The sequence below is a fragment of the Sturnira hondurensis genome, unplaced genomic scaffold (assembly GCF_014824575.4).
Source record: "Sturnira hondurensis isolate 20B ecotype Veracruz unplaced genomic scaffold, ASM1482457v3 Scaffold0001221, whole genome shotgun sequence".
NCBI classification, from domain to species: Eukaryota; Metazoa; Chordata; class Mammalia; order Chiroptera; family Phyllostomidae; genus Sturnira; species Sturnira hondurensis.
The window spans coordinates 2,978,731-3,259,375 of NW_028073852.1; the positions used below are offsets into that span (position 1 = coordinate 2,978,731).

General features: G+C 59.9%; 2 protein-coding genes, 1 long non-coding RNA gene and 1 other non-coding gene across 14 annotated transcripts; all 4 read right to left on the bottom strand.

The window, feature by feature from the left end:
• Positions 1 to 38,778: 38,778 nt before the first annotated feature.
• SEPTIN9 (septin 9) lies at positions 38,779 to 159,984 on the bottom strand. Of its 8 annotated transcripts, none has more exons than XM_037064599.1 (12): positions 159,889 to 159,984; positions 145,997 to 146,053; positions 92,320 to 92,961; positions 45,961 to 46,152; positions 45,536 to 45,667; positions 45,087 to 45,168; positions 44,706 to 44,843; positions 44,372 to 44,489; positions 43,476 to 43,571; positions 43,157 to 43,253; positions 40,607 to 40,658; positions 38,779 to 39,665 (listed from the first exon to the last, which is right to left on the bottom strand). In XM_037064599.1, exons 1-12 carry the CDS (start codon positions 159,902 to 159,904, stop codon positions 39,536 to 39,538), a joined length of 1,752 nt encoding a protein of 583 aa, XP_036920494.1. In that variant the 5' UTR covers positions 159,905 to 159,984; the 3' UTR covers positions 38,779 to 39,535. The 8 variants fall into 8 exon arrangements, with proteins under 8 accessions (XP_036920494.1, XP_036920507.1, XP_036920485.1 ...); XM_037064612.1 differs by lacking the exon at positions 159,889 to 159,984 and adding an exon at positions 155,187 to 155,337; XM_037064590.1 differs by lacking the exons at positions 145,997 to 146,053; positions 159,889 to 159,984 and adding an exon at positions 140,957 to 141,077.
• Positions 159,985 to 165,826: 5,842 nt separating this feature from the next.
• Positions 165,827 to 228,129, bottom strand: SEC14L1 (SEC14 like lipid binding 1). 3 transcript variants are annotated; one of them, XM_037064626.1, is made up of 18 exons: positions 227,983 to 228,129; positions 226,709 to 226,807; positions 225,890 to 225,982; positions 199,905 to 200,054; positions 199,671 to 199,802; positions 198,656 to 198,784; positions 197,715 to 197,949; positions 196,468 to 196,577; positions 194,917 to 195,106; positions 193,155 to 193,243; positions 192,015 to 192,085; positions 190,952 to 191,123; positions 190,498 to 190,632; positions 188,460 to 188,594; positions 186,259 to 186,510; positions 185,032 to 185,210; positions 184,642 to 184,743; positions 165,827 to 165,875 (listed from the first exon to the last, which is right to left on the bottom strand). In XM_037064626.1, exons 3-18 carry the CDS (start codon positions 225,950 to 225,952, stop codon positions 165,842 to 165,844), a joined length of 2,178 nt encoding a protein of 725 aa, XP_036920521.1. In that variant the 5' UTR covers positions 225,953 to 225,982; positions 226,709 to 226,807; positions 227,983 to 228,129; the 3' UTR covers positions 165,827 to 165,841. The 3 variants fall into 3 exon arrangements, with proteins under 3 accessions (XP_036920521.1, XP_036920528.1, XP_036920526.1); XM_037064631.1 differs by lacking the exon at positions 165,827 to 165,875 and adding an exon at positions 182,589 to 183,096 and having other exon boundaries at positions 227,983 to 228,128; XM_037064633.1 differs by lacking the exons at positions 225,890 to 225,982; positions 226,709 to 226,807; positions 227,983 to 228,129 and adding an exon at positions 217,125 to 217,228.
• Positions 228,130 to 248,449: 20,320 nt separating this feature from the next.
• LOC118999912 (uncharacterized) lies at positions 248,450 to 250,892 on the bottom strand. 2 transcript variants are annotated; one of them, XR_005069196.1, is made up of 5 exons: positions 250,660 to 250,892; positions 250,405 to 250,525; positions 249,595 to 249,704; positions 249,200 to 249,387; positions 248,450 to 248,663 (listed from the first exon to the last, which is right to left on the bottom strand). It is a non-coding gene; the product is annotated as an uncharacterized LOC118999912 (long non-coding RNA). The 2 variants fall into 2 exon arrangements; XR_005069197.1 differs by lacking the exon at positions 249,595 to 249,704 and having other exon boundaries at positions 250,660 to 250,891.
• On the bottom strand, positions 250,185 to 250,369 carry LOC119003394 (small Cajal body-specific RNA 16). The gene has a single exon (XR_005069956.1).
• Positions 250,893 to 280,645: the final 29,753 nt, after the last annotated feature.

A 280,645-nucleotide genomic window follows, 5' to 3' on the forward strand; every position in this document is an offset into this window, starting at 1 on the left:
CACCAGGAGAACTGGGAACAAGTCGCTGGCAAGGCAGGAAGGTGTTCTCGCCCCATCTGTGCTGAGAGCGAAGCTTGAGCTGATCCTGCCTCTAGTGATGGCGCATCGAGCTTTTCTCCCCCTTCTTTCCTGCCGCCTGCTGCTCTGCTGAGGAACCCAGACCCCCTAAGTCCACTCGTTCCTCTGAACTTGGGGGGAGAGGGAAGGTCACGCTCCTGCTGGCGGTCTCCTCCTGCCGTCCACACGTGTCCCGTCTGCCGGGCCTGTCCTCTCCTGGGGCTTTTGCTCAGGGTGCTTCTGGGGTGTTGGACCAGACCAAGAAGGCATCTGTGCAGGACAGCTGGGCATGGCGCCCTCTGAAGGGCAAAGGTGGGTGGTGCTGGGGGAGGGGCCAAGGTCTGCATGATGGGGGGAGGGTGGGTCCACCATGCAGACCCCGAGTGACGGGGTGGGTTAGCACATCACATCCCAGGAGGCACTCAATAGAGACAGATATGGAAGGGAGGGAGGAAGGAAGGAGGCCAGGGATCAGGAGCCAGGAGATCAGACCAGTTCAGGGAAGGCAGCGAGAGTCACTAAAGGCGGGGCGGGGGGGGGGGTGGTCACGTGAGGGGCACGCTGGGCAGCGGGAATGGGGCATCGCCTTTCTCATCAGGCGGAGACCACAGGGCTGCCAGGTGACGGTCTGTCTCCGACCTTCACACGCCTCGCTGACGTGAAATGGCGCATTGCTGGCCCCCCATTCAGGCTGGCCAGAGCCCCCCGGGCTCGGACTCCTCTCAGGGCCCCGCTTGCTCACAGGAGGTCAGACCTGCAGCCCCTGCGGCACCCCCGGCATGCCCCGTCCCCAATCCCAGGGTGCCTGGAGCACCAGCATCCCATCAAGCTTCCAATTCAAGTTCAAGTGGGGCTGGGGACCCCCTGGGATGTGGCCTGTTTCACTGACAGGAAAGGAGACTGTAGGTCACAGCCGGTCCTGCTCACACGGCTGGCGGGTGGCTGGTCGCCCTAAAGAAACACACGCAGTCACTGAGGACCAGGGAGTGGAGAGTTGGTGGAAGGGGCTTGTTCTCCAGAAGGGCCCAGGAGCAGCCCCGGCTGGCTTCTGCTCCGGAGGTTCTCGGCCTGGTTTGGGTGCAGAGCAGACGTGTTGGCGAGGGGTATGGCTAGACATGGCACACGGCTTCTCCCAGACAGCCACAGCCACGCGCTGGCCACAGCATCAAAGACGGGCGCAGGCTGGGGGCCAGGCCCAGTTGTCCCCTCCTCTGTCCCTCCAAGTTCTCTGCCTGGGACAGATGTGGTGGCCCCTCCCTGGCCAGGGGCCGCCCAGAAGGGCTCCTCTGGTTTACCGGGAAAGCCAAGGGGAAGCTGTCAGAGCCGCGGCCCTTTGAGTCGACCCCGGAGCTGGCTGTGCGTGGAGGCGGTTCGAACGGCCATGGCTCTCCCGGGACCACTGGGAGTCTGCATGTGACACCCTGGACACATCAGTGAGCTGACTCCAAACCCGGGGCGCAGGCTGCACCGCTGCCGAGCGGAACGTCAGGTTTTACAGGCTGCGGGCCTGTCATTTTCAGGTCGCAGAGCACACTTGCGTCAGCACGCCCTTTGGGGACGGGACAAGGTTCCGGTAGCTCGGGAAGCTGTCACCGCCCAGGCCGGGACCCGGCATGGCCGTGTCTCAGATAGGCAACTTCAGGGCACGAGGACCAGGGGAGAATTTTAAGTGGTCTGGGGACACGCAGGCCAAGAGGTCTGTTAACAGCATGAACTGCCCTGGAGAAGGGGCACTTCTTCCGAGAGAAAGGACGTGTCCCGTTAGGGGGAGAGGCGGCTGAGGGCGGCGCACAGGAAGAGGCCTCAATTGTCCGTCAGGCTTTGCCAGAACCAGCCACGCCACGGATGCTTCCACTGCCTTGGAAAAAGAGGAGACACAAATTCTGCATCTTGGCCCATGCCCGCATTTCAAAAACAGAACGCACAGAACAAGACAAAAACAGACTCCTGTGCCTTTGCTCTCTCCGGTCCCAGCTGGTCGGCCAGGCGGTGAGACCGAGGTCGCTGGGGACCGCCGCAGAGGACCGCCGCAGAGAGCGGGCGCAGGGTGACCACTCGCCATCCCTATGGCAGGTCGGTCCCGGGTTCGGGGTTCGGGCTGAGGTCCTGGTGCGCCGCCGCACCGTAGGGCTTCTCCCGCCTTGTGCCCCGGCGCCACCACTCCAGTGGCATGGCCCCTCGGGAAGCACCGGATTCACAGGAGCCCCGGTGCCCTGCCCCACGCGTGCCGGCCGCAGGCTGAGGTGGTGGGGTGACTGGGGCCCTCCTCCACCTTCTCCAGCCAGAGGCAAAGGCACGGGCTGCCCGAGGTGAGAAGGTGCTTGGAGGGAATGAGTCTGTCTGGAGAAGAAAGGTAACAGGGCAACTAACAACCGTCATCATCGTTACTCAGAGCCAGGGCCAGGGCCGAGCCACCCCAGGGAGCCGCTTCAGATGGTAAACGCTCCAACAGCGTAGAGAATGGTTCTGGGTTCGTCCCCAAGCAGCTGGGGTGGCCTCGTCTGCTGGCTCCCTTCTGGGGTCTGAGCCGGGCGGGTTCACCTCGGTCTGGACAGGAACAAGCAGTTCCTTGTACCAGGGCATTGATGTTAATGATGCTGACACTCTTCATCTCACCTGTGCAGAGGCTGAGGCTCAAGGTCTTTATCAAGGCTAATTCTGCAGCCTTGGCTCTCGCTGGGCCTCATTCATCTCCCACCTCGCAGCCTGCCCGGCGCTAGGCCGAGAGGGTTCAGGCCAGAATGCTCCTGGGCTCAGGGCTCTGAAGAGCCGCTGCCGGACACAGCTCTTCCCGGGACACCTCCCAGCCACCTCAGGGGGAGAGCTTCAGCGACAAATCTAACAGTCAAGGTCAGGGTGAGAAAGGAAGGTCAAGTGAAGATCAGTGCAGGGTTTTGACTGCCCATCAGGGACACAGAGTCATTTCTGAGGCTGCAACCCATTCCCTGCTGCTTCGCTTGGAACGGTGGGCACGGAGAGTCCTGCTTTGGAGAGGAGCAGCAAGGTTTCGGCCTTCCTTTGTTTCCCCGTTCCCACAGGGGCCAGGGAGTCCTGAGAGAGGTGGCCGTTTGTGAACAGGAGGCTTGCTGGGCTGGACCAAGGACGCAGGGGGCTTCTCTTAGCTGTTTGCCAACTGACAGACTCTGTTGGGGGACGTGAGCCTCAGGTTTGCCCTAGATCTTTGGTCACCCCGTGACCGTGTGGGATGCGGCCAAGGGTGCCTGGTCCCTCTGGGCACCCCGAGGAGGGGCCAGGGAGGGCGCAGTTCTCGGCCCCTCCCCGTGGAGGAGGACGGCTCTGGGGACCCGGAGGTGAGGGTGCTGAGACACGGGGACTTCGGGGCCACGCCGGGGCTCGCTGGCTGACCCCTGGGCCCGTCACCTGCATCTGAGATGAAGGAGTGGCTTCCCCCAGTGGCTGTGTCCCTTCCCCTCCAAGACGCCCTCCACTTTCCTTGCGAGACTGATTCCAAAGACGGAATTTTCCAGATCGGGTTCTTTATTAGCAACCTTGGGCGGGGAGGGGGGCGGGCAGAGCCGAGAGCCTTTTGGCATCTTCATTTCCTCTCCCCGCCCCATAAATCCGCTCCAGGTCGACGGCATTTGCAGAGTGTATTTTCAGGGGACCCCATAATCCTTTCAGAATATTAAGGTTGCCTTGCTTTATCTTTGGTTACATTAACTTTAATTTTCCCCAGCAGTTAGTATTTGGCTAAAAATTAATATAGTGAAGTTGAAAAGAATCTCATGGCAGGAAAAAAAAAGACTAATTTTGTCTCTGGCTGCTCAGACCCGGAGAACGCCGAGGTCAAAGTCATCACGTTCCGCCGAGAGCCGGGCTGTGTACACACACCGCCCCGCCCACCGGGGACGAGATTAGGTTTTATTGCCCTATATATCCCGGTTATCTTGCCGCGCCGGCTCGGCGCTGCCGGGAAACGCAGAACCATCTGGTACTGAGCCCGCACGGTTTATTTAAGGATTTAATTAAATGCTCTAAATGGAGAGGTTCTCTGAATTAACATTTTAAATGTGACTTATTGCAGGTTTAATATTGTCTTAATGCCAACCTGGGGAACGCCACCGCCAAGTTGTTGACGTTCAAATTGAATTCGTTTGGGCGGCTCCGGGGGGACCCATTAATTAATCGGAACAACTAATGGGGATTGGTTCTGACTTCTGATGAAGATTATTTACTGAGACAATTTGCAATGAGTAAAGAGTCACCGTAGGCAAATGCTTAATTGAATTCAAAAAAGTCTCATTGTGTTTAATATCAAGGATGCATCGTGCGTGTAAGCTTTGAGATAAATGCCACGGAAGGACCCGCTGGTTCGGTCTCCCCAGCTCAGCGCTAATAACAAAGCAAATGGGTAATTGCATTCGCCTGGGCAATTTGCTGCTTGCAGAAGGACCACACGTCCGGCTGGCTAAACGTCTCCTCCCTGGAGAGATGTTTCTGCAAGTGCCCACTTTGCCCTCGGTGGCACGTGTACCGGGGCGCCACCGGGGCTGCTCAAAGGCAAAACGACGGGGGTCTGGTCCGCAGGAGGCTGCCTGGCCAAAGAAGCCCCTCGCCCTTCCTTCCCAGGAAGCCCCTCAGTAGCCGCCACCTCCCTGCTGCGTTGCCGCCGCGCACACATGTGACCCCGATGAATCTGGTTTTACACCTTTGGGTCCCCGCAAGTCATGCCTCTGCTTGGAGGAAGAGGAAAGGTCCAGAGAACGGGAACTGCCTCTGTGTGGGGTGAGGGAAGCCCAGGGCTTCCCCTTGGCCTCTCCAGCCCCACCCCTGCCTTAGGGCATCCTGGCACCCACACCCAGGGCCCTCCCTCCTGTCTGATCTTCAAGGCCCAGGGCAGCCCCTGCCTCCTGCAGTGTCTGGAGGTCACTGCCCCCCGCTGCGCCCTCTCCATCTGTCAGTCACTGGCCTTCCCACCTTCGAGGTGCAGCCCAGGACTGGCAGACTGGGCATCACTGGGCTTGCTGGAGATGCAGGCTGCCAGGGCCGCCGAGACCCACTGAGCCATAATTGGCCCTTAATGAGCCCCCAGGGACTGTATGCATGGCCTAGGGAGACCGCTGCTCCAGGGACTGCTTCTGTGGGGGGACTGAGCTGCCCTGTCAAGTGAGCAAGCTCTTCTGGTCTCCGGCCCACCTGATGCCAGCGGCCCAGGAGCAGGGCTTTGCCCTCTGTGGTTGGCAGGGGCAACAGGGCCCGGGGAAGAGCTAGTGAGAACAATGACAGGTGGCTTCTCCCCAGACCTCCCCACCCCCAGCTGCGTGGGGCATCCTGGGAGCTGACTTTACAGCGCTGGCACCTCGGAGCCTCGATCCCGCCGCGGTCAGGAGCACCCGCCTGCCACGGGGACCCCCTCAGAGCCCAGGGACACTCGGTCAATGTCCGCGGGGTTGAATCGCCATCATTGCTGGGGACGGCCCTTCCCATTGAGGAAGATGCAAGCAGCCCCACAACACCAGTTCCAGATGGGGGCCCGCGCTCAAGACAGGGGACCCGGCGTCCCCCAGAGAGCTCCCCACCCCCATCCCCGCCACACGGCCCAGCACCCTCACCTCCCAATGCAGGCGTGTGGATGTGTCCGTGGGAAGGACACCCCGGTTTTCAGTCCACAGAGCCCGGCCTCATGTGAGCCTCACCAAACAAACCAATGGTGCAGAGGTGACCCGCGTGACAACAGTTTTATTCTGTAAAACTGTCCCCCCCCAGGAAGCCTCCTTGTGCCTGCACTGCTGTTTTGGTTCTGTTGGACTGTCACCACCCGTGACGTTACCGAGGGCAGAAGGAGTCGTGGTGCAAAGAAACAAACAAAAACGTTACAAGGCCAACCGCTCACACAGAGGACACGGTCCCCAGAGAGGGAAGGCACCCACTGGACTGCGGGCCGGGCAAAGGCACTCGCAGACCACAGGCCTGCTAGGGGGCTGAAACCCAGAGGTTTTGCTCCTCCAACTCAGCGCAAAACCCACAAATAACCCCATTTTAAAAAATGGGCGAAGGGCTGGAGCAGATGTTTCTCCAGTGAAGAGGGACGGATGACCGACAGGTGCTCGGCGTGGTGGGCCACCAGGGAAGCAAGCGCGGATGTGAACCACAGGGAGACACCTCCTTGTACAAGCGTACGGTCAATGGGAACCCCACACGACGCAGCCCCCCCCCCCCCCCCGTGGAGAACGCCAAGGCCCTTCCTCCGAAGGTCACACTGGGGCCACTGATGGGGATTTCTCCGGAAGGGTCAAAGTCAGGACCTTGGAGAGATATTTGCACTTCTCATTGCAGCGTGCATCACTGTAGACAGCCAAGCTGCCGGAACAGATTCGAGAAGAAGACGGGCCGTCTCCACAATGGAACGTTGCTTGGACCGAAAAATGAAGGAAATACCGGCCCAGGCTACAGCAGGGGAACGTCAAGGCCGCCATGCCCAGTGAAACGAGGCAGTCTCAGAAGGACGCACCCTGTGGGCGTCTGCTTACACGAGGCGTCTACAGGCGTCAAATCTTAGAGGCCAAAAGTAAACCCGTGGTTGCCAGGGGCTGAGGGCGGGGGAAGCGGGGGGCTGATGAGCCAATTGCACCCAGTCGCAGCTGGGCAGGATAAAACATGCTGAGGGCCCCCCGTAACCTTGTGCTTGCAGTGATCCACAGCGTCCTGCGCGCCGAACATCGCTGAGGGGTCTTAAAAAGCCAGCCGATGGCAGTGTTGCAGCAACACCAATTTCTTAGTTCTGCTGTAGCGACCCTGGCGCGGCTATTGTGAGGTGTCGACTCTCGGGATGCTGCCGGGGGCAGGGTGGGGGGTGGGGGCGGCTCGTGCCGGCCCTCGGTCTCGGCACTGTTGACACTTGCACTAGGTTGTTCTTTGGGTGGCGGCTGTCCTGTGCCCGTGGGGTGTTTGGCAGTGTCCCCGGCTTCTGCCTGCTGGACGCCAAAAGCACCCCCACCACAGACAACCAAAACTGTCTCCTGAGAGCTCCCAGTGAAAGTCACGGGTGATTCTGTACTACCTTTGCACACTTTTATAAATCTAAAACTATTTCAGAATAAAAATATACACCATGGTACCTGGACTCGACCCAGGAAAGAAGCAACAGAAAAACTGGACTCATTAAAATGGTCAACTTCTACTCCACGAAAGGCAACGTCAAGAGCACGGAGACATTGAGACACCGTCCAGAACAAAAATATTTGCCGAAGACACACCGGATAAAGGACGGCTACACAAAATACACAAACAACTTTGAAATTCAACAATAAGAAAACAACCCAATTTGAAAATGGGCTGAGGACCTTCACAGACACCTCGCCAAAGAAGGCACAAGACAATGTTAAACACACGAACAGGGGTCCGTGTCACACATCCTCAGGGAAATGCCAATTTAAACAGCAAGGGGGCGCCACTGCACACCAACCAGACTGGCCAAAATCTGCACACTGACAACACCAAGTGCAGATAAGGACACGGAGCAACAGGAACTCTCAGCCATGGCTGTGAAGGTGTAAAACGGTGCAGCCACTGCAGGAGACAGCAGGAGAGTTTCTTACAGAACTAAACACACTCTTACCACGCGAGCCAGTAATTGTGCACCTCAGTATTTACCCAAAGGAGCAGGAAACTATGTTCACACAAAACCTGCACACAGATGTTTATAGCAGCTTTATTCAAAACCGCAAACACCTGGAAACCCCCAAGACGCCCTCCGTAAGTGATGGATAAAAAACCGTGGACCTTCCAGACAGTGGAAAATTTTTTAGCACCAAAAAGAAATGAGCTGTCACTGCCATGGAGGACGTGGAGGACCTGACATGCATGTCACTCAATGGGTGACGGCGATCTGAAAAGGCTGCCTCCTGTGTGGTTCCAGCATTCTGGGAAAGACAACACTACGAGACAGGAAGGACTTCACTGGTTTCCCGGGGCGGGGGGGGGGGGGTGAGCAGGTGGAGCACACAGGTGCCCAGGGCAGTGGGACCCTCTGCAGACACTCTGATGGCAGGTCCACACCCCCATACAGTTGTCCAGACCCACAGCTTGTCCAACACCACAGTGACCCAAGTGCAGACCGTGGCCCCTGGGTGATGGCATGTCCTTGCAGGTTCATCGACCAAGGCCGTGGTTGGTCACCCTGGCTGAGCCTAGAGAACACAGCTACAGGTGCGTGGGCACATCTGCACAAGGTCTGAGACCTGGAGGGGCCCGAGGCTGTTTGCCAAGACCCCAGGCAGAGGGGCTTCCTGGAAGATGTCTCTCATTCGCAACCTCAAGGCTATGTTGGCTGTGGCTGAGCAAAGCGGGGAGGAGGCTGCTGAGCCACGAGCAAGGGCCGAGGAGGAGGCTGGGCTGCGCGCTGGCTGCAGGAGGCCTCAGAGCTCCTGCAGGGGCATGGCCATGGGCCGAGGGCAGCAGGGGGCTGCGGAGGGAGGTGGGCAGAGGTTTAGGCAGCTGGGCAGGAGCGGGAAGCTGCATGGGCCAAAGAAAGCTGTGCCGGGACAGCTGCAAAAACGGCGTCACGGAACAGATGAAAAACGTGGCCAAGTTCTTCTTCACCCACATTAAAGGTGATGCCCTCCATGGCACGAAGGAGCGGACCAGAGGCCCTGGAGCTCCAGAGAGGCCGGAGAGAGGCGGAACCCAGAGGAGTCGGAAAAGCAGTAAAATTCAACCACAGGAGGCCATCCCTGCAAAGGCAGGTGACCAGGAAGCACTGCATGGGGGCACGCGCCGCAGACGGGCCACACCATGAGGAGCAGAGGGGGCGGGGAGGGGGGCCCACCCTGCGACTTCGCCCGACCCTCCGTTTCTGAGTTAGCTCGTCTGGGCCCCCCATGGTTCAGAGAACCCCTATCGGCGTCCCACCAACGGAACACGTTTGGGGCATCGCTGTTCTAGAGAAGGGGTCTCTGTCTCCCAGGGGAGGACATTGTTGGTTCCCATGACAGACATGGGTGCTGCTGGCAGGAGGCATGTGGGGACCGGGGGTGCAAGGTCCAAGGTCCTTGCAAGGTCCCTGTACAAGGTCCAAGACAGTCTCCACGGCACAGAACTCCCAGGCCCCAGCCATCAACAGTGTCCCCATGGGGAACACCCGCCCTCAGGGGTTCTGTGGCTCCAGTGCTGACCCGCACTTTTGGTGGCGGTGGCAGTGGCTGGGCTGGGCTGGGAAGGACAGGAAGAGAGGGAGGGGGCCTGCCAGGGCTTTGCGGGTCAGTGGCAAAGGACCCGTGAAGTTAGAGGCGTCTGCGGGGAGCAGAGGGGTGTCTGTCCTCAGCAGGAGACTGCATGGTGCAGGCTGAGACGTTCGTCTCCCCCACTCCCGCGCACAGTTGCGTGGCCCCCAAACGTGGCAGCACGGGAAGGTGGAGCAGAAGTCCCTGCTCTGCACCAGAGCCCGCAGGGTCGGCCCAGGGGCCTCCGGGCCCGAGGGGGAGGCCAGCCACCAGCCGGGCTTGGTGGAGGGCGGGCCCTGCAACACCAGGGTCTCTCGGGTTCCTCCCGGGAGAGGCCCCTCTGTGCAGGAAAAGGATGCTCTGCGCCAACCTTGTTTTACCATAGTCACCTGGTCACCAACCTCCAGGACGCCAAACACCGCCACCTGCCCCAGGGGAAGCCATTTTTCGGCTCCCCCCACGTCCCCCAAGTGTCACACAGAAGCTCACTTCACACCCCACTGGGGAGCTGGCTTCTCCCCCGACTGCCCGGCCAGGCAGGCGTCAGAAACAGGGGCTCGCCGCTCCCGGCTCCGGGGCCCTTGGCTTTCCTCAGCCTTGAATCACAGGCCGCCCCGTGCACAGCCTGAACGAGACATGGGCAGTAATTTATGCACCGAAAAAGCCTAGCTGTGATACATCCACACTACGAAACTGCATGTACCCACAAAAATAAAATAAAATAAAAAAACATGTATTGAAGACTTTTTCAATGGGGAACCTGCTGGCAACATGATGTTAGCTGACAAGAAGCCAAAAGCCGTATGATCTCAAGTTTGTGAAAAGATGAGTGAGAGAGAGGGGATAATAAAAAAAAAAGGAAAACTGTGACAGTTTATCTTCAGACAGAAAGAGGATAGATAAGGTGTTTACTTCATCTCGCTGATCCTCAGTTTGCGGTTTCCTGCGTGAGTGTGTAATTCTTGGGTACCATGTAGCTAATTCTTGGACACTATGCAACCAGACCTTCACTGTCTAAAGGAAGTCGCATCCTCTCTGTCTCCTCCATCTCAGGGCAAGGTGCTCCAACAGGCGACGCCCCCACAGGAAGGGCCCGCAGCTGAAGCCGACAGCACCTTCTCCCCTAATTTATCACAAAGAACCTCCTGGAAATTGGTCCACGAAGGATATCTTCAGGGGACTTCTTTCTGGGAAAGGCGGGGGGGTGCGCAGAAGGGGACCACTTGGGAGCACAGCTCATTGCCACAAAGCACAAAGAAGCACTTCAGCGGCACAAGCCCAGCCAACGGACGGACAGAACGAGAGCCCCTCCCACAGCCCTGTCTCGCCAACTTTGATATCTATGGAATCTTCCAGAATGCAGCTGACCCTGCAAGATGCTGTCTGGGCCCCAAACATATCTCAGATCTGACACCAGTGCTTGGCGGGCAGGGGGAGCATGTCTGGATGTCCCAGTTCATGGGGTGCCCCGGGGAGACCAGCCCGCTGCCCCTGGATGGAGGCGGAGGGGCGATCGCAGGACTGTTTGCCTTGGTCCATTCACCCAACACCTGCGTGTCGGGCTCCTACAGCTGCGTGCGGGGGCCGTGCCAGGTTCAGGGCAGGGTTAGTAAATCCCTGGTGGCTGCCTTCCTTTAATCCTGGGCCAGCCTCGGTGCCCCTGAACACACAGGCCACTGACTCGGCATGTCAGCGACCCCAAAGGTGTATTTGTAGCAAGCCCCCAGGCAATGCACTGCTGCTGCTGGCCAGGGGGCCACTTTGAGAACCCCTGAACCTGGCAGCTGGAACCTGGCAGCTCCTTGTCCCCATGAAAATGGGGACAGGCACAGGTCCTGGGGGGGCACCTACCTGGCCCCCCTTGGGGTTAGGGAACCTGCTCAGCGTCCTCAGGGCGCCCCTTCCCAGGGAGGTCTCAGGCTCACGGGCGGGAGCAGACAGCCGTCCGGCCTTTGTGCGTCGGAGCTGACTCGGCCGCCGCCCTCTCCTGGCAGCCCCTTGCCCAAAGCCCGTTGGAATTCATGCCGCTCACACACACCTGCAGGTTCTGAGATGGCGTTGAGGGCCAGGGCGTGCGATTTCCCGAGTTTGAGGTGGGGTTCTCAGCGTTAGGTCGCCGTAGTTAGAAGAGGAGGGTGTGGGGGGGCCGGGCAGGGAAATGGTGGGATCGGTGTGGAGATTAGCAAATAATCACGCCTCTTTCCACCCCAACAAAGCTGCCTTCCACTCCATGGCGCTTATCAGCACCCTGAGGCTTCTCATCCTCATTCTTAAAGGAGGTAGAGGTGAAATATAATAACTTTTAATTAAGAAATAGAGGCCATCCCTTCCTAAATATTTGGTCCTGTGTTTATCTCCTGGGTAGGGTTGTAGTTGGGGGGTGGGGGATGGGGAGGAAGACTCCAGCCAGCCAGCCCAGGAAAAAGATTTTCGTCACCCTGCAAAATCCAATGCCCAAAATAGCCCATTGTTGCCCTGGCAACCAGCGCTCGCTCCCCCTCCTCCCCCCAACCTCGCCTTTGCATACTGCTGCATATTTCCATCACCTCCTCCCAGGCACAGCTCATAAACAGGACGGCATAATAAAGAATGTTATCACCAGTGACTTACAGCCCAGCTGCGCCCGCCGAGATAGCGGGCGGCAAGCAAATACAATTTCATGCAGCGAGGGTAACAGATTGATCGGGTGCCCTTCAAATGTGACGCCAGTCCTTCAAGTCAGTCCAAACCCAGAAACGAAGCTGGCCTCGCCCTCTCCCCGGCCGCGCTCCACGGCGCACGCCGCGATCATGCCCGGGGGTCTCATTAGGGCTGGAACCATCTTGCCCCAGATGGGGATTATGCCAACAGACCTCTGGCTCCTCTCCCCCGCCTCCCCTCTCTCGTCAGAGGACTGGCTGGGAGGTGGGCCTTTTTGGGTTAATTATCCTCTCTTGCGAGGATTGCCGCTCCTGCTAGGGGCAGTGGGGGCGGGGCAGGGTGGAGCAAGTAAAGATCAAAGAGGATTTTTTCGCCTCCTGGAGCCTCCAGTTGGGGGGGTGGGGGCTGTCTCTCTTCACTGGTGAACTTGAGGAGACTGAGCTCTTGGCTCAACACCCCTGACCTTGAGAGCTGCCTCTGTTCTGAGAGGGTCTTGAGGCCTGGGAGTGAGAGACCTGCCTCTCTCTGGACCCCCCAGGAAGGGATGTCGTGGAGCAGGGAGGAGTCCCCTGGGCACCGGCAGACACTTGAGAAAACAATCAGCCGAAGACAGGGAATGGAGACGGGGGTGATGGCAGAGGTGGGGACAGGGCTGGGGGTGGTTCAGGGCTTCGGGCGGCCAAAGCCCAGTTGGCTGCTGCCTCTTAGACCCACCCAGCGCCCCATGCAGAAGCCCGAGGAGGACCTGCTGCTCCTCCCTGGCCCGTCCACAGAGCCTTCTCTGAAGCCCAGTCTTCCCTGCGACGTGGGGCGAAGGAGAGCTCCGAGGAAGGGCCACAGGGGGATGAGCTGGGAGGGCAGTGCTCGCCATCCCCCCGGGAAAGCTCTGGGGCTGCCTGGGCCCTGAGCACCGTCAAGACCAAGGCCCCTCATCTCCCTCCTGCTGACCCTGTTGTCTGAGGTCCGCCCGGACCGTCACTACCGAGATGGGGGCCCAGGACGTCTGGACAAAACAGCCCCCTGCCCATGCAGAGCTGCCTCCCTCCAAGCCCGCTGGTGCAGTGCTCAGAGCTTGGGTCTCTGGAAACTCCTTACATAATTTTTTAATTGCGGTCAAAGTCACGTAGGGTAACGCTAGCCATTTGACTTTCAGTGCCTTCACGCCATGAGGCTCCACCTCCATCTGGTTCCCCAACGTTTTGTCACCCCAAAAGGGACTCCCGTCCCCATGAAGTCACTCCCCACCCCGCATCCCCCGTCGCTGGCAGCCACCAGTCTGCTGTCTGTCTGTCTGTCTGTCTGGACCTCCCCTTCTGGATGCTTTGCGTGTGTGGAGTCCCACAAGACGTGACTCCTGGACTGGCCCAGGATGGAGCGAGACCAGGACATCACTCCTTTCTCACGGCTGAAAGACATCCCGTTGGGTGGACGGGCCATGCCTCGCGTCCCCGGCTACCAGCCCACAGACACCAGGGACGGTCTCACCGTCTGGCCACCGTGAGTGTTGCGGCAGTGAGCACGCTTGCGCACGCATCCACGTGAAGGCACGTTTTCAGTCCTTCGGGGTCTGTTTCTAGGGGTGGAATGGCCGGGTCGTGTGGTGAGTGTATGTGGGGCTTTTTGAGAAACCGAGACGCCACTTCCCAAAGCAGCCGCACCGACTTCCACCCCACCGGCCACGCGAGGGTCCCCGATCGCTCCCCCTCAGGGTCAATGCGCACCTGTCCCCACTCTGGCCCCCCCCAGAGGGTGCGAAGTGGCCCCGCACTGCGGTTTTGACCCGCATTTCCCATCATGTGCTCTGGTGTCTTTTCTTCTCCTCTTTGCAAAGAAGTGTTTTTTTCAATGAAGACTTTCACTCCCAGAGACAAGAATGCCAACTGAGCCCAGGGACACCTGGGTGTGTGGGGGGCAGGGTCCCTGAGAGCGAGGGAGAGACGGTGGGAGAGAGAAGGAGAGGGGGAGAGAGAGAACTTCCCATCTCTTGCCTCAGACCTTCCTGACCCCAGAACCGGGGGAGTGGGGAGAGAGAACTACAGCGAAAGACCCAAAGGTACCTACAAATATTCCGCCTTAAATTCTCTGCTGTTCCAGGAACCTCTTAAATCTCCCGCAGAGGGGAGTGGGCAGACACACCTCTGTGTGTTCTGAGCCAAAAGGAAGATTCAAGGGAAGGAAGTTGGTCACTCTTATCTTTCTCACCTTGAACCACTTCCAAGAGGGCAAAGCAAAACCAGTGTCGCTTCCCACAGGTGGCGAGGGGCTTTACACGACGGGAAGTGTGCAACCAATTTCTCCCTCCCCTAAACACTCACACAGGTACCATAACACATCCCCACAGGCCACCAGCCCCCCAAGCCCCCTTCTCTGCAGAATGAGAAATGGAGGGAAACTGCTGAAAAATGATACCACACCTCTGCCCCATCCCCCCAGGGGGCCTTCAGTGCTCTGTGGTTTCGTCACCCCAGGTGGACACCTGCATCCTCTTTGTCATTCCCCAACACGACAAATACCCCTGCACGCTGATTTCACTCCAGCCGGTGTCAGTCCAGGGCCTGTGACCCCCGAGACAAGGCTGGGGTGTTAGACACCAGAAAGCGCTGAGTTGAGTGACTGGGCCACCCAGTGGCCTCCTACCTCCGGCTGGTCATTAAAACGGAGGGCCATTCAAGACACGCTCACATCCACCCAAATCCAGCCCCTTCACTCCAGGGTCTGAGCATGTTTCTCCCGACACCTCCGTTCCTGCTACAACCGCTTCAGCCCCCATCCACCATGTGACGGCCCCCCGGAGCTCCGCCTTGATGAGGGGTAAGGGCCCGGCCCTGTGGTGGCTGCAGAGATGGGCGAGGGGCCGGGTCCTGGATCCCAAAGCCAAGTAAACAGCCCCTGTGGAGGGAGAGTCATTGACGCCCCTGCAAACACAGCAAATGTCACTGGTGCTGCTGGAGAGAAGCACACGGTGTCTTGGAGTCAAAGATGGGAGGGGCTCTCCCTGGTGGCGAGGTCCCCCCCAGGCGGTGAAATCTGCAGAGGGCTTGTGGGAGGGTCTTGGATTTCCACCCTCCAAGAAGCAGGAAGTGGGGGGAATATCGCAAGGGGGAGGCACAGCCCCAGCAGGACCAGGGAGGTGGGAACACGCAGGCTGTGGGGGGTCTCCCCGAGTCGCATCTTCTCACCGGAGTGTGGAGCAGGAAGGGGACACTAGGAGGAAAAGGGACTGGCGGCCAGTGAGTGGAAGGGGCGGTGGCCACTGCCCTGGGCCCGTGCGAGGCACCAGCCCTGAGCGGGAAGGGACCGCCCGCCTCTCCCCCCCTGCGGCTCGGCGCGGTCCTGCCCGTGAGCATGAAGCAGGCCGCGCCAGGGTGTTTACACCAGAGAAGCTGGCCAACGTCCATGCTCTTCCTCCAGCAAGCCACTTGCCGGCACAGCCACCACCCTGAGTGACCCCAGCTCCGGCCTCCACCGAGCCACGCTCCGAGGGAGCAGCGCCGTGACAATGTGACCCACAAAGGAGCTCTTCCTGTTGCAAGTTTTGATGCAGGGCCCAGCCAAGCGGGTGTTGGCGTGGACAGGACACAGTGATGCGTCCACAGTGAAACAGGAGCGGACTGTGTCTCGAGTGCTCACAACTGTAAGCCGACCTCTGCCCACTCTGTGTGTCTCTCCCCTGTCCCGGTCTAGGTCCCTAGAAGGCAGAGTCCCAACTGTGCCCCTGTAACTCCTGGACCTTCATTTCCTCGTCCACAAAAGAGAAGTCGAACAGCTATGTGGCTGTTCTCAAACCTTGGCTGGTATACAGAACACCTGGGGCACTTGCTCAAAACGCAGGTCCCACCCTGGCTGGCATTACTCAGCGGATTAAGTGCCGGCCTCTGAACCAAGGGTCGCAGGTTCGATTCCCAGTCAGAGCACATGCCTGGGTTACGGGCCAGGTCCCCAGTTGGTACACATGAGAGGCAACCACACACTGATGTTTCTCTCCCTCTTTTTCCCCTTCCTTTCTCCTCTAAAAGTAAAACTGAATAAAATCTTTAAAAAGAAAAACAAAACACGAGTCCCCAGGCTCAACCTCCACTCTCTGGGACTGAGGCCAGGAGTCGGCACCGAGTCTCACACCCTGCCTGAGGAATGCCGGGCGGCCCAGCCCCTTGGGCGGTGAGGCCAGACCCCCGTGTGTTCTGGGCCGACAGCTGCTGGGGCGGGGGGCGAACACCTGTGGCATTCAGACGAGCCGGGTCCGAGGTACCCTCCAGCCTTCTGCTCAGGGGTGGCCCCAACCGCCACCACGCCCTCTCCCATGGCCGAGTGGGGACCTGCTGGCTCTGAGCCAGGGGTCAGACGCCGGAAGGAACAAGCAAGTCCCACACAAACCGCGAACGGAGAGGCAGTTTTCAGCAGCCGAGACCCCGTAAATCTTCATATATTTTGAGTCTCACTCACATCTCTTGTCCAGCTGGTGCATAAAACTTCTCCAGATGCGCACAGGCCAACTGCGTAAGTCACCCCCTCCCCCCCGCAGGCTCCCTGACCCGTGACCTTTCGGAAACCAGGGACTGCCATTCTGTGGTTACCCATAATCGGAGAAGCGGCAGAGATAAGATAATTTATGGCAAGGAACGACCTACCTGGGCAAAGCTGTGAAGAAGGCCAGGCATTGAAAGGGCATGGGGGGTGGGGGGCCAGGCACCCACTCCCTGTTTATCAGCTGTTACGTTGTCAGCCAGGGTCCCCAGGGGCCCCTGAAACTAGAGGACATGGCTCCTGCGGGGCCCCACCCAAGTTCACGTCTGTCTGCACAGGGATGTAGGCTGTGCTTCCATGGGGTCAGGGGGTAAGCAAGGCAGAGGGGTCTGCGGGCAGGGAGGAGGAGACACGGGAGCATCTGATTGTTCCCGTCAGCTCCCTGGTGGTTCCCTGAGGGCCTACTGTGTGCCACACACTGTTCCATGGGCAGGAGGAGCACAGTGAACAAAACAGACAGGGATCCGCCAGTGTGGTGTCACAGCCTGTGGGACCTCGACCCACTCTGGGGATTCGGGCCACAGACGGGGGCTGGGAACAGCCCTTCCAGGCTCGCTCCCCCGGCCTCAGAAACCTGGCCTCCCAGCCGCTCACCCTTCCTCCATCTACTCTCTCCCTGGAGATCTGCCTCCACCACCGACGTGCCGCCCTCCCTGCCCAGCGCCCCCCTTGCCACGCGCATGCTCATCACAGCACCCAAGCAGCGGAAACAACCCCACTGTCCACAGGTGGGCAAACGGGCAACACAGTGCAGCCTGTCCAGACCCCCGAGCACTGCTTGGCCCTCAAAGGAAGGCACCCTGGCCACTGCCCCCGAGTGGAACGTGGGGACACTGTGCTCGGGGAAGCAAGGGAGATGCAAAGGACGAATGTCAGAGGTCGTGCGGATCGAACAGACAGGAAGTGGAGTGGAGGGAGCTGGGTTGGGGTGGGGGGGTGTTTCCTGGGACAGAGGCCCAGGGAGGGAGACGATGGAGATGTTCTGGAGACAGGGTGGGGGTAGTATGACAGGAATGTCCTTCATGCCACTGAACTGGACACTTAACCATGGTTAAGACAGCAAATTTTACGTTTTCTGTATTTTGCCAAAAAAGTCAAATGAAAAAATGCAAACCCTAAATAAGACCAGGTCACTTGGCCCAAAACTTCTTCCACGGGAGGACGGAGCCCTGTCCTGGCTCCTCCCTGGCTGCTGCCCCTCCCCCACCGGCTCCGCCCCAGGTGCCCTTTGCATCCTGTGAAGGCACCAAGCTTGTCCCCACCCTCAGGGTCTTTGCAACTTGCTGTGACCTTGGCCTGATGTGTTCACCACAGGCTGGCTCCTCCTTGTCACTCGAACTTCAGGTTAAATGTCACCTCCTCCCAGACCACCTGTACATAGAAGCCCCCTACCCCCGCCAGCTTCTCAAGGCCACCCTGTTTCAGCTCTCACACTGCACGGCCCCCGCTGGGTATGCCCCGACTGTTTCTGCCCCCGCCATCGGGCACACCGCTTCATTGGGACAAGAACCCGCCTGTCTGGGTGGTGCGTGTGGTCCACAGCAGCTGTTCAGAGGACTGTGGAAGGAGGGATGGCAGGAGAGAAGGTGCGCAGAAATCACATGTGTACCCACTGCCACCACAGGGGCCCTGCTGGGGTCCCGGGGCAGCCAACTGGGAGACGGGAGACAGCCCTTCGTGTGCAGGGTCTTGGGGAGCGAGCGGCCACACTGCCCACAAGCCTCAGGCAGCCCAGAGCGCACGGCTGCTGGGCCGGTGCCCCCCACACTGGCCAGGGTAGGACTCGGGACACAGGCAGCCCCAGGAAGGCCTGGCCGGGGGACAGGGGAAGGCCCTCCGTCCAGCTGAGGGCAAGTCCAGGAGAAGGGCTCCCTGAGAGCTGGGGGCCACACTGAGGCAGGAACTGCAGTCAGGGGCTGGGGTGGGGGAGGGTCGGGGGGAGGCTGGCAGAGGTGAGAGAGCTGCAGAGGCCCCCCCCCTCTGCACAGGCCCCACTGCCCACCCCCAGGCCGAGGCTCTGGACAGAAGCCCCCCCCACCAAGGAGCTGGGTGCTTCCAGAACCCGCCCTTTCCCGACGGCCGGCTCTCCGCACCATCGGGAGCCATGCTGCCGCCCAAGTGCCGTAACCCCCTGGCTCATCTGCTGCCTCCCGGCCCATAGCCCCTCCCGCAGGGTGGGCATTCCCAGCCACCGCCTGTGGGGTCTGAGCCGGGGGCTGTGGGGAGGGGTGGGGGCCGATGATGGCTGGTGTGGCACTCGTTCCTGGTCGGGAGAGCATGTGTGTGCACATGTGTGTCACTGCGGAATGCTGCCAGAGTGATCTGGTTTCCAAGGAAACGGAGTGAAGGTGTGGGGAGAAATGCCCGTCCTGAAGCCCAGCTCCTCGGGAGGGGGGCGCCCAGCCAATTACTGCCCTCGGGCTGGAGGCCAAGGCCCAGAGGCAGGCCTGCCTGGCAGCTGGAGAGGGGCCGGGCCAGGGGGCTGACGGCGGGCAGCAGGACAAGGACCCATCTCCCCAGCGACAGCCGGCAGCACACGCTCGGTGCCACCCTCCCCCCGTCCCTCCCCTGCAGGGCTGGCCATCCCGAGACTCACTCCACAGCTAATTATTTTCCATGATGAACATGTTATTATGTCTTACACTCGAAATAATCAATTTGGAATCACCACTTTGATGAGCTAATGGGCACTTGGTGGGTGTCAGTTAAGACAGTCTCTGCAAAGTGCAATTCTATTTTTAACAGTGCTGCATCGGGGGACACGGGAGGACCTGCTGAGTGTGCAGGGCTCCCGGCTGGCCGCTCTGTCTGTCTGTCTCTGTCAACACCACCCCCCCCAGCTCCTTTGTGCTGTGGGCCCAAGGGCGGGGCCAGCCAGTGAACCGGGCCCACTCCCGTGCCCAGGTCATGGGGGGTCCCCACCTGGCTAAGCCCTTGATGCCCGCTGCAGATGGACGGGTGTTCCCCTGAAATGCATAGGTTGAAGCTTAATCCCATTGGTGTCCTTATGAAAGGGACCCCAGAGAGCCCCCTTGTCCTGCCTCCCTGGGAGGAAGGACACAAGACGACCAAAAGACAAGACGACTGTCTGTGGGCCGGCTGGGGGGCCCTCACCAGACGCCGAGTCTGCCGGCACCTTGATCTTGGAATTCCAGCTGAGAACTGGGAGAAGTCGATCTCTGCCGCTGGAGCCCCATCTGCGACGCCCTGTTTGGGGAGCGCACACCCACCCGCAGCCCCAGAGGGCGATGCTGCTGGTCAGCTCCCTCTCGACTTGGGCTGATGAAACAAGCAGCCGGAGAATCTCAGTCGATAGACTATCTTCGCTGCAGACAGACAGACAACAGGAGACAGTGAACTGTCAAACACACAAAGAAGCATGGAGGGGGTGCTGCACCCCCCCCCCCAACCCCAGAGGGGTGGTGCAAAACTAAGCTTTCGAAACGAAGTGAAATCTTCAAGGGGACATGGAGGGGGTGGCGTGGGGTGGGGGCCGCGGCTTCCCATTGCAGCCGCCCTGCACTGGGGCTGGGTCCTACACACAGGGCAGCTCTGGTCAGAAGAAACCCGCTCAGCGAGGAGGGACGGGGCTGAGCTAGAAAGGACACGGTCACTGGTCAGAACTGCGGGAAGCGGCCCAGCAGCTCCGGAAGGGGAAGTCTCCGCCTCCCGCTGCGCCTGTGCCAACCTCCTAGGGGCCGGCTGGCTTCCACCAGTGGGCTCTTCATCCCCCAGGCCAGCCCAGGTGGTCGCTGGACCAAGGCTGGTACTGAGTGGACAGGGCACCCCTGCCCATGCACACCGCAAATTCACCAACGACCACACTCCTGCGATGACCCCACCCTAGCCCCTGCGGCCACCGGCCTTGCAGGGCTGGGCCATCTGCCCTTGGCCTTCCCAAAGCTGCTCAGACAGACCCCTGCTGGCTGCCATCCTGGTGTGCACGCCGGCAACCCACCAGCCTCTGTCCCTCAAGGTGGGGGGCATCTACAGGGGCCATTCCCGGGGCTAAGGATAAAGCATGTGACCCACGTTTCCCGCCCCTTTGCCACGGAGACTGGTCCACAGGTGGGCACGAGGACCCACGCAGCCCAGGTAATGCAGGCCGGGACCTTCGCTGGGCATATTGAAGCCAGGTTCACTCTCGCTCACTGGGTGTGACCCAGAAAGTGTGGGGCCTAGGGGGCTGCCGGGGCCTGCTGAAGACGGGACCCAGAGATGGAAACGCGGCTGCTTGTGCATGGTGCACACACGTGTTCACACATGCGCACACGGGCATGCACGCCAACTGCCACAATGCTCGTGCCTCAGAGGCTCCTGGCTGTACACAGGCCATCCCCCTGGGAAAGTGACCGGCAGGTAGCCCAGTCCAGCCTGGTCTTCAAACACTGGGCAGCCCTGAGGTCTGTTCTCTCCACTGCAGGCCTCCAGCCAGGCGGACACAGAGGCCTCCCCTGTAGCCAACTCCTCAGGACCCAGACCACCCGCCCTGGAGGGGAGAGGCCCAGAGCCACCTTCTCGAGGCTTCTCGAGGGATCAGGAGGACCGAGTCCTCTTCATTCCCGGCTGCATTCCTGTGTTCTCCGGCCTCCACCCACCCCGGAGGGAGGAGCTGCCTGGACCTTCCTGCCCGGCGCCCACCCCTCTCCAGGGCGCCGGCCTGTAGAGCTCCGGGAAGTCTCTCCCCAAGGGCTTGCAGGGCTCTGACGGCTCCCGGGGGGGGGGGGGGGGGTTGGGACGCTCGTGCAGCCGAAGAGTGGAGGGAAGAACTCCAGGGCACCACCCGAGCGCCGAGGTGCCAGGCAGGAGCAGGGGGCAGAGAGGCACCAACAGAGAAAAGCGAGTCCGCACCTATCGGTGTTGTGAATTCTAGTGGCTCCCACCAGCGCTCATATGAGGAGAGGCTGTGAGACAGGGCCTGCAGAAGCCCACGGGCCCCTAGTCCGGGGTGTGGCCCCCGGGAACCCAGGGGCTGTGTCGAGCAGGCACCACAGTGCTGAGAGGCAGGCTCACGGAGGAGCCTCCAGGCCACCAAGCTGGCATTCCCGGAGCCACCCACACAGGTCGCCCATCGGGCTGAGATATATTCACCGAGTCTCCAAGGTAGGTAACAGCTCAGGGCACAGGTGGCAGACACCAGGCCCGCGGGCCGAATGTGGCCTCCACCTTGTTCCTATTCGGCCCAGAGCCTTGTTTCTACTCAACATACATAAGCATTGAGCTCCTCGCCCCTAGTTAAGGAGGAGTTACATTTACACAGTCCTAAAATGACATCCAGCTCTTTGAAGGCCACCGCGAGGCTGATGTGGCCCCCAGGGAAAATGAGGGTGACACCCTGGTTAGGTGACAAGGTCAGAGGGGAACTGAGGAGCAGACGGGAAGGCTGGGGGAGGGACATGAGAGAGAGACGTAGACTGAGCAGCATCTTGAGAGGGAACAGGTAGAGGCCGCCCAAGGGCGGGGCCTGTGCCACTCGAGGGGTGCGGGCGCTCGACTCTGTCTTGGTGACCTGAGCAGAACCGGTGGGGAGCTTCGGTCCAACGCTCCGGAGCCAGCCCCCGCCTGGGGTCACTGCGGCTCCTGAGCAAATAACCCAGTGACCCCTTCGCCCCACAGTGAAAGGGGCCACCAGGCCTCCGACGTCTGTGCAGGCTGACTGAGGCAAATAAATTGTCCCGTTTGTTCAAGGCAAGATCTGCGCAGCCCAGAGCCCTGGGAAGGGACCTTCTTCCTTCCACAGAGAGCGGCGGGGCAGGGGTGGGGGGAGCAGACCTCTCCGGTCCTGCCCGTTCTCCAAACACGGGTGTCCTGCTTCTACTGAGTGAGCGCCCATCGCCCGGGAGGGCCTGATCCGGCTCCCAGGGGTCGCTAACACCAGCGGGGTCGCCTGACCCTCTGCGACCCTGGTGCGGGTGCGGCCCTGGGACCTGACACCCAGGTGCCAAGTGGACGACAAGGGGTCCTACCTGGGAACCAGGAGTCGGCTGCACGGGGCTGCGGTCTTTCCCAGGTGGCTGGTCCACGCATCCCTGTCAGGAAGCCGAGGGCGGACGTCAGGAGACACGAGCCCAGGTGCCGCCCCAGGCTCTGGGGCACCTCCATTCTCGCCTTCCACGACTCCCGGTAGCTTCTCCAGTGGCCTCGGGCCCTGGCACTTGAGGAAGCAGTTCCCGGACACAACCCAAGGCCCCCGGAGGGGAAGTCTCAGGTCCGACCCACCTGGTCAGGTGGGGACAGTGGAGACTCGAGCCAGGCTGGGACTGAGTCTAAAATCCCTGCTCTCAAAGCAGTCCTCGTCGGGACGACTTCCAGAGAAACCTCCCGGCTGTGAACTAGCCAGCACCTTTCCAGAACCTTCCCTGGGTTCTCAGACTGGCTGCGGGTCAGAGTCAGCTGCAGATCTTTGAGAAAGGCAGGGGCCTGGGAGCCTCCCCGCGGAGCAGCCCTCTGGGGGCAGATTCTCACCTAATTGAGCCCGGTCAGTCAGTCCTGGAGCCTGGGAGGCCCCGCTGGGCCTGGCCCGCCTGCTGAGCCTGGAACTTGGCCGGCTGGCTCCACTTCTACAGGGACTCCAGGGCCGACCAGAGGAGGAGCTGGGCGTGCACCGGCCTGGGAAAGCTAGGGGCGCGGGCCAGGTGGACACCCAGCTCAGGAAGGGGCATGATGACAGAGGCCAGCGCAGGTCATGGACGTGTGCGTGCGGGGCTCAGCCCGGCGGAGGCCCCTCCCAGCCAGCGCCGGTGGGCGGGGCCTGCTGAGCGGGCCCACCTGCAGGGGTGGCAGCCGGCGGGCAGCTCACAGGTGCGGGTGGCAGCCAGGAGGGGTCCTTCCAGGCGAGGCAGGGCCCAAAAGATCCCGATGGCTCCCACCTGAACTCCCCACCCCACTGTCTAGCACCAGGTGTTCACCTCGTAGGCCGAGGCCTGGCGGTCCTGGCCCTCCGGTTTCTTCTCAGGTACCGAGGCTGCATTCCCGTCCTGGTTCCCGAGGAAAAGACGGCCAGGAAACCCACCTGCTCCGGTTCCTCCTCGAGCCAAGACAGGCCTGCAAATCACCGGCGCGGAGCTGAAGATCCAGCCCCGGGAGCAGAGGGGCGCCCCCGCTCCGGCCAGCGCCCCCGCAGCGCCCTCTGCGTTCCCGGCAGGTCCTCTCCACCCCGAGCCCCAAGCTCCGTCCAGTGCTGTGGTTGCACACGTCCCTGTCCACCCCGAAACTTGTGGGAGAGCTGATGGAACCAGCAGCAGAAGCCTTGCCAAAAGGAGCGGGAAGAAGTAGAACCCAGGTTTCAGAGACCAGCATCAGCGGGGCGCCCAGGACGCCCCTGGCGTGGGAGACAGGAGCAAAGTGGGCAGCCCCCCAGCAGCATTCTCAGCCTCTACCTGCCCCTCACCTCTAACAGCAGGCTCACACCTGCCCTGTGGGAGGGACACTAGGCAGAAGGTCCCTGGCCCGGTGTGGGGCGGGGCAGAGGTGGGGCCCCGCCCACTGCACGGGCTCAGAGGCCCCGCCCCCACCTCTCGTTCACTCAGGGTTTTCCTCGGAGTCTTCTGGCCTGGGAGCCCCGCACTCAAGGCCCAACCAGGCTGGTTCCTCCAGGGAGCCCCCCAAGACACCCCAGGTGGGCGGGAACTTGTCTCTCCTTAACGCCCATCATGCCCAGCACGCCCTTGTCAGGGCCGAAAGTGTGTCCCTTGGGACTTGGTTGGGTCCACTGTGCCCCGTAGCCAGACCAGGTCCACTCATCACACTTCATTGCTTGACTTGACCCAGCGTCGCACCCAGAACGAGGCCGGCGGGTAACAAACCGCAGGTAACAGGTGTGTGCATTTCCCTTCTATCGTCGCCATAAAAAAATGCCAAAAAGGGAGTGGCCGACAAAACTCGAGTTGATCATCTTACCAATTCTTTAGGTCCTACTCCAACGTGAGTCTCACTGGACTAAGTCAAGGTGCCCGCGGGGCCATGCTCTTCCTGAGGCCCCGAGGAAATTGCCTCCCTGCCTTTTGCAGCTTCTAGAGGCCGTGGGGCTCCTTGGCCGGCGGCCCGCCCATCTTCGGAGCCAGTGCCGGGGCCTCTCTGGCCCTTTTCTCCTCGCGACGCTCTCGGACCGCGGACCGGAGAAGCGCCCTGCCTCCCTTTTACCGGCTCGCGCTTTGGCGAGGTTGCAGGGCAACCCAGAGTGATCCCTCGTTCGAGGGCTTTACCTTCATCATGTTTTCGAAGGCCCTTTGGCCATGTGAGGTGACATACAAGGGGGGCCCCCAAAGTAGAAAGCACTCATAAAAAATTGTGTGTTTATTCTTTCCTGTTTAAGCTTCAGTCACCTTCCAAGTCCTTTCCATTCGATACAAAACACCCGTCGGGACGTTTTTCCACGGCTCAGAACAGGTTTTGACCTTGTCGATGTTGATGCCTTTTAGGGCGTCTGGCATTGTTTTGTTTGGCCTCTTCCACATCGGCAAAACATTTCCCTTTGAGGACTTTTTTCATCCAGGGAACAAAAAAAGTTATTTGGGACGAAATTGGGTGAATAGGGAGGGTGAGGCCCAGGGGTCGTGCCACTGTTTGGTCAGAAACTGCTGGACACTCAGCGTGTGGGGGCAGGTGCGCCCGTAAGTCACCCATCAGGAAACGGGCAGACATGTTGTCTAAAAAAAATTCACTGAAGCCAAACACAGCCTCTCACAACAACACCAGCTGGTGCACTGATGCAGATGGGCTCCTAGAGCAGTCCCCTAGTGGGGGAAGCCTGTACCACAAGGCACCTGCCCTCCAGGAGATAATTTCAATTTTGGGGGTCCCCCTTCATTGTCACAGGTTATGGGAATTCAATGTGGACACCCTCCGCTGGCCGTATTCCGACCACCATGGTGTACTATAAACAACCACAGAACTTGTGGGGAAGAGGCACTCGCTGAATAAATGGGAGACTCACCATAGGAAGCCAAGTTGGCAGGGTTCTGCACCGCGGGCCTGCTCGGAGCATTCACCATGCCAACGGGCCCCCTTCACGTTTGCGTGACCACCCGGCACCTCCACAGCAGAGCCCTGCAGGTCACGGGGTTAGGAACTCAGGGCTGCCCCTCTCGCCCTCTGCTCCCCCCAGCCCTCCCAGGCCCGTTAGACTCCACCCCTGGGCAGCAAGACGGAAGCAACTCTGCAAACTCAGCCTCCCTTCCAGGGTCCGAGGACAGCGGAGACCGCCTGGGAGGCCTCATGCTGCCCTCACGGGTGCAGGCACCTTGGCTCCATTTGCATGGGACGCTTTAGCATCCAGGACAGACACAGTGTTTCTGTCACCCTGCCCTTCACAGTAGCATTTTGCGTGATAGGAGACGGCACACACATGTCCTCTGCAGCTTGCGTGTCAAAACTCAGGGAGGCACATCATGGAAATGCCGCTAACCAGACTGGTTAGCATCTTCCTGAACGGAGACTCGGCCCCAGGAAGCCCATGACCTTGGGCAGACCCTCGGACCTCTCTGAGCTTCCGTTTCCTCTTCCGCAAGGGGCACGGCCTTAGGTAGACGGTTTGCACAACCTCTCCCAGCTCCGAGCTCCGTGTTCTTTTCTTTAATGCCTTTCCATATGGCCTCCCTGAGTCCGTCCTGCATGAGAATAACCCACTGCCCACTGCTGATAAAAATGCCCGTGCTCCCCAAAGGGGCTGCTGTGTCCTGGCATCCCGTAGCCTGCTCACTTCTACCTGAAGCTCATGGCTCCCAGGGAGAGAATTGTTTAATCTCATTGTACGGCAGCACGATTATTAGCTGCTCTTGGCCAGTGAAGCAATCCCAGCCGTAAATAATAAGGTTGATTATAAAAATAATAGCGGGCACGATCCCCTCCCCGGTCATGGCACAGGCTGCTGCTGCTTTTTGATTTTTTTAAATGCCACTCTGTGCCAAAAGCCTTCAGAAAAGGAGTTAATTAATATCCCTTGCTGTGGACTAATTCTCGTTTCAACATGTGGCTGTCATTTCCCTGTCATCATGGCTGATTTACAACGGGGTTTAATTAAATTCTCCCTCCATTATTCCGCGTTCTCCCAAGACGCCACCAGCGAGGCCGGGGGTATTTAAAATGTCACCTGCTGAGACATATCACCTCTTCTTAAATAAATATGACAGTGATCAAACTTTGACTAATTACAGTGACTTGGTTATTTGTTTGTATGTTTTAATATTTAATTGCTTTCATGTTCATCCAATTACCGAGCGACAGCAAATAGAAATTAACTTTTTATCAGCGTTCTCGCAGCCCAGCGAGGAAGCGCCCAGAAGTCCCCGTGCACGGGGAACCCCGCGCCCCCGCCCAGGGAACAATGCAGACGCGCTCTCAGTGCAGAGCACGGGGCGATTACATTACATTAAGGGGGAACCTCCTGGCTCCTGCCCCAAACAGCCAGCCTGCACGGGACGGCAACCGGCCTGCCGGAGCATCTAGCTTCGTGCAGGCCCACACTGCCACCCTGTGGCCGCTCTGTGCAACTGCCCCAGTGCGTAGAATTCCCTGGAAGAAGGGGCTCCTTGGGGAGAGGTGAGCTTGTGTCTTCAAGTTCCCACGCTGGAAAACTGCGTTCCCCTCCTGAGTGGAGGCTCTGTCTTCATGCTCCTCCAGCTTTGGGGGTGGCGGGGGGGGGGAGACCAGGTGGGGGCATCTGCTTCCCGTTCGACATTCTGGTATTTTCTCCCAAGCTCCCTGGGACAAAGGCAGCACCTGAGACCATGTCAACTACGTGTCATTTATGTCACAAATTCCAGCAGCTGGACACTCCGCCAGCTATGACCCAGGAGAGAGAGTGAGCACACGGCTCATCATGAATGCTGTTCTGAGCAAATGCCTTCCCCAGACCCCGAGTCGGCGCACAGCGCCCCCCAAAGCCAGTCCCCAGCGTTGTCTCAGAAACCACTCTGGCTGTCTTTCCGGTCCCCTCACGCCAGCACAGCGCTGGATGTCTTGACTCGCAGTTTCCCGCCAAGCCTAACCTCAGCATCGCAGCAGAATATTAAAAAATGCTGTTTTACAAGAAGGAAGAAGGAAGCCTTTTCTGCGACTATTTAGCAATTCCAAATGGAATAAGACGGTTCTACCCCCAGCCTAACCGCACAGCCTCATGGGATGCTGGCTTGCCATGCTCAACTTTCCAAAAATAAAAATAATCTTTTCAGGTGCTTACATCTTATCTCCCCGGCTCAGCTGTAAGCTCTGCACGGGGCAGACCAAGAACTGGGCAGAGACTGAATCCAGGGGCGAGCCCGAGAGACGTCCCACCGGCCAGCCTTCTGTCCAGTGGCCCACGAGTGGCCCTTACAGGAGGTCTGGCCCACAAGGGGGCAGCCGGGGTCGTGTGAGGAAATGCCTTGTCTGCTGGGCGGGTAATGTCCGCTGTGCCCTGGGCACCGGCTGCCTACACTGGGGATAAATGACAGTGGGGAGTCTCTGTCCTTGGGGCTGGAGTCTGGGGGTCAAGGTGCGGGGTCGGGGGACAGCGTCCCCAGGAGCACCGCCAAACCCAGGGACCGGGCTGAGGATGCAGCGGAAGCTTGCTCTGGGGGCCACGTGAACTATCGGCCAGGGAAAGAGCAGGGACAGTTTTCGTGTAGCGAAGAATAGGCCATGCGGACATTTCTCCTAGGGACCCAGGGCTTATGCAAATGCACCCAGCCCAGAACTAGGGATGCCAATTGGTGCCGCAGGCGTCTCCCTGGTCAGGGGGCGATGTCCGCTCAGCACCTGCATTGACCTCTCCGTCGGGGTCTCCAAGGCACTCACCGGCCGTCCCAGCCATGCTCTTCAGACCCCAGAGGCTTTTACCTTGAATTCACATCGAGTCTTTATTTCCCTCTCCTCCGAAATTCCCCCTGACGGGCTACTCCTTGGAGAAAGCCACAAGGCTTGCAGTCCTGTGGCCTGGCAGGCGACCACTGGGAAACCGGGACAGAGAGGTGGCAGAGAGTGGGGTGCCAAGGGCTTGCACCTCACCGGGTGCCCCCCTGGGTGCACCCACTCTTCCTGAGGCACAAAGACCCAGTGCCCCCAAGCTCTGTGCCACACTCAGCCAGAAGCGGCTCCTCACCCCACACAGACCTGCGTCCTGAACGGCATTGTGGGAAATCACTGGCTGGAGCTCCAGGTCAAACCAGGGCCCCGGCAGCGGAGAGGTCGAAACTGGCCTCTGAGCCTGACTCTTCCAGAAGGCAGCCCAGTGTGGCCCACAGGATCTGTGGCTCGGTAGCCTGGGCTTGGCGACCAAGGGCACTTAAAATGAGCCTCAGCTTCCCTACCTGTAAAATGGAAACAATTCTAGAACTCCGTCTGTGGGGTTGCCGCAGGGCTGGGTGAGATAGCCCAAGGGGTGTCTCGTTCCGCACGGAAGCCTGCACTTCAGTCAGCCCCTTCCATCGCCCCAACAGCCCCGAGGGCTGGCTTGTCTCCTGTGTCCACAGTGACCAGGCAGAGCCAGGCCGGCAGCTGGGGAGCAGTGGATGCGCGCCAGCAGCTCCCGTCATGGGCTCCTCTGACAGCCGATGAGGCCCGTGGGCCTTTTCGCAGAACAGTGTTTTCCATTGCATGCTGGGAAGCATAGAGAAGGACAGCAGTGACCCGTGGGAATGACACCAGTCCCCACAATACTTTTGGAGATCGGGGCATTACAAGGGCCCCTCGATCAAGGCTCATTCTATAACGCACCTAATTCTAACTGAGAACGAGCCTGAAGGCTGCTTCGCCGCAGCTAGAATGTTGCAGAGAAGCCTGTGTGGGTTTCGGTTCCCGTCACGAGGGACGGAGATGCTGGATTTCAGTGGCAGCCTCCTGACACCGAAGACGTCAGTCTGCCTGGTCCAAGCGCCTGGACTTCCAGAACTTTCCCCATCTGCCCCAGCAGGTCCCCGAGGGCCAGGGCAGGGACCCTGGCCAGTCTGCTCCCTCTCGCCCCTCAGCAAACATCAGCTACTGTTATTTGGGGTTTGGACTCCTCTCCAAGGTCTGCAGGCATCTACTGACTCGCTTCCTCAGTGGGGAAAATAAATGCCCATCCGTGCACAGGGGCTTCGTGTTTTCCAGGCAGCTGCTGGTGGTCCCGGGACCCTTGCCCCCCTCCTAAACAGACTGCAGAGTCCTTAGCCTTTCCATGGGTTCTTTCAGGGAACATTGTCTCATTATCCTCACGAGTACACAGCGCTTTGGAGGAAAAAGAAAAAAACAGTGAGCAAAAGAGGACTGCATAGCAATACAAAGAAAGCCTCTTTCACAGCCCCCAGTCAGCAGGCAGTTTCAACCCCTCACACCCCACACCCCACTCGCAAGCCCGATTACTTCAAGGGGCCCAGCCAGTCCCGGACCAGAACGGGGGTGAGGCCGGCGGAGGGCGGGAGGGAGGCGGGGAATATTACGGTGGGAATATTACGGAGATGTTATTTGATTACGCTAATTACTAATAATGGTCCCAACCAGGAACACAACCACAAGCCAATTCATTCTGAAAGCTATATAATAGTGTTTAGAATACAAAATTAATTTTTATAGCCACTGGAGCCATTGAATTTCCACTGCAATCCAGATTTATTACAAATTAAATAAATTTCCCTTGGAGCGCTCAAAGCAAAGACAACATACCCTGCAGTGACTGGCCCCTCGCACTATATGCCGACACCAAGGGCGGGTGTTCCAGGGGCTGCCGCCCCACCCTGGGGTACAAATACCATTTTAAAAATCGTGCTTTAGGGATTAAAACATAATAATACCAAAAAATGGCCTGGGCAGGTAGCTCGGTTGGAGCATCGCCCGGCGCGTCAACAGGCCGCCTCCATCCCCCGTCGGGTGCGCGTGGGAGGCGACATCTCTCTCACACTGATGTTTCTCTCTCTCAAATCAACAAACATATCCTCTATGAGGAGTCAAAAATAAAGATAAGAACAAATGGTGGTTTAGAAATCACCGTGGGGGGAAGGAGGCCGGCAGCGGCCTGGGGTGTGAAGACCGGTCATGCACACGCCCTGCTGGGCCCCGTACGCACACTTGGGAGCCTTTCCCTGCCTGTCGGAGTGGACGGTTTCCGGGGCATTTTGGGTTCATTCTTCTGAGCAGGTTCTGCGTGAGTCAGCTTGGGCTGCCACGAGAAAGCGCCCCAGACCGGGCGCTGTAGAGAGCAGTCCTGAGGCCGGAGGCCAAGGTCGGGGTTGGCCTCTGCTGGGGCCGCTCTCCACGTCGACGGTCACTTCCTCCACACAGTGGTCTTGCCCCCCTGTGTGTGTCTGTGCCCCGATCAGCTCTTCTGATAAGAACTCCGGTCACACTGGGTTGGGGCCCTGTGGAGGTTACCCGGTCACCTCTTTGGAGGCCCTCCCTTCACCCACTCTCACACCCCGCGAGGTCTGGGGGACAGGGCTCAGCCCGTACCATGTCACCCAGTGAGGGGAGGGGCTTCCTGAGAAGCCGGGGTTGTGGGGGAAGGACACCTGGTTCTGGCCACTGGTTTTACTTATCTTTAAGGACAAAAATTCCAGAGGGTGATTTTGAAATAATAATACATCACACCGATGTCTCCGAGGCAGAGGGAACATCCCAGGAAGTTTCAGACCTGAAGGGGTGTGCTGGTTTCCATGGTCAACCTCAGATGCCCCTTGAGGCGGCCAGGAATATGGGGGAGAGGGCAGCCCGCCCAGGCCTGGCCAGCAGGGGTGGCACCCACCCCCTAGCCCGTTGGCTGGCTGGTTAGCGGCACCCTCAGCTCTTAGGGGCCGACTCCCCTCCAGCTTCTGGGGGGGGGCGGGCGGGGAGGAGAAGGGGGATGGTGCAGGCAGGAGACGGGGCCTTCTGACAGCTGTCAGGCCACATCGCTCTCCCAGAAACATCTTCCTCCTCTGTCGCCCTTGCCTCCGGCCACGGCAGCGGTGGCCCTAGAGACAGACAGTCCCCCTAATGGTGCCGGGCAGGCGGCCCCCACAGCTCTGCCCTCCTGCTTTCCAAGGGCCAGGAGAGCAGTCATGGCCAAGGGCACAGTCCCAGGGCCTCAGCCAGCTTAGAACCCAGCTGGGTGCCACGTGGTGCATCCCGGGAGGTACCGCTGAGGAGGGGGACCCCTGATCCTTCGGGTCCTCCCTTTGGGCAGCAGAGAGGACAGGCAGTACCCAGCTCCCAGGGGACTGCATCTTCCCTTGGGCTCCAAAGGGACATTCCCAGCGGCCCTGCCCCCGTTTTATGCATTATTGTCACCCTGTTTATGTCGTTTGTGACTGTCGTCGCTGCCCCTGCACCCGTCCTGCTCTGCACCAAGACTTGGTGGCCCCCCTGCCGGCCCTGCCCTGGGCTTCCCTGAGCTCTTGGCCCGGCTGGCCCTTGCCTGCTGGGGGGGGGGGACTCCCTTCCCAGTAGCAGCCACTCTGCTCCCTGTCCCTCTGTCCCTCGGTGCCACCCCCACTTCACCCTGGAGGGCTGTGGAAGGAGCGTGGTGAGGGGGAGGGCCCCAGGAAGAGAGGGAGGAAAGTGTAGCTCCAAGTCCACGGGTGCGGCTGGGTCTGGGGATGCCCGCTCTGCCCACCCTGCGGGGTGGGGGTGGGGAGGGGTGGGAGTGGCAGGGGTCGGGGGAGAGGGAGATCGGGAACTCCTGGCTGCGGCCAGACCGAGTGTCTCTGTGGGCACGGACTTGGCCGCTGCCCAGCCTGTCTGCCGCGGGCGGCCACTGGGTGGGGCGTGCCTGCTGCCGGCCACTCCACACTGGATGCCCCTCCCCTTGATTTTTGCTCTCTTTCCCAAACTGCCGCGTTTTGTCCAAAAGTGGGAGCGAGGCCCCAGGGCCCACGCCCAAAACCGGAGGGGCTTCTGCATGGAGCACATTAAGAGAGGGACTTGGCAGAAACAGGAGCCCTGCCCCGCTCCCTGGATTCCCCCCACGGCCACGCTCACACCCCGAGGGCATCGTCTGGGCTCAGGGCAAGGCAGCAGCCGGAGTGAGATGCCCGGCGCCCACACCTCTGCCCCTGGGCACCCGGACAGATGGGGTTCGCCGCCCTGGGACCCCTGGGTTCAGAACAAGGACACAAGTTAGCTCTGATGAAGGTGACGTCATTAACCAGACGAAGACCCACGTGGAAGGTGGGAGGGGCGTGGAGGGGGAGGAGGCGCTGTGCAGGGGTGGGGGGAGGGTGGGGCGGAGCTGCATGAACCTGTCTGGTTTCTCCCTCCGGACCGGGAGGCAGGTGCCCAGCCTGGCACACCGGTGGGGAGTGGAAGGACAGGCGCTGTCTTCCCAGTGCAAACGTGGACTTGAAACCCAAAGGCTCTGCCCAGAGCCCAGAGGTGTCTCCCCAGGCCTGGGAGTGCTCAGAGCGCCTTGGAGGCTCCTTCTGTCCACAAGACCGAGGTGAGCATTGCAAGAAGGGTCCTTCCTCCTCCAGAATATCCTGCTGTCGCCATGCAAACCCCCTCCCTAACTCGAGTCCCAGGGGTCGGCCGACACCATGGAGACCTGGCAGCAGACAGGCAGTGTCGGGGAGAAGTGCCAGACTGAACTTGACCATCTGGAGGGAGGCCTGTAACTGGGGGGGTGGGAAGTGCGCAGATGTCACAGCTGTTGGAAGCTTCTGAGCCCCCGAGCCACGCTTTCAGCTAGAGGTGGGACCCAACCGGGCAGGACACAGCACCTCCGCCTTCAGGACGCCTTCCACCAGGGAACTGAGCTGACCCTTGGGCGTCCCACCGAGCAGGATCTGGGCCAAGCGGGCGGACAGCCAGCAGCAACGTGAGCCAAGGGCCAGGCCCTCAGGTCACCAAAGGCATGACCGTGGGTGCAGGTGGCAAGGAGTGGGTCCATCTGAACGAGGCTCGCCTGGAAGGCGAGGGGACAAAGAGGTGGCAGGATGTGAGTTCAGGGTGGGGGAGGGGCTGAGCACCCAGCAGGGAAAGCCAGCGAGAGGGGCCTTGGTCCCAGGCCACGGCTGTCACTCACTGAGACACCAGGACAGGCCTGGGGCTGCAGGGAGAAGCCACAGAGCCACCAGGCTGGAGCGGGCTCAGGGCTCTGGTGTGTGAGCCCAGGCTCTCCAAGTCATCGGCCGACCCTTAAGTGAGGGAGGCTCGGGGTGGCCTCCAGGAAGGCAGGCCAAAAAGTCAAAAATCCAAACAGACACGAGGGTAGCGCCACCCCCTGGGGGCCGCAGATCCCACAGGCAGATGAAAGAATGAGGAAAAATGAACGGAATCCAGAGTTACTGCCACGTATTACTTACAACGTCCGGTTTTGCCCCCCCATTAGAAGACCTGCAAACACATGGGGAAGCGAGAGCCACGCCCAGAGGAATAAGTCGGTAGAGACGGGCACGACAGAGGACAGAGAGCGGGGACGAGTGGCATCCGTGTGTCCTGGCAGAGAGACTGGCTTCGTGATGGCACCCGGGACGCAGGCGGGTGACGGCCGCCAGTGGCTGCCCTCCACACAGGTGACCAAACAAGACCCAGAGCTTGGAAGGCGGCGCAGAGCCAGCTGCGTTCCCACCAGGAGCTGCCCAACGTCACCTTCACCGTTGAGATCCCTGGAAAGTGGCGCCGGTGCGTTCTGCCCACTTCCGTGTGCTCTGCTCTGCAGCTGACTGGGGGAGGGGTGGGGATGGGGGTGGGGGTGGGGGGCAAGTAGCAGCCTTTGGAGCATTAAAGGCAGAGCCAGTGAAGCTGCACAGTTTTTAAAAGGGAGAGAGTACAAAGAAGGACGAGAAACCCCCTAAATTACACGTGTGGGTTACAATAATTGCTAAATTACAGAGCTCCAACTTTATTAGGCACACACCCCCTCCGCTCCCCGGGTTTTCAAAGGCTGTCTCTAGCTGACAAAGCCAAAAAGCTCTGTGAGGAGCCCGGCATGGAGCTGGGGGGCTCCCGGGGGCTCCCCGCCACCGCGTGGGTGAAGCCGGGACTCGGAGATCTGGCAAATTCCCCTGGTGGTGGGTCTGGAGCTGAGATGGAGGCATTTTTCAAATGTGCAGAAGCTGAGCGGCCCGTGGGCAGCGGGTCTGGGTCCTGGGAACGTCTGTGGGGTCTTCAGAGGCGCTGCTGCGGTTCGCGGAGCAGCCAGGTCCCTGCGAGTCCCCTCCCTCCCTGCACAGGATGCAGTCCTGTTCTGTGGTGCTCACCCCACCCCCACCACACACGTGCACCCCGCTGCCTCCTGATGTGCCAGCTACACGCAGGCCTGGGCCGTCCACCCTTGCCCCATACATACCCCGTACCTCTCTCATGCTGGCCTCCTTTCTCCGAGAACGCACGGGAGAGACCGGACCCCGTCCCACTGGCAAAGCATCTGAAGTGAGTGGTGAAGTGAGTCGAAGGTCAGGCCCAACTCAGCTGCCAGTTGGATTGCCTCTGCCCCTCCCACTAACGGCCCCATGGAAGAGGGGGCATGTTCTTTTTCTGGGTGGAATATATTTACATTAGCCCATGCGACCCAGAGGATCGAGCACTGGCCTGAGAACCATGAGGGTCACTGGTTCGATTCCCGATCAGGGCACACGCCTGGGTTGCAGGCCAGGTCCCCAGTGTGGGGAGCATGTGAGAGGCAACCACACATTGGTATCTCTCTCCCTCTCTTTCTCCCTCCCTTCTTCTCTCTCTTATAAATAAATGACGTCTGAGGGAAACAATAACATTGTAAGACATGCAAAGAAACACGAAAGTGGGACTCATAATCAAGGGGAAAAGTGAGGTAGATGCAGACCCACAGATGGCCCGGACGCTGGAACGATCAGCCAGGACTTTAAATTTGTTATACGATAGGCAGGACGAGACCCAGTGGGGAAGGCAGCCGGCCTGTGCAGACAGGTCCGGACAGCAGGGGGCGCAGCAGGCGGGGCTGGGAAACGCTCGGCCGCCTCTCTGAGGTCAGCTTGCCCTGGACCTCCGGTTTACTTTCCTTCCTTTGGCTCCAAGGCGAAGGAGCAAGAGGAGGCCAGCGCAGGGCCTTCCTCTCCATTTCCCCTGCTGGTTGCTGATGACGACGCTGACGGTGGCGGTGATGGTGGTGGTGTTGACGACGTCTTAGTCAGCCTGGGCTGCTCTACCAAGATGCGGTGGCCAAACAGAAATTTCCCTCCCACAGCTCCAGTTCCCGTGAGAGCCTGCTTCCTGGCTGCAGACGGCCGCCTGCTCCCTGGGCGTCCGGCGTCCTTTCTGGGGTGCAAGCACGCGGAGAGCGAGCTCTCCAGTCCCTTCCTGGTCTCAGAAGGGCCCTAATCCCACCCTGAGGGCCCCACGTGCACAACCTCATCTAACCCTGATCCCTGCAAAAGTCCCACCTCCAGCACCGTCCAAGTGGGGGGCAGGGCTCCAGCCCGTGAACCTGAGGGGGACACAGATATGGGGTTCGCAGCAGCAGTGATGTGGGCGACGATGATGGCTAACGTCGGTGGGACTGTCCGTCGAAACCGTCCTGTGTGTTGGGTGGTTCGCCATCATTTCTCATGTGGGGAAACTGAGGCATGGACCTACGTTGAGTCACTGGCTCCGAGTCCCCCAGCTGGCAGGCGGAAGAACCAGGATGCACAGCCGTCCCGAGGACGCTGCCCGCGCAGACCTTGGCAAACCAACACAGGCCAGGGGCCTGCGAAACACGCGGGGCGTGGGGGCGGCGGGTGGGGGGCATACCCGGCAGCTGAAAGGTGGCAGCCTCTCGGGAAACAAAACTGAGGCGAGAAGCCCGGGGGGGGGGGGGGGGGGGGGGGGCGGGGGACCGCGGCTGACACGCCCTGCCCTCTGTGCCTTCCTGGGGCCGACTCAGGAGAACAGGGCTGCAGGAGGTTTGCAGATGGTCGGGGGCCCTTCTTTGCCCATTTGGGGGTGCGCTGACGGGTGTCTCTGGTTTCCATCGCTGGGCTCCGTGAGGCGGTGTCGTAACGCCGGTTGTGTAATGGCTGCCAGCGTGTCGCCTCCTCGCCTGTCCCTCTGCCCTGCCCCTCAGTGCGCTGGTCCGGCCCCCACCCTCCAGGGGGCAACCCCACAGCAAGCCCCAGCCCGGCAGGCGGTTAGGGCCCGATGCTCCCCATGCTGTGCACTGTGCGTGTGTGGGGGGTTGCATGTGTACCAGTCTCCCGTGGGCATGCTCTCCCCCTCTGAGACCGGGCCCCACCCAGGGTGGGGCGGCACAGAAAAGCTGCCAAGAGGCACCCCAGTGAGGCCCCTGCAGGCGGAAACCCGGGGTCCAGCCCCTCCACCAAGCTGCTGCATGGCCTGCAGCCTCAGTGTCCCCATCTGTGCTGTGGACTCGGCAGCCTCCGTCCGATGTGCCCTCTCCAGAGGGACCATGTAGGTGAGAATCTTTGCAAACCGAGCCCTGGGAGTTGGGGCTCCCGGTGACGGGGCACCAGGAGGCAGCCGGGATGAGTTGGAGAAGGAAGCCAGGTGGTGGGGCCGGGATGGCGCCCAGAGTCGGGGCAGAATCTGGATTCTGAGCTGTGTCCACTGTGGCCAGAGGCAAGGACACCCATCCCCCAGCCCCGCCGTCAGCCCCACTGCCCAAGGGGGCCCTGATTGCTGAGCCTAGACTGGGCCCCGCCTCTCCACGTGGCAGTTCCTTCGGGGACTTAATTTTCTTCCTGGGACGGACTCGGGAAGTTGTTCATCAGAGCAACGGTGGGGAGGCTGCAGAGTGGGGGTGGGCACCTACTGGGGGTGAACGGGGGTGGGGCGTGGGGACCCCTGCAGGGCGGGACTGAGACACAGCAGCTCCGAATTCCTCGGCTGCACACACGGGCGTCCCCATGGCTCCACCCTTCCCGCACGCCCCATCTCCCTCCCCTCAGGACCCCCAAACCACAGGGACGGGGAGGATGGCCGGGTGTTTCATTTCTTTGTGTGGGTTTCTTCCTGGCGTTTCCCACACGGCCTCCGTTGTATATGCTGCTCTTGTCATTAGAAAGTCGTGTTTAGGATGCGGAGGGGGGCGCCCCTGGTCAGGACCCAGGAGCCCCCCGTCAGCCAGCTCCCCTCTGGCTTCTGCCCAGGTCTTCACCTGGCACACCCCAGGCCTTCACGCAGGGTGGGGACACACACAGGGCAGGGGCTGGACAAGCCCCCGACTGCCCGCTCGCTCTATTTTTCTGGCTCGTTTGAACTCTGCAGCCAAGCAGGGGAGGTGCTCTTGGGAAGCCCCGCCTCCCACAGGTACAGAGAAAGCCCACGGGGCTGCCTCTGAAATTCCAGTGTCCTCGGAGCCCAGTTCGGAATACGTGAAATCGGCTGAAATTATTGTCAAACACTGACCAGGCCCGAGGCTTCCGTCCAATGACTGTACGTCCAGGGCTGCATCCAGGGAAGCAGCTCCCGGAGCGGACCTTTCAAAGGCTCCGGCACCTGGAGTGTCGGTTCAGTCTCCCTTTCCCGAACCTCACACCTGAGTGCCTCTCCGTCCCCCAAGGAGACAGAATAACCCCCGGCACCACCCCCCCCCACCCCCTGCGCGCAGACTCTCACCAGGAGGCCCGTGAAGAACTCCACCCCGAGCCTTCCAAGTCCGCATTTGGAACATTTATTTCAGGAAATACACTTTCAACACTTTGTTATTTATACAAAAAGAGACGGATTTCTCAGGAGGCACATAGACAAAGGCCACTGCGGAACACGCCCCGTGAAACTAACGAATTTTCTGGCTACGGAGAAGGGAAGCGAAGGCATCCCAGGGCCGGATGCCGGAGCCCTGGCAGCGTGGGGTCTGGTGGGGCGTGCCCACCCGGGGGGCTGCCCACGCTGCTCCGGCTTAGTGCTGGGGGCGGGCATGCCCTGCTAAGTCACGGTTTTGGCAAAAACATGGCAAGTCGGCAAGTAAACTGTTTGCTAAGGGCCCCCCCCCACCCCGCCTCTGGGAGGTGGGGAGTGAGCGTGCGATGTGGAAGCCCCTCGGGCCTGCTGCGCACTGTGGACGGCTCCCGCAGGTCCCCTCATGGAGCTGCAGGGCCAGGGAGCACGAGAGGCCAGTGGGCCCTGCTGATGTGAAATCCTGCTCTGCAGCCAGCGGTGGGCTGTGCGCCCTGACCCCTGACCTCTCTCTCTTTGGAGGTCTTCACCATGGGCCTTGGGGTGCAAGAACCCAGGCGCACTCAGGGCAACAGGAAGTCAGGCTTTCCCAGCCTCCGCCTCCCCAGGCCGCAGAGCAGCCAGGCCAGGCTGGGGAGGCTGGGTGCGCAGCTGGGGTGGCTGCCTGGGCCTTAATTTAACCAGAGCATCTTGGGCCCAGTGGGTGTCCAGACGGACAGATGGACGGACACACACAAGCACATGCTCAGTCACATGGGGCAGGCACCGAGGCCACTGGGACCACTGAACATCCAGCATCAGCCCACCCAGCCTCCCCCTCCCTTGTTTCGGGCACCTGCCTCCCTCAACTGCCTTACTTGCTTGGACCTTCCCAAAATTCAGTGGGTGGGGGTGCGTCTCTTTTTTCCCTCTGAGCCCTCAATTGAATCCCAGCTAGGGGGACAATGGGGAGATGAAGACACACCTCCTCTCCAGCCGGTCCCCATCTCCCATCCAGGGGCCGGCTGGGAGTCTGCAGGTCAAGTGGACGTCTGTGATAAAGGCACTTTCTGCTCCGGGTGAGCTCACGGGCTGGTGGGCGGGTGGCGGCGGATGGCCCCCCCTCCCCCCGCCACCTCTAAGCAATTGGCAACCTGTGCCTCGTGGGATGAGCTCCTCTCCCCTTGGTGGGGGCCAAGGGATCCGAGGAGAGCTCTCTGGGTTATGTGGTATTAGTCCCGGCCCACGTAGTGCAGGAAGGAGACCGGAAGGGGCTCCGGGTCTCCACCCCCTGCTGGCTCCACGCCCCTGGCACAACCCTGGCATGCTCCAGGGGCTGAGACGACGGCTGGGGGTGCGGGGGTACCAAGAGCAGGAGGCTCCTCCTGCAGCCCCCAGGAGCTGGGCCCCAGGTCGGGGTGGGCATGGACTCAGTGGGCCCTTGCCCGCCTCTCCCAGCTGTGGTCCAGCCTTTCCCAGACCTCAGGCATGGCCAGTAATGATCACCTTTGGGGGATTCGTTCTCTCGTCCTTGGCGGTGCAGGGCAGAGGATGAGGAAAAATGGAGAAAATGATAGGAGAGAAAATGGGGCAAGTGGGCGGGCTGGGGGGGCGGGGTCCTGGGGTTGGGGGGTCTACAGCTCCTGCGCTTCGGGCTCCTGGTCCTCCACGCCATTGGACACGTTGCTCTCGTGCAGGCGCTTCACTCGGTACGCCTCAAAGTGGATGCTGCTGGTGATGTCTTTGATGTTCTGCATGTGCGTCCTGGGGGCCGGGAGAGGGTGTGGGTGGGAGGGGCACGAGGTGGCAGGGCAGCGGAGATGGTGCTGCCCTCGCTCGGCCTGGCCCAGGACCCCCGCTGCTGCCCTCCCCACCCCCAATGCCCCTGCCGGGCTCCACCAGTGGGTGATTCAAGCCCAAGCTCAGGCGGGCTGGCCTTGCGGGAGGGGCAGTCTCTATGGCAACCCCAAACCTTCTCAGGACCTGTGTTCTAACGTGTCCCCTCTCCTCTGTGTCAAGCCTGTGGCCTGTCCAGGGACAGGGGCTGGGTGCAGACACAGAGGAGGGCAGGGCTGGGGTGTCCCTCCACCAGCTGGGAAGTGCCAGACCAGAGGCCAGCAGTGTGGGCAGGGGCAACCACAGCCCCGCCGTTCCACCCGGCTAGTCCTGGGCTCAGACCCCTGCTCTGCCTGATCGATCAGCAGGGCAGAGAGGGCAGATGTGGGGAGAGGGTCGGAAGAGCCTGGGGTGGGTGTCCTTCCTCAACCAGGCTCCTCCAACACACGTCCCCAACCCGGAGTCCCCAAGAGATGCCTCATCCCCAATAGCCATCCACCTGCTGGCAGGAGCCCTATGTTCCTGGACAGGAGCCCCCACCCTCTGCACTGCACCCAGAGGAGAGTCTACTCCTTGTCTGGGCTCAGGGAAATCAAGGGGAAGACACAGTCAGGTCAAAGGGTGGGATGGGAGCTGGGGAGACGCTCCGCCCAGCGCCCGGACTCCTGGGGCCCTGGATCTGCGGACTCACCCCGAGTGGAACTCGGCCCTCCCCACCCAGCGGGCTCAGGTGGCTGCAAAGGGGTTTCACTTGCTTTATTCCTAGAAGGTGTTTCAGAAACGGGGCCCCCAGGCCCGCCCCAGGGAGGGCAGGCAGACGGTAGGACTGCGGTCCCAGCCCCCAACCCCCGCATGGTCCCGGCTCTCACCTGATGAGGAGGTCCCGCAGGTAAGCAAACTCACAGTGTGCAGTGTTCTCAACTGAGGAGGGAGACAGAGGGCTCTAGTGGGGCTGGGAGCCCCCCGCCCCCCCGCCCCTCCCCCCCCGCCCCAGCAGCTCGGGTATAAAGACAAGTTTGGGCAGGTGGGCAGGGACAGCCACCGCTCCGCAGGTGAGCATGGGGCCCCTGGCAGGCGCCAGGCGCTGGGGAGGCTGTGGTGACAGGACTGATTCAGCTCCCGCTCTCCAGAAAGTTCTGGAAAAGCAGGGAGATGGCACAGCAACCAGGCCAAGACTCAGAGAGAGAAACAGAGAGAGGCAGAGAGAGAAAGGCAGAGAGAGAACACCAGTGTGGGACAGATGCTTCCTGGCCTCGCTGACCCTCGGTTTCCTCATCTGGGAAATGGCAGTAATAACTGCCGCCCACTTCTCAGGGGTGTGAGAGGACGGAGTGAGGCACCTGTGAGTTCCGCCACACTCACCTTGCTCTGGGAAACACTGCAGGTGCTTTCTACGGAGGGGAGATGCCTCAGGATGGCGGGGGACAAAGACGGAGTACAGGGGAGGGGCAGGTGCACAAGAGTGAGGCAAAGCACCCACACACTCGCCCAGGGGGAGCACGGAGCAGCTGTTCCAGGGTGGGGCCCACAAAAGGCTGCAGGGAACACAGGGACTGCCACCTCACCACCGTCCCTACAGCTCCATGGGGCTGCTGCTTTCAAAGACCCCAAACAGGAGTCGGTGGCACCACGACAACAATGCACAGGGCACGAACGGGTCGGACAGGGACACCAACGGGAGCGGGAGCGAGGCACAAACAGCCTCGCTCACTTTCCAGCAAATCCTGTTTCCGTTACCGGCTGCAGGGTGGCCACCAGGGGGCAGCAGACGCCTGTCCATCTCCGTGCGGCCCTCCCCCACCCCTCCCAGGTCCCTCCCTATTGCCTCTTTCTAACCCCAGAGATCTCCCTCCAAAACGTGGCTTCATATAAAAGGTTCTGAACAGCAAGACTCCAGGAAAAAAGGAGATGAAGGAGGAGGGGCCAAGCCAGGCCGGGCTGAGACCGCCTCAGTGGACAGGGAGGTGAGCGGCCTTCAGGGACACCCCAGGGTCAAGGCCCCTGGACAAGGGTCAAGGCCCCTGGACAAGGGACACCCCAGGGTCAAGGCCCCTCCGCATCAGGGCAGATGCGGAGACACCCAGCCTGCACCCTCCGCCAGTCCTACGTGGGCGCCTCTCCACCCTCCCCCAGGATCCAGCCCACGCTGGAGGGCCCACAGGCTCCAGAGCCGGGCGGGCTTTCTGGCCCTGCTGGGAGGGGCACACACAGCTCTGGGTGCTTCGAAGATTCAACGTAAAGCAAGCCGGCCGGGGGCCTGCTGGACACCCAGCAGTTCTCATTAGTGCCAGCTTCTTAGAGCATTCTGCCCCCCAAGCTCCAGTGCTCCCCGCACTGTTTCTCATCTCCCCCAAATCTGGGCTCGCTGTGCCCACTTCATGGATGGTGAAGACTGAGGCCCCAGATGGCGGAGACAAGAACCGACTCCAAAGAGCCAGGTGGGGGCTGCAGAAGTGGCCTGGTGCGTTCTGCTTCCTTCTCTACCGGGCCTTTCAGCCAAGAAGCAGGGAGCAAAGTGGCCTGTTTCAGCCTGCCCTCCCCCTCCTCCGGTCTACACAGGGAAAAGCGGAGGGGAGAAGAAAGGAAATGCCTGGGTTCACCCCACCTAGGGGGGAACCACCATGGGGGGGTGGCACTGTGTCCCCCCAGATCACGCCCAACTGCCAACCCTCAGCACTGTGGATGGGGAGTCATTTGGGGAAAGACCCATGGGCCCTAGAGCCAACAGCTGACGCCTTCCTAAGGGCGGGGGACAGACACGCAGAAGGCTGAGCCGAGAGCAGGGGTGCGGCCACACGCCGAGGATGCCAGGCAGGGCCGCAGCCGCCAGGAGAGAGGCCCGAAAGATTCTCCCTCGCACGGATCCGAGCCTGCCCACGCCTTGGTTTTGGACGTCTGGCCTCCAAACCAGGAGAGAATGAGCATCTGTTGTCAGCCACCCCATCTGTGCTGATGTGTCACAACAGACCCAGGACACCATGCCGTGGAGGCCCTGAGAATGTGTGTGTGTGTGTGGGGGGGGGGTGGCCCGGCACCTGGGGGTTCTCAGGGCTGGGCAGAGCTGCAGACCAGCCCTTTCCTAGGCCCAGAGGGTCCAGCCTGCCCAGGGCCACACAGCTGCCAGACTCAGCACTCAGCAGCGCCCATGTCACCCCTCCTCCCTGGACACTTCCACATCCGTGAGGGACCCAGGTGGGGACACAGCTCTGTCAGCCAACGGCCCCTGAATGGATGACTTGCCCCCTGGGTTATTCCTTGGTGGGCCCCTCCCGGTGGCTGTGTGTGTGTGTGGGGGGAAACAAGGGATGAGGTTCTGAGGGTGCCCCCCAGGCCTTGACAGGCAGCCCTGGAGTGGGGGGCAGGGGTGGCGTCATCATGCCAGTCTGTGCGGTGGCCCCGGGTGCAGGCTGGGCAGTTACCTTCGATGGTGCCCCACTTGGTTTTCCTGCCGAGGATCCGCTTCCCGTTCACCTGGTACTCGTGGTCGCTGCCCACCACGGCGAACGGGATCATCTCCTGGGGGAGGGCAGGCAGCGTGGGTCACGTGTGGGCCCCGGGAGCAGCGTCTGAGCGTGGGGCCCCAAAACTGAGGCCCCTGACCCGGGAGGGCCACTGTGGACACTCTGCTCCCGGCCCTGCCAGTCCACCCCCTCCCCACCTTTCCTCGGACCCCCGAAGGGGCAGGGAGACCCCGCCCACACCCTGCACCAGGACCAGCATCCAGGACAACTCACTCACCCGGAACTTCTCGTTCACCAGCCGGTCCTCCGCGTCCTCATCAAACTCCTTCTGGGGGTACACGTCAATGCCATTGGACAGCAGGTCGGCGGTGATCTGGGGACCCAGAGAGGAGACGTGTGGGCACCGTCCAGTGGCAAGCTGGACCTGTGTGGTGCTGCCTGCCCTTTCTGTCACCTCCAGCCCCAGCAGCCCCAGACTGGGGCTGGCTCTAGGGCGGGCTCTGGAGAGCCTGTGACCTTGATATTCTCCAGCTCTTGTGCCTTGAGTGGAGACCCACAGCTGCCCAGGGACCTGGGTTGCTGTCCCGGTGTCTCCCAGCCTCCCTCTCCAGTTCATCACCCTCGGGTGGCCGAGCCCTTGCTCACACTGAACTCTACCAGGCACTCCTGTCACTGCGACCTCAAGTGCCTGCCCAGGTCCTGCCTGCAGCCCAGCGCACACTTGCTTGCGTCCAACTGTCACCTCCCTTTGCAGGGACAGGCGCCCACACAGATGTCCAGTTGACACATCCCTACAGACATACCCCCCTGCCAGGGGGGTGTCCTCCCCAGAGCATGCTGGGAAAACCCAAGGCACCTGGGGCAGAGGCTCTGCAGGGGGGTGGCTAGCACCGCGGCTTTTGGGCTCCCAGGTGGCCCTGACATGGCCCTCGTAGAAGTGGCGGCCCCGGGCGGCCCTCCTGTTCACACCCCTCCCTACATGGCCGGTGCCGCAACCACAGCAGATGAGGAAGAGGCGGCCACCTGTCCCCTGCACGGAGCCTGTCCCATCGGTGGAGGCCGCCCCTTTCTGACTTCCTCTTCTACTTAACAGAAACCTGGCATGTTGTGCCTGACCCCCCAAGGGCCTGGCTCCCGCCCGGGGCGGGGGCAGGGGCAGGGGCAGGGCCCTACCCGCTGCTTGAAGTAGACCCTCTCCTCCAGGGTCAGCGTGTCGGCCTTGGCGATGACTGGAACGATGTTGACCACTTTGCTGAGGCGCTTCATGAACTCAATGTCCAGGGGCCTGAGGCTGGAATGGAACGAGGGTGAGAGAGTGGCTGGCAGGACAGAGACAGGAACGGGGACAGGAACAGAGACAGGATGGGGGAGGGGGCGCAGGGAGTCACCCGCCTCAGGCCCGGATGGGGTTCCGGGAGCACCCAGAGGCCTGGTCTGGGCTCTCCACGCCCATGCAGGGGTGCCGCCCCCGCCCGCCCCCCGGCGCACAGCCACGCAGGGCACGTACGAGTGGCCGGTGGCCGGGATGAAATACAGGCAGCAGTGCACGCGCGTGTCGGGGATCCGCTTCTTCCTGTTGATGTTGACCTCCTCCTGCAGGTACTTCTCGTACTGGTCGTTGATGAACTTCATGATGGGCTGCCAGCTACGGGCAGGCGCCGGTCAGCCGCCGGTCAGCCGGCACGCAGCTCCCGCCGAGCTCAGGGCCACCCCGCCCCCGCCGGGCCCCCCAGTCCCAGAGCCCGGCGCACGTGCCAGGGTGCGAGACCCTGAGCGGGGATGAGCCTCCTCGTAGACCCTGACCTTGGAGGTGGGTGGGGAAGGGCAAGACTCGCGGGGCTCAGCAGCGCCCGTTCACGGATTTCCGCCAAGCTCCCTCGGCCCTCACCAGTTCTCGTTGTTGATGTGGTCCCCGAAGCCCGGCGTGTCGATGACCGTCAGCTTCATGCGGACGCCCTTCTCCTCGATATCTGCGGGGGTCACAGCACCCGCTGAGCTCAGGGGCAGGCCCGGGACCGGACTCCCCCGTGGGCTGGGCCCTGTCTAGTACAAGGAGACCCCGCAGCCTGGCCTACCCCGCCCTAACGAGGCCCACTGGGGCGCCCCAGAGTGACTAGCGATGACACCCCAGTTATGCCAGGGACACAAGAGCCACCACCACAGAAGTCCAGCAGGGGCTGGTGGCACTGACGCCCATGATTTCCGGTGGACAGCGCGGTTGTCTCTATGAGTCGGCTCAGGGGTCCTGGAGAGCTGGCCCCTCACCTGGGACCCACAGCTAACATGCCCAGCAGAGTGGCTGCGAGTCTCTGGCTCAGGGCCCTGGCCAGCGCTCACCGTGTGTGATGGACTTGATCTCGATGGTCTTCGGGATGCGCTCCTCCGAGGCGGGCTGCTGCACCGACTTCCGGCTGATTTTGGATTTGAAGAGGGTGTTGATCAAGGTGGACTTCCCCAAGCCGCTCTGCCCTGGGGAGAGAATGGGCTGTCAGTGGGGGTCGGTGGGGCTCCGGTCAGGGGTTCACGGGCCCTGTGACTCAGTGAGGCCGGGGCACCCTCCTCTCAGTGGGGGCCCAGGGTCAGAGAGAGCCGGGCAGTGGTCCGGCTCCCACAGTACATGGCTGGACCCCAGGCCTTCCAGCCACGGGGGCCCACCAATCCCAGGCAGGCGGGTTCCAGCCCCCTCCTGAGAGGGGCTGGGACCTCAGGGGCAGCCTTCGCCATCACAGAAGCGGAGACTGGGCCCGGGGCGCAGGGCTCACCGACCACCATGATGTTGAACTCGAAGCCCTGCTTCATGGCCTTCCTGCGCATCTGCTCCAGGATGGAGTCGATCCCCACGTAGCCGAAGTCCGCGGGGGCCTTCTCATTCCGAGGGGCAGGGGCCTGCTTGAGCCCGGCATCTCTAGGGGCGTCGGCCATGTCGCCAGCACAGCCGGGAGCCGCCTCGGTGGCTGGGGAAGGAAGAGCAGAGGTGTCAGGCTACCCGCAGGCGCCCGCCAGAGCCCGCAGAGCGCCACCACAGACCCTCAGACCTGTCTCTGGGGCAGGACTGTCCCCTGACCCCCACCTCCCCACCCCCTGAGCTTTGCCCTGGAGCACCACTCACAGGACAGTGCCTGGGGTACCCAGTGGGCCTCTCCATCTCCCTCACCTGCCTCACAGACACCCCGTCTCCTGCTGCAGCCTGCAGGGCCTCCGGGCCCCGCGGGGCGTACAGCCTGGGCCAGGACAGAGGCGAGGACAGCCTGTGAAAATGGAGGCAAGGCACCAGCGCCTCCACTCCCTGGGTGAGGGAGTCCGCCCTGCCACTCCTGGGTGAGGTGGGTTCCATCCCACGTACCCGCTGAGAGCCCTGGGGCGGCAGGAGTGCCCGGTGGGGTCTCCTGGTGCTGAGCCCTGCTCCCTGGCCTGGCCGTTCTGGGGAGAACAGCGCCCAGGCACCGCCCCACCCCGCTGGGTCCAGGTGGCCACTTCCTCTGCCGGCCCCACCGCACGGCCAGGATGCGGTTCTGCTTTCAGGCCAGCAGCCAAACAGACAGGTGGGGCTGAGCTCAAAATCTCAGGCCTCTGCCGTCTGCAGGTCAGCGCCTTCCTCCTTTCTGCAGCCTCTCCGCCCCGGCGGCCCCGGGGACACCCCTGGGGACCTGAGGCGTCCCACTCCCGCGGAGGACCTCTGGTTTCTCCAGCTGCACCCTGAGCTCAGGGGTGACCACAAAGTATGTCCTGACACCCTCTGGAGGGGCTGGCTGGTTCCCTGGGCTTCACCCCTGACCCTGCCCTCCAGACCACCTGCTCTTGCCCGGCCTCGGGAAGGCCAGGACACCGGGCCCCAGGCCGGAAGGTCGGCACAGAGTTTTAGGAAACTGCATGTCCACTTCCTGGGGAAACAACTGACTCTGCCCCGGCGGGCCCAGCGACCCCCCCCATGGCCGCTGAATCTCCACTGCCCAGCACCCCACCGCAGGAGCGAGGACAGCAGGGCTGGCCCCCGCCCCCTGGCACCCAGGCCTGCCCGGGGCTGCGGGTGAGGAAGGCGCCAGGACAACCGGCCGCCCCGTTCCAGACACCGGGCTGGTCCCTCGTGCCCGTTTCCCAGGAGTCCCTACCTCACAGAACTGAGGGGCCGAGAAAAGAGGAACACAGGTAAGAAAGCCAGGAGTCCCCAGGGCCCACGCTGCCCACCCCGAGGCCAGGGAAGGGCGAAGGACAGCAGGGGGACCACATGACCACCCAGGACCCAGAAGGGGGATGAGAACCGCCACTTGCCGGGGCAGCCGCCTCCCTCCTCGGAAACCCTCTCCCGGCCTTGCTGCTTCCAATAAACAAAGATGAGAGCAGCATCTGGCCCCCCATGTGGCTGCCGAGCAGCTTCCTGGAGACAGACACCGGCCGCCTTGTGGGGCAGGGCTCCACTCTGCCCACGTGACTAAAAATTGCTTCCATCTGCCAGCCGGGAGACATTCTCCAACCCGCCTCCACGCACCCCTCCATCCATTGGCCCCTCCTGGGCAGGCCTGGGGGGTGGGGAGACCCCGAACCGCCCCTCGCTTCCCCGCACATCCCGGGAGCAGCCACTGGGCCGCAGGCACCACATCCACAGCAGAAACCCGAACCAAAGCAAACATCCTGCCCGCGGGGGCCTTGCCAGAGAAGTGATGATAAAAGCCCAGCAAAGCCCCCTCCTTCCGCCCAGGCGGGTCCGCTCTGGTCTCCCTTGGGGGCCCCTGGTGGGCACTGTCCATTCTATGCACCCCTCCGCAGCCCAAGGGCACGCTGACATGAGTCTGGCCACCAAAAGCTGCAACGTGAAAACGGTGGTTGCAGGACAGAGTGTGGACGGTGCCCTCGATGAGGGAGCACTGCATGGGACAGGGGCCGCAGCCCCCAAGGCCACTGTGTCGGGGAAGCAGCCCGGCCGGAGGGGCTGGAAAGAACCCCACTGTGCTGTGAGTGCCGCATGCTCGGGGGACAGCCATGGTCCGGATGCTGCACTCGGGCCTGAGCCTCTTGTGCCCAGCGCTGCCCGGAAGTACCCCGTGAGAGCAGCCCCGTCCTCCCCCGGCCAGGGCGGCCCTGCGGGCAGCAGGCCAGGCTGAAATGGCTCTCTGCAGGTGCCCCTGTGAGTCCTGGCCCAGCCCCCTCCTTCACCACAGGCACCTGCTGGGGGCCTTTTCTCAGGATTTGGGGCAGGGGAGGGGGTCCTAGAGCAGGGAGAAAAGGGAAGGGGCAGAGCTCCCCCCCCCCAACCGCACCCCTGAACAGTGACCTTGTTCTTCTGGTGCCTTTGCAGGGGCTGGAACTCACAGCCCAAGCCAGCGCCATCTGAGGACATCTGCTCCAAGGGACACACACTGACCCCACCCCAGGGCTTGCCAAGGATGATGGGATTGGATCGCTGTCTGTGGCTCGCTGGGGCTGGGGCTGTGGGATGCCTTTCGGGGAGTTCACGCTGCAGCACAGCCCTGAGGCCGCCACAGAGTGGGCTCCGCACAGCAGGCTGGCAAGGCGTGACCGGAAACCGGCACCCGGGGACCCCTTCTCTGCCCGCCGTATCCCTGCCTGTCAGCGTCCCAGCAACAGCCCCCAAGTTCCACCCCTACAAACCTCAGCCTCACCCCAATGCCTCTGTCCGCACTGGCCCTGCCGACTCACCACCCACAGCGACCAAGCAGAGAGCAAGACCCACGGGGCCGCGGACACTGCCAGGCCATCCGCCGGGCCCACCCAGGGAGCCAGGGTCACCTAGCAGATCCAAGACGCTCGTGGTGGCCAGACGTCAGGGTCCCCGGAGCATACGGGCGGCAGGGACACCCCCAGACCACCCCCCCACCGTGGGGTCCCACCTGCCGGACGGTCTGCCGTCACTGTGCAACAGGGTGCGTGGGGGCGAGGGGCCCAGGCAGCTCTCTGTGCGCAGGCGCCCCGGAGGCCCCACCACTGGGTCTGAGACCCTGACCGGGACATGTGGTTCCAAGGACAGGTTCCCTATCACCTGCGAAGGGGCCTCTCAAAGGGGAGCAAGTAGTGCTGGGTGGGGGGGGGGCAGCGACAAGAGGGGCCCCTCCCTTCCCTCCCACCTCACTGGGTGTGTGTCCAGTAGACCCCGGCCCAGGGTCAGATCGGCCTGCCCTCCCTGCTCCCTTGAGCCTGCACCCCGCTTTCCAGTGGTCTCCAGAGACAACTGAGTAATGCTCTGTGTCCCCCCACACGTGAGACTCAGGATGCCTGGTCCACCACGCCCGCTCCGGGGGAACTGGAGAACCAAAGTGCTTGCTGAATGAAGACGCGAGTGAGCAGGCAAATGAACCTCAACGGGCAGTGTTTACCGGGCCCACTGAGGGCCAAGCGCCCCTCCAGGCACGGGTCCCGGTCACAGAGCTCACTCGAGGCAGGATGTGAACCCAGGCAGGTCCCACGGCACTGCGGAAAGGTCAAAGGAAGGGCAGCTTCCCCACTGCCGAGACCAGAAGGTGCTGGAAGCTGGGCAGGGCCCCCACAGGTACTGCCTGGGGCTGGGCCCATCCAACTGGAAGGGCATCAGGTCTGGAGCCCCAGACCCATCAAGAGACATTGGCATCTTCATCTCCACAGCCTCTAGGAAAAGGCTGAGGGACACCAAGCCTGGCCGGAGCTACCAGGCTAAGCATGGACCCCGGACCCCAGGGGCCTCTCAGGGTCGGCTCTCCCAGGACACAGGTGCTGACGTAGGCGAAGCCTGGCCCACCTGCGGCCCCAAAGCTCCCGGATGGACCCACATGGAACAGACGACCAACATGCCCATCTCCTCCTGAAACTCCACCTCCAGGAGGCTGCCCAGCTGAGCTGACGAAACCCACGGGGGCCTCGAAGAGGACGGACTCCTCGCTCCTGGTCTACGTGGCTGGGTGGGGGGAGAAGCTATTGTGAACCGACTCTGGGAATGCAGGGGAGGGCAAAGGCAGGCATGCACCGGGGCTGGAAACCAGAAACCCATAGAAGACATTCAAGAAACGGCGGTACACCAGGACGGTGGCAAAAGACCCCGGGGTCCTGGCGGACCAGGCCCGCCACCTCACCGACTCACTCAGCAAAGGTTTCTGGAGCACCAGACCCAAGGGGGGAGACACGCGCCTGCGGTGGGTCTGGATGGAGGCGGCGAGAGCACACGGGAACAGGGAGTCCATTTATTCCGGGGTTTCCCAGACTTCCAGACAGACTCGCAGTTGTCCCTTCCACGTAAGAAACCCGGTCTGTCAGGGGTTTTGGTGTGCGTATCATAAACCTTTTTTAGACGCGGTCAAAGAGTAAGGACTCCTTCCCTAAAAACACAGGCACGTGAAGAGACACCACAGATAAATGTGGACAATTGGGGGGGTGGGGATTCATCAGAGGACCCCTAGGTCCATGGACCTCAATTAAAAAAAATCACTTGGTCTGGTAGGAGCACAGAATTTATCTGTGTTACCTCCTTGCTGTGCTGTTAGGGACACACACGAAGCGGCGCAGGGCTGTGGGCAGAGAAGGGAGAAGGAAAGTTCCAGATGATCAAAGGCAGAAAATTCAGCGGGGCAGCCAAGGGGATGAGGGGGAAAGAGCTGAGGCTGCGAACGGCCGCCCCCCGGGCCCCGAACACGGGGGTTGTGCCCTGCAGACCGCCCTGTCCCTCGGGTCCCCATGACCCCATCCCAGCCACCACAAACTCCCCATAAATGTCACTGGGGAACTTCCTGTTCCTTCTGAAGACGCAAACGCTGACTATAAACGGCCAACTTTTGCAAATCGTGCCGGTGGGACCAAGGGCTGAATTTTAAAGGCGCACAGGGCTCGCCTAATTCGATAAGTGATTCCGAATCGAATTACATTTCACACATTGTCTGGGGTCGGGGAACATCTCATCAGAGGCTGGCGGGGAACAGGGAGGCCAGAAACCCGAGCCCCGGCCCCCTTGGCCCGAAGCTGCTCAGAAATACGGTGCAAAACATCCCGGCCTCTGCGGAGAACGGCGGGAGCCGCAACCTCAAAGGCTGCGTCCCGCTCTCCCTCGGAGCTCCAGCCCTTTTCCAAGAGGGGCCCCGAAACGAAATCACAGTTTCACACACTCTGTGCACGAGGAAGCGTGCATGAATCAGAAAATCCCAGGACCCTCTGCCCTCTGCAGGACCCGGGAGGGGACACAGCGGGGCCAGTGCCCGCCCCCTTGATTCATTCAGGAGCCGAGGCAACCCAGGCAACCCGAAGTTGGAGGCCCCACTTTTATGGCCCGCCCCCCGCCTTTCTCTCACCAAACCCTTTAAAGCAAGCCTCTCCTCCATTGTTTGGGCAGGAATCTCAAGAAGGTCTTCGTTTCTGCCAACGCGGTTTCAATGGGCCCCATCGGGAAAGTCAGAGTTGGAGCCCGGCCAAGGCTCCCCCGCCCCCCTGCTGGGAGAGGCCCTCTCCTGCTCCTCCTGTTCCCTGGTTCGCAGCCCAGACCTTACCAGCGGCTCAGGGCCTATTGAGACATCAATCTCCAGGCAGAACAGGCTCCAACCTGAACGGGTCCTCACTCACTTCCGAAAAAGCCTCGCAGAGAGAATCTGCATGTGGAACGGGCCGCGGACGAGCCCCCTGCCGCCTGTGCGGGGGCGGGGGGGGGGGCGCGCTGCTGACTTTTAGTTTCATCTTCCAAGGCCCACTCCCCTCGCAGAATCCGGGGACGTGCCCGGAGGCTTCTCCCACCCCAGGAAACTCCCCCCCTCCCCCACACAACGGGCTCTCACCCAGAACCCAGGCCCACAGAGCACGCACGGCCGGCCAACCACAGAGATTCCGTTAGTTCTTGGCAATTGTGTGCAGAGTTAAAAAGAGAAAGAAGAGAACCTCCCGCCGAGGATGGGTGGAAACCGGCCATTTGTCACAGCGTGGAATTTCCTCTTATCGGGGATGTCCCCCTAAGGGGGGGGCCTGCCCCCTCTCCCAGCAGCTCGGGCGTCAGCCGATGCAGACCAGACCAGAGCTCGGGTGCAAATGGACGGAGGCGGGGACACCGGGGGCTCTGCCTCCCCCAACTGATGAATCTTCTGCATGACAAAAGGGAGCTGGGGCCTCTGGGGTGCAACAAGGCACCCCCATTCCAGGGCTGAGGAGAAGGGAGCTTTAACCCAAAGACAGGAAGCAAGTGCCTTCTCTCATGCAGACCAGCTCGGCCTGACACTGCCTAAGGCTCCCCAGCGCCCAGGTCACTGCAGAGGGGGCTAAAAAGGCACAGAGGACACCTCATATCACAGGGGCTCAAGAAGGATGTAGGTCGAGGGGGTCAGGGCCACCCTATTGAACCCTGTGGCCCACCATTTGCAGCCCCAGCTCTCAAGGCTGGCAGGAGTTGGGGCAGCTGGGGTCACTTCCTGTCCCCACGGCCGCAGGGTCCTTCCTGCTCAAGAGGGCAGGGGGTCTGGAGGCCCAGGGCTTGGCCTGGGGGCCAGCATGCCCCTTAGGTGAGGTGGACTTTGCAGGCAGCACCGGGACCGTGCCTGCGGCGCCCCTGGGTCCTGCACCCTGAAAGAACCCCTGCTCACTGCACGCCCCCCACTCCCCCCCCGCCCCTCTTCCACAGGAGACAGGCAGCCAAGGAGACAGAGAAAGGCCCCTGCCAGTCCCAGACCCACGACACCAGGCACCCTCTGAGGCGGGAATGGCGATGGATCAACTCTCCAAGGGGTCCCAGGAACACACGTGCACCCTGCTGCTTCAGGCTCCCCCCCCAAAAAAAGTCATGCGTGTGTGCTTGGTCCAAGTGTACCTCTGGTCTTGGGGCTCTGACCAGACGGAGGCCAGCATGCCAAAACGCACAGCGCAGTGGGGTCGGCCCTCACCCCAGGTCTCGGAGGACAGGCCTCCAAGACCTTCCCGAGGTGCTGTCCTCTCTCAGTGTCTGCCCAGCCTCTGCCCCAGTCCCTGGCTGGGCGCTGTCCCCAGGAACTTCACCCTTCCCCTGGGCATTCAATGCCATGCCAACCTCTGTCCAGATTCGCACACCAGTGCCGAACCCAGTCCCCAGCCCACCGAGGCTCAGCAGCGATGTCTCACGGTGCCCAGCCCCAGAACCCAGGGTCCCGCCCCAGTGGGGTCCAGGTGTCTCAAACCAAACATGCCCCCCCCGCTGAGCGCTGGACCCTCCAGCCGGCCCTCCAACCCCATACCTGTGACCCAGTTCTGGCAGCTAGAAATCCGGGCCTGGCCTCGCCCCCTCCCTTTCCATCCCCTCAAACCCAGTCGCCCAGCCCACCTCCCACCTCCACGACCACACAGCTCAAGCCATCACCAGGACGGACTGTACGCATGTGAATTAACCCCATCACTCCCCAGAGGGGCTCCCACGGCACCTGGGAAAGACCAGAATCCCGTTTCCTTCCACTGGCTGCGTGGCCCTGGGCAAGGGACTTTGCCTCTCTGCGCCTCAATTTTCTTACGTGTAAAATGGGGATATAATCAGACTTGCCTCCTACGAAAGCTGAGTATGGGCAGGGGGCAGAGCCCAGTGCCCCGCCCAGCCACCCTGAGTGTCGGTCAGCCGGACACAAGCCCCACCCTCACTCCAGTTCAGCAAGTGCACTGACCCCCCGGCTCCTCACCCCCCACCCCAGAACCTCTCAGGTCGGGGGGCGCCAGCAGGTCCTCTTCCCCAGGCTCCTGGAAGCTCCCCACTGTCTTCCCAGGATGCTAATCCTCACCGGCCCCTCACTCTCGTCCCAGAGAGCCCTGATTACAACTTGTAACTGGGCGTTTGGTCTTCCAGTCTAAGGCGGCCTCCCTCACCCGTGGGGAGCTCCAGGTCTCTCCTTCACTGCTCACAAGTCCTCCCACCCCAAAACGCCCAGCGAGACGCTGCTGGTTGGATGAACGAGTGAATGAATGGTGAACTCACTGCCTTTCCCTCTGCCTTCCTCTCCCCCAGAGCATCACGGGGGATGGCTGCCGCTTCCCCGTTGACCCAGGTGACACTGCGCCCCCTCGAGGTTCCCACAGTGCTGGCTGCAGCCTTTCCCACGCGCCTCCCCCCTGGTTCCATGTGTGGCAGCCTGTGAATGAGACGTTAACCACTTCCGGCCTCCATCGTCCTCCTGGAGCTGCAGAGAGGGGAGGAGGAAGGATGGATGTGCTTCCTGGGACAGCGCCTGCCCACTCAGGAAACTGTGCTCCGGAAACAGCCAGAGGGGGCGCTGGGGGCACCCGCTGGGGACAGGAGGTGGGCGGAGATGGGCCTGCCGGAGACAGGGCCCTAACACCACCCCCAAGCCCACCCACCAAAGCAGGGGCTCTGGGCCCTAGGGGCTCTCCCAGGGGCGCGGCGGAGGTGAAGCCGGTGCCGGCAGGGGGCTCCCATCAGACCGACTGGGCCCAGGCCCTCCGTGTGGACAGACCAGGGTGTCCCTGGAAGACTCGCCCAACAGCAGGGATCTGGGGGTCTGCGTTTCACGCTCCAACGATGGCTCTTCCCGGCGTCCAGTACTGTGCTGTCCAGCACAGTAGGTGCCTGTCCAGATAAACATGACCTATCACCAGCCCAAACGTACAGTGATTCAGGTACACCAGTCAAGAGAACTTACTGAGACACAACCGGAGCCCCCAAAACACACAAGACCCCGTCCTGGCCCCCAGAGGGCCAGCTGATGCACAGCACTTCACAAAGCACTCAAATCTGTTTTATCTGAGAGTCTCCATTTGCAGCCCTTGGCCAGATAGCTCGGCTGGTTACAGCACTGTCCCAACAACCAAGGTTGCAGGTTCAATCCCCGGTCAGGGCACGTACAAGAAACCAATGAACACAGCAATCAGTGGAACAACGAAACAATGTTTCTCTCTCCCTTCCCCCAAAACGTCTCCCTTCCTTCCTCTCTGTATCTAAAATCAATAATGAAAACGAGAGCCTACATTTCCTGCAGTAATTAGCTGCAACTTTTGAAACCAGACCAAGATGACTAGAACTACAGTAACAATGAGTTCTTCCACAAGCCGCTGCCAAACAAAGTTACCCTTGGGAGTCGTGCCAGTCCCTGGGGTCTCCCACGTGCTGGGACCCAGCACGCCCGCCCCTCCCCACAGAAAGAGCCCAACCACCCCCGGCACCCTCTGCCCCCGGGAGCAGGAGGTGGGGCGGCCTACTGCGGAACTGAAAACACCCGGGGCCTTCGTCGCTCTGGGAAGCCAGCACAGAACCTGGAGAGTAGGAGCCTGTCCCTTCCCAGGTCCCTCCAGCCAGCAGCTCCGGGAAGAGGGTACATTCATATGGTAATTTCTGCCTGAGAACCAGGGAGGCCCTGCTCGGAGGAGGAGCAGGAGGAGGAGGGAGGGAGCCTGGCCTTCCCAGGACCTCACTGAGGAGTAGACACTGGGGACGGGATGGAGGGCTTCCTCACACACTTGTGTGGTGGTTTGGAATGACAATGGACGGGCATCGCTTTATAGTGTGACTTTGGGGAGTGTGACGCACGGAATGGTCTAGAAGCAGCAGCGCTCAGCCCTGGAAGACCTGGGGCGGCCCCCTCCCTCCCCAGGTCCCAGAGGCAGCCCTCCCCAGCATGTACCCTCCCAGAGAGGGGGCACCACGGGCTCCAACTCCATCAAGGCCAGTCGGGAAGGCCCCCCACTTCCTCTCTGGGAAAGAAGCTGCTTTCCACACCCCAGTCCTCTCTCCCCCACTTTCCTGCTGGGGGTGGGGTACACAGAGCCCCACTCCTCCCCCTGCGCCCACAGAAAGGGCAGACAAACCTCCACTTCCCCTTTCTGTCTCGGTCTGGGCCCCGTGCAGGCAAAGGAAACTGCAAGTCAGGGCCAGGGTGCAGCTGCAGGGCCGGTGTCGACCCTGCACCCAGACCCCACCCCACCCCACCCCGCGATGATTCATCAGATTCCAGGGAGCTGGGCCTGGGCTCACAGTGAACAATAAGGACCCCTAGCAAACTGCGCAAACAGATTTGAGACCTGCGATGAGGGGAAATTTCAAGGTGCTCCCGGCCCATCAGGTTCAAACACAATGGGCCAATGTGGACTCGACCTGGGCTGGTGGGTGGAAATGTCCCATGTGACTGGCACTCTCCCCAGAGAACGGAAAATGCGTCCATGCCAACCCTGCCCCCCGCCCCACCCCAGGCTCTGCTGAACGATTCACGCCACTGAGACACGGGGCGGCAGCCCCCACCAGCTGGCAAACTGACGATGGAGTGCAATTCTTCGGCCACAAAAAGGAATGAAGTGTGAGCGTCACCGGAGGAAGAACCTTGGAAGCGTAGCTTCGAGAGAGAAGCCGGACACCAAAGGCCGCCTGCCCTGGGATCCCGCTTCTCTGATGCACCTGCGCCGGGGAACCCAGAGACCGCAGCTGAGCGAGGCCACGGGTGGGGGCGTGACCGCACTGGGGGTGAAGAAAATGTTCTGGAATTAGTGGTGATGCCACCTAACTTCATAAATATGCTAAAAGCCAATGAACTGCACAAAGAGTGAATTTTATGGTCTGTGAATTATGTCAATAAAGTCATTATTAACAACAAGAACAAGAATGGCCGGTGACCCGTGAACATTCCCCAGAGGACAAGAGCGGGGACAGTGTCCTTCCTGCCTACCCTGGTGCCCAGCATGGTTCCAGCCCCCAACCTCCACAGCCCCCCCCCCCAGGGACGCCCCTGCCTGCCCTGAACCTCCCACCCCAGGGCTCACGAGGACTCGCCACTGGTCTGTAAAGGGGCCCTCGGTGCCTCAGCTGGGCACCTACCTACGTACGTCCAAGCCTGACCTGGCAGCAGGCATGGCTCCCACCTGGACCTCAGCAGCTAGCAGAACGCTGGGACTCAGATCATCCCAGGCCTGGGACCCCGAGTCCCCTTCCCAGAACCGGAACCCAGCTGGGTGCTGCTGCGGCAGCCGCAGGGCCCAGGCCTGGCAGCTGGGCCGGGTGCCGGCAGCAGATCAGTCCCCAGCACAGGCCGGAGGTAACGGTCGAGGGAGGCCCGGGGCCTCTCCCTCCCCCATCCCACAGTCTAAGGACACCAGGCAAGAGGAGCCTCTGTGAAAACAGAGGGAATTCATTCAGACCCAGTTTCAGGGGTCACACAGGCCCCTCTAGGGTGTCACGGTCTAATGGCCACATTAGCACCTGAGTCCCCCACCACGTGCTCAGGACTCTTCACTCCCCACCCGTCCTAGGAGGTCCCCGTGGTGAGCTGGGGGGAGCCCTCACCCACCCCACACCCCAACATGCAGACCCTCAGGGGACCAGCCTGCCACCCCTGACTCAGGAATGTCCGCAACAGCCCTATGAACTGGCAGCTGATAGGAGTTTCTGCCGCTTAGCTGAATGGAGAAACTGAGGCACATACGGAGTGGGGCTAGGGGTTCATGTCTCCGTGTTGTACCATGGACGTGGCCCCAGAATTTGCTCTGGGAGATGGTGGCACGAGACCCCTGCAGAGGGGCTGGGGTCCTCCAGCACTGAGGTGTCTCCGCATTGCAGAGACCAGGAGGTGCTGCTGGGTGGATGCCTGAGGGACCCAGCACGGGGGGCGAGGGGGCGGCGGTGGCTGCTGCTGACGCATGGGTGTGGTCCCAGGAGCCTCAGGGAGACGTACTGGGCCACAGGGAGCCCTGGAGGAGGTTGGGGCCTTCCAGTCCCACCTCTACTTCTGAACTCAGAGGTGTCCCCCCCACTCCTGACCCTTCGCTTCCTCCTCCTCCTCCTCCATCTTCTCCAGTACCTGCCTCTCAACACCCCGGGCCCTAAGCCGAGGCCCCACTGCAGGTGAGCAGCCTTCCTTCCCCTGCCCCTGCCGGAGCCAGACTGGGAGGGATCGGCACCATCCCCCCCAGGTCTGGACTTCCCCCTGGAGTCACCCCCACCCTGAGCCAGGACACCAGCCCTGCCCAGGACGCTGTGCCGCCTTGGAACTGAGCAGCCCCTCTTCCGCCTCCGAAGGCTCTCAGCCTGCCGGGTGCTCAGAGGGGGCAGAGGGTGAGGGTCTCACGCTAAACCTGCGTTCACTTGTAATGAATACACTGTGTCTACTTCCTCTCTCGGAGCAGGAAGCTGCAGGAGGTGCCTCCTCGCCCCCCCGGGACTCCCTCGCCTCCGTGGGGGCTTCTCTGCTTTGCCTCAGTTTTCACATCCGGCGAGTGGAGCAAGAGCGGCCCAGGGGCTTAAAAGCCCTGGGGTCCACAGAGGGAGCCACAGTCATGGGCCGAGTGGCCAGAGCTCTGGAGAGAACCACGAACGTGGTCCCACCTGTCAGCTCCTCAGAGGCAGCATGGGTGACACTGCAGAGCTTTCTGTCCCTGCCTTGTAAACAGTCACACATGGACCCACAGGGTTGGGGGGGCGGTGGCAGAGAAGCCGTTTAAAACTGGTCCCTTTTCCCAGGACCAGAAGTCTGGCCGGGCAGAGGAGTATGCTGTGGAATACCCACTGCTCACCTCTCTGCCTCAGTTCCCCCACCCCACCGTTCAAGGAGGGGGCAGCCCCACCCACCAGCGCTGGATTCAGTGAGATTCCACGAGATTTGGACTGACAGGCCCGGGCGCCAGGCCCAGAGTAAATGATGGCCAAGACGGCGCCGGGAGGGGCTCCCACCCTGACACACTGGCTGCCGCGGTGGGTGAGGACAACACGTTACGGGAGCAGGCGGCCTGCGCACTGGGGCAAGCGCCTCTGCTGCTCAGCCCAGGGGCAGGTGACCCAAGGAAGGGTGATGCGGTCGCCTGCCCCTCTGGATGGGTGTGACCCCTCCCCCACCCGCCCTGTGTCCCAGCTACAATGGGGCCGCTGTCCGACCTGCCATTAGTCTTCAAGGTCCGCGACTGTCACCCGGCAATGGGCAGCTTCTCCTCCAGGCTCAGCAGACAAGGAACAAAAGACACAGCTCCCTGGTCCTTGCTGCCCCAGACCCAGGGCGTGGGGGTGGGGCCGAGATCCGAGGGGGGGGTCCAGCCCCGCCCAGGGAGGATGTGTCCAAGTCAAAGAAGAAATGTGGCTCCTGGGCCCCTTTTCTCCTCCAGGCTGCGAGGAGACCACGTGCCCCCAGAGCAGCAAGCAAGCACCTGGGACGTCCGGGGTACCGGACAGTGACCCGTGAAACGCCATCCCTACAGTCAGTCTCCCGAAGGACGCAAACGTCCCCACCTGGCAGGCAGTCCTGTGTCAGAGGCCTGGGGACTGGCCCCGGGGACCGGGCCTGGGCAGGGAGAGGGAAGCACCTCTTGGGAGGGGGCCTGTCTGGGCACTCCTCACTGGGGACACTAACAGGGACGCTCTTCTGACACGCACACCTGGACGACGCGTCACTGCCCGCTCCGTGCCGGGCATCACGGCAGGGCGGGGGGCAGGCCCTCCGGGGGGACAGCCCTGGGAGGGGTGCTGCGTGGCAGGCAGGTGCAATGGGACATCCCAGAGGCCGGCAAACCTCCTTTCCGACAGCCATACGGGGTCACCGGCAGCGACGCAACCCCACCCTGTAGCTGGGGTTTTGAGGGCAGCCCCGGGAGCACAGGGCCGACGTATCACAGAGGGTATCCCGACCCCCCAGCATCGGGACAGGGACAATAAATTGGGGGGCACTCCTCCCGTGATCCAGGTGCTGGACCCCGATTAAAGTCGTATTTAGGCAGAAACAGCGAGGAAGAGGGGACAGAGCAGACGCGTCATCTTCCTCTCTCAGGGCCTCTGCTGAGCTGCCTCCGCCTCCCCCAGACCAAGGCCCAGTGGCCACCCAGCCCCCGATGGAAGTCAGAACCAGAACTCGTGGCTCCTCCGGGCCCCCAAGGGCTGAGCCCCTCTTCCCTGCCCCTCAGAGCCTGGCCCAAGCCTGGTTCCCAGAGGAAAGAGATGAACCCCCCCAACCCCCCAGCCGGGGTGGGGGGAGCCAGGTGGAGAGAGGTCCCACCCACCACCCTGCCAGCACCAAGCAAGGCCGGTAAGGCCCCCCCCCAGGCAGGCAGGACAGAGGGGGCTGCCAGCTGGGGCGAGACTGCCCCCCATCCCCACAGTTGTCATCAGACCTACTGCTCTGCTTCCGCTTCCCAGCTGCCCCCCTGAAGAACAGGCTGGGCCTCCGCGCTGAGCGGCCGCAGCGGCGTTCCTGGGAAGGCGTCCCGGCTCCACTGAGCCCCGGACAACAGGTCCCTACCTGTCCTCAGAACCAGGCTGGTGCTCAGCAAGCCAATCACAGCTTGGCGCTGGAGGCAGAGTCTGGGAGTGGAGTCCCACCCAGCCAAGGGCTACAATTTTTGCTGGAAGCGTCTTCCCACATCCTCCGCATAGGGAGCTGGGGCCCCTGGGCCCTGGCCACGTCCGACCCCACTTCCCCACGAAGCTCAGATGGCGTCGCCGGCCTCAGCCAAGGTTGGGAGATGAGAGGGGAGGGACAGGCGGGAGCCACAGGGTGCCACAGGGTGTGCGAGGTGACGGCCACCCTGCAGATGACCCCAGCCAGGAGACGTGGGGTGGACAGCAGGCATGTGTCCTCTCCCTGGTGCACTGACGTAAAGTCATCCTTCCCCCACATGTGGCCAATGAAGGGAGGGGGCCCAGAACCCTCGGGTGGTATGAAGAACCCGGCCCAAGACCTAAATGTGGGGGCGGGAGGGGGGTGATCAGAAGACAGAGGCTCGCCATGGTGATCGGCTGCCTTAAAAAGCCCAAGACCTCTGACACGGGGGAAGCTGGGCCGAGCCAGGCGGGCGGGGGGCTCTCCCAGGGATAGGGTCTGCCCACTCTGCGGCTGCCTCCCAGCCCCTGCACGCAGCCCCGTCTGACAGAGCTCTGACAGAGCGGCGTAGGCCTGCCTGCATGACAACAGGAAGCGGGGAGGGTATAGTGGCCCAGGGAAGGGGGGGCGTCAGCCCAGGGACCGGGGTGCCCAGTGGGTCCCGGGCTTCTAAGGAGACAGCCTGGTGAACTCCAACTTCGACCTCCTCCTGGTGGCCCAGGGCCATGTCTCGGGGACCGACCCCACAGGCCCCCACAGGCCCCAAGCGGCGATGGCCACAGCTGCCTTGTGGCTGCTCCCTCCAACAGAACAGGGTTCTGTCACGTCCACCTCTGAACGCTCCGCACACTGCCCTGGCACACAGTAGGTCCGCCCCGCGTGCCAACTGAACCAACCGGCCATTGTCCTGGATGTCGGCCCCACGGTGCCAGCCAAGGAAGAGAAGCTGACGGAAGTACAGACACAAACCAGCAGACACAATAGGGGACGCCCAAGAGGGGCAGGGGAGGGCTCGGTGACAACGCAGGTCCCCGGGGACAGGCTTAAGAGAGGTCGGCCTGAGGCCGCCTTCCCCAGCCACTCCTCCCTCAAAGGAGACCCGAGGGCAGAGAAAAACCCCACCTTCACAAGGAGGCCTCACGTGGAGGCCCCCCCACCAAACAGTTAAACAAAGGGGTTCTTTCCGTTTCCTCAAAGGTGCCCCCTGAGCTGCCAAAGAGAAACGGCACTTACATCAACGCCCAGGGAGAAAGAGGGACCACGAATGACGGGGAAGACCACCTGCCTACCGTAAGGGGGCTGAGGGGCCGGACCGACCAGATTCCCCCGAGGAGCATCCAAACCGAGTTCCGACCAGGGTGCTGACCCCTCAGCCAGAAACCGGCTGCCGGCCGGGCAGCACATTTTTCTCCCGGAAATTAATTTCAAACTCCCCTTTGGGGAGCAGGGGTCTTCCCCAAACCTCTGACAAAAATGCCAGTGGACCTCAGCCAGGGCAGCCTGAGAGCTGAGTCAATCCCCGGGGACTCCGGGGACGAATTTTCAGAGCAGATGCAATGCCTCCGGGCACCGTGGCTTGGGTGCATGGGTGGCATGGGGTGACATGCTGTGCCGACTGTGGCAGGGACTCTGGGGCTTCTCCCAGCATCTCGGCTGGGCTGGCGTGTCCCCCTGCAGACATGTCTCCCAGAGCTGCCTTGTCCCCTCCTCCAGTCCTTGACAGGGAGTGGGACCCCCTCCCACCAGGTTCTCCAGCGAGGGGCAGGCACTGCAGACCGCCGCCGGCCCGCTCCCGGCCCGCTCCCGGCAACACCCCAACCTCCCAGGCCCGCAGACGAGCCTCAGCAGAACCGTCCCTCATAATGCCAGCCGGCCGCCGGCATCTGATTCCGGCGCGGCCAGCGGCTGTTGAAACTCATCCGCAGCTGGTCCTGGAAGCCGCCCGCCCCTGACGGACAACAACCACAGGAGGCAGAGGTGACCACCCCGGTTCCTGCAGCCCTCCTGGAAGTCAGGGAAGCCCCTTGCGAGAGGGAAACTGACTCCTCCAAGAAACTCCCCCTGGGGGAGGACCGCACGGCTCGGCTCTGCGGGCCAAATATTTACAAAGAGAGAGCTGTGGTCGCACAAAGCCCTTTTCTTCTACTCAGAGACCGAAAATCTGGGCCCCGCGTGGAGACCAAGCTCCCACCGTCCCTCTCCAGGGGACAGGAGCTGTCCCCCACCGGCCAGGAGGGGTCCAGGCTGGGGGCCCTGGGGCCACGCTGCTCCTGGCCCTGCCACCCATCCCTCCGGGACAGCTCAACGGCCATGACACCTGAGGGTCCCCCGGCCACCGGTGCAAGGCTGGAGGGAACAAAGGGAGCGGAGGACTCACCCCAGCAGCAGAGTCGGGCCGCGCCGGCTGCCTGAGAGTGTGGCCCGCCCACCGGGTCACATGGCTCGGAGCCGAGCAGAGAGGATCAAAGGGGCTTTGTGGCCTCGGAACAGGGAGGCTCCCAGAGCGGCGCGGGCAGAGGTAGGAGGGACCGAGAATGTCTTCCGAAAGAGAACGGGCACCAAGGGGCAGGGCGAGGGGGGCGGCAAGGGGGGCAGGCGGGGAGAAGGGGCTGTGCTGCAGCCCCGGAAGCAACCGGGCTCTCGGGAGGCATTGTCTGTGTGGAAGCAGCACCCAGGAGTGGAGTTCCCAAGCCAGCCTCAGTCGCCCTAAAAGAGAGTCACGTGGCCCCCGGGGAAGAGCTCGGGGAGGAGGGAGGAAGAAACCCACCTGGACACCCAGCCGGGCGCCCTGACCAGCAGCCCGTGCCTGCCCCACCACCAGGCCCCTCCCCCCAGCCCAGCCCAGCCCCGGCCTGGGTGCTGGGTGGCGCCAACAACCTCACATGCCCATGGGCGTCCCTTCTCCCTGCTGCCCCGCCCCGTGCTTCCCCTTTGCCAGGTGCACCCCAGATGCGCCCCCCACACGGTCCTGACCCCTGCAGGCCCGGGTGACACACCTAGGCTCTCTGGTCGGGGCGGGGGGCTGCAGCCCGGGGGGGAGGTCCCCCCCAGGAATGAAGTCCAGACCTGCAGTCAGAGCTGCCCCAGGCTTCCCAGCAGCCAGGGGTCAGGCGCAACCAGCCCGGTTCACTTCCCACTGCTGGCAGGGCCTGGGCTGAGAGGCGGGGGTGGGGCCAGCTCACCAGGGCTCCTCCTCCTTCCTGGAGACTCACAGCTCGGATTCCAGTCCTGCTCCGGCTCCTCCAGCCCCTACGGGCCTGGGCAGAGAGTCAGTCTCTTCCCTCGCCCCTCCGCCCCCTCAAGACCCTGAGTAGAACAGAGTAGAGGTGGGACCCCCCCTGGGGGATGGGCTAGGTGGTCCCAGCGGAGCGAACTCGGGAGCAACCCTGCTGGGGCTGGGCCTGAAAGCTGGGATGGGCCAGACCCACCCCCAGCCACGACCTCTGACCCTTGAGTGAGTCACTGGCTCACAGGCGTGGGCGTGGCCTAACAGCCCCAGGCCGACTCACACTAGCAGGGTTTCCCAGGGCAGGCCTTGGGGCCTTGCCTGGCAGGAAGCCCTGGGCAAGAGCCCTGGGCGACACCTGGAAGGCTGCTTCGGGGCAAGTGGCCGGTCCACCTTCCTCCGGGAGGAATAACACCGACCCAGCCCCCGGGGCCACTAGATGTCCCCTGCTCCCTCTCGGGTTTCCCATCCCCAGCTCACGCGTCTGGATGGTAGCTGAGTGCCCGGAGCACCCACCCTGCCCACCCGAGGCAGGCTCTGTCCCGCTGGTCCACCACCAGTCCAGCGCAGCTGCTGCCCACTCCTGATGACCAATGTCCCCGCAGCGGCCTTGGTGTCTTTCGGTTTGCCACAGAGGCTTTGGGGGCTGCTGTCCCTTGTGTCCCCCCCCTACACACACACAGCAGATACGCCCTGAGAGCTGCTCCGTCTGTCTCTGGACACAGACGGAAGACGGGGCGTGCCCAGGGGTGGGAGTGCACACCCAGAGCTGTGGGCTCAAACACCAGAACAAAGGCCCTTTCCTTGGCGATCACTTTGGCCCATCACTCCCCGGCTGCAGGACTTGACCTTCCCCATCTGTATCATGGGCAGGATCAACCCTAATTGCAAGAATCAAAGAAATGTCCAAACCAGGAGGGCAGCAGCTCAGAACTCAAGCTTCCCTTTCCTCCCAGCAGGTGACTTCCTGGGACAGGGATTGGGGTGCCCCCTCCCCCCGCCCACCCCACAGGACCCTCATCACTGGGCCCTGAAGGGCAGCTCCAAGAACCTGCACCAAGGGAGACCAAGAGGGACTCCTGTTGCTGCAGGGAGCTGCGGGGATGTCACCTCCGCTTGGCACCTGCCCTGGTGGCTTCCTTGCTTTGCCTTCCTATTCCCAGAGCTCCCCGAGGGCCCCCTCCTCTGCCTCTGGCCTCGCTCCGTCCCCAGCTTTGTGGGCCCCCACAGACCACTCCCAAGGCCCCCCCCACCCTTCCTCCTCCTGCCCCACTTCCTCCTCCAGGGAGGCAGCCTGGGGGCTTTTTACTCTGCTGTCCTCACTGGTCACTGGTCAGTGGCAGTCTTTAGGGCGCAGGAGAGGGAGTGAGTCCCAGAGCCTGACAAGCCCGCCCCAGTCCAGACACTTGTCTGACACAGAACTTCCACCCCTGGGGACTGCTCGGCGCCCCCTGGTGCTTGGCCGGACCCAGTGCAGCTGCTCGATCTGCGGCAGAAACAAGCCGAGCCCAGCTGCCCGTTCTGTCATTTGAAAGATCCTGGTAGCCGCGTTAACACGGTACAAAGAAACCAAGTGGATTCACTTCAATGTTTCCCGTGCCTGAGAGAGCCAAAATATTATCACCTGAACGCATGACCAGTACTGAAAGGAAGGCGGTTTGCATTCTTTCCGCACTACAGCTCCGAGATGCGGTGTGCACTTCACGCCAACAGAACCTCCCGGCCTGGACGGGCACATGGTCAGTGGCCCACAGCACCGGACAGTGCTGCTCTCGATACTCTCTGTGTCATCCTGGGGGGGGGTGCCAGACCCTTGGGGGGGCCCTTCATCCCATCTGGGCCCCGCCGATCCGTTTTACCAGTGGTGTGCAGCCGCCCAGGGCCGAGACAGGACACAGCTCCATGGGACACAGTAAGAGGCTGCTGAGGCCACTGACCCCTACACCACAGTGTCCCCAGCAGGGGGTGCCCAGAGGACATTTCTCTCAGATGCCACTACCAGAAAGAAGGCAGCTTCTCCTAAGACGGTGATTTCCTGCACGAGTGCTAAGCATCCACCAGACCGCCCCAAAGGCAGGAGCTCCTGCCACCGCCAGCCCACCCCGTTTCTGGGGTTCCCTGGGCCACCTGGCCCCCAGGAGCTCGGGCCCCTCCCTCGATGAGAGCTGGCCACAGGCTGACCAGAGACCTGACTTGGACGGCGCGGCTCCAGAGGCGTGAGTGGGCTGCTGGAATGTCCCCCCAGTGGCCCGGAGCCAGGAGCCTTCTTGGTGGAGGGCCCAGAGAGCCTCAAAGGCCACGCAGACTCGGGGGCTGGGAAACCATCAGGAGGGGCCGTGTGCAAAGGGAGGGCGGAAACACAGGCGGAGACCCCAGAAAGGGGGAGGGAGGAGGGGAGGGAGGTTGACAGACAGGCTGCTGTGACCAGGGCCGCTGTCACCACTGAGGGTGCAGACTCCCGGGCATGTACACCCTTCCAACGAGCAACTCACTGTGCTTGTGTTCCGGTACTTCCCAGTCACCCGGAACCGCACTGATTCCAAAAGGCTCTAGAAAGACAAGAGGCGTACGGGTGGTTGCCAAAGAGGGAGAAGGAATGGGGGGCGGCCGCGAGGGGACAGGGGTTCCTTCTCGGAACTAGACGGGGTGACGGTCACAGGACAATGTGAATGTGCTAAATGCTACTCACGGTAAATCCCGTGTCCCCCGTATTTTACCACCATAAGCTTATATATATTTAAAGAAAAAAAGAACTTAATGTGTCCTTTTCCCCCTTGAGCCAGTTTGTTTGGCTCTAGACCTTAAAACCAGAGGGTCCCGAGATAAACCCCGAGCCCCGTGCCCCACCCCCGGGAGCCATGTGACTGTCTCGGGCAGGGGGCGCTCCGCAGAGGTGATGTGGCCACAAGCCGAGGACTGGAAGCAGCCACCGGAAGCAGGCCAGCAAGGGTGGGTCGTCCCCTGCAGATTCCAGCCGGAGCCAGCCCTGCCAACGCGGTGGCTTAGCCCCGTGACCCTCATTTCCGACTGCTGATGTCCAAAACTGTAAGGCAGAAGTTCCTGTTTCAGGGCGCTGGGTGCGTGGTGGCAGCCACAAGAGCGCCCGCCTCCACCGGTGCTGGGGGGAGCTCTGCCGTGAGGAGCAGAAGAGGCCCTCCGCCAGCCCCAACGGGCTCTGGGTGGGGTTCCCCGAGGCTGTTGCTCTGAGCTAGACCCCAACCCTCGAAGCAGAGGGAGCCCCCCCCCTCACTGGGCCCGAGGCTGGCGTGCCATGGGAAGGGGTCCTGTGGCATCCTGACAGGGATACTGAAGGCCACTGCACCTGCTGGTCATCAGCCCCACCGGGCAGCTGTCCAGTAGCAGGGTCCCACTCTGGATACCACAGGGGGCCAGTTGGGGTCCCCCCTCCAACTGGAAGAAGAGCACGGTCTGCGAGGTGTCACTACCCGCAGCCCAGGGACACCCATGTGATGCCTCACATGCCCCCCCCTCCCACGCACACATCTGCCCCTGCCCTGGTTCCCAGGCCTTCACGTCTGGCCAGCCGAGCCCAAAGCCCAGCTCTCCCAGCCCACCCCAGGCAGACCTCATGGGGTGCAGCTGTTGCTGCCACCAAATACCATGAAAAAGATCCTTTGCTCTCATTTTCGGGCCTGTGGCTGGGCTCCCCGCACAGGGCGCAGGGGGAGGGCTGGGCAGGTTCAAGTACAGGTCTGCCGGCTGATGGGGGCAACCGGCACGTGTGGCCACATCACTGGGAGGGGAGCCCCGAATGTCGCGAGCTGGCGGCCTCGGCGCTGGCAGCACATGTACCCCTGCAGCCCCCTGGGTGGGCAGGCTGGTCCCTGCAGAGCTTCTCTGGGCTGAGCAGGGCTGCAGCGCCTGGTTGTTCTGCCACATTTGGTTGATACCTTTCTCTTCCGGTTCCTTTGCAACTGGACCAGGGAGAAGGGCTGAGCTCCCCCTAATCTCAACAACAAGCCATTCCCTCCTTCCTGCGGCGCATCCGACTGCTCACTCTCTCCGTCTCCGAACACCACCACCTCTTGGCAGCTGGTCTAGGTCACGGCTTCCATCCTCCCGCCAGCCCCTCACTCCCGAACCTCTGCTGTCTGGCCTCTGCCCGTATCAGCATCACAACCCAACTCCTGAAAAAACCTCCCTCACCAACGTCCAGTTCCACCCCATCTGACATTGGGGCAACATTAACCACCCTCTCCCCTCACCTCAGCCTCCTCACCTCCACCACCAGTTTGGCCACCACCCCCAGACTGTCACTTCTGGTCCTGACCCCCCCACTCCCAGCGCGCTTTTCTCTGAGGACCCTACAACTTTCATTCAGGCCCCGACATTTCCCAAACCTCATCCAAAACCCCCTTAGTTAAAAGTCACCACCTCCAGAAAGCCTTCCGGATGTCCTCCATCAGATGTGGGCAGCTCCCCCGCCCCCACCCCCCTCCACGTTTCCTGAGTCGCACCCCAACCTGGCCCTTGCTAGGCTGACTTAACCTCCTCCTGAGTCTCCTAGGCAGTGGCCTCAAGAACAGTGTGTGGGACTCGGGGGCAAGGAGGCCCCATTTCCTCCCTTCTCAGAAGGGTTCCTCCCACTCCCACTATCAACAAGTTGCATCTTCCCCTCCCAGGCACCTTTGGTGCACGTTTGTTTTTCCTCTTCAAAAGCTATCACTACAGCAATAATGTATCCTGCAAATTATTTGATGATTTCCTGACTTACAACATTGTGGCATTATGCACCTTCAGCCAACTCTATTGCTCAGGTATGATGGCTACTTTGTAGCTCACCCCAGCCCCAGGCACAGTTCAGCCAGCCTCGCCCCACACCCACCCGTGTGCCCCAGGGCTGCAAAATCCTGGCAGACACAAAGCCAGAATTCCAAACACCAGGCAATAAAACAATCAGGCCAGGCATTGATTTTAATAACAGAAGCCAAGTGTGTCTTGCACCAGAGAGTCGGCCCTGCCAGCTCGCTGCTCAGGGGTGTCAGGAGGGAGGATGGCCAGGCGGGGGCGCTCCAGGTTGGCCTTAGATGCCAGGCTCCAAACTTCTTGCCCTTCGCAGGGACCAGAACAAAAGCTCAGCAGCTAAAATGGTAGGGTTTTGAGTCAAACGATAAATGGGTTGGTATTTGGAGGCAGAAAGGGCAGAATGGGCCCTCAATCGAGGGGCACAGGAGCCATCTAACAAATACAGATAGCTGGTGCCCACCCTGCCCCCAGGGATTCTGACTGAACTGATCTAAGGGTTGGCCTTTAAACATTTTTCTCAAGGGACCCTAATATGTAGTCAGGGTGGAGAGCCACCAGTTAGGGCTGATGGGCCCACACAGCCCGAGATTCAGCAAGACCTGGATCGAGGAGCTGTGTGTCCAGGGGGCACGTGCGAGGTGGGGGTGGGGGGCAGAGGGTCATCAGTCCTGCAATTGTCCCAGGAAGCTTCTGCCCCACAGGTCTCGTCCTGCCGTGGGACCCACAAGAACGCAGCACGAAGCCAGCCCTCAGCTCGGGCTGGGCACGGCCCCTGCTTGGCCGAACAGCAACCAGGAAGGGGCCGAGGCTGAATGAAGGGGCGAGGCCTGGGCTTCTCACCGAGGGCCTCCGCGCTGCCCGCTGCCTGGCTGGACTCGGAGGACAGGGGGAGGCCACCGAGGAAGGGGTCCGGAATACTCCACTGTGGCATAAAAATGATTTTGAGCCGAAGGCATCTGAGTTCCCGAAATCTCTTACCCGCCTTAAAGTACAGTCTCCCAGAACACAGTGGTCACCAGCACCCTCCCCCTAGCAAGCAGGGGGGACTGTCACCACAGAGATAAGGCCCACACTTGCCCTCAAAGACACTGTCCCGGAGCTGGCCAGCCATCAACCCCCGCCAGTTCTCAGAAGGCCCATTTGTCTCCCAAAAGTTTCCTGTCTTCCTGGAACGGCTCTCCTCTGCCTCCCCTCCCCCGGCTAAGCCAGCAAATAAGCCCCAGATTCTAGAATTCCCGGCATGGCTATGGTTAAATCCATCTCTCCTCTTGCCAGTATGGCTCCAGTCACATTAATCTGCAGACACCGGACTACTGAACCTCAGAGGATAGAGGGAAAATGTTCCTCCCAGACACCTATCCAAAAAAAAACCACTCTCTTTGTGGCCGATTCCCACCCCGGCCAGCACTCTGGACTCCCATTTCCCCACGCCTGTTACAGCAGGAGGGGAGCCCAGCACACAGACGCCACCTGAGAGGCTTCCGCCGGCAAACAGATCTGGCAGTTACTGCCCTTACTGCCCCTCTTTGGGGTATTTACAAGTACCGGCCAGCATACTAGAGGGATTAAATTCTGCAATATGTGTGAGTTTAAACTGGTTCCCAAACTTGTTAGACCAAGGAACCCCTTTGCCTCCATAATGCTTATTAACGGTCCCCCAGAGAACGCAGTTTGGGAAGCACCGGTTTCCCCTTATAAGCCCATCGGCTCTGCCCTGGCTGTAGGCCAGAAGTCAGACCACGCCAGCCTCTGCAGAGACAGGTTCAGGTGGGCGCAGGGGCCCAAGGCCCACAGGTAGGATGCTTACCTGAGATGCCACGGGTGTTGGGATCCCATTTTCAATGGAATTCCCAAGTTCCCAGGGGCCACAAGAACGATCACGGCGGTGGCGGTGATGTATATCACGGCAACGGCCGGAAAGCAGCCCAAATGTCCACCGAGGAGAGAACAGAAAGCTACGGCACAGCCGCCGGCCACCAGCACTCCGCGGCAGCGGGGACGACGCACAGACCAGCAGGCCTCGATGCACGGACACCAATTAAGTGGCTTCTCCACACCTCACCTCTAGGTCCACAGTTTTGTGACATGCAGAGCAATGTCACGGGTCACCAAGAGAAATGGGGCTGGGTAGCAAGTGTCCTGGGCACAATGGCAGCGCCTCGCGACAGGCAGGAAGGGAGACAGGCTGCAGTCAGCTGCTCAGGCCAGCCGGAGGCACCCAGGTGGGCTCCGTCTGGACGGTGCCTAGTATTCAAACCAGCAGAAATCCTCGGAGGCCCTGGGCAGCCGAAAGCCACGGGCCTGCCTGTGTCCAACTTAAGAGATGACCCAGGAGACACGTTATAACCTCCTGAGCCTCAGTTTACTCACCTGTAAACCCACCTGCCGGGGAGGAAGGAGGACATGCGCTAATGAAGGAAGTCAAAGGGCCTCGGAACCACACGGAGCTCCGGGCCCGGGGAGCCGGCTCCAGGCCACTTTCCTGAGCTGGCAGAAAGCGCCCAGCTGAAGGCAGCTTCGCTTTCCTCCAGGGTCAGAGGGGTTTCGAGGCGACTCAGGTGACAGGAGGCCTTTGGGAGTCCCAGACCCAATTCGGGTTGCCTGAAATCCCGCGCCCCTTTAGCAAAGACACTGGAACAGGTACCACCCGTGCGCCCAGGAAATAAAGCAGCTCGTTGGAACCGGGCCCAAACCAGCCCGGACCAGCTCTCTCCTCCTTTCTCTCCTCCCAGAACCGAAAGCTCGGGAAATTCCAGGTGGCAAAGTGCCTGTGACATCACCTCCACCTGTTTGTTCAGAGAGGGGACCCTGACCCACCTTCCCTCCACACACCTGGGCGTCCCTGGCGTGGGGCCTCCCTGCCCGGGGGCCAGCGATCCCAGCTGCGAGCCCCCTGGGGCCTTGGGGTCTCAGGTATGCCACCAAACTCTGCTCCGCGTCATCTGAGAAACGCAGGCTCTGAGGTCAGAAGGACAGGAGTTCAAACCCGCCTCCACTCACAAGCTGACTTTGGACAGATTCGTGCGTGAGATCTCTGGGGAAGTGACTTCTTCACTTGTCCCGAAGGGAGAGGGGTCCTTCCCTCGGCGGAATTCGAGCATGACAAGGACAGAGACGGCACAAGGCTGCCTGGCGTGGTGCCCAGCACCCAAGCGGATGCTCGGAGTGGCTGTCCTCCTGCCCCCGCCCGCGCCCTCACGGGGCCTGTGGGCGGGAGGACAGCCCGGCGGAACCCGGCACCTGCCGGCTGCCACATCTCAGGGGCTCTGATTTGGAAGTGAAAAAAGGAACAAGCAGAAACTGTTGACTGACACGAGAGTTTTGATTACCAATGACTTTCACGCATTTGTGATTTAAAACCCAAATGCTGGAGCTGAAAGGTCACATGGGAAATTTCTCTGTTAAAAGTACATAAAAAAAAAAAAAGACAGAAATCCTGCAACTGTCATGTTCAGTGAAAGAAGCCGGAAACAAAGGCCCACCGCACGGCCCCATTCAGATAAAGCCCGAGTCAGGCCACACTCTTGGCAAAAACGGAGCCTTCCTGCACCCTGATCAGGAGGCCGCACGCATCTACGTCTGTGCTTGAATTTCACGGCACCACCCCCGAAAAAACACGGGCCTGCAAAACCAGGGACGGTGGGCCGAGGCCCGTGGCTCAGTCCCGGTGCCTGCATCGGCTTCCTGGTTTCGGCTTGCCCCGAGCGAGGTCTGGACGCTATCCCCGGGGGAAGTGTGGCTACGGAGCACCGCTCACTTCCTTAGTGGTGCTGCTTTCGAAACTTCTGGTGAGTCTAAGATGACCTCAAAATGAAACGTTTGTATGAAGTTCATGAAAAAAATGAAACATTAAAATATGTTATCACGATATACAAGTTAGAAGTGGGAACTGGACAATTCACAATGGGTCTGTTCACTCCCTAAGTGCCTGTGTGCTACCTCCGCAGACGAGGGGAGGGTCCCACTGACCGAGGCCCTGCCAGCTCAGGCCTTCCCACCAGGCAGGGGGCACCAAGGTCATTCTCAGCAAGTCCTGAGAAGCCCCAGCTGAGGGAACGCAGGCGCGGAGACATGCAGGCATCAGCCAGTGGGATGGGGTTTGGTTTCCAGACCCCTGGAAAGGACGATCATAGGTGGGGGCGGGGGCTGGAATTTGCTCACCTGGCCCCACTCAGCTCCAAAAATGACAGCTTCACAGCCTGACTCTTGCTCCCTACTGGCCCTGAATGCTGGTGGGGGGAGGCAGGGATTGCAAACCCACCCGGCAAAGACTTGGGAGCCCCAAGCAGCCCTAGAGGCGCCTGCAGGAGGCCCCGCCTCCTCCCCAGCCAGGGCATCACCTGGTTCCTGGGACAGGCAGCCTGCGCCTTGTGTCACCCGGGTGGGTGCTGTGAGGAAGGGCCCTGAGGTCCAGGCCACACTGTGCAGCAGGCTCCTCCACCTGCACCCCCTGCACCACCCCCCCACACACATACACCAAACTGGTTTGCTTCCTGGAAGTCCAGGTACCCTGCCCCTACCTCCAGGAGGAGGAAATACAAATCCAGCTTGAACTCCCTGCCTGCTCCAGGACCAGTCACTCAGCTTCCCTGGGCCTCTGCTACCTTATTTGCAGATGATCCCTAAAGCCTCTTTCAGCTACAGAATCCCAAGACTGAAAGGAAAACAAGCCACAAAAAGGAGGACAGTGCGCCGGCCCTTGCCCTTGCCTTTCTGTATGAAAGGGGGAAACCATTTCCCCTGGCTTCTTTCCTGCCCTGCCTGGGGCAGCCTCCCTGTGCACTTGGGAGCTGGGAGAGCCCGGGGGAGCCCAGAATCTTCCAGGGCTCAGGACACACAGGGAATGCCTCCCGAATTCTTCCCAAGAGCAGGGCCGCTCCCCGACTGTGTCCGCTTCCTGCTGCTGCTGTAACAAATCACCCCAAGTGGAGTGACTTAGAAATAAGACAACACACATCTGTCATCCCCCGGTTCCAGAGGCCAGACATCCCAGTGGGGGCTGGTTTACTGACGAACCTCAAGGCGTCAGCAGGGCCGGTTCCCTCCGGAGGCTGCAGAGGGACAAGCCGGTCTCGGAGCCCGGAGACTGCACTCCCTGGCCCCCGGCCCCTCTTTCCTGGCCGAGGAGGGGTCGTTCTCACTCGTTACCATGTGACCCCCCTGTGAACCCTGCAGATGTGAAGAATGACTGTGACCACCTGGGGCCTGTGTGGATTATCCAAGGTGCTCCCTCCACATTATCCAGGGTAATCTCCCTACTTAAGACCAGCTTACTTCCGTCCCCCTTTGCCCGAGGCCACTGGACCTGAGCCCTCCAATCAGGGGAGCCCCCGCTCTGCCACCCCACTGACCCAGGTCCTGAGGGAGGTGCAGGGCGTCCCGCAGCCTGTGTTCAGATCCGGGCCCCAGCACTCCGCTGAGGGCCCGGGCACCAACATCTGTGAGGTGGCACAATGTAGGGGCTGGGGGAGCAGAAGGTCCCTGCCCAAAACTCCAACCTCTGCCCGCCTGGGCTGCCCTGGCCCAGCACCGGGCCTCATGGCAGGAGGATGCCTGAGCAGGCCAAGGCCAGGGAGGGCGGCAGGGGAGGCTCACAACGCCTCGCCCACCCCTTCCTCCAGGAGGCAGCCGCGTGCCCAGGGGAGCCCAGGCCATTCCAGCCTCCCCACAGAGGGGTCACAGAGGTCACGGAGTGAGGGGGCAGGGCTGTGTTCCTGGAAGCCGGGCCCCTGGCTCGAGACTCAGGCCATACCACAGGCCTCACTGTTCTCCGAGGGGAGGCTGGCTTTGCTCCCGACGGCCCTGCTGGCCCGGAAAAAACCGCAGCCCGAGAGGCCAAACTGCCCCCAATCAGGGCATTGGGACAGCTGGCTGGGCCGTGTGGCCTTGGGGCCGGCCCTCTTCGTCACTGGGCCTCTCACTTCCTCCTCTGTAATTGGAGAGCGCGGGGCCAGGGGCTTCCTGACTCAGTGGGGACCCGAGCCTCTGGGTCCGCAGAGAACTCACAGCAAGCCCCCCACACCCCCTGCCGGGCAAAGCTCCCGAAGCCCCAGGGCAGTCCCTGCCGAAGACACACTGGGGGACCTTCTTGATGCTCTGTCCTGAGTGCTGGCACCCTGGCCTTCACCCTGGAGTCCTCCCAAACCAGGGCAGTCGGCCCACCCTGCGGGGGCGGCAGTGACCCTCCGTCACTGCCCAGACCAGGGCTGGCTGCTGGGAAGCGGCCTTGCCCACACCTGCCCCGGCCTCTGTCGAGCAGGGCTGGTGCGGGAGAAGGGGAGGCTGCAGGTGGCAGGGGCCAAGGGCCAGGCGGGTCCCTCCAGCAGGGCAGAGGGGATGGGAGAGAAGCCGCACATGATCCCGGCCCTCGGTTCTGGGGGGGTGGGGGGGGGTTGCAGTGGAGTGAGCAGAGGCCCCAGCTCTGCTGTGGGGGGGAGGGGAGGGGCTCCACCAGGGCCTCCAGGAGGACCCGCCCCCTCCCATCTCAGGGGAACGAGTGAGGCACTGCCAAATTCCAGGGACGGATCCCACATTCATTCCACCCTCCGCCTCTGGGTTGCTCTGAACAGCTGGCCTGCAGAAGTCGGGGAACTGCACTTAGAGGTGCGGGCGCAGAGGCCTGGCCGCGCCCCCACCCACCCCTTCCTCTGAAGAGCAGGCCTCTCACTCCTGCCCTTTTCCTGGGAAAGCTGGGGAAGGAAGCCGGAGCCAGATCCACCATTAACCCTTTCCTGCCCGTGGGCTCCTGCAGGCACCCCTCCGGGGTGGGGCTGCCAGGCAAGGCTCCCACCCGGGGAGCTGGGGTAGCTGAGCGTGGACTATGGCAGGGCGGCAACACCGACGTGCACAGAGTCAGGCTGCATGGATACAGATGGCTGGTAAACCGCCCATTCGCGACCATGTGGCCGAGCTCTGTCCCCACCTGAATGGGTAGCGCACGGCTTCAGCAGGACAGAAGCCCCCAGAGCTCCAGCCTCACCGACACACAAAGGTTCCAAGCAGACGTGTTGCATGCCCACACGGCTGCCCTGACACACATGTGCTGCTCACAGCCACAGGAACACACCTGCGGTGAAGGCAACGGGCTGACCGCATTCTCAGAGGCAGGCTGACCTGGTGAGAGACGGCCAGGCAGAGGTGCAAGGAGCTGAGACACAAAGGCACCCACAGAACTCCTGAGGGTGTCCATCCCCACCAGCTGCCCTGGCCTGTGTTAACGTCATGCGTGGGATGTTGGGCTGGGCTGACCCACTGGCCCTCTGTGACCCCCGCCCCAAAGATGAGCCACTCTGCCTCCCAGGCAGATCCGCTCCCTGTCTGAACACCGGCCACCGGAGGCTGTTAGGTGGCCATGTCACACCCAGAGACCCAACCCCTCGGAATGCCACAGGACGGGAGACCAGCTGCAGGACCTGGGCCAAGGTACCGCGCCCTCTGGGCCTCAAGGAGGGGAGAGCCACATCGACATGGGGGTCCAAGGAGGTGTAGGGAGGGGGACTCTGGAGTCACACTCCCCGCACTCAAACCGGGCTCTGCCACGCCCACTAGCTGTGTGGTCCTGGGCAGTCACTCAACTTCTCTGTGCCTGGGTCCTCATCTGGAAAACGGGAGTCACAACAGGATGGAAGTCAAAGGGTCACTGAGAAGATGAAAGGAAGGACTTACTCCAAGTAAAGAGCCCTGAGACGGCTGAGGGCTAGTGACCAGGAGTGCCCCACGGTCACCGTCACCGAGGGCCCACCCAGGCCTGGTGAGGCTTGGCCCACAGAGGGTGCCACCTCCCCTCCTCTCTCCCCCCAGGGCCACCCAGCCATAGTCTCCAGGAACCAGCCACCCTCGTGAATCCACACAGGGGGCCTGGCCACCAGCCCCAGTTCACCTGCAGGGTGGGGCCAGGAGTGGGAGCCTGAGCTGCTCTGGCCACCACACCATGTGGCCCTGTTCGGGGCAGCCTGCTATACAAAGTGGGCGAGAGCAGCTGCCTGGGGCGGGGGGAGGGGGGAGAGGCCCAGCCCCTCCCAGCAAGTGCCAGGAGCAAGGCCGCCCACAGACACCGACCGAGCCAGGGGCCTTCCGCAAGTGAGAAAGTGAGAAACTTACACACGGCTGCAGCTACTTCTGCCCCGGACCCTGCACACACGCAGTGCCTGGCCGGGGAGGCCGGAGGACGAGGGCTCCGTGCTGGGGAGGCCCCCACCCCTGGTCAGGGCGGCCCCACACAGGCTCCCCTCTGGGCCGAGCACGGAGCAGCGGGCGGAAGGCCTTAATTAGTACCAGACGGTGTTGCGCTGAAGGGGGAAGGGGACAGGAAAGGAAACCCACACAGAACATGAAGGGCCCCAGGAAGGGGGTGGGAGCTGAGGAGGAGTGGGGTGCCCTCCAGGCCAAACCCGCAGTGAAGGGGCTGCAGAGATGCAGCCCCGCCTGGACCCTGCCTCCTCTGCAGATTCGTCCCACCGCCCCTGAGAAGGCGTGGATTCGGCTCCGAGGTCAGGGGCCAGCTCCAGCTCCAGGGGACCCTCCCTTCACCCCCGCAAAGTCAGCTGGCCAGTGCCAAGGGCTGTTGTTTTAGGGTGGATGGGCCGGCCCCAGTCTGGGATGGCAGGCGGGGTCCTGTCTCAGAGACCTGCAGTGGCCGCCCGATACCTCACATCAAGAAGGACTGGCCAGGTGCTGGCCCCTACTGCCCAGAGAATCAGCCTGCCACCAGTGTGGGGGCCTCGTCCCCTGCCCTGCTCCCTCTACTGAAAGAGGGTCTTCACAGCAGACATGTGGCGGCCTGCTCCGTACAGCCCCCTTTCTTGGGCCCTCTAATTTGGTTCAGGTGTCACCTTGCTCCCTGTGTGAGGGGCCACCTTGTGCTTCAGGGCAGGAGCCACCCCGCCCAGTGACCAGGGCCTGGGAGGCAAAGATGCCCTCTGACCAGGCTTGTGGGGGAGGGGACCCCAGGGATGCCTGCCTCCCTTTGGAGAGCTGAGCCTGTGCTCTGGTCAGCAGCTGACGAGTCAGTAACTATTCCCGAGACCACGGCAGTCCCCTCTCCATGGCCTCCAGGAAAAGCACTCCATCTGTGGCTGCTCAGGGTCCCAGGACCCAAGCGCACTCTCTGCACGGCCACAACAAGGACAGCTAAGGGTGCTCCCTCAGGGTGGACACCATCCCCAGAGGTCTGTAGGCACCTCTCGGGTCCTAAGACAGCCCACTGCAGCTTCTCATCAACACGACAACGCCCGGGCTCAATCCACTGAGCTACACCAGCCAGGGCATGATTTTTTAAAGTACACAAAAACTAAGGTAGTTTTTCACTCGGGAAGAGTCAGGCTTCTTGCTGTCACCTGGCCCCTCGGGGGCGACACTGAAGGAGCCGTCCCCGGACACTGGGTGGCCCCCCCCAGGGCACCAAGGGGCCAGGTCCTTCTGCTCTGAGTTTCAAGTGCAGAGCTGGGACTGAGACCCACTAAGGGGACGGACATGAGGCCACTTCCCGTTGGGCTGCAGGGAGGATGTGGGGTCAACCTGAATTTGTGTCAACACAGCTCTGGTTTGCCCACCTCCTGGTGGGGGCCCCCCCAACACGGGCCCAGCCCCTCACCCAGCCGGCATGACCACAGCCTCAGGCGGTTGGCAGGGAGGGAAGCCGCTGGGGGGTCACAGGAGACACTTTCCAGGGACAGGACTGTAAACTGTCTGCTCCACCCAGTCCCCTCCAAGGACCTGAGACCTCCACTGCCCCCTACTGACCGGGTGGCTCGGAGAGAATGATAGGGATGGAGTGCCAAGTAAGGACAAGCCTGGGAGGGCGGTGGGCACCACCGCCCAAGGCAGGGACTGGAGCAGGGGGCACACGGGACCGGGAGGGCAGCTCTTACCCAGGCCGGTCCTGCCTCCAAAGCACCACTGTGCCCCTTCCTCCAGCCACAAAGTGAGGCGGACCAGGACCACACACCCGCCTCCCAGCAGGGAAGGCCTGGCTCTGCCCGGGCAGTGCGCTCCCAGGCCTGCTGCGGCCACATGGAAGGGGATGCGGGGTACCCACTCCTCCGGCAGCGCACTGCACAAGGCCGCCCACAGCTCCCAGGTGAACCCTGACCCCGCGGCACAGAGAGGTGCCAGCGGCCTGAGGCACCCCTCCCTCTCTGGACCCGAGTCCCCTCGGCTCTCAAAGTCTCTACAGTCGCTGCACCCCAGCTGCTGAGGCTGCCAAGTCACAGACCAAACCCTGCCCACTTCCCACACCAGCTCCATTCCCTGCCAGCCTCTGTGTCGGACACACTTCAGTCCTTTTTCTGGCTTCCTTCGTACCAGGCATTCTCAAGCCCCCTCCTCCAGGAAGAACGCCATCCCTAAACATGCCCTCTGAGTGGCCACCTCTTTCGGATCACAGAAAACTAAGACACAGCTTCCAGCCTTCTCCTCTCCCCAGGCCCTCTGTGACCACAGAAGTTACCTGGGTGCCTGACACCCAGAGCAGCCCGTCTGCATCAACTGTCCCCCCACCATTCTCTGTCACCATGAGGCAGTCAGTGCCCAGCCTCCCCCCCCAGTTGCAGCCCGGGCGTCCAGTGGCCTCCAGGTCAGCGCCAGCAGCAGCGGGCACAGGAAGCCTGTGAGTGCTGACGGTGTCACATGGCAGTCACCTCCCCTCCGGCACAAGCACCAACTGGCCCCGCCCGCAAGCCCGCAGGCTCCCAGGCACACACAAGCTGAAGGACAGCGGTGACGCCAGCACCCGCATGCTCCTTCATCTTCAGTGACCGTCAGAAAGGGAGGGGGCCTGCCGAGGGCCACCGTCCCCACCTGGCCAACCCCTCTGGAAGCTGACGCAGCCTCTAGCAGCCACGCCGTTCTTCCACACCCACCGGATGCCCCAGGCTGTGCTGTGTCTGTTTCTTACATCGTCCATCAAACCCCACATCTGCCCTAATTGACCAACAAGACAAATTCACAGTATAACCTTCCTACAAGCGCAGGATAGGGATTTGAACCCAGGTCTGGCTCCAACCTCCCCCTCCCCTGTGCCCAGGACCTTCCAGCACGCTCCCTTCCAGCACTGCTCTCTATAGCCTGGGCTCCTGCTGTGCATCCTGCCATCACTGTCCTAACCTCTCTGGGCTGCACCTTGAACATGAGGACAGAGCAAAACCATCCTCCTTCAAAAGGTCAGCAAGGGACACAGCTTTCCCTAAATCTCGAATGTGCTGCCCCCACCTGCCTTGGAAGGTGGGGACTCTTAGTCTCCCTTTCGCTGGATCAGGGAACTGAAAGTCCCAGAAGGCAACCAAGGTCACCCAGTCTGCAAGCGGGCAGAAGCCCACAGCCCACACTCCTGCCTGCCGCACGTGGCTCCCCAGATGAGATGCCCTGCAGTAAGGCTGCTGTTCTGTTGGTGGGCCTCGCTGCCCCTGCCCTGAGAGGGGCCGCTGGCTCCTAAGCAGTTGGCTCGAGGCGTGGACTCAGAGGGCGATGGCTCACGCTGACCTGCTGTTCTGTGTCACACCCGCCTGTGCACACACGGACTAGCTTCCCCCACAGGCCACCCAGGGCCCACGGGACCCTCCCGTCACACGGCCTCCTACTGAGGACCCACAGGCTGTGGGACCTGCATCTATCCAGGGCACAGTTGGCCAACCCTGCAGCTTCTGGCTGCAAGCCACACAGGTAGCCTCGTTCCACACACAGACCGAGCACACGTGTAAATGCTGGGTGGGGGGTGGACGGATGGGTGGATTCCTCGTCAGCCCCCCAACGCTGGGGCCCTGTGGGGGGTCCCTCAGTTACGGAATGCAGGCACAGCCCGACTCGAAGGCTGGACGTCAGGCTGGCTGGGGCTCCTTCCACATCTGAGCGGCCACAGGGCGGCGCCCCCTCGGCTTCAGCAAGGCCAGCAGAGGCAGGAAGTGCAGCTAGAGCCGCACTCCCTCCCGACCTCTGGAGCCTCGGGTGGGGGTCGAGGGTTCTGGGCCACAGCCAGGGGAGGACCCCACGGCAACCGGCACGGGCAGTCCGGCCTGCAGAGCCGAGGAGTCCAGGGCCCGCTGGCCTGGCTTCCTGTGCAGTTGGGCTCCCAGCGCACTCAGTCCCCAGGCCGCGTGACCTCCCACAGCTGGGTCCATCTTCCCAGGCCCGTCACAGGCATAGGTCAGAGCTGCTCTTGGGGATGGCAAGGGGCCAGGAGCAGCCCCAGGGGCGAGGGGCGATAGGGGGTGGGGGGTGGAGGGAGTGGGGGTCACACTCCCGGAAATGGAAGAGAGCTCACTGGGGCCCAGGCCACTCGGCACAGGCCCTCCCCACTCTCCCAATGGGAAGCTGGGCTGGCCAGCGGGGGCAGGGTCTGTGCTGTCCCCCAGCTCCCTCATCCCGAGTGACTGCCAAGTCCCACACACACCCTGGCTCAGGAGGGACCCGGCTGACCGCTGGTCAGCACTGCAGTACAAAGGGCTTCCTGCAGTGGTTCTCCTCCATTCTCCCGGGAGCCCCTTGAGGCAGGAGGGTGCCCTTCAACCCATTTCACAGACAAAGAAACCAAGTCCTAAAGTGACCTGCCAAAAGCAGGGAGAGATCAGGGTTGCCTTCTGTTTACATTCAAAGTCAACAGCAAGCCCCCAGGGCGCCCTTGAAGACAAGCAGGCTGGACACTGCTTCCTGGAGGCCCCTCCCCCCCCGCCACTGCCCATAGGGGTCACAGAGGGGGCCAACACCCAGGGGGACTCGGAGGGGTCCATATGACCTGACGGAACAAGCAGTGGGTCACAGACCCTCCCACCGGGCCAAGCGGCCCAACCGCTGGCTGTCATAGTGACACGCAAACCCTGTGCCCGAGGCCTGGCCCACTGGGGCTCTGCAGCCCTTGAGTCCCGTGTTCAAACACTAGGCCAGTTTGGCCACTCCCCACTGTGCGGCCGGACAGACTGTGCACCAAGGCTGCTGTGCAGTCGTCCCACGGCGCGCCCTGAGGCGTGCAGCCCAGCTCCGCTTGTAGTAGCGAGCCCAGTGACTAGTGAAGTACTAATGAAGGTTGGGAGGGGTGGCTCCCCCCCGCTGGAGTCCATTTGGGGGACAATCCTGCTTGGCTCCAGGGCAGCAGGAAGCCAGCCAAGGGCGGGCTCCGGGCCTGGCCTCCAGCAGGGCAAACAAGCCCCTGGAAGAACGTTCCCTTCGGGCAGGGCCAGGGCCAGGGCCCGCGGCAGGCTGCCACCCTCACATTCTCTCAGAGCGGCACCTGCTTCGAAGGCGATTGCGTGGACTTTCCAGATCTTTCCTCCCCTCTCTCTGATCATGCCCCACTCAGTTACCGCCCCTCCCCACCACTTTCTTACTCACTCTCTCCTTTCCTTCCTGTTCAAATACAAATAATCCAGGCCAAATGCGTCAGCTGGCTCGCTGCAGCCTGTGCAGGTTACCCTGGGGGTGGGGGTGGCAACGGGCAGGATTACTCACTGAGCCGAGACCTCAGGATGGGGCCTTGGGACTGAGATGGGGTCACGGGGCCAGGACAGGGGTCAGCCTGCCGCCACTCCCCGATCAGGACCCAGCCAGAGACCACATCTCTAAAGTCTGCTGGATGAAAGACTTCATATTTATATGCCTGGTCACACAGTCACAAACACAGCAACGGAGTGTGCCATTTCCGGAATGGGGGGGGTCCCCTGGTGGGTTCCTGAGCATTCTGTCTGTGGACAAACACACAGAGGGTGGAGGCTTCTCACCCTCACCCACAGCCTGGCTGAGATGCAGGTGTAACCACAGCACCCACGGTTCTCACCTGGTGACACTGGCATTGAACCCTGGCTAAGAGAGGAAGAGTTCAAAGGTGCAGAGCAGGGGGTGTTTAGTAACCTTTCTTTGGCGGAGTTGCCCGCCCTCCCAAAGAGACCCTGGTTCCGAAGGGCAGTTCACGCCCAGGAAGCTGCATTTCAGGTACAGAGCCACCCAGGGCTATGTCTTGGGAGCTCGGGCCTGGCAAGTAGAGGCAGGGCTCCAGAACATCAGCAGTGGGGGTCGGCGCCCCCCTCATTCCACATGGCCAGGACCAGCCCTGAGCACTCCCCTGAGCACTCCCTGGGGAAGGGAAGGGAGGGCCCTGGGGGATGAGGGCAGGCGGTTCTGCAGATCGCCTGCCCCCCCGGCCCCCGCCAGCCCCCGTGCTCACTCCAGCCTCCCCCACCTTCCCCACCCCCCCAGGCAGGATGCAGCTCCTGAGAGGCTCAGAGAAAAGCAAAAAGGGGACTCACGGCAGCTCCTCTCCCTGTCCCCATGCTGAGCTGACGGGCTGACCTCCCAGAAAGCCACGTGGTGGCCGCTACTGTCCTGGCTGCCCTGCCTGGCCTGAGACAGAGCGTTGACAAGAGTAAAGATGCTGCTTTTCCACTGGCTTCGCCACCTGACTTTCTCTCTGACATCCCGAGGGCCCCGCCGATGCCTCTGGAAGTGTGGACAGGGCCCCGTGCTGGTCAAGGTAACACCCACCAGGAGCTGAGGCCGACGCCCCGTGGGGCTGCGCAGGACCTCTGGCCAGGACCTCTGCATTGTGGGGTAGTGAGGATGTAGCTGACCCCTGAGGGTCACTTCCAATCTTCCCACCTTTACCCAGAGGGACCAGTGGAAGCCCCCCGGGAGAGACGGCCACCTGAGCACCTGGCTCAGCCCCAGCAGGCAGTGGAGGGACCACCTGAGCTCCAGAGAGAACAACGGATGACCTCTGGGAAAGCTGCATATAAGGACAGAGTGCTCAGGGACTGGCGGGACCCACTCGGGGCCAGGGAGCGAACCTGGAAGGCAGGGGTGCTCCTGCCCAGGGTCTCCCACCCTCTCCAGGGCCCACCTGGAAACCACAGGGCAGTTTTAACTCAGCCCCTTTCCCGACAAAGAAGGCACACCCCCCACCAGCAGCCCAAACCGCTCCCGGTGGTTCTTCCTGCAGAATTCAAGCTGGTCTTGTGAGGAGGGGCAGGAGCAAGACAGCTGGTGGGGGCAGGGCTGGCAGGGGGCGGGGCTCGCCAGGGGTGACAGTGAGCAGCAGGGATCCGGAGACTTCCAATCTGTTCCCACTCACCTCCTGCCAAGCAGGATCTTATTGCAAAATCCAGGGCAGCGGAGGGGCTGGAGGGAGAAGGGGAATACCTGTCTCCTTTCTAACTGGGGATTTCTCTCATTTCGTCATTCACGGCGCCTTGTGAAAGCAGGAGGGTGCTGGCCCGGGCTCCTCAGCATCCCAGCCAAAGCTCGGCTGAGACTCAGCCCTGTGTACTGGCCAACCCCAGCCGCGGTGGCCGGCGGGCGAAGAGCTCCACCTCCTGCTGCAGGCGCCTCCCAGGCCAGCAGGGCAGCGGGCTCCCCCAGGGTTCAAATCCAGACTGCCAGCAGCTGTGGGGCCTCAGGCAAGTGGCTGGTGCTCTTGGTGCCCTGGTTTCCTAATCTGGAAAATGGGGTAACTGGGTCATGACGGGGCCTGACAGATGGCCTTGCTTGCTCGGCCTGCACCCCCCCCCCCCCGAGGAGCAGGAGGGAGAAGGGACAGATGACAGGGAGGGCCCCCCCAGGTCCTGAGGACCTGCAACAGGGGCAGGGCCCCAGATGCCTCCACACTCCCGGCCCTTCCCGGTGCAGACAGAACCCTCACGGGCCCGAGGGCGAGGCTGGGGCCTGTCACAGGTGACCATGTGACATGGGGGCACCAAGCCCAGGGTGGCCACACTGCCCCCAGAGAACCCCCTGCTGAATTAGACCAGGTTCTCGTTTGCCGACCAGGTTCTCCCGCCTGGACAGAACGTCCATTCACATAAACTGCCGGCAGACTCGGGGTGTGGATGTGAGGTCACCCAGCTGCCCTGTGGCACGACTGACTACCCGGCACCCACCCCAGAGTCACAGGAGTGCCAAGACCACCCCCCGCCGCCAGGTAATGGCATGTGGGGAGAGGAGTCCGCTCTCCTCGGCCATGCCCCACACTGGAAACCGCACCCCCCCCCCCGCCCCGCACCCACGTCCTGAGGTCCCCAGCCTGATCTCACCTGGTGGGATGGGGGTGGGGCTGGGGACACCTGGAATCCAGGCAGGCAGTGAAGGGCTGGTGGCTTCAGGGCCTTGTTTTGGGAGGTGCCCCACCCTGGGTAACCTGAGCCCTGTGTGACTCGTCCTCCTCCTATCAGGCAGATCTGCATTGGTCAGTGGGCAGGCGGGCAGGGAGCCACCACCCAAGGCAGGCCTGCCTGCCATTAGCCCAGAACCCAGGGGAGCCATCCTGGGGGGGGGGGCGGGTAGGGCCCCTCTCCCCCAGGCCTAGCCCGCACTGTGGGACTGCACAGGGAGGCGAACACTGCCTGGGAGGGTGGGGGGCTGGGCAGGGGCCACGCCACGATTCGGGTACACCCAGGGGTCTCACTGGCCTTCTAGCTTGTTTCCCAGTCTGTACCATGCTCCTCATGCTGGGCATAGTGGGGAGCCGACCCCCCCAGTTCTGCCACAGGGGGAGACTGTCTGCAAGTCTGCCCTGCAGGGGTGAGGAGCAGAGCGAACCGCCACTGCAGCCCCCGCAGCCCCCGCAGCCCACACCCCATTGTTCCCTCAGCAGCCTCCTCCTCCTCCTGGGTGTCCCGACTCTGCCCCCCCACCGAAGTGTGAAGTGGGAGGGGCTGGCGGGGCATGGAGGTGGGGGTGGGAGAGGTGTGCCTGGGCAGTGACCAGGGAGCACAGGCCTCCGGGCTGGAGTCGGCGGCTGGGGGCCAAGGCAGGGAAGGGCCACCCACCCCGAAGGGCCCGCCCATCTCCTGGCTGCGTCTCCCGAACCACAAGGGCCTCCTCTCAGAGCTGACACACCCTGAGCTGAGTCCCGGGTCCACAGGGAAGCAGGGCCCACAGGTCTCAAATGCCACTCCCACGGGGGCCTGGCTGAGCGGCGGCCACCTGGAGGGCACAAACGTGCCACTCGGCCAGCTTGGGGAGTTGTGTGTCATCCCCCCTACCACCCCCGCCAAGGGAGGCGGTTTCTGTCGGAGCATCTGGGCACTCATGGGGCTGAGAGGGCGGAGGAGGCTGTGCAGCCCGGGCCGGGCCAGGCCGGGAGGCGCAGAGGGGCCGGCTGGGCCCCGGCTCTAAACCAGGAGAGCGGGACTCCAGGGGGCCCGGCCCAGTCCATCACCACCTAGGGCCACACCTGGACCTCTCCAGGACCTCGATTTAGCCTGTCTGTCCCAACAACCGACAGGCCACTGAGGAGCATGGGCACCCCAACCTGTGAGTTGGGGGGCACTCCCGTGTGGGTGTGATCTCAGGCCCCCGTCCACCAGCAGAAAACGGGAGAGGGACAAACAACCTGCTGCCCGGAACCTGCAGGTCCGACAGGTGGGAGGTCCTGGCTGGGAATTACACCCAGGGGTTCTGGGGGAGGGGGTCTGGGGCTGAGCAGGAACTTTGAGACATTTGGAGGCAGGAAACAAAGTTTTGGGGGCATCCCTACAAAAGCCCCCAATGAAAATGAAAAAACACATGCATATGAATATTTAAAGACAGTGACCACGTGTGAATGAAAACAGTGTTTCTACATCACTGATTTCCATTAACCACCCCGTCTGGTCCCCAGGGTCCAGGCTCTTCCTGAAGCTTCCACCGGAAACAGGCACACTCGCCCGGCTCTGTGGAAAATTCCAAACCCGCTGAGCTCCATTCTGTTTCTATGTCTGGTACTCTACACCCGCGGCCAATGTCTTTCCAAGTTCATGATTTGGAATTTGCAGATCCCGGCCTCCTCTGGGGCACCCAGACACACCAGGAACTTGGAGGAAACCGACTGTCAAGGGTGCCCCCCCCTTCCAGGGGACCTGCCCTGAAGGCTGAGCCAGTCTCCCTGCCTCTTCCTGCCTCCTCTGCAGAATCGCCTTCTGCAAGTCATCGAGGGCTCTTCCACCTGCGGGGCATGGCCGCTAGGGCTGCGTGGGAGGCGCGGGAGCTGCAGGTAACAACGCCCAGCAGGGATTCAGCACCGACCACATGCCCGGTCCCGTCATAATAATGACACATCAAATCAGCACACTGCAGACACTTCCTTACATTCGCCTCCCCAACGACCGGATGAGGCAGTTCTCTACAGGGGAAACGGAGGCGCAGAGCGGCAAGTTGTGCCCCAGCCTGCAGCTCCGGCATGGTAGGGTCAGAGCTGGACTCCAGGCTCCTACCGGGACAGCCACCCTGTGAGACCTTGAAAAGGCGGGGACAGGTGTGCCTTCGGCCACGTCGGGCCAGTGTGCACCAGCAGCACGGCAGCCTCCAGGCCAATCGCTGGACCCGGGGTCACACCTCAGGGCACGGGCGAGGGCTGAACACTGTGTCCACGTGGCACAGAGTGCGGCTGACTGGCCGGGCGCATCCCCAGACAGTGGCCCCGTTGTGCAGCCCTGGGCTCTGGCGGCTGTCCTGGGCCTGCGAGGCTGTGCACGCAGACGTGGCCCCTCGTCCGGCAGCTGCCTGGGCTCCCTGGGATGAGGCCAGGGGGCCTCGCCCAGCACCATGTGCCGAGGGCCCAGGCTTCATCCTGGGGCCGGGCTGGGGGGTCCAGGCCACAGCGCCCCACACCACAGGGGGCAGAGCAGAGAGCCACCCCGCCGGCTGCCCTCCCTCCTCCCCCACAGCTGTGCCTGCTCTATTTAAGGCACCCGGCAGCTGCCAGGACTGCATTCCCCGGATTGCCCCTCGGTCCTCCTCACCAGGGGCTGCACTTGGCAGGCAGCTGGGTGGGCTGGCGGCGGGAGGCAGGCTCTTCTTCATCGCTGCCCCTGCTCTGCCCTACCTTGGAGGACACACCTGGAGCTGGACGCTCCCCCAGCAGTGTCCTCCCTCTAATCCAACCTACAACCTACGTGTGCGTGGGCCTCAGAGATAGTCAGAGAGGAAGCGAGTGCCGCTTCCCCATGACCAGGACATTTCCAGACCCGTCGGAGAGAAAGCCTATCAAGAGATGCAATGAATCGCCCCACCCCAATCTCATGCCCACTGTTACAGGTGACCCCTGGTACAGCCATGGAATGGGCACCTGAAAACCTCAGGCCACCTTGGGCCAGCAGGCCCAACCCTCCCCAAATTTGACAGAGAGAAACCAAGCCAGAGAGGTCGGGGAGCAAAGTGAAGTCCCACAGGGCCAAGCCGAGATACCCCAAGACCTCAGCTGGGTTCAGGTTGGGGACACCCCACTCACCACCAGGCCCTGTCACCCTCCCCCGCCCCAGGGCCTCCTGTGAGCACCCAGCAACAGCAGAGAACCAGACGCATAAGTGGGTGGCCAGCACCCACCTTATAAGGCAGCCTCGGGAAGCTTGGCTGGTGTCAGCCTTGGAGCGGGAGGGGCGGCTCCCAGGGCGAGGCAGAGCCAGCAGCCCGCCCTGCACCCCAGCCCAGCCCCACCCAGAGCCACCCATGCAGACGGAGGAGAGTGGGGACCTGGGAGAAGAGGCAAGGCTGTTCCTACCCAGAGGCTGAGAGAGGAGCAGAGACGACCTGGGGACAGCGAGGAAGGTGCCAGTTATGGGGGCAGGGCAGCAGCCTCAGAAACCAAGAACTCAACACACAACGCGGTGGACAGGGTCAGCTGTAGGTCTGCATCTGACCAGAGAAGTATCTGCTTGGACCCTGGAGGGCTCTCTGGGGTCCCTGGGGTCCCTGCAGCAGTGACAAAGGCCACCTCATCTCACTTCTCCAACACTATTTCACTGAGCCCGTGCTATGTCCAAGTCACTTACTCAGTATCTTATGGGATTCTCAAAAACAAAACCAACAGGAACTAGTACAAAGGACACATGGACGACAACTAAGGGGGGTGGAAATGGGAGGGAGGTGGGGAACACTGGGGGGTGGGCTGGGATGGGAGTAAAAGACAGAAAACTGTACTTAAACAATAATTAAATTTTAAAAATTAAAAAAAAAAAAAAAAGCCCTGGCTGGGTGGCTCCATGGATTGAGCACCAGCCTACGAACCGAAAGGTCGCCAGTTCGATTCCCAGTCAGGGCACATGTCTGGGTTGCAGGCCAGGTCCCTAGTTGGGGGCTGCAAGAGACAACCTATCAATGTTTTTCTCACACATCAATGTTTCTCTCCCTTTCTCCCTCCCTTCCTTTCTCTAAGAGTAAATAAAAAACAAAACAAAAAACAAAGAAAGACAACAGCTCTACCCTCAGGTAATCTCAAATCCAGTGGTGGGGGCCGTGGAGGGGGACAGGAACAGAATTCGGAAGAAAATATAGCAAAGGTTAAGAGCGACTCTAACTGAGTTACAGGTGAATTTTAGTTTCTTTCTAGTTCCTGTATTTTCTGAATTTCAAAGAAAAGATGCTATGAAAAACTACCTCTTTCGTCAAGAATTCTGGCAAAGAAAAGTTCGTATACAAATAGTTTACATTCTAAGCCAAATATGAAATACTATACATAAGTAAGCGCAAAAAGACTGGGAGTCAGGGGAAGGGAGGCTGCTTCCTTCTAGTGGGAGGGCTTCACGGAAGAGGCGCCATTTGAGCTGGGCTTGGAGGGAAGCATAGGAGTTCCAAGGGCAGTGAGTGAGGTGAAGAAGAGCAAAGTCGGGGGTCAGACAGTCAGACCGGAACAGCTGTGAGGAGGGGCCTGCGGGAGGCGTGCAGGGACCGTGGCAGGAGGAGCCCCGAAGCCGAGCAGTGGCAGCTGGACAGGAGGGTGAAGGACTACGGAGGCCCCGGGGTGAGTGAGCCAGTGCAGGCTCAGCCTGGGCAAGGATTGCATCAGCCCCGCGCTGCATTTAGGGAGGTCAGTGTGGGAACAACTCAGCTGGGGTCCTAGGAGACTTGGCCCTGCACCTACAGCCAGTCTGGAAGGCTTCCTGGAGGCGGAGGCAGAGGGTGGAAGTCTGATCATAGGGCACAGGGCTCCCTCCGACCCTTGACCCCTTGCCCCTGCGGTGCCAGCTGGCCCTCGGGGCAAGGGGCAGCGTGCCATGAAAGGCAGTCAGCATGGGCCCTTCGGGATGGGGGCCCTTCCTTGAGCTCTCCACCCAACCCCCAAGGGAAGGGTGGAAGGGGACAGGACTTCCAGGTCTCCAGGAGAGATTGGCAGGAAGTAGGGCTGAAGGAGGACCGGATGTGCCTCTGGAGGGATTGTGTCCCAGCAACACCAGAGACGGCGGAGAAAGGAAGGAGCAGAGCAGCAGCTGGGTAGGAACCCCAGCCTGCACCCCAGAAGCCGCTGCAATGGAGTCCACGAGCCCCCTCCAGGAGGAAAGCCCCGCCCCCCCATGCAGACCTGCCCAGGACATGCAGCTGGACCCCCAAGACAGGTGTAGGCCCAGGGCCCAGTCCTCAGTGGGCCTCGCCCACTCCTCACCCAGGTAACTCCTCTGACTTCTGCTGTTGGAAGAGGAAAAATCCTCCCACAGGGAGTCATCCAAGCCCCGCCTCCTCCATCCGAGCCCCACCTCCTCCATGCAGTTTCTTCCTCTTCTCAGCATTTTGCCAAACCCCACCCCGTCCAAAGACAGGTTATCAACATGAGCACTGGTCTCAGAGAGCCCTGCCCATGCGGCCACTGAGACACTCGGGTTGGGCACAGGCACGTGTGTGTGTGTGCAAACCCCATCCCCACAGCTGGTGCCTGGGGGCAGGGCCGGAGGACGGCCACGCTGGCCCGGGGCCCCTCCACATGGAGGTGGACTCCCCGCTGCACGGCTCACCCCAAGGGCCAGCACGGCCTGAGGTGCCGCCAACTGCTCTCATGCCCCTTCAAACATTTAATTTCTCTGTGGGGAAACCCCACAGTTCCCGGGGCTCAGGCTCCTCAACACCTCTGGACTGCGGCCTCGGCTGGGAATGCTTCTCTCTCCTGTTTGGCCTGGTCAAATCCCCCAAACCTTAGGGGAAAGGGCCCCACTCCCGGGAAGCCTCCCCACACTGTTCTGGGTCCCATCGCCACTGTCCTGCTCCTGCAGTCCACCCCGACTGTCCCTCGTGCTGAGCCAGAGCAGGCCTGACGCTGTCCCCCAGAGCCAGGGTCACCTCCTGGAGCATCCAGCACCAGCTGTCGTCAGGACCTAGACGGCCTGGTGGTGACCATCTCCCAACCACATCCTGTTTGACCGGGCTGAGCGTGAACACCTCACCCCCAGAGGGGGATGGAGACGGTGCCAAAGGCCCTCAACCAATGGCAATCTGGAAGGAAATGGCCTCCAGGCCACTCCCCAAACACTGGCCGTGCCTTCGTCCTCGCCGTGCACCAGGGAGCACCAGGGAGCGGCTCTGCAGGGTCAAATTTAGGGAGATGGGGGTGAGAACAGGCTCACACAGAACCACGGCCGGAAGGGGCCTCCAAGGTCCTGCAGTTCAGGCTGCTGGGAGTTGCCCAGCATCGCAGGAAATTCAGTCTCAGTCCCTCACAACCTCTCACCCCGACCTACTCAGTCAAATGAACGTTCACTGAACAGAACACAATAGCTCATCCAATGCCCCGTCCCCCGCCCCGTCACAAGCCAAGAGCCCTCCGGTCCCCGAGTCCCCAGAACCACTGGAAGAGTCCTAGTCAGAAAGTAAAGTAAAATAAATAACAGAAGGAAGTGAAAGCAGAAACTTGAAAAGACCCGTGTGCGCCCGTGGCCACAGCAGCACTGCCCTGGAGCAGGAAGGAGCCGGGGCAGCCGATGTCCAGGAACAGAAGGTGGGCCCACAGCACGTGGCCCCCGTACAGCCCTGAACAGGAGGGAGCCTTGACAGCCGCCCCGGCCACCTGAAGCGGCCAGCCACGAAAGCGCAAGCCTGGTATGCCTCCGCTTCCGTGCGGCACCTACAGCAGTCGGTTCACAGCCACAGAGTGGAGGGTGGGTGCGGGGGCAGGGGACGATGGGCGGGTGGTGTGCAGCATCAGACAAGGCCAGACCTCCACCCAGGGGGCGGTGAAGAAGTGCTGGAGGCAGTGGTCGCACAACAGCGTGAAAGCACCGGGCACGGTGGAGCTGTGCGCTTCACGGTTAAAAGGGTGAATTCTGCATCATGTGTATTCTAACCCTAATGAAAAAGGACGTTTCTGAAAAGGTCCATCAAAAACCCAGAACGTTCTGTCTGTGCAACTCAAAACACACCCACTGAACATTTACTGAGTTCCGAATCCTGTGACCAGAACCCACCCAGCTCTCATGGGGCTCACAGCCCAGCAGGCACCTGCACGTGGCTGGTGTCCCAGGGACCCGGTGACCCGCGGGGATCGGCACTGCCTCCCCTGGAAGCTCCCCGAGGGAGCCAAGTCCAGGAGGACAGCACCCAAGCCTCTTGCTTCCCTCCCCCACCCTTCACCAAAAGAGCACCCTCAAACTTAGCTGTGGGCAGGAACCACGGGGATCCCTGGCCCAGGGGCCTCTTCCCATCGGCCCAGAGGATCTTAGGGTACAGAGACTGGACATTTTCGTGGTCTCCTTGCCTCTGGGGAGGAGGTGGAAGACCCTCCAATGCGAAACCTCAGGAGGACGGGAACACCCTGCCCCACCCCACTGGAGGCCACGCCCCTGCCAGGTGTCCACAGGGCCACCTGCAAACCCCACCCTCGGGTGCAGGCACTATGGATCATGCTAGCACGTCCTTGGACACCAAACCCGCTTCCTCTTGTGTCCAGGCTCCAGCCCCTGGCGTCCTGGGCTCCACAGCACGGCCCATAAAGGGGGCCCCTCGAAATCCAAAGACTCTTTCCAAAGCCTAATTCAAGTCCAGGGTGCTGCGCCCTGGTCCACCCTCCGTGGACAGAAAGAACCGCGCTGCTCCTCGGAACCTCTGACCACTCACCCCTGCACATTCCAGGTCTTTGCAAAAGCACAGTACCCCACCTCCTGCCCTGACCCCAAGCTTCCTTCTCCGGGATTCCATGGCGAAGCCAGCTCCCACCCCGCAATCAGCACCCCCAAGCATCACACTGGTGCTTCACTACTCACCCTCCTGTCTCCTGGGTGGGGCCTCGACCAAGGGGGGCTGGGGCTTGGGCTCCAGCCGGCTCTGCAGCTGAGCCATCGGGGTGGGCTCTGAATTCTCCAGGATCTGGGCTGGGACGGGGCAGGCGGGCACCTCGGCCGACTTGGGCACCTGGATCTCCACCCTCTTGGGGGCAGCATCAGTGGTGGGGACAATGGGCACCTCGGGGATCTTAGAGGCGGGGGTCTCCATCCTCCGGTGGGCTGGCTCCGGGGGCTTGACTATGGTGATCTCCGTCCTCCGAGGGGTGGGCTCTGGGGTCTTGTGGCCCAGCGTCTCAGCCCGCTTGAGCCCGAACCGGGACGGCCCGGGGGCGCTGGCGTTCTCCACCTGCTTGGACGAGATGTCGATGGAGAGCTCGGTGCGCCGGGACATGGGCTCGGTCTTGGGGCCCGACAGCTCCACCCTCCGCAGGGCCGCCTTGGGGGATCGCTGGCTGAGGGAGTCTACATAGCGGGCGGCGGGCTCCGAGCTCTTCGCACCCAGGTCCTGGAACTTCTGGGTGGAGCTGGCCACTGTGGCCCGGAGGAGGGGGGTCTGGACCCTCCGGGGTGGCGTGGAGTTGGGCGTCTCGACCTCCTCGACCTCAAAGGACCTCTTCAAGGCTGAAAGACACAGGAGGGCGTGATGAGTGGACAGCTCGGGGACACCCAGCTGCGTCCGTGCACGGGAACGCCAGGAGGTAGCCGGCGGGGTCGCTGCAGCGCCAGGACCCCCGGGGCAGGCTCTTGCACCCTTCACCTCTCAGGAAGAAGAGGGGCAGCCCTCCTCTACCAGGGGACCCAGAGGTACCCACAATCCCATGTTTGGGGGGGAAGAGAAAGGGCTGGAGCCTGGAGGAGGCCAGCCTCTCTGTCCTGCCCCTGCCACGGCCACAGCTACACTTCCTGTCTGGACCTGGGCTCCAAGGGAGCCTCTGACTGCTGTCTTGTTGGGGCCTCCCTTTCCGCCCCCTCACCTCCCCCCCACCAGACACCCCCGGGGCAAACACACCATCACCACCACCACCCCTAGCGCAGCAGCTCGGGCACGTCCCCAGTAATTACAGCGCGACCATAACCAATCAGAATCACAACGGCATGCAGAGCTGACATGTGAAGTAGGCAAGGACCGGCCTCACCATACATGTCACACTGATCTCTCACGATAACCCTGTGCGGTCAAGAAGGCTACTGCCGCCTGGAACAAACGGGGAAACCGAGGCCCCGGGGCTGAAGCAGTGTACCCAACACTGGGGACAGTGAGTGGCAGACCCGCAAGATGCGTCTGCCTGACTCCAAGGCCCAAGGTTCTAGGCACGTGATTGTCCTAACGGAATCACAGAGCCCTGGCGCGGCCCACCCCGGCCCCCTGCCCCAGATACCTGCTTCCCCAGCCAGACTGGGCCCCTGCGGGGTGCTGCCCACCACCTCCGCCAGGATCTGCTCCCTCCAAGGCAGGGGGGAGGGGACAGTGCCTAAGAACCCGCCATCCGCACGGTCCTCGCAGCCGCCAGGCTGCAAACAAGAACCAGCTGCTCCCAGTTATCAAGACCAGAGCAGGAAGGGGCCCACGTGGCAGGGACACTCACCAGCTCCTTCTTGCACGCCGGCCCCCAGCGACTCACAGTGGCCCCGACCCCTCTCCTCGCATTGCCTCTCCAACCCTGAGCCCAGGGGTCCAGGGGACCCCACCGTTTCCTCCCCGCCCAGCCTGCAGCTGGTCCCCAGCCCCCAACAACCGCTCTCCAGGGCCATTCTTAGCAGCCCCTCCCTCCCGGCTCCTTTCCTCCAAATTCCAACTCAGCCCTTAAGTCCTCCCAGCAGACAGCACTTCCTTCAGAAGACGCTTGCGGGGGTGGGGGGTGGGGGGCTGGGTGGGCAGGTGGCCGGGGGAGGGTGCAATCTTAGCCCTAGAGTGGGAGGAGGTGCAGGAGGCCTGTCCCTGATCCCATCCCCCAGCTCCTGTTCCCTGGACGGGGAAGCCCAAGAGCCCCAGAGGCCCCGCAGGGGCTGCACACGTCCTCGGAGGGAGGAACTGTGCAGGTCGGGGGTGCTGCCTTGTCTCGGGGACACAGCTGCTGCCTCCCCGGTGTGTGGGTCCCTGCGGCCAGAGCGTCAGACTTCACGAGAACTGCACCCCTGGAGGGTCCTGAGGCGTCTCCTGGCCTAGAGGCTGCCGCAAACAAAGTGCCACTGCCCCTTTTACAGCCAGATACCGAGATCACCTCGGAGCGCGAGCCACCCGTGCCAAAGCAGCCCGAACACCCCAAGGAGAGGTCGGGGGCCTGCTGGGCTGGACACAGAGTCCAGGGCTGAGAGCCCGGACCTCCGAGGCACCGGGTCTACCCCCTCCCTCAACAGCACTGTCCAAACTGCCCCTGATGGGTGGCCCGTCTGTCTGTGGGCTTCCTGGAGGAGGGACGCCCCCTCAGCACAAGCATCTCCAGACGTCCTTGGTGTTGGTTCTTGGGGCCGAGCCGAGGAACAGAAAGTGGGTAGGCGAGAGCCTTTCCCAGGTCTGCCCAGGGGAACGACAAGGCCCTGACTCGTGACGTAAGAGCCGGCACCAAAGCAAAGCCCTCTGGGATTCGGGGCTTTGAACTGGGACCAGCCCCGCCCACGCACAGGTCCCGGGGGACGACGGCTCCTCGGCTCCTGCATGTGCCTGGCCCCATCCGCCACCTCGCCTCTCCCTTCTCTGCTTTGTCTTCCTCCGAGGCACAGGTCGCTCCTGGTCCCACCCCATCAGGGGGCTTCCTGTCCAGCGATATTAGCTACCTGGTGCACATTGCCCAACACTGTCCCTCCGCATCGGTCCTGCACGCTGGGAGGACAGGGACTGTCCCCATCATCAGGGCCATGGCTGCTCGGCGAATCTCCAGGTTGTTCACATTGTCCTTGATGGTCTGAGCCATCCCCCGAAACAGGCACACCTCCCCCTCCTCCGAGTGCCCGCAAAACCAGGCTCACGGACTCCCCCCACAGCTGGCCCAGGGCCCCGAGGTTCACACCCCCCCCACGCCATCTGTGCACGTCAGGACTTCAGGGGGTGTTCCGGGGGCCCCAGCAGCACAGCCTGACACCGTAGGCTGAGGGCCAGCTCTCCACCCGCTCATGGGCCTCAGGGACCTCTGCATGGCTGGTCATGGGGGCGTGACTGTGGGCACTGAGCCCCGGGGAGCCCCCGGAGCAGGGAGGCACCGGGTCTTCACCCCCTTTTTACCCCGGGTCTTCACCCCCATCCACTTTCTTCTACATCTGTAGTGGGTTGAACAGTGCCCCTCAAAAGATACGTCCCAGTCCTAACCCCCCAGGACCTACGAACAGGACCTTACTTGGAAATAGGGTCTTTGCAGACAGACTAAAGGTGAGGACTTGAGATGAGACCACCCTAGATTTAGGGCGGGCTGTAAGCCCCATGTGTCCTCACAGGGGAAAGGAGAAGAGGTCTGAAACAGGGACACAACGGACAGGTGAGGGGGGGACGGACGCAGAGACAGGGATGCAGTCACAAGGCCAGGGGTGCCCGGGGCCACTGGAGCTGGGATGGGCTGGCAAGCGTTCCTCCCTCAAGCTTCTGTCCACAACACCTTGGCTGTGGACGCTTGGCCTCCAGGGCTGGGAGGGAATCAGGTTTTGTTGTGAAAGCCACACAGGACGTGGTGACTTGCCGTAGCAGCCCCAGGGGTTCGGCACGGGGACCATCGGAAAGACGAAGTCCCTCGGCTACGACTGTCGGGAGCCCTCCCTGACAGGGCCACCTCACTCTGCACCCGGGCCCCTGGCCAGTCCCAAGCACGCTCGGCAGGTGGACCAGTGGAAGCATGGCTGAGCGAGTCCAGAGCCACAACATCGAGGGGCCGGGGAGGCGGCCTCCTCCCTTTCCTGGACTCAGAGCCCAGGTGGGCAGAGGCCACCGGGGAAGTGGTGCTGCTCTCATTCACCCCGGAGCCTTCGGGGATGGAGCGGATCGTTTTCAACAGCAGGCTTTGCAAGGGACACCCGTGCAGAGCTGCCTCCCCCCCAAGGATGTCTTGACAGCAGAGGCACCCAGCTGGGACAAGTCAGGAAACAGCCTGTCACAAAGCTGGCAGGACAGGGTCCCCAGCACCCCCTCCCCCATCAGAGTCCTGCAAACATACCCCCGGTCCAGCACACATATGCATGGCCACCCTCCGCCACCCTCGCGGGGGACACCGGTGTAACCGGCTCACGCCCCTCATCCTCCCCGTCCGTCCCTGCAGAGGCAGAAGCAGCCAAGGGGTGTCCAGGCGCAGCCACAGAAGCCAGCAAGTCACTCTGCATATCCGAGACCTCTCTGGGACTGCACTGGGCAGTGCGGTGGGGACCAGCCCTGGCTGCCACCCAGCTGGCCTGCAGGATGTCACTGTGGCCGGAGGGCAGGCCAGGAGCGCAGGTGAGCAGGACAAAGTGGACTTCCAGACACCAAACAAGTGACCTCCAGGGCCTCTGGGGGGGCGGAATACTGCAGGAGGTACCCCCTCTGCTACCCCATTTCTGAAACACAGACACCCCTTTTCCCCCCAAAGCCAGGCACAAGCCTCACCTGCCTCCCACCCCACCCCGCAGCGGGCACCAAGAACCCGAGGACCATTCCAGCACTTTGGCCCCAGCTGGGCACTTCCCCCCATAGAGATGATCAGAACAATGGAAAGATTTACTTCGCGAGAACACCTGCATCGACATCGAAACAGCCAACGCTGGAAACGATTCCGGTTCCCGCGGATCTCCCAAACCCACACGCCAAAGTCCTACGCAGGCATAGAAATCATGGTTTTGAAGACGAGCAATGCTGCGACTACGCAGTAAAAATAGCAGAATACGACACGCATGTGGGCAGAGGTCCTGGTCTCTTCGAACATACGTGCAGAGTGTACGCACACGCACTGGAAACGCCTGTCTCTGGTGGAACCCCGCGGGGTGGGGCCTGGCTGAGAACAGGGGCTGTGGATACCTGTGCCTGGCACTGATCCCCCCCAAAGCCCAGCCCTCCCCATCCAACCTATGCTCAGCCACCTCCCCAGATGCAAACCTCCCATCCACCCCGCCCGTGGGGGTCGAGTGAGGCGGCCGGCCTGGATCTGGGCCTGTTTAAGGAGGAATGTGCCCGCGCACAAGGGGCCATTGTGAAGGTCCCGCTCTGACCGCAGGCGGCCGGCAAACCTCTCCCCACTCCCGGAACACTTCCTGGTGCACGCAGGGGCCTGGGGCGGGGACACCTGGCAAGCCACAGAGCCCTGCTCCAGCCTGGGACGAATGTCAGAAAAAGAAATGCCAGAGATGAGGTCAGAACAAGCCCACATGCAGGTCCAGAGGGGGGGCGGGGCCAGGGTAGGCAGAGCGGGGTCTGGTGTTTGAACAGGGAAGGCGGAAGACAGACCAGGTGGTGACCGTGTGGCAGTTCTCACGTCAGTGTAGGAATTGGTGTTGGTGCAATTACCACCCTCATTTGTGCACTGTGTGTGCATGTGTGTGCACATGAGCTTGCACACACACACAGGCAACTGTGTCTGCCACGCCCACAAGCAGTATCTGTCCCTCTGCCTCAGGGCCTCTCTGGGTGGCCGCCTGGTGCCCTAGGTGGGGCGACAGGGCACGGGTGGGTAACACTGCCCCCCACCCCAATAACTCTCAGGCAGTAACTAGAGGGTCGACACCCCAAGCCCACCCCAGGGGGGACAACTCTAGGATGCGTGGGGCCGAGCTCCAGCTGCCCACGGCCATCACGTTGTGACACGCTTGGTGATGTACCGCACAGGCCACCCCCTCCCTGTCTCTCACTCAGGGACCACAGGGACCCCGCACCTGAATCCTTGCTGGGGGCCCGGCAGAGGAGGGGTGGCTCAGGGGGCAGGTGGGGGAGGAAGGCCCCACACAGAGAGGAGGATGCACAAAGGGAAAATGGGGGTGGGGGCCCCAGGAAGCAAATCAGTCCCAAAGGAGGGGCTTAAGAGCAGCCGCCACGGCTTCGCCTGCACAGGGAAGTCGGGGAGCAGCTGAGCTGGCTGGTGGGGCTTCCTGGGAGAAGCACATTTGTTTAACGACACCAGCCAAGTCCATATAAAGGAAGAGAGGATGAAGGCCGCCGCCCCCACGGCTCGAATTCAAAATCCTCCCTCCAGAGGCCAGACACAGCCTAAGGGCCACGTCTGGTGCCAGCCTCCTCTGCCCGGGCTCCAGCTCAGGGCCTGGGAGCCACGGTGTGGGGCTCACCAGCACACAGGACTGGCTGAAGGCAGCCTGGGCTTGGGGGCAGTGTGCTCCCGGGCCCTGCAGCCAGATGGAGGCCAGCCTCCCATCACCTGGCACAGTCTGCAAGGGTCTGACCTGTCCCCCCATCCAGAAAAGGAGGAGCCAGTGGCATTCCTGAGCCTCACCTGGAGGTCTCCATGCCCAAAGGAGTCACCCCACACTTATTTTGACGACTATCTTTGGTCTTGGGGATTAGGAGCAGCCTTCTCCGCAGCCTGGGAGACACGGGAACTCCAACGGCCCCTTCTGCTCACACAGCCCCACCTGGGCCCTGGCCCCAGCCCCCGGGCTCTGGATAGGCGACGTGAGAAAGAGCGTTGCTGGTGAGCCTGTGGGGCCAAGGAAAACATGCCCCACCCCCAGGCTGCAGGAGGGCCTGTGCCACTCTCCAAAGAGGTACCCTCCACCCGCCCGCGGATGCAGCGGCCCTTCCCCACCAGTGACACGTCCAGGCATAAGGCAAGTGCGAAGGCTGGGAGTGGAGAACCAGTGACCTGTGGCCCCGGCCAGGGGCAGGACCTCCAGCTGTGGGCGGGAAGCCCAGAGCAGCAGCTGCCCTCGGGACCCCAGATCTTATCTTACCCCCCAAATTCATCATGTAACTTTCTCCCTGGACAAGTGAGGACACAGATAGAACCAGCCCCAGCTCCCAAGCAGCACCCGAGCCCGGCCTTGCCACGCCATCCAGCCCGCTCTGGATGGCAGGTCCTGCCAGATGGTCCCTTCACATTAGCTTCCAGAATCTGCTCTGAGACCTGCAGGACACTGGTCAAACTGTGGCCTCCAAAATGCCATGTTTAAGCCCCAATCCTGGAACCTGCGAAAGCTGCCTTCTTTGGGAAGAGGGTCTTTGCAGGTGTGATTAAGGTAAGGATCTGGACAGGAGACTGTCCTGCAGGAGGGTGGGCCCTGTGTCAAGGACACGGTCCCCAGGGAGATAGCCCAGGGGAAGACCCAGGGGAGGAGGCCGCTGGCGACGGAGCGAAGACCAGATGGACGTGGTGACCCCCCCAAGGACCACCCAGGACCGAGGACGGAGCCCCCGCAGCAGGAGAAGCGCCTGGAACGGGCTCTCCCGCAGAACCCCAGGGAGGAGCCAGCCCTGGCCCCCTGGCCTGGGGACTCGCCACCCCGGGCTCTGTGAGGCCTCCGTTTCCACTGTCTGAAGCCCCCCCCTCCCCGTGTGCGGCACTTTGTTCCATCAGCCCGAGAACATTCACGCACCAGCAGAACAGACTAGAGGGCAGGTCTGCATTTGACTTCCTCAGCCTCCTGTGGACCCCGAAGCCACTTCCTGCTGTGATTCACCAGCGCTGACAAGGGGACAAGGGTGCCCTGGGATGAACCTGGCCTCGCAGGAAGAAGCCTGCCCCGTCCGCCCACCCTGGCTCTCCACAGTGGGCCCCGGGCCCCTCCTGCCGCTTGCTCCCCCCACTGGCTTCAGAGCTGCCCTTTTGTCCGCCTGGGACAAGGGCCCCTCACGTGTGCCCACCAACTGTTGTTATTCGGGGCACCCTTCTCACCCCCAAGAGTGTCCCAATTGGGGCCATAAGTTACCGGGTCGCCCCACCACCAGCGGGTTCATCCCTGCTGTCAGCGCCCCCACACCAGAGCGGGGTCTCGGGGGGGACGCGGGGGGGTCAGGGAGCCACCTCCAGGTGAAGACTTGTGCTTCAAATCTGTCTGCATGCAGAGTGCACCCTGGGCCTCAACCAGCACCGGGAGGGAGCCACTTCCTGGGTCTGAGGCCCTGCGTGGAAAGCCCCACACCTCAGAGGGCATGGCCCCGGCGCGGCTCCCGCCCCCTGCTCCTGCCACCAGGCGTGCCCCTGGTCCTGGGGACACCAGGCCGTTCCAGGAAGACTTGAAATTGACCTAAGATGCTGGGCTTCCTTTTTTCCTGACTAAATTAAAGTGACAGGGACATGAGCACATTGGGAAGGATGTGTTCTGGGCCAGTCCTGCCATCCCCCCAGCCCACGACACAAGACACCGCGGCTGGCTCTCCTTCCCGTGGAGAGGACAGCACTGAGCAGCAGGACTCAGATGCAGGGGGATGAGGTGGGGGTTCCTGCCTGGGGCGGGGACAAGGGTCCAGACCAGGACCTCAGTGGGAGGCAGGCGAGGAAGAGGCTGAGGTGCAGTGAATGGGGCTGGGGGCAAGCGGGGGACAGACGACCTTTCAAGCCTCCGAGGGGTGGCTCAAAGGTTCCCTGATCAATGGCAGCCCCTCCTGACACCAAGGGTCCCATTCATCTCCTGAGCCTGCTCTCCACCTCCTCCACCCACCATCCACCGCTCCCCAAACACCCCTTCTCCCCAATCCTCAGGCTGGTGAGTGCTGCTCCCTGAAAGCGTCCCGCCCCCCAGCCACGGAGCCGGAACCATCCGGAACCATCAACGTGCTCCATCAATGTGCTCCGTTCATAAAAGAGACAGTGCAGACAAAGCCTTCCTCCTATGGCCGTCTGGCCCCTGAGCTGGGTGCAGCGGGACCGGAGACCCTGGGGAAGGTGCCAGCCAAGAATGTGGTCAGCGGCTCTGTTCTCAGCGCAATGACTGTGCACAGGGCAGTGGACACTGACTGTCCACCAGGGAGGCAGACCTACCACCCCCGCCCTCTTCCTCCACTGACCTCTGGGGGACAGGGAAAAGCGCTGTAAGAATGCAAACAAAAAAAAAACCTAACACCAGGGGCCACCTGGCCCAGGTGGAACCCTCCCTTAATCATGCCGCTTGCCACGGGATACCAGAGGGACAGATGGGAACAGACTGTGTTGTGGCCTGGGGGTGGACAGCAGGTGGGCACTGCCCAGGCCAGTGTGAGCTATGGCCTAATTACAGGGGACGGTGACCCCGGGGAGCAGAGTTCAGGCTTCGGTCAGAGAGGCACCCAGGAGTCCAGCTGCGCCCCACACCTCCCGAGGAATGCCGTGGCGGGGGCTAGGGGAGGCTCACAACAGCAGGACCCCAAACTGGCCAAACTGGGGGCGGGGGGACGGAGCCTCGGTGACCGCAAGACCCTGCACACACTGTGATTGGCTTACGGTTCAGGTTCTGCTGACCCTGAGGGTCTGGACCTGCTTCTGTTCTCAAGGGCACGAGGGGTTTGGCAAAGGAGGGGCACACAGAAATCTAAAAGATAAAGCTGGACACAGGGTTCTAGAAGGTGCCCCAGAGCAGTGATGCCTCCCCCAGAGGGGCCGCCCAGCTGTTCCAAAGAGCCCCTGCTGGGGGCTAAAGGAGGGCTCCTCCGGCCCGAGGCCTTCGGGGCACTCGCTGGGAAGCTCGTGCAAAGCTCATGTGGCCTCCTCAGCCTGGACAGAACACCTGGGAACCTAAACCAAACCCGCGTGGCCTCTCAGCTGGGGTGGATCATGAGGTCCCCACACTGCAGCCCAACAGGCTTTCCAGAGCCACATGGGCCACGACCAGCGGGGACAGAGGAGCCAAGTCGGAGTGCAGGGGAGAGCCTGCCTCTGAGGGACGGTGAGCTCTGGAAACGGGGTCCCGGGGATCAGGTGAGGCAGGGGGTGACAGCAATGTGTCCACAGCAAGGCTGGGTGTTTGACTCCGGGGCCTGGTCCTGAACTCGCCCAGAGCAAGCTGCAGGGACAGCGCCCCACCCACGTTGGGGCCCGGACCCTTGTCCAGATGCAGGACGGGGCAGGCACGCAGATGAGGAGGCCACACAGCCCAGGAGACTGATGACCCCCAAGTGTGCCACAGGGACGCCCAAGCCTGGTCTCCCCAGCCTGCCCAGTGCCCGCCCCACTCGCCCCAGGCCTCGGGCACTCTGCAGCGACCGGTGAGTGGCCCCCAAAGACACGCCCCCGTCCTGACTCCCAGAACCTGAGAATGCACCCTTATTGGGCAATCGGGTCTTTGCAGACGTGATTAAGAATCTTGAGCGGAGATCAGCCTGGATTGAGGGTGGATGTCCTTCCAGGAAAGCGGAGCAGGAGAACACGGGGAGAAGGCACCTGGAGTGAGAGGCAGAGACTGGAGGGACGTGTTGTGAGCCAGGGATCACCAAGGATGGACAGCCGCCCCCTACGGGCAAGGAGAGAGACGGAACAGACTGCCCCCCAAAAGCCTCCAGCAGGAACTGACCCTGCCAACGCCTTGATATTGGACGTCGGGCCTGCGGACCCGTGCTTTAAGCCCCCCAGTTTGCAGTGCTCAGGTGCAGCGGCCGTGGCAAAGCCTGCTGCTCCCTGACTCCCTGCTGACCCAGCCTCCTGTCTGCCCCCCAAACCCCCCCCTCCCCTTGTGCCCTGATGGCGCCCCCTGAACTAACCGCACATACCGGTTCTGCCTCTCAGGACCCATCACAGCTTCCAGGCAGCAACCTACGTACTCTTTCCTCTTGTCAGGTTTGTTCTTTGGGCCTCTGAGCGCTTGTCTGCAGTTTCAGGAAAAAGCTGTCCCAACGGACAGAGTGGACCCTGCTGCTGGGGAGGGTGGGCACTGGGCCCTGGCACCCTCGGGGGGGGGGGAGGGGGCAGACTTAGCTGGGACCCTGTAAGGCACCTTCCCTGCTATTCTTTCCAAGAGGAGCCAGGCCTCTGGGGCGGCTGGTGTGTGGCCTTTTGAGCCATCTACCTGCTGGGCTGCAGGCAGACATATAAACTACCACCCCCTTCAGGACCATGTCCCATAAACATCCGACCCCCCAGTTCAGCTTACCGCCCGTAGGAAAGGGAGGAAATGAGAGCTGTTTGCAATGAAGTCCAAACCCTCTGCACCAGAGCCCCTGGGAGACAACCCCCCCGCCCCTGCTGCCGAGCACCCCAACTCAGCCCAGTTGCCTTCGACACGCCTGCCAGCCACACAGGCCCAGGGGGCCAGTCCCCACCTCCCACCTTGTGAAGCCCCAAGGCAGCCAGGCGCTTCCCGGCCACCAGCTGCCGGGCACAGGGGGCAGGGAGAGGACCAGGCCCTGCCACCCAGAAACCGGCCAGGGTCCCCACCCACCCAGCACCCGGCCCAAAGGCCCCTCTGCAGGCAGCGTCAGAGGCCGGAGAGAGGCAGAGCCTACAGAAAAGGAGGCTGAAGGCAGGGGACCTGTTTTAACTAAAAATGGAGAGTTTTCGTCACGTTGTCCTCGGCAGAACTGCTCGGCGTGGGAGGGCTGGGGAAGCTCTGCAGATGGCCGAGCTGCGGGGGCGGCCGGGGCGAGGCTTGGAACTGTCACAAGGGCCACCTACGCCCCACCCAGCCAGGCAGAGGGCCCATGGCCTCAGGCTCCTGGGGAAGTCCAGGGGAGGCCGGACTGAAAGGTCCTTGCAGCTCGGACACTGGGCCGTTCTGAGGACTGCTGCCAGCTCCACGCTTCTCCCTTTGGTCCCGAAACAACTGGCAACCCCAGCCCCCACTAGAGTTTCGGGCCTGGCCAGGGCGGGCCAGGGCAGGCCAGCCTGCCTCCCTCCTGGGCAGAGGTCAGGGACCTCGGCCCTGGTCACATTCCTCTGTGGCCAAAAATGCAGCCGCTGGCAGGGCCTGCGGATGGGGCTCCCAGCGGCCTTCACTCTACTCCGCACCCCAACTGGGAGCTGAAAATGCCAGCAGGGACCCCGGGGACTGGGTTGGGTGTGCTATCTTTCTTGCGGACAATGCACTTTCAAAAATAATTATCTATTATTACTCTTCGGATTCTAAAAGCAACTGACCTGCAACGGAGAGAATTTGCAAAACACAGAGAAAGCCTTGGCGTGGGGGGGGGAGCATCTTTGGGCCCAGGACCCAGCCCCCACCATCCCTCCAGCCCTACGGCTGTGGACGTGGCCCTCCCTGTATTTGTAAACAAATTCGCAGGCTCCTCTCTCACAGCAGCAGCTCCACGCGTCCGTGCACCCATCCCTAAGTTCCTAGTGGTTCTGAAGTTCTGGCTCCAGATCGTTCTCGGCTCTGACTGTCGACCAGAACCATTCCTGGACTTTGGTCGAAGTAGGCTGCCCGCCCCTCCCTGCCTTCGGAGGATCTGGTTCTGGAGGACTGGGGGGCCCGGCAGCCAGGGCGTGTCTGAGGGGCAGTGATGGGAACCCCTGCCCTCCTGCTGCCCTCCCACTGCCCTCCCTCGGGCTCACATGCCTGGTCCCCACCCCACCCCACCCACTCCTGAGAATCCTGGAAGAAGAAAACCAAAAGCACAGGCACTGCCGGGGACAGCCCTGGCCAGGGACCTTGGAGCAGCCCGCTCCGAAGCCCCACCACCCTCACCTTCTGCAGAGCCACCTTAGGTCAAGGTCGACACCCAGCCTCTGCTGCCTCCCTCAGCTCCCAGGTCAGCCCCACACGGGAAGGACACACTGGACAATGCTGGGGGCGGAGGCCCACGGGATGGGGGGGGGTCACAAGGTCCCCAAACCTGGCCCAGGCCCACGCTGTGTTCACATTGGCAGAGCTGGTCCAAGCGGCCCAGAGCCTCCACAGTAAGACATGACAGAGCTCGCCTGCCCCAGGAACGGGCAGGACAGGGGCGCAGGCTGGCATCTGGGAACCCTGCCAGCCCCCCACCAGGCCCCTGCCAGCCCTCAGCCACCGCTGGCATCTCCTCACTCCTCCCGAGGGCAGGGGCAAGGCTTGTTCAAGTTCATCCCTTCCACGGACAGAGTGTTTGGGTGCCCACAAGTTCCTCCTACATTGAATCCTCACCCCCATCGTGCAGGAGGTGGGGCTGTTGGGAGGGGCTCAGGACAGGAGGGTGGAGCCCGCACAAATGGGTCAGTGCCCTTACTAAAGGGACCCCTCTGTCCTATGAGGACACAGCCCGAAGACAGCAGGTACCAGCCCTCACCAAACACCAAGCTGCCAGCTCCTTGATCTTGAACTTCTGGCCTCCAGACCTGAGATCTCAGTGTCTGGTGCTTAAGCCTCTCAGTCAAAGGCATCTTGTTACTGCAGCCCAAGCAGATGAAACAGGCTCCTTCCCCACGAGGACCTGGGATGCCGCCTGGCTCGCCCCACTCCCCTAAACAGTGTTTGCATGGCTGGATCTCGACTAGTCAGCATTTAGTGAGTGCTCACCAGGTTCTGGGCCCTGTTCTAAGGGCTTGTATTACGTTAGCACGTTCAGTTGCCATGACCACCGGAAGAGAGTGACGTGTACTCACATCCCCATTTTACAGATGGGAAACCAAGGCAGAAAAGCTAATGACTCACCCAAGGTCACGGTGTGGATGAGGGTGGCACCGGATCTGAGCCAGCACACTCGACCGTGGCCCCAGGCTGCCTCCAACTCCCAGCCAGGCCCCTAAAAGCTACAGCTAAACTCAGAAGCAGAGAGCAGGCCAGCACGCTGGTTCACACCCGCCCCCCCAAACTCCCAGCCCCCCTGCAAGCTGGGCTGTTCGCAGACATGATCTGGGCTGTTTACAGGCTGGGCTGTTTGCAGAAGCAGCCCCCACCAGAGCCCCCAGCCCCACCACTGACGAGCAGACTGAGGCTCCCCTCACAGCCAGGCAGGGTCGCCCAGTGTGAGGCGGCGCCAGGGAGGACGGGGCGGGGCTCTGCCGCAGGGGGTGATGGGTGGTGCAGGTGCCAGGGGGACCTTCCTCTGCCTTCCAGTGCAGCCTCGGGACAGCTGTGGCCTGCTGTGAGCCTAGGTGCCTGGCCACCTTGCTGGACTCTGGAGGACAAAGGGGCTAGCCCAGTGCCTGGCACACAGTAGGCGCTCAGCAAAGGAGAGAGTCATGAAAAAGAAGAACCAGCTCGGTCAGAGGAAGTGCCTGGGAGTGAAGGGGGAGCACCGGGGTGGGGGTGGGGCGGACTTGGGTCAGGGAAGAAGAATTTGGGGGGGGAGGGGAGATGGCCAGAGGCCGACAGCTGGCTGCGGGACAGCTGAGTGCAGGGCCTGGCTTGTCACTTAAATATTAGGAGAGATATAAACATGAGTCCCTCCTCAGGGTCCCCATCGCTCCTTCTGCCCTAACATGGGGTTTCCCCAGCCAGGACCTGAGATGGGGTGGCCACCCAGCAGGGAGGGGACACAGCTCCGCCCCCACCCCTCCACCCCTCTGCACCCCTCCACCCCTCTGCCCCCCTCCAAGGGGCCTGCAAAGGTAGGAATGAATGATCACCTTCCCCACCTTGCCCCCAGGGGGCCCCAGGTCTGCCAAGGGTTTTTTTTCATAGTTTAGCAAAAAGCGAAGCAGCCCTCACTGAGGTTTGCTGGTGGAGGCCCAGGGTCAAGGGAAGACACTCCAAGCCAGCTCCTCCCCCGCACCTGGGTTATTCACCACCCAAGCCCCTGCCAGGAGGCAAGATGGAGCCTGGGTCCTCTTCGGGCCCCTCACCTAGGCCACAAGCACAGCCCTCTTTCCCCACTTCCTGAGGGCACCTAGGCCACGTGTGGGCACAACAGGGTGGCCCAGACCAAGTGCCAGTGGGTGGAAACTGCAACAGGAGCCAGCCAGCATCACCTGCCCGGAGACCCTGCCAGTAAACTCCTGCCAGGACTCTGCTCAGGTGCCTCGTCCTCCAGGAAGCCCTGCTCGGCCTAACCCTCTCCGGGGCTCCTGCCCAGGCCCCCAGGACCACCGAGAGCCGTTGAACAAACAGGTGAGCCCACTACCTTTCCTACCTCACGATCCCCCAGCCTGGGGGCAGCTGGCCCTAGCACCAGAACTGAAGGAAAAACCCCAAATCCAGCCACCTCCCCGACATCTTCAATGGGGGACAGGTGGCAAGGGGCAGCACGGAAGGCCGGTTTGTGGGCCTTCACTGCAGCTAACAGCGACCTGCAGGGGACAGCGAGCAGGGGCCTGGCCTCCCAGGGAAGCACCAGCGGGCTCAGGATGAGACCCTGCGGGGAGACCACGGAGATCCACCTGGCCGCTGGCCTTGCACGGTCGCACCACCAGCATCTCCGGCCCCCGGGAGTGCCTGGTGGGGGTAACAGTAGAGGCCTGGCCCTACCTACGCCAGGCTCACCCCACGGGGCACTCGGCTCTCTTCCCGCCAAAAAGAAAGATGAGAAAGGTCCTTCATTTTACCTCCCACAGGCAGAGTGGGGGCTGTCAGTGGCCCAGAGGGCCCCCTTCCTTGCTCCTGGAGGACCCACAGCTATGGCATGAGGAGGTGCACAGACCCCCCCACCCTGCCCCGGGGACAGAGGGAAGCCCAGCAGCAAAGATGGCCATCACAGGCAGCGCTGCCCCGCACCTGGCAGGGCAGGGAGAGGCTGTGGGGCGGGGCGGGGCGGGGCAGGGGGTGGACCAAAATCAGAATCACGGAATCAGGAGAAAACCCGACACCAGCAACCCAGGGCTGGGAGCTCCAATCCCTCCTTGCAGATCGAGGAGAGGGGAAACCGGCCCCCAGGGGTCTCCTTCCCCCGCCACCCCCCTCTCCCGGCTTGGGCAGAATAAGACCAGGTCGCACAGCAGACCAGCTGCCCCCCACCCTGTACCCTGCAGCCTGCGGCCCCTGGGGACCCTCACCCCATCTGCACCCAGGGAACCACCGCCGTGGAACCCCCTGTCAGATGGTCCCTCACTGCTGCAGCCCCAGGAATGAAATGGAGGCGGGTGGGGGGGCACAGGCCTGCCTCCCCCCCCACCTCACCAGGCTCCTAGGACACTACTCCATGTGTTTGACCTGGCCTTGGGGACAGGGACACAGGAACCTGTAAGCCGTGTGTGCAGAGAGCACACTAATGAGTTTGAGGCCAGGTCCCCTGGTTTTCTGAATTTTGCAATGGGGGCCAGCACTGGCTTCCCCAGCTGGCCCTGAGGCCCAGGGGAGACGGAGCCAGGGACTGCAGGGACCTCAGGAACATGAGAACACGACTGGACACGGACAAGCACAAAGGAGAAAGAGGCAGGTCAGAGCCCGACCCCAGGCCCCTGCCTCCCCTGCAGCCTCCTCTCCTGGCCCAGCTCCAGACAGGGCGCTGGGTGGGCGTCAGGGCTGCCTGTGGGCGTCCTCCCCCTCCCCCACCCCCACCCCCACCCCCATCAAGGCCCTCCTCTAGTCCCTCCCCCTAAATTTCTGGACATTGGCAGCACTTAAAAAATGACAACAAACTTGGAGTTTCTCGGACATGCTTTGGCCCAGGCAAGAGTGGAGGCTCGGGCTCCATCCGGACCAAACCAAACAGCCCGAGCCCAGAAATGCCCTGGGTGCTGGCGGCGTCTGGGGGCCCAGAAACCGCGACTCCTCAGGCCTCTGGGACAGGGCTCCGGGGAGACGGTTCGGCTCGCACGCAACTCAGACAGCCTCCAAATTTGGGAAAAACCGAGAGGGCTTTGGAAAGAAAGCCACGGTCCGACCGTTTTTCCTCAGTGGCTTTGTCGGGTGAGGCCTAGGCACTCCTTTCCTGGCTGGGTTTCTGCGATGAATAATAAAAAAAAGGGAGCCCTCCTAGGGCTCGGCTCCCACCAGAGCCCCCAGGGGCCCAGAGCCCCCCACCCCACCTCTCTACAGGCACCACCAGGTCTTGGAAGGTCTGCCACACGTGGCCCACTGTCCGGTCACACCACAGCTCTGCCCTCAGGGGGATTCCAAAACAGAGGGACGCGCCCGCTCTGGCCTGGTAGCGAGGTGGGCTCCTTCCTGGGTTTGAAGGCCAACATGGATCCCCTGAACCTGGACCCGGGGGCCCCACAGCAGGCCCAGTGCTCCGGTCTGCACCCCAGGGGGCTCAGAGCAGCGGGCGTGCCCACCCGCCCTAGGACACTCATCTGGGGAACCAAGTGGGAGGCTTGACCTCTGACTATGACCTCCCCTGACCTCTGGGCCTGCAAGGAGGAAGAACAGGAGGGACCCCGCTCTGCTCAGCCAGCACCAGGATGGGGGGCTACGGCCTCCCAGTGGGTACGTGGAGGCCACGGCAAGCAAGCGGAGGAGCCTTCTACACGTCCACAGTTCCCCCCCAGTGACCCTCCATCATGAGGGGCCAGCAGGGCACCCTCCCCCACAGACATGGCCTAGGCAAGTGCCCACCATGTGCCAGCACTACGCCTGTTGCTGGCCCAGGGGCAACAACTCTGGTGGGCTTGTCTTCCAGGCACAAGGGCCCCCGTGGACCCCGGTGTCTGCCCGGCTCCCATGCCCTCGAGGGGCAGGGCCGCAGCACTCACTGGCTCCAGTGGAAGCAAGACACACACGCCTCTCCCCCGGCTGGAGACGGGACCGCTCTCCTCACTGGGCACCCGGCTCCACACCCGCACAATCAGGGCTTGCACAGGCTGCTGGACAGGCTGGAGACAGGCTGGACACCCTCCTGGACACCGGTCGCCCCTCCTGGACACCGGTTTCCTGTCCCAGACACCAGGCCCCGGGCTTGAGGGCCGTTCAGGAAGGCTGGGGGCCAGCAGGACCTCAAGCAGGAGGCCTGACTGCACCCATCCTCACAGTCCAGTCACCCAGCAAGAGTCCATGTCACTGTCCCACATGGCCCTGCAGGTAGGCCTGTGGTCCACCCCCCTGTGATGCCCTGGCATGCAGGGGATGGTAGAGAAGGCTGGTCAACGTCCCCTGAGAAGGACCCCCAGCACCCCAGCCTCCTCTGTGATGGGGAGAGTATGAGTATCTGCCAGACTCGGGACCCCAGGCAGGCCCCGCAGGCACTCTGACCCCACAGGGAAGACCACGCCCCCAGGCGGTCGGACAGGCCCCTGCCTGGGCCTTTGCACTCATGCCATCCCCCTGGACCCAGACACTCAGGAACCCACGCCCACCTGTCACTTGAAAGCACCCATCGCGCCCCCCGGAGCAGGATCGAGACTGGACGCCGCACATAAGTGCAGGACAGGCGGGCACTCCCCCTCAGAGAAGTGTTTCCACCCTCCCAGCAAGCGGGAGACGGGCCGACCCCAACCTGCACTGTGTCCAAAGGCCCCCACAGAGTGGGGGGTCCTGTGCTTGCCCCTACCTCCTCGGCGCAGGTCTGACCCTCAGCCCAGCCGTGAAGCAGATCACAGAAGCACTTCTGCTACCCGGAACACATGTGTCCACCCCCTCCTGGGCCCGTGTCCTGGACGTGAAGTGCACCAGGACAATGCTTCAGTGGCTGTCAGACCCTAGGGGAGTTCTTAGCTGCAGGGCCAGTGTCCCAGGAGGCATTCTGTACACAGTACCACACTCCACCCCAGGGGACCCTCTCCCCACCCCCATCTCCTGTCGGGCCTGGAGCCTGCTTAGAGGGTCCTCGGCGGAGACATCGGATGGGTCAGAAGGGCCAGCATCCTTGCAGCAACGGCATGGCTCTGGGACCAGAGCACCTGGTCTGGTTTCTACAAACCTCAAGGGCTTTCCGGATTCTTCCTCCCCGTGCGAATCTGGTTACGGCAAACAGGGCCGGGAAAGTGGGCCACAGCCAGCGCACGGGGCGGCTGCTGTTGCACAAAGGCCTGAGCTGGGGTGGCCTGGGCGACAACGGGCTCGGTCCCCAAAGGACTCATGGTCCAACGGCCCGGGCCTCCACCGACCAGCAGCCAGAGAGGGGACAGGGCACCCCTCCCGCCACCCCATCACGCCAGCAGTGACAGGCACCGAGGCCACCTCCGGGCCCATCTGTCCCGGGAAAAGCAGGGAATGGGACACAACAGCAAATACAAAGCACTCTTCCGGCCCCCACCTGGGGGGTCTCCACAGGGCGCCAAGGTCATCGGTGAGAGGAAGGCCAAGGTTCATGTTTATGGGGGGCACCACCACCCTCTCAGTCCCTGGGGGTTGGGGCCTGAAATTGACAGACACGTCCAAAACAGAAGACAGGCTGAATCCCAGTGCCACCTCAGTGACAGAACTAATCTCACCCTCAGGAACGGTGATCGCCTGGGTCCGAAAAGGGTGGGCACAGGCCAGGGATAAGATGACAAAGAGACATGAGTGCCCCTCAGGGCAGGGGACAGGCGTGCCTCGCACGTGGGGCGCCTGCTACAGAGACGCACATTCACAGACCCCCAAAGGCAGCTGCCCTCTGCCCCTGGCGCCCCCCATGCCCACCCAAGGGAGCCCCCAGCTGCCCTGCAGGACGCGCCACTCTGGCCTGGAAAGCACCACCACCTCCAAACACCCCCGACACACCCTTCGGGCTTGTGGCGGGATGCCAGCCTGCTGGGGCCCAAAACACCCCCAGAGCTGCCGTGGCTCAGACCTCGGCCTGCTTAGGCGGTGGCCCCCAGGGCCTCCATCCCTGACCAGTCCTTCACCACGAGGGACCAGGGCCTCTGGCCTCGGGCACAGCCGGTCATGGTCACGGAGCTAGCGGCCCCTCTCTGGACCCTCTCACTCTGACAGAAATCCTCCCAGTGCAGCGGCTGTGGCCAAGGCCCTCCCCCACCCGCCAGACCCCAGAGGCAGACCGGCGCTCCTCTGGATAGGTCTCGTTCACTCTGGCTGCCTCCCCAGGACGGTCCGGGCCCGGGCAGCACTCCTGACCGCCACAGCCACCAGCTTGCCCCTCCTTGTGCCCCAGCCCCTCACGGACCAGCTTACTCCGGCCTCCCCTGCTTGCCCTCCTGACCAGATGGGAACTCTCTCCTCCTGCCTCCTGAGGTCAAGTCCCCACATCCTTCCACCCAAGGCCGACAGTCCCAGCAGCCTGCCCCACCCCAAGTCCTCGGGGCACTGGGCTGCCTTTCTGCTCCCTGACCTGGTACACTCACACTCAGGCACACTTCCACTCGGGAAGCGGGGGGCTCTCGTGCCTGAACCCCCATCCTCAGAGTGCTTGAAACTTTTCAGGGCACGCAAGGCGGGTCTGGAGCTCCCTGACAGTGAGAGAACCACCCCTGCAGTCACTGCCCACTGTTCCCCGGGGTGGTCTCCATGAGTCCACTGTCTTTGGCTCAAGTAGAGGGTCAAGAAGCCCCCTGGGAGGCTGTGGTGGGGACCCGCCCCCAGGCTGAGGCAGCCGTTCACACCCGGTGAACGCTGACAGCTGTAGGACCACATGACCCCACAGCACCACCTTCCCACCCTGCCTCGGGGCACCCCACAAACCCCACTCTTCCTCACAAATCCCAGCAGCAGGAGGACTTTCTTCCCTGGTCACCCAGAGGGCGTCCACCTGGGTGGACCTGAGGGGCCAGCCTCTCCTGATGGGCCGTCTCACCCTCGGACCTTTGGCAGCAGCTGCGGAGGGCCAGCTGGGGCTGAACCCAGGTGGGCGCGTGAGCCGTGGGGCTCCAGGCACCCAGATGCCAGCCCTGGCTCTGCCCATGAAGGGTGGGAGACCTCCTGGCTGAGCCTGGCACCTGACCGTCTGTCATTCCTTCCAGCCCAGCTTGCCCCACACCAGCCCACCAGAGGGCTCTGCCCGGGGCTGCCTGGGAGCCCCTCAGAGGGGCGGGGCGGGGCGGGGGCTCCAGGTCCCAGCAGAGGCAGGCCCGCCCCCCGAAATCCGGCCCCAAGTGCTGGAGACTATTGTGTGAGCCTCCCTTCCGACCGCCGTATTTACTCCCCGGGACGCGGAGCCTGGGGCTCACGAAAGCGGGCTCACGAAAGCGAGCGCGTGTAGAACACACACCCCCCCAAAGCCGGAATGAGGGGCGCACTCGCGGGGAGAGGCACCAAGCTCCCCACACTCTGTAACCCCCTAGGAGGGGTTTGGCCCAAGCGCACTCCCTCCTCGCACGCAGACCCCTTCTTCCCCACGCTGCCTGACTGTGGGAGGCGGCTGCGGGTGCCCCCGGCCTGCATGGGAGACGAGGGGGCGCCCTGCCCAAGACCTCGCGGGGTCCATTCGGTGGCCCGCCCCAGCCAGATTGAGCTCAGCCCAGGCTGAAACTGGTGTGGGGGAGGGGCTTGTCCTCCCGGGCTGGCGGGAGTGGGGGGACGGGTAACCAACTCCCCCGACTCGCGGCGGGCCGAGCGGCCTTCAAAGGCCCACCCGAGTGCCCGAGGCAGGGGGCTGAGCAACAGCCAAGAGGGAAACCGCTCGCCTGCCACCCGGCGTTACAAGGAAGCCCCGCGAGCCCTCGGGGAGGTTGCTGTCGCTCAGCGCACGCAAACAATAAAAGGAAGGAAACCCAGGCGGCAGCTGTCCCCACACTGGGTCCTTTGCGTAGGCTACGCGGGGCGGGGCAGGGGGCACGCAGCGGGAGGGTGCCCCATCGGGGGTCCTGCCGCCCCCTCCGCGCACCCGTCCAGCCCGAGCCCTCCCAGGGCTGGCCGGCGGCACCCACCCACCTTCGAAGTCCGAAATGATCCCGTCCAGCTGCGCGTTGACCGCGGGGTCGGACATGGTGGTTCGCGGGCAGCGACGCCCAAGGTGGCAGCGGCGAGGAAGCGCCCCGGCCGGCCCCGGCCCTGCGCGCTGGCTGGGGCGCCGCGCCCGAGGTCCTCCCGAGCAGAGCTGGCCGCGGAGCCCCTCGGCCCCCGGGCTCTGCTGAATGAATGGGGGAGGCGGGCGGGCGCCGGCCTCCCGCTCCTGGCGCCCCCGCCCCGCTCCGCCCCCACCTCCTGGGCGGATCAGGTTCCCCCCCCCACCCCGCACTGTGGCCCGGCCTCCCGGGCTCTACTGGCTGCTCCGCCCGCCTGTCAAGGCTGGGACCTGGGGGGCTGGGGTGAGAGACGCCACCGAGGGACAGCTCGAGTCCTGGGCGCCCGACCAGAGTGCCCCCCTGCGCCCCCACCGGGTCCACGCCCAGGGGGTCAGTGGTGGAGTAGGCCAGCCCCCTTCCCCCAACGCGCTGCTGCGGCCAGATGTGGGCGGATGTGGAGTCGCGGGGGCGGGGCCGAGGGGGTGGGAGGGAAGACAGCATTCCCCTTCCCTGGGGCGAAGAGTTCTTTCTGCGGGAGGTTTTATTTACGCAAGCAAACAAAGTTGGCTGCCTCCGCCTTCCCGCGCTCAGCGCCTGCAAGGGTTAAGCACTCGGGCTGGCTGCCCGCAGGATCCTGGCCTGTTGTTGGCGAAGAGCCGAGGGGCTGGCGCAAGAGTCACGTGGCCCAGAGGGGGGACCCCCCCCTTCAGCAACTCCCCACCCCCACGCTTCCACCCGGGGTCGCTGCTGCGCCCGGGGGACAGATGACAGCAGGCGCTGGCCCAGTGGGGGCCTGAGGCAAGGACGGAGAGCCCTTTCACAAGAGTCAGGGGCTGCCCCGCCATAGCCAGCGGCTTTTGGAAGGTGGAGCACAGACCGGTCTCCTTCCCCTAGGAGTTATCAGATAAGGAGTTAAGACTGGGGGGGAGGGGGCGGGGCGGGGCCGGGGGTGGGCTCCTGCTCCCCTCCGGTCTGGGCCCCAAGGCTCCAGGGCAGTTAACGTCTACGCATCCCTACCCCTTCAACCAACACTGATTAAACCCTACTACCTGCCAGGCCGGCGCATCCTAGGGGCTGAGGACAAGAGGATGGGTTGGAACTTGTGAAGAGACAGGACCGAGTCCCCAGGAAGGGCTATCCTGGGCTGCGACTGACATCTGGGGGAGTCTCTTCCACACCCCTCGGGGAGCCTGTTAGGCATTCCTGCCTGCCTCCCTTCACTACCTTAGATCTGTGGTCGCTGTCCAAAGTCTGCGGCGGCGGGGGGGGGGGGGGGGGGGGGGGGGGGGGGGGGGGTGCGGGCAGTGGGAGAACTCGCCACATAGCCACATAGACCCTCCGAGCTGGTGGACAGATCGGAACACGCCGCCCAGACCTCCTCCTAGTTCTCAGGTTGGTCACTGCCACGCCCCCCCAACGGCCCCCCGTTCTGATGTGCGAAGGATGCTGAGGCCTGACCGCCTCCCTGTCGTTCGGGGCTTCTTGCTGACAACGCACCAGGCTGGGTGGGCTTTTTCAGTAGTAAAACTGAGTTCTTCCTTTTTAAGGAAAGCAGCCACTCCCTCCCTCATGCTTGGGATGTTGGAAACTATTTTCAACCAAGTGGGTTTGTGGACAGGGGGCTGCAAAACCACAGACATCTCGGAGGCGCGCACACCCTCGTTGGCCTGGGTGCCCGCATTGCAGAGGCGGCGTCACGCCACTGTGGGAAATGCACCGCCCCCCCGCCCCCCCCCTCCCCCCCCGCCCGGTGTCTTCCAAGCCAGTACCTGGGCCCGTCCAACAGTCCAAACCCATATTTGGGAGTTTGGTGGTTCCCGACCCCTAAGAAACAGCCTCATGCTGCAGCCGCCTGGGAAGATGCAGGGTGTCCTGGGTGGTCTCCAGCCTGGGCCACAGCGTTACTGTCCAGTGTTCTCATAAAGAACACCTGGTGAGCGCAGACACACCCGTGCAATTGTTCTCCCCGAAGGCGGGCACGGGCCCCACCAGATCAGCATAGGGCCAGCTTATTGTGCATTATTTCACGGCCATTCACGGCCGAGCTAAATATACTTGGGCTTATCTCCTCGGGGAGCCCAGCCAGGGTGCACGCCTCATCAAAATGCTCCCCAAGGGGAACCCAGAAGACAATGGCAGGAGGGAATCGACCTAGGGTGCCAGAAAGCGCCCCATACCGGCAGGACTTCTCCAGAGCCTGTCCAGTCCCTCCGCCGCCTGCCTCCGGCCCTGTTCCGCTTTAACCACTGGGGCTGCTGGAGCCAGGCCGGATGCCTCCAGGTAAGGGGCTTCCCTGCATTTCCCCCAAAAAACGCCCCCCCGCACCCCCCCCATGCTCAGCCACACTGCCGTCCCGGAAGTCCACTTTTGTATCTAACTGGCCACTCTAATTGTACATCATTTATTTCCTTTTTTCCCTGTTCTGGGAGGAGATGGGAAACAGCTGGGTACCACCCTTCAAGTAATAATTACCTTCTCTAAACCGAAGACAAGCCGGGCGCTCCTCGGCCTTCTCCTTCCCGGCTTAAATCGTCCAGCCTTTAATCATGCCCCAGCCTTTGATCCCTCCTGAGGGCTGTGTCCCATCTGGAGCTCCAGGACCTTAACAAGGCCTGATCCCCAAAGGTGGTGCTCGCCGCCCTTTCCCAGGGCACGAGCAAGTGACGCGGGCAGTGGCCCTGGGCGGATAAAGGGAGCAGCAGCAGCCACCGGGAAGGAAAATGAGCTGAAATTTGTCAAGAAAACTACAACTAAGACCTGTGCCTTCTGGGACACGGTCCCCGGAGGCCATGGGAGAAGGTATGAACAGAGAGAGGGCCAGGAGGGGCCGCCTGCCTCGCAGGTCCACCGTGAGACTCGTCGTGCGGTGAATGGCACTCCCCTAAAGCCAGGTCCATCCGAATCTCAGAATGGGGCCTGATTTCCTATAAGGGTCTCCAGATAAGATCACCTTGGATTAGGGTGGGCCCTCGACCCAACCGAGCGTGTCCTCCTCACACTGAAGAGACACAGGGATGCAAAGAAGGGGCCTTGAAGTTGGAGGCAGAGGCCGGAGTGATGCAGCCTCAAGCCAGGAACCCTTGGGACCCGGGAGCAGCCAGAAGAGGCCGGCAGGATTCTCCCCTCAAGCCTTCATGGGGAACGAGGCCCTGCCAGCACCCTGACAGGGGGCTCCGGCCTCCCGAAACGGGGGAGAGTCCCTTTCGGCTGTGCTCCAAACCCCGGTGTGCAGCCCCTCGTCACAGCAGCCCTGGGATGCGAGTACAGACCCCGAGAGCCCATCTGAGTCATTCTCTTGTGTCAAAGCTGCATCTCCCGATGGTATCTATTATGCCCCAGAACCTGTCCTGGGAAACAGAGGCTGTCCCACAGGTGGCAGCCCTGAGGGAATTTGGGGGGGGCAGGACCTTCAGGCAGCAAGTTTGAATAAAAAAGGCTGGATGCCAGGGGTGGGCGGGAGAGAACTGTGAAGTCCAGTCCTCGCCTTTCTGGAAATGGGAAGGAGCAGGCTGATGAGGAACCCGCAGGTCAAGCCTGGGTGGAGGGAGCTCACAAAGCATGGGAAAAAGAGGGAGGGAAGGAGGAAACGGGGGCGGAAACAGCCCTTTGGCGTGCACATCGGGGTCCATGACCCCAGCTCGATGCAGCCCGGGGAGCGGAGGGAGGACGGTGGCCAGGGGCCCAGCCACTCTGCCATTTTGGACAGGACGCCCCATAAGTGGCTCATCTGCTTTGTCACAGACCTGAGCTCCTCCAGGACAGAGGCCACTCGAGCTCAGCTCTGCCTGGGCCTGGTGCGTAGTAGGGCTTCCCTGAGCTCCAGAGTCTCGGAGCCATCAGCCACTGGACGCCCCCCAGCCCGGGAGTTCCCCGAGCCCTCCATCTCCATAAATGGCACTGCCGTCCACCCAGGCACTCTAGGCAGACGACGCTGTGACACCCCCAGTCCTGCCTCCCAGCCCCCCACCAGGTGCGTGTGGAGGGAGCAGCCTGCTTGGGACCCGCAGCAGCAGCCGCTGCCACCAAGCCCCTCCCTGCACGTCAGCACCAGCACCAGTGCCCAGGGTCAGGGACAAACACCACCTGACTCGAGGCATCTGCCTTTTCTGTGGTGGACGTGCCCTCAGCAAAGGTCGAGCCACAAGGTCGAGGTACTGACGTGTCAGCCTGGGAGGTGGAGCTGGGAAGGGCCGTGCAGGAGCCGCCAAGGTGGGCGCACACACGGCGTGTCCATGGCACAGAGGCGCCAGTGTGAGGGGCGCGGGGCAGACAGGACAGCTGTAGCTCAGGGCCAAGGGCACACGAGTCCCGTTTCTAACACAAGCACCAGTAAGTCACTGGATCTATATCGTATAACCCTAACGTACAACCCAGTGTCTCTGAGAGAGCAGTGCCTTTCTTGATGGTGGCGAAAACAGAAAATGTACCGTTTAACCATTTGTAAGTGTCCACTCCGTGCCTTAAGCACATTCACGTTGCTGTGCGACCATCACCCGCATCGTCATCGCCCCAAACCGACCCCCTGTCCCCAGGAAACTCCAACTCCACTCCCCCGCCCCGGCCACCTCCCTCCCACCTTCTGCCCCTATGAACACGACCCCTCCAGGAACTTTCTGTAAGTGGGGCCGTATGACATGTGCCAGGCGACAGGGTCTGGGTGCTCCTCCTGCCCCACCTGCCGTGAACATGGGGGCCCACGTGTCTCTCTGAGTCTCCACTCCTCACTCTTTCAGGTGTTTACCCAGAAGCGGAATCACATGGTAATTCCATCACTTAATTTACAACAATAACTTATGTATAACTTTCCAAACATTATGTGTTTTCTAAAGTGTAAGCAATGTATTTTTGCATAATGTCATTAGAACTTCAGTAATGGCTGTGTTTGGATGTGCCTCCAAAGTTAGCTGGCGCTCGCCCCGGGACCATCTTCCCCCTCCTGAGTCCCCCCACAGAGCCCCCAGACTGGCTGCGCGCTTCCCTCCACTCCAAACGCAGCGAGGTCCAGGCGCCCTGGCTGGTGGCCCGGTGTTTGTTTACTGGCGCGACCAACGGGCTTTTGATCAGCAAATTTAGAAGTCTGGGCCCCCCACGGGCTTGGTGAGTTATCACCCAGAGACTCACATTTTGATGACTCGTATTTTATTCCTGACTGTCCCCACTTTACATAAAGTAAATACAACCCTGTATTCTGCCCCTGAGGCCCCCAAGACACGGCTCTGGAACGGGCTCAGGTCCCCAGCGTCTCAGCAGCCCCCTGAGGCCTCATGTACAGGGGGGTGGGGGGGGATGCTCAGTGCCCCCACACACCTGGCCATCGGGAGACTGCCACTGGTCCTTGCAGCGGCTCCGCAAAGTCACACAGGGGGCCTCTCGGGAAGGGCGCTGCTGCAGTGTGGGGAGGGCTGAGTCACCAGCCTGCCCCAGTTCCACGTCAGTGGGAACAATAGCATCGGAGCAGAGCAGCCAGCTCTCCGAGGACACACTTATATTTAAAGTCACCGCAGTGACCGAGGTGACGTCGTCTCTGGGGAGCTGCCCACCCGATGGCCACCTTGGACTGTGGCCACGTGACCTAACAACGCCCCTGCCCGCCGCCCTGGCAATGCAAAGAGGGCTGGAACTCGCAGTGTGGGCAGTCGACGGGAGGGGAAAGGAGCAGGAACCTCCCCTCCAGCACCCTCTCGGGGGGTCCTCAAGGCTCGCCCTGCATCACAGCCCTGTGGGAACCCACCTCCATGCCCACCCCCCAAATGCCCATCCGCCCCACCCCTGAATACCTCTGCTGAGAGGGAGCCCAGTGCCTGCCATTGCTGCTTGCTCAGTCTTTGGCCAGTCTAAAACAGACGCGGAGCTAGAGAAGGAGAGGGAAGGAGGAAGGGGGGGAGGGAGAGTGAATTAGGGTCAGCCCGCCTGGCCCCCAGAAGAGGCTCCTCACTTTGCTCTCTCCCAGACGGGAGCGATGGAGAGAGGGTGCGGAGCTGTGCGTGATGGCAGCTCTCTGCTGAGAAGAGGGTCCCCCAGGGGGTGTTGGGGGAGGGGCTCCTGGGGGGTTGTTGCCCATGGAGCCCCAGCAAAGGCTGAGACCTGACTATGGAAGCCCAACAGGCCCTGGAAGAGAATTGGCCTTTGGTCAAACTGTCCCTCTGAGGAAATGTCCCGGAAACCAGCCGGAGAAACCGGCCAGAGACTGTTCTGGAAGCATGGGAGCGGGGAGGTGGCAAGTGTCCAGGCAACCTGAGCTCTGTTCCCTCTTCAGCCAGAGGCCGGAGCCCTGGGTGCTCCAGGACTTCCCCCCGAGGGCAAACACAGGTCGGGGGAGGGGGAGAGGCTGGGCACCCGCGCTTGCCCTCCGTGGCCTCAGCAGGGAAGCCACGGGTGTTTGGGGACAGACTCTGAACCCGCCAGTCCCCAGCCCCTGGCCTGTCCACCCAAGGACAGAGAAGAAAGAACTGGGCTCATTCGCCAGACACTCACACACTGTCCGTCACGGACTGACCCGACAGCACGTGGGTCCTCCCTGTGGGCCGGATGTTTCTACCTTGTTCCCAGCCCACCACGAACTGAGAGGAGATTGGTGTCCCCGGATGCAGCCCTTAGCCCGCTGGGACCCCCAAAGGAGAGGGTGGCCACGGCACCTGAGGCGCTGCCTCTCCTCTTGGCCCGAAGCCTTGAGAACCGAGAGCTCTGCGTGGGAGGGAGGCAGGAAGAGCAGGCGCGGGGGCGGCCCCCCCACGACAATCTGGGATTGCTTTCCTGGATAATGAAATGTCCCCACCCTGAGTGCAGGCTGGAGCCAGCCGGCAGCCAAATCAGCCTCAATGCGCCCATTGTCCCCCGTGTGAAGTGGCCGGGGGATTGAATGGGTTTGCTATTAACACACCCGCCTGTCCCCTTCCCCATCACCCCCAGCATGAGTCACTCGCCAGGACTGGCCCAGCCAGCAGCCCTTGGCAGGGTTCGCCCGGTCTAACTGTGCGAGGAAAGGGACCCGGACAAAGGACAAAGGCTGCCCGGCCCAGGGGCCTAGGGGCCCACACAGCTTCCCGTGGACTGTTTATCCTGGGGTGCCCCATTAGTCAGGGGAAAGCCCCCATGGGTCTCTTTGGTTCTTGGGGACCTAGGCAGCCATACTCTACCTATCTGGGGACAGGCAGTCTCCCAGGAGACGCCTGCAGAACTCCTGAACCAGTGTGGAAACTGGCCAGAGAGACAGGGACAAGACGGCCCAAGGCCTCTGGGGCCGATGAGCACCCCCTCACCTCTGGGACCGCAGTTGTGTGGACAGGGGCGCCCTCCGGAGGAGGAGAAAGGACTCAACGGGCATCACCCCTCCAGGCCCCCAGTCAGATGGGCCCCCTTCTCAGAACGGCCCCCTTCTCAGAACAGCGGTTCTCCAGCAGAGTGGGGTTTCTCACTCTCCGGACCAGGGTGGGGCCACTCCAGACAGGGCCACGTCTGCACTGGCCTCAGGGACCGTGGCGTCCAGGTCTCCGTGGTGAGTCCCATCCACAAGACCACTGAGCTGGCTCCAGGCCTGCCAGCTCTGCCCGGGGGAGCGAGCGTACCTCTGAAGCCGCACTGCCCGCAGGGCAGGACGGGGCAGGGGACAGCCTGTGGGGTGGGGTGGACCCACCTCGCCAGACGGAGACAGATCTACGCGCAAGTCCAAGTGCAGCCTGTGGTGCTGGGCCACCATTTCCCAGTAAGTCAACATGGACATTTTGGGCCGGTGAATCACTGCTGTGGGCACATCTGGGGAAGCCCGCCCCCTACCCCCCCCACCTCCACAGAGAGGAGACTGCGGGGTGCACACGGCCCCCTGGGCCAGACGGCTGGGCGAGGCCCAGCGGCAAGAGGTTTCTGCTGGACTCTGAGTCACCTTCATCCAGGAAAACTACAGGGGTGTCCAACCGGGGACTTAGAACCTCAACACCTGTGCCCACCCTCCTGCAGAAGCGCGTCACTCCCCTAGTACCCTCTCGCCCCATCTGCCCGCAAAGCTTCAGCCGCCCAGAACGCCATGCAGCCGTGCCAGCCGCTGGTCTTGCAGGCCTGGGACCTCCCCACCCGTCCCCAAGGCCTCTAGATTGGAGCCCCAGGGCTGACATTTGGGTGGATGACTGACTGGAGACAGAGCCAGACCTTCAGATGGGGCTGAGCCCGTTCAGCCGGAGCCCCCCAAAGCAGAGGTCGGCCCGCAGACCCTTCGGGGAGGTTTTCCATAGCAAGAGATGAGAGACGAGGCTGAAATGGGGGCGGACTGGCAAATATTCGACAACCCGCTCCGGCGGACAGGGGCAGGAGGGTGGGAAAGCTCGATGTGTACCCATCGCCGTGGCGTAAACACACTCACAACCCACAGGTGACAACCAACGAGCGGCCAGCACGACGTCGCTGAGCACAGAGCTGGCGGGGACACGCACGCCACTAGCTGAACCTCTCAGGTAAGTGTGACCTGTGCCTCCCTGGGGAGTGTGGGAACCTCGAGGGGCTGTGCAGGGGACAGCAAGCACCCTAAGTCATAAATAAAGACCATGGTATCTCAGTAGCCTCCTCTCCGTGGTGCCACTGTCCCGTCCCACCAGCGTCCCATCCTGATGCCGCCCCAGCCCACCAGGCAGGGTAGCCCCCCACTCTGCACGGGTGTCCCCACTCGGAGAACCGGGGAGAGGAGAGGAACGGAGGGGGCCATTGGGGGCACCAGTTACAGCGCAGGTGGCAGTGCAGGGGGAGGGGCGGGAGAGGGGGAGAGAAGTGAGAGGACGAAGGGGAAGGGGAGCTCTCCGGAAGGCAGTGTGCCGGGCCTGCGCTCCTAGCATCACCTATGTTATTACCTCCCTTAACCCTCAGGAAGCCCCATGGGAGCCTCTCCACGGCCCCGATTTCTCCCTGGGACACACAAGTGCGGGGGGCTGCCAAGGTCCCCAGGTGTCAGTGGAGTTGCTGGCACGGGGACCCAACACACCCGCGTCTACCCACATGGACCTAAAAGGCTCCCGGGCAGCAGGGGCTGTGGCCTTGAGTGACTGCAGAGGTTCGAGAGGCCAGGGAGGCCAGACCAGAGGCCGTGCCAGGTGGGAGGGACCCGGAATGCTCAGGAGACGCCACGTGGGTGGCCGCTGGTATCTCTGGGGCACAGGAACGAGGCCGAGATGCCGGCACAGGAACCATGCGGGCAGTCTGGGCTTGGCCACCCCAACGGGGGTCCCTGGTGGGTGGCACTGAATGTTCCAAGCCCAGAACCGCCCTCCCAGCAGGAAGGGCCCCCAAACTCAGTCATTCAAAAATGCAGGCGCTGGTTCTCCTCCGCAGACAGAAACTCAGCACCTGCTACGGGGCCAGGACGCCCGAGTGCCTCCAGAGCCCCCCAGTGGACCCCACTCAAGTCCTTCCCGGTCGAGGCACTGTAGATGCGGCAACCACAGTGCACGGGACGTGGTCTCCACCGCCAGGGAGGGGGGCGTCGGCTGTGAGCATGACACAAGCTCGGGACACGTTCAGGCTCTTTGCACACGGCCGTGCGACACAAACCAACAGCCAGGACCCAAGGCAAGACCCACCCCCTGCCGCCCGTCGGCCAATGTTCCCGAGCAGAATCCTGGGGGGCCCCCCTTGGGGTTGGTGGCGGGGGCTGGGGGTGGAGGCTGGGGAGGGGGCGCGTCTGCACACGTCCCATGGGGGCAGCTCTTTGTACACGTGTGGCTGACAATCACCCGCAGGTCCGTGCTGGGGACCTGGCACACGGCCCACCGGCGACAGGGCGCTGGTGGTCCCCAGCTGCTGCTCTGACGCCACGCGGCGACGCTGTCCGGGGCAGGACAGAGAGGGCCACTGTTTCCAAGGTCACGCCCCACCCCCTGCCAAAGGGAGATGCGGAGCCGGAGGATGGAGACAGGCCTTTGGGCCAAAGCCATCAGCTGTCCGTCATCGAGTCCATGGGGAGCGCCAACCAGCTGGTTCGGCCTTTGGATTGAGTGACGGTGACGACCCACAGCAGGGACCTGCGGGCATCCCTGCTGCGGGAAGGCACTGTCATCCCTTCCCAGTGGAGCAGGAGAGCGGGGCTGTTGGAGTCACACGGCCCTGGACGGACGTCCCAGTTTGGTGAAATCATCAGCCAGTGGAGTTCAGGCCAGTCGCTCAGTGTCTCTGAGCGGCCACCCCCAGGGAGACAGGTGGCCAAGGCCACCTCCATGGTGTGCGCTGCCCTCCGCTCCCCGAGGGGAGACGCACAAGCAGCGACTTATCCACGCCCGTCCTGAGGGCGGGGACATGGCCGCAGTCCCCTCAGCTGCTTCTCCCAAAGCTCCTCTGGGAGGGGAACTATCGGCTCAAGTGTCATTTCCTCCCCGGACAGCTGCAGTGGCCTCAGTCCACAAGCAAGGGGGCTGCGGGGGAGGGGGGGGCAGCCACTTGGTGGAGGAGGAGCTGATAGGGAGTGGGCTTGAACCTGACCATCGACCTCCAGGGAGTAAGGGGACATCCGGCCATCCTTCCAGCTGGAAAGGAGGCTAGGGCCGGGCAGGGACTTTGGGGAAATCCGGTTCCGGCATCTGGGCCGGTCCAGAGGGCCTCGGCTACGGGAATGCCCCTCAGTGCCCACCACAGAGCAGGGCACTGGCCGGAGGAGACCTGCTCTCCTATCACCGCAGAAACAACGACCATTGGGTGGGCTTTGCAGTCGGCACCAGTAGCCGAAGAGAAAGAGCGGAGAGGGAGCGTGGGAGGATGACACCCAGCCCGACCCCTGTCCCAAAGACCAGGCTGAGTGAGCAGGGCCTGGCGGGCGGCGGGGGGTGGGGTCCTGTCGTAGGCACATACCCAGTAACATTATACTTTGAAATTCAAGTGCTTATGAAATAACAGGGGCCTGGGATTGGCAGGGACCTCAGAGGTCCCTTCCACGGCATTCCTGAACAATCTCCACACAGGCCCTGCCTGAATACTTCGTGGCCTGGGGAACTCACTACTTTGCAAAATGGCCCATTCCACCATCAGAAAATGAAACTTGTGGGGGGAAAAATGCCTTTTCATACAATAAGTGAAGCTCCACTTTCTAGGACCTTCCAAGTTTCTGGGACTGCCTCTGTATTTTGGAGGAGCTAAGAACAAACCCTTCCTCTCCAACTATGCTGGGAAAGTGACTAGCTCTCCTTTCTGAGCCTCCTGTCCAGACAACCGCCCACCCCCTCCTCCAACCCATCCAGAGCCCTGTCACCAGGCAGGCCCCTCCCCCGGGGCCGGGCCTCAGGGAGACCCCTCTGCACACTGGGCCTGCTGTGGGTTGAACTGTGTCCTCCCCCAAAACTGCCTGAAGCCTGAATGCCGGGAACCTGTGAACGGGACCTTGTTGGGAAGCCAGGCCTTTGCAGATTTGATCAAACCGAGGCTTGGGTGTCCTGCCTTGGGGTGCCCTACGTCCTGTAGCTGGCGTCTCTGTGAGAGAAGGCATGGGCGGTGTGGACAGAGACCCACGGGAGGCTGAGACTGCAGCCGTACAGCCGCAGACCACAGAGCACCGGCCGGCACCAAGACCCCGGCAGAGGCGTGGAGGAGACTGTCCCCCGAGCCCGGACTCAGATGCCTGGCCCCGGCACTGCCAGGGAGGAGGCCTCTGTTGTTTGAGGCCCCGGTCAGTGGTCATTTGTTACAGTGGCCCCCACACCGATCCGGGGCCTGAGCAAGGGCACAGTGGCACGCTGTCTTTCCCTCACTGCAGCCAAAGTCCACATCTGTCACTTTGTCTCATCAACAAAATCACACAGCTGTTCCCCCCGAGCTCTGAGCTCCGGTCAGCACACACCCGCGGACTTCCCCACGTCCCCGGTCAGGGCAGCACCTGCTGGGGGCCTCCCGCCACCCTGGCACCCACAGTCCACTCACTCCGGGCAGCGCAGTGCCCTCATCTGACCCCGAGGTGCCAGGGTTGGCTGGAAACCTGTATTTGCACAGGTTTTCCAGGAGACGCGGACCAGGCCCCTGCACTCGGCCAGCTTGGAGGGTAACAGCCGGGGCTCATCATGTGGTGACACCCTGATCCCGGCCCGGGATGCGGCTGGCCCGGGATGCCGGGAGAAAGGCCAGCCTGGAGTGTGGCTGCTGCGGAGATGCAGAGGCCCCTCGGTCGCAGGGGCCTGTCCTAACCCCCCGAACCTCGGGACACGAGCCGGCAGCGCGGGCCCTCAGCTGCACTGGACACCTTGGGGAAAGTCTGCTCTTCAGAGCGGGGGCCGTCCCCACCCCACCCCCACTTTCTGTTCCCCTGAATGAACAGCAGCAGAAGTGCGATTTCGTGCCAAAGGCGGGCCTGCAGTTTCCCAGAGGCCAGCTTCCTGCCGGGCCGCGGTGCTCTGTCAGGAGTGTTCGCCCAGTGCGTGTGCGCACGTGTGCACGCACACCCGTGTCCCTCCGCGTGCAGCCTGGGGCAGGGTGGGGAGGCTCATGGAAATTCTTTCCCATGGTCAGGAAGATAGAAAAATGGAAAAGGAGAACTGTGCACATGTGTGTGTGCATGCACATGTGTGCACGCTCGTGTAAACATGCATGTGTGCACATGTGTGTGTGCACACATACCCAGAGGAAAGTCCTTCCTTGCCTTCCGCCTCGGGGTGGGGGGCCCCCAGGCTTCATGAAACAAGACTGGGCCTCGAGAACTGGACTGCAGACCGTCCCCCTCAACCCCACGCCCTCGGGCAGCCCTCTGCTAGGCGTGGCCGGCCTGCTCCTGGCTCCCGGGGCAGCTCCTGTTCCCAAGGCCCCACCCGTTTCCTCCTCTGGGCTCCTTTAACCCTGGGGCTGCCTGCTCACCTTGCACGTCTGCACTTGGGTGTGAATCATTTCCTACACACACACACACACTCTTCTGGCTCAGCAGGGGAAGAGGCTTCTCTTCCTGGTCCCACGTGCCCTGTCCCTCCTCTGGTACAGCTGCCAGTGGCAGGAACGCCCTGGGGCTCGGTGCTCGCCGCAGGGCTCTCGCCCCAGAAGGCCCCTTCCCACAGACCAGCTCCGACCCCCAGGCCCAGCCAGCTGGCGGGCAGCTCCTGGGGACCCACCGCGGCCTGCCCACACCTGCCCAGAGCGCCGGCTGCCCAGTCAGCCGCTGGTCCAGACATACTGCCTCCGCCCTCCACCCGTTGGTTGCAGGCATCTGTGGGACGTCACGTGGGACATGCCGTCCAGCAAGACCGGGGCCCCAGACTAAGGAAGGCAGGGCGGGTGCGAGTCCTTCGCTGCTTCTCCCACACCTCCTTCTGCTCCACAGGTGGGAGCTGCTTCCGCCGTGTGCATGGGAAAGCGTCCACATCGCAAAAGCCACCACTTCCGCACCTTTTAGGCGCACGTTTCGGTGGCCTTGAGGACATTCACAATAAACATGCAGCACACCGATTCTCTCCCCTACCCCACGCCTGGTACACATGCCTGTACACACACCGAGTGTGCGCACATGTCTGCTCTCAGTTCTTTGGGGTATATAACCAGAAGTGGAATTACTGAATCATGCAGTGATTCTATGTTCAATTTTTTGAGGCGCCACCACGCTATTCCACGGGGGCTGCACCCCACAGCAGAAGGTTCCAGGTTCTCCACGCCCTCACCAACCGTGTCCTTTCCCAGTTTTTTCCTTGTTTGCTATGGCGCTCCTAACGCGTGCGAGGCGGGGTCTCCCCGTGGCTTTGATTCGCATTTCTCTAAGGATGGGTGACGCTGAGCATCTTGGGTGTTTTCGTTGGCATGTATGTCTGTTCAAGTTCTTTACCAGCTTCCTCAAGGGGTTGTCTGGTTTTTTGTTTCGGAGTCTTAGGGGTTCTTTCTATAGTCTAGATATCAGTCAGATACATAATTTGCACATATTTTCCCCGGTTACGTGGCTTCCCTGTGCACTCGGCTGATGCACAGAAGTTCTTATTTTGATGAAGCCCCCGCGGACCTGCTTTGTCTATCGTTGCCTGTGCTCTTGGTGTGGCCGCCAAGAAATCATAACCAGCTGCAAAGCCACGGAGCTGTGCCCTGTGTTTCCTTCCAAAGTAGCTGCTTCTCGAGTTTGCTGCTTCCATCCCCCCCGCCCCCGGTCCCCTTCGTGCCGCCAGACACCCTTTATCTGATAACAAACAGTTCTGTGTACCTCACTGGGCCGTCCTCGTTACTGGCGTGGTTTCTGCTTCCTGCCCACGCCCTGGCTGACACAGCGGAGCGAGCAGGAGGAAGAAACCCAGAGGAGGGCAAAACCAAGAAAGTCGAAAACGGGAGGACAAGAAAGCCAAAGCGAGTCCTTTCAGGAGACCTGCAGGTCAGGTCCCTCACAGTGGGACCCAGGGCAGGACGGGAGGGAGAGAGAGAGAGGTGATCAGCCATCACCAGTATGCGGATGGCAATTAAAGGGCCCCGACCGTCACGGTCCTTGTAAAGAACATGTGACCAACTTCATGAGAATAAACTCCACGCCTTACATGAAAGGGACAAACGCCTCCCAACGCCACTTACCAAAACTGACACAAGAGAAGGTAAAAAACTGAACAGCTCCCCCCCTACGTCAAGTAAATTTAATATGTTTAAGCATTAAATTAACTCAGAAACCATTAGGGCCAGATGGCATTCTTGATGAATTCTATCAAATGTTTAAAGAAGAAACAACAGCAATCTAATGCAAATTTTTACATAAAAATGGAGGAGGAAATACTTCCAAACTCTTTCTATGGGGCCAAAATTACTCCGACACGGACGTCACCAACACGAAGAAAAACCACACAGCCGTGTCCCTCCGGAACCTACATAAAAAAATCCTTGACGAAACACCAGACAAACCAAACGCAGCAATACGTGGAAAGGGTGACAGGTCACAGCCGTGCCGGCCGGACCTGCTCCAGGACACAAGCTCAGTGAGACAGTCAGACACTGGCTGTGGCAGTTCGCCGGCTCCCGGAGTGAAGGAGGAGACCACGGTCCCATCCACACCTATGGCCGCGCCCCCTTATCCACGGGCTCACTTCTCCTGGTGTCCGGTGCCCACAGGCAACTTCTGCCCAAAAATATTACGTGGAAAATTCCAGAAGTAAACAATTTTGTAAGATTTAAGTTGTGAGCCTCTCTGAGTGGCATGATAGCATCTCGCCCCGCCTGGCTCTGTCCTCATTGCTGTGAGCCTGTCACGGTGCCCAATTTACACGCTACACTGTACCGCAGCCACGTGTGTGCTGGGGACAACACAGCGTATACAGGCTTTGTGTTGTCCCTGGTCTCGGGCCTCCACGGGGGATCTTGGAATGCAGCACCCGGGAATAAGGGGGGACCACTACACGAAAAGGCATTTCCCAAAGTCAACGCCCATTCGTGTTCGAAAACTCCAGCACATTAGGGCTGGAAGGACGTTCCCTCTGTCTGGGGCTGCGTTGTGAGTTCCGGCACAAGGCAGGGATGCGCCCTCGCCAGTTCCTCTCCACGTCATGCCGGCAGCTCTAGCTAGTGCAGGAGGCCGGAAAGGAGATTAAAAGTGCAAAATCCAGAAGAAAAAGGTAAAGCTGCCTGTTTGCAGATGACAGGTGTTTCACTCAGTAAATGAGACAATGTCTATGACACAGGCATCACGAAAACAGATAAATGGCCCTGACAAAGTCACGGGCTATAAGATTTACATACAAAGTCACCTGCATTTTCACAGACCAGCAGCAAACAGTTGAACATGACATTTAAACTAGACGTTCAGTTTACAATAGCACCAAAAACATAGGAGGAGTAAGTTTAACAATGGACACAAAGATCTTTTCATTGAAAACTACAGAAAAGGGTGATTTTGTGGAGATCGGGGAAGCAGGAGGGCAACGAGACGACCTCCCAGGCGGAAGCACGCCAGGTCGACACGACTGGAAAACTCGATGTTGTTAAAAGGTTAATTCTAGGTAGACCTACGGGTTCAAGGCGCTCTCAGTCAAAACCCACAGAGTATTTTGGTAGAAAGTGGACGCACTGCATACAAAACTGGTAGGGAAATTCAAAGGGCCTAGAATATCTAAAGCAATGTTTTGGATGTACTGGGAAACGTCATTTTAAGACTTTCTATAAAGCCACATCAATCGGGACAATGTGGGCCTGAAGAGAGGACAAACTCTCCACAGAACGCAGCCAAGTCCCCAAGTTCAAGTACATGCACACAGTCCAGTGACATCTGACAAAGGAGCCAAGGTGACTCGATAGAGTAAGCAGGGTCTTCTCAACAAACAGTGGTAGAACAACCGGAAATCCACACAGAAAAGAAAAAGAACCTTGACCTCATGCCACATAAAAAATCAACTCAAGATGACTTCTAAACCTGGAATAAAAGCTGTAACTATGAAGCTTCTATAAAACACTGAAAACATCTTTGCAACGTGGATGCAGGCAAAGCCTTCTTATAAAGCATACGGAACGGGGTGACCAAGAGAAAGAAATTTGTGACATCAGACCTCATCAAAACTGAAATCACAAACTTTCCTTTATCAAAAGGGGCCATTAGGTAATGAGTAGTCAAGGCGCAAAATTGCTAAAAAAAAAGAAAGAAAATTTGCCATCTGTATTTCAGACAAAAGACCAGTATCCAGGACGGATAAGGAAAAACCAAGCAGCTCAGCTTTAAAGACACCAGAGAGGAAGCCACACCAACAGCTGACAAGCACAGGAACGAGCGCTCGGCGGGATCCGTCATCAGGCAAGTGCAAGTCAGAGCCATCACGAGATGCCACCCCACACCCACCGAAATGACCGCACTGTGAGTGGCAGCGCCAGCCAGGCCCAGGCTGTGGGGCAACCAGAACTCTTGTGCCTGGTCGGTGGGCAGGTGGGACGGTGAGGCCACCTGGGGAAAAGACCCGGGTAAGATTCTCACAAAACTACACACAAACACCCCCTCTGGCCTGACCATCCCACTTCTTGGTATTCACCCAAGAGAAATGCAAGCCCCCGTCATAAAAAACCTCATACCAGAGGTGCAGGCAACGTTCCTAAGAGCCCCAGATGGAAATGGCCCAAGGCCCACGATCAGAAAAGGACTAAGAAGCCCCAGACCGTGCACGCGGCAGATGCCACGCCCCAACCGAGGCACTCACTGCTGGGACCCACAACAATGTGGCTGGGCCTGAAGGACATTGGGACTGGCGAAGTCCACTCAACCTGGAAAAACTCAGAGGTGGGGGCCGCGCAGGACGGGGAGGGGCCGGGGGAGGGGCTGGCCGTGTTCTAGATTCCAACTGGAGTTCAATACACGGTCCACACACATGTCCAGATTCAGAGAATGGCAGCCTTGAGATCTGCACATACATCTTACTTCCCAGAAAAAAACATAAATACAGGCTGTCCCCAACGTGTGACTTTTCGGCTTTATGGTGGAGCGACGCCATGAGGGATGGGTGCAGAGCAGCGAGGCCAAAATGCCAAACCGCGGTGCGCGGTGGGTGAGGCGCGTGACCTGCGTTTTATGGAGACCTGATCCCATGGCGAGTCCTGGAGCGTCCACGCCGGACTCTGGTTCGGGGAGTGCAGGCTGAGGTCTTATAGGGAGGTGGGTACTCAGTCAGTCGCGGATTTGGGAAAGCGTCCGCACCTCACCTGGACTGTGGGTGGGCAGGGGGTGGGTGCATGGTGAAGCCAGGTGAGCCATGCATGTGTGCAGAATCGAGGGAGGCGGCCGGACGGGTGTCCACGCTGTCCCTCACTCATCTTTCTTGTGTGTTTGACATTCTTCATGGTAAACGTTGAAAAAGTTTAAAACAGATTGAGGCATATCGACCAAAAATACGGGAGAAAAGACAGGCGTCAGGAGAGCCCTGGCCTGAAGCCCTCCGCTCCCAGACCCCACTGTTCAGGATGGACGTCCTGGGGTGCCCCCTCCAGCGTGCGGCCCCTGGGGGCCAGGACAGAGCCTTCCCACCCTTTCCCGTTCTCCCACCTGCCACTTCCCGCGCCTCCCCGGGCAGCCACAGTGAGCAGAAACGACCCGGGGTGGCCTCCTCCCACAACTTTGGGAGCCAATAAAAACCTAGGAGGCGCTGGGCTCTTGAGGGCTTGCACTGCCACCTGCTGGACAAAAGGCTTCCTGCACCCAGATTTTCCATCTTCAGTTTGGGGCTCCATGGTGTCCCTCACTGCAGTGAATCTGGGGGCGCCCAAGCATATAGGATGCATGTGTCTAGCACCGGGGCCCCCTTCTCCCTCCTCACCAGAAAGACACATGTTCCTCTTCCCTCCGGCTGCCCTCTGCTGTTGCAGACCGCTCTGCCTGGTTCTAGGAATCGTATCTCAACCTCTGTGGCTAAGGGCGAGGGATGACCTTTGGAATGTGAGCTGCAGGAGACAAAGCCTGTCTCTGGTAGCAAATGCTGCCTCAGTTTCCTCTCCCTGCCCCCAAAGCTTGGTCAGAAGTCCATGATGGGTAAGACCCCTCACAGTGGGGGGCAACCTAAGCCAGCAGACTCGATCACGTGGGAGGCCTTCATGGAAGGACTGGGGGGGAGGGGGCTGCAACAAAGAGGGAGCAATGGACTCTCACGCTCCCACGCCCCCCACCCCCACCCCTCACCGGGCTTTGACATAGCTCAAGTCTCCATGTTCTCTGGGAGAAGCGCTTCCTGGCTCTAATCCCCTTAAGCCTGAATACCTGTTGGGGAGAGGTGCAGCTCCTCACCTTGCTAGAGTGTGTCCTGGGAAAATCTGGCATCACAAAGACTTGCTGATAAACCTGTGAAATCTGCTCTGCTAAGAGGGCTTTCATTCACATGTTAAGGGTTCGAGCAGGAAACCCTAAAACTCTGTTCCTGACAGACTTGGACTCATAGTAAGCCCCCAGATTTCTTTGAGATGTTATCTACAGTTTGATCCTTGCTGCCCTGTATTCCTGTGTATTAGAACCCAATAAAAGGCCCTGGAGGAGGGGGCTCGAGCTTTCTCCTCGGAGAAACTGGCCGCTGCTGGCCTTTTTCCTCTGGGAAAATGGCCACTTCCCTCCCCAAGCAGATCACATCATGTCTAAGTCACAATCACTCTCATCCTCGGCACACAGGGGGACTTGCGAGGAATGTTGCCCCCACACTCTGCAAGCTGGGGGCAGTGGGGTGGCAGTGCCTCCCTTGGTGTGCGCCCCCCACCCTCAAACTCACATCACACAGGCAGCCCAAGGCCACCCCTTCCCTGCCCCCCGGACAGGATCGGGACCCTCGGAAGTCACTGAACTGGGAACAAAGCGGAAGTCAACTGTTCTCACACCGTGGTTCTCAGGTCATTGAAGGGCCATATCCCGCGACATCTCACCGAGTGGGCATGGCGTGCGACCTGAATCCCTGGGTCAAACGTGCTGCCTGGAGAGGCCCCTGGACCCCCGAGGGGACCCGCTGCAAGGCCAGAGAGACCAGACAGCCTGGGCTGGACTCAGGGGAGTCCATGGGCCCCAGGGGGAGCCTCTGCCCCATGCCTACCGTGCACCACAGGGGGTCAAAGAGCATGACAGGCACAGCTCTGACCGGAGCGTCCCCTCTGTGGGGCACAGGTGCCCACTGTCCCATTAGAGTGGTTCCTGAATCTCCTTTGTCCCCAAGTCCCCAGCCCTCCCCAGATGAGAGGACACAGCCAGAAAAGCAGAGAGCAAACCCAGGACTGGCTGCCCAAGGGCCATCTCCGAGCAGCAGCTCAGGCCGCTCCAGGAGGGGGTGTCTGTCCCCCACAGGCACAGGGTGTCACCACAGGCTCAGGACAAACCTGCCTGGAGACTCAGGGCCCCAGGAGGCATGAGGCAAAAGGCCAGGAGACAGACTGCTGTTCTTCCCTGAGGCTGCCCACCACTGCTGAGGCCACCTTCCCTGGACTCAAGTTGTCCCACCCCGGGGCCAGGCACATAGCAGACCTCAGCCTGCCGGGCACAGCAGGAGGAGGTGGGCAGGGCGGGGCTGGCCACCACCTCAGTGCGTCCAGCAGCCTCTTCAACCACCCAGGGCCACCCAGCAATCACAGGCCTCCCTCTGTGATGGCCGCCCTGCCTCCTGGCCTCCCCGCTTCTCCTCCCTGCCTGCCACAGGACCGAAGAAACCCCTGAAACGTTCAGGTCCTGCCACTCCCTCCACGTGGTGCCCAGCCCCCACCTCGAGTTCAGCTTCGGGACCCCAGACCTGGGAGAGAACCCACCGCTGTTAGAGCTGCCCGGCATGGGGTGAGTGGTCACAGCAGTCCGAGAAACGGCCACAGCGACCCAGTCCTGGGGCCGCCAGGGCTGAGGAGGAGCCAGGAGGGCTTGGGGCCGAGCCTCTCGTCTGGGAGACTGGAAAGGGAAGCCAGAGAGGGCGAGTGCAGGCAGGGGGCCAGGACCATGGCGGGGACAGCAGAGAGAGGGACCAGTGAGGACCGAGGCGCTGCTCCCCGGGAGAGAGGACCCCCTGGGAAGACCGGCTCCCTGCTGGGTGGCCGCCCTGGGACTGGCTGCTTGGGGCAGACGCCCTCCAGGGGCGACGTCCCGGGACAGGGTGGCCGGTTTCTCGCAGGACCCCACACCAGCAGTCAAGACCCCATGGAGACGTCCCCGTCCCCTGCCTGCGACTCGCCAGCGGCCAGGCTGAGTTGAGCAACTGCCGTGGAAAGGGCTCCCTGCTGAGATACAAGCCCTTGGCACCAGATAAAACTGCTTAACTTGTTAAAGCCACAAAGCCAGCCCAGAACAAGAGACAAAACGCTGACCCCTGGCTGGAAGGAGCGGCCTGTGTGTCTCAGCGGCCAGTCACTGCTGTGACTCATCCGCCCTGCTGACTGAGGGGCCCGCCCCCCAGGCATCTTCCCATGAGGAGACCCCCAGGCTCACTACCCAGATGGGACCTGGGGGCTCCTGTGGCTGCCTAGCCTGCCTGGAGTCCCTCCCCAGAGGGCGGGCAGACCTCCCCCTCCCCCGCAACGCAGCCCGAACAGCTTCTGCACAAAAGCCAAGAGCTGGCCAGACACGCCTTCAATGCCGCCCAGTCCGGCGTGAGCAGGGGCAGCCGTGTGCAGAATCGGGCAGGTGGGGCATCTCACTAGCAGGCACCTCTATCCCACCCACAGAGGCGAGCCGGCCTGACCCCTGGCCACCTCCACCCTGTGCTGGTGTGGGCACTGAGGGGCCACCACCACCTTCCCAGGAGACAGAACAGCCTGCCCAGTGAGAAGCAGGAGCCCCCAGAGTAGACTCAGAAGCCCCTCGCGGTGGCGGGGTGTCCTGAAATGCCCCATCTCCCCACTTCACAGATTAGGAAACCAAGGCCCTGGCCAGAGGGACTTGCTCAAGGTCCCAGCAGGGACGGGGCGGAACTCGCTTCCCCAGGGACTGGTCAAGTGCTGTTACCATTAACCACCAAGGTCAAGGTCTGACCAGGCCTGAGGAACCGGAGGAAGCAGTTCCGGGATTTTCATTTCCATTCATATTTGGGATCCGTTTCTAACTGAGCTTTGAAATAAATGAGTTGTCTTTTTTTTTTTTTTAATGAAAATGCATCCCAATGAGGATTTCACAGAAAGTCACAGCTTTTCCTCAGGCGTATCCTGAGAGAAGGTCCCCACTTCGCCCCTGTCAGCGATGTCCTACCCTGAGGGCAGTGGGGTTTGGCCCGGGTGCTCAGCACAGAGCCGGCCACCCACAAGGGCAGCGGTGGTCAGTGCACACGAAGCTCCCAGAGCCCACTGAGCCCAGAGGTTCCAAGACATGGCCATTGCCCTCGATGCCCCAGGGGGCCCCCAGCCTTTGTGTGCCAGCTCTCTGGGCCCCTGGTGGCCACCCATCTGGGCCTTGGCTTGGCCACCTAAAATGAAGGCTGGATGGAGGCCCCCAAGGCCCCTGTCAGACAGGCAGGCAGAGTGGCCATCCTGCGGCCCCACCAGGCTGAGAACAGGCAGCCCTGGCCCCCGGTTCCCAGCGGGCCCACGTCACTGAGCTCTTGCACAGGCAGAGGTGTTTCTGGCCGGGCCTTCCGCCGTCCACGCGGCTGCCCCCTCCTGTGGTCAGCCTGCCGGGACTGTCTGTGCATGCCCAGTGGTACGGACGCACCCCCCCCACACACACACACATGCCCTGTCGGCAGCTCCAGGGCCTGTCCTGCTGACACAGGCCTTCCTTCTCTCTGATCTTTTGGGGAGCCCCTCCCGCCGGCATGCACAGTGGCAAACAGAACAGGGTGACGGCACTGTGAGGTGACCTTCTCAGCCCCATGATGACCCGGGGGTCAGCTCAGAGCCCCTGAAACCCAGGGCGCGGCGGGTGCCCAAGGATGTGTCGGACCTGCATGGCGGACCGCGGCACCCGGCTCCAGGGGTGCACTGTCAGCAGCAGACACGGAGTGGAAGGGGGTGACTCACGGTGTGGTCAGATGCTGACACAGGCTCGGCACGCAATCCGGGCAAGAGGAACTGAGCGGGGCTGAGCCGGGGAGCGGCTTCCCCTTGGGCCGCTACAGAACAAGCAGCCTCTTCCTCTCCATTCATTCCTCCTTGCCGGGCCCCAGGACCCGGCCCACCCTGTGGGGGCTGCCACCGGGCACCGCCACTTGGCCTTTCTCGGGGGCACACAGCCCACACACCAGCGGCCTGCCCTCACGTCTGGCCCTGCCATGGCACCCAGACGTTTTACACAGTGATTCTGCTCCAGGACCCAAGGGCAGCCCCCACCTGCTCACCTTTCTGTCCTGAAATGTCCCTCAGAGCCACGGACGATCATCACTGCCCTCCCACCCAGCACCGGGCTCCCAGGCAAGGACAGGACCCGAACAACTGTCACCCCCAGGCGGGAGTCGTCTTCATTCCCCCACACGGCAGACAGGACAGGACCCGCTCCCTGCTGTGCGTGCACACACCCACACACACGCATCTTCGTGTCTCCTCTGGGCACCAGCCGCTTCCTCCCCTGTAATCAAGTCCCAAGAAGGCACCGAAATGCTATTTCGGGGAGGAGACCACGGCAGCCTGGAAGACAGGCTCCGTTTGGCAGTGAACACACAAACCACACAGTGGACAGACCAACCACCGACCAGCGTCCAGAATGCCGCCACCCAGACCCCCGAGCCAGAGGCAGGCCCCCCCCCCACCCCCGCCAGAGTGCAGCGCCCCCGGCCTCAGCATGCACAGCTGCACTGAGACGCCAAAGTGGCACATGGGGAAATGGAAGAGACAGCGCGGGGGGGGGAAGGAGGCCGAGTCTAAATAAGAGCCGGACTCAGGGCGGCTCAGCTCTCGGAGCATTGGATCCCACGACCTCAGACCAGTCAAGAGGCAGAGAAATGTGTCCATGAAAGTGAGCACCAGTGACCCCTGGGTGCTGCTTTCCCGAAGCATACGGGAGGCTCTGGGTGGGGGGAGCGGGGGCGCCCGGGGGAGGGGGGCGCGCCTACCTGAGATCCGGTCTCTCTCCATCACCACACAGTGCTTGGCGGCAGGCGGAGTCCGAGTCCCCTCTCCACAGGCTTCCTCCCCTTTCTCACCCCGCTGCCCTCCCTCCTGCTCCTCCAAGAAACACTCTTTGTCTGGTCTAATTTCTTCAATCTGCTGCGATCGCGGATGCATCCAAATTACCACATTTCCATGTGCTGATCATATGTTTGCGCTCCAGACTGAAGTCGCCTTGTCTCTGAATCAGAGCAAACGGAGTGAAGGGAGAGGGGGAAAGCTCCCGCAGCCCCGGGTCCCCCGGTCCCCCGGTCCCCGGGGCAGTCGGGCAGCAAGGACCAGCCGAGGACGGAGGACAGAGGGCCGGCGTCTGGGCTCCCTGCGTGGTGACTCCCAGCTTCCGGCGGGCCTTCTCTCCACCCCCTCTGGCCCCGGTGAGTCTCGCTCCTTTTTAATATCCACTTGGAGAAGCTGAACTTAGCCTCTTGGAAACCAGCTCACAGAGTCAAATTCCTGGCGACGTCCAAAGTCTTTCATTTTCCTGGTCCCGCGATGCTCTGGTTTCCTCTGGTTTAAGTGTCTGAACGGCCCAGCTCCTGGGCCTGCCTCTCCTTCCCACCAACTGCTGCCCGCCTGCCACCTCGATCCCCGACTTGGCTGGAAGGAGGGGCGGTCGTGCCCCAGGCAGGCAGTCCAGGGACAGCTCGGGAGCACCTGACCGAAAGGAGCCCCACGAAGTCACCCTGCAGACGCCCCAACGGCTTGTCCGCCTTCGGTGACAGAGGCAGCTGGCCGTCCCCGCCCAAGCCGAGAGCGAAAGCTGGATGGAGACTTCCTGGAAGAATCCTACCACACTCATGAGTCAGTGAGTCTCCAGCTGTCCCCTGGGAGGGAGCGCGGCTCCTTACCACCGATTTCCCCAGACTCAGCGCCTCTCTGGGAGGGGGTGTGAGGCCCAGCGGGGCTGGCGGCTCACAGCTGTTTCCTGCGGTTCACCTGGGGTCCCCAGGGCTGCTGACCCTGTCAACCCTGGGGCCCTACCCACATCTGGTCAGAGTTAGGGCCGGTGTGGGGCTGGGGACACCCCCTCTGCCCTGTGAGCTTCATCCACCTCAAGGCAACCCTAACTAGCCCTTCATCCACCTCGAGGCAGCTCCTGCCTTGGACTGGCAGCCCTCCGCCCGAGACAGAGACAGGCCCTGCTGGAGGAAGCGCGCGTTCACGCCAGCTGGGGCGCTCAGGCCATCTCCCCGACGGCTCTGGATTCTCGCTTCTCGTGGAAACCGGCTCCCGTGGGCACGTGGCCACAGCAAGAAGCCTTCCTGCCTGGCCACGTGGGCTGGGTTGGAGAGTGCCATCCCTCTCAGACGAAACCACATCTCCCGGTTGGTACTGGTCCCCCAGGAACCCTCTCCTCATTTTTGATGTCTGTTGCCCACACCCGCCCCTCCGGCCTCTGAGTGAACAGTCTCTGCCGGCCATGGCCACAGCCACGTGAGCCCTGTGTCAGCACCATGGGGCCCAAGCACAGTTCTCTGCTGGAGGGTACAAAGTCCCTGTCCCCTCCTGCCCGGGGCAAGACCCCAAATACAGTCTGCTGGGTAGCAAGGGCGTCTTCCTGCAGGGGAGGGGGGCATGTTCCAGCAGAAGTTGGTGTCTGAGGGACACCGAACAGCACCCACAGCCCCCCACCCATCCCCAGCAGAGCCTGGAGGACAGCCCCAAAGATGGCCTTCAGGGGCACAAAAGGTGGGCACAGGGTCTCAGCCAAGGGGAGTCCGGGGCTCAGACACTGTGGTGAGCTGAATAATGTCCCCTAAAGATACCACATCCAAATCCGTGGAACCAGGGACCTCATCCGGAGACAGTGTCACTGTACACGGGTTAAGTGCAAGACCTTGAGACGGGGAGATTACCCTGGGTTGTCAGGGTGGACCCTAACGGCCATCACATGTGCCGGTATCAGAGGCGGGCAGAGCGAGATCTGGCAGCCACACAGTGCAGGGGATGTGAAGACGGTGCAGGGAGAGACAGGAAGATGCTGGAGACAGGAAGGTGCTGGAGACAGGAAGGTGCTAGAGACAGGAAGATGCTGGAGACCAGAGTGATGCGGCCGCCAGCCAAGGAATGCTGGGGGGCCCCATGAGCAGCAAGAGGCCAGGAATGGATTCTCTCAGGGCCTTTGGAGGGGGCGGGTCCTCTGGATTCTCTCAGAGCCCGTCATTTTGGGCTCCAGCCCCCAGAACCGCGAGAGGGCACATTTCCGCAGCGTTCAGCCCCCAGCACATGGGAACTTGTTACAGCGGCCCCAGGACACTCACTTGTTCTGCTGAGGCTGTTTCCTTCTAAAACAGAACATGAAACGAACCACTGACAATTGCTGAATTAGAGCAATGGGGACCATGGACATTTTTTAGTTTATTCAATCTCCTTTTTGATTTTGAAAACAAAAACCTTCCTTATTGGTTTTTCTGATTATAAACATAACTGATGTTCATTGCATTATATTTAGATACTACAAAATACCTGTAAAGAGACCCTTTTAATGCCAGTGGGACCTTGTGGCACCAATTCCTTCCTGCTGGACCAGGCAGGGCGGGGGGCGGGGCTGGACCGCGGTGGGCTCAGGCCTCCCCGCCACCTCCTGGAGGCGCCAGCTGCGCACACTACTGATTCATGGCTGTGGCCGGCGCAGCTGCTGAGCACAGCTTTGGCCTTTGGCTTTCTCCAGGCATAGTTTGGCTCAAGTCCGTTCCCCCACCGTGCCTAAAAATCCAAGCGTGCTGGCCCAAACCAGAGATAATTCGAAACCAAAAACCTGGCAACACCAGTTGGCTTGGATGAGGCCCGAATTAGTCACAAGCCAGCTCAGAGGCCCGCACAGAGGTGGGGTGAGGCCGGGCAGCGGGAGGCGGGAGCAGCCCGCCAACCCGCTGTCTGAGTCCCCGCCTCCTCACTCAGGGGCAACACGCCAGGCCAGGCCCCCCTTCCCCAGAGTGGGTTCCCCACATGGCTCCCTGCTCCGCTGCACTGACAGAGCTCTGTGCCGCACACAGCTTTCTCCCCGTCTCAGACGCACCGGCCCACTTTGCACAACAAACACGCCTGGCCCGCCTCCGTGCACCAAGTCGAACCCACACTTCAGTCCCAGGATGCAGGCCCCACCCCCACCCCACCCACCCCCAGGCCACAGCTTCGGGAAGCTGCGTGTGCTGGCCAGAAAGCCCCGGCCTGCCCACATCCCGGGCGGGCACGCTGGCCTGGCAGCCCTTCCCAGCGGTTTCCCCAGACTCGCTCCAGGTGCCAGCTCTGTCCTTCACCCCACGGACCTGCGCCCCTGATCTGTGCACTCCCGACCCCGCAGAGTGTGGACTGCTTTATCTGCGGAGACACTGCTCTGTCCCCTCCCACAAAGCACATCTGTGCCTCCCCACACCAGGCCAGGAGGGGACAGAGGTGCCCTGAAGTCCCACCGCCAGGCTGGGAGGAAAGGAGCGGCACTGGGGTCACTCTTCCTTGGAAGGGGCGTCAGGAAGGGCAGGACGGATGAGGCCTTGCTCCTGGTGCACATTCTGGGAGGGGCCCTGGGAGGGGGGAGGCACCGGCTGAGAGGACACTTTCTGAGGCTCTGGGCTCATATTTTCTGCTACCTCGCCCCGCCCACTCCTGGACAACCTCTGCTTTAAAAGACTCAACTGCTGAAGTTTGCTTCCCTGAGCTAAAAATAGACCTCCGCCCAACCCCTCCCCCTGACCTCCCGTGACCACTGCTACCCGTACCTGCCAGCAGGGCAGGCAGCCGGCCGAGACCCTCCTGGCTGGCCCCAGTCCGCCGACAGCAGCCTCCCCACAGCAGGAAGGGTTCTGGGCCTGGGGCCGGCTTCATTCCTCTCCGGAATCTTCTCTCCACTTTTTATTGTGCCTCAAGGTTTGGCTGTTCCTAAATAAATACAGCCCAGCGACTCTTGGCTCAGGGACCAGGGGAGGGTGGACTGGTGGGCACAGCCTGAGCCGGCCTGTTGCTCTGGGCATGCTTCCAGGCCGGGGCGGAAGGAAACCAAGACAACGGGGAGAAGCAGCCCGTATGGGCGGGCGGGCGGGCGGGCGGGCTGGCGGGCAGCCTCACGTTCGGCCATCCATCCGGGGCTGCAGAGGCAGCAGCAGGGCCGGGGCGGTGAGCTGGCGCACTGTTCCCGAAAGGAGGCCCCGGCTGCCTGCAAGGTGCAGTGCGGAGCCTGGGACCTTGGTAGAGTCTGCCCCAGGGTCCCAGAGTGTAAACTGTCCCCCAGAAAACTGAAAACTGCACCCAGAGCTGCCCTTTCGCTTCCTGCTGGGAACCCAACATTCTGCTGGCTCGGCAGGGGCCGGCCCACGCTCGCGGGGTGAGCGGACAACTCCAGGACCTGGTGTGCCCTGGGTACCCGGGCCAGGGCTGCCCAACAGAAGTTCCGGCAATGACGTCAACATTCTCTCTCCGCCAGCTCCAAAGTCGTGGCCACACGTGGCTGCTGAGCACCTGCCATGTGGCCGGTGCCACCGAGGGACCGAGTTTCAATTTTGTGTGGAATAATTAAATGTAAACCCGCTGTCCTGCCACGGGCTTTGCCTCTCCTTCCTCTCCACCTTGGAGACGTCCTGTTCTCCATACATTTCTTCCCAGGAGGCAAACAATCGGAAGGCCACGCTTCAATCGAGGCAAAGGAAGGCTGATAGTTCCATTTAAACTCACCTTTGGCCGACACCCCCAGACTTCCACTGGGTTCAATTCCATGGCACCTCCTTCCCGCCTGCTGTGCGCCATGGGAGAGCCCAGACCCAGCGGGGAGGCATGGGAACGCCCAAGGCCGAGCCGCTCGGGCCCATGGGACCCTGGGAGGGGAGTGCCTCCAGCGGTGAGGAAGTTGGGGGGCTGAAACCCACAGTCGGGGGCACTGGGAGCGGAAAGGGAGGGCGTAGGGCCGACAGGCCGTGCGGTGGAGTCCCCACCGGGCTGGGAGTTCCGTGACCATGGTCCTTGGGTTTGAGTTTAGCCTGCAGGGTTAGGGAACCCCAGGGCTCTTCCTTGTTGTTTTAATCTCTGAACTTGTCCCCCAGGTTTTTGGCCTCCTGTCCCCCACTTCTGCTGCCTTAACCCCTCTGAACGTCGGTGTCGGAGACCTCAGACCCCGCTTTGCCATCCACAGTCCTGCAGTGGTGGGCTTTTGGGTGGGCTGTGTGGCATGGTTGTCGGCCAGGAGGCATTGCCAAGATCTCCCAGCAGGCAGTGGTAGGCGGTGGTCGTGGCCTCCAGCTTGACCTTGATGCCCGTGCTCCCAGGCCTGGCGCTGCCCCTCTGCCCGGGACTGGGCCGGCTCTGACTCCGGAGCAGCAGGACCCTGCTGAGCTGCGCCGCCCGCCGGGCACAGCACACCTGGGCCTCCCTCGGCTGCTCTCTGAATGGGCCTGCAGATGTCTCACCACGTCCTGGCCGCTCTCTAAGGACTGGACCATGCGTTTGTGTCATCGCAGCGGCCCCTGTCTCAGTGGCCTGGGAGGTGGCCACCGTGGAGCCCTCCTCATCCGTTGGGACCAGCGTGTGTCTTGCTGCTTCCAAGCCAGCTCATCATGCTGGGCCCAGATGCCCCGAGGGCCTCAGATTTGGGGGCAGCCAACTCCACGGTCAACCCGGCGTCTGCAGTCTGGCTCCGAAGACCCTTTACTTCCTCCTCACAGTTCTTTACGAAGAGCAGCCCCTCCTGAGAGTCTCCGTCCCTGTCTCCAGCTGCAGCAGAGTGATACTGGTGTCCCCAGTGACCTTTCAGAGCCCACTGATGTCACTGCACAGATTGGCGCCTGGCCAGCTCCGTCTCATACTTGACCCTGAAGTCATCAGCAGCAAGACGGGCATCGTCAGTCCGCAGAGGGGTGCATCATTGTCCTCAGAGCTTGCAAAGAGCTGAGCCCTCAGGTCCTTGGTGGTCTTGAAGTGACATCCCCAGTCTCTGACCTGTGGCCCCTTCTTCTCCAGGTGGTCCCAGATCTTTGCTCTCTAGCTTCTGATACCAGCCTCCAGGCCCCTCACCCTCCTCAGCAGGAGGCAGGGTGATCACTCAGGCATTGCCTGGTCTCCTTCTCTCTTTGGACAACCCCCATGCCCGCCAGACCTGCCCCCCACAGCCATCTCTGCAGCCAAGGGCCTGGGTCCCCAGCCACCCCACATGCTGGTGGAGTGAGACAGGGAGATCCGGAAGCCCGAGCCCCCGGCATCTGCAGGGACACCACTGCACTGTTCGCCACTGGCCCAGCAACCGAGCAGCTGCAGGGAACCCGGGGTCCAGCAGCCGGTGGAGAAGCTGGAGCAGATGCTGACACTCACAGTGTTCGGGGAAGGAGGGGGCGGCCGAGGCTCGGGCCCAGGCCACTCCCACAACCAGGTCTGCTGTGAGTGGTCACCTGGTCAGAGCCAACCGCCCTGTCTCTGGCCCTGGCAGGACTGGCACATGCCCGCTGCATGGGGAGAAGGGATGGGGAGGAGGAGGGACACCAGAGGCCTGACCGAGACTCGGTCAAGACCACGGGCAGGGCCTGGCAGGGCTGTGGGGGGAGAGTGAGTTACTAAGATCTTGGCAACCTGTCGACCTGGGGGAGCTTGGGGGAGGCCAGAGGTCCAGGACCACAGTGAGACTTCTTACTGGAGGCCCCAGTGGATGCGAGGCTGAGACGTGAGGGAGACGAAGAAACAGGTGTCAGTGGATGGGAGAGAAAGCAAGGAGCTCCAGGAGCAAGGTCCACGGGCAGCCAACACCCCGGCCACCGTTCCCTCGGCCAGTTCCTCGACAGGAGGCGCACCCTCATGGCCTGACCCAGGGCAGCTGGCCACCCAACGCATCAGCGACGCTGTGCTGGGCAGCACGTCACGCTTGCTTCCTACGGCTGCTGTGCCGAAACCCATCCGCTGAGCGGCTCAAAACAATAGACATCGCCTCTCTCCCAGTTCTGGAGGCAGAAATCCAAAATCCAGGGGACAGGGGTTCTGGGGAAAATCCCTCTTCGACTCTCCCCGCTTTGGGGGCCGTCCTCAGGCGCCTCTCGGCTGTGCCTCCCCACCCCAGTCCCACCTCCGCAGCACGTGGCCTCGAGTCTCCCCTCCTTTCACGAGGACCCCAGCCACTGGGCTGAGGGTCCACTCTATCTGCAGCGTCTCAAGATCCTTAACTAACCACGTCCGTAAAAGACCTGTTGCCACAACAGGCCACTCTCTGCAGTTCTGGATGAGCACGAATTTGAGGGGGGACACTGTTCACCCCGCTACAGAAGGAATGAGTGGGACTGGGGAGGAAGCCCCCGAGCCCAGAGGTATTCGGAGGAGAAAAGCAAGCCCCAGCAGCACACCGGATGTCAGGGCAGAAGGAGAAGTCTCCAGGGACTGGCCAGCTCCAGGGCTGGGCGGCAGGGAGGTGAGGAAGCAGACAGTGCCTGGGAACCAGGGCAAAGGTTGTCCGGAGGCTGCGGTCTGAGTGGCAGCCACCCGGCATGGCTGCTCAAGGCCCAGGAAGCGATGAGTGTGCAGAGCCGGCCGGACGGGCCCATGGGAGGGATCCGCCCAGAGAAGCACATGCGAGAAAGGTTCCAGAGGCGTCGAACAGAGGCCACCTCCTGTGGAACCCCCGGCGCAGCCCGGTTGCTGCAGCCTGGGAACCAGGGGCCAACTCTGCCGCCCCACACTGTGGGGCCCTCGCCAGTGACCTCAGCAAATGCACTGAGCTTCAGGAATCCACACGGGTAAATCCCAAAGTCACCCACTGTGGCACAAAGCAGACGCCCCTGACCCAGGATGCCCCGTGCCCGGCTGGGGCGGGGCGGGTATCCTGCTTAACCAACATGTGACTCATCTGGCCCCGGGGCGGTCAGACAGTAGTCACCACTCTGTCCCCACACCTGGCCCCATCTGGCCCCCAAAGGGGCCGCACACACGCAGGCATGGACATCAAAGCCCATACGTCCCAGGCCACCACACATCACCCCCACCCCCGCTTCCCATGGGTCCGGGGGGGCCCAGCCCACCGGCGGGTGTCATCTGTAGAGGACAGACACAGGGAGAGGTCTGCACTGGCCCCGGGGGTAGGCTCGGGAGCACTGGGTATGGAACTCTGGGGACCCGGGCAGCCAGCGTGGTCGGGACCTGTCAGATGTCACAGCCACTAGCCTCGTGTTAATTAAAATAAATCAGTTAGACAATTATACGCAAATCAATGAGTAAATGAAATGAACTTAACAACCTGCACGTCAGGTGCTCACATGCAGACAGTGGCCACCACACGGACGCGACAGGCGTGGACTATTTCCATCCCAGTTGCCTGGACGGGGCTAGGCCAGCAGGTGGGAGGTGTGCCCAGTGGCACGTACCCTGCTCTAGGACGGCCGCTGCCCCTTCTGTCACTGGGGCTTGCCTGGCACCCAGTAGGTCCTCCGCATACTTCCGCTATGCTCAGGGAGTTTGCTGGGTCCTCAGGGAGGCAAGTCTCTGCGTCTCTGGGCCCCAAAGTGCTGTGAGAAGAGGCCACTGTAAGGAGCACAGACCCCAGGCCTGGCTGCCCAGCTTGACAGCTCAGACGAGGGTGGGCTCCTGGGGGGTCATGGGGGTCTGGTCAGGGGCCCGGTGCGGAGAAGCGGAGCACACTCAGCCTGGGGCCAAGGGCCAGCGGCAGGTCCTGGGCCCCCTCCGCGCCCTGCCTGCCCATGCTTGGCCCCAAGGCTGGGACAGCCCCTTCCGAGCACAGAGTCGTAATACCTGCCCCAGACAAACAAAGGGGTTGGTTCAGGGCAGAATGAGCCACATACCTGGGCCAGTCGAGTCACCAAGCTTCCGAAGGCGACCACTGGATGTCCGTGTGACTCCTAAAGACAAAGGCAGAGGGCAAAGGTTAGAGGCCTCTGGGAGGCAGCTGACACTGGGCAAACCCTCGCCCGGATCCTGCCAGGGCTCCAGAACCAGAAAGTGGTCCCTTGTGCGGCCAGAGGCCCTGGTTCCCCAGGTAACGCCTGGACCCAGCAGCCACCTGCGGTGGCAGCCACCACCATCTGCCTGCTGGCAGGGCACCGGGCCGAAGCCTCCACATTGGTTTTCCCGCCGAGCACTCCCTTCCCCGTCAGGCAGAGGAGCCAAGCGGAGTCTCTGTGGCGTCGAGTGACTTGTCCGAAGCGGCACAGCTACAAGGAGCTAGGCCAGAACAAACCCAAGTTCATCCCACCGTGACATCCGGGGTTGGTTCGAGTGTGCCAGGCCACGGGGACTGCAGGCGGGGAGAGGAGGTGCACTCGGGCAGCCCCCTGATGTGACCTCGCCCACCTGTCTTCTGGAGGGTTCCCTGGGACGGGGTCTGCAACTCAGGGTGCCGGCGGGGGTGGGTGGGATGGGCTGGGGAAGGACGAGCTGCCCTCTCCCCACTCCCTGGAGGGGACAAGAACAGAGCCCAGGTCAGCGTGGGCTGACGCTGCCTGCTCCCTCCCCGCACACACCCCTCGGCCCTGCGCCCATCCTTGGAGAAGCTTACGGCCGGCAAGCCCCAACGTGAAGGGATTTGCCGAGGTGCTCGGCCAAGTACACCCGAGAGGTGCCAGGACAGGGGCGGCAGGTGGCTGCTGCATCCCTGCCGGGCTGCGTGCTCTGCACCAGGGCTGGGCCGCCTGGACAACCGGGCCGTCCTGCAGAGGGTGGCGGGGACGCCCAGGTGGCCCGGCAGAGGCCTGCCGTACAGACAAGAGCCTGCGGCTCAGGGGGACGGGGTGAGGGGAAGCTTCTCCCCAGCAGTCCTCCAGAGGGGCTCTCATGACAGTCATTCACTCATTCATTCATTCATTCCACACCACGACCCTAAACTGGGACCCACTGAAGGCCGCCAGCAATGTGTGTACGGGTTCCAGGGCCCCAGGCAGGGGGTGAGCAGCCCACCACGGAGCAACCCACTAAAGCACCCGCTGGCCTGATGAGGAGGCCCCGGGACCCCTGTGCAGGCACCACCAGGTCCCCTGGCCGAGGCCCAGGGCCCTCCATGGGCTTCACGTCTGTGTTCCCACTCACTCCACCGACAGCCCTCGGCCCTGTGAGAGGCAGCCCACGCTCCCGCCGCACCTGCCTCGCCAGCCGACAGACACCCAGTGGTGCCCCCACCTCGGGCTTCTGGACACTGGCCAGAATGAAGAGGACCCGTCCAGGTTACGCACACGGCCACCTCTCCCTGGGCATCTGATGCCCAGGACCCAGCTGGACTCCCATCTTCCCAAACCTGGTGGGGGCGATGGACGTGAGGCCGACAGCTTCTACCTCTCCCATTTCCCTGGGGTGAGTTTTTCTTGTATTTACACTGTTTATTTTTCCAATTTCCCAAAGCACACACCCACCCCCAAGGGTCCCGGGCCGGGGGTCGTGGAGAGGGCCAGGCCTCGGCGGGCGCTGGCCGTGGGCCTGGCGACCGGCCTCCCCTCCCTGTGCCTCAGCTTTCCCGCCTGCAGAATGGGCCAGAGACTGGCTGCTCAACTGGTGACTGAGATTAAATGAGGACGTACACGGTAGGCACCGAGCACGGTGCCTGGCACAAAACAGCACTCAAAAGATGACTTCATTATCATTATTAACGTATTAGTTTTTAGTAGCATTATTACTACTCACACTCACCAGCCACCATGCCAGCTGGGGCCAGGGATCGGGAAGTAGGAATCAACAGCGTGGCCACCAGAGCTGATGCATTCTAACGAAACGGGAGCTCTGACCAGGGCACCTGGCATGGGGCAGCGGGGGCACTGCCACCCCACGGAAGACCGCCAGCCTTTCTGACCCCTCCCAGCTGAGGGGAATCTGAGAGCTCCTGGCCTGTAGGGCAGAGGACACATCAGAGGAAGGCGGGGGGTGGAAGGGGGGCAGTGTCCCAAACCCAGAGGGAACAGTCAGGGCGTGAGGAGCTCAGAAGCTCCCTGTAGACCTGGGCCCTGCAGACCTGGCCACCCCAGGAACTCCATGCCTGGTGTCTGCTCGCCTAGGCCAGGGCAAAGCCATTCTGTAACGTTTAATACTTGAGGCCACAAGATCAAAACAAGCTTCAGATGATGTGGAGCGAAAGACAAGAGAGGCATTAATATCAGGACTCATGGCTGGCCCGCATCCCAGGCAAAAGGGAAGGCCGCACTCAAAAGCAGGAAAGCAGTCCAGACAAGGAGGGGCCCCGTGGTCCTCAAGAGGAGGAGGCAACCCTGGGACGCCCTGGGAAGGAGCATCAGCCTTGTAGATTCGGCACTCGGGGAACACAGCCACCCGCAGCCCCATGGAGGAGAGCCCTCTTCCAGGCTCACTGCCTAGCGCCCTCCCTGTCCCTCCATCACAGCCCCTCCAGGCACAGCCGCACCAGGCACAGCCGCACCAGGCACAGCCCCACCAGGCACAGTTATACCAGGCACAGCCCCACCAGGAACAGTTATACCAGGCATAGCCCCACCAGGTACAGTTATACCAGGCACAGCCCCACCAGGCACAACCCCACCAGGCACCACCCTACCAGGCACAGCCCCACCAGGTACAGTTATACCAGGTACAGCCCCACCAGGCACCACCCTACCAGGCACAGCCCCACCAGGTACAGTTATACCAGGTACAGCCCCACCAGGCACCACTCTACCAGGCACAGCCCCACCAGGCACAGCCTCACCAGGTACAGTTATACCAGGCACAATTATACCAGGCACAGCCGCACCAGGCACCATCCCACCAGGTACCGCCCCACTAGGTACAGCCCTACCAGGCACAGCCCCACCAGGTACAGTTATACCAGGCACAGCCCCACCAGGCACAGCCTCACCAGGCACTGCTCCACCAGGTACAGTTATACCAGGCACAGTTATACCAGGTACAGCCGCACCAGGCACAGACCCACCAGGCACAGCAGACAGGAGCTGGCCCACATGTCTTGGCACGTGCTGGCCTGTGACACAGGTTGCCCCCATGCACATACCTTGGGGACCCAGGTCAGGAGAGAGAAGATTCAGTAGGTGTGAAGACCTTTTACTTTTGCTCCTTTCAAGCAAAAGTTTGTGATGGAGCCTGGTGAGGGACAGGTTGAAAGGGTCCCACGGCCCCAACACGCTGAGCAGACCCCTGGGCCTGCTGGGACTGTTGTGTTGCCCCCCGGGACTGTTGTGTTGCCCCCCATGCACCTGTTCTCACAGGGCCACAGAGCCCCTGTCAACACCCATGACCACTGTCCCCAGCCCCTCTGGTGTCTCACGAAGCCTAGACACCTGAACCTAGGAGGGGGGCGGGGCAGGGCAGGAAGCAGCCTGTCCCCAGAGGAGGGTGACACAGATACGCGCACACACCACTTTGCTCTGCACCAACAATGAGTGGGGCCAGGCAGTCCTTCCTGTCGTCAACAAGTCCCCACTGTCCCCGAGGGGGCCCCGCGGGGAGGAGGCCCTGAAAAACTTCTGTGCGAACATCCATTTTCACTGGCAAGAGCTTATCTCCAGCCAAGAATCCGTCCTCGGTTTTTTTCCTAAAACTCATGAGACAGCCCCTCAGGACCTGCCTCTCCCCACCAGCCCCTTCCTCTCTGAGCCCAGGCCGGTGGGGGTTGGGGGGAGGACACACCTCACCCCCCTTCTTCCACAGCAGCCAGTTTGCTCGCAGAAGCTGTGAAGGGCTGGATCAAAGTCAAGGGCTTCAGGTGGGGAGTGAAATTCCACGCTTATCTTCAGAGGAACCTGAGATAAGGAGATAAGCCTCCTCCTGCCTCCACTCTCTGCCCTTGGCCTTTGCTCCCTGTGGAGGTGCGCACAGTGGGGCCTCGGAGACAAACCCTCCTTCCTGGCGAGGCCCCACATTCCCAGCCCCCAGTGCAGGGCCACCTGTCCCCACCCCCAAGGCTGGCAGATGGGGCTGTGGATTCAAGAACTGCAACTCGTTCACCCACAAAGGGAGGGATTCTCTCCCCCGTGAAGGAACCCCTCCTGCAAAGACTAAATACCGCAGTGATTTTCGGTTTCAGCAAAGCCCTGGGCCTGGAAGTTGGGGCTGCTCGCCCCTTCTCTGCCAGGTGGGGGGGTTGCTTCCAGCCCACCAGCCCTTGGGACGAGCCACTGGCCTGTGCAAGAGGCCAACCAGAAGCGGGGGCTGCTGGCTCTGGCGCAGCACCCGTGGCCTCCGTCTGGGTTCGGCCTGGGGTTGGGGTCGGGGCCCAGCTGCAGGGCCGGAAGCTGGCGGAGGCTGGGAGCTGCACTGTGTCCTGGGCGAGGGCTGAGTGTGGGGGGCAGGAGAGTGGGCTGAGAATCCACCTCCAGCTCTATCTGCGTCTCCAGCGAGTTCCGAGTCTCTCCTACAGGATGCAGCCTTTCGAGAACCCTTACTGAGCGTCCGACTCTGTCCGAGGGGCAGGGACTGGCGCTCTGTCAGGGGCGCCCTAAGCCCCCGTGAGGGGCGGGCTCTGGTTCCCACCCACAGGTCGGGAAGCAGACAGCAGGGGCAGCACCACTGGATGGCCAAGTCCATCGCGGGACGCCAGTGCTGTGCTAGGACCCACAGAGCCCCTTCCTCCAATGGTCACCAGTCGGGCACCTGGCCTCTGGGTCCCACCGACACACAAGACTCTCAGTTAAATCTGCATTTCAGATAAATGACGGGTACAGTTCAAGTGCAACAACACCCCTTTGTTCCTCGGCCCTCTAGGCTGGCCTGTGGCTGGCAGAAGGGCCGAGGTCTGCAGGCCGGGGTTTCTGGGGGGCATGGGGGGCGGCCTGCAGGTATAGAGCTGGGTTGAGCCAACGGGAGGCTCTGCAGGAGCGGCAGCGGGAGAACCAGCGGCCTCTCCTGTTCTCCGCCTCGGAAGATCCCACCAGCAGTGGGTTCCGTCTCTTCTGTCACTCCCGCCCCTGCAGGCTCGCCTCTGCCCAGGCTCCCACCAGGGGACTCTGATCCTTGGACTCCAGGAACAGGACTCCCCACTCTGACCCTCTGACCCGGAGGGACTGGCTTCTTGCCACCACCACCCCAGTTGTCCCCTGGAAGTCAAGAGGCCCAGCGCTCCAGGGCCCTTGGCTAGAAGGCAGCCTATCAAGGCGCCGAGAGGAAGGGCACTAGCTAGCCGCACGGTCAAATGGTCAAACGTTTTTGCAACATTTGCAAAAGGGAAGCATTCTCACTGCAATCAGTTAAGATCACTACTTCTGCTCTGCGCTTCCCCACCCCTGGATCAGGTGCCACCGGGAGTGTGGCTGGCACCTGGGTGCCCCTGCTAAGGAGCAGTCGAAGGGGAAAGGGACTCCGCTGGGTGACATTTATGTCGTTCACAGTCACTTCCGTGCAGTTACGTGACTGCTGGCCACCCCGGTGTGGAAGTCCAGGAATAACACTCTGTCTACCCACTGGTCCGTATCTGCCTACTGCGCAGACTCAGAAGGGGTCAGACACAAACTCGTCCTGAAAAAACAAGGGCCACTGGAGGGAAGCGAGGTCTGAAATGGATGGAGCCGGGGAGGAAACCATTCCAGTCGCCAGACACAACGTTGTAAACAGAGAGTCCAGCTCTCTTCAGCGTCGACCAAAAACACAAAGTATCTCTGGTCAGGAATAAAGGCAACAATGGGTCACATGCAGTTACATTTGCCCCGTGCTTTTCTAGGCCTATGTCGATGGCAATCACACAGTTTACCGGGATTCTCACACCCGCGGGGCAAACAGCGCCACATCCCACAAACCCTGACGGAAGTCACACTTTATCATGCACCCCAACTACCAAAAATAGAAAATAAATTTTGATCAACCAGAAAGATGAATAAACTTTCCGTTGTCTCAAAAGAAAATGATCTTTGAAAGTCACGGGATGAAGAAGTGACCAAAGAGCCTGCAGCCGAAAGTGCAGGGAAAGAGTAACTTTGCAGACAGGATGGGCAGTTAATTATTTTAAATAACAGTGTTCTTTTTCCGGATTTTGTGATGCTTGTGATATTGGGCTCCTGTTTAACATGGGGTTTTGGCCCTGGCCAGTGCGGCTCAGTGGGCTGAGCATCGTCCCACAAACCGAAAGGTCTCAGGTTCAATTCCCTGTCAGGGAACGTGCCTGGGTTGTGGGTTCAGTCCCTGGACAGGGCGTGTATGAAAGGCAACCAATCAACGTTTCTCTCCCTCCCTCCTCCTCTCCCCCAAATCAATAAGCGTGTCCTCGGGTGAGGGTTTTTAAACAGTGTAATTTGCTGCTGTGCCGTCTCTCTCACAAGCAATCACGCTCACGCCTTTAAAGAGTCGCGTGAGCCCCCTCTCCGGCTCTGCCCCCAGGCCTCCGTGTTCGAGGTCTGGCTTCTCTCCCTCGTCAGCTGCACAACACATTCCCCCCACTCAGGTCCTGAGTTCTGAGCCCTCCGTGGGGTTTCCCAGGTGGGCCCGACGCACACTCCACGAATAAACCCCGCCCGTGAGACGGATGCGCGCGCGGGCCTGTGGGTGGTGGGTGAGCCACGGGAAACTGCTGACTGAGGCAGAAAGGAGCAGGAGGAGGCGAGCCAGAGACAGGAGGACAGGCTGCCCCCGTCTCGGACGGGCCCCGGTCACCAAGGTGGACGAGACACGTTACTCAGCCTTTAGGTGGCTGTCGGATTACAGCACAGACACGTACCACAGAGAGAGGCGGGGGTCAGGGTCTGAGAGGCCCTGGGAGGGCTGACGCGGAAGATGGCAAGAGAAAGCAGATGGTGACCGTGGCGGGTGGGGGTGCAGACAGGTGGTGCCGCCAACGGGACCCCAACCAGGCAGCAGCGCCCCGGATCACAGCAGAGGTGGCCGGTCTCCTGGGACAACCAGGGGACTCCTGCTAGCCTAAGGAAGCAGACGCCTCCTAGGGGACACCTCTTAGGGGCCAAAGAAGAGACGGAGGGGAGGAGAGGCAGGTAGAGCGCTGGGTCCTGCACGCCTGTGGTGGAGGAACCGAAGGGTGTGGGCAGCGGGGCTGATGTTTTCAAGGGCCGGGATGCCCTGGGACAGCTCCATGGAGATGAGCGGCGGGAGAACCGGGCAGACGGCATGTTCTGTCCATTAAACCACTTCCGAAAATGCCATAGCAGAAGGCTCCTCTGGGTTTGGGGGCAGCTCCGGGACGCTGGGAAAGGGAGTCACCGAGAGCCCTATTCCATTAAATTAGTTACCTGGAAATGGGACCGGTGCCCAACCAGCCGGTGCCGCGCCGCAGACGGCACGGCTGTCGTCACGTCGGCCACACAGCAGCCTCCACTCGGGGTCACGGGGCCACGGCACCAAGGAAGAGGGCCAAGGTCAAGCAGGCCGGTCAAGAGCGCTGGTAAGAGGTCAGTTAAGTAAATTAAGGAACAGCCACTCTGAAGGGCCATTCAAGTTGTAATTCTGGAATCCACGCATGAGATCCGGTTTCCAGCAAAAAGAACAGAATTAAAAGTGATTTCCAGAGGGAACCGCAACTCTGAACATATGTCACAGACCTTCGCGTGCAGACAGGGGCTGGGGGGTCCAGCAGCCACCTGAGAACCATGGGGCTGGAGAGTCTCTCCCTTAATCTTGTTCACGCTGCTGGGCTGTGAGCAGCCAACAAGACAGACAGCGAAAATAAAAGCAAACGGGATGGGGAGGCACAAAGTGTATGTTAGGAAGCTTTCCTTAAAAAAACAACTAAAGTGCCCTGGCTGGCGTAGCTCAGTGGATTGAGCGCGGGCCTGCGAACCAGACAATCGCGGTTCGATTCCCAGTCAGGGCACATGCCTGGGTTGCAGGCCGGTTCCTTGCAGGCTAACTACCAGCAGGGGACGCACAAAAAAGGCAACCATACATTGATGTTTCTCTCCCTCTCTCCTTCCCCTCTAAAGATAAATAAATAAATAAAATCTTTAAAAAAAAAAAACAACTAAAGTAAAGCAAAGATCTGGCAGCTGAAGCGTCCACCCTCAGCTACTGGGTTGGCACCAGTACCCAGGGTGACTCACTCCCCCCCGGCAGAGGGTTCGCCACACCTCGGGCTCCTAACGTCGGAGGCAGCTTGGCACCAACAGTGAGAAGGGACCCACCACCTCCGTGTCTCCAGCCCATGCCGCCTCTGGGTGCCTGTGGTGATGATTGGTGCCCTGGGCGTCAGTGGATGCCCTCTGCCGCCTGGTGTCCCCACAGTGTCTGCACTGGGTCATCTGTGCACCATGGCCCCAGCTTTACCCCTTGACACACACACGTGGTGCTGTGGCCACAGACCGTCCCCCAAGTCCCTCCGGGTTGAGCAGCCCAGGCTGGGAGACAATGGCGTTTGGATTTAACCCATTTCCCCGTGGCTCAGGTTACGGGAGAGCTACTCCCCTCCTGGGAGCTGGGATCTGATCCTGGTGGAAATGGGGGCCCAGTCCACGGGGAAGCTGCAAGAGCCCCGGGACACAGGTGGGATGCACCTGACAGACAAGCTCAGAGGGGCCGGCCAGCTCGCTCCCACCCAGCCCTTCCTGGTAAGCCCACTCGTCACGAGCCACCTGGAACCTGGGCAGACACTCACAGCTGCTAGCACTTCAGCTGCTGCCTCAACATGCCCGGCCTGGCCAGGACAAGTAGCCCAGGTGCAGCTGCCATGGCCGGCCCCCTGGCTTCCAGGTGCAGCCTTGGGGTGGGGTCCAGAGGGTCCCAGCCACAGCCTAGGCTTCCCTGCACACCTCTTAGGCTGTCCGGGAGGAGCAAGGCCTCTCTAGGAGCCAGGAAGAGGGCAATGCCACCACCCCCCGCCCCCACCATCCATCATGGGGAAAGAACGGCTCCGCAGGGAGAGCGAGACAGGGGCCTTTCTGGCCCTTGCCCCCCCCGCCCCCAGTGCTTCCAGGGGCCCTTGGGAAGCTGGGCCCACACAGGCAGGTCGGAGGGGCCATGCACCCCTCCTCTTCCCCAATGCAAAGGGCCGCTGGAGGCCTCAGGCTAGCGTCCTCGGCGGATGACCGGGGACTTACATTCCTGCCATAAAGGCAGGCAGCCTGGGCCCCCTGCAATCCATTGGCTTACTCTGCCTGCTGCTGCCCCTTTTCCTGTCCCGGACGCTCCCAGCAGTCACGCTTCGGAGAACCAGGTCAGATGAGGCCCAGAACAAAGCTCGGTTGTTGCATAGCTTCCAAGAGGCCACCGACGGCAGGACGCCCAGGAGCCACCCCTGTGCCGGCAGCAGCTCGATGCCCCCTTCACCCTGGCTGCAAATAGACGCGGGCCCTGGGCGGGACCAGAGATAAGGCAGAGAGAAGCGGGGCTGGGAACGGAGCCATGCTCAGCCCTGCAGGCCCAAGGCCGCACCGTCTTCCTGTGCTGTGCTGAGAGCAGCCAGGTGTGGGAAGGGGACCGGTGCCCAGGCAGCCCCCAGGTCCTCAGGGCTGCTGCAGCCAAGTCTGTGGGCCCCATGGTCCCAGGCCTGACTCTGGTACCCCCCACTCCCCAGGGCCCTGTGCCCAGCAGGACAGGCTTCAATCTGTGCTTCTGGACCAGCTGCCCTCTGGCAGCCAAGGTCGCTCCAGCAGACCGGGTCCCAGCAGGGTGGGGGCTGTGACCTGGTGTGCTCCGTGGTGGTCCCCAGAGGGCTTCGACTCACCACTTGTACCCACAGATGCCTCATAAATCCCCTGGCAACGCCTAGACTGAGGGCATTCCAAGGCCATCGCTCTGACAAGCAGAGGCAGGGGAACCCAGCCTGCCGCCTCCTTCCCCGCCCAAACGCTCACACTCCTCAAGGCTCAGGCTTCTCTCCGAAGCCCTCCCCTCCCCCAAGGCCACTCGCTGGACCCACCCAGGAACTGGTGCTCCTCAGGCCCCAGGCTGGGCCCTGCGTGCTGCGTGCCGAACCTTCCCTATCAAGTACATCTTAAGCAAACTGCAGGGCCCACGCAACGCTGCCCATGGGCAAACAGCACGAAACAAAGTCCAGCCCCAGGGTCCCACCCGCGGGCACCTGGCAGTCCAAGGAGACAGTCGGTGGGAGAAGGGAAGTGCCTCTTCCTGCTATTGGGGTCCTTGGTCCTCAGGTGAGATGTCCTCCAACTTGCACCTGGACAGGGACTCCAGACCACTGCTCCTGAATGGCCATCCCGTGTCCCCACTGTGCCGGTCCTGGCATGCACCCACTGGGGGTGCCGGGAAGAATGTGGGCCGCCTCAAACTCAGGTACACGGTAAGGTGCTGGCACCTGGCTCTTGGACCCCCTTTGGGCAGGCTGGGGTCTGGGGTGAGCAGGGAGGCCTGAGGGTGCCTGGGGAGAGGACAGGCTCCAGGCCCCAGGCCCAGCCAGCTCTCCCAGAATTAGAGGGGGGCAGCTCAGGGTGCATGACCCTGGGCATGAGTCCAACAGAGCCCAGACTGGCTGCACAAGGTGGCTTCTCTCCACTCAGGTCCCCTGCATAAGCCAGAGCAAGCAGGCTTGGACATGAGAGGACAAGAGGCAAGAGAAAGGATGTGGGTGGGGGCAGAGCGGGGGGGGGGGCAAAGAAGAGGAAGAAGCCCTGCCTTCGCACCCTAGGGGAGTCAGCTCACTGGGGAAGTTCCTCTTCCTTCCCAGAAGTCAGCTCCTGAAGTGCTGGTGTGGGGAGGAGGGTGAGCAGGGGCATCATTGTCCCCTGAGTGCAGCCTCCTCCCACAGAGCCCTGTGACCTTCAGTAGGCCAGGTACCTCTCTGATAGGCCAGGTACCCTCTGGGAATCTCCCAAAAGCCAGGAAAGATCTCAGAATAATTATGTGCACACAGAGACCCACCCCCGCCCCCATTTCTGGGGCTCTCCAGTCCCAGTTAAGTGTCCCCTGAGCCACTAGGGGTTCCCAGGGTAGTCAGGGACATTGAAGGGCAGGCTTTGCATGACCCAGCACACACGACAGAAGCCCCAAACTGAGAACACCAGAGAACCAGAGGGGCGGGGCCTGCAGCCCACTCCTGCCCCAGGAGCCAACCACACTCCTGACCCCCAAACAGGCTCGGGTGTGGGGAGGGCGCCAGCAGCTCCCGGGCATCCCGGCCAAAGGGGCAGCATGGAGCCTCCATCCCCTTCCGGCTGCTGCTGAGGGCGAGGGCGGCGGCGGCGGCTGGGTTATTGAGCAGGCCTTTCTCAGCCTTCTGTGTACCAGCCCATCTCCCAGCCCGGCAGCCTGGACTGTCCACAACCAGCTAGTACCATCCCTGAACCAAACACCTCGCCCCACAGCCAGGAGGTGCGCACCCAAAACCAAACCCCGGCAGCCTCATGACCTGCTGACTGCCACTGCCAGCTCTTCCCGGTGAGAGTGACAGGTGGGATGGATCCAGGTAAAGCCTGCCTGGCGTCCCGCACCCACCTGGGCCTTTGCTCTGCCCCCAGCTGGAAAGATCCTTTTTATTCTCCCCCTGCTCAACACGTCGCATTCCTCAAGGCCCAGTCCAACCTCGCCTCCCCCCGAAATGCCCATCTGGCCCATGCCCCTGCTCCCCACAGTGCCCCTGCTGCCTGGGCGGAAGGGGTGTGAAGGAGCCGCTGCCTCGTGGCAGTTTCCTGCGAGCAAGGACCACGCCATGGCACTGGCTGCATGTGGCCGATACAAAGTGTGTGTTCGGTGAGTGTGTACAGCCCCAAGGCACTGGGCATCCCCCGCCCCGCAAGGATATTTTTTAAGTGTCCCTGTTTGCAGAGACACATCAGTGCTCAAACCAGCTCGGTGAGGATGTCATAATTACGCAGCTCATTTTCAAGCTCGTAACTAGGTCCAGAAGCAGTGATCCCACCCGCCCAGGCGAAAAGCAAAAGCCCTCCTGGTGTCCTCAGGTTCCCAGCACAGGGTTGTAACGCTGTTCACAGCCTTCCTTCATTTCACAGCACTGACGCTCCGCAGGGGCCAGTCTGCCTTCTGCAAAGCGTCCCTCCTAGGATGGGGGCGCCAGCAGAACTGGAGCGCACTCAGAAGGAGGCCGAGAGGCCCTCCAGCCCGACCCCACACTGCAGCGGTGGGACCCAGCATTCCGCGGCCCTCTGCCAGGAGGGGGACAAACTGGAAGTGGTCCAAGCCCTCCTGCTCTCATCCCCCAGGGCCTCGCCCTTTCAGAAAACACAGCAGCTGGTGGGTACTCAGCCCTTAAACTCCACTTCCACCCACTGCAGAAAGCCTAGTGGGTTTTTTTTTCACCTGGGGGAGGGAGTAGGCACAGAGGAGAGGAGACATCGAGCACACTCCAGAGGCCCTCTGACATCTCCAAGTTCCCCCCAGGGAAGAGCCAAGGACCTACAACCTTCAGGTGGGGGTGGGGATGGGAGTGGGACCACCCCCAGCAGTAGGTGAAGTGCAGGGAGCCCAGGGCAGGAGCAAACCGCCATCGCAGGGCCGTGGCCACACTGGCAGCGATGCCCACAACCATCTCAAGTATTTGGAGCATGCTGGGGAGGGAGAGAGGCCAAGCACCAAACCCCAGCCTGTGCCACCTGGAAGCCTCATCCTTCCTCCCATCCCCCAGCACCCCCTCAGTGCCACCCCAGCTAGAGCCGAGCTCAGGGGTCTGAAGGGCCGTGCTAGGGGTGAAGTCGAAATTTGAAGCCACTGACCCAGAAAGGTATTTTCGAAGTTCTGAGCAGCCCTCTCTGAGACCAGTTACTCCTTATCACTCGTTTGGGCTCCAGAATGTGGAGAGCAGGAGACGAGAAATGGCCCAAAGGCAGGAGGAAAGCCCAGACGGCCTCTGAAACTCCAGCTAAGCCCCACGACTCTGTCCTCTCACCAATAAGAACTAACTCACGGGTCCCTGGAAGGAAACTGACTGTCCAGACAGATGAAGGAGAGCAACTCCGAGTTTGCAGCGTGGGTGGAAAAGATGCCCTTCACTATTCGATGACTGAGAGGACAAAGGACCCCGGATGCGCAGAGGAGAACCACAGGCCTTCAAGGGGGCGGCCTCGGTTTGCCCGTCTGTGAAATGGGGCGTCAGCATGCCCAAGAGGAGAGGCTTAGGAAGGACCCTGAGTGCATCCTGAGAGCGGGTCAGGCCTCTTCCGCCTGTGTGCGGTCAAGCCTATACCAGCCTACAAGGATGGCGTCTTGAGGCCCACGAGGTGAAGGAGTTGCCAAGCCTGAGGTGGCAGGATGGTCGCCTTTGGCGAACTCCCAGTGTTCCATCAGGTAGAGGAGTAAGTTCGCCCTAATTAAGGGCGCTGCAGCCCACGCCTCCACTCTGGAGGCTGAACCCAAGAAAATCTTCCACTCGGCCACCCACCCTGTACACACACACACACACACACACACACACACGGACCCGAAGTACCGCGACCCGCGGCGCCTGGAAACGTCAGCAATTCCAGCGAGTGTGCAGGGGCCGGGAGGGCGGGCACAGCCCCCACAGCGACCCCCACCGCGGCCCCACTGAGCGAGCAGGGCTGACCGAAAGCAGCAGGGGACCCTGGGCCAAGATCAGAAGCGGGGTCCGGCCGCGGAGGGGTCAAAGAGGGCTCGGGCGCCCGGCCTCCCCCGCACTGGAACCAACGGGAGCGCCAGGTCCGTCGAAGGGGTGCAATGCTTGGGGGTCCCCCCGAACATCCTGGGATGGAGGCTGCGTCAGCTGGCCGGGCGCGAAAGCCTCGCGCGCCGAAGCCTGCGCTGGGAGCTCCGGGACCCGCTCGGCTCGCCGGGCGCCTCGACTGCCGCGACCACCGAGGCGCAGGTACCAAGGGCTCGTCCGGGCATACCGCCCCCTGCCCGCCCCGGACGCGGCGCCCACCTGAATACTTCCTCATGGTGCCTCCGTGGCCGCTGCTCCCAGGAAAGTGAGCGGCGAGGCCGCGGGGCGCGGGCTCCCAGGTCGCTAATCCCCGGCGGCAGTGGGAGGGCACGCGGAGGCGGAGAGGCCTGGCCCCGCCCCCGGCCCCGCCCCGGCCCCGCCCTCGGAGGTGCGCGCCGAGCCCCTCGCGCGGCGCTGCGCTGCACCTGGCGGACCCGCAGGTGAGCGCGCGGTCCGGGAGGGGGCGCGTCCCCGGCGCCCTGCACTGCGCTCGCCCCGGCTCAGCCCGACTCGTCCCCGCTGTCCCCGCGCTGCAGCCGGACGCAGGTTGCACGAACGTGGGGGTGTGGCCGTGTTGCCAGCGCGCCGGCCACCACGCCCATCCCCCTAGGTACCAATGGTTCGTTCCAGGGCGTCGCTGCCACTTTCCTTTTGGGAGTTGGGGCAGGGCGGGGCCTGCCAGGTGGCAACGGGAGGAGGAGCGAGCGCAGGAAACAGCCGCGGGGCTAGGCAGTGGCGCAGCGGGCACAGCCCGGGGGGGTCGGAGCGGGGCGCCGGCTTAGCGGCAGGGCGGGACAGGGCAGGACGGGGCAGGCGAGGCACCTTGCCTGCCCCCGCTACCTTTCCGGTAATCAAAAGCGCAGACTGCATCGACTCCTCTGGTGAACTCACCTGGAAAATGGGTGCGTGGGACCAGGTGGTAATTTCCGTTCCACCTGAAAAGCACCGTGCGCCTCTCCGCGCCATTACGGTGCGCGGACCAAGCCTCCACATAGAGCGGCAGAGCACAGGGCCCCGCGTCTTCCGGCCGCGGGTAATACGGCCGCGGTGGGTGTGTGCATTCCCAGGCAAAACTTGTGCAGAATGATTCTACTCTTGGGTCCTTACAGAAAGTTTCCATCTTAAACGGGATTTTTATGCACAGATACAAAGTGACGAATCTTGTCTAGAGGGTGGTGTCAGAGTTTTATTGGGGTGATGCCAAAACTTGGTCTTAAAGAATGAGTAGGGATTTGCCCGGTAGCTACAGTGATGAGGTGGCGTGAATGAACCTTGAAGATGCAATGTGTCGCGGAGCGTGCCAAGGGGTACACACGGCGTGGGGGCACTTCCAGGTTTGCCATCCAAGGTCCCCAGATGAGGACGGGTGGGAAGGTGACTTGGGAAGCCACATAAGCTCTCAGAAGGGGCACAACACCGCCTGCCCCTGCCCGCCATACCAAATAGCACCCAGGACACAGAAAGCAGGATCACCAGCTCCAAAACCGCTGCCCTTTCCCCCTCCTTCACGTCCCTTGCCACGGCCCTGCAGAGGGACAGCCCGCCCCACGACCTTCCCCAACCCCTGACCAGAGCTGATTGGACCAGAGTGGACACAGACCCCACCCGGGGCACCTCCAACTCTTCATCTGGGGATCAGAGGCTGAGGGAGGGGCGGGGCTCACGGAGGAAAGCATCCACCGGCCTGGGAAACTGGGTGAAGGGCGAACAGCGGGACTTGGAGTCTGGGCTGTCCACCCCGCCCCCAGGCTCCCCCCCGCCCCCCCCCACCCAATTGCCACTTGCTGCAACACATGCACATTCTGCTCTGGCCAAGCCAGAGGCTTAGCTGTGTTCCAAATCTGGCCAGGAGCATGACGACACGTCCCTGACACTGAGGCCTGCGGTTCCCAAATGCAGCTGCCTCTTGAGAATCTGTGTAATGGGCGCATTGTCAGCGTCGGTCCCGATCCTCAGCTCCAGTCAGAGGTGCCTAGGTACAAGTGTGTGCTTCCAGGAGACGCAGGCCCTGCAAGCAAGGGGAACCTCTGGTGCTTAGCATGTTGGGTCTGCCCCATCTCAGTGCCTCGGGGCTCACACTTGTGCCTGGGGGTGGTCATTCCCATGGACCTGGGCACCCAGGAATGCCTGCATCTAACAGTCTTCGAAATGGGAGGGAAGCACAGGCAGAGGGTGGGGTGGGAATGAGGCGTCCGGACCAGTGCATGTTCAGGAGGCACGGAGGCAATTGTTTAAGCACAAAGTGTTTAGTTTAACTTTTCATGAACTCCCTGAAATACTCATATGTGATGTAATGCTCATATATGATGTGATCACCCACCTTCTCGAACAGAGTGCACCCAACTCTCTCACCTCTTACCATCGTGGGAAATGATTCCGTCCGTGGTATCGGCCCGTCCACGCTGTTGCTCCTTCACTCACTGTCCTCAGCTTCCGAAAACTGCTCTTCAACACTCAGCTCCCTCCCACACCCTGCGATCTGCAACACGTCACGCAAGTCCTCTGAGCCTCAGTTTCCACTCCTGCACGTGGGGATCAGTATAACACCTCAGGCGGCTCGCAAGGCGGCGCGGTGGTTGGGGGAGCACGTCCGCGAAGTGCTTCAGCATGAACGATGCTGCCGCCAAGCCCCAAAGCAGGTGGCGCCAGCTCAGGAGGTGGCGCTGGGCAGACGCCCGGCAGCCTCCCAGGGCTGGTGAGGGTTCGGAGAAAAGCACCAAGGACGCTGTGGGACGCGGAGGAGAGGGGACCTTCATTTCTGGGGGCAGAGGGTTTGGCAGAATCGCCGCCTGCTGCGACAGGGACAATGGACCGGGTCCACCTGGGGAGCTGGAGGACCCAGAGAGGAGCTTTTCTGGGCGGAACGCTGAAGGCGGGGCCTGGCTCTGCCTGTGAGGACATGCCAGGAGCCCGGGGAGCTAGGGGCAGGCTCTGCCTTCAAGTGGAACCAGGAGAAATCGGGGGTGGCCAGCCAGGCACTCTCAGAAGTCCACCTGGGACCGTGAGAGTCTGTATCACAACCTGGGAGAGACAGCAAAGGTGCCTCCCGGGCTCCGGGCTCCTGGCTTCAGGCTTCGGCAGAGAAGGGCTGGTCGCAGGCAGCTTCGAGGTGCCGAGAGCCGCCAGAAGAGGCTCCCTACTGTGTGATGGTGGCTCCGTGACATCCGCGAAAGAGCGCCAGCCTCAGAAGAAGTCTGGTAAGAGTTTATTAGAGCCAAACTGACAACTGCAGGGAAGCAAAACCTCGACGAGCTGAGCGAGTGCTCGGGAGACCGGCAGTTGTGCGGCTTATTTTACACGTGGGAACCAGAGCGGGGCGCACGGGGGTGACGTGAAATCCACGGGGGGCGGGGTGGGGAGATCAGGGGGTGAGAGAAAGCAGAGCAGGGAAACCTCTGGGATGGGAGACAGAGTAAAACGCGGAGACACTCGCTTTCCTCTACGTCGGCGGGGACGGAGAGGTAGCAGGGACCGCTCACGGCACACAGAGGTGGCATGTGGGCCACAAGGTAACGCCGTGGCCCGGGCTCTGGCTCCAGCTTCTACTCCAGCGCCCAGGCTGTGCCTCCCAGGGGTCTGGGAACGAGGATGGCGCTGACATTTCCAAGGTATTCTGTCTTAGATGCACAAAGATAGACAACGTCAAAGGTAAAGGGTGACCTTTGTCAAGAAAGCCACAGGCCCTGGACGGGACTCCGTGCCGTGACCTGCTCTTGGTTAGGGATTCTTCCCTTCAGACCACCCCAGTAGGTTCCTCTAACTTCCCCCTCTAAGCTTGTTGGTCTTAGCGTGTGGCCCCTACCTCATCCACAAGGCAAAACATGGGGACAGAAATCTGACATGGCCAGGAGCTCGGGGGGGTTGGGGGGAGGGATGGACAGGGCTTTTAGGCAGTGAAGCTGCCCTGTGTGACAACGTGGTGGTGAACAAGTGTCATTAGACATGTCACACAGAACTAGACCACAACTCGTGGACCCAGACGTGAACTGCAGGCTTCAGCCAGTAATCCCAGGCAAATTCGGCTCATCCACAGTGACAGACGGGTCACAAGGTCACCAGACCAGGAACTCAGGCGGGACTGCATCTGGGGACTCTGTACTCACTGCTTAGCCCAGAAAGGTCACTTTTTTGTTTTTTGTTTTAAGTCTTGTGGGGAAGGTTTTCATCTCCTGGAGGAATTTTTTAAAAAATATTTTTTCATTTATTTTTAGAGAGAGGGGACGGGAAGGAGAAAGAGTGGGAGAGAAACACCAATGTGTGGTTGCCTCTCATGTGTCCCCTACTGGGGACCTGGCCTGCAGCCCAGGCATGTGCCCTGATTGGGAATCGAACCAGTGACCCTTTACTTCACCAGCCCGTGCTGAATCCACTGAACTACACTAGCTAGGGCTCCTGGAGGGATTTTAAGTGCATAGGCAGCCCCAAATTTCCACAGACTCAGGTTGTTGGACTAAACGGGGTTAGAACAGAACGAAACAAACAGGCTTCTGGACTCCGGCCTTTGGGGGAAAGAGATAGGCTGAGACAGCTCTTCGGCCATGAACTTGGTCTTCTCAGGAGACAGGAGGTGTGACTCGGCAGGCAGCGCCATGGGGTGGGAGGGCCCCCATGACAAGGTCCTGCCCCCCAAGGAGGAGCCCCAAACCCTGAGGGACAGCCCTGGAGGTTTCCTGGGGCCGAGGAGCATGGTTTGCAGGTGGGAGGGATGTGAACTGTGGCCTGTGGCGGGGGTGGCGCTGGGTCTGAACATGTTTCCCCAAAATAGCCACAATGTAACCTTAGCGTTCCTCCTGTGTCCCCTCTCTTTGGATCTGAGGGGACTTATGGGGTGGTAATCCTTGAACTTGGAGCCTTGAGACACTAAAAGTCCGACCATCCTGAGACCTGCGTGTTGTGGGGAATGTATTCATTAGCTACTGCTGTGTAACAAATGTCTCCGGGGGGGTTCCAAACGAGATGTGTTCGTCACCTCACCGTTCCTGTGGTCAGGAACCTGAGCTCGGCTTAGCCAGGTGCTCAGCTTCAGAGAACCTCGCAGGCTATGGTCGACTCATCTGCAGGCTCCACTGGGGAGGAATCCATGTCCGAGCTCCTTGGAGGCTCCTAGCCTGAAGGCCACGGTTCTTGGCAGCTGTAACTGATTTCCTGGCCCCGTGGAGCTCCGCCCANGGGGAATGTATTCATTAGCTACTGCTGTGTAACAAATGTCTCCGGGGGGCTCCAAACGAGATGTGTTCATCACCTCACCGTTCCTGTGGTCAGGAACCTGAGCTCGTCTTAGCCAGGTGCTCAGCTTCAGAGAACCTCGCAGGCTATGGTCGACTCATCTGCAGGCTCCACTGGGGAGGAATCCATGTCCGAGCTCCTTGGAGGCTCCTAGCCTGAAGGCCACGGTTCTTGGCAGCTGTAACTGATTTCCTGGCCCCGTGGAGCTCCGCCCACAGCCACATGTGCATCACAGCCAGTAGCAGGAACAGACTGCTGGCAAGACGGAAATGGTCATCTTCCATCTGACTGTGGAAGAGACAGCCCACGAATACCGGGAGGCAGGGGTCACCAGGACTGGCTTAGAAGCCACCCTGCACAGGGAGGCCCGTGTGGGGGTCAGGTCAGAGCCCCAGACTTTGCCTTTTTCCAGTCTAGGAATGAGGAGTATAAGCAAGCGAGGCCCCCAGAGAACGCTTCTAGGGCGTGAGCAGGTCCGAGACTTCCCTAGGCCACTAGCATCCCTGCCTTCTGCCCCATCTCTGGGCTCTGTGCCCCTGTGCACCTCCTCTCTCTTCCGTCAGTTTCTTTCTCGTCCTCCCCCCAGGCCTCCAGGACTGAGGGGTCTGACTCGGCTGCTGCGATGACAGGCCAGCCAGAACAACGGCTCCTGCCTTCGGACCCAGGAGGGGCCTGGTCACCCGCGTGTGCGGCCCCGTGACTTCGCCAGGCTCTGCCGCTCTCTCCCTGCGCAGCCCAGCATCTCCACTGCGCACTGCTCCTGGAACCTGCTGGGTGGCGGAGGCCTCCCGAGGGCACGGGCTGCACGTCTCGAGTGCAGTGAAGCTGACACGCTCCCGTTTCCGGAAAGCACTTTGGCACCCAGGGCAAGAGTTTTAAAAGGCCCGTGTGCTTTGTTCCAGGAAGTCGGCTGTTTCTTCATTGGCTGACTCAACATATATTTTGATTAGTCATTATGGTCCCTGCCCTCCAAAGCGTATCTGTTGGTAAGGAAAATAGAGATCAATCAAGTAAACACCTAGGCAGCCTCACACCAGGTCGGGGCCCAGGGTGGGCTTCTCCGCTGCAGATGGAGAGAATTGGACTGACTCAGGGAAGGTGAGCAAGTCCCACCCCCTCTCCAGAGCAGCAGCTGCTCTGTCCAATGGGATCACCAGGAAGCTTTCAAAGCCACCCACCCAGGCCCCACCCAGGCTATTAAGTCAGAACCAGGGGAGTGGGAGGGGTGGAGCTTTCTCACTGATCCCGGGCTGAGACCCTGGACCTCTGGAGGGAGCCAGAGGTCCGTCCTGCAGTTCCAGGGCTGCTGGGCATCCGCTGATGCTCCAGTGCAGGATCCGGAACCTCTGTGCCTCGGTTTCCCCTTCTGCTCAGTGGGGATAACGCTGCCCATCTGGGCTGTTGGGGGTCCAGTGGGCAGCGTGCCTCGTGTAGTTAGCCGGTCTCACTGTGGCCCCTGCGTCCCCAGCATGGGTGAGGCATGAGGGTGGGAGTCACCCACAGGGCGCGTGCAGAGGCCTGGCACAGGTTGGACAAGGGGTGAAAGCAGCCTATGGGACCAGCCTGCTGCAACCCAAGCCCCACGCAGGACACAGGACACAGGACACAGGACATAGGACACAGGACTCACAGGCGGAGAGGAAGCCAGGTGTCTCCCCTTGTCACAGAGTGATGGCATCACGGTGCTCAGGGGGAAGCCAACCTTGATTTGCTTTCCTTAGAAACATCAATAAACACAGGGCCTGCCAGACCGGGCGGGCAGCCCAGGAGCGGCGGCGGAGCAGCGGCAGCTGGCCGAGGGTCACAGAGCGGTGGTGGGAGCCTCCAGTCCGGTGGGCTCCGCCTGCGCCCTCTGGCTCTCCCGTCTTCTAACAGTGCCCTTTGGCCAAGCCGCCAGATGGAGCCGGGCTGCCAGCTTGGATCTGCACTTCGGCTAGGCAACGATGACTTTTGTGGTGTCAAGTGTGCCCCATGCAGTGTCGGCACATCCACTAAATGTGTGTGTGTGTGTGTGTTCTGACAGTTGACAGACCTGGGCTTCCAGTATTTTTATTTGCTAAACGGGCTGAACACCCGTGTCCTCAGCCCCCAGACCTAGACTGGTCGCCCTGGAAGGGGGCTTTGCCCACCCCCATTCAGAGTCACAGACACCTGCTGGGGACCGGGGCCAGCCTGTGACCAGTCCTCACCTGCCAGAGGCAAAACGAGGCAAGTGGGGACAATGCAAGGAGGCGAGGTGCGTTTTTTTAAAATACAGCTGAAGATGTTCAAGGGCCTGGTCTTTTTTCTCAGTTTTCCTGTGTGTGTAAAGGCCCCACGTGAGAAAATGTTCTTAAAAATAAAATACCGGTGAGCAAGTAGTGTGTGTCTTAAAATATATCCTTTTGGGAAAATGAAAACCTAAACCACCCCATCTGAAGATCTCCAATTAGACAAACAAAGCTGTACTGTGACCTCCCACAGCCTGGGGGAGGAGAATGACAGTCCCCACTCTGCAGGCAGGGTGGCTGGTCCGGGGAAGGGTGGGGGCAGGCTCACCGCCCCTCGGCCCCCACGCCCTCCCGGGTCTTTGGGGTTCCTGCCTCAGCCTCTTGTTTCTCTGCTCCCAGCGGGCACTCCCCACCTTTCCAGCTCTGCCCCCCACCCCAGCCCACCCCAGCCCCGCACCTGTTCCCTGAAGACAGCGCCAGGAGGCCTGGCGGGGGCCTCCCTGGATGACTCTGCCGAGCTGGGAAGCTCGGAGAAACACCGAACCTGTCCAGCCCTTCGTCTTCCTACCATGGAGTGGGGGTAACGCCCTCCCCAAGCCGCACGGCTGCTCAAGACTGGTGTGTCCACGTGCATGCATTTGTCACGCTGAACACTTATAACTTGTGCCCTTTTCTGGGTCAATAAAACAGTTTATCAAAAATTAACAACCAACTCCAACTAGCAAGAAGGCTTCCAAGGGGAGAAACTTGGAAATGTTACTGCCTCCAACTTTTAAGGGGGGCGGGACTGATTCTTTGTTGCCGGCAGAGCCCGCTGCTGTGGAGAAAACTTGTTTGGCGGAGCTCACATTTGGGTCAGTTTCATTTTACAAATTAACCTCCAAACCCACTGCATTCCAGGAAACTGAAAATTTACAGTGGCTTTCTGTTTTTAACGGGCTTACAATAAAAGGAAATATTTAAAGCTTACAAAGTAGATGGCATTTTAAGTTCACTTTTCAAGTCGTCCCATACAGCCCACAGATAAACTCTAATAAGAGAAACTTAAAAGGCACAGCTGCAGTAAAAAATCAGAGAGCCACCTCCACGTGACTGCCACTAAAAGGAGGCAGGGACAGGGGCGGGGCTCCCAGCTGCTTGCCCAGACACGTGGGGGGAAGCAACTGTAACTTCCCCAGGGACTCAGTCCCCACTGTCCCCAACCTTCCTCCAGGAGGCCAGGGGAAGGCAGCTGGAAAATGAGGGAGGGGAGGGCGGGGGAGGGCGGGGGAAGACGAGAAATTGAAGAGAAAGAAACATCTGCTCAGGATGGACCTACCAACCTGATCCCCCAAACATGAGCCAAACTGACACTAATAAAGGCAAGCAAGGAAAAAGTCAACCAGGGAGACATAAAACAACTCCGGGTGAAACGGAAATAACAAAGGATTCTGAAAATAACTGTCCGATACGCATGCTGAGGACCATCAAGGAAAACAAAAGTGAGGGAAGCAAAACTGGCTTCAGTGAAACAGCAGCAACAGGTGGTCACAAAAAGGGGTCGGCCCTGGCTGGTGTAGCTCAGTGGACTGAGCGCAGGCCTGCGAACCACACGATCACGGTTCCATTCCCAGTCAGGGCACATGCCTGGGTCGCAGGCCAGTTCCCGGCAGGGGACACACGAGAGGCAACCATGCATTGATGTTTCTCTTCCCCTCTCCTTCCCTTCCCAGGCATGTGTCCTGACTGGGAATCGAACCGCGGTCGTCTGGTTTGCAGGCCCGAGCTCAATCCACTGAGCTACACCAGCCAGGGCTAATAAATTTTAAAAAAAGGGTCAGTCAGGGAACCGAGAGGCGTCAAGGTCACAGTCAAATACCCCGCAGACAGCAGACACCCGGTCGGGCACACTGAAAACAGAGTTAGTTTGTTCAGAACATGTTACTGAGAACGTGGCCCAGAAACCCAGGACACAGGTGAAAATAAGAAGTCGCAGGTAAGAAGTGCAGAGGATGGACGGAGGAACTCCGCAACATCCAGCCAGCGCTTGGAAAAGAACGGAAGGAATGATGCAGAAAGGGTGTTCTGAAAGGTAACAGCTAAAACCTTTCAAAAACCAGGAGAGATACGAATCTTCAAACCAATGCCCCGCAGGCCAACCAAACGCCAGCTCCACTCGATGCCCCACATGCAGCTACAGCACCTCCGAGGACACAGGGCGTCTCTAAGGAGCCGCCGAGGCCACAAGACAGACCAACCACAAGGCAGATTTCTTGTCGTCTGGATGAGGATGTTCACGGGCTGAACGGACACCACTGCCCTCCTGGAATCCCACAGCCAGCGAAACGCTCACCCAAGAGTGAGCATTAAAAAAAAACGAGTGAGCATAAAGCCCAGGCAGCTTCAGCTGTGCAGAGTCAAGGAAAGACTTCCCCCGACAAGATACCCCTGAAAGACTTGCCAAAGAGGGAATGTCTGCAAGAAGTCGGCCCGGGGAGAGAGAAGATGCAAGGAACACAGTGAACACAGAAATACGTTGGTTAATTTAGTTCACGTGGACTGTGAAAATAGTAACTAATTTCGTGCTACAAAGAGCCAGACTGAAATTCTCTCTTTAAAAGATTTTTATTTATTTTTAGAGAGAGGAGAAGGGAAGGAGAGAGGGAGAGAAACATCAAATGGTGGTTGCCTCTCGCTTGCCCCCTACTGGGGACCTGACCTACAACCCAGGCATGTGCCCTGACTAGGAATCGAACCTGCGACTCTTTGGTTCACAGACCAGTGCTCAATCCACTGAGCCACAACAGCCAGAGCTGAAATTCTAAAAACAGTAACAAAGGCTGCAGGGGCTTGTGTTTGGTGGGAAGGCCCACCTTGTGAAAGAAGAGGGGGGAAACATTGAATGACTTTCAACTCTGTGACAAAAATTTATAGCTAAATATCTCAACACCTGCCAGAAGGACGCACTCTGCAGCTCCCAAAGCGACAGAGAAGAAAAGAGGATGCTGAAACCCTCATCGGCCGAACAGAGGACAGAGAGGGCAGACAGGGAGACACGGTAAATAGAAAACATAAAATCCAACGGCGGAGAAAGTCAAACAGGTCAGCGCGGCAGGATGACCTGAACAGCGAGGTTAACACACAGCTCTAGGCACTGCTCAGGGATGTTTGTCCGTGCAAGGCAGAACGATCTTGTACGTGGAAAGACCTGGGGGGTAGCTGGCTCTGGGAAAGGTGTGCTACCACGTAGCTCTGTGGCTGCGTGCAGGGGATCCTGCCGTGGGAAGTGAAGGCCAGAACAGTGGTTATTCTCTGTCTGGACTCTGCATTTAGACTTACTCACAGGCGAGGCCTCCGGGAAGCCGGTCTCTGGGTTGCTCACCGCAGGGTGCAGGACCCGGTAGCCCCCTGCTGCGCCCACCTGCACCAGGAGGCACACTGACCTGCTCTGATTGCCGGCAGTGACTCAGCCCTAGGGATTACAGGCTTCCAAGGCGAGGGGTGTGTGGGGGAGCAGGGGGTGCCTGTCGGAGGAGGTGGCTCTCAGGGGGCCTGCAGAGCAGGGGGAAGGGAAGCAGGGCGAGTTGGTAGCAAGGCCAGAAATCTGGGGGCTGGGACACAGCCTCTGCCTAGGGCGACCCAGGTCACACCTTTCAGGTGCCACATGCAGGCCCAGCAAAAGTGGGGTGGGGGGCACAGGCCACAGCAGGGAAGATGGGGTCGGGATACAGAGCAGGCTGGTGGGTGCTGGGCAGGACGACCTGAGACTTGGCGCAGAGGGTCCCAGCCATCTGTGCCCACGCTCCCCACCTCCCACCTTCCTCCGGCACAGAGCTGGGCCTGGGGAGGCACGTTCTGAGTCAGTGGAAGGAAGTGGACTGGCCTCTCGGGTCTCCCCTCCTCTGCTCTCGTCCACCAGGCATCGCCTGCCAGCCCCGCCCCTGCAGAAGCGCTTCCACTCAGTGACCGAGACACCGGGCGGTAACAACCTGGGAGGCGGTGGCCACGTCCTCAGGGCCAAAGGCCTGGGACGGGCTCTGAGTCTCAGCTCTGAGTCCTGTGAGGCCTGCAGAGCCCCCTCAAGGTTGGTGCAGCCCCCACCCCTTTGCTGTGAGGTCACCAGGCTTGGCCCCTGGGGAGGTCGGACACATCCGGCCTGAGCAGGAGAAAGAAGACTCAGTCTCAAGAGGTCACTGGGCTCCGCCGGGTCCCTGGGGCCAGCTCCCGGGTCTCGTCCCCAGCTTTTCCGGTTTCTACTCCAAAAGGCTGGCATACCCACCCCCACCCACTTGGTAACCATCACTGGAATGGCAGGGCTCTCAGTGGGGTCTGATTCCTGGTGTCCCACTGGGGGTCTCTCCCCTCACCCTGTTTCTTCCTGTCCCTTAAGGGGGGGCAGCTATCTGCCTGCACCCCCCTGCCCACCCCCTCAGTGCCTCTCAGTGGAAGGCAATGCACTGCCAAGGAGCCAGTGTGTCCTGGGCTCCTTGCCCACCGGCCCTTGCTGCGTGGAGGCGCTACTGAGCACCCAGGCTGCGAGGCTGAGACAGGCCGGCTGCCCCAGAGTCCCACCCACATCTTAGGGCTCCAGCGTGAGGCAGTCACTCGGCTTGTCACAGAAAAAGGTCTTCTCTGGCCCAAGGTCCTGTGACCATCACTTCGCTTAGAACAGGCAGTCACTCAATCAGATGACCAAGAGTCTGTGTACAACAGGTAGCTCGGGCTCTCCCCTCCCCCTGCTAAATACAGCTTCAACCCTGGGGACAGAGCAAGAGGCAGGCACAGGGATCCCAAAGAGTGACAGAGGTGGTAAGCTGCTGGGGACCCCAAGGCCAAGTCGGGGACAAGCAGCAGCAGAGGCAGCTTATGGCCCCCACTCCCACCCCGGAATAGAAGAAGGTGACACAGGCATGCATTTCCCAACCCCCCACCTAGCAACAGCCTAGGCTCAATCCTCTCCTGGGCTGAGTGGGTCTCTCCAAGACAAGGCCTGTGGCCAAACCAGTAAGGGGACGGACCAGGAGTCCCCGGAAACCAGTGACTGGACCCCGCTCTCCTTCCTCACCCAGAGACACAGCCTGGCCCGGGGAGGGGGGACACTGAGGCCAAGGGACAGCTCTGTGTCGGGTGAGCCAGAGTCCCCCCTCCCAGCCAAGGCTCCAGGGGCCCGGTTTTGCATCCCTACAGCACCCGCTGCCCCGAGCAGCCCTGAAGAGCACACGAAGGTTCTGGAAGTGAGAACACCACGGAAGTGTGGCCCCAGAGTGTGTGGAAGGAAAGGGATGAAGGCTACCCCATGATGGGGCAGGCAGAGGGGTTTTGTAGCTGACACAGCTTCAGGGAGCAGCTGAAGGAAGCTCTCAGACGGAGGGGAAGTCAGGCGAGGGGGAAGCCGGCCACAGCAGGAAGGGCAGCGTGTTGTGGCGAGAGCAGAAATCGGGTCCCTACGACGGACGGTCCTCCTCACCCGCGGTGAACGCCCCCTGATGACTGAAACGCCCACAGCGCCCCCTCCCATCCTCCAGACACTTGGAGACAGGGCCGGGGGGCAGCGAGGGGGGCCACGAGGAGGCAAGTCTCTCACTGCTGTGGGGCAGCAAACCCCACGCACCGGAGCGCTGGGCAGGAACCCACGGTTCCGGGCGGACAGCTGCACAGAACTTGGAGAAACGCTACGGATGAGTCAAGTCGGAGTCCTCACACATCGCCACGGGAAGGCAAGAAGAGCAGACGAAGAAACGGAAAACGAAGAAACACACGATGAGGCGGCCGCCCTGGTTAAGCCTCAAGTGGAAGTGCTGCCCACACGCCGGCTGGAGACGGGGGCGGTCGGAGTGGACAGATAGCGTGCGGCCCACGGAGCTCGCTCCCCGGCCCGTGACACGGGCAGGCTGAAAGCAACAGAACGGGAAAGTGCAAGCCTATTTAAAGAAAAAAACACATGAGAGGCTCTGTTTGTATCCTCGGAGCGAAGACCACTGGAGACAAAGAGGGACGTCACACAGTGACGAAGGGCCTGGTTCGGCAGGGACACCACGACCCCAATCCACAGGCACGCACCCAGGCACGGAGCCTCCAAGTGCAGGGTCCGGCACGACTAACGCCCCCTTTACTACAAAATCGTAAGCATGGCACTCTGGAACACAGCCGTGTCCCACGCAAGCACCCCCTGTGACACCTGGGTGAAGTGTCCAGATGAAAACTGTAAGTTACTGCACCCATGTCATTGCCCTACCAACCACGCCCACACAGGCATTACTTATGCAAAATCTGCATGCAGCAACATCTCCAAGGACCAGCAGGAGAAGAGGCAGACCCACAGCCGCAGCTGGGGCAGCGGCCCCCACACCCCCGGCAGTGCCGGGCGGACAGAGCCACAGCCGGGGCTGAGCTCTGATGGGTGCACAGAGCCTCCACCCAGCGATGGCACAGGACGCATTTTCCCCAAGTGCCCGGGGGACATTCATCAAGATTGGCTGTATCCTGGGCCATAAAATAAACCTCAGCAAACCCTTAAGGACAGAAGTTACACCGAATACATTCTCTGCTCATAAGTGTATCAAACTAGAAAAACTGCAACTCAAAGGCAATGGGGAAGATCTCTGAACACTTGGAAATCAAACAGCCCTCTTCTAAACAGTCCGTGGCTGCAGGAGGAAGAAAGACTGAAAGGAAGCGAACAATGCGTAGAACTGAGTGGAAATGGAGACCCCGCGTGCAAGAACAGGGGGGCCACTGCGAACCGGGAAAGGAGGGAGCTCCGACCAGCGCTTGGCCACCGCGAGCAGGCGCCCCCTCCACGGGGCATTCGGCTCGAATGGAGAGAGAGGAAGGGAAAGGGGGGCTTCGTTTGCAGCGTGGCCAGGGCTTCCATGGTGGGGAGTGCCAGGTGCCGGGACAGCGTCAGATGCAGGCTGGGGCAACCAAGGAAGGTTTCTCAGGGGAGGTGACTCTGAGCAAGCCCTGGTGAACGAGGGGACTAGGGGACGAGGTAAGTGGGGAAGGCATCCGGGCTGGGGGAGCTGGGTATACAGGAGTGCCCGGGCAGTGGAGGGCAGGCGCACTGGGCATAGGCAGCCCGGCCAGGGTGGGAGGCACCGGAGGCAGGGCCAGGCCCAGACTGAGAGGGGCCTTTCAAGACCCACTGAGGAATTTGGGCTCGATCCTAAGGCAACTGTGGTCTGCGAATATGTCTCCCCTTCAGAGGGTGCCCTTCTACTCCAGCGACTCTTTCCCCTGCTGTGCACACCCAGCACGTCGTGTGATCAGGGCAGGCCCACCCAAGAGTCTCCCTACTCTACGGTGAACCGACTTGGGATGGTGAACAGATAGGACGACCTGGTGAGACCTAAGACGGGGAACAGAGGCTGCTGGGCGAGCACTTAGCAACAGCACCCTGCCTCTCATGGAGGGGTCACGGAAGGCTTCCTGGAGGAGGTGTCATTTAAGTGAAGTTCTTCGGGTTAAGCAAAGGGAAAGAATATTCCAGGCAGAGAGAGCCTAGCGTGACTTGGAGCCAATCAGCCTGGGCCTGACTCCCAGGCCCTCTGCCCACTGGCTGTGACTTCTCTGGGCCTCAGTTTCCCCATCTTTAAGGAACAGCACCAGGCACATGGCTGTGTAAGGACTGGAGAGCAGTGTGAAAGGAGCCTTCAGTGAGGACTGGGCCCTCAGGAAGGAGGGAGGGCAAGTCACTACTGAAGCCTGGGGAGTGTCCACTGGACGTCACCCCCCAGGTCACCCAGTGCTCAGAGGGCAACAGCAGCCTGTTCCTCCTGGACTTGCCAGGCGTCAGTGGGAAAGGCCATGTAAACCCCAGGGTGCGGCACCTTTACTCCAGCAGGTGGCGCTGTCGCCTGTCAGAACGGCCATGCCCCCATCTGAAGGCCCGGGGACAGACCTGTTGTTCCTCACTGCAGAGAGGAGAGTGACAAGCAGGGCTCAGTGGTGACGGAGGGGGTGTCAAAGGGACCAGATGGATGGAGAGCAGGTATCCTGGGTCAGCGTGGCCCTGTGTCCCAGAGCCACCTGCTGCTACACACACACCTGGACCAAAGGCCTTGGCCGGCAGAGGGAGGCCGGGGCCTGCAGGCCAGGCCTGCCTGTCACCTGGGCACAGGGAAGCTGCGAGTCCGAGTCCGGGACTCCACGTCTGCCCCCTCACACACGCTGTCTTGTGCCGTCCCAGAGCAGCCCTCAAGGGGACAGGGGTGCAGGCTGTTCGGTGTGCATGACCTGGACACCCCACTGCGGTGCTGTCCACGTCCCTCAGCACAGCGCCACCTACAGACGTTCCCGCCACAGTCCAACCTCCTCCTAATCACTGCTTCTTCACCCCTGCCCTCCAGGTCAGGGGCAATGTCAAGGGACCAAGCATGTGACAGCATGAGGAAACGGTCGGTCACCCGAGCCAGCCTCTTCCACCGCCGCTGTCACACAAAAGGGGCTTGTGCTGAGTACCGGAGACGTAAGAGTCTGGCCCACCGCACACCAGGCACCGTCCTCGGTGGACCCTCGTCGGACAAGCTGGCTGCCACCAGACACGAGAACCTGAACGCAGGCTGGCCACGCACAAAGTGACCTTGGAGACGACTGCTAATTTCGTCAGCTACTGGGCTGTCTGGAGCGGGAAAACGTGCTGTTTGGAGATCTGTGACCTCAGGTACTTGAGGTGGAAGTGTCACAAAGACAGGAACTTTGAAATGATTTAGGGGAAACCAGACGAAGCAACTGTGGCGGATGTTAGCCGTCGTCAAATGCGGACGATGGATACAGAGGCGCTCCTAACACTGCTGGGTGTGCTTTTCCATGTTTAAAAGCTTTCATGATAGAGGGTTTTTTTAACTTTTAATAAAAACGGAGTGCGGATCCCATGGAGGACGTGGCTGGAGAGGACGTGTTGTGCTGAATAAACGCACAGAGGTGACAACAGAGAGCGACGGATGGCACTCAACCTGAGGGAGACACGGCAGGGGAAGTCCCCCGTGGGGCCTGGGGGGCCGTGTGCTCTCTGGCAGCAAAGCCCTTGATGTCCTCAGGGGTCCCGTTTTCACTCAGGATTTCCCACACCCCACTGCCCATGCTGCTTGGGGGAGCCGATGACCTGGAATGGCACAGAGCAGGGCCCAGGCCTCCGCAGGCTGGGAGGGTGGGAGAGAGCCGGACGGCACAGGGGACAGCTGGTGACAACACCCAGCAGGGTCAGGACTAGAGGAAAGAGGAGGCCTAGGGGCCTGGCGGGTGGATCAGCTGCGATCACCTCCCAGGAGCTGAACCCTGAGCCTGTGACCGGAAGGACCCAAGTCTACCCTGACTCATCGTCACCATCTGCCTCCTCTCGGCCGCTGATATTTATAGCACACTCGCTGAGTGTGCCCTAGGCTCGGCATCACGCGCCGTGCTCACCAGCTTCCTGTCACCCACAGAATAACCCTCTCGAGATTTAAAGAGGCCTGAGAGCTTCCCCAAGGTCGTGCAACCAGTCAGTGTCCGGACTGAGGACTGGGGGGCTGAGGATGTGGGCAACTGGCCCCCGGCAGGGAGTCAGCCACAGTGAGGTGGCCAGAGTCTTGGTCTGCAGACACCCAGCCCAGCTTCCAGGACAGCCGCACTTCAGGGGCAGGACATGGAGCTCGCCCCGGGCTCCGGGGACGCGCTGGGGTACAGAACAAAACCCAGCTGGCTGTCAGATGCCATCCCAGGGAGGCAGAATGGGCTGAAAATAGAACTAATGTTCCGCTCATTTGCATGCAATTTTCCTCCAATTTGCACACCCTGTGCCAGGGTCGCCGACTCTAGGATTATAAAATCAAGCGCATGGACGAGTTTGTGCGCCCTGGCCTAGTACAGACAAACTCGGTCCTTTGGGTATGTCCAATCACCCCTAAACCAATCACACACACGCACACACACACACACACACGCGCGTGCTTCTATTCTCACTTCCAAGTAAGTGTTCATGCTTTAAGAAAATTCCACACTGTGTCTCAGCAAGCGGCCTCAGGGAAGCCTGGCCTCACAAAAGCGAGCTTCCCGGGGCTCCTTCCCGCTGCCTCCCCAGCACGCGTGCCAACCATGGCCCGAGCACAACACTGCAGAAGGAAGGGGTCACGGAGCCGGCTGGACACCGCCCCATCACACATCAGAGTTCCCAGTGGGCACTAAGCGACGACAGTGGCAATGAAGTCGCCCCACAAAGCTCAGCAGGACAGCTGTCCCAGCACCGCCATTACCTAGAGGTGAGCCCTTCCCTGGCCGGTCTGCAAGCCCAGGCTGCTGACCTGGAAGCCTGCGCTCCCCGTGCAGAGTCCAAGCTGGGGCCTGGCGTTCAGGCGCACTTGGCTTTGGGCAGCCTCATCTCCACCCCACCTGCACCTGCACAACCTCTGGGACTTCTCTCCATACAGGAACTCCGGTGGCACCTTTTGTGAAAGTTGTGTCAGCTGCTGCAGTGGCGGCAAACAGTGCGCCAATCAGGGCGCCCCAAGCCAGAGGCCGCGCCCCAGCGCCAGCACCTGGGCCTGCTCCGCTGCTCCAGGCACACGTCCTAACCTCTCTGGGGGGCAGTTTCTTCCTTCGAGCCCGAAATCTATTTAGATCAGAGCACCAATTTTCAACCGGGAACGGTTTTGCCCACCCCGGGGGGACAGCGGGCAACGTCTGGCGACAGTGCTGGTTGCCACAACCAGTGGGTGCTGGCAGCTAGAGGGTGGGGGACCGGTGCTGCTCAATGTCCTGCACTGCACAGGACGGCCCCATGGCAAAGAATGACCCCGCCCAGAGCCGAAATCCCCGCCACTCTGAGCCGATGTTGCCCACTTATCAGGACGACAGGACGGGGGGGAAAGGCCACCATTGGCCTTTGGGGGGCAGGACTCCAAGTGTGGTGGTGGAGGCGGCTCACTGCCCACTGTGCTCGAGGCCTCCCGGTGGATCCAGAGCACCCGATGGGCACCCGACAGGCACCCGCAGAAGCTTCCTCCCGCTCTGGGAACAGTGGAGGACCAGGGAGGAGCTGGTGGCCCAGCCTGGGGCGCAGGGAGCTGGGAGCTCGGGGTCAGAACGTGAGGCTTGGGGGTCCCCAGTGTCAGGTGACTACGGAGGCACAGACCGAGCTTCCTATGGACAGCCCTGTTGCCCAGGCTTCTGGGGGACAGGCAGGGGCCCCCGGCCGACTGACACTACAGGCCTTCCACAGGTGCCCACCGTGCGTCTCTGGAGACAGAGAAGGCAATACCCTCTATCATCTCTCCCCAGAAACCTGCGGTGCCCCTGGCAGACCGGTGCGGGTGACCAGACCCACACAGGGTCTGGAGCGACCACCAGTCACAGAGGCCCCGAAACCCGCCCCCCGAACCCCAGAGGGGAGCTGGGGCTCCGCCGCAGAGCACCCCCTCTGGGCTCCCGTCGGCACTTCCCGTTCGGCTCTCTCTTGTGATTTCCCGATCCAAACAGCTTCCTGGGAGGCAGGCCTACGTGTTCAGAAACGAGACTATGAAACCGACCCCTGGTTCTCGGGAGGCTGCGGCTGGTGCATGCGGCTGGTGCAGGGAACAGAGGTGAGGGGCGGGCTGGGTGTGGGGGCGGCACACTGCCTGCAGGGGGCGCCGCTGCAAAGGGCGGCAGACACGCAGTCCTTCAGGAAAGGCCCCTCTCCACACCCCGGCCGTGGCAGGGGGTGCCAGAAGGTATCCAAGCGAACACCTGCGTTCCTCGGCACGCGCACCATGGTCTCTTCCCGCCACATTTCAGCACTTTTACCTGTCTGCCCTGGGGCCCTGCTACTCCCTCTCCTGTCCTGTGTCAGTGCCTGCGGGGTTTCCCCGGGCCTGTGCAGGGGCTGGGCCCCGGCTCCGTCCCGCAGCAGCTGAAAAGGCAGGAGAACCATTGAGGACTCATCATAAGTCACCACCTCGCTTTGTACACGGAAATCATCGGGTGCGTGACAGATCTCAACGTAAACAACAAAAAAAACCCATCTAGGAAAGTACCACAAAAGAAGTAGAATTTAATGTGGGGGAGTCCTCTTTAATGAGCTATAAAAAGACAATACACTTGACGTCATAAAGATGAGTTTTCTGAACAAAAGAAAAAAAAGGCCGGCACCAAACGACCAGTCCACTTGCAGCTGTCACCCTGGGTTGACTGTCACCATCCGGCCTCTGGCGCCAGGGGCATGCCCAAGGACAAGTGAGGAACCCGGGGCTGTGGGGAACGCCAATACATGACGGCAAGAACCAGCGAGTAATGGGTGACCAGGAGACCATCTGCCCCCGGGAGGGCCAGGGGGCACTGCCCTGAAGATGTGGAAGGCTTTCGAGTGGAAAAGGTTGGTGGCCAGGTCAGAAAAGGGACAGAGGGGGTGGACAGGCTGTAAGAAGTGCGGGACGGACAATGAGACACGGGGAGGGGGCTGAAGCAGGGGCAGGCCAGCGCGCTCAGAGAAGCACGCACTCATTACACGCAGGCTCGTGCTCCCGTAGGACCAGGAGCGGCCTGGGTGCGTCAGCAGACACCCCCCCGTCATGCACCCTCTGGGAGTGGGGATGAGGTGTGGGATGGGGGAAAGGGAACCAGGAGGCAGGCGGTGGGAGGGACAACAGAGTGAGAGAGGGAACATTTTAATTTGTTTTGAAGATTTTATTTATTTATTTTTAAACAGAGGAGAAGGGAAGAGAGGGAGAGGAACATCAGTGTGCGGTTGCCTCCTGTGCACCTCCCACTGGGGACCAGGCCCGAAACCCAGGCATGTGCCCTGACTGGGAATCGAACCGTCGACCCTGTGGTTCCCAGGCTGGCGCTCAATCCCCTGAGCCACACCAGCCAGGGCAGAGGAGACATTTTTCCTATTGTTCTCCCCGTCTTCTGTTTGAAATTTCACCTCCAGGAAGCATGTTTTTATGGTAAAAACCAATTACTTTTTAAAAAGTGACTCGTCACTGAAGGCTGGGTTCATCACATGGCCAGGTCACATCCACACATCCATTAGCCCGCACGCCCCTTGTGAGGGAGGACTGCAGCAGCCTGAGGGCTGAGCTGATGGGAGGGCAGCACCCTGGGGAGGGGTCTGCAGGTCCTGGGGATGGAGGTGGGCTCCCCCCAGTGTGCTGGGGCCACATCCGCCAGCTGAACAGATGCCCCCCCACCTTGGGGCACAGTGGGTTTGCTCTCCAGCCTGCGTGTAGACCGGCCCCAGGGCCAAGAGGAGTGGGCCGGGCAGGCGGGCAGAGGGTCCTCAGGAAGGGCTGGGGGCCACGTTGTCCCGACTGCTGCTCGCCGACGCCCCACCTGTGCCCTCTAACCTGGGACGTGGGTTTTGCTGGACACCAGCTCCCGGCTCGCTCTCCCTTTCCCAGAAGGTCTTCATCACTCCACCAACTTTCCGCACGAAGCTCGCCCTTCGAAAAGCGTGACTTCCCTCCACAGATGCGTCAGCATCGTTTTCTTTACACTTGATCTTAGCCAAAAGGCCGAGAAGCGATACCATCGTTTTCTTTAAAATTGGGCATTTTGAGCCGTGACCGGTGTGTGGCTCAGTGGGTCGGGCATCGTCCTGCGCAGTGAAAGGCCACAGCTCAATCCCCAGTCCGGGCACGTGCCTGGGGTGCAAGTTTAGTCCCCAGTCAGGGTGTGTACAAGAGGCAGCTGATCAAGGTTTCTCTCACAAGGTTTCTCTCCCTCTCTCTAAAACTAAATAAAGAAAATCTCAAAAATATAAAACCCAGCACCTTGGCTAAAACGCCCCTTGGCGCCGGTCACCCTCGGGTGCTCCCCTTCCTCGCCGGCCTTCGCTTCTCCCCTCTCCCCTCCTGACGCCTTGCCTCTCCTCCTTCGTGCCCTGCGCTTCCCCGAAAAGCCCTCTGTGAACCGCTTCACTTCCAGCCCCCGAAACCCAGTCTTCGTTCCGTTCCCCGTGGTTTTTTCGTTCACCTCTAACCGAGTCCCGTCCCGCGCGTCTGAGCCCTCCCTCCGCACCTGCTCTCGTGGCTGCAGGACGGCGTGCTCCTCGTTCTCCCTTCGTTCCCGCCCGACGTCTGAGGCTTTCCTGGTGCTTGTTAAGTGTTGGTAAAACACACCCATTCGCCGCAGCCCGGTCGTCTTCCCGCCCCGTCCCCTGCCCTGCCAAGTTGTCATTCCACCCCCCACCCCGTTTTCCTGTCACGCGCAGGAAGCCCGGGCAGGTCAGTGGGCACTCACCCACAGGGCTGGACTGTTCCCGCCACTCGCCTCTCAGCAGCCACCCTCGGCGCCCCTGGCCACCCATGGGCACGGCTCCGGGCCAGCCACCCACCGGCTGAAACCTGGCCGCTGCGCTTGCTCTCCCATGCCCGGACCCCACTGTGTGACTCGAGGGGCCTGTGCGAGTCGGGTCTGTGCCTGTTTGGAGTTCATAGGGACCTGCTGTCCCGGGGTTCGCTGCGGTGGGGTGTCTGGGACAAACCAGCCACAGTCCCTGCACGCACAGTTCAGCTCTCCATGGGATTCAGGTTTTGCAGTCCACCTGCTGTTCCCATGGGGACACCACCACCAACGTCGAGGAGTCCCAGGCTGGGGGGCCCGAACCTGTTCAAACAAGTGACTCACAGGTCTGCCCCCCGACACCAGTGAGGACACCCCTGCCCTGACTCAGGCACCAGACGCGCCTCAGGCTCCACCAGCGTTCTGCAGGACTGCTGGGAAACGGCACGGATTTAAGGGCAAGCGCTCGGGGAGCTCTGGCGGCCCAGCGTGAGGACACGATGACTGTCTCTGGGACTCTACACCGCACGGCAGCACCCGGGGACACTCAGCAGATGCCTTGCAGGTCACAGACGCTCACCTGTTTTTCAGCCACCTCTGGCTGCCACCGGGAGCCACATGATGCTACACCGAAGGCCCGACCCGACAGGCAGACACGCACTGGAGTGTGAGGGGGACTTGTGCAGAGGCCGCGCTTCCCTCGGGAACAGCTAAGTCATCGTGAGTCATCACAGCACCGAGGTCGAAAGGAGCAGGTCAGCTGTCTAGACCCCTGGGGACGCACGCCTACCTAAGGGCACGTTCAGGGGGCACTTGCTTCCCACTCCGAGTCCCAGCCAGTCCCCGTGGCGGGATCCCACGGAGGACGGACACTGACTAGGGGGGCGAATGACATCACAGCTCCTGATGGGGGGAGGCAGGCAGGCGAGGAGTGAGGGACGCGGTGGCCCAGGTGTCTGAAGGTGCGCACCTGCCTGTTCCGTTTGCTCTGAGGCCAAGGAAACACCACCTCGGGCACCTCGGGCACCTCGCTGTCATTCGTGTTTGACTGTGGTGCAGTTGAAGAAAAACTACAGCACATCTTCTGGAAGCGGGGGACCCGGGAGCCCCGGGCGCCCTGCCTGCAGGGCGGCGCATGTGCTGGGACTTCCGGAACACCCGGCCCAGGCTGCGGGCTCTCTGCGCCCACCCTGCAGTCGCCACGGCCTCTGAAGAGGGACCCCTCTTCCAGGGAGACTTTGCAGTAACAAAAAGACATCTGTTTTCTTCAAACAGTTCACATTTATTATCGATAACAATAAAAAATCTTGTAAAGACTATCAGTATTGTGTTACCAAGAGTGAGGTAATATGTTTACAAAACATTTACAGAACTTGATAGGTAAATAATGCATTTGGGGAGAAAGTGAATGAAGACACTCGTCACGGAGGGGAAACCCCAGGACTCACTAGTGCTGGCAAAGGCAGGAGGACAGCAGCTGCCAAAGGCGTGCGGGGCGCCGAGGCCCGCCCCACAGCTCCCGCACAAGGAGAGTGGCCGAGTGATGACGAGCAACCCGCAGGCGCCAGCAAGTCCTGTGCTTTGAACTCTTAAAGACGCGTTCAACCCTTGGGGGTAAAACAGGGCCACTTCCAAATCAACTTAAAAAGACCAGATCTTCCGACTGGGGTGGGGGGGCGGTCTGGCTGAGACCCAGACAGCTCTACAACATCCCCAGGCCGCTGTGCACTGTTGAGGGAAGTGGTTTCTTGGCAGCGGTCAGCAAAATCGCCATCTGAGACACACACAGAGAGAAAGAGAGACAGAGAGAGAGAGAAGGGACCACCTTCAGGTCCTCGGAACTTGGACACAAGAAGCACCAGATGGAAGCAGCAACGGACCCTACTGTGCTTTCTGGAAACAAGCCTCTAGGTGCCAAGAAGGGGCTTCTCTTCTCGGAGGAAAATACCCGCTGTGTGCAGGCAGGAGTGAGCACCTCCCTGCCCAGGAGAGCGGGCTGCCCTGCTCCTCGGAGCCCCCCTGACACCTCTGCTCTGGGCCCCACGAACACCCACCAACGCCTCCAGCGCAGACGAGACGACGCAGCCCAGGACCTGCAGGCCGCACACACACACCTCAGCCTCAAAGGCTCTGCCTCTGCCACACAGGACACCGCACGTCACGCTCATTGAGAGAGTAACCGGATGCAACACGGGTGAACTCGCAAATAACCAGCCTTTCCCATAAAAAGCCCAAACCTGAGGGCCACTATGAGACAGAACAGGCTTTGTAAGTGGGAACAGAAAGAAAATGTAAAAGGCAAACCAATCTCCTATCTGCTTGGTTCCTGGGAAGAATCTCATGACACGGACCAAGGACCCCCCTGCGAGGGTCCTTGCAGCCCCACACGGCCACGGCCAGACCCGTGTGCGCACACAGCCCGGAGTCCACATCCTCCCACAGAGACGCAGGCGGGGCTCCGACGAGCCACGCGCCCTCCTGAGGCAGCCGTGTCGTGCGACCCATGCTCAGCCAGAGTGAGTGAACACCAGAGCTGCAACGTGGCCAGCGCGAGTGTCTTCCGGCCACCCTCCCAGGCCTGGAAGGGCCACCCAGGACCTGACGCTGTGAAGCCCGAGGGCGCCAGGGAGGAGAGCCGGACCGGCTCAGAGCCGACAGCGCAGGCAGGGGAGCAGCGCGCCAGAGGGAGGAGGGAGCGCGCCCCGCAGCCGGCCCCGCCCAGGAAACGCCTGCTCTGAAGGACTGAGCAGATCAGAAGAGGAGGAGAGACAATCATGTTCAGTGATGGCGGTGTCTTCCTGGCACCACCGGGCGCCCCTTGACCCACCAGCACGGACGTGAGAACCGCGCCTCCCTCCGCCAGGGAGCCGGGCTGTCACTGCGAGCAGGCGGAAGGCGGGGGCTGCAGGCGGGGGCAAGTCGGCAGCTCCTGCCCTGTGTGGGAAGGTGAGGCCACCTCTGCAGTGCGGTGCAGAGCTTCGTCCGCTAGCAGACAGTGTGGAGGTTACGTGGGACATTTTTTGCATCGACATTTGAGACAAAGTCAAGCTCTGGATTAGCACATAAACGACTTTCTTTCCCGACAGCCCTTGCGCTCTGGCTTGACTCTGTGCAGGCTGCATACGAAATCTATGGCTATGGAGTCAGAGTCAGAGTCAGAACTGCTTGTCGAGACGGCAAGTCAGGGTCAGTGACTACAGCTACCATCTCGAGAGCTACCTGCTACCTAGGGGGTGGAGGCATCGGCACACTGTGGCCATGGGCGGGCGGTGTGCGGGGCCTGTCCGAGGCGGCGGCGGCAGCGGCGGTACAGCACTACCTGGAAGCCGTGGAGCTGGAGTGGGACTGGCTGGAGGAGGTGGTGGCGGCACTCAGCTGGGAGAAGCCGCTGTGGCTGGACTCCAGGCTGGTCATGGAGCCTCTGCAGACAGCACAGGGAGGGGACGAGGTGTGAGGACCAAGAGACACCCAGCCGCCCCTCCCCGTCTGCCGGACTCCCCACCAGTGCCCTGCTCTCCGCCCCCACCCCACTCTGCAAGCCCCTACTCCCCACCAGCAGCACTTACAAAGCAGCACAGCCAGGCAGGGCCCCCCAGGGACGAGGCCCCGCCCACCCTTGGACACAGGTAACATGGTGAGCTGGCAATGAGTGGCCCAAAGGCCACTTCCGCCTGCACCCACGCTTCCCCGGCCTTGCCGGAGCCCGTACCTGAAATCCTCAGACCCGATCACTTCGGTGTAGTACATCACTTTGCACTTGTGTGAGGAGACCTGCAGCGAGGCCAGCATGTCATCCATGCGGGGCAGGCTGGTGGCGGCACACGCTGGCATGCTGTGGAACTTCCACTGCAGGATGTAGAAGCCCGGCCACCTTGTCACGTGGGAGCCCTGAAACGAGTCAGGCAGAGCCAGCTGAGGCGGCCTCCCTTCCGAGCCCCTGCCGGGCAGTGGGTCTGGCAAAGCCGAGGGTGCCGCCTTGGACTCAGCAGTGGTCACTGACCATCTGGACAAGTGAAAGGCCTGCTACTCAGGCTCACTAGCAGGGTCGGTCCCAGCCAGGCGTCTGCCAGGTGCTGGAAAAGTGACGGGGAGTAGCACTCTGAGTGTGCCCGCCCCAACGACCAGGACGGAAGACCTCAAGCAGGGCCCTTACTCAGCCTTGAGAAGGTCAGAAAGGTCATCTGGACCGGGCTTCCAATGATCTGACCAGCACGTTCTAGGTTAAGAGGATGGCCATCTAAAACCAAATGTCAGCCTGTGAGAATTACCTCCTCCGTTAATTCTGCAATTAAAGGCTGGGATGCAGCTTAAGATGTCTGCTAGTCCGAAACTCAGAAAGACCCTTCCTTGTGCTCTGCCTCACGCCACCAGGACACCGAAAACCAAAATGGCAGCAACCCCCGCATCTGCTCTGAGGGCCAAGGCACCCAGACCTGCCGTGCCGAGCACGCACGCTCAGAATAACCAGCTACTGCTCAACCAGCAGACTGACGGAGCATTTTCCCACGATCGGAATGCTCGGTAATGACAGCTCATAGTCCCCTAGGCACTTGTGTCTCTCACTTCTATTTAGAGAGACTTCCCTCGGAAGGAAGCAAGCAGAACACGGTCAAGGGCGCGCTGGGGGGAGTCTCTGAACCCCAGCTGTGCGCACACCATGCCTGCCCCCACCCCGAGGAGCCCTGGTGAACACACGCTGAGGAGCACTCGAGTACCTGGCACAGGAGTCATAGATTCTATCCCAAAGCCCCTCAGGTCTGAGTCCTTTTTCCCCAAAGACTCGTTTGGCTCCTGGAGTCTCTCTGACGGAATTGGAACCAGATAGGCCCAGCCCACATCCCAGTGACAGACGGCATTGTGCGCAGGGCAGGAGCGAGGTGACAGACCCCCTCCCTGAGACAGAGCCGGAGCACTGCTGCGTCACAGCCGGCCTCACCTGCACGCTTTCCCCCTCTTTGCAAGTCAGGGGCGACTCCACCATGCTGTAGTCTCGGCCCAGCTGCCAGGCCCTGTCTATCAGCTGCACGTTGTTCCCTCCTGGGGAGGTGATGCTGTGCGCCCCCAGCGAGTCCTTCTTGGGAGGCTGCGGGGACCTCTTGGAGTGATAGATGTTAAAGACGATGTCCCCTTTACACACGTCAAAATCCCAGGTGATCACCGAAGAGGCGTCCACGATCTGAATGAGGATCTGGAAAGGCAGGGGCCGCGTCAACGACCGAGGGGGCCGCCCTGCGTCGGGAGGTGGTGTGCCCGCTCCGCACGCTCTGCACCCGTGGTCCCCGCAACCGTCCAGGCCGCCAATCCCAGGCTCCTGCTCCATGTCCCGGGCCTGGTCTGTGCAGGCCACAGCTTCCCACGCCCGCCATTTCAGCCGAGCTCTGAAACACTGAGTCCCGACTGTAAAAAACGTCTCAGCAAGACAAAGAAGACAGCCCTGGCCGGTTGCTCCGTTGGTGGGGTGTCACCCCACAACCTGAAAGCTTGTGGGTTCAGTCTCTGGTCGGGGCCCTCACAAAAGACAACCAATTGATGTCTCTCTCCTTCACTTCGCCCCTCTCTGAAATTAACGAGCAAGTCCGTGGTGAGGACTGAAAACACACACACACGGGACATAAGGCAAGACGGTGTGCAGGTGGCACCCACCGGTGAACAGGGGCCCAGGGAGGTGGGAGTCAGACCGAGAGCACAAGGGGAGGGACGAAGCGTTTTGGGGAGGCGCCTCTGTTTGCAGCAGGACAGCGGCGGCCAGCTGGGTACAGGAGGGAGCCACGGGGCATGGGGCATGGGGCATGGGGGAAGGGCAAGGGCTGAGTGCTGATCTGAATCTGCGTCGTACCTGGCGCCCACTTCAAGGTTCCCAACAGGGAGTGATCGAAGTCACAATCCTTTTGGAGGATTGCTGTGGGAGTAACTGAGAATGAAACCCCCGGGAAAGCTGGGCACTCTCTAAAAATCCCAGCAGCAGCCAGAGCTGCGTGCTCCCTCCACGTGCCGGCTCTGTGGGGCGAGCAGGCTCCTCCTCCCACCGCACCGCTGCCTTCTCTCGCCGCCGCGGGGTGTCTGTGCAGAACACACTCCACAGAGCACAGGGGTCCCATCGAAGGACGGTGGGGGCCCCGAGGCCCAGCCCACTCACTCTCCTCTGCCCAGTCGCTCCCCGGGCGGCTCTTCTGACATGAGCCCCCAGCTGACAAGCACCCTCTTTGCTTCCTGAACAATGGGGACGCTTAATCCGGCCTTCACTCCAGACGGGTCACTGCCCTTGGTTTGTGCTTTCCCAGGCCCCACGTCGGAAATGGAGTTCCTGAGTTCTGATGAAGAAACCCGGCAAACCACTTCCACACTCTCTGACTCCCAAGCTCCATCCCGTGGACAAGGGCGACAGTGACCTCAGAGGGGAGAAGGAGAGCTCTGCCGCCTAGTCAGAAACACAAACAATCCTCCAGACACAGGAGTGGAGACCCGAGGCCCCACCGAGGCTGGCAACTTTCACCGCTGCCTGTTCAAACCACAGCGGCAGCACCCGCCTGCCCTGCCGGGGACGGGCAGGCCACCCCAGGAGGCACAGTGACAAGGACAGACAGCACTGGCTGAGTCGGGTGGCTGCTCTGGCCGGGAGGCAGCCAGGGCTCCGCTCCTGGCCACGGCCACAGGCCAAGCCAGGAGCCCAATCTCTGAGGGCCACTGTGCAGTACCACCGTCCTCCCCACAGCCGGGGCTCAGGAAAGGGCGACTCGGGTGGGAGTCCCTCCCACCTCAGGCCACCCACGATGTCCCAGGACACACAGTGAGCGTAACAACCCAGGAAGGCCCTTGCTTCTGCGCCACAACGCGAAAGCAAAAGGGGAGATCGCTCCTCACTCCACTAAACCAACAAATATACAGACGTTCCTTCAAAAATATAAGTAACCAAAACCCAGTCAAAAACAGGAAAAATGAGGTTGGTCCCAGGTAACCGTAAGCAAACCAAACCCGCGTGCCCACTCCCCGCGCACAGCCCCGTGTCCTGTAATCCTGCAGGCTGTGCAGCAGAATTACAACGGAGACCGGCAGGAGTGGTGGCCCTCCGGAGCCAAGTCCGCCAGGGCAACCCACCCATGGGCTCTGGGGCCCCACCCACCCGCCCGGCGCACACACCTCGTGCGGGGCTCCTTTGAACACGCTGGCGGACTGGTAGATGGTCTCGGTCCAGAGCTTGAGGTCCTCGTTCTCCAGCTCCTCCGCAGTCCGGTACAGGGACTTGGGAACCAGGCCGCCCTCCGGCACTTCACACTGGAAAGGAAGACAGCGAGGCGCTGAGACGAGCCAGTGTGCCGGCTCCCCAGCCGTCCCACCACAGGCCACACGCTGCAGCTACGGGGCTGACTCCCCGGTGCTGCCAAGGAACGGGACCCTGGCAGTGGCATCGCTTCGGTCAGACTTGGCAACGCCACTTCAAAACGCACGTGTAAAACACATGTGCCGTGCTTTACAGAAATGGGAACGAGCTGAAGCTGATCCGCCAGAGTTCACACTGATGTGGTTGAAGCACCAGACTAAATTACTAACCCTGGTTTACAGGAGAGTTACAAGTGTTCGCTCTGCACTGGAAAGGAAAACATTATGCTAGGTAAGGGGGTTATTCTCAGCAGCTACAGGCATTATTTTTATTACGTGCAATTAGTCAAGACATGCAATCAATGAGGACAGCTCCGTGTCCAGCGAGCCGAGTCCTCAGTCAGTAACACCAGCCACAGAACCACGAAGCAGAGCAGCTCCTGAGTCCGCCGGGGGCAGGCCCGGCCCAGTCCGAGTCTGCACGCCTCGCACGTTTCCTGGCTGGCCCTGTACGACGACTCCACTCCCAGCCCGGGGAGGTGACTGCACGGAGCGCGTCCGTGACTGGAGGAGCCCTGTCGCGGCCAGACGTCCCATCAGAAGACTTCGTGCTGGCACGTGGGGGAAGCGGAAGTGAGGCCGCCTCTTCCGCAGCAGCAGCAGGAGCAAGGAGAGGAGAGGAGCCTCGAAGGCCGGAGTGTGGGGACCTCCCTCAGCTGTGGGGACCCCGCTGTGGGGCGTCATGGCGGTCAGAGTAACGAACGCAGGCACCGGGGTCAGGACGCAAGCACACCCTCCCCTTCGGCCCAGCTCCTCTGTCCCCAGGAGGAGCAACCACGCAGGGGCTCTCTAACGTGACCTCAGTGGGAAGGTCACGGGCACTTGGAAAGTGAGGGTCCTGTGACTCACCTGTCCCTCTGCTGTGACACCCCTACAACTCTCGGCAGCAGAACTGCGGACTTGGGTGGGCCCAGTCTGAACGCCATTGAAAGCCCCCTAACCATCCAGACAGGTCTCCCTAGAAGCACCCACCTGAGCAGGACACAGGTGCCAAGCCCACGCATGCGCGTCCGGGAAGGGAACTTCATTCACTGTAAGAACGAGCGAGCCCTTTCTCTAAGGAGACCCTGGAGGGGGCGCCATGCCTCCTGGTGGCTCTGGCCGTCACTTCGGCCCCATCTAGGGCCTACTCCAGGCTCCGGCGTCCTTCACCCTCATGGCAGGCAGGGGAGCCCCGGGGGGGGGGGTGCTGAGGGCACCAAACCCCTCGGATTCCCTCTTCACAGGAAGGGCCCAGAAGCAGAGGCAGCTGCCTGACAGCCTAGCAATCCAATGCGTCAAAAATCCCACATTACGTATGAGAGAACTACTTCCCTTAATTCGTCCCCTTTAACATGCTATCCTGATTCACTGTCAACGGAGAAACGTTTCTGAGAACCACTTTGATATTTTAAGTGTCTTCAAAAATGCACAGCTCCTCCCACCCAGGGAGGACATAATAAAAATAATGCCTGTAGCTGCTGAGAATAACCCCCTTACCTAGCATAATGTTTCCCTTTTCAGTGCAGAGTGAACACTTGTCCTCCCACCAGCTAAAACAGCCGATTCACACCAGCCGAGCGAATACACCAGCTGCTATCAGGGCAGATCCTGAAACGAGCTCTGGCCAGGTTCAACAATGAGGAAATGTGTGTGTTATCAAAAATTACCCAAACGGTGGATCCGAAAGTTGCCAGACAAAAACAGTAGAAACAAAACAAACAATCCAAACTGGCAGTTCTGAAAATCATCTGCCCACACCAGCACCTGCTGCGTGCCTGGCACGCAGGCCCCGCCCCACAGCGAAAAAGGGGCCTACCATGCACTCTCCGCCCAGGAAGTCGGGGATGATCTCCTTGTCGATATAGTCCAGCAGGCCTCCGGGGCCCTGGTAGTCGTTCCCCGCGTAAATCAGGAACTTCCTCCTGGTGTTGTCGTCGATGAACGGGCTGACCTGTGAGGAAGGGAGACGCTGGTACCCTTCTTTGCCCGCCGCCCGACTCCCGGAAGCTAGAGTGACGAGGGGAGGCTGTGAATGAGGGAAGGGGACTGGGATTCCGGGACTGTCTTTGTGGGGTCCATCTGCGTGGCCTTAGACCCGCGGGGGTTCTTTCTTCCCTTAACGACTTGAGAAACGTTATGTCTTTCCACGGTAACTTTGTTCCTAACTGGCCGGGACTTAAAGGCACAGACACGTGGTCACAAATGTGTGTGTGTGTTGCCTGTCTGCCTTCCAAACGCCCACAGGTGCTGCGCAACAGCATCCGACCCACCAGCGTCCAGAGGACAGGGAACACGCGGGGCGCCCGCAGGATCAGCAGGCGGCCCAGTGTCTCGGGGTAGTTGGCCTCCACCACTTCGATGATGCGGAGCAGGGCCTTCACGCCGGGTCTCCACAGGTGGCGCATGTTCAGCCCCTCCAGGTCCACCAGGCAGGTCCAGGAGCTGCGGGCATGCAGACGTGTTACTCCACGGACACACGCTGAGCAAATGGCGGGGGGCAGTCCCCAGGGCTACGCTTGCTTCTTGATGTGACCAAGTAACCATCATGGCCTCTCCCCACACAGGAGTGATTCGACCGCCAGGCTATGAACGGCACCCACATCTGCCGCGTAAGGCAGGCGGGGTCAGTGCGGCGGGCCCACCCCTGCCCTCTCCGCACGGATGGTGCCTAAAACCCCCGCTCTGATGTGCTCAGGGACCCAGCCGAGAGGCACGCGCTGTGCCTGATGGGCTGGGCCACTTCTGCTGGCCCCACGGGCAGTATCTGCCCGGAATGCAGTGTGACTAACTGCACTAAGCTATTCTTCCCCAAGCGTCCCCGAAGTCGAGCGCCATTGCGGGAGCTGAGCACACAGCGCGAATGAACAAAACCTCAACCCTGCCCCGGGACCCCGCCCCCCGCACACACTCTGCTCAGGGCGACCTCGGACCCCCACACTCCAACCCAGCCCACCTGGCAGCTGTGGAACTCGGGAGCACAGCGGGGTCCCCCCTTCCTCACCAAAAGCGAACAATGAAGTGCAGAAAGCAAAACCCGAAACCCTGGGCCCCCAAGGGCCACGCAGACAAAGCAGACAGGCCACGCCACGCAGCCTGGGGACGGCAATGCGCAGGGCTAAAGAACAGCGAAACCCGGCAACCACCCCGCAAAACCGACCACATTGCATGCTTATCTGTCTTCTACCTTTTTGAACACCATGGAAAACAGTAAACTAGTTAGACTTGGCTCTAAAAATCTAGAAATCAAACCCGATTTGCGTTCTAGAACTCAACAAGGAACGTTTAAGTCCCACTCTCCACAAGCGGGAAGGAGAAACGAGGCCGCGCACCTACCTGATGGGCCGGCCAAAGACCTTGGTGTTCTCCTCGCAGCGCCTGAGCCCCTCCTCGTTGACGGACAGCACCTGCACGTGCAAGGCCCCAAAACCCCATCAGCCGAGGATGGCGCCCCCCTGCATCCACGGCACGACGCATTCGGGATGAGCACGTAAGCCAAAGACGTCATCCATTCAGCTTTTCTGATACACACAGACACAACCCCGACGGAACGGCTCTCTCCGAAAACAGTGAGTGCTGTCCCCTGTGGCTAAAGTGACAGCTACCTGAGTGAGGTCACGGTTAGGAGGCGGCCTCCGATGATGGGCAGGGAGGGTGTGACTCACCACCTGTCTTCAGAACAAGCACCTCCAGAACCGTGGAGGCAAGTGTCCGCTGAGAGGGGACACTGTGATGCCACCTGGACCAGCCAAGGGGAAGGCGGTGCCAGCGCTAACCTTGAGCATGACTGCAGGCACACCATTTGCACACAGACCCTCCCGTGACAGCCGCCCATCCACACAGTCGTGACCTTCCTCTGCACATGTGGTGCGTGTGGGAGTACCTGCACACACTACATGCACAAGCCCACCCCCGCGGGGACGGCTTGCTGGCTCCCCGGCAAAATGCCACCAGCGGGGGAGCCTCGGGGGAACTGCGTCATTGCTGCACCTTCCAGCACTGCTGCGTTTCTGTTCCGGGGCCTCGTTCTCCTTTCAGAACTGCCTGGCCTGAGCAGGCTTGGGGGCGCGGGCCCTGAATCGGGTGTGGGGAGAGGGCGTGCACCTTGTCCAGGTGGGAGGCACGCGGGGCCTGGGTGGAGGAGGTGCCACTGGGGAGACTGGTACAGAGGTCAAAAAGTCAAGGTGGGAGGGCAGGGGCCCATTTGGGGGTGAAGGTCAGGATGCCTCAGAACCCGCTCCCGAGCGGTCTTCTCGGGTGGTCACAGTGATGTTCCTCATGGATGCTCTCTTGTGAGAAATGTATTTATAACTTTGGGGCCCGCTCTTGAAATGTTTCAAATACAGGAATGGGCTTTCCTTCCTAATTACAGAAGCAGCACGGGCTTGCTCTCATGGGACAAGGGCCCTCCGCAGTCCCACTGGCAGAGAAAGGAGGGAGGCCCAGACGCAGCCTGACGCCCAGCCCAGCACTTACGTATCTCAGCAGAGCCTCCTCTCCGAGGGCTCTCACCAAGCCCTTGGTGTCCATCTGCCCCAGCCTCAGCACGTAGAGGGGCCGCCCGTCTGCGGGAGGGAGAAGGAGAGGCATTAGTACCGGCACCGGCCCACCACGGAGCCGAGGAGGCACGCCTGAGCCCCCAACCAGGCAGCCTGCTCTCTTGTGTTCCCGACGGGCTCTGAGCTCACGCCACCTGAGGGGCAGCAGCAGCTTCCGTGGGTGCCGGAGGTTCCCCTGACCTTTCCCCAAAAACACTGGAAAAGGAAGAAGAGAAGCCACCAACAGAGCAGTCAGCAGGGTCACGGAGACAGCTCTGCATGGGTGAGGGCCCAAGAGGGCCAAGCCTCTGTCCAGCCCCCCCATGGTGCTAACCACGTGGCCTGGGCCCAGCCCCTCACTTGCACAACCAGGGGCTGAGCAGAGAGCGCCGACTCCCAGCGGCAGGGGGACATGGGGTCCAAACACGGAGTGCCCTTTCTCCCTCATTCCACAGATGAGCCAAAGTTCAAGGACAAGAGTGTTCAAAACCCAGCTTCCTGTAATCCCTACCCTCAGACCCAGGATGAATGAGGACTTTCTAAAATCTTAAATCCGTAAGGGCAGGACACCACATGTTGGCTCTGCTTCTTCCCGTCCTGGAAGGCTAGTGGGTGGGGCATGAGGGACCCTGACTCCTCATAGAGATCCCTGTCCCCGTGAGCCAGCTACACAGAGGGGATGGCCTTAGTGGCCAGTGTGCCCCTGGAGTCAGGGGTTCCCAGATTCCAGCCACCAAGGAGCGGCAGAAGGGGCAGGGATGGATTCTGCTCAGAAAAGACCCTGAGGCGCCCTCTGCTGTCAGGGAGGGGGGGTTGGCGCTGCACCGGCCCCCACGCCCCCGCCCCCGCCCCCGACACAGGGCCCACACTCTCCCCGGGGGCATGCTGCGGATGGCATGGGTTCAGGTCTGTTCTACCTAACCCAGAGGGCAGTTCTGGGCTCCCAAACCTTGTAAAATGAAAGTTTATAAACAGTCTCTCCCAACGTGAATAAGGTCCATTTATTTGTTCACGTTTGCCTGGGTCAGGGCCACAGGCCAGTCGGAGCCGCTCAGGTCTGACAGGCCCTGTCCGGGGGGCGGGCTCCAGGACCCGCCAGGGGCCTCCTCCGTGTTTGGGATGCCCCTCTGCCCACTGCCACTCGGAGTGAGTCGGGACACGGGGAGTGGACCTATGACAACGCAAGCATCCCCACAGGGCACGAGACGTAAAGAGTCGAGTCCACGTCACTCTTCCTTTCAAGCGTGTCACTGTCCTTGGCGTTCGTTCTGCCCACCCCCAAACAGAGCCCAGGTCTCCACTGTTCTGACGTGAAAGCCTGGCTGCACGTCTTCACAGATGAGCGCAGGGGCCGCGGTCACTGCAAAGCCCCTTCACCACACTGCGCCCTGGAGAGAGCTGCCCTCGACGCTCTGGTTCTTTAGGGACTGTGTGTCCCCAAACCACGTCTGACTGAGGGAGGGACTGAAGTAACTCACCCGAGGGCCCCGTGGGCCCCGAGGAAGAAGCGGACAGCCGCAGCCCTTCCTCCTCTCCTGCCCCTCTGGGCGGGGCCGTTTCCAGGAGGGGCAGGAGTACAGGCGCGCTGTGGTGAGACCAGCACCCCTGGTTCGGGCGGGGGTGGGGCCGTGCACACAGGGGCCCCTGCGGCCTGTGGAAGGAAGTCCCCGAGTTGGGCCCCAGACGCCGCGCCCCCGCACCTTTGTCGTGGTGGTGCCAGCCCCCCGCGTAGTAGTCCTGCAGGACCTGGGGCGGGCGCCAGGTGTCCAGGATGTAGTCCACCTGGTGCTGCTTCCGCCAGGTCAGGGACTGGCACAAGACCTCCCGCGCCTTGTCCATGTGGAAGTCCCGGGCACGCAGGAATCGGAGAATATGCTCATCTTTGGGGATCTGCGGGGGGAGAGGCGTTTCTGAGCGGCGCTCAGTGTCGGGGAAGGAGAGCAAGTCACCGAGGGAATCAGACTCTGAACCCTCCCTTCTCATCGAGAGTGGGCTGCGTCGCCGCCCTATTTAAATGTAGCCTTAACGCTTCAGAGAAGCAGCAGCGTCAGTCAGAAAACCCTCACAAAAGTTCCACTTTCTTCTCAGCAAAGGAGAGTGAAGGCATCCATTTCTCAAACACCAAATGCTGCGAACCCCCCGCGCCGACCTGGGTACCACTGCCACTGGCGTGGTGCGCCTTCTCTGTGGGTGTGCGTGTGTGGGTGTGCGTGTGCACACGCACCTTTGAGCAGTTAGAAAGGGGTGTCAGCGTGGCCGACGGCGGTGGCCCTCCTCACGTGCAGCAGGCTCCCCTGGACAGGTTCCACTGCCGGCCAGTGACGGGCCACCGCCTGGGGGACACCCGAGGCTGTGCCATGTCGGAGCCCCACCAGGCCTGCCATCCTCCTCCACGGCCACGGGCTCACTGGTCCCCAGGAGTGGCACCGTGGGGGGAGGTGCAGCCGCCTGGCGAAACGGCACCGAGACAGAACCCCTCGGAAAGCAGCACCCCGCAAGGACATGGGTGAGAACGTGGGTTCTGGAAGCAAACGGCCTGGCCCCCAACCCTGGCCCTGCCACTCACTCGCCCTGAGACCTGCAGTGAGTCACTAGCCATCTCTGTGCCGCACCTTCCCTGGGGGTACGACTAGGGTGATAAAAATCGCACCCATCGCACAGGGCTGCTGGCAGGACTTAAGACCGATCCTGAAATGGTGTCTAGCACACCGCCGATGCCCCCAAACAGCAGCAGTGCCCTTGCTGCGGCTGTGTTCTCAACAGGTGACACCGAGCCCTGACCTTGCTCCAGCAACCAGGACAGATGACAAAGGAGGGCGGCAACTGCACGTGACCCCCGGCTTCTCCCCACTAAGCGTGGCCAGGAGCAAGCTGGGCACCCAAACGCGCCTCCGCTCAGCACTGAGCCCCAGCAGGCAGTTCCTCGTGAGGCTAAAACCTCCCCAAACCTCCAAATCGAAGCACAAACATTTGCAATCCCTGAACAATCTGTGACCTCCTTCCAAACCTGCTATGCATGTGACTGTTTTCCAGCAAGTTAACTCTGTAAAACCCAGAAAAGCACAGCTAATTATACTTAGAAGGGCACCACAAGGGACTTGATGCCACCCAGAGACACACATGCAAGGACTTTTAGATTGGAAGGGACAGTGCCACCAGCTAGGGCAGCCGCAGGCATTCACTCCAGGCACTGCGGACAGGGCGGGCCCCAGTCCCACGGACGGCACTGCCGCCCACGGGCCGAGTCTCACTTTGCCCTTGTGCGTTTCCTGTAGCCACTGGCGAAGCCGGATCAGGCAGCTCTCCTGAAGGGGGGTCAGGTCGCCCAGGTACCTCTTGATGTAGTCGGCGTCCAGTTTGTCTGGAACGGAAGTCACACGAGGTCATTTACAACGAGAATGCTGACCAGAAGGGTTCCAGAGTCCTGCTCAGGGAGGCTGATGTGCGGCCCAACTCTGTGCCACTGCGGGGACTACAGACGGCCACCAGCCACCCTGGCAGCCCTCAAGGACAGCGGCTCAGTCACACCCTGACGGTGCCACAGGCAAACTTGCTGAATCTGCTCTATTCCCTGGCTGCCGGCAGGTTGCCTCTGCTGGTAAAATCTCAACACCACTCGCGATGGAAGGACAGCTCTACCGGACACCCGGCGACTTGGAACCTGAAGTTTTATGTAAAACTATGAAATAACCAAATGAACGGACCTAAACCTGTTTTGAATGGAGCTGTGCTCGAGAACACAGGAAACCTCTCTCGTGATGCAGTAACATCAACTGAAAAATGAGGTATAAAATAAGTACAGCAAAGAGAAGTCACAGGGTGCAAAAACGCATGTCCCCCAACCAGGGAGACGCCTGCCGCCTGTCGCCCACGGAGAGCGGGCAGACGGCACGGTCCGGCCGCGGAGCAGAACGCAGCGAAAGACTGATGCCGGAGGGTTAACAAGGCTCCTGAAGGGCAGGGTTTTCTTACTGTACAACAGGTGGCCGTCTGAGAATCAACGAGGGGTGTGAGAGCATGCGGATGCGTGTGCAACACACGAGAGGCAGCCCAGCACAGTAGCTGGAAGCACTGCCACCCACAGCGGTGTGCCTCTGTGGGAACCACCCTTCCCCTGCGCCCAGGGAGGCGTCCCCTCCCTGACAGGCACCACTGCCCCCGGCGCTCAGGGACAGTGCTGCTGGCCGATTACGTCCGAGACCCTGGTTGCTACCTGCTTTCGCTCATGATGCCTTCGCCTACGTAAAATACACAGAAACCAGTTTCTGCTGTCATAACTTCACAAAATCCTTCCTGCCCTTAAAATAAAAACCTGTTTCTTCACGGGGAGAAAAAGTCAAACAAACAAGTTCTACAGGCTGGAGGAAGAGGGCCAGCACCCAGGTCTCCTTATCTCTTACGTAACATCTCGTGTCCTGGGGGGCCCAGAGCAGGCAGAGGGAACAGACAGGAAATGAAAGCACATCACTGGCTCGTCCTGCTCCCAGGGTGAACCCACCGTCAGGGGTTCCCACGGCGGGCTCGGCGGCCCCGCTCGCGCTGCCGAGGGCCTCGCTGCTCAGCCCTTCCTTCTGCGCAGCCTCTGGGACCACGACGGCCAGCACCGCTGCCTGTTTCCTGCACAAGGCGGACGTCTCGGCAGAGGGCGCGAGCTGGGGCGGGGCCCAGCGGGGCACAAACGTTATGCCTTCCTCTTCCAACTGGTGGAGGTAGTATTCGATTATTTCTTTTCCCTTTATAAAACAAAACCAACTTTAAGGTTAGTATATACTGAACATTCAAATTATTCACCCCTCGCAGGTTTTCACAACACTACTAAAAACTGAACTGCTTTAGAATAAGCAGAAAAAGTTGAGTGCCTTTGCGTTTTTGTTTTTCACATTCCACCTCCTCTTCTCCAAAGGTCCAGGAAATGACACGGAGAGAGCAAGCCTCCGTGACTAATGGGAGCACGGGCACCACGCTCGCACGCAACATGCGCTTCGTGTCTCCAAGCAAATTCCTCCCGGAGCCTCGCGCATGGAAGACGACTTCCCGAAGCAGTCGCAACCCCGCACCGACATGCGTCGGAGTCCAGAGCCGCAGCGACCGTGAGCAGCAGCCCAAACGAGGCGAGCTCTTCTGTGCAGGGGGGCCCCCGACCGGCCGCCTGGTCAGCAGGCCCTTTGGTGGCGCCTGGGGCTGCCGCTGTCGGTGCGCTGGCAGCTCTGGCGTGTCCAAGCCCAGGACGCCACGCTGGGGGCTGCGAGCTCCTCCTTACCTCCACCCCCCCGGCCTTCCGCTCCCGGGGCCGTGAGGCACAGGGAGCGGCGGAACCCCCCCTCTTCAGGAAGAGCGGTGTCCCTGACCCACCCGTGCCAGCCTCCCCAAAGACTGCAGGCTCGAATGAGCCCGGGGATGCCTGCCCACCCTTTGCCATGAAACCCAAGACAGACTCACTTTTTTAATGTTGCTGGTGTACTGTTTCATTGCGATTTTCTCCACTGCACTTTCAAAGCCAAAGAAAGACTTGATGTCTAAACTCGCAGACTGTTCGAAACAGGTCCAGTCTTCATTTTCAGGGTGAACCTGCAGGCGAGCGAGAAAATGTTCCACTAATTAACTGACAAGTGGGAATATCGTTTGTCTGCTCCTCAACCGACTGGTTACGAGGAGAAAACACTTGTTTTACTAATACTGTTATTAGCACGGAAGCAGCAAAATTACAGAAGTCCAAAATCATGAAAAAACGAAAATAATATTCCTAGAATATTCTAAACATGACTGGACAAGTCACCCTTGGTTCACTCGCTCACCGTATTTACTGAGCGCTGTTCTCCCCCCCACACAAACAAAGACCCCTGGCTCATGAAGCTCTCAGTCCAGCAGCAGAAGACACCCGCCACGACTGTGACAGGTAAGAAACCGTGCCACTGTCGGGGGACAGAGTCATGGGAAACCAGCAAAGGTGGAGCAGCGCTAAAGCCAGAGTTGCGGGGGATGAGGCGCAGACTGCAGGGGGGGCTCAGCCTCAGCGAGAGGGGAGTCTGAGCAAAGGTGGAGGAGGGGAGGGTGGGGGGCGGAGCCCTGCAGGCCGTTAGGGCGGTGCCTAAGGGCCTGAGGGGGCTTATGCACACAGACAGCAGGGGTGTGACTTCCTGAGTGAAATGCCGAGATGCTGCTGGTTCTGAGACCAGAGACAGTGACATGACATGCCACTCTGGAATCCCCGTCCCAGCAGGGATCCAGGAGGGCACTGTCACAGCCGAGGTGACAACGCACACCTGAGGGAGGTGCTGGGACGGGGGTGAGCAGTGAAGGCGTGGGGCGGGCCGGTGTATGGCGCCACTCCCGGAGGTTGCAGTGTGGCGGCCCCTTCAGCCTCCATCTCTGAGGGCCGGTGTGAGCCGGAGCAGCGGCGGCGCAGGAAGGCAGGACCCACGGGGGCCGCGCCACAGCCGAGGGCGGTACTCACGGTGTAGCAGCAGTGCTCCTTAATGACCACCCGATTGGCGAACGTCTCGTTGTGGGCCTCGATGTGCAAAGTGCGCTCTCGAGCATTCAGCGAGTTTTTCTGGACAAAATAAACGTAGTCGACTCCTGCAATCTTTAAAAAAGAAACAGAGAAGGGCTCATCAGTACCAGCCAAGGGCAGGGGAAGCCGTGTGCGAGGTGCAGTTGGTCGTGGGCGCCCCGGGGCCGCGCTCACCTTTTTCAGCAGCCTGGGCGCGTCTATGTCCAGCTTGCAGCGTCTTTCCACCACATGGATTGCCCCGTCCTCGCTCTGGAACTCGTTCACAATGTCGCTGTCCACGAACATCGGAATCAGAGGGCACGTAGGGAACCTCCTTTCGTAGGCCTGGGATGCATTTGACAACAGAGGGGTGACAGCTCGCCAGTGACTCTCCTGCAGCCAGACCGTCTCCCACGTGCACACCCCAGCTACTCCCGCCCTCCCGCCCTCCCTGAGAACACGCGGGGCTCGTGGGCTGGAAGCCTCCACAGGGCAGAGGCCGACCCCCCCACGTGGATGCAGAGGTTCCACAGCATTCTATCCACACCCCGGCCTGACCTTTACTTGTAGCAAGATTTTAAAACCTACACAGGAAGGCAAAAGAACAGAAACCGTTTCTGAGAGAGTAAATTGGGAGGAATCGCTGCATCACCGGATTCAGGCCTGCTGTACACAAGCCACAGTAACGCAGGCCCTACGGTGACAACAGACAAATAGACGTGGAGATCGACGGACGGAGCAGACAGCCGTGAACTGACCCTCAACAACAGACCCCACTGACTTCTGACAGGTGCAAAGGCGATTCTGGAGGCAGAGGGGCCTTTCCACAAGCATCGTGGGAGACTGCACACCCACGGGCCCGCCCTAACCACCACCAAATTGTAGCAAAGACAAACTCTCCAGGGATCGCGGAGCTATACATTTTTGAAATATTCTTGGAATGACAGAACTGTAGAAATGGAGAAGTAATATCTCAGTGGTTGCCAGGGGTGAAGGAAGGGTGGGGCTGGGGGAGCCAGCGTCCTGGACCTGGGGCGTCCGTGTCCTGGCTGTGCAGGCTTCTCAAGGTGCTTCCACGGGGCATGCGGGGGAGGAGCACATGGGATCTCTCCACATTACTGCCTGAGAATAATACTAATGGACTGTGAGCCCACAATGATCTGCAAATAAACCATTTAGTTAAACAAGAAAGCGAAAGACTTGCTACATATAGGAAGGTCTGTCTGGGGAAGTCCAGCCATTGTTAATATAACAAGAACTGTTTGCGGGACATCAATGTACCTGGCAGCCCAGGAGAGTGGGCTGGAATGCGCATGTGTGCACAGTGACGACTTCACTGTACTAGTCAGTGGGGGCGGTACACACCGTTGAGTGAGCACGTGTACTGTGTGGCCATCACATTCAAAATGAATGAGTAGGGCAACGAATCTGCATTAAATTTTGCATTTAGCTTAACATTCCTCAGCGGAAACAAGTCGGCTGATTCAGCAGCTATGGCTGCAGGCAACAGGTGACCAGCAGCTTCATCCCTACAACACGCCCGCTCACGCATCATGTCTCACCCAAAGTTTTTTGGTGAAACATCAAATCACCCAAGTGACTCACTCGTGCCAGGCACCGGAGCAGGCAGTGAGGGGAAGGGGCAGCAGACAGGAAAGGGAGTCAGGAAGATAGCAGGTGACCTGAGAGTAAGCAAGTGCTACAACCACTTCAGGAAAGAGAACACACTCAGCCTGGAGGGATGGCGGCTTGGGAAGGCTTCCTGGAAGAGGAAGCATTGGCACTGGCCCTCCAACTGTGAGAGGGTCTGTGTGCAGTCAGCAGTGAGGGGAGAGTGTTTCTGGGAAAGAGAAAGCAGGAGAGTGACTTTGAGGAAACCTCGGGATGTGAGCAGGGACCCACAGCCTGCAGGGAAGGGAACTAATCCCATGTGATGGCACCGTGACAGGGCACGTCCCTCTTGCGCACTGACAATGCGGGGGGACCAGGACCAACAAAAGGCCCTGCCCTTAGGAGGCAGATCCACTCGGCAGCGGCACGGGAAGGAGGGAGCTCTTCCAGGGGCCAGAGGCACCTTTTCAGAAAGGACTGCACCGGAGGGTCTGGGAGGAAGGCAAAGCCCTTCCAGACACGCGCTGTATAATCTACCCAAACTTTTGGTCTGCACACACAGGTACTGGTGAGTCGGCTCTGCAGCGGTGGGACCGCTGCACTGAAGGCACTACCGAAGCCCCCGCCCAACCTAGTCCTGGTCTCGATGCACACCACAGGGGGCGGCATCTGAGAAGGGCGCCCAGTCGCTCCGATCACACCACAGGGAGTCTCAGTGAGGCCCTCCCGCGTGCTGGGACGAAGCACTGCACACAGCAAGTCTAGGAAGACCGCCACAGCTGTGTCCTCGCCGCACTCCACTAAAAGCGCCCCAGCACCACACCGCACTGAGACACAGAGAGCACGCCGGCTTCCAACAGAACAATTCTTTCTGCGTCACACACAGGGCAGAGGCGGCGCTGGCCAAGAAACCGCCTCGGCTGGGACGCTCCTGTTCAAGCACCTGCTAGATCACTCTCCAAACACCTGCAGCATCGTGTGAACTCTGGAGACACGGCGGTCGGCCTCAGGCAGTGCCCACGCAGCCCAGCCCTGAATTGAAACAGTAAAAACTTCCCACTCCCAGTGGACGCGGCCATCCCCGCAGACGCAGGTTCGTGGGCTTTCTGCTTCTGCCTTGGGAGCCCAAACAGACGGCGTTCAAGGTCTGAGGGCGACTGGACGACCGACCCAGGGACTCAGCATGTATCTCTCCGAAGCGCCGTCGCTCTAAGAAATGGTCAGCACGGATCTGCCTTCCACCCCCCACTCCTTCTGGTGCGTGTGGGTCACCCTGCCAGCAGACGCAGGGTGTCTTCGGCCACAGGGCAGAGACCAAGCCCCGGGTCGCCCTGCGTGCCCAGGAGGACCCTTCCTGACAACCGAAACAAAGGTGCTACCTCTCAGACGTGTTTTCAGTTACTGGATGAACGCTTCCCAAGTGAACCGATGAGCCCAGCGTTCTGTCTTCTGCGCTTTGGGACCGTGGCCGGTCTGTGGGAAACACGTAGGCTGATGAACTTGCACACCCTGGCACGGAGAGCCCCAACTGTCCAGACAGTTATGGAGGAGCAGGACTGCAGGAGGCTGACACAAACGTCCGTCTCCGAAACCCTCACAGGCCCCGGTTTCCCCGCACCGAGCTGCAACTTACAGCATTTCTGCACCCTGACGACACAGAAGCATTCCAATCTCACTAACGACATCAATTACGTCCCGGCTCCACCCACAGGGAGGGGCTGGAAGTGCGGACAGCACACGTGGTGGCAGACAGCACACGTGGCGGCGGACAGCACACGTGGCGTCCAGAGCTCGGTTTCCCATCACCAGTCTACTAGGAAGCAGTCACTCCTCCCGGAGAGAGGGCTGATGACAAGTCTGGAGCAGGGACAGGTCCAGGTGAGCCCGAGGTGTTTGTTACCAGGAAACAAGGAAATGCCAAATAGTTTGAAGTGCACACGTCAAAAGGCCGTAGGAACCAACTTGAATGGGGTTCCACTTCCCAATTCTGGGATAATTCGAGCACCTGAAAGAAAAATGGTAAAGCAGCCCTGGCTGGTGTGGCTCAGTGGATTGAGCGTGGGCCTGGGAACCGAAGGGTCCCTGGTTTGGTTCCCAGTCAGGGCACATGCCTGGGTTGCAGGCCAGGTCCCCAGTGCAGGGCATGCGAGAGGCAACTACGCATCGGTGTTTCTCTCCCTTTCTCCTTCCCTTCCCCTCTAAAAATAAACATAATCTTTTTAAAAAATTAACAACAAAAAATGGTAAAGCATAACGGAAGATGTGGCGCTACCCAACACGAAAGGGCCGGAAGCACACTGTGCAGAAAGGGCCACCCACTGACCGCGAATGGGAAGGACAGAACTGGGCACATCGCCGCCCTGGGAGTGCCCACACCCAAGCGGGGTGGCTGCTGGAGGGGCCCTGGAGGTCCCCTGCGGTCATCCTGCTGCAGACTCTCACAAAGAAGGAAGGGGACAGTCCGAGAGGGACGAAGGTGCCCTTCCGGTGGTGAAGATCCGGCAGCCATCACCGTCACTGAATGACGGAATTCAGGACAATCCGACATATCGGCACGGTGCCACGGGCCACACACAGCCAGCGTCGGTGACAATGGGGCGCTGAGCGGGCGAACCCAAAGTCAGGGCCACTCCACAAAACCACCAGCCTGGAGGCTTAAGAGAGAAAACACACCCAGCTCTTGAAAGATACACAAAAAGGCAGGAAATTGTCTAACATAAAGGCAAGGCGCCAGGACTGGCAGGCGCAATTCCGCGCTGGTCCTGGGGTCAAAGTGGACTCGGCTAAGAGGAGCAGATGAAAAGAATGGGACCGCGCTGCACGTCACATGGTGTCATTCCCTTGGGGCCAGGTGTCCCGGGTGTGCTGGTGACGCGTTTTCCAGGGGGGTCTGCTCTCAGGCAGTATCTGCCTTATGTTTAGAACCAAAGTGTAAGGATAGCAGGACGCTTTCAAATGGTTCTGCAAAAAAAATGGGGTGTGTGTGTGAGAGAGAAAGAGATAAGGCACCGTGTTAAATTCATCTGGGGGAAATGCATACAGGCATTAAACTTCACTGTGTGAAATATGTACAGGCATTCACTTCTTTTCAATTTTTTAAAAATAGAAGTTTCTCAAAATAAAAAGTTTCGCGGAGGAGTCCACATGTAAACTAACTGATTAAATATGACACAGTCACATTTTATCCATGAAAATTTACACAAATTTCAGGTCTACCCGAAGCACTAAGGCCAGGGTGGCAGGGACCTGCGCCTTCTCACGGGGCCACCCGCCCACTGCAGCTCCCAGGAGGGTCGGGCACAGAGCGTGCAACTGCCTGGGGCCTCGAGGGGGGCCAGCGACCTGGAGTGTGAGGCTCCCTACTTTTCAGACCCCGTCTGGGCCACAGAGCCCACAGCCTCCCACAGCCCTCTCTGCCCTAAGAAACCTGTCCAGGGAGCCTAGGGGGAAGCCCCCCGTTTCAATGCCCGCTGCCTCAAATCACTGCATCCAAAGAGCAGCAGCGATTTCCAAAGTCTTCTCGTCTCTTCACAAGCTATCTGCGGGGTTGGCGAGACGTTTCCTGATCACACTCAGCACGTGTGAAACCCAGAGAAGGCCGAGCACGGCGAGCCCCGCCAGCAGTGATTTCTTCAGAGGGAGATGTGTGCTTTGACATGTCCTCATAAAAGGAAAGACCGCTTTTGTAAGGGAAGTAACTCTCGCAATAATTTGCTCGGTCTTTCTGTCCAACAATGAAACAAGACTGGGGCCTCGCCCGTCACCCCCCCAGAAGAGCTGCCCCTGGGACACAGCGAGCTCCCGCCTTCCTTGGCCCACTCTCCCTCCTTGAAAGGGGTTTCTGAGCCTGCAATCTGAGGGCCTGGCAGGAATACCTGCAGGTGCTCACCAATCTCTGAACGCAATTTTGACATTAAAAACTTGAACTGTGTGACAAAAACCCATGTCTTAGTGAAGACATTTCAACTTGAGAATTAATGAGCTTAATCCTGCCTCCTGCTGGAAAGCCCATTTAGAAGAAGTTTCATTGAAAGGACCTGCCTCCCAACAGAACAGCCAAACCAGCCAGCAACCTGGGGCGGCGGCTGCCCAAGTCCCGAGGGGCTGCGGCACTAGCCATGACCATGAACTCGCTCACAGTCTGGTTTCACTCTGGAAAGTCAGTGCACGAAAAACTAACCATGCCTTAAGCCTCTCTTCGAAGTTGCCGCTGACTCAAAGAAACAAAAATACATGCCAAGAAAATGCGGCAAATTGACCAAAGCACCTGAGTTAAAATTCTGTAATTCATTCACTATCAAAATTGCAGCTGGATGTGGAGAACCTGTCATACGCAGATGCTAGATGCTGTGTTAGGTTTTCTTTTAAATTTACTTTTAGACAAAGGGGAAGGGAGGGAGAAAGAGAGGGGGTGAAACATCAATGTGTGGTTGCCTCTCTTGTGCCCCCTTCTGCAGACCCGGCCCAAAACCCAGGCATGTGCCCTGACTGGGATCTGAACTGGCGCCCCTTCAGTTCACTGGCTGGCGCGCAATCCACTGAGCCACAGCAGCCAGGGCAGGGTTCCAGAGAATACAGGAGTGGAAGTCATGGGAATGGGGTTGCGTAGGGAGACGAGGCACAAAGCTGTTCCACGAGGGAGGACAACAGAAAGAAGACAGGAGGCGAAAACATCTCAAGAACTGTAATGATAGTGAGGTTGCTCAGGACGTTCGGGGGGATATCACAGACCTGCACCCCGAAACCTGTGCAACTGTACTAACCAGTGTCACCCCAACACACTCAAAGAAGACGAGATCCTGGGGGAAACCCCTTCATGCTGGGGCAAGCAGAGAAGGCTCTCCGAGGACTCACAACTTCCCGGGGTCTGGAGGGGGGTCTGGAGGGGTGGGCAGCCATAGAGAAGGAACCCGTGGGGGGCGGGGGCAGGACGCACTCCTGGGGGAGGAACCCGGATGAAACCGAAAGGGAGTGGACGTGGACGGCCTGCAGGGAAGGCCGTCGGACGTGCTGGAGGCACGTCAGTGCACGCAGAGCTGGCTCGGCACAGGAGGCGGCTCCAGGAAGAGCTTTGAGCACTGCGGTCTGCTGCTGTAACCCGGAAGCAGTAAATGCGCAGGCTGATTCCAGATGTTTCGTGACAACTGCCCAGGGCACCTGGGGCCCCAACTCTGCGTGTTTCCATGACACAGTCCCTCGTGGGCTCTTGACTCAACCCTACTAATCCTAAGAGACACTCCTATTGAGTCCACTAGTACACTGAGTTCCAAATCACATGCTAGTTTTCAACGAAGGTGTTCTAATAAGCTATTTATAACAATTAAAATTTGTGTAAGTGTGAGCCCTTTAAAGAGAGTTACGACATGCTTCGTTCCCCCCCACACTTACTTACCAACAACCCAGGCAGACTGGCTGCTTGTGCACTGGCACCAGCCTAGGAGCGAGCTGCCAATGGTGAGTGGCACCTGCAATCACACCGCGAGGCCACAGTCGCTGCCCTGCCCCCCGCACTACACCAGCACACCAAGTCAGAGCAACTGGCTGGGTGCCGCCGGGCAGGAGCAAACCAGAAAAGAGAACACTGACGCTGAGAAGCAGCCACAACAAAGACGGGATGTGACCCAGAGCCCTCTCCCTCTGAGGTCACACACACCTAAAGCTTAACTTCTGAACGTCATCTGCAAACCCTCACATTCCACGGTCCTGGTAACATCGTCTTTCCCCGGAGGTAACTTTCAGTCTGGAGAGGCTGTGACCTCCGCCTGTGGCACTCTAAGGCCTGTGGAAGCTTACCTGGGGGAATCGTGACATATGTCACAGTGACCCAGTAAAGGGCTTGGTTTCTTCTCCTTTTTTTAAATTGTATTCTTTATCGTAGTTATTGGGGCAGCACTGGTTAATGAGATTAGACAGGTGTCAGGGTACAAGCCTGTAACACTCCATCCGTACACTGTGCTGGGTGTAGGGACACCCAGCCCCAGAGCAGGTCCCTGTGGTTCCTCGCCCAGGACCTTGTCCCCACAGTGGGAGCGCAAAAGCCACCAACCGCACAGTCAGCGGGGGGTACAGGCGGGAACGGAGCTGCTTACACGCCACAGACCCAGCGCGTGCCATCACAAACTGCTTAGACATTCTCCTTCACCATCCCTCTCTCCCGATACCCACTCCAGCTCCCACGCAACTTCACAGACCAGCTACGTTTTCTCTTGATGAAGAAGCCATTTTGATGTACACCAGTCTGCACCGTGGCACGGGAGGAAGGGCAAACACTGGCAAGGAAGGTGGGCAACCTGATGGCCCACGCCTCTGCACTCTGAACATGAAATTACCTCTGTTCAGGGACAGAAGGAGCTTCAGGATTTCTCCAATCCACGTGTTCCCACAAGAAAAGCCCCCGGGCTCAGGGCACCTGCGCCAGCGAGTGCTGGGCCCACGGCAGGGAAGGGTCGGGTCTCCCCACGCCCACCTGTGGGCTCCGCCCTCCGGCTGTGCTGGGCTCCGCCCTCTCCACCTGTCCCAAGCTGACCTTCAGGTGACTATCCGCAGGCAGCAGTCTACAGAACCTGGTGAAAATTACCAGCAAAATTAAAAGGCTTCACATGTAAAAAGTTTTAATGCCATAAAGAGATCAATAGTCTGACTTATCCACCCTATAATACTTTAAATAGTGACCCAAAACACCACACAGAAGGGTTTTTTCCTAACCTTTTAAAATAATTCAGGTCAGCCCCGGGTTTGCTAGCTCAGTTGGTTGGAGAATTGTCCCAATATGTGAAGGTTGAGGGTTCAATTCCCAGTCAGGGTACATGCAAGAAACCACCAATGAGTGGGTAAATAAGTGGAATGCCAAAGTGAGGCTTCTCTCTCTCCCCCTTCCTCTCTCTAAAATCAATAACTAAAATGAAAATGAACAGATAAGTAAATGAAATAATTCAGGTTAGTGGTGCCCGACAGATGCCTGACCCACTCTGCAGGAGCGCGCTCCCGCAGACCCACGTGGGAGGTGGGACGGGAGTGCCCTGCCCCCGAGCTGGCGACAGCGGTCTCCTAGAGAGCAACACAAACCGCACCTGAACAGCGTTCTGCCCACTTGAAGACTGTCGATGACAAGTGTACCTAACCCTCTCGGGTCCTGGAAACAAGCGCTCGAAGAGAATCGGTGAAGCGGCAGGCAGGCATTTGGCGAAGAACGGCGACGTCCCGGTGAAGTTTGACTCGACGGTGCCCCCACTCCACGCTCTCCTCTCAAAGGGCCGTGAACTTGTAGCTGTGGTTTCATACTGCACGTGTGAGTCACGTGTCCTGCTAACAAACTGTCCTGATTCTTAGGAGGGGAGTAACTATATACCAATATTTCACAATATTCGGCAAAGAGTGTGTGGCCTTTAAGTACTGAACCACTCATAGAAGGACCGATCGAGCAGGAAAGCAGAGTCACGCATCGCAGAAAATGTCGTCCAAAACCACTAGCAATGGTCACGCTCTCGTTGGCTAAAGCAGACTACAGGTCAGACCCACTGTACACACGGTCCGCAACAGCGGCGGTTTCAGGGAGACATTTCTCCCGGTCAAAGACAGCAGCTCGTTCCTTCCTTCCTGCTGAGCCAACCGCGCCCAGCCGGAGCCTCGATCCGCAAGGCCTTCCAGTGTTCCATCCCGAAGGAAGGATTTCCAGGCAAAAGCACCTGGAAACTCGTCAGCGCAATGCAATGGACTGGCAAAGGCAGTGGGCTTTCGAGTGACGTGCAGTAGGATCCGGCACGCGTGATCGGCGGCACCCTCTGCACTTTACTCCAGATCAGAAATCCAGGCCCACGCTGCTCCACCGTGTCCCACTCCTGACAGACCTCAGGAGTGACACCACAGACGCGCCCGAGGGCTTTGTGCTCGCCTTGTTTATGTCGTGAAGATAATCACTGGTGACACTTCGGAAGGTTCTGGAGAACACGTGTCCCTGGGCACTGTCCCACGTAGCTCTACATCACAGGTTTCCGAACGTCAGCTCCCTGCAACTTCTTCAGGGTGTGCCAAGGCCGAGAAACAGAACTCACTGAATTAAGGTCCAAACGACTTAGGAAGTCTTTGTGTCCCAATAACTTAAACACCCTTGAAGTTGAGGGGGAATGGTTTTTCCTCATGAGAATGTGCGCCCCCCTGGGGCAGGGCCTGGCCTGGGAGCCATGTGGGGTGCTGCTTCTCACTCCCTGGGGCCCACCGACCCTCACGTGGCGCCTGCACAGCAGCCCCCGCAAGCCAGCCGCACAAAGGTCGGACTCCAGCAAAAGACACACAGTGTGATCCAACCATGACATGGTGACCCACCTGGAACCGGTGGTTTATGCAGCATTCAAGAAATGCCAAGCGTCGCTGTGTTTCCCCAAAAGTTAAAAACGCCCTCCAGCTCTCCGGTGCCCTGGGGTGCCTCACAACAGAGTCTGGGAACTGTGTTCACACGTGCTTCAAACTTCCTCCACGAATTCAGAAGTCCCTTTGCCTGCAGATGCCTTATTCACCATCTAAACAGACGATTCTCATCCTGCTGTTCACCCTCTATCGCCAAACCCCACTCAACACCGAGGGCCCAGCGCTGCAGAGAGCACCCAGCTCCCCGCAGTCTGAGCGGCGGGCACCCTTCTCCGGGGGGCAGCCGGCAGCCAGCACTCAGCCCCCGCCTTCCCGGGGCCACAAGGGCTGCGCTCCGCCCGCCTGCGTGGGGCCCGCGGACATGGGACCTGCGCCCCATGGACCTTCATATGCCACCAAATACTGCCCTCCCGAACAGTCCCAACCACTACAGAGTGACAGCACGTTCCGCCTGTGCCCGACACAGGCGGCAGGCTATGGTCCGTGCACACCTGACCTATCACATCAGCTGGGGCGGGTCCCACCCAGTTACTTCCCACAGATTCCAGAGTTACGTTAAATGCCAGGCGCAGAAACTGCAAAGAACAAACACCCTCAGCTGGAACGGAGAAAACCGTAAAGCCTACGGACTGTCGGCCAATGTCCTCATACCTGACCGTTCTCCGCCACACGGCGGGGACCCATGGACACCCGTGTCCTTACAGATGCAGACTGGGCAGTGACCACGTCACCCCACAGAGAAGAGGGGAGGGGGGCAGAGAAAAGCTGCGCGCAGAGGAAGGAGAAGAACCCCTCCCCTCCGCTGCAGATGCGGGCGCTCTGAGCCCCGGAGCTGAGTCCCGGGAGCGGAGACCTGGCTGTGGGCCCCAGTGCCACTGTGGGAAGCGGTGCCCGCGCAGGTTACTTAGTCTCATTGGGCCCCAGTCACTGCAAGCACAGAACTGTGGAAGGCGAAGAAGGGAAACACAAAGGCTGAGCACGGCTGCGGCCCCAGGCTGCACACGGACTTCTCGAAGAGGTGAAACGGGACAAGCCGCAGGTAAAGGCACGGCACCCGACAGTCCAGGAACCAGCGTGGCTGTGCACAAACCGGAAAGGGATCTTCCTTTAAACACCTTTAAAACTAAAACTTTCCACTTCACACGCACCTTTTCTCCTATACTCTGAAAATGCACCCCCCAAAAGTCCATGTGTTCACCAAACTAAAATGATTATTATATTCCCCATGGCCTCAAGAACACAGTATGTAAATGCCATGAGGCTTTGTCGGAAACCAATTACTTTGTTTATTACTAGTCAACTAAAAATTTTTTTAAAGGAACTAGTTGTAAATATCATGTAGGTTTCCCTTTGAAAAGGAAAAGAAAAAGATACAGAAATAATCTTATTTCAATTTAGGCATTAAGAGTTAAACACTCCCTTTGAAGTGTGAAGGAAATACAAGTACATGAACTTAGTTAATTACATAACCCACTGATTGGCTAAGTGCTCAGTGTCAGGAGGGGACAACACAGCCCCGAAGACAGACAGCACTGACGGGGGGGGGGGGGGGCGCGTGGGCGGGGGGTGGANGGGGGGGGGGGGGGGGGGCGCGTGGGCTGGAGGTTTGGGTTACAGGGTGCCCGGCAGGCTCCTTGCTAAAGGCATTAACATTTTCCACAGGGGAAGAAACACAATAGACTCGGAAGGGGAAGAACTGGAGTCGGAAACCAGTCACTCAGCTCCCAGCCCGGCCTGAGCAGACCCACACGAGAGCCCGCCATTCCCACGGTCAGGGCAGGCTGCTGTCGGAGACCGGGGCCTCCAGATACAAGGCCCCCCAGCACCAGCACCAGCACCAGCACCAGCACCAGCACCAGCACCAGCACTCACGGGACCAGAGCCAGCTCACAGCTCCTCTCCATGTCCCACACTCCCTCCTCCACCCCACCTCGGTGCGGGCATGCAGCAGGGTCCCTCCCTCCACTCCCGGAGCACAGAGCGGTCACTTTAGGACCAAGACACAGGCCAGGCACAGAGTGCTGGGGGCACCACCTAGGCCTTCGTGAGCCACCAAAGACGAAGTGCTGGGGGAAGGAGCTGGACTCCCCAGCAGGGAACCAGGCCACAGGCAGATCAGAAGGAGAGCGGCTTGGGGAAGGGAAATGGAGCAAGACAGCAAACCGGCCCTGTGCGCAGAATCCGGACGGCCAGCCGAGGTCAGAGCACTGCTACCACCGCCTGGGCCGGCCGATGAGAGCAGGCCGAAGGGGGTGGCTCAGAGCTAGGAGCTGAGGCGGCCGGGCCAGGACAGCCGCCGGACCAGCACCGGAAACCTGTTTCCTCCTCTGTAAAGCAGGTAAGGCCTGGGCCTACGCAAGGTGCAAGCTTCCGGTTACCAGTCAGTCCTGGAGATGTGAGGGGCACCGGGGGCTACAGCTAACAGTGCTGGACTGCAGACTTGAAGTGACCGAGCACAGATCTTCAAGGTCAGCAGCATCACAAGAAAAAAATGTGTGCCTGCCTGAGGTGACAGACGTTAACTAAATCTGTGGCAGTCATTTCACAGTATGTACACGTGTCAAATCACTGTGCTGTCCTCCTTAAACCAACACAAGGCTGCGTGTCAGCTGTGCCCCAGCGAAGCTGATGGGAGGAGAGTGCCCGCACTAGGTCAGCGCCAGACGTAGACGAGGCACCGGCACAGAGCATTCCTCCACCCTCCACCGCTCCCCACTTAGGCCTTTCTGCACTACTGAAACGTTTCACGGACGGCGGCGCCCCTGCAGGACCCACCCTCCGCAGCGTGCAGAGAATCCCAGAGACTTCCCCACTGCAGGGAGACAGAGCGGGGCCACCACCTTCGTCTGCACAGACCCAGAGGCTGAGGGCAGACCTCCCCATTTTCCTTCTCCGACTTGCCATCAAAACTCAGCTAGAAGAAAGAGAAGGCCATCACCGCGGACTCCCCCAGAGAAGGGCTGCCCATGGAAACGGCTGAGCGGCCGCTCCACTCGGCACCGGCACAGAGAGAGTAACACAAGAATCTTCACCCCCCCCCCTGCCCTGGGGGTTGGGTTGCAAACAAAACCTGAGCTAAGGGCCCTGCGGATTTGGGTTAATCAAAGCGCAGCAAAATCTGCAACTGAGAGAAGCAGCTTGCAGGGCTCCAATGCCGCACAAAGCCCTTTCTGCAGACTCGTTTTTATTACAATGTTACTTAAATATGTACAAACTAAAAACACACAATGGTAAAACCAAACTAACAGCATTCACTTAACAGGAAGGGGCACAGCTGTTGCAGATGAATCCTCCTTCCCCCAGCCAGGGAACTGATGGGCCGGCTCAGCTGCCAGCCCTCCCCCCACGGCCTCCCCACAGGCCCGGGCCCAGGGGGCCTGGTGACCCTCCTCACCCACTTCTCTCTTTGGGTCTCAACTCCTGCAGCTCAGGGTGCGCCAAGTAACTTCGCCTACACACACCATTTGCATATTAACCTACCTTTGTTTTTTTATATTTTCTTTCAACCATTAAAATAGCATCATTTGGTGCCCCCAAATAAACACACGAGCAAACCACACACTGAGAGCCCTCGCTATCAATGCCAGGGATCCAGCCGACCTCCGCATGTCGTAAGTGTCTTAGGTTGTGAAAATAAAGCATTACCTGATCCCTGTCAGAGAATTAAAGAGCACTGAGTCAGAAAGACCAGGGGTGCGCTCACCTCTAAGGAGATCTTGGCCCTTAAGACATCATCTTTTTTTAATATATATATTTTATTTATCTTTAGAGAGGAAGGGGAGGAGAGAAAGAGAGAAATATCAATCTATGGTTGCCTCTCGTGCATCCCCTGCTGGGAACTGGCCTGCAACCTAGGCATATGCCCTGACTGGGAATTGAACCGCGATCCTGTGGTTCACAGGCCTGCACTCAATCCACTGAGATACACCAGCCAGGGGGACATGAGCTTTCTTTCAATAAGCTTTGGAGGTCAAATGTCTCACCGGCCAGTTTCTTAAAGCTCCGGGCAAACAAGAATGTCTGGAATATTATGAAAAGTCCCTCTTTTCCTACTTTGTCATGTGCTTAATTTTGTATTTAAAGCAATCGCTTGGCTGAATGGGACACACAACACGCCATGATTTTCCAAAACCATTCCTAACCCAGAGATTTTTGTCTGATAAAGAGCAAACTTCATGTGAGGACAAACAGCAGTTTTGCACATTCTCTTCCCATGCAGTGGGTCTGGGCGAGCGCTGTCTCACTTTCCGGAGTATAAAGAAGACATTCACAGACCTCAGAGAAGCATTTGGTGTTCCAGCAATTGCAGCTGTCGGCTTTCAAAGATGCCATGTGTTTGCCCACATAAAAGAATGTAATGAGCTATGGAAATATTATCTGGCTCCGTGAAGCAGAATAAAAACTCCGTCGTCAGTAGGCTGGTAGTAGGAGCTGGTTTAGTCCATCAAGAAAATATCTGTCATGTCCCATTGATTACGCATCTCTCACGCAAGTTGCCCCCTCAGACCTTGGAGCAGCCGACTCCCCATTTTCTCTGCCACTTCGCTTCCCCTCCCTCAGGGCAGGAGCCCGCACTCCAACCCCAGGGCTCACCTACACCTGCTCTTAGGTGCGTTCTCTGTTAAAAACTAGCAGCAATGGCAACAATGAGATGTGATTAAAGATATATTTTGAGGCCCTGGCTGGTGTAGCTCAGTGGATTGAGCACGGGCCTGCGACTCAGATGATCGCGGTTCCATTCCCAGTCGGGGCACATGCCTGGGTTGCAGGCCAGTTCCCAGCAGGGGACGCACGAAAGGCAACCATACATTGATGTTTCTCTCCCTCTCTCCTTCCCTTCCCCTCTAAAGATAAATAAATAAAATCTTTAAAAAAAAGATATATTTTGAAATATACGGTGGTATGAATTGCTCAAGGAACTTGTCTTTTGGGTCTGGAATCTATCAAATATAACAGACCAAAAAATAAACATAGAGAGATAAGCAACAATTTTTGGTTGACACTGAACACTAGATCAGGGGTGTCACACTCATTTTCACTGGGAGCCACATCGGCCTCACGGTTGCCTTCCAAGGACCAAATGTCATTTTAGGACTGTACACATGTAACTACTCCTTAACTAGGGGCGAGGAGCTGGGCGCTGCCGCCGGGTAGAAACAAGGTGGAGGCCGGGTTCGGCCCGCGGGTCTGGTGTCTGCCACCTGTGCCCCAGATGTGTAGAAAGTGCAATAAACACAAGGGCCTCCAAGCACAGGCAGCCCCAGCACCCGTAGTGGGTGACCAAGACGTGGTACGCACATAAAAGAGAACGGAGCGTTGGGCCTTGAAAAGAAACTCTGCCACAGCGGCAACAAGAACACTGAAGACACGCTAAGTGAGATAAGGAAGTCCCACTATGTAAGCAACGATCCTAATCCTACTCAGACGGAAAACAGAAAGGGGGAGGCGCCTGCCAGGGGTTGGGGAGGGGCACTGAGGGGTAGTTCCGTGGGGACGGTGTCAGGTTGGGGAGATGGAGACGTTCTGGAGACAACAGTGGTGACAGCGGCACAACGAGAATGTGTTTACTACCAACACTGACTTGTGCACCTGAAAATGGTGAAAATGGTTCACTTTCTGTTATGTGTACGTTACCACAACAACAACAAAAAAAATAGAGTATACACCCCAGCTGGTGTAGCTCAGTGGATTGAGCGCGGGCTGCAAATCAAAGGGTCACCAGTTTGATTCCCAGTCAGGACACATGCCTGGGTTGCAGGCCAGGTCCCCAGTGGGGGACACAGGAGAGGCAACCATACACTGATGTTTCTCTCCCTTTCTTTCTCCTTCTCCTCTCTCTAAAAATAAATAAATACAATATTTAATAAATAAATAAACATTTTTTAAAAAGTGTATAAATCTATTTCACCTGAACATCAGGAAATGAAGTCATACAAACAATTAAGACAAGTGCAAGGACGCACACGCGTGTGAACGTAACTCTGGCACCACCGGAGATCTCAAGAACAGCAGCAGCCTGGACATGCACATCAAACAGGAGAGCCTTGCGGGAGATGGTCAGCCCTTCGAAAGGAAGGGGATGTAACAGAGCCTCCATTACAGACCGTTAAGGAATGTATTCCTTTCAGAAACTTTGAACTACCAGGACTGCCGGGCCCGCCCCACACATTCTGACGTCTCAACTGCATGTTAGGAAAAGCAAAGCAAAGCAAACAGGTGTTGGAGGAGGAGCTGTCTGAAGACTCACTGCATAAACCTTGCAGAACCACAAATGACCTCTTCAGTCAATTTACTCCTCAAAACATGCACTTTGTAGATTTTAGTTCTGGACTCGGTTTCTAAAACATACACAGGCCTTAGACTAGGAAAAAGAAAAACACGTATTTTATAATTAGGAGCACCTAACGTTAGGCAGAATAACTCATCCATTAAGAAAAAAGTAGTCTTGTAATAACCAACGTCTCAGGTTTGAACCTACAGAGATGTCAAAAAGAAACACAGAATACCATTCTGTCGGTGAAAAGCATTTCCGTGAGGTTTATGCGCTGCAGGAGAACCAGAAAAACTGAATCTGCAAACCCCAGGTGCCCACCACTACGGGGGAGGGGCCATTCAAAACACGTGACACCCAGCGGTACGTAAACATGGACACAGTTCTCAGTCGACTGCAGCAATTACAAACTTTAGCTCACTGAACATAAACTTTATTTCACTCACAAAACATAATCTGCATCAGACTCCTTCTAACCATCGTTTAATCATTGGTAAATACCTCTAACCAAACAAATGTGTTCCAACGTGGTCTTCTGTCAAAGTTTTCATTCCAAAGCAGAAATGACATGGGAAACGCATGCATTTGTCGCAAGGCTCACCTCTCCTGTAGACAAACTACTTCTGAGGGCTTACCAAATGCTCGGGATAGAAAGCAAGGTGGTTTGACTCCCACCCTCAAGACACTGGCATGGAGGGGAGTCAGCCAGCCCAGCAACCAGGGCAAGGCAAAGTGACCAGCGAGGTGACAGTGAGCCAGCAAGCAGAGGAGGAAACTCTAACCAGGACAGCAGACTCTGACCGGGTAATCTGAGCAGTCAGAGCCGGGCAGGTGAGAGGCGGGGAAGGCACCCCTGGCAGGCAGGTGTACAGGTGGGGAGGCCACGACAAGTCCTGGTGAACTTGGGAAACTGCATGGAATCCCAGACGACTAGGTGGCGGAATAGGTGGGGGCCCTGCCTGTGGCCGTGCGGCAACAGAGAAAGGTGGGGGGAATGGCACTGGGGACCAGGACTGAGCTCAAGGATCTGAACTTCACCTGGAAGCGAGGCGTGGCCACTTAAGAATTTTAAACTCACAACCGGCGTGTTCAGATTTACAATCAGCAACTCGGCAGCGGCCCTGGGAGAGGGTGGGTGAGTGAGATGGGCTTGGGAGGTTGCGACTCACAGTCCAGATGCCACTGCAGGGACACAAGCGGTCGAGGGGTCATCTGAGATGGCAACACGGTCCCAAGGGCAGGTTCGGGAACAATTCGGGAGACGTCCTTGGCAGGTTAGGCCGGGCCATCGCTGAGGCGAAGACTAAGGAAGGCAGGCTGCCTGGGAAGCCAGGTTTCTGATCGGAGGCTAGGGCGTGTGGTGGTGGCACCCGTCCGAAGCGGCAGCTCAGAGAACAGGGCGGAGCTTCTGAGTGGCACCTTAGTGGTGTCACGTGGGCTGCTCCCTGTCCGGGCGCTCCCTGTAGCCGTGCCCAGTCTGCCCAGTCAGACAGAGCGGGCCCGGCAGGCAGCTGGCAGGAGGAGGGAGAGCTCTGCAGCCCCCGGTGTATGAAGTGACGGCTGAGGCTACAGGTTCCAGCGAGACGGCCCAGGAAGAGGTGTCAGGTTGAGAGAGCGGGCTATTTCTAAAACAGCACGAACTACCGACCAGAACACCTACTGGGGCCAGAAAACACAAGACAGACGACTGGAGGTCCCCAAACAGCGAAACGAGTCATCGTCAGAGGAAGGGCCCATCCTCGCCCAGGAAGGCCAGGAGGCAGGTGGGCGGAGAAGAAAAGCAAGAGCGATCAGAGGGGAGGCCAGAAGCCTGAGAGGAAGAGAGGGGCCATGCAGCCATCCCAAACAGGCAGGACACCCACAAACTGGACGCTCACTGGCAGCGGGCACTGCGGACACTCCACTGCAAAAGCACGCAGGAGGCGGAGGAAACGCAGAGGGCTGGCTTCTGAGCGGAAGAGGGACTCGGTGCATATCGAGACACCCAGAGCAGCTGTCTTACGTAGAGCGACAACGACACACTTGAAGACTTCAACAATGAAGTAGGCTGGCACTCCGAACATCGAACGGCACCTCTCGAGAGAACTGTAATGCACTGTATGCACCCTGTTACAATGTGGGAAATTATTCCACTACGAATACACAAAACTGTCTGTTTCACTCTTGTGCAAGCTAAAAATCAAGAAAAATGGACCAACTGTAACAGCGGCCAACCCAACCTCTCTCTTCAGTAAACATCTGCGTGGGCGCTCCCAACCAGTGCACGATCCCCACGCGGGGCCCTGACAGAGAAGCCCGGAGGAGGACTGCCTGCCCGCCCCACCCAGCTGGCCGCCTCGGACCACTGCCGGCCCCAGCGCAGCGGCCCCAGGCCAGACTCCCACAAGCATGTACGGCCCATGTGGGCACCTGTGCGACCCAGGCGCCCTCCCAACCAGACCTGCCAGTAAATTAACTCCTTTTGTTAAAAGGAGTTAAAGCCTTCTGTACAAAACATTGAGTGATGCAGTGAGTTAAAAAGTAACTGTAAATAAAAGACCCAGTTTAATTTGGGGGAAAGATTTTGCACCTTATTTACAACTCAAAACTGCGCAGGATAATCACAGGGATGAAAGGGAGCAGCTGGCTTTACCCACTCACTTCCACCTCTGTGAGGCCAGCGCTTAAAGAGACCTTCTCAAGTGCAGCTGAACCCACTCGAGGTCCGCACCTTCTCCCAGCGCTGATCTGCTGTGATGAACAATTGAATCAGCACAAGGTTAAGGTAATTGAACTGGACAAATGACCCAGTTTCTCTGACAAAGCAAAGGCACGAGAGGAAACAACGGGGAGAGAGAATGTGAGAGGGCAGAGGAGACGCAGAAACATAACCACCGAAAGAAACGCAATGGCTGTGCTCGAAACAGGATCCAAACAACTAACAAAACACACAGTCCCGCAGAGTGGAGTCGAGAAGCTGCCAGTACTTCTCTTGGGTGTGAGGAGGCTGCAGTGGTTACGAGTAAAGAAGTCCTTCCTGGTCAGCCCGGCTGGTGTGGCTCAGTGGACGGAGTGCCGCCCTGCGAACCAGTGTCGCCGGTTCGATTCCCAGTCGGGGCACACGCCTGGGTTGCGGGCCAGGTCCCTGCTGCGGAGCGTGTGAGAGGCAACCACGCATCGACGTTTCTCTCCCTCTCTTTCTCCCTCCCTTCGCCTCTCTCGAAAAATGAGTAAAATCTTTAAAAATTTCTTTAAAAAAAAAGAAGTCCTTACTGCTTCGAGACGCACGCTGAAGTCTTTATCGGTGAACTAACGTCCGACATCTCCTCTATACACACAGGGGAAGGTGGGGAGAAGAGACAATGCCGGCAAAACGCTGCCACTGGACGGCGTGGGACGGTGGGCCCACCAGTATTCGCTGTGCCGCGTTCTCGCTGCTTGTGTACACTTGAAATTCTCCATAAGACAAGGTTTGGCTTTCTTTGTTATTTTTTGTTTTTGTTTGTTTGCTTCACAAAAACAGGTAAATCAAAGAGGCAAGGAGCTGAATCAGATCCTGCTTTACTTCTCCTTGAAATACTTCCCGCTGAAACACAACTGGTTCTATACAGACTAGTGCGCAATGAAAGCACACTACACGTGATCACCTGTTTTCACAACTAAGTGATGGACTGATTACACCCCAGCTGTTATTAAATGCCACAGGACTCACACCACAGCATGAGAAAAACTCTGCGAGTGGGAAGGGCACCACGGCCCCACGAGTAAAAACTGACCAGGACCCTGACTACGCCAGAGAAACCAGGTCACTGCCCCCCACCCTCCACTCGAATGGAGCTCCGTTCAAAGTCAGCTACCCAGACGCAGGCTGCTGCTCCATCTGCGGGTAAAAGCCAAGTCCACTGCCCACTAGGAGCTCCAAGATCTCACACCACCTCAGTGAACGAGAAGCGTACGTTGCAGTCACACCTCCCCACTGAGAACCTGAGGACCTGAGGCAGAGAATGCGCTTCCAGAAGAGGTGAGATGAGAGTGTTTCAGGACTAGAACTATGCTGAACACCCGTTCTGCACGGGAATCGGGTCGGAGGAAGAGGGCAAAGTCAGAGAAAAGGGGAGAAGGATCTCAAAATACCAGGCAAGGAAGGACAGGGCAGGCGGGCGCTGACACCTCCGGAGGCAGCCACCTGCCACTCGGAGAGCAGGGACAGGGCGAGCACGCGCTCCCGCAGCACCTGTCATCCCCCCGCCCCAGCCAACCCGAGGGACAGGCTGCAGCGGTGGGACCGCCCCAGCGCCGAGGCGGCTCCTCAGGAGGCTGCTACCTCTCAGCTCTCTGCACACCCCGCTCCCCCAGAACAGACTCCATTCAAGTCAACACGAGGCTCCCCGAGACTGCATTCGGACACAGAAGTCTGCCCCGGGGATCCCCACATGTCTCCCCAGGTGTTTGAAGGTATGAAATCTGAATGGATGAAACAGAGCTTACACATGAACAGTTTACTTACACACACAGACTCATTTCACTTCGTCCTTGGAGGTGGGAAAAGGGCTGGACATCAGGAAGGAGAAGGGGAGGATGTGGGGGTCACCAGGCGCCAGCCGCCCACCCTCACCTCTGAGGTCTGGTTAATTCTGGCACATCCTCACATCAGTCTTGCACCAGTACCCGGCCCAGTGACGAGGCCGCAGAGCTGGTCTGTGGCAGGGCCAGGTTCCCACTGGCCCCACAGCAAAGCTCTCTCCCTTCACCCCTCTGGCCTCAGTGGGAGGCGTGACGAGGAATCAGAGAGGAGAGGGCAAAGGGACTAGGGAACAGGGCTGAGACAAACAAAACTAAAACCAGAGAACGAGACGAGCAAACGGCGCCGCGTGCTGTGGCGGCCGTCTCACCGACACAGCCCGACTCGCGGGTCTCAGGAGGTCCTACCCGTGGGAGCACACCACGTAGGCTTCGTGGCGGTGTTTGTCAACAGAGTGTGGCATAATTTATAAAAATGCCAAAAAAGAAGAAAGAGCCAAGAACCTTGGAGAAGAAAAGAAACTGTGATCATAGGGCAAGGGCCAGCACTAACCAGACTACAGGTGGAAGAGAGGGAAGCCCCTGGGGCCCCAGAGAGGCCAGAGGGCCAGCAAGATGGGAAAGCGAACCGGGAAGGCAAGGGAGGGTGTGCCAACAGAGAGGGGGTGAGGGCACGCCCTGGCCAGGTGGCTCGGTGGACTGTGCTCCGGCCTGTAAACTGCATGGTCGCTGGTTCGCTCCTCAGCCAGGCCACGTGCCTGGGTGGAGGGCCAGGCGCCCCTGCCAACTGGGGGCGCATGAGAGCCAGTTGATAGATGTTCTCTCTCGTATATCGATGTTCCTCTCCCTTCCTCCCTCTTCCTCTTTCTAAAAATAAATAAGTAAAGCATTAAAAAAAAAGGGAGAGGGCAGAAGACGACAGCGCGCAGCACACCCGGGAAGCAGAGAGAACATTTGCACGTCCGAGTTGGAGGTTCGCATAGTGCAAGGACTCAGGCAGGCCAGAGTGGGGGGGACCCAGAGAGGGGGGGACCCGGAGCGCCTCAAAGGCGGAGCACGAAGGGGGCTCACGAGGCTGCGACAGGTCACGGGAGGCGACTTAAATGGAGGGTTGGCAAACGGAAACCGCGTCTGGTGGAAGAGCGCACCCAGCAGGACAGGGCATGTAAGAGAGTAACGAGCTCAGTGAGATGCCCTGTGACGAGGCCTGGACTGCCGTTTCCGACCTCCAAGGTGGAGGAAGGGGCCGGGAGCTGCCGAGCGGCCTCTGCAAACTGGAGGGCAGGACAGTGGGTCTTCCCCCGGACCCTCCAGGAGAGCAGAGTGCCCAGTGACGCTCACGCCCTGATTCTACCCCAGTGAGACTCATTGGGGACAAATGACTTCAAGATCTACCAAATAAATCTGTGTGGTTTTAAGGAAGGAAGGGAGGAAGAGGGGACTCAAGAGTTGGAAAATTTTAGTTTAAGTAATAGCTAATAAGCTTAGCAATCAATGCATGTAAAAGCTATTTTTCCAGGAACTGAAGGTGGGACCCACCAGACTCCAGGTGACCACCAGCAGTGCCCCCTTTGTGCCCCCGCAATCTGAGTAACACACCCAGGAAGATTCAATCCCTGTCTCAGCTTATTGGGTTTGGTGTGTGACAGGCAGCAAGAACACTGGTTTTTTTTCCAATTCGGAAAGAAGGGAGGGAGGGAGGGAGGGAGGGAGGACTGACAGACAAGTAAATTCGGGGCTCTGCCTCCAAGAAATGGGGGCCGAGGCTGGAGCGAGGATGGCGCTGCTGGGAGAGAAGGGGACAGCAAGGCTGTGTCTGTTAGGGACCCAGATGGCGAGGGGTTCCAGGACGAGGACCGCGCTGCTGAGAGATCAGGGGAACTGGGCAGAGTGGTGGGTCGGGGAGGGACAGGACATGTGACAGTTTGTTGAGATAATTAACAGGAAACCCATGGAGGGGCAGGACCAGACAAGGTCACGACTTGCAAGATGTCACAGCAAGTCATGGAGCCTCTCCCACCACGACTTCCAATCAGGCAAAGTGACAGCTGTCCTCGTCCTCAGGGAGAAAGGCTCAGCCACACGTCCTGCCCCCAGGGGTGACTATTTCCAGGGACCTATCTGTCCCCAAAGAGGACGTGGATGCCCCTGCTTCCTTCTCTCACCCAGTCCCCCGTCACCGCGGGGACCACTGCGTTTCACGGCCTCTCCACCCACTCCGTTTCTCCTGTGTCATTAATCAAGGTACCGTTAACATCGGGAAGGGAAATGCTGAACCTGGAAACGTTTCAGTTCTCCACTTCAAGTTCTACCCCAAGCATCCAGAGTCCCGCCTCCCCTCCTGGGCCCCTCTCTGTGGTCACGTCACTCCGCCCCCACGTGACCACAGCCCTTCCAGGCGCCATCAGATGGAGTCCCTTCGAGGAGTCCATTCTCCTCCCCACAAGTCAGGCGGCGTAGCCCCGGGAAGTGTTTTTGGCTGAGGCTGGAAAACACCATCAGGAACAGGAACCTTCAAGAAACACTCCAGGAGCCACAGTACTGGGTGCGCGGTGGACACAGTACGATACGAAGAACACGGAACTCTGGAATCAGAGCCTGACAGCTGGCTGAGTCAGCCTGAACTCTGACCCAGGCTCCTCACCTCAAAAAGGGCTGGAGCCAGGGCTACTAACACCCAGCGACAGAACAGCCGGCAATGCCACCCACCTATTCAAAGACTTCCACTTCAACTGTGCTTGTTTACACTCTTAAGTCAAAGAAATTAATGACAACGTTAATATCATTTTTTACTGTTAGCAGTATGTTGACCCCCAAACAAACCATTTCCCATTAAGTCAATCAAAACCCAATGAACACACCTGATCCCCACCACGCACCCACGGACCCTGGGCACTGGCTACTGAAATGATTCTCTGGCGACACTAAACCAGAGGAACCCCCCCCCGTGCGAACGGACAAGGGCATCCAGTTGACTGACAGGCCCCTTCCCCAAGTCCCCCTCCTCCCGGGAGCCCTGCAGACTGGGACCTGGACGCCCAAACGAGCCCACCGGCCAAACTCTCGCGGTCACTGCCGCGCACCGTGACCACTGCCGGGGTCTCGGAAAGGTCCGGCTGAAGCTCCACGCAGCTCTGCTCTGGCCCCACAGTCCCCCTCCTCCCTCAGTCCGGACGCACTGAAAAGAGCGCTTTCGGAGCCCATCACGCTGTTCTTCTCAACGAGAAAAAGATGCAGCAACTAAAGGCAACGCTGACGGTTTCATGTCGCACAACCGCACTCAGAAAGGTGGGAAATGACACCACCCAAAAATCACTAAGCACTTAACGCTGTAAGTGCTGTAATTAACGCTGTAATTTCTCTCTAATTCTGGAAGGAAAGGTAACGTACTTCATTTTCAGATTACACGTAATTTCTAACAACTTAAAAGAAAATGACTACTGCCTTAAAACAAAAACAATTAAAACCGAGTTAATTTTTAAAAATTGGGGAAGTGGTTTTAAATTTCAAATTCTTCTGTAAATCCATGCATAAAATCAGCAGGGCAGATTTCACCATTTCGAAACTAGTAACGTCAGAAAAATAAGGAAGTCGGAAGCAGACACCCCACACACCCCTTACTAAATCCGGAGTTTGCAGAGGGGGCTGTCCAAGCCTCCGCCTTACTCGACCCCGCACTGAGCCTTGAAAATCGCAGTGACGGTTTCGGGAAACCTAATGTACCAGTCATGGTGCCCCTCCCACAACCCCCCCACCTGCCTCACGCTTGCTGCCTTTCTGCCTCCACTACCAGGCAAATAATTCGCAGGCTGGCAAGTCACCTGGAGCCTAGGTCTAGGGGCGAGATGACCAGATTGTCTCTCAATCAGAACTAGGAAACATAAGTATCGGGCGTTTAGAAACTGAAAGAATGCAACAAGAAATGCCACCAAGTTGAACTGGGGCCAAAGGGCTCGGCCAGCCGAGTGAGCACGTGGACGGACACCCAGGGGAGAGAACACAAGTGAGTGAAGTGGCCAGCTGGTGGTGGGGAGAGAGGCTCCGGCAGTGGAGGGAGGGGAAGTGCCAGGGACAAGGGCGGCTGAGGCCCCCAGCAGGGCCACCCTCCAAGGCCAGGTGTCAGAGTGCAGCCGGGCGGCTCCCGTTCCCGGAGTCCTGTGCGTCGCGGCACAGCTCCCACGAACAACAGGCTCCTCCTGGAGCTCCCCGGAAAGGGCCCGTGCTCTGCACAGCCTGGCGCCAGACTGGCACATGGAATTGGCGAGCAGGAAGCAAGCCATCCAGCAAGTCGCTGCCATAAAAACTGGACAGTTTGGTATTTAAGGGAAATGCAGAACCAGAAGCCACCACCCCACAAAGGACAAAAGGCTCGCACCTCACGGACACGGGCACACGGGAACTTTCGGAGGTAATGGACGGAAAGGGTCCGAGCCCCCAAATCTACCTTCTTCTCTCCACAGGACTTGAGTTTTTGTTTTGATTTTCAAAATGAGATTCATTTGGGTAAATCTCACAAACACTGCAGAGCAGAAGCCAGATGCAAAAACACCCGAGTTTCAATTTATATATAGAACAGAAAGAGATAACATTCATCCGAGGGCTTCAAAGTCAAGAGAGGGGGAGGGAGGAGGGGCTGAACGTGCAGAGCGGAACTTGTGACTGGGCTGGTCTGTTGTGGTTCTCAGTCTTGGTTCAATCTGACGTTTTCGTCCGGGCGCGCGTTCACGACCGAAGGGTTTCCTGTGTGTACGTTACACCTCAACAGTACCCGGGAGAGACGAGAAGGGAAAGAATATGCCAGAGGAATCTGAAAGTGGCTGGAAGTGGGTTTGTTCAGGTTTGCATCCAGTGAAATGCTTATTTTCAGCCAAACACTTCAGGTAAATAACAAAGAAAATTAAGACCTCAGTAGCCCCATTATTGGCATTCTAATGGGACTCATGAATTTGATATTAGGAGTAAACACTAACTCGGCAGAGTCAGGAGAATAATGTAAATCCAACTCCATCCTACAGTGCTCACTTCCCAGTGAAATCAGTTCACCCAGGACCACAGCCCTCTCCCAGAAAAGCAGCAGAGGGGGGACCTGCTCCCCACATTCTCTTTCTATTCGGCGGACAAAAACCAGCAAAATCTCGAGGAGGACATATTTACTCAGAATCCCACTGCTCCATTTTCAAAGGGGGAATTAACTCAAGCGCACACATTACCCTGAGGTGTATTTTTAAAAACTAAACGAGCAGATTTTGATTTTCAAAGACTTAGAATTTAAAAACATTTCACAAAATCTACACAGTTCATAAGCATAAAAAATCAGTAAGAACAAATGGAGCAATGGGGACAAACAATAAAATAAACATGAGTTTATAAATCGTCAGATCCAAATACTTAAAAAACACAAGCCAAAGAGTAACATGAAAAGTTAGGTACTTACAGCCATAATTAACTCAAAGGGGTGTTTATACACCCTCACCGGCGACTGGTATTTCTGCACCATGATTGGGGCGTAACAACAGTCCTGTCGCACCTGCAAAATGCAAACACATGTGACGAACAACCACGACGTGGAAAACATCCAGTCTGCATTTACATGTCACATACGACAGTCGGAGGGCAGAAAGAAACCTCGACAGGTCCTAATCCTATGCACACAAAAATCGAAGACAATCACCCAAGGGCAGGGGAAGGTAACAGGGCAGTAAGAGGAGGGGAAGGGGGGGGCATGAGCCTGGAGCCTCCCATTCCGGGCCTTTCCAGCAGTGACACGTCGGAATCTGGTTATTCTGATGACCTATACAATTAGTTCTTGAATGATTTTTCTCTTCAGCAACTTCTACTAGAAACCAAGTAAAAATGTTGGCACTTTAAGATATTAAGTGTAGGGCCACGGAGAAATTTAAAAGTGGACAACAAGAGGAAAAAATACCATTGTTATGTCGACGATGAGATACCCCTCAAAAGCCAGCTTCGAAGGAAACAGGCCGATGCCACTTTGGAACTGCACAGAGCGCAGGTTCAGCGGCCCGCCTTCCAACAGACACCAGAGCTGGGTCCAGGGGCTCCCGAGGGAGGGTCCTGGTTTCAAAAAGCCACAACCCACAACACCGTGGCCCGACCTCAAGTGTCAGGGGAGTCACACTCCTGTCCCAGCCTACAGGGGTCTTTCTGAAAACACACTTACATCTCGGTCCTCTGCTGTGACTTTATTTTCCTATTTAAAAGGGAGAAAGAAAAATACATCCAAAGCGCCTACCTGTCCTGCAGAGGATAATCATTAAGAACGTTATTCCACGCTGAGTAGAATGAAAGGAGACTCCAAGCAGAAAGGGAATGTCCTCAAGGAGCCCAAAGTCTACAGGCAAAAAAAAAAGGCAATTCCAAAAACAGCCTTTATTTCGGAACATTGGAACATTCCATTCAAACACTACATTTGCACAGCGCTTTCTCTGGCATGCCCACTTAGCAGCCCTAGCGCAAGGAAGAGGTTGTGCTGGAAACCAGCCCTGACAGTCTGAAAACTGCCGACATTAACTCTGAGTGACCTCAAGCAAGTCCTGTGACCGCTGGGACTCAGTTTCACCTCTGTGGAATGAGGGCTGGGGTGAGGTAACGCTGAAAGACTTCCAGTTCTTAAACCGGGAGACTCGGGGCCAGGCTCCGCGGGAAGTCGTCGCTAATCTTCACTCCGGGGCTGGCAGGTCCTGGGGCGCCCGAACCACGCTCCACTTAGTTGATGCACAGTAGGAATTCAATAATCTCTTTAAAATTTAACTGGGAAAATTATTTCAGGGTACATCCCAATAAGGAGCAGGGTGACCATCGGCATAAAAAGCGGAGGGGGGTGTTAAAAAGTAAAAAGCTCGGGAAGGCACTGTGACACCCTTTCAGGATGCCACTGCCGCGCAGAACCCCGAGTGGCTACGCTGAAGAACCTGCCAATTCACAAGCCTCCGAACTCCTGCCAGCTCCCCGCTTCGGCTACTCTGGTCCAGAGACATGTCCTACATGGGAATCCGGAGTTAGCCCGGCCAAAGTGGCATCCTGGCCCGTGGCAGCCTCTATGGCATGACAGTTGCTCCTTACAAATTAGCCAAGGGCCAGACCAATTAAGTCCATTCCGAGCGGGTTCCAGGGGCGGCCGGGCCCCCGGACCATCGGTCAGCGGGTCCAGCGCGGAGGCTTCGGCGGGCCCCCAGCCCGGGCCGACCCAGGGAGGTGCGCCAAGGGATGGGCTCGGCTCCTAAAGAGGGGTCGGGGATGGGAAGACTGGCGGGGTGGGGGCGGGGAGGGGACGACCAGCAGAGTAGGAGCGGCGAGGGGAGAAGGGGCGAAGGGGCAGCGTGCCGAGGACGGCAAGAAGGCCGGCTCCGGGCTCCGCGCCCGGGCCGAGGGGAGCCGAGAAGAGCTAAGAAGGGCCAGGGGGCCAGAAGGGCAGGCTGGGCGCGGAGGCCGCCGCGAGAGCCCCGCGCCGCCGGGGGGGCCGCACCGGGGACGCTCTGGGAGCCCGCCGCGGCGACGCGCGCCTACCTCTGTCAGGGGAGCCGGGCTCGGGACGCGGGGCGTCGGGAGAAGCTCATCCTGGAGGCTCGGCGGTGCCGTCGACGTCCCACTGCCCGCGGTTGCAGCTCCGCCACCGGTTCCGGGGAGTGGGCGGGGGAGGGGGCGGGAGCGGGAGGGGCGCGGCGAGGCTCCAGTGGTTGTTACGGGTGACGGGGAGGGCGGGGCCGAGCGGGGGCAGCGGCACGCGTGCGCGAACGCAGTCGCGGGGGCGGAGGCCAGAGCGACGACGGTTGCTAGGGAGGGGGTGGGGGAGGAACAAGCGGGGCCGGGACGAGCTGCGCAGGCGCCAACTCTGGGTCGGCGCTAACGTGTGGCTGGTCTCGCCGGAGGACGCTGGCTCCACCTAGTTCGCGTCACGGGGCGGGGCGAGACACAAAGGGGGTTGCGAGGGGGTGCCGCCGGCAGTTCCGCTGAATTGGAACAGGGAAGTGTGCGAGGTGTCCGACAGCCGGGGCCTTCTGGCCCGCGTGCGCTGAGCCCCTGCCGCCTGTCTGATCGGAACTGGCGGTGCCCCCCGCGCTTCCTCATTTTTTGTTGACTGCTCGGAAGCAGCCGGCTTCCCCTGCAGTGCCCTGACCGCATTCTCGCCGATGAAGCAAAGGCCAGGGCCGGGGAGGGGCTGGGTGGGACACAGCAGCAGCAGCTTGTCAACACCTCCGGGCTGTGCGCTGGAACTAAGGCAGGCCCGGGCTCTGCCCTTCCGGGAGATGAAGGCTGCCTTTCAGCCAGAGAGCCACGGTACCAGTTCCAACTCTGAAACCCAAGTGTGATACACTCCGTGACATTTAGGAGTCCTTAAGCGGAGCTAATGACTAGAGAGGGACACCACACGCGTCCACCCACACAGCAAGGCTGGTTTTATAATCAACATGACATTTCTCCATCAGTGTCACTGTTGTTCCGTTCGCGTCAGTCACCCTGGGTGGCTCTACATTTGTTGCTGCCACTGCACAGAATATTTTTGGAAGTGTTTTGGAATTTCCTTCAGGGCCAGCTGACCAACCTCACAAGAAAATCATTCGTGGCGTGCTCACACCTTTTCAACTCAAACCACTTTCTTTGAGCACCCACACTGCGCCCTAGACGGCAGCTCAGACTGTCAGGAACTTGCCGAATGATACCAGGACAACCACCCACCGCGGATGGGCCGTGGGAAACTGTACCTGACAGCTCTTCTTTATTTACCACATAAATTTCAGAGGAGAAGAAAGAGGGTAAGAACCAACCTGGAGGCTAAAAGAGATTGGGAGATTCATTGAGCTATGTACATTTATGATCCACATGCTTTTTTCTACAGGTGCTATAGTTCGATTAAAATTTCAAAGAAAAACAGACCTGAGACACCCAGCAATTAAAATCAATCCATGTTGATTTTAACAAATGAAACAGTAAAAAAAAGGTTATACAGGAAAGTTTAAATGCTGTTTGATCATATAATAACATTAAGAGAGTATTAATTTCTAGGTTAGATAATGGTGTCGTGTCTAATATTTTTTGAAGAACCCTATCTTCTGGCTGAAATGTTTCCAAGTGAGAAGCGCTTTCTGGGATCAGCTTCAAAGAGACCCAGGTGGAAAAAGGAAGGAGAAAGGGGTGTGGATGAAATAAGATTTGTCCTAAGTTGATAACGGTGCATCATAGTATTCTGTCCACTTTAGTATATGTTTGAAATTATCCATAATAAAACAAAATGTTCACAAAAAGATCATTTCTCACCACTGAGGACAGGAAATCAAGATGTAATTACAAAAGAGCTTTTCAGAAATGTCTCAAGCAACAGCCCGTATCATTAAGATACGTAGACAGAGACCCAAGGTGACAAATTTGAAGGAGAACACGTGTTTCAATGTGCAGCTTGGGTATGTTCGGCCGGGCAGGTGTCTGACGCCTGCAAGGAGCTCCTGAGCACCAGACTGCAGAGTTCCAGGAGAAGACCCGGCCTCCGGCCCTTCTCACAGAGCTCTGAGTGTGTGTCAGCCACAGTGCGAGGCAGAAAGATGAGTAGGGTGGCAGGGAAGTGGAGAGCGCACTGGATCAGTTTGGCCACCAGTGACCAAAACCCCAAAGGAAAAGTGTCATGACAAGACAGGAATGTATGTCCCTCTTGCGTGCATGAAGTCCAAGGCTGGTACGGTGCCTCGTGATCACGGTCAAGTGCCAACTCCCCCAGAAGATCTCCAGAAAAACCTGCCAGTGAACTGAAGCTAAGGCAGGCAATGGGATGAGCTGCAGCTTGGTGTCAGAAGCGGGAGGTCCAGGCGGAGCTTTCCGGGTGGGGTGGTCTCAGCTCAAGAGTTCAAGGCAGGTCTGTCAGGGCTGGAAGGACCCGGCCACGTTCGAGATGTAGTAGTTGAGGCCTGGTGGACACCAGTCTTGAATATTTGAGTCTTGACACGTAAGCAGCTGTTTGATAAACGAGTTGTTTGCCCAAGTGAGCAATCTGTCATCCGGAGAAGGGGGTAGCTTGCCGGGATGAGCCAGAAGTTGTTTTTCACAATTTTGTGGAGCAAACAGCGAAGCTGCGTGTTGGTCTGCGGCCTTGTCTTCCTGAGCAAGACTCTCCCAATCAATAATAAGTCGCCAACCTAAGGGAGGTCTTGGGTCCCCGTCCTGCTGCTGGAGCCCCGTGGGCGCAGGCAGTGTCACGTCTCACCCGCAGGGACAGAGGCCCCTTCGGTCTCACTGCGTGGTCATCACCACAATGTCCTCTACCGCCAGCCAGCGAGTAGGAGGGAAGTGGGAAGAGGTCAAACGTCCTTGCTTGAACGCCCCCTCCTTGGAAGTAGTGTGCGAGTGTGCATGCAGTGGTGCGTGTGTGGCGATCAGAATGCAGGGCCGGCAGTGCCCCAGCAGGAGACCGCTGCCCTCGGCTGTGGCAGCACGCCCACCCCCTTCTTCAGGCGGATGCTCCCTGAAGTTCTCGGTGGAGAGGACACCGAAACCCCTTGAGTGAGCTCCTCTGTTTGTTTCTGTTTGTCAGCCCCTCACCTGTCTGCTGGTGCCTTTCTCTCCCCAGATGGAAGCCTGGATAGGTGCTGCGTGAAAGCCACACTTACCAGGTGCCCTTGGGTTGGAGACCACGGATTCACCAGCATCCGCAGCAAGACACTCTGGTTCCTGGGCTGCTAGCCGAGGCCCCACCAGGAGCCTGAATCTGAAGCCGCTGTTCCCCGTGTCCGCCTCTGGCTGACCTGAGGGTGCAGTGTCCACAGTCCGCGCCCCTGTGCCTGGGCAGCACGGGCCTTGGGGCCTGCTGTGTCCTCCCCAGCGGGATTAACCTGAGCGGGGGACACCATTCCTGGTCCCTCGGCCACATCTCCTCCATTGCACCCCCTGCTATATTAAGAATTATCTAAGGAAAGCGTGGGAAGTTGGTGACGCCAAGAGAATTAGAGGTAAGGGAAGGGTCGTTGCAGGAAAGACATTTGGAGGCCAGTGAAAGTCTTAGCTAACATTTTGGCCTGCAGAGCTTTAGCCTATTCCCCACAAAAGCAAAAGAAACAGGAGGTGAGTGTGAACGACCCCTTCGAATGTTACTAAGCCTCATGGGAGGTGAAGTGTCCAGGCCCTGCCGAGAGGCCCAGTGGCACTGACGTCTTACCCTCTGGTGGCCCTACCCGCCTTGGCATTTGTGCCGCATGGTGTGGTCAGTCAGGGACGTGTCAGCTCTCCCTGACAGTGGAAGAGACTACTTTCCCGTCTGATGGTGAAGGGTGAACGACAGCTTCCCAAAACGTGGCCGAGTCTCCCACCCGGCGAAGTCTCCAGCTGGGGAAAGAGGGAGCAGGAGAGTGCAGGCTCCCCTCAGGCACAAGTTCCTCTCGGGCTCTGGCAGCCGCCCAGGGGCCCCAGCCAGCGCCAGCACCTCACTCCCTACCTGGGAGAACCTCGGCCGAGAAGCCAGATCTGCGAAAGTTGCCATCCAGGCGTCCATGTTTCTGAAATATTTCATTCCCATCTGGAGCGGCAAAGCGCCCCGTATCCGAGTTGGTTTCCTGCCTACAAGTTCCCCTTCTTCCAGGCCCCATCCACCCTGATGGCAGGATCCTCTTTCAAAAACCCAAACCCAAACTCACCCCTTCGCTCGCAAGCCACATTGACAGCAGAAATAAATCTCAGCACCCGGGGTCCTGCCTACCGAGTTCTTCTTGAAATCTCGCTCCCAGCTTTCCTTTGCCCGGGATGATTTTACTGTCCTCTCCACTTTATCTGTTCACGTATTTGTTCCTTTGTTAGCTCAGCAAACATTTATTCAGCCTCTTGGTTTACTCAGACACCACACTGAGCAGAGGAGTGTGTGGAAGAAACTGTATAGTTTTCCTTCCAGGCGCTCAGCACAGGTCAGTGCGCCAGGAGAGTGAAGCCTGCTGAGCTCTCTGCCCCGCCCTCCGCCCTCCGCCCCCAGCCTTTCTTTGGCCGCCTCCTGTTCTGTGTGCCTGGGCCCTGGGTACTTCCACTGGGAGGCATTTTTCTTAAATGCGATTGTAAGAGAACCAGCTCTGTCTCTTCCATTGATTTGTAAGTTGCTCGGGTCCCAGGACCACACCCACTCACTGTCTTCTACCTTTCACAGCCCTTGGCGCTTTCCAGAATGCAGACAAACAGTGAATGTTAGTGATGAGCCCTGGGTTGGGCCTTCATTCGGAGTGCACTGAACTCGTTTCTCCATCCCGTGCACTGAGCTGACGCATCCTTGGGACCGATGCTCCCACCCCCTCTGTTCTGTCCCCTGTGTCACCAAGCTAGGACATGAAGCCCGGGGGAGCGGCCGGGATGAAGAGGAGATTGCTGCAGCGCACCCCGGGAAGCCCAGCACGCATCCCACGGTATGCAGGACGGCCAGGGATAACGTGAGGCCATTCAGCTTCCAGCTCCAACACAGAAAAGCAGCCAGCCCACTCTCACTTCTTTACGGTTTGTTTCCCAAGCCAGAGCGCCACTTCTCCCCCGGCAGTGCAGCTGGGAGGCGCTTTGCAGCCCCGAGAGAGACCTCCGTTAGCAAGTCAGCAGTTCGTCCCCAGGCTGCTCCACTGCCAGTCACACGAGCAGGAGGCGGGGTTGACCTGCAGCGGGAGTGGGGCGCTCATGGGACGAGGGGGGCCTGGGAGGAGTAAGGAGCGGGGAGCCCAAAATCCGATTAGAAAAGCAATTTTCCCAACAGTGAAGGCAGATGAGAAGGTCCTCCTTCACCTTCAGTTCAGTGGGCACAGAATGGACCGCGCCGGAGCCAGGCAGACAGAATGTCAGAGCCCCGAGCTCCCCCACTTTGTCCTTGACGTGGGTGATAGAGATCTCCTGCCACCCCAAACACTTCCAGCCACAGGGGGAATGTTTCCCTTCAGTTCCTTATTTGGCTGCCTCTCACACAGCCAGGCATCCTAGGCTCTGCCTCCAGAATGTTCCATGACCTCCCTCTGACAATCACACATCTGCTGACTTCACGCCTCTCTGGAGACTGCGTCCCTCACCCTCCCCACCCCGCGGGGCCGGGCGCCCGACTGAGCAGCCATCTTGGGGGCTGCCACACGTTTAGAACTTTTCTCTTCTAAAGGAAAAAAAAAAACGTTCTGTTTTAAATTGAATGTTGATGACGTTTGGTGTGGGAAAGCGTGTCTCACAGGGTCGTTACGCGCGGATAGGAAAGCGTTTCTGAAAACACCAGGCCCTGTATAAATGCTTCCCACAGCCAGGATCCTACAGCTCTGCCTCCAGAATGTTCTATAAGCAAAGATTATTATTCTCCTGCCCACCCCTCTGGTTGGTTCCTGGCATCATCCTCTATTTCTGCAGATACGTCCTTCCCCATCTGAAATTTCCCACACACAGAAAAAAACAGTAATACACAGAAAATAAAAAAGCCCAGTCCTCACTTGAATGGCTGTGCGCCCAGACCCGCTGAAAAAATACGGGGGTCTTGGTGAGTGAAGTGCCTGCTGTCACCACACAGGACCTGACGGGGCTGGGGACCCACACAGAGGGGCATCTCGCACAGCTGGGCACAGCCGTCTCGGCCACTGTCGAGATCAGAAGGCTCGCTGGACTCTGAAATGCTGAACTGTGAGAGCAAAACTGGTCCTCAGAGGGACCTGGCCTGCCAGCCCTGCCTCCAGGGTGGCCTCTGTCAGGTATGTGCTCAGGCCGAGGCATGACCTGCCGCCACGGCCAGAATGTTAGCTGGGCCAGAATGTTAGCTGGGTGCCGCTGCTCCCAGAAGGGCGCAACCACTTGGACCCTAAACCCAAGAGTCTGTGCCACCTTCTCCATCCCCTTGGGGACACAGGGTGCACCTTTGAACTTGACACAGCGAGCGAGAGGGGACTTTTTTCACCACATGGGCTCAGGAAGCACCCCCGCTGGCATGCTGATCTCCTGGGGCAACGGCGACAAAACCGCCACACGCTGGGTGGCTGAGAACAACACAGATGCACTGGAGGCCAGACACCACCCTGGAGGTGAAAGCCAGGTGTGGGCGGGGCCACGCTCCCTCCTTCCTGCCTCTTCCCTTTTCTGGGGCTCCTGCAGGTGTGGAGGGGAAAGGCCCACCCCTATAAGCACTTAGGTGTTCAGAATGCCCGGGTGACGCCCACCTGGCCTGTCGTGAGCGCGTGATAAATGCAGGTGCCTGTGCTTTCTCAGAAACTCTGCTGAGAAGGCAAAACAAGAACTCATCAGCCTTAAAATATCCCCATATGGCCCCTGTAAAAAGGTTGAATTGGCTTGACTCATAAATTCTTTAAATAGCAAGTGGCAATAGCCGGTATGATTTTTTAATGGCCCATTTATTCCTTCATCCGTTTATTGTTCTGAGCTTTAGAATGATGGAGCTCTCCGGGGCCTGGCACAGGACATAAGGGGTCAGGGGGGAGCCTTGCAACTCTGAAAGCTAGGGGTCAAGTTCAAGTTTGGGAAGGCTGAATTCGAGATCCCCGTAACTTGTTGAAAATAAAAAAAGGTTTTTTTCTTTATTTTTCTTTTCTTGTCCTTTAAATCCACTTCAGGCTGTGTCCCGGCAACAAAGACCGGGAGGTCCATGGGGGTCTGAGTACAGAGTGAAGCCTGTTTATTCTCCGGTGGAAGACACTGAGCCCGTTGTCTTGACCACTTCGCCCCTCGCTTTGCACAGCTCAGCCACTGTGTGCCGGCCGAACGGGGCCCAGGACGTCCCTGCAGCTGGGTCAGACCCGCCAGGAGGAAAGCAGAGAAAGCCGGTGAACTCGGGAAAAGCCGAGGGGCCTCCGAGTGGCTTCTCTACCTCCCTCCCCTTCAGATCTGCCAGGCTGGGACCCGAGTCACCTTCGAGGCCATTCCCTGCCTCTTGGCCAAACCCTGAAATGTCTACAAAGTGTCCGTCAAGTGACGTCTGACTGAAGCCCAGCGCTCTTCATGGCTAAGGACACAACTTCATTTTGAGCCATGACAGCTTAAGAAAGGACCTTATTGGCCAAGCCAGGGAGTCCCATCAGTGATCTGAGTCCTGTGACCCTCACCACAGACGCGCCTGAAGAGGTTTGGGCCCCACGGCTGCCAGGTGAGATCCTTCCGCTTCCAGATGTCCCCAGAGAGGAAAGAAAATGCCCCAAAGCTGAGACAGGACAGGCTTTTGTTCCGACTCTGGCCGTATTTATTTTCCATCAGGAGCAGGAAGGTTTCAGAAATGGAGACCTGTCAGCACAGCTCCCACCAAAGCCCTCCACTGTGGTTCCAACCATGCAGGGGGATTCTTAAAATTTTTTTAAAGTCAATTTGACTTTGAAGTTACACACTAACAGAGGCCATAGCAGACTGTCTGCAGTGTGTCCCTTCCCCCACATCTTTCTTCCCAAGAGCCGGGGTTTGTTCAGCACCCACCCCCCAACCACGTGCTGGGCTCGGGAGAAAGCTGGCCCCTGCCCCAGCCCCAGCTGGCGGGCCAGGCAAGGCCAAGGCACCCTTCTCCCAGGGGCAGATTCAGGAGTGGGTGTGAGACCCCCAGGGGTTCCAGAGGGTTCCTGCACTCTGAAAGACGAGACACGGAAACAGAAGGCACCACGTCGGTATGTGGGAGCTGCCGCGCCCACTCTGACCCCTGGGACTGCTCCAGGTGTGGGCGCCCACGTGCGGACCGGGCTCCCATGGGCAGCTGTGCTCGCCCGCAGAGAGGAGGGGTGGAAGAGGTAGGTGGGTCTTGGGTGACACCTTGTCCCCGACACACCCGGGGCCTCCTCCTCTGTGGGCAGGCCGTCCTGAGAATGGCCCCACTCCCTCACTGTGTAAACCAGCTGGAGGAAGGACGTCTTGTTCCTTGTGGCTAAAAGCAACCTGAACACACGCCAGCCCCAGAGACAGTTTGCAGAAACACGCGAAGAGGAAGAAAGTCCCCAGAACCCCGTCATCGCTTGTAGCCACTCTTGTGGTGTTGCCGGTCCCTCCTTTTTAAACCAGGACTCGTTGGCACTGACGGGGATTTGTGATTACACAGGTAATGTGCTGTGAAAAATTCAAATAGCACAGCTGTTGAACAGAGAAAGTAAATGGCTCCGGTGACCTGTCCCCTCAGAGGTGGCCTCTGCCTGTTTGATCATTGAGTCTGGGCTCTACCAGTGTTTTCTAACCTCTGGACTCTTCCTGACTCATGAGGAATGACCACATAACCTCTTAAGCCCATAAACAGGTGAACTGGAGTGTGACTCTGGCCAGCGGGACGTCTGGGCTCGGAGAACGGGCAGCCGGGAAGAACAGGGAAGGAAGCTGCGTCCAGTCCCGCTGTGAGCAGGGCTGGCCTGGCCAGCGAGACAACAGGCAGAGAGACTGGGCTTGAATTCCTGACTGGAGGGCTGCGTGGCCCAGGGCAGGTCCCCGGACCATTCTGAGCCCGGTTCCTCGTCTGCGAAATGGGAAGAATAACGGCTGAGAGAGTTGCTGTAGGAGTTCTAAATAACGTACGGGGTCCAGCCTCAATACGTGGTACTCTTCATTCCCAGTGTCCGCCAACTTCCCGTATCTCTCTCAGGACTGTCCACCACTTCCTGGAGGCCTCTTTGCCCCACCCCCACTGTCCGTGCTCCCTCCATGTCAGCAAAGGCTCTCAGCTGCAGACCGTGGGATCCCCCGGAGCTAGTTCGTGCCCCAGGCGGGTTAGGAAGGGGTGCAGAGCTCACAGATGCAGGCCCCGGGCGGTACACTGGAACAGCATGGGCTCCCAGCGGCCCTGCCACCACACCAGGTCCAGGAAGCTGCTGCGTCAGGCTGTTGCAGCTGTGGCCCCTGTTTTTGGGAAAGAAGCTGCCTCCGGCCCAATCCACACCAACAAAATGATGCTGCATCCCTGCCTCTGCCTCTCAGAAGTCCACCCCGACTTCGAGTCTCCCACAGGAGCATGGGGTTCGTTGAAACTAAATCACACCTCTGACCCAGCAGGTCTCCCGTTTCCACGCTGGAAAGGGGACACCCACCACTGGACATCTGATTCCAATCAGAAACCGGAGAGAAGGTTCGAAACCTCGGGCCAGCCTCCGATTGTGTGTGTGTGTTTCGGGGGTGGGGGTGCGGGGAGAAGGCCAAGCACGCAGGCTCGGAAGTCGTGTCCCTCTGTCCTGTCCATCTGTCCTGTCCGTCAGACAGAGTCGGGTGGTGATGTGCCCCGGTTACATTTCTAGCCAATCTCAGGCATGAGCGGCAAAGCAAGGTGCCGAACGATCCATCCTTAGGGGCACGTGTGCAGCGTGTCCTTCACATTGAACTTTTAAGAAGACGTCTGGGGCCCTGGCTGGTAGCTCCGTTGGTTAGAGCGTCATCCCGGTAAGCCAAGGTGGCGGGTTCGATCTGCAGTCAGGGCGCAGGTGGGAATCAACCAGTGATGCATCGATGATGGGGACAGCACATGGATGGCCCTCCCTCTTTCTCAAATCAATTTAAAAAGTTTAGGAAACAAAGATGTTTGGGATGAAGTTCAGGAACGCTACCCCCAAGTATGGCACCTGGGTGTCCCGAGCACTTTGAGCTGAAGGAGTTTGACGAATGGCAGAAGCAGGAAAGTCACTGTGACCTTCCCCATCTCCCCTGAGACAGGTCACAAAGCTGTAAGGGAGGGGCGAGGAGAGAGGCATCCTTCTCCCTAAAGACAAAGGGACCGAAGGAGAGTCCAGACAGACCTCGCACAGGGTCCCCGCTTCCTACGGCACCCTGACTCCTACCCCGACCTCCCGGTCCCTCTGTGCCCTTGTCAGACCCGAGGAAAACCCTCAGCACAGCCGCACTCGGGTTTGACTGCTTCTCGGGGGCGACCACCTTGTGAAGACCCCCGTGTCACATAAAACTTGTATTACATCGATTTGTATGTTTTTCGCCCGTTATCTGTCCTCACCAGGTTCATTTTCAGGCCCAGCCAGGGACCCTAAGAGGGCGGAGGAAAACCTTCTCCTCTCCTGCGCTGGTCAGCTCTGGCCTCCCACTGCCTGCGCCTCGGGCAGTGTAACGGATGGGCCGACCCGGCTTCCGGTGTGACAAGGAAGGCAGCGTGAGTCAGGGCGCGTGCGGCCCGAGGGCCAGGGCCGCGGGGACAAGTCCCTGCCTCCCCGAGGGCTGCCTTTTCTCCAGTGCGGGATCCGAACGTGTCCATCCAGGCTCTCGTTTTTCTAATGGTCCCAGTCCGCACAATGAGGCCAGGGGCCAGCAGGCGTGAGCGCAGGCCGGGGTGGGGCCCCGGGGACCACACGGATGACAGAAGCCTGAACTAGCTGCGCCGCCCTCCAGGACCGGCCAGACCCCAGCCCGTTCCTGCGGACGGGATGGCGGGCGACGGTAGCCACGCTGCACCACGAGTCTGTGGAATACTTACCGTAACGATATTTTATATGAACACAGACTGAAGAAATGCTACCTCCTGCCCTGCTGGAGCCCTGGTGCCCTTGACAACACCCGGGCCGCTCCCTCACAGGGACACCTGCCCCACGGGGAGCTTCTCCTCCAGAGGCTGCTGCGGCCTGAGATGCGGCCGTGGCCTCCTGGACGAAGCAGGTGTCTGTCGTAGGGTACAACGGGGGACGGGGACTCACTCAAGAGCCCTGAAGGAATGGCGGCCTAGGGAGCCCCTGGGCTGTGCGCCTCAAGAGCCCCAGTGGCTGCGTGCAGAGGTTCATTGTCCCGGATGTCCCGCCAGCTCTTGGGACCTACTTAGGAAGACAGCAGAGCCAGGGCCGCCTTCAACTTGCTGGAGGTGGTGGGAGGGTTCCTGGAAGACCCTCGTTATTTCTTCCCCATCCTCAGTCCCCCGGGATGGCGTTGCCAGCTGGCTGTGCTCAGAATAATCAGACAGGAACGCTGTTGCGAGGAGGCAAGGCCACAGCAGCTAAGTATAGACGGCAGCTTCCCAGCACACCACCCGCCTGCACACACGCTAGAACAATTACAGGAAGGAGGCGTAATGACGACCTTGACCTGCGAAAGCACGATCTCCTCTGGGTGGGGCCAGGGCTCTCCCTGGGTGAAAGGACAATGTCCCGGACCCGCAGCTGGAGACGCTCTGTTCCTGTTACCTTTGGACTTGGTGGCGCCCGGACTGTATTATATAACAGAAGTGTCCAGTGGGACTGGGAGCGTGTGGGGCTCGAAGGACAGTCCTCCGCGGGCGAAGACGAACAGGCCTCATTAGTGAGTCACATTCCCTCGGCCTCCCGTATAATTAGGGTGGCAGCCACACCGGCTGGCCCGAGACAGTTTCGGTTTGTGCCTGTTGCGTCTGGGTAATTATTAACAACACCCACTTTCGCTCCCAGAGGGACCTGCTTGGGTGATACATTTCTTTTTTAACCCTCACCTGAGGACACGTTTATTGATTTTAGAGGGAGGTGGGAGGAAGGCGGGAGAAACAGAAACACTGATCTGAGAGGGAAGTGGATCAGCTGCCTTCCATCTGCGCCCCACCTGGGAACTGAACCTGCGACGTAGGTCTGGGCCCTGACCAGGGATCGAACCCACAACCTTTTGATATATGGGACAATGTTCCAACGAACCGAGCCACCCAGCCAGGGTGGTTGGGTGATCAGTTTGAAGATGCCTGGTGTGAACCCTGGAGGACAAGGAGGAAGGCAAAACCTCTTCATCGGGAGGACCCCCTGGAGAGCGTGCCTACGGAGAGGGCCTTAGGCCGGCAGAGGAGTCGGAAGAAGCGCTGTCCTAGGCCTGCCCGAGGGCCCTCTGCTGTGCCTGCCCTTCAGGGCCCTGAGCAGCCTCGAACCCCCAGCTGCCCGGGCACTGGGTGGCCAGCCTAAGCCAGGTGGACCTGTTGGCCTACTCAGGAGGCCCGGGATGATAAGATCAAATGATTTCTGCATCCAGTTGCCCTGAAGCTGCCGGAGAGGAAATGCGTGCCTCGCTGCCTCGCTCCAAGCCCTAGGCCTTCTGGCCACAGGCTCAGGAGAACGCCAGCACCAGCTTCGCACGGGGGCCGGGCCCTCTGTCGGGCAGGTCCTGTATGGGGGTCTCCTCACCTCGCTAGGTCCTTCCCAGGCCCACTGCAAAAGGCCTGTCCGCTCTGCCATTCTACACGGATTCTCCCTGCAGCGAGAACAAAGAGGGGAGTCTCCGAGACCTGACACCCCCAACAAAACCCTGTCCCCTGGGCTGCTGTCCTGAAGGACTCCTGCCTCCCCCAGCCCCACCAGACGGCTCTTTCTACAGGAAGGTGGCAGCCAGGCCCAACATGGGCTGGATTTTCTCAAGCAATCTGTTGGTGATGGGACAGCCCCACAGGGACAGTTCTCATCAACAGCTTGATCTGTAAAGTCACTCTGTAATCCACCAGCTGTGTCTCAAAGCTGTAGATCACACCGGCCACCGTGAGGCTGTCAAAACCGTCACTCAGCCAACACCAGCTCAGTAGGGCTTCTGAAGACACCAGTCTTTGGGAAGATGTGGGCTGGGTACCTGTGAGTTCCCCAAAGCGCCGCTGCTTACGGATTCCCTCCACAGCCCTTACTGCGGGGAAGGGAGGGAAGACAGGAGACTGTTGGCACCAGGCAGGCCGGGAGGTGACCAACTACGGCGAAGGAGGAGATGCTGAAGATTCAGTTTTGTAAAGGTGGGGTATTGGCCTGGACTCACCATCCCCAAAACTCCCCCCCACATGTCCCCAGCCACAGATGGGGCAGGGTGAAGGACTTTACAGTCAGCTGCTGAGCGTCCTGCTCAGTGGGTCCTGGGAGAAATGGGAGCGGGCTGCAGGAGACTGTGTGTGGGGTTCCATGACCATTTGGACACGCTGTCACTGACAAAAACACACCGTCAAATGCGCAGTCCAAACCCCTGGCACTTCAGCCAATGTGTGGCTGCCCTAGTTCCCAGGCCTGTGAACGCCACGTGGCGACAGTGACAGAAACACAAGGTTAGGTTTCACGGGGGCTCGGGAGCCAAGGGCTGGAGACCAGGTCCATCGGGCCCAGGCCTGGGGACTCACTGTCCGGAACGCGCCAGCCTCTCTCCCTGCGGCCTCCCCCCGCCACCCCCTGCCCTCTGAAATTCTGCCCCTGCCACCCCTCCTGCTGAGGTGGTCCCCAGAGGCAAAGGTCGGAATGAACTCCTTCCTCTGGTTCTGTGGCCAGAATCAGACTGTTATTACAGCCCCCATAAGAGTCTGCCTGGTGGAGGGGTCCCTCGGGCACCCCAGTCCCCTCCAGCAGAGCCTCCCAATGCTTCTCACGTCTGCGCAAACTGCAGGGTTTAAAACATGGAAGAGCCCAAACCTTTTCATTCCCTTCTCTTCCTTTTCTTTAGCACACGAGCCGACTTCCGAGCAGGCCTCGGTAAAGAGGGTTTCTGATCAAACTGTTCTGCTCTGCTCTGCCAAGGACGCTCAGACACTTGGAAAGCCTCTCCCGCACCCCCCCCCCATGCCCCCCGCAGTGGGATTTTGTTCCTTTTTGCTTAGGAAACTAGGGCTGACTTTCTGAGTTTTGAGAAGAGAACACGCTGTTTCAGTTGGAACAGACACAGCAGAGCAGATGATGTCCTCTTCTTGGAGGGGCCCCCCAAGGGTGAACCCCCCCGAGTGAAGGCCAAGGCCCCTCTACACACACAGAGCCAAGGACAAGGGCCCCCCCAAAGTGGGTCACCCGTGAACACACCCTGGCCCAAACTCAGCTGCCCAAGGCCAACCTTAGGGACTTGGAGCTGTAAGGAATCACCTGGCTGAGGGCACACGCAGCCTACGGTCCCTGGTGGGAAACACCCCCATTCTAACGAGCACCTGCCGTTCTGCTCGTGCCTGATGGGCGGTCAGGCGCGGGAGGGAGCTGGGAGGGGGCAGCGTTCTGCAGGCAGTGATTAGAGTAAGACTCCGGACAAAACAAGGGGCCAGCTCTGCATCCCCACGGTCGAGAGCCCCGCCCCCAAGGGGACTTCATGGTGTGGTGTCCTGAGCTCTGTGCTTGACTTTGGAACTGTGAGGTCGGCTGGAGAGCAGCAGCTTCGAGGATTGCTGACAGTGTCATCTACCATGGGTACTCAGGTGGCCACACAAACAGCATTGTGAAAAGATGTCCCACTTGCCCTGGCTGGCGTAGCTCAGTGGATTGAGCGTGGGCCTGCGAACCAGACAATCGCGGTTCGATTCCCAGTCAGGGCACATGCCTGGGTTGCAGGCCGGTTCCTTGCAGGCTAACTACCAGCAGGGGATGCACAAAAGGCAACCATACATTGATGTTTCTCTCCCTCTCTCCTTCCCCTCTAAAGATAAATAAACAAATAAAATCTTAAAAAAAAAAAAAAGATGTCCCACTTAATGAGATGGCCCTGCCGCACGCCTCGACCTCCCTGGAAGGGCCGCTGCTGATTTCATCTGCACTCACGTGGAGCAGCCAAGACCTCTCCCCGGGGACCAGGGGATTGTGCCAGGGAGGACCACAGGCCTGCGAGGAGGACGAGAGGCTGTGTCTGCAGCAGAGTCAGGATGGACCACGGCGTAAAGTGAGGGCACAGTGATAAGAACTGGCCTCCTGTTTAACCCTGTTGCTCTCGAAGGAAGCGTGCAGGCCTTAAGGGTCTTTGAATATGATCAGTGCCCCAAACACGGCAACAGCCTCAGCCCTGCAGTGTGTCAGGGCTGGGTGAGCAGAGGACACTCAGGCCTGTTTCCTTCTAACTCGCGGTGCGGCCTGATGCCACGGCCCGTGACCCAGAAAGTGCCCAGCAGAGGGCGGGCAGGGTGGGTGGAGGGGCGGGCGCAGAGGCTGGCACCAGCTGCGGTTCTGCGGGCAGGGGCAGCGCTGCTCTGTCACCGGGTCACCGGGCAGGTGACCCGGAAACCTTGCTGGAAAAAGGACTGTGAAGAGGTCACCGGCACGTTGCCCATGCTGCTCCCCAAACGTAATTCGCTTATTCCACTCACTTTTAAAATTCCGAAGTAAAGGATTCTTGCATTTTAAAACTTAAAGTGTGATGCAAAGGTTAAACAGAAAAGCTGTTTTCTGGGTAAGGTTACATTGCAAGCCTGGAGGGGGACGTTTCCGAGGGCAGGAGCAACAGGGGGACCTGCTCCAGGCTGGACTGCCCTTTCGTTCGCCTTTGCAGACATCGAAGGCTCCAAGGCACTATCAGCCGCGTGGGGGCTGCTCCCGCCGGGTAGACTGACCGAGCTGTGGAAGGGTGCCACGCCCACAGACGCCTGGGATTCAGTCCCTCTCGTCTCAACACCAGTACATGTACCCCCAGGAAAACTCCTGAAAACACAGGTAAGAAAATGGGGCGGGGAGGTGACCACACACTCAGCTGTTGGACTCCTTGTTACCGTCCACCTGGCGCTGGCAGAACCATGGCCCCTGAAGGTGTCCACTCCGAAACTGGGACCTACAGACATGTTAGGGCATGAGACCCAGGGGGATCAGGGTTAGAGACGGAATCCAGGGCGCGATTGGGGTGACCTTGGAGTAGGGAGGTTGGCCTGGGTTCTCCGGGGGGCCATGCAAACACGGGGTCCTGCCCACACCCTGATCTCCACTCCGTGAGGCCGGAGTCCCACTTCTGACCTCCGGAGGAACTGTGCGTAATACATCCGTTATTTTAGGCCACCATGTGTGGTATTTTTGTCACAGCAGCCACAGGAAACTAATACAATCCTCCTCTAGTTATGTATATTTTTTGCCACCAAAAACCCAGGACCCTGCTGTGCATAACATCTTGAATAACTTCTTACTAAAGCACAGCATCCGAACAGGACATCACAAACGCACGGTGTGTGGCGGGCTGTCCCAGAGCACGCCTGTGTGGCAACAGCTCCGGCCCGGACCTCTAACACAGCCGCCCCCAGAGGTGCCCCACAGGCAGCCCTATGGACACCTGTGTCAGAGCCCCGGTGTCCTGTCCGCATGCTGTCAATCAGACCACACGCACCTGCTCTCCTTTTATACTGAGGTGTAACTGACATACAACGAAAGGCACGCATTTCAGGTCTGTCTTCTCCCACGCAGGAGCCCATAACCACCCTGTGCATCAAGACAAGGACCTGTCCTGAAAGTTCCCTCGCCCCTGCCCCACCCACACCGATCCCCCAGACCACCCGTTCTCCGACCTGCCACCACAGGCGTGCTGCAGCCTGGGCTGAGGCAGCGGGTGAATGAGTTGTATACTGTGCTAGGACCTGCGGTCTCCCTCATTCTCCGAAACACTGTAAGCGCCTTCCCACCGCACCATGATTTAACAGACTTCCCCTTCTGGTCTCCGGCTGCTTCTGGTTTCAGGCTAATCTTGAGAACTGAACATCAAAGCCGCACAGGCTTCATTCAGTGCGAGAGGGCACAGGTGTGTGGCAGGCACTTCCGTGGCCAGTCGCTGCAGACCGAGCTTCTCCGCGTCGACGCCGAGGACCACCCCCCACGAAACAACAGAGCTGTTCCAGCCCCGAGACACAGGCCTCTTCTCCTCCCTGGCCCCCAAAGGCACTTCCTCTTGGAGCTCAGTCAGCGCGTCTGATCACTCTGGCGGACGGCTGTTCAGAGCATCGTGTTCCAACACCGGAACCCGGCCCCCGTGCTCCCTGGGAGACAAAGGACGCTCCCTGGGGAAGACCAAGTAAACAAGCCAGCTCTTCTATTCTGGGCAACGTGGCACTGGTTCCAGGTGAAGCCGTGTGCCTGCAGCCGGTTCCCAGTATTGTGTGGTTTGCACAGGAAGTTCGGGATTGAGAGGCACAGGGTATTCCAAGAAACATATTTGCAAGCTGACATGATGAATTACGATACCATTGTCCAGAAATGTGCTAGAGAATATCAGCATTTTCTGCTCTCAGGTAAAGGCAGTGGAAGGCCATCTGCTGACCGGCAGGGAAGCCAGGGACTCGGGTGGCTGGCATGGGCAGGCTCAGAAGAACAGGTCGGAACAGAGTCACCTGTGCCCAGCCACGTTGGCAAACCAAACTCTGGAGCCAACCCAGCTGCATGCCGAGGGGTGGAATTTCAAACCAATCAGTCGAGAACGGCCTGATCAATATCGGTGATCTGCCTGATAAGGCCCTTGCATGCCTGTCCCCTTCAGCCCAAAAAAGAACCTTTTTTTTCGCTCCTAACTCCTCTGCCCCAGCCTTCTGCCTTTAAGTTGCTGGGAATCCCGAGGCCCTCCGAACAGGGTCACAGCCCACACTCACATCCCCTGCACGGGACGGGAGGGGTCTCTCCGGTCAGCTTTGCTGGGCTGTGTCCCTCCTCTCTCGGACTGTGCTGGCCTCCCTCTTTCTCCTTTTGTCTTGTTAGCTGGGCATAGCAGAGAACCGAAACACACACTTTGTATTTAAAACACTTTAATACCTTGTATTTCGTTAGCTCAACACCAGCTAAGGAAGATTAAACTCTTCTCTGTGATCGTCTTCATCTGACATGGTTGAAGACTCAGGTGCGGCACACTCTCAGACCCCAGCCTGCGCTCTTGCTGAAGAAAATCCTTCACACTGAACAACACCAGCAGTTGTCCCCAGAACGTGCCCTTCTCCCCAGGTGCCTGGCCACGCTCTGTGTCGGCACTGGGACCAGCAGGCCCATGCGACATTGTAAGCACGCCCCAGGACCCGTGTGCGACTGGGACACCCTGGCAGATTCCTAAGAAAGAGCCCAACCCGACAGATTAACTTCCAGCATGACTTTCCAGTGAAGTAAGGTCTTGGCTAAAATACAGAAAACAACAAGAACCCCCCCCCCCCAAAACCTAACTCTGTACCAAGTTACAAAAGAGATCACAGTCTGGTGTAAGACTGCACCCTCTAGTGGACAAAGAGAGACATTGGCCATCTTGACCTGCTCTAACTGTTTAGCTCCATTTTTAAGTTTTCTGCTCCAGACCTTTACTGTCCCATAGCAATTTTTAACAGTGAGACCATCTTAATGTTGAAACAGCACTTCTTGGGGACCACACTTTGCCTTCTACACTGAGGCTGGGAGAAGCATCCACTCTCAGAAAGACAATTCCCGTCTGCCTCAACCCTCTTCCATAACCGAAGCACAAGCGCCATCAATGCCGAGGCCCACCCGCGACACCCCGCAGCCTGTTCTAAACATGTGGTCTCTGGGGAGACGTGCATGCTGCCACCACACCCGTGCCAGTTGGGGAGCATTCCAGGAGTCACTCTCGGTGGCGTCAGCCACATAAAAGGCTCCAAGTCTCCCCGCAGGCTCTGGGCCTCCCCCCATCATCTCCGTGGGCATGGGCATAGAGACGGGTGGAGGCCTGACGCCCACAGCCCACGGCAGGGCAGCGAGCCGGCCCGCCTAGGCGATCAGGTTCTCCCCCACGCTTCCCTGTCCTGGGCAGGCTCCCCGCCCTCAGGCCCAGGCAGACCTGCTGGGGACACTCGGGCACCTTGCTCAGTCCATCCACGCTCCAGCCAATGAGAAAGCAGAGGCAGGTAAACGACACCTGGCTCTCTCAGTATGAACTGTGTCCCAGCAGAAATACAGGACAGCCGCTCAGAGGGACTGGCACCTGAACACCTCTGATGAGCCACCAAACCAAAGGCTGGGCTGCCATGGCTACCAGGCCAGACGGACACGCCCTGCCCGCAGCCATCTGAGAAAACCAGGAGAGTGAGGCAGCGCTGGGCACCCATCTGTTCCAGAAATGGCAGTGTGGACTGCTGGCCCCCGCACAGGCCACACCTAACACGGCACCTACCAGGCAGCTGCTCCGTCTCCTCCCTCGGAAGCCGGGCACACACAGGGGCGGCACCTGCACGAACACACATCGTCAGTGGCCCAGACGTGAAAGCCATGGGGGCGGTGGGGGGCCGAGCACCCCCAGACACCCCATCTCAGGAGCAGGCAGGCACCGTCTGCCTGAAAGAGCACCTGGGACCCCAGTACTCTCCCACAGCGGCCCCTCCAAGTTCACAGCTGCAGACCCTCTGAAAACTCCAAGTGCACGTGAACCAGTAAACGACGGTCACTGACGTGTCTGAAGGGCCCTGAGCACTCGACAGGAAGTGCTCCCGTTCCCGGTGTCCACCTGGCGGGGGTCGCCGCCATCCTTGTCATCCCCATTCTGCAGAAATCGAGGTGAGCTGGGATCTGACCCCCACTAGCTCTCTGGGCTGTGGAGCACGCAGGCACTGGTGCCCGCCAGGGCCGAGGCCCATTCCCGGGGCCACCGGAACTCCCGTGGGCCTGAGGCTGCCTGCGGGCCAAGGGCCCCTCCACTCGGAGTTCGTTCAGATGCCCAGCCCCTGTAGAGCCCACCCGAGGCTGCCCTGAGCCTCCATCCACGACACACACTCGGGCCTGCAGTGCCCTGACAAGCTTGAAGAGAGGACCCGCGGCCAGACGGCTGGTGTCTCCTGAGTTCACGTTCACAGACGGCCGACCGTCAAAGGAACGAGGGAGAATTTTGTTCTGTGAAGACGGCCCACCCACCCACCCACGGCCCCAGGGCCGCATCCTCTGTCACGGCAACACCCCTGGGATGCACATGCGTGGTGGGCAGTTCCCTCCCCGCGAATCTCTGGGTTGGGGCTGCCGAGGCCGAAAGCTGCTCGCCCCGCAGAGGGCTGGCAGCACCCTCGGCACAGCAGCAAAGCGTGGAGCAACACACAGGCTGAAGGGGTCGGCGTGGGGCCAGCCACGTGGGTGAAGGACAGAGATGATCAGAGAGGGGGAAGGCCTGGGGGCCACAAGGGACAGTTCTGAGGTCAGGGGTCGTTCCCAGGCCAATTCTAACATGAAGTCCTCCTTCTGATGAAGCGAAACCAACCGCAACTACACCAGCCGCCCCTCCCCACCAGGCTCCCCAGAGGCCGGCCATGGCCCTCCGTGTGCCCCCATTTCCTGACAGCTCGTGCTCCCCAAGGACGTCCAAGGCCCCAGCACTCACACTCGCTCCCTGTAAGTCACTTTCACTGGTGACAGTGCTGCCACCTACGTACCTACAAAGCAGAGATGGCACACTCAGACACACCACCACTGGGCACAGAAAACATTCAAGTGTGTGAAAAGTCTCACTGGAGTCTGCCTCCATTTATTTACAGTCACACAAAGCAAGGTCTCACGCAGGTCAGCATTAAACAATGGCGTGGTTCACAGTGAACCCAAACACACCCGGAAGGCCCTGAAATGAAACAGCAACCTTCCAGGCACGGAGGACCAGGCAGAAAGGACATGGCAGACCTTCCTCGGAACACGCACAGCCATCCAGGGAACTCCCTGCAAAGAAAGCACACTCCATCAGTCCTCACCCCGCACAGCAAGCCTGAACTTCCAGAGAGTTTACAACTGGGGGTGCCACAAAGCAGCCTCCAAAACCTAAAATCTACCTCCCCCAGAATACAATGTGGAAGGTGCCCTGAAGTGACCCTCCTTTGATCAGCCCCTCCTCTTTCCCTGTCTTCAGGAGTCCCTGACCCGCAGGGCTGGTTGGGGCAATTGGGGGCTTCCAACACCCCACCCCGAGGCTGGCACATGCGCACCACCACCCAGCCTTCCTCAGAAACCTGCCTGCACCAAACCCACAACACAGTGGGGTCTGATGAGGCCCCTATTACCCAACACCAGCCCACTCCCTCTTGCATCTCTCTTCCCCTCCTCTAGTCATGGGCTTCCCAACGTGCCACCAGCTCCTGAGCCCCCCACGCCTCTCATCTCCTGCTTCATCAGCGGTAAACAGCCCTTCCAGGGCCCCACCCTGAAGGGTCCCCCGAACATGCTCCTTCCCGACGATCCCAACACCCACTGCCACCTACCTCTCTAGGTCTAAGTTCCTCACCGCCAGGGACCGCTGCTCTTTAAACCCCTCCAAGGCACAGGCGTAACGCTTCGACCCGTGGATGCTTGGATGTGCTGAAGACGTCACCCCTCAACCCATGTGCTGGTGACAACACAGGCAAAGCGGGGAGGAGGAAGAAGGCCGCTTCCCGGGGAGCAGGCTCACCTACAGCCAAAAAACCAGAAGCTGCTCCAAGAGCTACCACGCTGTGTGCGCGAGATCCTCAGGGGCGGCCACCCGAAGGCTGTCCCCAGGAAGGGGTGAGGTGCAGGCGACACAAAAGGGCAGCTGTGTGTGTCCTGACCGCCGCACAGGGTCACCGCTCCCTCCAATGTGCTCTGTCCACCACAGCGGCCATGCCGCTGACGTTACCTTTGACAAGCCAGCTCCGAGGTCCCACGAGCCCCTGGCCTGTGGCCGCTCTGCCAGACCGTAGGGACACAGAGCGCCTCCATCACTGCGGAAGGCCAGATGGCGTCCTTCTGCAAGGGGAGCTCTTTAGAAACAGCGGGTTTCCGCACACCACCCTCCGGTTTAAAACCCATGACGTGCTCCCACATCCTTAGGAAAGACCCCCTGTGGCCTGGCCCTCTCCCACCTTTTGAGCGCCGTCCCACACAGTTCCCCGCCCAGCTGCCTTCCCCGCCCAGCTGCCTTCCCCGCCCAGCTGCCTCGGCCGCAGCAGCCTTGTGTAAGGACCTCTGCCCGCCACACCTGGAGACCACTGGGCGTGTCTGCACATGCTGCGCTGGGCCTTCCCCCGCACCTCCCTACTGTGATCACATGACCTCGTCTCTCCCACTGGGCCGTAGCTGGGGGAGAACGAGGGCCACGGCTCCCGCGTTCCTCGGTATCCTTAACACTTAGTCGGGTGCCCCGCCGAAGCACCAGTAGGTATTTATTACATGCACACCGCCCACAGGGTTCAGAAAACCCCGGCAGTTTCCACTCTCCGCGCTCGGTCGTGTTTGCAGTATCATACATGATCATCAAACTGCTGCTAGAATGTTCACACCTGTTACTGCAAATTCAAAGCCCAGGCGACACTCTCCCGGGCATTTACTCTGGGTCAGGGTAGGGCTGCCTGGTACGCGCCGCACCTGCCGCTGGGCAGGTTCAGCAACACAGGAGCCTTTCGCCAGACCGTGCACCTTAGACCCTCGGCCTCCAAGCCTGACGTACCTGGATCCCCCAAACCGAGGTCACTCGAATGTCATCGAGCACGGGCAGGCGGCAATAACAGTGTGTGCCCTCCCTGCCCCGAACGCCGGGGGCTGGGGACTTCTCATTTGCCGAGAATGCCCTGGAGAAAGAGAGTAAGAAGGCGGACAGGTCTCATTCGGTGTTCCCACACTCCCAGGGACGGCGCTGGCTACCGGCCGGGTTCCCCGAAGCTTCTCTGGCGGCTGCGGCGCCTCTTACAACCGCTCACCTCACCTTGGAGTCCGCGTGGGGCCAAGTCCCCTCGGCCTCCAGGGTGCAAGCCGTCCCTGGGGTTCCAGGCCCCGCGGAGGCGTTCCCGCCCCGGCGGAGTTTCTTTCACCCCAGGGCGGGGCCCGAGGCCGCAGGCTGGCGCCCTTGGCAGTGGAAGGCACGCGTCATCCCCGCGGGCCCGGACGGCCACCAGCTAGAGCGGACTAGACGCACCGCCCCACGGCCTAGGCCACGAGAAAGCACGCGTCACCACGTACCGCCCACCCTGGAGCAAGGGCCGAACACCCGCACTCCAGACCGGAAGTGGCGGGTTACCATCGAGGCAGCATCTAGAGAGTCGCCCTGGCTTTGAAACTAGGTCCTCCAAGGCGGTCTTAAAGGGGCCGCAGCCGGCAAGATGTTGTTAATGGGGATGAGTGCCTGGGCCAGAGCGCCGAGCCCCAGACTCTAGGGCCTAGCGCACGAGAAGCTGGGTGCACGGAGCTGAGCACGCCTCGGCCCTTTGTTCCCCACGCAGCCCTGTGAAGGGAGTGGGTACACTGATCACTTCTGTTGTCCAGGTGGAAACATTGGGGCTCCCGCGCCAGGTTCAAACCCAGCGCTCTTTCGCCGCCCAGGTGGCGGGAAGGAGAAAGCTCAGAACAGGGGTTATATGAAGGTGCAGGCTAACTTTGCCAGTTGGGACATCTGCTGGAAATCTTACTCTCCCCAAAATTGAGCACGTGATCAATTCCCTGCAGTTCAGTGGTTCAGTGGGCAGAGGAAGCCATCAGAAGCGTTGCTACTTTGGGTCCAATGGCGCACCGGAGGAAGAATTTGCTGGAGCTGAGGAAATGTCAGAATCTTGGAAGTTTTCTGATGGCTACCCTCTTTGGCTTAAACACTCTCACCAGCCCTCTCCTTTCCACAGTGGCAGCCACAAACTGGCAGGCCTGCATTCTGCCTTCAGGCAGGGCCCGCCCTCTGGTTGGCCGCAGGCCCCCTCTACTCCCTGTTATTCACACCCCTTTCCCAGGTCGAGGGGACTCAGAGCGCCCCGCCGCTCATGCTGTTCATCACGCTGTGCAGGAACCTTCCTTGACCCCCAGCCACTTCCTCTCACGGGGTCCATGCAGAGGGACTTGGCCGGTGTGCTGTGGGGTTGAGAACATCCACTCCGGTTCCGATTCTGGCTCTGCTGCCTGGCAGTTCGGCACCGCCCTCCTGTGGCCCACAGACATCCCATCTGCAACGCGGTGGCGGCAGTAGTCACCATCCCAGCTTCATCCGAATGTTCAAGGGCTGAAGTAAGAACCCGCGTGTTCCTCTGCCACCCATAAAATGTTTCGCCTTGGGGCTGAATCAGGCTCCCTCCGGTGGACCCAGGTCTCAGGATGTGACCAGGCGTGTGATTGCTCACCTGCCCCAGGGTTGTTTACATTCTCCCTCTGGGGTGGGAATTACGTGAGGATGAGTGTGCAGAGCACATGAAGCCCCGCCAGAAGGGCCGCTTCTCAGGGAGGTGGCTTGGGAAGCTAGTTGCTGCTGTATCGGCAGAGAAAAACGCAAGGGTGGGCTCTCCCGCGACCCCGCCCGCTCTGCCTTGGCCCTATGGCTTCCGGCTGGCCTGGCTCTGACCCCATTCAGAGCAGCTCCTGTCCCATAGAGAGGCAATGCGAGCCGCGTATGTGATTTCAGGTTTTCTAGTAGTCCCACTAGAAGTAGAAAGAAGAAATGGGACGTGAATTTTAATAACATGTTATTTAACCCAATGTATCAAAAATACCATCGTTTCAATATGTAATCATATAAAATCACTAGTGAGTGATTTTAATTTTTTTACCGAGTCTTTGAAATCCTGTGTGCATTTTACATTTAGGGTCGTCTCAGTTTGCACCAGCCCTACTCCAGTGCCCAGCAGCCACCCGGGGCTGTGGCTGCTGCTGCGGAAAGTGCCTCTGGGACCTGGGGGCTCACCAAGCCCAGTGTCCTAATTCTTGGGGAGGGGGTTCCCTTTGCCACCTGGCTGGCCAGGTGTCAGGCTCTGTACTCGCTGGAAGGGGAGAATCCTAGAGGCCGAGAAGCGAGGTGCACAGAGCTGAGCACATGTCACCCCTTTGCTCCACTGATTAATGACAGCCGCACTGAATTGTTTAGTTGAAGTGTACCAACGACAGCAATGTACTCCGAAATGCATCAAAAATAGGAAGGTGGATGGAGGGAGGGAGGCAGGTGGGCAGATGGACAGACAAAGCAAGAGTAGTAACTGTTGCCCTGGCTGGTGTAGCTCAGTGGATTGAGCGCGGGCCTGCGAACCAGAGGATCACGGTTTGATTCCCAGTTGGGGCATATGCCTGGGTTGCAGGCCAGTTCCCAGCAGGGGACGCATGAGAGGCAACCACACATTGGTGTTTCTCTCCCTCTCTCCTTCCCCTCTAAAGATAAATAAATAAAATCTTTATAAAAAAACAAAAAAAGAGAGTAGTAACTGTTGACGGTAGATTCTACGTGGTAGAGATATGAGCATTCACTACGCAATTTTCTCAACTTCGCTGTATATTTGACAATGGTCGTAACAAACTGTGGCGGGGACACAGTGGGGAGGACTGGTGGCTTTGGGCCCTGAAGGCTGGGTCTCACCCACTGAGCCTCATCACAGAAATGGAGAAAGCAGGATGAATCGGCCTGGTTTGGGCTGGCTCTGAGGTCCTCAAGGGTTTGGTATGTGGGGAGTCAGGGCTGCAGGGGGCTCCTAGTTGGGAGGACGACATTTTAATCTTGCACAAATATTTTGCAGTGACGTGAACCGCCTGTATTACGTCCACTCGGAGGAAAGACAAATGAAGGAAAGGCACCGGTCTGCACTCACACACATCCAAGTTCGGCCTCAGCTCTGTGACCTGGGAGCTGGGCTGCCGGACAGGCACGGAACCTTCCCGTCTCGGTCTCCGCTTCCTCTCATGGGCACGGGGACGCCCACGTCACAAGCAGAATTACCTGGGATTCTGCCGGTAGAACATTCTGTGCCGGATGCAAGTGAGCGCTCAACCAATGGTGGTTTTGTCCCTCCACATGGTGAGTACAGATGCCTGCCTGGACGCGTGTGCCTTTGGAACACCGCTCTGAAGGACAGTAACCGCAGGGGTTTGGACCAGAAGACACCTCATCAAAACCAGTGTTTCCTGTGTGTTGTTTATTCAGAGGCCCCCCACATTCCATTTTGTAACTTCTTTGATTTTCAGCGGAGCTTGAAAAGAAAGTGTACCCCATGTCACCACATTCTACAACATGTCAGAGTCACCGTATTATTCGCTACATTTCTTCTCACGTCTTCCTTTCAAAACAGCAGTGACCGAATGAATAGCTTGCGTGCGTTTTATAAATTCTTTCTCCCTCCCATGGATCTCTTGGCAAGAGTCCAACTCCATCATGACACACAGACTGGGCCTGGGGCGTCGGGAGGTGCGGGGAGCCGCCGAGACGCCTGGGCCCTTATTCATCATCCTGTCCCACGCGGCTCCCGCCTGTCACTCAGCACAGTAGACACTCCCGGGTACCACGGTTCACCACCACGGGGCTGCGCAGCAGGTCCGCACCGCCCTGTGTTCCTGAAACACTGGCAGAGGGGTAATCACGAGGCCTTCTGCTCCCATCTCCCCCTTCTCACTGGCGAGGGCTTGCATGGCTGATTAATATTCTGCGTTGGAATGACACCCGCTGCAAGCACGCCCGCTGGGCCATAGAAACGACGGTCTCTGGAATGTCTCAGCGTCTAGTCAGTGTGCGTCCCGTCATGGACGAGGGCGTTCCTGGGCACCATCACTCTCCCGAGCACCTGCTGCAGCCGGCCAGGGTCGTCGGGAGCTGTCCTGACATCGTGTGCAGGTCTCCAGTGCTTTCGGGTCCTGGAGATGGTGAGCTGCTAGGCGGTGCCCAGGGCTCAGCAGCAGCCCTTGCAGGTAGAGGGTGACGGGAAAATCATTCTTCGTTCTTTCCCCGTGGTTTTCCCATTCTCTTTTCCTTTATTGCACCCAGGACCGCTTGCCCAGGACAGAAGCCAGAGTAGAAGAGGGACAGGCACGTAGACGGCCCTGACTGAAAACCCTGGGTGCCCCGCGTGCTCGATGGGGCGCTGCCGCCAGTCCTGTGCTCACTCCTTGTGTCGGAATCAGAAGTGTGGCCCCTGAGTGTGTGACATTGCAGTCCTTCCTGTGTGAATGGGCAGAGCACGTGGGGTGTGAACATGGCCGTGAGCCTGGCTGTGAGCCTGGCTATCAGAGGTGCCATCTCTGCCTGCTTGCTTCGTCATCCGCCATGAGAAGAACACGCCCCTGGTGGCAGCTGCTGGTCCCAGAGCTGTGCAGGTGGAGCCCAGCTGACCCCAAAGGTCACCCAAGCTGCCCCAAAGAGCTGGGAGTGAGGACAAGAAACACTGGCGGGGCTTGGCGAGCTTCTTCTTTCACGCGCCAGATGGTGAATATTTTAGGCTTTGCAGGCGGACCTTCTGTGTTGCAACCCCTCATCTCCGCCTTCGCCGTGCCAAGCACGTTCGTTTAGGTGTTGCCTGTGGCGCCTTTTGCCAAGGTGCCCAGGGCAGACAAGCCAGATGAAGTCAGAGGGAGGTGGGCAGTGAGCCCTACCCACCATCTCAGAGCCACAGCCGGGCTGGAGTGGGAGGCTGAGGACCCTAGAACTTTGAACGGAGCATGAGGCAAAGGTTTAAAATGACAGGGAGTTCTGCCCTGGCTGGTGTAGCTCAGTGGACTGAGTGCCATCCTGCAAACCATAGGGTCACCAGTTCGATTCCCAGTCAGGGCACATGCCTGGGTTGCAGGCCGTCCCCAGTGGGGGCCACGTGAGAGGCAACCACACACTGATGTTTCTCTCTTTCTCCCTCCCTTCCCCTCTCTAAAAATAAATCTGTTTTTAAAAAACTACAAGGAATTCTAACAACTAAAAGGGAGCAGACCACGGTGGGGTCTGCCTGAGATGTCAGTAGGAGACGTAACTCGGATTCTGATGGCGTGTGGCGGTGAGGAGAGCAAGTGTGAACTGGCTCTGCCCGAGTCTCCACCCCGGGGCTGAGTCTGCTCAATAAGCCAGCCTGCGATTCCATACCCCTGAGTCCCCTCCGCCCCTCCTGCCTCGTGGCTCCCCTGCCAGTGGGGACGTGTCACAGGCTGGTGGCCCCTTGCCCTGGCTGGGCAGTTCAGTAGGTTGAAGTGTCTTCCCAGTACGTTGAGATTGTAGGTTTGATTCCCGGTTGGTCAGGGGGCACACAGGAAGCAACCAGCAAGTGCACCAATAAATAGAACAATGAGTTGATATTTCTTTCCTTTCCTCCTTCTCTCTAAAATCAATAAATAAAGGTATTTTTTTTAAAAAAGCTGGTTGCCCCTTTCTGCTGAAGGAAAAGGAGAGAGAGAGAAGGAAGGGAATGGCCGCCCACAAGAACACACCCAGGTGAGCACGCACCACCCTTCCCCCACTTGTTCCCCAAACGGCCCTGACGTGGGTGGGGCCCCCTTCCTGCGAACCGAGTGTGGCTGTGAGAAGGTGGACACACGGCTGTAGACAGACTTCACCCTCTGAGCTCAAATGGACCAGTGCTTGCTTCCTTCCTGTGCCTTGTCCCTCCTTTTCACCTTAAAAAGCCCCGTGCCTCCTGGGAGGCCCAGTTTGAGCCTGACCCTCTCCCCCAGAACGACTTTAACTAAGGAGGGACACCCCTGCCCTCTGGGCCTGGGCCCCTCAGCCTGCCCGAAAAGGACGTGACAGAAACAAAGCCGCGTTTTTGTGCCCTGCACCTGCTGACTCGGCTTTCTGCCCAGCACGCCCAGGAAGCTTCCTTGCCTGAAAAGTGCCCATCCAGGTGTTCTTCCAGGGCTTTGGTGGTGTCCTTCCTCCGTCGCTGCCATGATCAGCTGGAACTGATCTGGGCGTGAGGAGGGAGTTGGGGGGGCACGACTTTAAGACAAACCTGTTCCCTGACCCATGTAACAATACATCAGTTCGCAGCTTGCCCCACGCCCCAACTCTGTGCCCATGTGACAGGATGCTCACGTGGGTGACCAGCCATGCACCCCTGTGCCAGGCTGAGGGCAGGACGGAGATGAGGGAGGATGGTGGGGCAGGCAAGCGAAGAGCAGGCGTTAAGGGCTGAACTCGGGGCACAGCCTAGGCTGGAAGGTGGAGGCGGGGAGGGGAGCCCTGGAGGGAACAGGCTGGTGCCGGTGCTCGGAGAAAAGTCGCGCAGGTGAGGGTGGCAGGCAGCTGGGCAGCTGGCTCAGTTTCTCTGCACCAGGATGCCACCCGCCAGTGGCGGCAGCTGGCTGCCAGAGCAGGAGCCTGGACTTTGGGGTCCTGCCGTGTGTCCAACCCAGCTGAGGGACGTCAACCAGGTTACTCCCCTCCCTCAAAGCCTCCATTTCTTCCGTCACCATCTAGGAACCATTCCTGTCTCCTGGGTTGTTGAGGGTCAGGCGAGCACAACCAGGGAGTGCCCAGCACGGTGCTGGTGTTGAGAGAGGCTGATGTGTCCCCCTTCTGCCCCCGTGACTCCACAAGAGGAAGCCGTGGCCGAGGACACAAGGAGACACACCTTTCTTTGGGAGAGAGGTTAACAGGCATTCTGTGTGGGCAGCTTGGGCGCTGGAGATAGTGCGGTGAGATTGGTGGGCGTGGGTGCTTCCATGCCCACCCCAGAGGGCACCAGGGCCCCAGCGGCAGCCCTGCACCTCCTTCCCCGAGCAGAGCTGGAAGGCATTTGTCTGTTGGCGTCCAGATGGCCTGTGACGGGAGCAAAGGCTGATGGGAGCCTGAAACCCTCCCTCCCGGACCTTGGGGGGCCGCTGGGACCAACTTGGCACCAGCTGGTTGGAGCGGCCTGATTCCCAGGTGGGCCCATCACCCGACTGTAAAATACAGAAACACGCCAGCAAGCCGACTCCAAGGGTCGGAGCCAGCCGGGGTGCGGGGCGCGTCCTCAATCCCCAGAGCGCCCCTGGGCAGTAAGAGCCCGTTCGAACCGCCAGCAGCAGACCCCCGTGCCCCCGAGGGCCGGGGAGGAGGGCCTGCAGTCACCCTGGTATGTGACAAGGACACTAGTTCTGTCTTTGTGTTATTATGACATTAATGTGAGAGAGACAGAGAGAGGGGGCACCAGGGAAGGACCCTCAAGATAATAATTTAAAGTCCAATTTTCGTCTTTCTGGAGGGTCTCATTTTTCAAGCTGCCACAGGGATGTCGGCGCCCGTGCTGGGTGACAGCCAAGGATGGTGACGCGTCACCCACTGGTTGGTCTGGCCAGGCCCCTGCCACACATCCTCCATCGGTCACAGTGGGAGGAGGCTGGATGTTCAACCCCTGAGGTGCCTCGCCCGGGCCTCTGTCCACCCTCGGGAGGTGCCTCCGCGGACAGAGGACAGCCGGGTCCAGGGGAGCAAACCAGCCGTCCGCTGGCCGACGCTGTCCTTCCCCCACAGGGCTCCCCCACACAAGCACCCCGCTGTGGCGGGGGCTCCAAGCAAGCGATTTGGGGTCCCCTTCAACGTGGGCTCCCGAAAGCCCCCCGGAGACTGTCACACGGATACGCTGGCTGTCACCATTTCAAGAGTGAGGATGCTGGGGGCCCTGTGGCAGGGGGTGGAGCCAGGACAGCCTTTGGGGGCTGGAGGGGGCGGCCACGTGTGGCGCGGTGTGGCGGCAGCCCCTGAGAGACAGTGGCAGGGGTAGGCAGATGCACGTCTTGTCCATGGGCCACACCTGGCTGATGATCAGTCTGTACTCAGTGTAAGTTTGGGGTCCGTGAGGGTAGGACAGATTATTGTTTACATCATTATATCCTCGGAAGTTAGAGCAGGGCCCGGCACAGAGGGGTCCAAAGATATTTCTTGAATGATCGAAGGAAGGAAGGAGGAAGGTGGGCAGGGATGCCCCGAAAGGCATCATGGCCCGGCTCCATTACCCCTCCGTGTTTTCCCCGGGACTACGCAAAGGCCAGCGCTTCTGAGCCCCTTCTCCACAGGCCGAGGCCCCTCCTGGGCCCCTTTCCGGCATCTGCCCACTAGCGTGGGTGGTCTCTGAGGCCCAGAGTGCAGATCCCCTTAGGGCAGTCTCCCACCCTGCCCGCGGAGGTGTCCTGGAAACCCTCTTCGCTCCAGCTGGAGGGCAGAGGTGAAAGGGCAGGACGGGCCTGGCCTCCAGGCCCTCCTGTTCCGCGCTGAGAGGGTGCAAAGGACAAGGAATCTCCCTTGTGTGGCAGTAAGGCTGGCTCTGCAACCAAGTGGGTCATGGGCAAAGGATGGCCCAAACGTAGCCCTTGACCTTGAGAAAGCCAGCGGTGTCTGAGGAGGAACAGGGCACACGTGGGGTGCTCCTAGGTGAGTGCCCCAGGGACCCTCGGTGACATCCCCTCCTTTTGGCACCCCGGCTTCCCCAGCTGGGGGGGCATGGGGACTGAGAGTGACACCCAGGCCCTTCGCCACAGGGCTCTGCACCTGCCTCCTACCAGCTTTCCTGCCAGACGGCCACGGTTCCCCTGCACCAGGTCTCCCTAAGGGCCAGGACCCCAGGCAGTGAAGCCCCCCCGGAGGTTGGCAGGGGTTACAGACTCCAAGGCTCAGCCCTTGCCCTGGTTTATGGAATTCCAAAACCATGGCGACCGGTGGCTGTCCCTCCCTGAAACGTCCCTCCGGAAATTAAGAAAGAGAAAAAAAATGAAGAATGGGAGAGATGAAAAGGCTTTTTATTTTCTTCCAAAAATTGGAACCACGCTTCAGATGAAAATAATGTGCTCTGACAGCTGTGAAAAGATAGAAAATCACTCTAAGCGTTTAAAACGGCCTCTCCCGCCTGGGTGGTCATGGGAGACTGTTTGCTGTTGAGTGAGAAAACCCAGATCGCCCAGCAAAAGCTGTCTGTCCCCCAGAGACGGCCTCTGAGAACATCAGGGCACTTTTCAAGTGTTTCAGTTCACGGCTTAACACGTTTGTCTGTCTGTCTGCTATTCCACAGGATGGCTGTGGGGAGCAACAAGCCGTGCCCCCCACGAAGCAAGGGTGCTTCTCTCTCGCTTGTCCGGCCGCTCCAGCTCGTCCAGGACACTCGGCCCAGGGATGCTGTGTCCCCTTTGTCTGGAGCGCACTACTGGTCGGGCCATGTGGAACCCGCGCTGCCTCGGAGCCTCACGTGGCGCCCGGGGGTGGGCAGGCCCCCCCCCCCAATTCATCACCTTTTGAAGACCTAACTCCCACTGCCTCAGAAATGGGAGCTTATCTTTGCAGGCGTCATCAGCAAAGACGGCGTCATCAGGGCGGGCCCCGACCCCGGATACCTGGATCATAAAAGGGGGAAGTTCAGACACAAAAACAGACGCGGAGGGAAGAAGGCGGGAAGACACAGAGAGAAGACCACTGTCCACGGACCAAGGAGAGGCCTGGAGCTGATCCCCCTCGCAGCCATGGAAGGAACCAGCCCCCAACACCTGGATCTCAGCCTCCAGAGCCACAGGGGAGTGCATTTCTGTTGTTTAACTCACCTGCTCACAGTACTTTGTTACGGTGGCCACAGGAAATCCATACGTTGTTGGAAACCGCCCCCCACTCCCGCCATGTGGTGTGGACAGTACAGGAGGCTGCCTCAGTTTCCCCGGTGTGGCTGAGCACAGACTGGGTGGAGGGACCGGGTGAGCGGGTGGGACACGGCCCTCATTCTCACGCCCCACCTGCTCACCACCCCCCTGACCCACACCTGACTCCTCGGCCAGAGCCTGAGGCAGACACCTGCGTACCTCTCCCTTCCTGCCAGGCTGCAGACAGGCTGGGACACCCCCTGCCACTCTCACGCCACCCTCCCCCTCCTGCGTGCCTCAGCACAGCCACAGGCAGGAGGGCAGGGGGGAGCTGGGTGCCACGGGGAGGGCCCAGCCCAACACCGAGGGCAGGACAGCTTCTTCCACACACAGGACAGCAAGTGCCCAGGAGCCCAGGTCCTCAGCATGGTGTCCAGCCACTGCCACTGGCCACACTTCAGGTCACCCCAGGGTCACACCAAGCCTGTTGCTTGCCCCTGAGTTTGCCCAGGGGAGAGCCTGAGGCGGGGCCAACCTGAGCTCTACACCATCATCTTAAAGGCAGGTGGAGTTCTGCTCCTCCCTGCAGTGAGCCTTGGCGCCACTAGATGGCAGTAAAGACTGATCCTGGACCAAGTCTAAGGGACAGGGGATGGAAGGGGGACTGGGGGACGCGTGGCAGGAGGTGGAAGGACACCGGAGCCACCTGTCTCCATGAGAGACCGGGAAGGGGAACCAAAGGGTCACCACATGGTGAAAAAGGGGCCAGGAGCCCAATGTTTGGATGCACAGAGCTTCCTGTAAGAGGGTCCCTTGGGGAGCTGGACTGGCCCTCCATGGCGCACCCGGCAGTTTGCTGGCACCCCAGGAGGTCCTCGTGGGTGTTACAGGGCCCAAAGCTTATCGTCAAGGAGGTGCCCACCCCGGAGACCCCAGAGATAGGGTGTGGGTGGGGGGCACAGCACAGGGCCAAGCACAGACCACTGGAGGCCCCTGGGCCTGGGGAGAAGTGAGACCACGAATCAGATACTTAGCCCTCCTGGCTTGTCGCTGTGAGCGACGGCAGCACTTGCCAGGCAAGGGGAGGGACGCACGACACCCGGCACCCACCTAGCCCAGGGTGCACAGACAGCCCAAGGGCCAGGCATCCAGTTGCAGAGTGGTCAGCCCAGCCTCTCCTTCAACACAGTCCCAGGATGGCCCCTGCCCGGGGGTGTTGGATGTACCCAAGCTCCCTCCCTGACATCATGGGGTGCCCGACGTGGGGCAGGGGGCACCCAGACAAGGAGGGGCCTCTGCCTGCCTTCACCTGTGACAATTGAAGGCAATGCTAAAGTTGGATTCTGGAGAGTCCCCAAGATCAAGGCCAAGATAACTAGCCCCAAACCAGACATCAGTTGAAGGGCCAGGCTGAGAGTGGAAGCCCTGGTGTGGAGCTAAATGGAAAGGTTGGGGGTGGTAGAAGGTCGGGAGGCCGCGGGGCGTGGAGGCTCAGGGGGCGACTGGCCGAGAAAGACACTGGGGAGAAGCCCTGGGGTGCATGGCAGTCTCTTGGTCACTCTGCAGCTGGTCGGGTGGCTGGTGAATGCAGCCATGCGGAGCGAGCAGGGAGGGCGCAGCAGGCACACCCTGCCAGGCTCATAGGGGGCACCATTCGGGTCTCTGGAGGGGCAGGGGTGCTCAGGGCTAAGCCCTGCTGTGCCCAGTGTGTGTGCTCAGTGAGTGCTGGGAGCTGGAGCTGCAGCCTCCTGGCCCCTGGGGCAGCGGATTCTCTGTTCACTCCTTGGACATCAGATAGGGTCCTCCTGGGTTAGCTGGTCCGTCCAGATCTTTGGGGACCTTAGGAGAGGCAGCCATTACTGTTCTCCAGCAGGCCTGGCCGTGTTGGGTGTCCCCGAGCCGAAACAGCCACCGTTCTATAAGGCAACTCATGGGCTCTTGGGACCCTGCTGTTGACAGTGATGAATAGGCAACGAGGAAGGTTAGTGAAGACGTTTCAGTTCTAAAAAGGTAAACACTGCCTCAACAGCTCACTTCCATTGAGCGTCGCCGCCTGATGAACCAGGGCCCCCTGAGACAGGGAACAAAACAGCGCCTCCCAGCTTGCAGACGAAGAGACCGAGGCTCAGGGAGGCTCAGCAGCCCAGGCAGGGTCGCAGTCGGAAAGTCGCAGGACCGGGCTCAGAGCAGGCCCTGGCTGCAGAGCCCACGCCAGGGGAGAGAGACGTCACACCAGGCGCGCGAGGGCTCCACGTCCGGACTAGACAGGAGGGGTGAAACTGTCATGAAGACGGGCTCGGAGAAAGGCTTTGGGGTGCAATGATTGAAGGGGGTCCCATGGGAAGAGGGCCCCATGGAAAAGACAGTTTGGGCAGTGCCGGGCTGAGGCAGGCGCGAAGGGGTTCTCTGGCAGGTCCCATCACGCACTGATAGGACTTGGGTTCCAAGGACACACTAGGAAACGCTGCCACATGGGGACCTGGAGACCAAACTCACCGGGGTTGGCAGAATGACGGCCCCCAAGGGCACCCACTCCCTACCCTAGACCCCATGAAGATGACTGTTATGTGGAGTGCAGAGATTAATCTTGGCCCATGCAAGATATAACCAACCCTGGCCCTCAGCTCCTGGGAGTCACCGCTGAACCTTCAGAAAGGCCTGTCCAGTAAGAGGGCCTCAGTTCACCTGGGGGTCTCGGGCCACCCAGACGGACTGCGCCAACAGTGTGGTGTGGGGTCGGGTCGGGGGCCATCGGGCCACACGTGGCAGCTTGACCTCTGGAGGGGCCGCAGACGAAGGTCAGCCACGTGGGTGGTGGGTAACATGTTCATGACAGAGACCCAGTAAAAACCCTGGCTGCCAAGGCTCCGTGGGCACCTGGGGCTGGCAGTGCTCTGTGCTGTGTTGGTCTTAGTGGCTGGGAGGACTGAGCACTGTCCATGGCCACTGTCCAGGACTGAGCACTGTCCATGGCCACCAGGGTCGGAGGGGTGGACACCTGGGAGCGCATGGCCGTTCTCTCCTGGACCCGGCCTGGGCACCCCTTCCCTTGGCTGATTGAATCTGTCTTTTCAATGTAACGAATCCTAACTGTGAGTACGGCAGATCCGCCCCCCCCCAAGTTCTATGCACATTGCTAGTGAATTAGCAAACCTTGGGGTGAATTAGCAAACCTAAAGGTGGCCTTGGGGACTTCCAACCTTTGCACATGGCAAAAGGGACTTTGCAGATGTAATTAAAGTGAGAAATCTTAACAGAGCAAGATTATTTTGGATTATTGGTGGGGGGCGAGGGATCTAATCAGATGTGCCCTTACAAGTGGAGAACTTTCTCCATGCTGGAGAGAGAAGAGAAAGCAGGGAACTCTGAAGTGTGACCAGGATTCCCCTGCCATTGCTGGAAGGGGCACATGGGAAGCATGACAAGGACAGTTGACATTCCTGGATGGCCTGGAGTCCTCCCGGAACTTCCTGAGCAGAGCCCTGCCTGGCTGACACCTTGACTTTGCCCTCTTGGAAACTGGAGCAGAGAAACCAGCAGAGCTCCCATGAACTTCTGACCTGTGATCTAATCCATTTCCGCTGTGTTAAGCTGCTAAATTTGTGGCAATGTGTTACACCAGCCACAGAAAAAGAATAGGCTCGCCCATCATGGGTCTTCCCACTCCTGTTTTGGAGACCGCGTCTCGTGACCTCTGGCCCTGCGGCAGCAGGCCCCTCGCTGGGTGGCTCCCCCCGCTCCAAGGCCGAGCGCCCGGTGCCGGAGCCCAGAGGTCCCCCTGGCCCTCCGAAGTCTTCTGGAGAAAGCAGTCTTCTGAGGTCTTTGAAGCCTGGAGGAAGAGACAGGGAGGCAGGGGAGTGTGCTTGGCCAACAAAAGCTGTTTTAAATCCCTACACAAAGATACCACATCTAGAAGCCTTCCCCAGCACACGGCCTGCACGTGGAAAATGAAAGTTGCTTAAACATAATGATCTGGCTTTATGCTGAGTTAAAGAAGCCAGACACAAAGGAGTGCCTTCTATGTGATTCCATTTCTGTGAAGTTCCAGAACAGGCAGAACCAATCTGTGGTGACAGGAATGAGCCTGGTGGCTGTCTCTGGGGCTGGGGCGGCGGGGGGAGGGGGCGGGAGGGGCTGAGAAAGGGCGTGAGGGACTCGCTGCAGTGAGAGAACTGTGCTATATTTTGCTAAGAGTGTGGGCTACACTGGGGTGTGGATTTGTCAAGACATCTACATTTCAGTGTGTGCGAATTACACTTCAATTAGAAAATAGAAAAATAATTGCTTAAGAAATAACAGTACTGCAAACAAATCTTTGTCCTTGGGCAGGAACGTGCTATAGTGTTACCCACAAAAGAGACGTGTGTCTCCCAGCCCCCAGACGCCAGGCTCTGAGGTGCAGGGCTGGCTTCGGGGTCCACTGCTGATGGACAGACGTGGGTCTGGTTCTGCACATCGGTCCTGGGGGTCCTGGTTGCACAGGGATGTTCGTCGACGCCTCACGGACCGACAAGGATGGGAAACTCTGGTATTTGGTTTCGGTCTGCCCAAAACAGGGGCTGGGGCACAAGACCTTCCGAGGTGCCCATTGGATGGGCCTGGGCAGCCCCATGTGTGTGCCCAGAGGTTTTGAGGGCGGTACGTGCCAAAGGGGTGACCGCGTGTGGAGAAAACACTTCCTCAGGCACCGAGAGCCTCGGAGGTCCCTGCAGAGACGAAAGGCCGGGTGCATGGTGGCTGTGCGGGGTTTTGCCTGGCGGGGAGGGGTGGGCAGAGAGCTCTGGGGGCCCCGCCTGCAGGTCCTTTGGGCACTGGTCCCCGCTGCATGCAGGGGTTGATCTAGCTGGTCTCTTCTGCCAGGCAGACAGGGACCTGCAGGGGAAACCCAGGCCCCGGGGCCAGAGCAGGGGAATGGGACAGTTCCTGTCACCAGTCCTGAGGGACGGACAGAAGGAACTTGGGATGGAGATTCGAAGTGGAGGGATGTGAGGGGCACAAGTCAGATGGAGGTGAGAGTTTGGGAAGCCGAGTCTGGATGGGTCCTGAGTGCCGGGGGCTTTTTAGGGACTAAAACTTCTCTGCCTGGTGGGCCTGTTTCTTCCACTGGACCGTCACTGTGTAAGCTTCTCAAGGGCTGGGACAACGGCTTTAGCACCTGTTTCCTCAGGGCCTGGGGCATATCAGGGACTGGCACCCAGGAGGAGGCCAGGGTTTGATGAGTGAATGTTTGAATGACTTAACTAACATGAGTCACGTCTCGTGCCGGGCTGCACGGTTGGACCCCCTGGGAGTTTTTAAACTCCGCACCATCTGGGGAGCCTGTTCACATGTATATTGGGGGGAAATACTAATAGCATTTCAGATCTTACTTAGATAAAATTTTTTGTATAAATCACATGCTTTTCATTTTGTAAAATAGTAAGAATTTTTTTTTAGAAAATCTTGATTTCCTTAGGAAATCACATCGGGTATGATCCAGTTCATTGTCCATGGAACAGTGGTTAAATCGAGGTCGTCACATTACCATTCCAGTGGAGCCTCAGACCAGGTCTGACCTCCAAAATACATAAAGAACTCACACGACTCCACTCTGGGAAGACAAATAACCCAATTAAAAAGTGAGCAAAGAATCTGAACAGACACTGCTCCAAGGAGGACATACAGAGGGCCCAGAGCCATATGGAAGGATGCTCAGCATCTCTAGCCGTCGGAGAGATGCAAATTCAAACCACAGTGAGATACCACTTCACACCGGTGAGAATGGCTACAATAACCAAATTAACAAACAAGTGCTCCAGAGGATGTGGAGAAAAGGGGACCCTAGTGCTCTGCTGGTGGGAATGCAGACTGGTGCAGCCACTGTGCAAAAGAGTGTGGAATTCCCTAAGAAAACTAAAAATGGAACTGCCTTTTGACCCAGAAATTCCACTGCTGGGATTATATCCTAAGAATCCTGAAAAGAACCTGTGCACCCCAATGTTCATAGCGGTGCAATTTACAATAGCCAAGTGCTGGAAACAGCCTAAGTGCCCATCAGTAAATGAGTGGATAAAAAAATGGGTGTATCTACACGATGGAATACTATGCAGCAGAAAAAAAGAAGGAGCTCTTATCCTTTGTTACAGCATGGATGGAACCAGAGAGCATTATGCTGAGTGAAATAAGCCAGGCGGTAAAAGACAAATACCAGGTGATCTCACCTATAAGTGGAACCTAATCAACAAAACCAACAAGCAAGCAAAATATAGCCAGAAACACTGAAATAAAGAAATAAACACTGAAATAAACTGACAGTGACCAGCGGGGACGGGCGGAAGGGATAATGGGGGAAAACAGGGGAAAGCTCATCAAGGAACATGTGTAAAGGGCACACAGACAAAGCCAGAGGCGGGGAGGATGGAGGGTGGGAGGTGCGGGTGGGTGGGGCGGGGAAAACGGTGGGGGGAATGGAGCCGACTGAACTCGAGCAACAATAAAAAATGCCGTTAACTGAGACTCACCCCGAGTTCCTGACTCAGTGGCTCTGGGGCGGGACCGAGAGTCTGCTCTGCCCACCCGTTCTCCTGGGACACTGACGCTGGGGCCTGAGGACCACCCTGTGAGAACCAATGCCATTTCAATCCAGAGAATCCTATCTGCAGCGCCAGCGATTGGTTCAGGAATGAGCACGTGACTCCATTCTGACCAATGAGAGGCTGAGAGGAAGTCGGGGGCAGAGCTAGGGCAGGTCTTCCAGGCTCTCGCTTCCCCTGAGAAGGGGCCCCTGGATGGGCCCCCNCACCCCGAGTTCCTGACTCAGTGGCTCTGGGGCGGGACCGAGAATCTGCTCTGCCCACCGGTTCTCCTGGGACACTGACGCTGGGGCCTGAGGACCACCCTGTGAGAACCAAAGCCATTTCAATCCAGAGAATCCTATCTGCAGCGCCAGCGATTGGTTCAGGAATGAGCACGTGACTCCATTCTGACCAATGAGAGGCTGAGAGGAAGTCGGGGGGCAGAGCTAGGCAGGTCTTCCAGGCTCTCGCTTCCCCTGAGCGCTGTGCCCTGGATGGGCCCCCTGGAGCTGCCTCAGCCGTCCAGCAGCCCCGAGGGGAGCCCGACCCGGGCTACAGCAAGCATCCTGGGGAGGACAGGCCTTGGGGGGAAGAAGCTGGGTCCTTGTGACATTGCCGGTCAGCGGACACCAGCCTTCCCGCCCCCCAACCCCTGCTCCCCAGATAGCAAAACCCCTATTATGAAGTCAATTCAGTGTCTCTGTCGCTGCAGCTGAAAGCACCTGATCCGATCAACCCAAGCAGCTGCCCAAACTGTGTGACAGACGCGAGCACGGAGCTACACGCATGCCCAGCACCCAACGCCACTCACTTAGGTGCTTCATGAAGCTTTTCGTGGTCGGAGCTGGTGATGGTGTCAAGATGCCGGCGTGTGAGGACGGGAGAGAAGGCTGACCTTTGTCCTGGTGCCCCAGTTCAAGGTCAGAATGCAGGACACAGGGACCATGGGACAGGCCATATGGGGAGTGTTGTGTGCACCTGCAATGACCAGCAATGGGACCAACCAGAGTTCTAAGTGTTCCCAGTAACAAATGCCCCTGAGTTATTAGGAGATTTGAGGGGCAGGGGCTAGTGAGAGGGACTCCCCAAGCTCTTTTAAGTGCTTATGGGGTGCGCTGGAGGAAGTGGGGTGCTTCCGAATGATGTTGCCCAGGGGGAATGCAGTCTCCCAGGAGAACTGAAAGGGATTCACAATCCTGGGTCGGCCCAAGGAGACAGACTCTGGTCATTGGGAGACTCACCCAATGTTCCTCCGTGTGCTTTGTGACAGAGGATCTCAGAAGCCCTTGGCCACTGTCCAAAACCTTGTCTCGGAGCTGCTGGGCCTTTGTTTCTTTTGGACTAGGTCTAAAAATAGAAAAATAAGGTTCAAGGTCCTCAGCACAAGTCACTCAGACCCCACATTATGACTGAAGTCTTTTCTCTGACAAATATATGTCCCAGAACAGAGGGGATGGGGAGAGAACAGGAAGATGAAGCTGCCGCCTGTGTGCACGGTCCTCAGCTGCACAAGGTCAGGGCCTCTGCTGTACAAGGTCAGGGCCTCTGCTGCACAAGGTCAGGGCCTCTGCTGTACAAGGTCAGGACCTCAGCTACACAAGTTCAGGGCCTCAGCTGCACAAGGTCGGGGCCTCTGCTGCAGACCTCTGGGAAGTGGGCAGCAAAACAGGGAGGGGCATTTGGCCACAATGGGGTGATTTGTGTGAGTCAGACTTGACAGGGGCCACTAGTGTGACTTCTTTAAAAAAAAACCCAAAAACCATAGGTAACATTTGCATAACATAAAATAACTATTTTTAAGCAAACATTTCAGTGGCATTTTGTACATTTATAATGTTTTACAGCCACCACCTCTATGTAGCTCCAAAATTTTCCATCTGTCTACAAACAAACCGGTCCCCATTAAGCAGTCTGCTCTCTCTCTGTGGACTTACTCTGGACATGTCATGTAAGTGGGATTGTGCAAGGTGTGGCCTTTCGTGTCTGGCTTCATGCATTCACAATGACACTTTCAAGACTCACCCACATGCTAGCATGTCTCTGTACTTGACCCCTGTTTATGGCAGCATACCATTCCGCTGTTTGGGTCTCCATCCCTCAGCTGTCTCCACTCCCTGGCTACAGCGAAAGTGCTGACTGAACCTTCACACACCTCTATTTAATGGAATACTTGTGGGTTTTTTTTTGAATGTCCGTTTTTAATCCTTTTCAACAGATTCCTAGGAAGTATAACTTTTTCTAGGGTAACCCTAGGCATGTGGGTGCACACATGTTCACACAAAGTGCCTGCACACTCATGTGAACACTCATGTCTGAGATACCCACGGATGGGGTTTGAGCACAGGTTACTGCTCTTACACCCCAAGTCCGTGTACGAACAGCTGAAGGACTGGAGTAAATGAACCCCATGACTTGGCATCGCACAGGCTCCCACTCTCAGTGAAAACAGCATGTTCCCCCTTGAGAACAGCCAAATAAGTGACGGGACATCCCAGGAGATGGAAGGCAATGCAGCCATCAACTCTATTTTCCACGAGCGCGGAGCTTGGCTCAGAAGCTGACATTTACTAGGGCACTGGTCGCTGTTTGGTCAGGAGCCCCTGTGCCCAGGTGGACAACTGGAGAGGATGTGTGTGGGACACGAGCTCTGTTTTCCTCCCTTGTGATCCTGCATTTTCCACACTTTCCACACTGGAAATGTTGGGAGGGTGAAGTGAGTTCGGGTACCTAAAGACCAGGTATCTTAGAGCAGGAATTGCTGTATTTGTAGATGTTGGCTCTCGCTCCAATGGTTTCGGCGGTGACTAGGCCATGTCTAAAGAAGAAAACACGTCCCTCTTCCTCAGGTGTATGTGCCAGCTAGCGGGCAGGGGTGTCAGGAGGTGGCCCTGGGAGGGCAGGGGCTGGCCCTTGGGGTGTAGTGGGAAAGGCAGCACTTCCTGTCCCAGCAGCTGGACCAGGATGGTGTGAGAAGTCCCCACCCCCACCACCGAGGTCCCTTTTGCCTCTAGAAATTCTGCAAAGAGAGATTAGAAGTGCTCTCAGCAGATTGTTGCTAAGAGACGTATAGGATAGCTTCTGGCTGGAGGCCAAGGTGACACTTGAGGATGGCTTGTGTCCCCAGGGGAAGTATTGTTTCCAGGTATCCAAGGGCTCTGCCTGGTGAAAAGCACCTGGACGCCAGGTGTGCAGATGTTGTGCCTGCACAGCTTTGCCACAAGGGGGAGCTCTGGTCACCTCTAGGAGGTGGGTTGCAGCTTGTTAAAGAAAAAAAATCATTTTCTCCTAACAGGAGGGGCAGTGTGTCAGACACAGGGGAGCATCCCTGCCCTGGGTGGGGCAACGTGGCTGTGGAGGGGCTGAGGTGCAGGTTTGGAGCCCCTCCTCTGCCTTGTTCCGGACAGGGCCTGAAGGCAGAAGGCCGGCTCTCTGCAGAGGCGACGACTCTTCCTGGGATAGCAGCTGGCTGGTGTGGGTGGGAGGCAGGAGCAGAGACTTCAGGCGCCCGAAGGGGCCGCAGTGAGCCCAGAGGCTCAGGGCTGGCTGGCCGCTGCCAGGAGGCTCCCTGAGGCCAGCAGCTTTAGGGGCTTGGGCCTGAGAAGCTGCTCAGAGTGGGGGCCCAGAGCCCCCACCCCACAGCACCGAACACCAAAGTTCGAGTGTGTGCAGCCCTGCATGCCCGGCTAGAGGCCAGGTGGGTGGTCTTGCCCTGGGCTTTCTGAGGTGAGACTTGATCTCATCCCTGCTATTTTAGACACCTGAGCCTGCAGCCCAGAGCGTGTGATCACACACATGCACACAGATATGTGTGCATAGGCATACACATGCACACACACACTCCTATCAGTGTCAGGGAGATCATGTGACAAGACACTCCAGACTAACAAAAACATGTCCAAGGCAGGTACAGCGAAACCTCCAAGCTCCTGGTTACCTGTAATCAGCTCCAGGGAGCTGTGACAGAGGCAGGGACCCAGTGATTTGCCTGCTGACACTCTGGAAGTGGCCCTCAGGTCAATTGCTCCCAAGTGTGCCTGGCTCTGCTTTTCCGTTGACCAAGCAGATGTGTTGGTGGTGGGTGGTCCCTGGGAGGAAAGGATGGGGGGGCGAGGGGCGGGTGGGGACCTGGGTGCGGCCAGGCCACAGGTGCTGGAGGTTCTGGCTGCAATCCAGGCACCACCCAGGGAGGTGACAGAGAGACAAAGTTACCCTCCCGATGGCCTGTGGAGTTGTGACCTTTTGACCCTGAAAACCAAGCTGAGGGTTTTGCTTCTGCCCTGAACGCTGCAGGCCACTGGAGCTTTCTGCCCAAGGGGGCTGCTGTGCTCCCCAGCTTCCTGGTGGTGGGTTTCGGAGGAAAGCCTCTTCTGGCTTTAGCTGAAGTGCTTCCCATCCTGGATCCTGCACGGTCCCCCGGCCAGTTCTACTTGCTGCCCCTGTTAGCCTTCCCTGTCCCCCATCCCAAAGTCCTTTTCTGTCCCCTCTGATCCTTCAGAGTTTTTTCCCTCCACCTCGTACATTTTTAAAGGAGACTTTTAAAACATACATATCTTTGCCCTGGCCAGTGTAGCTCAGTGGATTGAGTGCCAGCCCGTGAATCAAAGAGTCGCTGGTTCGATTCCCAGTCGGGGCCCATGCCTGGGTTGTGGGCCAGGTCCCCAGGAAGGGGCACTGAGAGGCAACCACACATTGATGTTCCTCCCTCTCTTCCCCTCTCTAAAAATAAATAAATGAAATATTTAAAAAATATATGTATTTTGGGGGGACCTCTCTCTTTGCTTAGGGCGGGAGCCACCCTCTCTGTCACGCTTCCCCTCCCCGTCATTCTGGGGCCTCCTCACACCCTTTCCCTGTGGCTGGGGCCCCTGATACTTGGACCCTATGTTTTTGTCTAACTGGGTTTACACCCTCAGTTTGCTGGAGTATGTCCTCCAGCAGCTTCTGTGCAAGGGGTGAGTGGGTGGTGAGGTCCTGGTAACTCTGAAATCCTTCTATAGAAAGGAACTTATTCTGTTCAGTCCTGATATCGGCTCCACCCAAGATCCAAAGGGACAAAGCCATCCAGGGCCAGGTGCGTCCAGGCGTCACAAGAGGACAAGCAGCAGACCATTAGCCTCCAGCAGAGTCTTCCTCCCACCCCTGCTCAGTGTCCGCCCAGCTGCCCCGGCTTTGCAGGTGCAGCCCGCCCTCCCGACTGGCCTGGTCCAATGCAAAAGCTTCCCCTCAGGGTTGGTAACCTCCGCGGGCCCATCTGGAAGGGTCCCCAGCCTCGAGTGAGCCTCACGCACTCAGTGGCCATGGGTTTTCTCCAAACCCTGATGCTCTTTTTCTGCAAAAGAGACACCAGCTCCTGCCCCTGCAGCCCCCCTTCCCTCCCCAGACCACCCCTTTGGGTGTCCTAAGGCCGTTCAGAGGGGAAGGCCCGCAGCTTAGAGTCAGAAACTTAAACCCCGAACCTGACAACCAGAAGCAAGTTACACGGCTCCATTTACCAAGCGAGGACATAAAAATTCAGAGACCTGCAAACACATCCCCATGGTCATGTTCAAATGAGAACAGCTACGAAAAGAGTTTACATGGGGTTTAAATACACTACCAAGTTCAGGATTGTTGTTACTCTGGAAGAAAATGAAGTCATTCCTCAGGGTCCAGTCTGACGGTTAATTTGCCAGGTTCCTGCAATTTTCAGTGTCAGTTTTGCCCGTGTGCCAATGCTATGCCGAATCGAGGGACTTTCTCAAAGCCAGAGGGACCCAGAGGTTCTGGGGGCCCCTCATCTGAAAGCAAAGGATAGAAGCATGTGGAGCAATGGCTCCACCTTGGCTGAACATCAGACTCACTGGGCAGCCACGGAAGCTCCCGCTGCCCAGGCCGCGCCCGGGCACAGTGACCCAGGGCCTCCTCAGCAGCGGGGTCCTAGGGTCAGGACTATTTTCAGCACCCAGAGAATTCCAACTGCAGCCAAAGTTGAGAAACCCCTGCATCAAAGGCCCCCCTGAAGCAGGTGATTCTCGACCCTGGCTGGGCATCCCCCTCGAGGGGGGATGTTACAGACACTGATGCTACAGCCTTGCCCCAGAGTCCGTCCCTCTTGACTGGACCTGCTTTGGGGCAAAAGCGGCCCGGGTGGTTTGGAGGGATGAGTGGGACAGCGGAGGAAATAGGCTCTGAGGCCATCTTCTCCCCTCTCCAGCCCAGGGAGTGGGAGGAGCACTTGTGATCTCGGGCATCTGGACACAAAACAAGCTCTGCCTGGAGGAGCGCGGGGGGGCGGGGGGGGGGAGCTGGGGCTGCCTCTCGGCTGCTGGTTCTGCCTCCACAGCTGCTACGGTGTCTCTTCCCAGGCCATTCTCTTTGTCTCTGCCAGGGCAGCAGCCCTTGCAGCCTGGAGGGGTGGGGTCNGTCCGTCCCTCTTGACTGGACCTGCTTTGGGGCAAAAGCGGCCCGGGTGGTTTGGAGGGATGAGTGGGACAGCAGAGGAAATAGGCTCTGAGGCCATCTTCTCCCCTCTCCAGCCCGGGGAGTGGGAGGAGCACTTGTGATCTCGGGCATCTGCACACAAAACAAGCTCTGCCTGGAGGAGCGGGGGGGAGGGGGGTGCTGGGGCTGCCTCTCGGCTGCTGGTTCTGCCTCCACAGCTGCTACGGTGTCTCTTCCCAGGCCATTCTCTTTGTCTCTGCCAGGGCAGCAGCCCTTGCAGCCTGGAGGGGTGGGGTCTGGGCGGAGGGAGGCAGTGCCCATCCTTCCAGCGGGCTGAGCAGCTCTCCTTGGGCAGAGCAGGGCAGGGCCTGCACAGGAAGCCTGGGTTGGTCCTTTAGCCAACTGCTGTCAAGAGGCCAGCCTGCCATCCGGGACGCTAAGCAATCTCACACAGGATATCTCACCCTGTGAATGTACAGTGATGGGGACCGAGCGTGGAAGGCCCCTCTGTCCCTGGAGAGACACTAAGGAATTGACTTTGTCCTCCTTGTGTGAGATGTGACTTGCTCACTGCCTCCAGGTGTATGGAGTGCCCTTAGGAAGGGTTGGTGACTTCAGTCATCTCCTGGCCGCAGAGGCCCCAGGCTTGCCGCAAGCCAGCAGGATTTGGGCTTCCCTTCCCGGCCATCAAGGCAACCCTGTCCTGGGCTGGTCCGCCTCGTGAACTGTTGGGTTTGCTCTCCCTGTATCAACAGTGGAAGTGCTAGGCCCTGCTGAGCTCAAAGACCCCGACTCCGGCCTTCAGGACCCCCACTCCCCCCACACTGCCCTGCCGGCTGGAGCCAGGACCAGGCTCAGCACGCAGCAAGTGGATTTTGTGCTGGTGTCTCCCTCACTGTCTGTGGACCTCAGGCTTCAGATGGCGGTTTCCTCACCTGTCAGGTGGGGCAGGCGCTGTTCGGCAGGGTTTGGCAAGGCCCAAATGTAATAACGCGAGTGACTTGGCTTTGCACAGCATTCCCAAGGCACTCAAACGCCAGGGCCGAGAGGTCAGGCCACCCGTGGCCCGATGGTGCCCGGTGGTGCCAGAAGCCGTGTGCATGGCCCACGCCCCCCACGCCCCCCTGTGGAACTGGGGCCTGTGGAGTTCACGGCCGAGGAGGCTCACCCTGCTGCTCGGTGAAGAGGAGCGAGGGCCCGGCCCCTCCTTTTATGGTGGCCTGGGAACTTGAAACACGCGAACCCACCCTTCTCAAGAAGCTCTTTATTGTCCTCAGAACCTCATTCAGACCCACACAGCACAGGCACGCGGGCAGCTGCTGCTCGTTCCATCGTGGGCTAGGCGGGGCCTCGGGAACCGCTCTGATGCTCGCTGCCGGCTGCTGGGGCTGCGGCGAGGTCCCAAGGTGCGCGCGTGTGCACTGTGAAAGCCTCCGTCCCCTCCGCCCCGTGGGGCTGAGCTCTGGCCCTGGGGGCCCAGAACCAGGGAGTCTCTCCCAGAAGACAGACTCGATCCTTAACTGATTTCCATTTAAGGACACACGCTGTGGGGATTGTGGCAAAATTACTCCAGTTAATTGAGAAAGAGAAACGCTTTGCAGTAATCGACTGGTGTTGATGCGTTTTGGTCCCAGAGTGCCCCCTGCGGATCTGCGAGGCCCCGGGACCACCCCTCCCATGGCCTGCATCCCGAGACACCCGTTATTGGCCCTGATCTTCTTTGTCATCGGATGGGCCCCTCAGCCACTTGAGAATCTGGGCGAGTCAGGCTTGGGAAACTGTGGACTGGTTTCCCCATGGCAGCCCCTCCCCCCGCAAACATGTGACACGTTCGCGTCCGCAGTCAAAGGGAGGGGACGACTGGTCCTTCCGCTCTCCCGGTGCCGTCCCACCGCAGAAGCGGTTGGCGCCTTTTCTGCTCATTGGTTTTCATGTTCAGATTATTCTCTGGGAGGAAGGAGTCAGAAAGCTTTTAGCCAGAAATAGTGGGTGTCACCCTGGTGGGGGGCCTACTTTTTCCTTCCTAATTCTAAGGGCTCTTGATGTAGTCCAGACACGACTCCTTTGTCACACGTGCGTACCGCACACATTTCCTTCCGCGCCATGCACTGCCAGTCCCTAATAAGCCATCAGCAGCTGCCAACCCTGGGAGACGAGAGAGAGACAGAGAGAGGTGGGGGGCCAGGCATTGCAGGTGACTGCTGAGGACGTCTTAGAGAGCAGTTTTCCCTCCACACCACCCTGGCCCTGGCCCCACTAGGAGACCTCCCCACTCATCAGCAGGAAGTACAGGGGGCAGAGGGGCGTGGTCAACGGCGCCGCCCGCCTGGGGCTCAGCGCGGGGGAACCTCCACAGGGCAGGTCATCTCCGTGCAGCCGGGAAAGCTGGCAGGTTAAAAGACAGCGAAGAACCACCGCAGCCGATGGCCACATCTGAAGCTTATTTGGATCCTGGTGAAACAGTACAGCTGTGAAAACACTAAGGCATTTGGAGACAGTTAAACACACTGGCCATGTGGCGTTCTGAAGGCGTGAAGGGTAACTTCTCTGAGGTGGGCTGGTGGCGTGGCGTTTTTGTTTTTGCTGGCTAAGGGCCCTTCCCTTGCAGAGGTGCCCACCGAAAGGGCTGTGCTGACGTCCAGGGTTTGCCTAAACGTGACCTGATGGCGGGGGTGGGGCAGCAGGTGGGTGAGCGTAGAAGCTCAGTGCTGGGCGCATAGATATTCATGAGAGTAGCTCTCCGCGGAAACATTTGAAACGCTCCACAACGAAAAGGACTTTTAAGCGAGTGGTTTGCTTGAAGCCAGAGCGTCGGACGAGACAGCCCTGAAGTCTCGGAAGCCGCGAGGCCCTCTCCACCCTGTGGCCCAAGTCCCTGGTCTCCCAGGCTGCCGGTCCTGAAGAATGGGCCCCACAGGGCTGCCCCCGCCCTTGCAGCTCCCTCCACTGCATGAGGACGGTGTGAAGGCTTTCAGTTGCCTAGCAATGTCTGGCAGCAAATCGATCCCGTGCTCTGTTGCCCGTAGTCGAAAATTGATTATCTGGGTGATCTGGAGGTCTGGCACTGGAGGAACAGTGCCCTCCTCGCCCATTAATGGACCGGGGCTGTGACAGGGGACAGCAGGAGACACTGCAGGGAAGCGCTGGGCTGGGCAGAGACCCCAAGAGGCAGAAAGACTATGGTCAAGGCAGGAGGCAGGAGCCACGGAGCAGGAACCCATGAGCTCTGTTGTCCAAGGCCTTCCAGCAGAGCCAGCGCTTCGTTCAGCACCTCCGCGGCTGGACAGCGCCCCGGGACTGCGCGTTCCCTGAGCCGGCTGGGCGGGTGCCTGCCCAGGGCGGGCTAGCACCAGCCTGCAGCCGGGTGCTGACCCGCCGAGCAGCTGAGCTAGCTCTGTCCTACTTGTAACCATCTTGCTAAGTAACAGGGGGAGGGTCCTGTGGCCATGTGCTGGGCAGCCTGGCCAAGACAGTGGGTCTGCCCTGTGGAGCAAGACCTTCGCCCCTGGCAAATCTACTCCAAGTTCACGCTCTTCTTTGGGGGATGATTCTTGATGCCACTTTTGTATTCCAAAGAACAGATAGGCAGAATGTGGAAGGAAAGGAAGCCTGCCCCTTGAATTAGCTGAGTGTTCTTGCTTAACAGCCAATGGCAGAGCTGAACGGCATACAACAATAGGCACTGTCCCCGCTCCTTTGTCAGCTGGGGGACTCGGTGGGGGACTTACTTCCATCTGGCTAAAACCGGCTCCAGACCTGCTTCGTGTGCTGGTGTCCTTGCCAGGCCTGGGGCAGTTCCCGACACGTTCTAGCCACAGGGAAGGCAGGTGGGCAATGAATGGGGCAAGCCAAGCACACAGGTGACTTTCAGCCCACTGCTCCTACGGTGTCTGCCAACACTGCGTTGGTCAAAACAAGCCCCAAGGTCAAGCTCAGTACCAGCAGGGCAGGGAAGTGCACTGTGGCCGCAGTGCGCCTGGCGAGTATTTGCTGAGCAGTCATTTACCAGACCCCCACACCTGAACTCAGTCTGCGTTCTAACGGGAATGTCCTGGGAGAGAGGGCAGTGGGAGGGAAGCGCACACGGCAGTGGGCGGGGTCCAGCTCTGGCCCCCCTACGCTCTGCAGGTCCTTGGAGGGGGCAGAAAACGGGTACAGATACAGGGACCCAGAAGCTGCTGGCTGCCATCGTGGGGGGCCAAGGAACCCTGGAGGCTGGGAAGGCATCTGCAGCGTTGCTGAGCTGAACAGTTTTGCAGCATTTAAAGTTCTCTCTGTGTATATCTCTCTATTTATAGACTCCCTGGGGGGCAGGGCTAAGGGAGCCCCCCCCCCACCAGGCAAACGACGAAGAGGGATTGTCGAGCCTGCCAAAGACGTAGCAAAGCTGTGGCCGGGTTGCGCAGAAATCTCTGGCGCACAATAAAGGCTGGGAACAGCAAAGAGACCGAAATTAAAACACAGGCCCGCTAGTTACTAAATACAAGGTTTTCTGGGAGGCGTTAGCAGCTGCTGAAGTTCTGGAGCCTGAAGTGGCATGTGGTTCTGTTCCACGTACGTAGCAACCACATGGGGCTCTGGAAACGGACACTGACCAACCGAGAGGCAAACACCGTGGCATCTCACGGATTCCGCAGTCGGTGCACAGGACAAGGGAGCCCCACCCCGAGAGCCCCCAGCGGGTGCCAGAGCCTGAGCCTCAGGGAGAGGCAGGTGTTCTCCTTCCTCCTTCGAGGGAGAGAGTGAGGAGAGAACAAGAGCGGGGAGGGTAGATTGGGTGATGTGCGCAGCCAGGCAGACCGGGTTTCCGGCTCCGGCCGTGTGGGCACCGAGCACCTCCCGAGACCCCAGGAGGAGGGGCTGATTGGAGGAGATGGATGACTAAAGTGTTCATTTCAGTGTGAACGTTCCCGGGCATCCCAGGTGTCCCTGCAGGGAGCCTGCCAGAGGAGCTGGCGGGGGGAGGGGGGCAGGGCCCTCTCTGGTTTGCCCCCTGATGGACTCTCAGGGCCACACCCTGTGCCTGGGACCCCACGCATGCTCAGGAAGTGAATGGTGGGTGGAGACCTGCCATTTAAATGCTCTTGAACTGGGGGCTCTAACTTGCTTTCCGAGTCTCCTTTGTCTGTGCCTAGGCTGAGTTTGGGGCTCTGTACAAATATCCATAGACCGTTGTGAGTCTTTGCAAAGATTTTCCTCTGGAATCGATACCCCAAGGCCATTTAAATATTGTTTGAAACCAAGCCAGTCCCCGGCTCATCTCCATGCTCAGCTCCAAATGATGTTTAATTTGTCTATAAATTAACTTGCACAGTGTCACACCACATTAATGCACCTTGGAACCTTTCTATTCCGATCTGCGCGCAGCTGACATGCCAAGCGATGTCACCACGATGCTCTCCAGGGACGCTTCCCGTAATGTGGCTGATTAAAATACAGCTGACTGCGGGAGAAATGGCGCCGCAGCCGGCCACCGGCAAGCCGGCGAAGCCCCGGGATAATGAAGAATGGTCTGTGGCAAAACTGATAATGTGCCCACTATTATATTGACTGGGGCTGAGGCTTCAGTTAATCATGCTTAAATCGCTGTGCCAGAGCTGGGTCCCACTGGGGGCCTGGCTGCTATGTCCCTCTTCTGAAAACTGTCCGCTCGTCTGAAGCGGGGTCCTGGTTTGTTCCTCCTAGAGCCCCATTCAAATGAGACAGCTGTTTTCACCAGCGGTCATGCACCCATGGGAGTGTGAGTCTGGAAGGTATTAGAGCTGGGGGCTCCATCTGTTGGTGCGGTGTGTCCCGCCCCCCATTGGAGGGCATACCATGCCACTGGGTGCCGGGCACAATGGGGGGGCTCCTGCCCCCGCACAAGGTTGTCAGCCCAGGCAGGAGACAGACACCCCACCCATGGTTTGGGTGCTGCCTGTTAAGGGCTATGTGTTTGGCTCCAGAGTCCGTCTAGGAGTCGGTTCGAATCCAGGCTCCTCCATTTTCCAGCCACGAGACTGTGTGACCCTCAGCCCCTGGTCTGCAGAGTGGTGACTCTCCAGCACCCACCCCTGAGGGTCCGGGCGTTCAATGGCCTGAAACAGTCTAAGGAAGCAAACTGTTCAGTGCTGCGCTTGGGCCAACAGTGGCTCCTGCTAAATGGGCCTTGTTGCGGTAACAGTGGCCACAGGGCCTGGAGGAAAGGGTGACCAGCAACCTGGAAGGTTGGGAGCCCCGCAGAGGAGCTGAGTGGGGGTTCAGTTTTGTAGGGAAGGGTAAGCATGGGACCAGCCCTCAGCCGCTGCCGGGGGCCAAACTGACCAGTGTCCTCCATCAGCACATGCTCAGAGCAGCCCCAGAGACAGCCCTCCAGCCCTGGGCTGACATCACAGCCCCCTGCCCGTTGTGGGTGGGCCTGGAGCAAGGTCCACGTGGTTCCTGGAGCCCTTCCTCTCCCCCAGGCTTCAGCCCGGGCCCCCAACCCATCCTTTGCTGGTTTACTCCTGCTTCCTGGGGTCGCCCCCAAATAAACTGTCCACACCCATGTCCTGGCCTTAGGTCCTGCTTTTGGGGAACCCGATCAGGAGTGAGGTATGCACCCCTCACCATCCTTCCGGCCTCGAGTCCCCTTGACATGAAGAAACAGCACAAGCCTAGCCTGTGACACTCATGGTAGGCAGCCGGGGCGAGGGTCACAGAGGGGTGCCCACCTTCCTCTCCCACCCCAGAGAGAAACCGGGCTGAGGGCTCAGAGGCAGCAGAGGGGGTCCCTGCCCTCTGTCTCAGCCCCAGGCACAGCGAGGGGCTGCTGCTGACCCAGGGTGCAAGGGCCCCTCCTCAGCACCCCGCCCCCCAGAAAGCTCCCCTTGTGCCAGAACAGCCCACGCAGAGTCACCTGATTCACACTCTGGTTCAAATCCAAGTGTATCAGTTATCTATTACCATAGTAACGCCGCCGCCGAACAACGCAGCCCTCAGCAGCATTCCACGCAGAACAATTGCTTTTGCTCACAGGGCGTCAGCAGAGGGGCAGGAGGCTCTGCCGCTGCTCTGGGCCGGGCCTGGCAAACCTGGGCCGGGCAGGCAGACTGGCCGGGGGCTGGCCGGGGGCTGTCCATCCCCATCTCAGCCACCCACCCCGAGGTGAGGCGGGGGAGGGGTGGGCCACAGCAAGTGTATTTGAAGGTGGAGTGATGGCATTTCCCACGGATTGGAGGAGGCGTGGGAGGGGGTAGGGAGCCAGGAGGTACCCAGGACAGGATTGAGGAGACCTGTGCTCGAGGCCTCAGGACAGGAGGGCTGGGCACCCTCGGGCCTCTGTGGCCCCACCTCTGCCGGCCCGGGGAGCAGGATCCCCAGCACCGCAAAGGGGACAATCCTTGGCACTCTGGGTTGGCTCCCCGTCCGTCTTCGCCCAGATCTGCCGCAGGGTGACAGCTTGGAGTGAAGGAACAGCTGCTAAGCCGTGATTTCCCCTGAGTC

What these genes read in the sequence shown, in the direction of transcription:
- SEC14L1 (XM_037064626.1), bottom strand. Translation starts at nt 225,952, where the DNA reads ATGGTGCAGAAATACCAGTCGCCGGTGAGGGTGTATAAACACCCCTTT. An exon ending in AGGAGCACTGCTGCTACACC is followed by an intron (nt 198,785 to 199,670) that starts GTGAGTACCGCC and finishes GCTCGCCTGCAG; the next exon opens with GTTCACCCTGAAAATGAAGA. An exon ending in CTGGCACCACCACGACAAAG is followed by an intron (nt 193,244 to 194,916) that starts GTGCGGGGGCGC and finishes TCCCTCCCGCAG; the next exon opens with ACGGGCGGCCCCTCTACGTG.
- SEPTIN9 (XM_037064590.1), bottom strand. Translation starts at nt 141,062, where the DNA reads ATGAAGCCGGCCCCAGGCCCAGAACCCTTCCTGCTGTGGGGAGGCTGC. An exon ending in CCCACCCAGGAGACAGGAGG is followed by an intron (nt 46,153 to 92,319) that starts GTGAGTAGTGAA and finishes TTCCTTCCCCAG; the next exon opens with CCACCGAGGCGGCTCCCGGC. An exon ending in CTGCGGGACCTCCTCATCAG is followed by an intron (nt 39,666 to 40,606) that starts GTGAGAGCCGGG and finishes CCCGGCCCCCAG; the next exon opens with GACGCACATGCAGAACATCA.